This window comes from Aythya fuligula, chromosome 3, assembly GCF_009819795.1.
Source record: "Aythya fuligula isolate bAytFul2 chromosome 3, bAytFul2.pri, whole genome shotgun sequence".
NCBI classification, from domain to species: domain Eukaryota; kingdom Metazoa; phylum Chordata; class Aves; order Anseriformes; family Anatidae; genus Aythya; species Aythya fuligula.
The window spans coordinates 105,920,924-106,209,281 of NC_045561.1; the positions used below are offsets into that span (position 1 = coordinate 105,920,924).

At 36.6% G+C, this 288,358-nt stretch overlaps 2 protein-coding genes across 2 annotated transcripts; one reads left to right on the forward strand and one right to left on the reverse strand.

Moving 5' to 3' along the window:
* Window positions 1-36,347: 36,347 nt before the first annotated feature.
* Window positions 36,348-222,269, reverse strand: NBAS (NBAS subunit of NRZ tethering complex). The gene is made up of 52 exons (XM_032184498.1): window positions 222,117-222,269; window positions 214,424-214,478; window positions 213,754-213,790; window positions 211,965-212,042; window positions 210,853-210,900; window positions 209,671-209,714; window positions 208,883-209,016; window positions 207,998-208,131; window positions 207,784-207,882; window positions 199,500-199,638; window positions 198,389-198,454; window positions 192,540-192,668; window positions 191,086-191,149; window positions 189,405-189,598; window positions 188,066-188,323; window positions 187,172-187,297; window positions 185,696-185,847; window positions 184,767-184,901; window positions 184,424-184,502; window positions 183,393-183,497; window positions 182,982-183,118; window positions 170,134-170,217; window positions 169,467-169,620; window positions 167,233-167,418; window positions 166,115-166,288; window positions 165,025-165,158; window positions 164,266-164,328; window positions 163,626-163,748; window positions 162,050-162,152; window positions 159,672-159,895; window positions 157,678-157,790; window positions 157,229-157,342; window positions 150,069-150,182; window positions 148,312-148,469; window positions 145,947-146,045; window positions 138,345-138,512; window positions 137,686-137,799; window positions 137,312-137,435; window positions 132,377-132,453; window positions 131,653-131,790; window positions 111,467-111,696; window positions 108,383-108,493; window positions 104,807-105,057; window positions 103,426-103,760; window positions 97,527-97,745; window positions 97,073-97,275; window positions 87,700-87,789; window positions 85,099-85,294; window positions 63,732-63,871; window positions 54,511-54,655; window positions 47,897-48,025; window positions 36,348-37,126 (listed from the first exon to the last, which is right to left on the reverse strand). Exons 1-52 carry the CDS (start codon window positions 222,267-222,269, stop codon window positions 36,851-36,853), a joined length of 7,155 nt encoding a protein of 2,384 aa, XP_032040389.1. The 3' UTR covers window positions 36,348-36,850.
* A 2,491-nt stretch (window positions 222,270-224,760) lies between these two features.
* On the forward strand, window positions 224,761-244,341 carry DDX1 (DEAD-box helicase 1). Its single transcript, XM_032184552.1, has 26 exons — window positions 224,761-224,831; window positions 226,078-226,129; window positions 227,117-227,180; window positions 227,878-227,907; window positions 228,154-228,250; window positions 229,069-229,116; window positions 229,251-229,334; window positions 230,238-230,321; window positions 230,756-230,832; window positions 232,124-232,196; window positions 232,305-232,381; window positions 233,167-233,281; window positions 233,748-233,886; window positions 234,673-234,733; window positions 236,188-236,286; window positions 236,972-237,061; window positions 237,616-237,804; window positions 240,230-240,281; window positions 240,430-240,576; window positions 241,251-241,342; window positions 241,947-242,019; window positions 242,411-242,483; window positions 242,600-242,642; window positions 242,868-242,963; window positions 243,593-243,713; window positions 244,011-244,341. The coding sequence occupies exons 1-26, from the start codon at window positions 224,816-224,818 to the stop codon at window positions 244,139-244,141; spliced, it is 2,223 nt and encodes a 740-aa protein (XP_032040443.1). The 5' UTR covers window positions 224,761-224,815; the 3' UTR covers window positions 244,142-244,341.
* Window positions 244,342-288,358: the final 44,017 nt, after the last annotated feature.

The following is a 288,358-nucleotide window of genomic DNA, read 5'->3' on the forward strand; positions in this document are numbered from 1 at the left end:
ATATGCTCTGACAAATCCAAAACCTGCAGATGTTTGTACCACCACAGACAGCATGGAGGGAAAGGATAAAGCCTTACTCTTCTAAGCCACTGCATTTGCAGCAGCACAAATGAAATTTACTGTATTCTGTAAAGACTACAAGACACTACCACAGAATTAATACTGTAAAACTAATAATAATACCTAAATAAGCAAAAGAACAGCTCACCTGTCCATGAATGAGATATTGAAACAGTTTTCACACTTACAAAGATGGGATTGACATTTGAAGGCAAAAGTGCCACTGGATGCAAGAGCTGTGCACCACACTTGGAGCTGCAGGAACAGCCCCTGGGCCCTCTCAGGAGCCACACGGAGTTGTCCTGCTGCCACCTGCAGATGAGTAGGCAGCATGACAAAGCCTGCGAGAGATGGCAAGAGATCAGCTGAAACGTGTGGGAACTGCGTGCATGGGACTGGAGCTTACTGGGAGCCAAATACCCAGTGTGTTCTTAGCAGAGGAAAGCACAGGGGGTTAAAGAACAGACTTGTAAAGAACCAGCTGAATCTGGAGATTCGTGTTCAGCTCTATAAGCTGTTACCTCCAGGTCACCAGCTCAAACCCAGCTGCCTGCAGGTCATTGGTCCATGGAGGCTCTTGGTTCACATGAGAGGGGAGGCCCCACAGTCCCAAATGGTGAAACCCTTGTACTGATACTACAGTGAAAGACACTTGGTCATCCTCATGTAACCCCGTTGGCTGTAAGGATGGCACAACAAAGTACGTCCGCAAGGATAAATTAATGAGATTGTTTTCCACAGCTGACATTAGAGGTCTTATATACTCATTTTTCCTTTTTTTTTTTTTTTTTTTTTTTTTTTTTTTTTTAAAAAAAAAAAAAAAAAGTCCATTCTGGGCAGCGGTAGCATGGAAGCTGAGCTCAGGTAGCTTATACTGTGACAGCAGAATTTTGGGATTGAAGTTCACAAGGAAATAGAAGATATGCTAACATATTGTTGTGTGCACTGTTGCGGAAGATGAGAATTGCAAGACCTTAATCTCCGTGTGAAATTTCTTGTGAGCTGTGGAAGGGCCCTTTTATTAACTTCCACGATGAAATATTTAATAATATTTGTATTTTCTTGCAAACACTTTTGATCCATATGCCAGGCTAGGTCAAATCTTATAGGTGGATAAAGTGTATGCAAGTGTAACTAAATAAATGTATGGTAATCCAGAAGGATGCAGTAAAGCATAGAAGAAAACTGTCTCCAAATTCTTTTTTTAACATTAGACTTTAACATTAGATGATTTTTTTAAAGTCTGTTTTGCTTAATAATGTATATACAGTGACAATATATATATATCTACTTAAGAAGTCATCTGTATTTTCTGACAACAAATAATAACACAGCTAAAATTATAAATAGAAATGCTTGGAAAAATTGTGGGAATGGAAAAAATGTATAGTTTATAATTATATTTATATAGTAAAATATATTCATAATTTAAATAAAGACCTTTTATTGAATTTATAGTGAAGAAATACATAGACAGATACTCATAAAATACTCTTAGATTAAAAATTTAGAAAAGATGGCCAAGGAACCAATACCACTAAAAGGCAGCCTCAAAACTCAGAGGTCCAGAAATTCATTTTTTTGCTCTTTCCACTTAGCAGATATTCATCATGTAAAATGTTACCTGACTAAATAGCTGATTTCACCAGGCAGAGGTGAAGCTACTTCTCTATCATCTTCATCAAAATGATATAAAATTTTAAAGGTCATTTCCTAACTCAGGAACCACTTAACATATTTTACTATAAATAACTATGGAAATCTTCACAATCTGTAAGCAGACTGTTTCTATGTGATACAGTCATTATTATTTCTGATATAAATACACTGAAAAATTACACCCTTAAATTAAAGGAAAGTCTAGGGTCTGAATATTCCCGCTTTCTACAGAAGAGATTTGTCAGGAAATAATTCAATTAAAAATCCAAAATTATAAAAAGATAGAAATACAATAACTCTCTTCCGAACAAATTATGAGCACCTGTTGTTCATTTTTATAAATTTATGTACTAGTTTTCACATTACACAAAAACATAAATTTGTCAGAATCACAATTTCAAAGTTATATATTTAAAGTGCACCAATGCTACATTCTTTGTATTTGTATTTAAAACTTTTCTGACTGTATTTGAAAGCACCTCTTATTTATTATAGAATGTGCTACAAAAAGTTAAGCTATCTATTTATGAAATCAAGTATATATATATAAATATATATGTTTTATGGTTCTATGTGACAAGACCGAAGTACTAAACCTTGTGATTATTTTTCTCTTTTTAATCTTCTTTCTGGCATTTCTACCCAGCTCACTTTCTCCTTCTCCTCACATTCTCCCATCTTCAGCTTTTATAACTGCAACTTTCAAGTCAGTGTATGCTGTGGCTGGTTAGCCATCCATGCTTCACTTTTCATCTTCTCATTTGATTATAAATCTGGGAACTCATTCCAAAACAACAGACAGCTTGATCACTTTCCTTAGTGATATGGCTCCATCTCTTCCTCTCTGCTTTGTGTTTCATTGGAGGAGAAGGACAGGACCTAGCTAGAAGACTTAATTTAGTGGAGGAGAGGGCAAAGAAGGGATTGGTAGATATAAGTGGGCTGAAGCTAAAAAATACCCTTTGACAAATGCAGTCAAACTGTGTATTAGAATAAACTATAGTTCAGTTTTGAGGTAAATTTACAGTCCAATAACATTTTAAAACCCTAACCCCAGGCTACAGTTCCTCACAGTCTAGATTAGGTAATTCCTGTATAACACTGGTTGTTTATAAAATCAGTCTTAAAAACAAGAAATGGATAATGCAGAGTATTTTTCATTATTTGATATATATGTTTCTGTATGTAACATGCAAATTCTCTGAAATTAGATTCAGAAAAATATGATCATTTTCAACTCCTTGAGCAACAGAAAATTAAAAGGCTACAAGCACTGTATATGACATGGGCAAGAATTACTTCTTTACAGTTTAGTATTGATCTTCCAGGCAAATATTAATCCTCCTGGGAAAAACTAGCCTGGTGAATTATTTCTCAGCAAGCAGCAAAAAGCTCACAGAGAAAAGAAATATTAGATCCTCTTAAATAGTAATGAATGACATTGTTTATGGGATGATTGCCCGCTTCACTGACATTAGAGTCTTTGAGAGGAGAGAACATAAGCATCCTGAGCTAACAAATCAGGCTGTACATGAAGAAGATGTAAAAGATTTATGTCCTCAGTGATGGGAAGAGAACAGACATTTCATATATACTAACTTGTGAATTACACCCAGTCCTTGACACTATTGTGGTAATTGGTTCAACCCCTATCAACATATCTGTGACCAGCAGGAAATCTACATATGCTAATAGAAATAAAACAGATGCTTGCCAGAAAAAGCAGATTATGTTCTAGAAGCAACATTAAGTTAGACCATAACAGACTTTAAATTCCTTTCTGATTTCACTATAGTCTGTACAGAGGAATACTATTAAACTGAATTTAGTTCTGCAAAGTTTTGTGGGAGTAGGAATTGCATTGTCCTTTAGCCAAATTCTTTGACTATCAAATGTTTTTAGTAGCAGACATTTTGTTTTATTTCATTTTTTTCATCAACAACAACAAAGGATTTGAATCTGGATGCCCTAGTTTCATGTGGGAAATACTTCTTTGACTTTGTAAAGAAAAAAATAATACTAAAGGGAGTCTTGTTCCACTCTGGGAGGGTAGGTGTGGAAGGTATTTTTTTAGGAAAACATTACTTTCCTTTTCTGCTGTCTGAATTCACTCCTTGATATTTTCAGCAGAGGCATATTTTTCTGTTCTTTTACTCAAATTGCTTTGCCTTGATACTCTATAGCAAAGGTGCCTTTGAAAGGTGCAAAACTAATGAGGATATACAATTTAGCAGCAGCTTCCATTTAAAGTTTTGCATTTTCTTTTTTTTTTTTTTTCAGAATTTCTCTGACAGACTTCAAGTTCATTTAACATCTCTGGCAGCTTCTGAAGAAAAAGCAGGGAGTTGATCAAATCATCTTGTTAGAATATGAAAATAGGGTTCTGATCTGCACTCAGAAAAAAAAAAAAAAAAGACTATGCAAATCATCCATGTATTGGTATTACCAATGGCTTTCTGATCTCTTTTGAACTAATATTTGAGATTTGGCTATGGCAATTCTGTCTATGGACAAAGAAAGGATAAAATGTAACTGTTCTATAGCATTTCTGAGTTGTCTTTGGCTATTTTTTTTTTTTTTCATTGAATATCATTTTCTGTTCAAAGCAATAGCAAAGATGAGTATGTGTGTATACATATCCTATCCACAAAGGAAATAACTTGCTCTTGAAGACCAAAACTTCCCACATCACACAGAAGTGAAGACAGTAAAATGATATTTATTCTAATAAAATTACATGCAATGACCACAGCTACTAAATAATTACTGTAAGTGGATGATAACCAAGAGAATAAGCAAGCATTCCAATTATCCTAGCATGTCATAGGAGAAATAACTATCTCAGAAGTAATATAGAGTATGCTAGATGAAAAATTATGTTGCCTGACTGCCATTATGATCAAGAATTTGCAAGGCGTACATCATTTCCCAACAGCCAGAGGTTATTATGAGCATGTTAAATTACAGAAACTGTACAGGATTCATACCTTCTCCCTCCGCCTTAAAGAAAACTCATACCATGACTTCCAGGGCAAGTGATAAGGCTGCTCTTCTTACACTTACGGGTGCTAGAAAGGAAGCTGAGATTGCCAGATTGAATAGAGCAGGAGAAAGTTCATTTTGTGCATTTTAGGACTTGCACATCTGAAGTATCTGAAATATATTCTCTTATAAACATACATTTAAAAAATGCACCTGGGTTTGGCATTACCAATACTTCAAAGAACACTGAAAGCAGGACCAGAACCAACCTTGTTGCAATGCCTGAATGAAACAAGCATTTGACATGGAGCCCAGAAAAGGAGTTATCCAGAGCTGAGAGATGTGTTGCGGAAAGTTGTGCCCATGGCTTGGGAAAGATGAGGAAGGATTGCAGCTTGCTGGGACTATACAGTGTTTCTCTAGTAGTATGGGGCTTGCCTGCAGTGCAGAACTGCTTTGTGCTCACAATTTTCGAAGTTCATATTTTTCATACACGATAAAAATGTGTATTCACAGCTGTGAATGCATTTCTCAACATAAAATCATAGAGTGGCTTGAGTTGGAAGGGACCTTAAAGATCATTTAACTCCAACCCCACTGCCACAGGCATGGTTGCCACCCACTAGATCAGGTTGTCCGAGGCCCCATCCAGCCACCCTTGAACACCTTCAGGGATGGTGCATCCCTGGAGGTTCACTGATCGCAGGCAGTTTCAGGTCAACTAATGCAATTCATAATTCAGTTTTGTGTGGGAAAATGAGGATTACTCTGAGATCACCAAGCCACAAAACCAAGAACAAGGAACTTTAATTTTCAGACAGCTTTGGCAGCCATATATTATTAGTTCTGCCCAATGATCACAAAAAAAAAAAAAAAATCACATGCTTGGGAAGGTACATGAACTGATGGTCAAAGATTGACCTAAGTCATGGCTTCTCTGCTCCTGTTCCAGTGAAATCTTGATGTACTGACAGAGGGAAAACAGATCTGAGCACATGGGGAAGTTCAACAACATTGCTCTAAAGTGTGTTTTTACAACAGTTGCGTACTCCTCCACTGGTAATCATCCATCCCATTTTGTTTGTTTTATGTCTGTCCATCTAAGATTAAAGTCAGAAATAAACATACCAAATTATCTCTGAAACAGCTAAGCTTACAATATGACTTCCATTGACCATGTTTCTTTAAACATATCCTCATGCTATTAGTGAGTTTAGTTTTGTTCTTTGACATCATTCTTGCTACAATAAAAACAGAAGGAAAAAAAGTATTGAAATGGAGAGACATGAAATAAGAAGATAGTCATTATTGTGTATCATATTGATGTCTCGAGAATTAAATCTCTAATAATATGTGTATAAATACACATATTATTAGCGAGGTGGGAGTTGGTCTGTTCTCCCACGTGCCTGGTGACAGGACGAGGGGGAATGGGCTTAAGTTGCGCCAGGGGAGTTTTAGTTTAGATGTTAGGAAGAACTTCTTCACTGAAAGGGTTGTGAGGCACTGGAACAGGCTGCCCAGGGAAGTGGTGAAGTCACCATCCCTGGAAGTCTTCAAAAGACGTTTAGATGTAGAGCTTAGGGAAATGGTTTAGTGGGGACTGTTAGCGTTAGGTCAGAGGTTGGACTCGATGATCTTGAGGTCTCTTCCAACCTACAAAATTCTGTGATTCTGTGATTCTGTGATTCTGTAAACTATAATATAATATATATGCAACATTACCTGGTACAACACAGGTTTCAATCTGTGAAAGTCCCACTGTCAGAGAAAGCTGCCATTATTTACAGTATAAATTGTTTACATATGAAACACTGCATGAAATATTTAAGATTCCTGAGTAGTTAACATTTTGGGAAGACAACTCATTATATTTTGTAGTTTTGCTGGCAAGTTTACTTTACATTAGTAATTTATGACAATATTAGGGGGTTAAAGTTTCTAACTTTTCTTCTCCAATTGATTCAGATATGAAGATGTAACTCTGCCTTATTTTACAGAAAAAGTGGAACCCATTCAATTCTAAAAAAAAAGTACAAAACTTCCCTGGGAGTTTGCAGCATTTCCAATGGAGTACATTCTGAGAATAAAAAAGCACAACAGTATGAAGATTGTGTGCTCAACAGACCAAAATTCAGTTTAGGCAAACAGGAAAATGGAAACTGCAGTTATAACACTCTCTTCGAATACTGGCTCCAATTAAAAAGAAAAGTAAATTATTGTCTTAACTTTTATAACCCTACATCATTGGTATTGATTTGATATTCTAACCTTTCTAATATCTGTAGTGTAAGCAAGTTTATAGGAAGGCAACATTGGAGAAAGCAATTAAAAAAAAAAAAAATAATAATAATAAAATATCTAGTAAGATTCAAAATATTTGTCAAATCAAAAAGACTCACCTCTGACTGCAAATTCACTAACAGCTGTTTTTCAGAAATGTGCAGATTAAGGATTATTAACAGAAATCATTGAATATTTACTTTTTTGTAAACAGATTAAAAATAACTGCAAAGTGGAATTAATTGGCAATAGTATTTCATAAATCTTTTTTCAAGTCTACCCTAAAAACAAGTTTGAAGATGAAACAAATAAATAAAAATATTTAGATCTTATAGTACTTCTCATCTGTGTTTGTTAAAAACATTTGAAAAGATTCTTTTTCACAGCTTCAGTTTACCAAGCAACTTTCTAGAATCAAGACCTTGAATTTAATTCTCTTGAGTCTAAATAATGCCTGCACACTTATGTTATCACACCTTTGATATATAGTATATTGTTTATTATTGATCCACAAAATTGAGTACAGTCATTTTACCAGAGAGCCAATATTATCGTTATTACTTATATAGAACACAACAGAGCTAGACAAGCAAAGGGGAGGAGGAGACCAACTACTTTTCTTTTCAAACTCTCATCTCCTGTGATGCTGCATTTTAAACACTGGTTCCTTTGTCATTTTTCAAATACTGCCAAAAATAACTTTTTAGCATGGAAAGACATTTGCTACAATCCCAATAAAATCATAACAGTGGTGCTGTCTGGCTTTACTGAAGTGCTTCCCATACAGAAAAAGGACATTCTATTTTATTTTCAGGAGCATAAGCATATATGTTAAGCATATATGCAGTGGATAACTTCCTTTCAGCTACAGAATAAGCTTTCAATAGCAAAATCCTCATGTCATTCTTTCTTTTTTTTTTTCCTTTAATGTTTCTTTTTTTTTTTTTTTTTAAGCATAACATTAGTTTTAAAGGTACTTTGAAGAAATTTCTCACTTCAAAAATGAATGAATTGCACACATGTAGCGGGTTTACGTGGCAAGGTTTTGGTAGCAGGGGGCTACAGGCATGGCTCCTGTGAGAAAAATCTAGAAGCTGCCCCATGTTAGGTAAGGGCCTTTCTGCTGACCAGAGATGAGCCAATAAGCAATGTTTTTTTGCGCCTCTGTGAGAGCATATTTAAGAAAGGGGAAAAAAAAAAAAAAATACTACACCTCTTGGCAGCTGGGAGAATGAAAGGAGTGAGAAACGGCCTTGCAGACACCAAGGTCAGTGAAGAAGGATGGGGAGAGGTGCTCCAGGCACCAGAGCAGAAGTCTCCTGTGGCCTGTGGTGAGGACCATTGTGAAGCAGGATGTCCTCCTGCAGCCCATGGAGTACCATGGTGGAGCAGGGTTCCATGCTGCAGCCCGTGGAGGAGACCACGGTGGAGCAGGTGGACCTGCACTGAGGGAGGCTGTGGCCTGTAGAGGAGCCCCGCTGGAGCAGATTCCAGGCTGGAGTTGCAGCCCGTGGGGGACCCAGGTTGGACCAGTTTTCTCCTGAGGGATGGACCCTGTGGTACAGAACCATATCTGGAGCAGTTCTGGAAGAGCTGCTGCCTGTGGGAAGCCCACACAGTTCACCAAGGCCTGCATCCCGTGGGAGGGACCCCACAGCACAGGAGATCAGAGTGATCAAGAAGGAGCGGTGGAGACGAAGTGCTGTAGACTGACCATAACTCCCCTTCCCCTGTTCCCCTGCACTGCTCAGGGGGGAGAAGGTGGAAGAGGGTGGATGCGTGGAAGGTGGTTTTGGTTTCTTTCCTTTCTTTCTTTCTTCTCTAACTTGTTGGTAATAGGAAATAAATCTTATTATCTCCGTGTGCTGAGTCTGGTCTGCCCATCACCATAATTGTTGAGCGATCTCCCCATCCTTATCTCTCCTTATCTCAACCCTTATCATATTTTCTCCCCATTTCTCTTTGAGGACGGGGAGTGAGAGAGCAGTTGTGGTGGAGCTCGGCCTCCCACCTGAGTAAAAGCACCACAACACACAAGTAGCTGAGATCCATTATACATCTAGTAACCATTAGAGGTTAAAGTACAGCCCAAGAACAGGCAGAGCAAGGGACTGTGCCCTTGCTCTGCCTGAACTCCAACTCCATCTGCTTCAGGTTAGCAAGGCACAGCACTATGACCAGGTTAAATTGCCCCATTAAGAGTCTGATACATTAACAAAGGAACTGTACCATTCAGAAATGATCAAAGTCCTTGCACACCCAATATGCAAGAGAGTCTGGCCAGCCTGGAGTATGAGTTGTCCAGTTCAACATCTATCTGAACCTGGATGAGAGCAGGTGTGCCTGTAGGTATGGTATCATCCCTGGAGCCTATACAGTAGATGAAAGGCATCAGGAGGAGGGCAAATATACCTATGTCTCATCACAGAATTACAGAAAGTGAGAATGGCCCTCTGGAGGCCACCTGGTACAACCCCCTGCTCAAGTTGGGACACACAGAGCAGGCTGCCCAGCACCACGTCCTGGTGGCTTTTGAAGGTCTCCAAGGAGGGAGACTCTGCAACCTCTCTGGGAAAGATCTGTCACCTGTACAATGAGGAAGTGATTCCTGATGTTTAGACAGAACTCCTTGTGTTCTAGTTTGTGCCCATTGCCTCTTGTCCTGGCACTGGAAAGAGCCTGGCTCCATCTTCACTGTACTCTCCCTTCAGGTATTTATAAACTGAATGCCATGAAAAAGAAAGAGAAATAGAGATAAAGGAAAAGAAAAAGACTTAAAAAAAAAAAAAAAAAAAAAAAAAAAAAAAAAAAACTTTCTAGTTAAATTCTCTTTCTTTTGAAACAATCTTTATCTGTCTTGCTTGTGTGCTCTTCCCTCCAAATCTCTTGCCTTGCAAGGTCAAGCAAATTTGAGTAGACTAGCCGGGTTTTGAAAGCTCTTCCCAACATGTTTATAATTATTACAGTTCTTTCACCTTTACATCCCATATCTTTAACAGAAATGCACACAAATGTGATAAAACAGACATTGAAATCAAACTGGTCATATCTTCTCACTCCCATTGAGGTGCCAGTATACTGCTTATGACCCCCATGCCTTTGCCCTGACAGAAGTCCTGGGGGCAGGGGAGAGGCAGCACTCCTTCCACCAGGTTTCTGAGCAGGTGAATCATTCAATCTCATCTTTCTTCTCATTTCTCATCTTCTTAATCTCTGGATCAATGGGATAACTTTTGTAACTTTCAAGATGCATGTTACACAATATGTCTGGACCTCAAATATATGAAAGGAAAGGAGCCAGGGCTTTCGTTATTCCTCCTCATTCAGTTTCTCAGGGATGACTTATGATGCTTAGAACTCTGCTCCCCTGTGACAATCAAACTTTTTCCTCCAGGACAGTCTTACTAGGTGACCCAGGGTCACAGCTGTAAAGAACAAAATAGAAATCAGCCTCAAGGGACAAAAAGCCTTTCCTAAATAGCCCAGCAATATGCAGGGGTTCTCCATGTTCAGACATAAGAGCATTAGTCTAACACTACAGAATTGCTACAGTGCCAAAGAAAAAGGCTATTTCTACTAAATATCAACAAACACATTTATTGAAATTATGGTGTTATTGAAATTATGGTGGTAATAGTCTTTTTCTGCGTCACATTCCAAAATGAATTTTATATTTTGAACCTCCCTCAGTTGTAAAACTGTAATAATACATCCTGATTTTAGTGAGCAATGAAATCTCTAAATGGAAACAAGTATGTAAATAAATTATATGAGTTCAGGTAATATAATCTGAAAGTGTCATGATTTTTATTTCAGCTGATAAAATCATAGAAAGCAGACAAAATAATTTTAAATAGATTTGGAACTGTCCATAAGATAGAAGAGAGATGGTGCTTGAAGGATGATCAATTTTTTGACTGTACACATGGGTAACAGTACAGGGTATGGAATCATAGAATGGTTTGGGTTGGGAGGGACCTTAAAGATCATCTAGTTCCAAACCACCTGCCATGGGCAGGGACACCTCCCACTAGACCAGGTTGCTCAAAGCCCCATCCAATCTGGCCTTAAACACTTGCAGTGGTGGAGCATCCACAGATTCTCTGGGAACAACCTGTCCCAGTGCTTCACCACCCTCAGAGTAAAGAATTTCTTCCTTATATCTAATCTAAATCTACATTTTTTTTTTTTTTAGTTTTAAAATGTTACCTCTTGTCCTATTGCTACACTTCCTGAGATAGAGTCCTTCCTCATCATTTTTGTAGGCCCCATTTAGGTACTGGGAGGCCTCTAGAAGGTCTCCCTGGAGCCATCTCTTCTCCAGGGTGAACCCCAACTCCCTCAGCCTGTCTTCACAGGAGAGGTACTCCAGCCCCTTAATCATCTTTGTGGCCCTCCTCTGGACTTTTCTAATACTTCCATGATCTTCTTGTGCTGGAGGCCTCAGAGCTGAGCACAGTGCTCCAGGTGGGGTCTCTTGAAAGCAGAGCAGAGGGGGAGAATCACCTCCCTTGCCCTGCTGGCCATGTGTTTTTTTTTTTTTTTTTTTGTTGCAGCCCAGGATGCTGTTGGCTTTCTGGGCTCCAAGTACACGTTTCCAGCTCACATTGAGCTTCTTGTCAACCAAAACCCCCACGTCCTTCTCATCAGGGCTGCTTTCAGTCCATTCTCCACACAGCCTGTGAAGAACTTTACACTTGCCATGTTGAACTTCATGAGGTTTGCATAGACCCACCTCTCAAGCCTGTCCAGGTCCCTCTGGATGACATCCCTTCCCTCCAGCATGTCGACTGCACCACACAGCTTGGTGTTGTTGTCAAACTTGCTGAGAACACATTAAATGTCGCTGTCCATGTCACCAACAAAGATGTTAAACAGTGCCAGTCCCAAAATGAACCCTGAGGAACACCACTTGTTACTCTTCACCCAGACATTAAGCCATTGACCAACTCTTTGTGTGCAACCATCTAGCACCCAATATTTTCTCCAGTTATTAATCAGTTCTACATTCTCCAAAATTTTATTGTAGGTATGAAAAGCTAAGTGACACTTCATTGACTCAGCAATGCTAGATGCAGAGACAAAAATTGCCTCCTTATCTTCTTTGCTACTTCCCTTATCCAGTTCCCAAGGATTAATTTAGCCTTTCCACCAGCACATTGAATTATAAGCTCCCATCACTATGCTAGTCAACTGCTGTCACTTCATCATTACTGATTTCTGAGATCATCTTTTAGTTTGACCTTATTCATTCAGCTCTAAATTGGGACACCTAAACATTTCTCTTTACATAGAGATTAATATATACAAGCTAGAATCAGGATTCAGTTAAAGACTAAGATAGCTGTGTTCAGATGCTAGCACATAGATATGCACAACAGCACTAGGAAGGTAGTTGATTCAGCAAGTATTATATTTACTGAGATAATATATTTACCGACTTCCAAAAGCCTGTTAAAATTTGGGTCAATGTTTTCAAATACTTTTGTGTAGAAAGAGAAATGCAATAGTGGATTTACCTCCCCAAATCCTTCCAAATAACTGATGATGTAAATGACTTCGATCCTGCCCCCACTTCTTTCAAAGATATTATTCAAACGTATTTGTGGTAAAACATTTTTCACAATCTAGAAAGACGAAGGCATTGACCCACCACTCCTCCAGTGAGAGCAGTTACCACTCTTGTATGAATAGTTACCACTATTGTATGAAGCTGGGGAGAAGCTCTGTTTTGTGAATCAAGCCTTTCATTTCAATTGTTGCTCTTAAAAGTGTCTGAGGAGAAAACATTTCATCTAGTGAAAAATTGAACATTTCATGTGACAAAACATGTTGTTAGAAACTTTAAAAATGAAGACTTCTACATCTATTTCAGAGCTGCTATATCCATATCAAATATATATTCTAACTATGTATAAGAAAACACTGCTGCCTTGCTTGACTTTATTGCATGTTTTCAACTCCTGAGCCCTGGAAAGTGGAATTTCCAGCCAAACGATTCTTTGTTCAATTTATTTATGGAAGACTAAATTGGTCTACCACTTATGTTGTGTCTTTTTATTCTGCTATTTTAAGCCACTTGTGGCTGTCCCAGATAGTTGCTGGCTGACAGGATTAGTCCCCTTGAGGGAAGATGAACAATTCCAATTTTACAACCACTTTTGGCTGAAGCAGCAGACCAGGGCATTGCTTTCTTCAGAAATGAGACTTTTAGTTTTAAAGCATTTGCATAGCTACTGGCTTGGCTGCAGGATATTCTTTTCTTCTCTTTCCCTGATCTGTGGGAAAGAACAGATCACCAAGAGGATCCCTTGGATATTACGTTTGCAGATCCCTGAAGTCATGTAATCAGTTCCAGCACAAGAGTTTCTTCCTACTACAGATGGCAACTCCACTTTACAAAGGTCCATTGCACAATTTCAGTTGCACTACACTCAAGACAAATGTGCAGTACAACAGTAAACCAGATTTAAGCTGCATACTTTTCCACTGTGTTCTTTTTATAGGGAACAGACTTTCTCTTCTTGCTCTTCCAGGAGAATCTTTAGTTAGATACCTTGTCCACCTTCTAGAAATATAAGGGATGATTTTTCAGGCACATACAGCAGAAATTTGAGGTCCAGAAGTCACTGAACAATATTACATGTAAAATGGCCACATTCCCTCCCTGAGTGTCGTGTCAAAAGGGTGCATCCTTGCTCCTTCTGTCATCTTTTATCACCCAAGCACTCTGGGCACCATCACCAGTAAATACACATAAAGAGTAAATGGTACATGTGCATCACACATCACTGACTGCATTTTGTTTTCTCCTGCAAAAGGATCCTTGGGACTTACTTACCTTCTCTGTCTATCCTGCCTACCTTGAATAATTCCTTATGGTGCACACAGCAGCAGATGATGTCTTTGTACATAAAGGCAGGAAAATGGACCTGCAGGCTCCACTGGGACGTCCTACCACAGCCACAGTCAGATAATTAATAAAAAGTCCCTGTAAGCCTGTTTTATGGTAGAACTAAAGGGGAGCTTCTGGGCAGCACAGCCTCATTTACATGTAGGTTATGCTTTATTTTAAAAGAAGTATCCAGAATCACTGAAACTTTTCTGAAGTGGTAAATTTAAACTCCTACTGACAGCAAAAGTAATTGCTGTATGCAGATTAAACCCAACTGTTTGGAAAGTTCAACTCCATTTCCCAGCTCCATTTTCCACAGTGTAAGCATTCCTGTAGAACTACATTTCGTTGCACAGATGGTCTATGCAAAAAACACAACAACAACTACTCATTGTTATACATTTCTGGTGCCAAAACATACAGAAGGTTTATATGTCACTATGGAAAGGTAAGACTGAAGTAAGGCTATTTCTCAGGTAATAAAATCATCTTTTCTTTCATCTTCTCTTTCATAAGGGTAGTTGTTGCCCTGAATGTCTCTATGCATTCGATGGACAATAAAAAGCTTTTTTTTTCCCATAAGCATCAGCACTTCTAACTACTTCATTAAATTAAACACTTTTCTCACAACCCTTCTTTACTTCCCTAACAACCTGTCCAAAGTCATGTAAATCAAGGCCACAGCAATCTGATAAGAAAAATAGCTGCTAATTCAGAAGAACTCAGGTAGGTTATTCCCTGCATGGGACACAGCTCTGGGTGTGAGGACATGAGGGCTCTGGCATCAGATTTTAAAAGCTCTGGTTTTAAAAGCCATCCTGTCAAGACAGCACATACTTGAATAAAACTAACACTCATCCAAGTCTGAAATCAAGGTAAGTGTCTCCTGCTTAATACAGCCCTCCTATCTACTGGGATAAATGAGTTGTGACAGTAAGTCTGAATAGTTCTCATGGATGTTCATGAACTTATGTTATAAACAAGACTGGGGAAAGGTTTAAGAGAACACACACTGTGTTTCCATAGCTAACTTATACAAACCTCTTGTTTCTACCAGGAAAACCTCTCTGAGTGTGGACACTCACTACATAGCCATCCTATCCATTAACATTCTCACCTTGGCTTGGCATTTTCTTCTGTGCTAACCATCAAAGAGGTGCAAAGTTGAACTAGCTGTTGTGCTGAGGTGCCCAGCTGAATGGGGAGAAAACCTGGAGAGCGTCATGTCAGGGAGACAGATAGACATCTGAGGCCACTGCCTCCTTACCCCCAGATGTGAACACACCACTCGCAGCCATTCAACACAATCTGCTATGCTACTCAGCATTTTCTTCCTACTCCACCAAACCAATTAACTAGTAACTGCTTTTGTTCATCTCGCATCACACATATGGTTCTACAACTATTCCAAAATACCCAGTGAGTCCCCAGGGTTTTCTTTTTCGCTATTTTTTTTTTAATTATTTTGATTGTAAGTCTCTGTCACAGCCTGCCTGTGATGAGACCCAGCAGCACATCAGACATGCAATCTCTCCATGTTGTGTGAAGCGTGCACACCGTATGCAGAGCATCATTCCCCCCGTGGCAGAGTATTTCCTTCCAATGATCTGTACACACAGCAAGTGGCACTTATTTCAGCATAATTTAAAAAAAAAAAAAAAAAAAAAAAAAAAAAAAAAAAAAGTAACCACAGGTAACTTGGTAGCATACATGAGTTCAGAGTGCAGGCAGAGGTGTTTGTATCCAATAGTCACAAAGATACCCAAAGATGCCTGTGACCTTTTTAGGTGATTTCATCTCTGACATTGTCAGGACCAAAGTCCTGCTTGCCACATTTTTATGTTTCTGATCACGTTGAAAAAAAATATAGAAACGTTTATACAAGGCAAAACCATGACTCACTTAATTTGTCATTTTAAGACTATAATTTCTCTAATTTCCAGCAGAAGGCCTGGATTCTGCAACCACTGCCAATAGGATCCTTTTTCAATCAAAATTCACCTGTAAGAAGAAGCTGAACTGTAATTTCTTGGCCACACAAATTCTAATTGCTCCTTCTTGGAAGATGCAATTTATTCACCAATAAATTCACCTGGCTGAAGTTGCAGGGGGAACCAAGAGAGAAGGTGGTATTTATAGAGTGTTGACCCATAACAATTTGTTCTGCCTCCTGTGACTCTTTCCAATCTTTTGACAAGCAAAATAAATAAATAAACAAACAAACAAACAAAAAAAAATAAAAATCAAAGGCATGGTCCCCTGCAATCTTTGCTTATCTACTGTTAATTGATTTTTTAGTATGGAAAAGGGGATATTGAATAGGCGTACTGTTTTCTCTTGCAAGTGCTGAACTTTTGAATCCCATATTTTCCACATTACATGAAGTTACTCAGATAATAAACCATCATAATTGACATAGGAATATATATATATACAAATCATGACTGTCCAAAATTAGTAAGGGCTTCAGTCTGGCTTCAAAATGCTATGTTTAAATTAACTATAAGATTTTCAATGCACTTCAACTATATTCTTCTATACAGGGGCAGAAATAGAGGCAATATGCTGAAACTTACAGAGCTCCACATAAGTAGAGCGAGATTAGAATTAAAGGAAGGAACCTGTGTCCAGGTCCTATATTCCCTCTACTTCATAATTCCTTAAGGGAGAAAAAAAAAAAAAAAAAAAGTTGGCAATATTAAGCTATTGCTGGGGGGAAGCAAAACTCACACTACATCTTTCTGAAAGCAAAACTAATTTCAGTGAATAAACATTGATTCAAAAAGCAGACAGACAGATCTATCTCATCAGAATAACACACAACTCCACTCCAACTTTCCAATCAAAATGGAGGTCAGAGGAATAGTAAGGAAATCCCCCAAAATACAGCAGGGTGTATCTGTGCCAGGTTTCCTCTCCTCCAGTCTGTGATCACTCTGCCTTGGGTAACGGCCACACATCACTAGCTGCAGAGTTCTTTGTTTGATTTGTGGATGGATACAAGGCTGGTTTTGTTGGTGGTAGTGGTGGTTTTTGCTGTTGTTTTGTTTGTTTGTTTGTTTGCTTAGAGGAGAGCAGTAACATTTTTTTTCTCTTTGCTTAATGAAATTTCTGAATTGAATACTGAAGAGATACCTGCCCTCATGCACTTTTATGGCATCTTAAAAAAATTGAATGATGATAAAGCTGTTAACATTACCTATGCTTCAGCCACTTCCAGTCTTTCATTTCAGTGCTTGCACAAATACAGAAATGTACCTTATTATAAATAGTAACATATTGAATGTTCACAAATGCCAAGCTTATCTCCAGAGAAGGCAAATGAATTAAAGGGTGTTGGTTTTGTCTTTTTGTTGGTGCTGTTGTTTTATTTTATTTATGTTTTTAATAATATTTAATATTTTAAGTTTTGTTTTATTTTATTTTATTTTATTTTATTTTATTTTATTTTATTTTATTTTATTTTATTTTATTTTATTTTGTGTGTGTGTGCGTGTTGTCTTTTTTTCTAATTTTTTCCTAAGGAAAGCCCAAGGCATGATGACTATTCAATGAAATGCGTGGACAATATTAAAGAACAATTTTTAATGGTCTTATCTGACCTAATAAAAATCAATTCACTAGTCATCAAAAATCTCAGTAAAAAGTGAAGAGAAAAATTCTTAATTCAAAATCATGGCCTCATTCCAACAGGTGGAGAAAAGCAAACTGGAAAACATGTACTAAATGTTACTTTCATATTAAAGTGATCAAAATTGATCCTTCAGTCTCACACACTTTCTTTTAAAGTACACCGACTCTCGTTTCTTAATGTACAACACAAATAAATTCAGTATATTTACGGTTTATAAGAGAAAAAAAAAATCTACAAATTTATAAGGTTGCTCTGTCCCAGATAGTTTTGTGAAGCTAAACAGGAGACCAATTTTAAACAAAAGAAAACAAAACAAAAGTTTTTATAAAACTGTTTGATAATATTTCATGTTTGATAATATAATGATAATATTTCATTTGGGGAATTCTTACAGTTTAATGTTGTTGTAAATACAATCAACATAATTCATTTTGGAAAGTAATTTTTAAGTAAAGCTTATATTCTTTTTAAAGGATTATAATGATTAAAATCATCCAAACAACCCTTTTCAATTAAAAGTTTTCATTTTCAATTAATTCATATTTTGTGATAGGTTGAAAGTATGGTTCAGTTAGCTTTATCTGGATTCTGCTTAGATTTCAAAAATCTCCTACTAAGACATTTTAAAATTCCCGGTTTCCCATGGAGTTTGTCTCTATGGCTTTCTCTTATAACTTGATTCTTCATATTCTGACACCAGATTTTATGGTATTTTTTTGTTGTTTGGTTGTGTTGTATTTTTTCCTTTTTGTTTGACTGACAAAAATGTTCCATGTAGCTAAAATCTACTTCTGATATTATTGGGGATACAAATCGTGTGTGCATTTATGTTTCTTTAGTCACATAATTTTATATATTTCATTTTTTGAGATTACAAAACTAGTTACAAATAAAATGTAAAATAGGTTACTTATATTTTAATAGTGTCAGCTTTTATTTTGTATTTTGTCTGTGAAAAATAATGAAACACATACATATAAACAAGCTGATGCCGTGGTCATCAGTGTCCTTACATGTCCTTAAACGGTTTTGTTGGCAACAATATAATGGGCATTAATCCACTGGATTTTTACTTCTAGAAATGAAGAGACCTAAGTAGAAGATTTATTTTCTCCTTGAATTCTTACTGATTATTTCTCTTCATTAGACATTCAGATTCCTCTGTGATGAGAGGCATAAAACTAAGACAGATGAGCAGACAAAGATAACTATAATTCAATAAAATCTCTGCTCAAAACCCCATCTCAAAGTAATAAGGACTTTACTTTCAGGGAAATAATGGAAGTATTTTAATGAAAGTAGTTAAGAGGTTTAACAGACCACCCTCTATTTATCTACTGTTAGTTATTTAAACTTCTTATTTACAGAAATACAGTTATTTATCAAGTTTTCTGAAAGCCAGAGGAAGAACCAGAGAAATGTGAATGTGTTTAGATCATAAGAAATAATTGGATTATGTATGAGCTATCAACTAAAGCCTGTAATTGCAAAAATAACAGCAAAGCACAACTAATGAAATGAGATTACTAAATAGTCATAGTTGACTTCTGTTTTCTTCCCAGGCAAAGGGACTGGACTTGCAACCAGACAAGCACTTTCAAAGCAATTAAATGCTTGTGATATCAGCTGCAAGGTCACCTCCCCAAACCAGCAGCACTTTTACCAGCATCCAGCAAACCGCTAATAAGAATCAGGAATGAAACAGCTGGGGGCTGCAGAATCATGTTGCCATGGAAACCACTGCAGGTGTGTGGTTCAAGGAATAATAAACCCTAGATTTTCAGGGTTTATAAAAAAAAAAAAAAAAAAAAAAAAAAAAAAAAAAAAAGGAAGAAAGGAAAAGAAGACACAAACTGAAATAAATATCACTAACCAAGGGCATTGCAAGCATTTTTGAAAGGAGGACAGAATAGCATTGTTAAATGTGATCTGTCAGGAAGAACATTACAGGAGACAAAGGGATTTAGCTAAAAGGTACCTTGGTGTACAAAGTATGCCAGGAAAAGGAAGAAGAGAACAGAACTAAACAAAAGAAGAATACAAACACCAGAGGTCAATGAAAGAGAAGTAAAATCTATTACAGGTCACTGAGTTTAGAAGAAACAACAGAAGGAAAAGAACAGTTCAAAAACTGATATGGGAATCAGGACCTCTTGGATTTCATAATCTAGTTCTAGTTCTCTTGTGCCAAAAATCACTTGAACATCAAGTCTCTCCCTCGTATAACACATAGAGTATCCTTTCCCAGAATTAGCGCTCATTCATCTCCACATCTCAACATGTGTTGAGATCCATTCATCTCAACATGTGTTGATGGATCCAATTTTCAAAGATATTTAAAGTCCTGAAACTCATTGAATTTGCTCAGCTTCTAAGCAGGATGAGCACTTAGTTCACATTCATATCAGTGGACCCATGGCACCTCATATTCATCTTGCCTGTCTGAGGACTACTGGCACCCTAAATTTTCTTTACAATCTAGTGAAGGGGACTTGTAATTCTAAGACTGAGCCAACCAAGATTTGAATTGGTTTCTGTCTCTCAAGTGGCTCTATAGGATGCAATATCAATGCCATTTTTAGTAAGACTGTATTTATACATGTAGTTTCCTATTTGTAGATTTTATGAATAAAAAGAAAAATGCTGTCCAGAGATGTAGAGCAATACCACTCCAGGCTCACAATACTCATGCAAAGGAAGAGGAGAATTCTCAGAAGATTGTGACGTTTGCAAAGGAGGTTTAACGTCATGCATGGTGATGGCCTCTCTACTAGATACTCACATACTGCTTTGTGATAAATTGACCTCCACAGAGCAGGGAGAGATTAGGGTTGTTTGCAAGAGTAAAAAAGAATATGGACAGAGAGATCTGGCTGATATGGATAATTCAGATTCCCTAAAAGCATTTAGCAAGATTATCAGTTCTTAAAAAAAAAAAAAAAAAATACAAAAAAATACAAAAACAATTTTTCTCTTGATTAGCTTCTCAACATAGGGGCTCATCTTTACAGTTTAGGAACTTATGATAGGATGTTTATTTTTCCCTGAATGACGTAAACGAGATCATAATAATTATAATTCTGATAATTATAATCAAATAATCTGATTCAGAGTACTAACATTATGAATGTTAAATGCTGCATAAGATCATCATTATATTGAGCAGTTGCTGATATAATGGCATGTAACAATGAGTTATGAGAAATGTAAAGCAATTTGTCCACTCATAATAATGGAATTTAAGTTAGATATTACTAAACAGGAAAAACGATTCCATTAGGAAGCAACAGAACTGGCAATATGAAAAGAAGAGGAAAAGAAAAATAAAAAAAGAGAGAGAGAGAAAGAAAAAGGAGAAAAAATGAGAAAAAAAGAAAAAAGATAAAAAAAAGAAAAGAAAAAAAGAAAAAAGACAATCAGACATAACCCAAGGGCAGAGCTGTGGATTACTTGTGTGACACAGGGGAAAAAAAAAAAAAAAAAAAAAAAAAGATCAGTAAGAAAGTGAAAAGGAAAGTGGGGAGGAAAAAAAGCAAGAGAATTAATTTTGTGAGACCAAAATAAAATAAAATAAAATAAAATAAAATAAAATAAAATAAAATAAAATAAAATAAAGAAAGAAAACAGGGAACAAAACAGAGATAACATTCATTACCAAAGGACAGAAAATCACAGAAGATGAAAAGAACTGAAATGTTTAGTGTCTTTTTGCTCCAATTTTCCTAAGATTAAACATGACTAGACACTCAACACAATTAACATTTCTAAGTGACAATAGTAAAACAGGCCAAAACAATGGAAGACTTCATTAAAGACAGAGAGTCAGATATAATCAAGACAGCTAAGCCTCATGAAAATTTATATTAGGTATTTAAGAAACAAGCTAAAGCAACCTCCAAATTCAAGAGCCCAAGAAAGATAAGAGATTTTCCAGAGAAAAAGTTATCACAGTAGCTTTAAAAGAAAAAAAAAAAAAAATCAAAAAAAAAAATCCAGGAATCACCAGGGAAGTGAAGATTAAACTCTGGTATCTGAAAGAAAGTTGAAAAAATATTAAATTATTTTGTAAGATATTTGATATTAACATGGCAAGAAATATAAAAATGGATTGTCCAAAACAGATGTCATTGCACTAATCAAATTTACTTCCCTGTCAGGGCTATTGGACTTTGTATTGTGAAGCACTTTAACATATATGCCTTGCCTTTAAGAATGCTTCTGACACTTAACATTTACATAGAAAAACTAGGGAAATATCATTTAGGTGAAGTTAATAATAGGTGCTTGCACAACCAATTGAAAATAATAAGAAAAGAACATATTCGGAGAATAGTTATCAGTTAGCCTGGAAAGGCAGGAGATTAAATGGAAGATCTGTCATAGGTCTTGAATAACATTCTGACTTTCCAGTAGCGATACGGTTGATAGTCCAGAAACAATTTGTGGATGCTACAATGCTGCAAATGCCATGAAGATTTTCTTAAGGCCTCTTATTGAAGTGCCCTGAAATGTTAAAAAAAAAAAAAAAAAAAGTACATTTGAGGAAAAAAGTGCAAATACAAAAATTAGAATAACTGTTTACATAATACTACTGCAGAAATGTAGCTGGGGTTACAATAAACCAAAAACAAGATGAGTTGAGAACATGAGATGGTTGTCAAAAGAGCAAAAGTAATTCTGGAATGAAGGTAGAGGAACACTAAATGAAGGCCATGATAAGTAACCATTCCATTCTGCAAAGTACTGACAAGGCCTTAACTATGATACAAATTCAAATGAAAATTGACAAAATCCAAAAAGGGTATTCCAAAAAAAAAAAAAAAAAAAAAAAAAAAAAGATAAAAGAACTAAGAAAAAAAAAATATTTTCTTAAGATGGAGATCTTTTTAAATCATTTTCAAAATGTAAAAGATTATAAGGAAACAATATTGTGATATTCTCCAAGATGCTAAGAGTTAATTTGAATATTTTTCTACTACATTTTTAGGTAAATTACATAAAACAAAACTTTTCAATAAAATGACAGTGAACTAGTAGGACTGATTTCCTGTGGAGCGTGTCAAGGTAGGACACTTCTAAGAACAGATTAAAAACTGACAGATACCCCTGTCTGGGTATAAATAATGCTGCTTCAACTCTAGATATAGACAAAATGATTATATTGGCCTTTATTTTGTGCTTTACATATTCTTAAAATATGTACAGGATTCCATGGATGCTCAGTCATTGAAATCGTCTACAAAATAAATAGGAATTATGTGATCAATAGCATGACATTGCAGCATCTGCACATGCAAAAAGATGTTCTTTGCAACACTTTCTCTTATTCCATGCCAGCTACTCATGTTTTCCAGTGCTGGTGTCACTGGAAAAAGGCTAACGTAAAGAAGATACGACTGTCAGTCTAACACAAATATAGCTTTTGGTATTAACTTGCTGATGGCTGCATCTTAGAACCTGATACAGTTTATAATTTGGCCACCACTATTATTGTCAAATCACTACTTGAAACAGAATGGCAAGGTAAATATCCTATAATGCAGAGACTGTTTTCTGTCTGTTGTCACTGGTTTGACTTTCTTGCTATTGAAGATGTTTGACCTGGCTTCTGCTTCAGGTAACTATTGAGATAAACATGGATTAATTTCTGCAGGGAATCTATTTATTCAATATATTTGCAATTGCTTGCTTGCAAGAGGCTGATAGATATTTTTAAAATAATGATCTTTAAGAGTAAGAATTGGCTATTTGCTAAATGCATCAGACTTTGAGTTCTTCCCACATTAACTCTGAAAATAGCACAGGAGAAGGGTGGCAACAGATACTGTGCATCACTTCTTTTGGAGATAAAAAGGGCATTGTTTAATTCCAAAGTTTTCATTTTAGATAGCAATTTTTGTTACCTCAACTAAGCATTCTGTGTTGTTATGTTGAATAAGCATACCAAAATATCCATGAAAACTTGGATTCGATGTCACAGAAAATAATGCCTCAAAGTCCAGGAGCAGCTATGAAGAAAAGGCTGAATTAGCAGAGACAGATGAATCTTAGAGTTCAGGATGCTTAAGCATAAACTGATACTTGACAAAACTTGTACTGATTAAAATTTGTAAAAGATATTAAAACAAGTAGCAACAGATTTTTTCTCACATTTTGTAAAAGCAACGAAAACAAACAGAGGAAACTTTGCACTGGAAATGTGGCTACAGTGCTTCTAGCAAGACAATGATGAAGAATATGCAGGGAATGTAGGATACCTAATAAGATTACAAAAATGCAAATGTATGCATTTGGACCAGGACAAAAATGCAGTGAACGCTCTGCCTTCATATCAAGGGGGCTTTACATTCTACATTGTAGAAATGTGACAGAGCTAGAACATGGGCTTTTATATTCAGTGTCAAGGTTTTTTAATCATTTCTCCCATGTAAATTAATTCCTTCTTAGGGATATGCTTTTAGCTGTTTAAAAGAAACAAACAAACAAACAAAAACAGATATCTGGCTAAAAATAAAATACATGTAAATACAAATAAAATGTAAGTAAAATTAAAAATATAAAAAACATAAAAAATAAAAATAAAAATCAAGCATGTTAGTTTATGTCAGTTTTGGCTTCCATAGAGTACAGGACTTTACGACATTTCTTTTTTTGGAAAGAATTAACAATGAAGAGATGGAAGACCCATAAAATTGTTTTTCTATCAGTTGTAGTTAAAGTGAGATTAATGCATTTCTTTGCTGAGTAACAACCTGGACATAAGCAACATTATCTCTAGCCCACTACTGCCATTTCTAGTAACAGCCCTCATGGTTTGCACTGACTTTTCAAGGCTTCAGGACTGAGACTTTTTCATTTCCTTTGTTTGAACTTATCTTGACCTGCATGGAACTTTGTTTAAATGTTCTTAGCCATATAAGCATTTTTGTAACAAACAGCATACCAATATCTAATTTTGTTGTTTTGTTTTGCTTTGCTTATCTCTGTACTGTATAACCATAGTTTTAAATAGATCATAGAAACAAGCAGTTGTTCTGTATGAAGTGGTACATTTATGACTAAGACAAGGAAGTAGTGTGGAGGAATACAGGCCTAGTGTGACAGAAGGGGCCTTGAAAAGTAGGTACATGTGTTGTGGTGAAGAAAATTGTCATGGGATAGTCAAAAGATGTGGCACAAGCTGATGGTGGATATGCTTTCTGCCTAATTTTTAGAATACCAACCAGGTAAGAGACTGCCTAATCATGATACTGCAGAGTTAAGCAGGAACCAACTTTAACCAATAAACCACAACAGTGGCCCCACAAAAAATCCTATACTGAAGCATGGACATCAAAGAATCCAGAGGAAGGTCCAAGGTCAAAAAATTGTCAGAGGAGGACTCCTTTTGGAGCCCACTCCTTCCTTTGGGAGAACCCTCCAGCCCCACACTAGCTGCAGCTGTAGGCTTTGTCTCTCTCTGAGCCTGAACCCAAACTTTAACCCCTACATAGGGATTCTCTGTCCAAAGAATCTGTTGGCCCAGCTGAAAATTCTCAGTGGAGAAATCTCCCAGCCATCAGCATGTTCCTTCGAAAGCTCCCTGAAGCCTCACTGTCACCAAGCTCCAGGCTTTGTCTCTCTCCTAACCATACTCTTGACCACCAGCATACCCAAGGGCTGGGCTGAGCCTCAGTTGTCGATCCTCAGGTGGTCCAAATGGAGGAGGCCATGCTGAGGTCCCACTCTCTGCACAGGACCATTCAGACCTGTGAAAGAGAAACTCAAAGAACTCATCAGATCTTGGTGGGAAAGAACAAGTCAGGACATTTTGTTAACTTCTACCTGCTCACAGGAACAGTGAACACTATGCCCACCTGTGGTGGCATCACACCACCCAACACACCACCCTTTTAAGAGAATGAGCCTTACCTCGTCTTTTTTTAACATTGGCAACCTACGTAAACAAGGCTGAGGCCCCATCACTTCAAATGGGTCAAGAAAAATCACTGTAAGGAGTTAGTTCCAGGACAGAAAGAAATCATTGACAAATCAAAACACAGACCTAATGAACCCATGTAACATCATCTAATTATTGGCAGATTATTTCACAGCATTCTCTCAGGCTGATTCATAAAGTATTCACAAGCACCCATTAGAATACAAGCCGTGAATTCATGGCAGTGGGGTTTGAAGCTCTTTTCGGTAATTTTATTCTAAACATCTGTACGTGGCATTTTTTGCTGCTGTTCGCAGGGATATCTACTTCTGTATCCCAGATTCTGATGTTTTTCTATCACTGTTTTGTCTTCATCTTAAAAAACAAACAAACAAACAAAAAAAAAAAACCTTTAGATTAATTAAAAAATAAAACAAAACACAACAACAACAAATCTGGCAGCCTAAAAAAGTAACAGGATTTGATAAGCAGTCTGGAATGGAATGAGGAGAATAAAACTCATGTGTAAAAATAGTCACTGAAATATTCCAAATTGGCAAAATCAATAAAAGTCTGAACATCTGATACATGGAATTATCTCAAACAGGAAATCCAAGCTACATTCATCCATTTAATTTTTCATTACAAATGTCTGGAATAGCTCTAACAAGGGCACTTTATTTAATTTTTTCAGTCACACAATATTTGAAGCCCTCAGCCAGTTTACATAGAAGCTATGGTTAGAAGACATAGCAGAACTAGGGTAGGCAGCCAAAAAACAAAGTAACCACACAACTACTCTGAAATTAAAGGCAATTTTTACACAAAAATAACTTGATTATCTCTAAGCATCATACAGCATCTTCTCTATGCTTTATGCACTAAATTCTTTAAAAGAGGTAGAAAGACCAGCCAAAGGGGCTATTGTTCTCTTCTAGCACATCTCTGACGGGAGCAGCTAAAACCTGGCTGAAGGCATATTTCCTAGTGGCTGCTCTAAAAGAGAGCTGCAGGCTGGCCCAGCATCAAAGTCCCTGAACATCTCTGGACAGCCACCTTCTTTTTACTTATAAACTCCTCAAATCGGAAGATGCATGCATAAATATAGTCTTAGAAAAAAAAAAAAAAAAAAAAAAAAAAAAAAGATATTGCATCTTCCAGAGTCCTTGGAGAAAAAGAATATGATTCATATCTTGGTTAGTTCTGCTATTTTTGTTAAAGCTACATATCCCCTTCACTGGAGTGTAGGATTAAGTCCTTTCTCAGATGATATTTCAAAAAGTGACTAGCAATAATGCATCAATAAATTTACAGTTACAGTTTTGAGACATTGACTCTAGTTTACTACCAAAAATTAAGCAATCTGAAATGTCAGAAATTGTGACCGTCCATCTCTGTGGACAGAGGAGTGGTAGCAAGTGTTAACATTCCTCAACCCAGTAAGGAAAAATTACACTGAAAGAGAACAAGCAACCATAATGTCCTCCTTCATTTGCCCCACAGTTTGTTTTTTAAAGCTCACCACACAATCCACTAACTGCAAAGAACACACAAGTGAAATTTCATCCCATAAGGTCAAAATCTCAAAGTTACAAATGTATTGAGCAATACAAACTGATTTGCAGCTTTTAAGAACTAGAAAAGCTGCCAGCTCCGAGAACTGAAAGCTAAAACTCTTGGCATCAAACACCCCCAAAATGTTATTTCCCACAACAATGCTAGTCTCTGGTAGAAGGAAGAGCTCTCAGTTTAAACCAATCTCAACAGTAAAGTAGAGCTTTGAGATGCTGGCTGCCCACCACCACCTCCCATGCAAGGTCAGGCAACTCTTCTCAGTAATCTTCAGTGGCAGCTCTGTAAGCACCAGAGGATGTGTTGTTCAGACTTATCCTAAGGATGCCAGAAATTATACTACTCTTTTCACTGCAGTTATGGTGCTGTTTTATCAAGGCATATTTCTCTGGTTAAGCCTTTGTAGATCTGAAATTTTGTAGAGCTAGAGAAATAGCAGAGAGGTGTTTAGGATTAAAAAATCCAGTTTACTGATTTTTGTTCTTCTGCAGATTTAACCCTTAATTATTGAATTGTGATTAAAACCAGAAGCTGAAACTAGTAGCTACAATAACTAACATAGTAATGAAAGGAAGCCTTCTCAAATATGATGTTGGTACCAATTCGTATTCTCTATGATCTATAGGACAATAGATCAGAGTGTTATTGGGAACGAGGAAGAATTTACTCCATGCTGTCAAAGGCCTCTCCCAACTGCATAGAACAGCATTTAAACCCTTGCTAAAAATCGTATACCATAAAATGGCATGAAAAAGTGACAAGAAGGATGCAGAATATTGTCAGTGCAATCACAGCAATAGAAGAGGATTTAACAGTGGGAGTTGATTCTGTCTGCTGTTTCATTCCACTGTTAATAATCCTCCGGACCTTGAGCCTTTTCCAAAAGATGTTGGATACACTGAGATCAGCGAACATCTGAATGAACTTTGGAAAGTGATTCTTGTACTTCAGATCTGAAATTTAACAGGTTGAGCTGCAGCTCTGGGTATATAAGATCCTTTCAGTCTTCAGAGGCATTATTCTACAATAAAACCAAAACTGTGCCAAAACATTGGCACAAGCAAGACCTGTAATCTCTTTCCTTATATCTGTGACATTTTTACTTAAGAGTACAGAAAAAAAAAAACAACCAACTTTCTAAGTGAATAATGCTCATCACATTTAAAGCAGGATCTTGCAGTATGAAGAAGTTATCACAAACACCAGTTATTTTTAGAGGCCTCGTGTGGGCAACTAAATTGTATTTTATTAGCCTTTCATGGAATTAGATGTAAACATGTTGTCTTTAAAAGTTCCTGAAGTTAGAAAAGTGCTAAATGCAAAAGTTATTTTTCTTTAGCCTTCTTTTATCCAATGCTACCAATTTTATGTATAAATATGATTACAGAATGTTAAGAAGAAGAAAAAAATGGAACTACTCTTTCTGGCTTCAGACAGGACTGATGGACCTCTGCAAACTACTCTCATGATTCAGAGATAAGTCTCTCCCTGTTTTTGTTTGTTTGTTTGTTTTTGTTTGTGTTGTGTTTTGTTGTTGTTGTTGTTGTTTCTTCCCTACTCTTTTGGCCAGATCAGGAGAGCAGAGTGAAACACCAAAATACCAAAGGTAAAAATCAGTGCCAAATAAAACATTGATTGACATTTACCAAAATCTTAAGAAATACCATGTTTTCCACATCCCCTCCAGGAAGATATTGAGAAAGCCAAAGCTAAATATCTATTCATAGATACCTGCTTAAGGCTAACAGTGATAAAGCCTCCATTTCCTTTGGATGAAAGAGTCAGATTGCTCAGATTCAGGACATAAGGAGAACACTGACATTTAATCAGATGTAGTCTGCCCTTCCTAGCCTGTAGTATTTTCCCCTGCTAATTGGCACATAATACCAATCTTTTGTCTGAGCAAAGAGTCATTAGCTAAAAGTGGTGAAAGAACGAAATCCAATTTGACAAACAAAATTAAAAGGACATCTTCAACTTGGTATGGTACACATTGGTAAGGCCAGCCAAACGTTGGGCAGAATTTATGCAAATATGATGCATATGTTACTGTGTTGTGCTCATTACTTTCTCTGAACACATTATCTTTAACACAGTGTTAAAATTATGTTGCAGGGTCACACAGGTACAGTGCTTCCCAGTTTGCGTCTTTACTGGGGCCTCCAAAGACTACTGCTGTAATAAGTACTGCCCTCTACATGTCAAAGTATCTGAAGGAATCAACAGCTTATTTGTAGAGCTGTAATTAAACAGTTGGTGACTTACAGGTCCTTTAATTCTTTTACATGAATTGCTCTTCTCCATAAACAGGATACTACTCTAATTCCTCTCCAGACCAAACTTTTCAAACTCCTGAATTACATGTGTTAAATATAGCATTTTAGAAAATCCCACAGCTAGAGTGTCATCTGCTTGGTGTGGTCATTCTTCCATCATTATGAACAATAGAGATCTAAACAAAAAATTTAAATATTTACTTGGGAGTTTCCTCCCTCTGGAGATCTACCAAGTCATTGAAGGGATGCAGGTTATGCCTGGATATGAATCTAACAACAACACAATACTTAAATATTCAGCCATCTCGAATCTTCAGCCATCTCAAACTGGACCTTACTTCATGCATGAAGTCATCTCTCATGATCACTCAGTGTTTTTTGGCACTTATGTCCAACAGTTTAAGAAATTGCCAAAGACAGACAAAATGCATCTTAAAAAGGGATGGTTTTGCTAAGGAACAGCTGCAGCGATTATAGCTCCAAAGTCCAAATTGGCCTAGGTTAGGTTTTCCTTCACTTTTCTCTAGAATGTCTTTATTAGGAATAACATTTAAAACAGCACTGTGACAAACATCCATTAAGCACTTAAATGAATGGAACCAGTCTCATCATCACTTGCAGAATTGTGCCTTAAACTGCAGTCCCAGTCCCTTTTGACAATTACACGGGATACTGCCTATATATCAAAGCATTCTGTTGAAAGCTGCATTCAGATATTGTTGTGCCTTGTTTCCTCTGCTGCCAGAACCAGCGCAGATGGTACTACCAGATTAATTAAAATCACCCCCCGGTTTCATGCGCAGTTTGCGTTCTGTATTGTTCTCCCATTTAGACTAAACTCCTTCTGCTTATTTGTTTTCAAGCATTACTTTTTATTTTTAAACAGCATACATCTGCTTTGCTCATTAGAATAAATATTTTACATGCACATTATGCAGATAAAGACTCTTGCAGAAAGAGACTGCCAAGCAGTTTTCTGTATCTGGGTTGCAAATGGTGTTGGGCTATAAATCAGAGCTTGTGTGAAGCTGGTTGCACTGCTACTGCGCCTCGTAAGCGAGGGTGGGCCAGGAGAACATCCAGTGCCATGGTATCAGCACAGCCTGGCAGAAGATGCTGATTTCAGAGGGAGAGGAATACAAGGGAAGCGGACAATGCAGTTTTGATGTAATCACATTTTTTATGCTAAGGTTTATACATACTTACTTTCACTGCTAATAACTCAGGTATTGCCACTAATCATTTCCTTCTTTTTCCTCATAAACAGTGCACCAGGACTAATATTTTTTTATTATTATTATCTCTGTTTTGAGGAAAGAACCTGGCTTATACCAACTACGGCCAAGGAACATTTTGGCATTTTGTCTCTTCAGAAGAATGAATCGGCTCAATACTCAGCTTTGCTGGAACTAGGCATTATGACCAATGACTGAAACAGGTATTTCTGCTTCTAAGGCTATTTCAGTAACAACTACATATAAATTGATTGTACATTAAAAATAATAATCATAAAAATCACTGTCATGTATCTGCTATTGATAAGTGATAAAGGAAGAGGTGTTTGGTGATGAAGTAGATGTGCACCAGGAAAGCTGTTACGGTCTCTGCCACCCACTGTCAGGTAGCTTCAGGAAGTACATACAGACTCATTTTAGGTAGAAATGCTGACCAAGTTGTTGGATATGTCGGATATGTGACTGAGTTGGACATACCTCAGAGTTTATCTTCTATTTGCACAGCTTAGTGTATCCTAAGAAGGTTCAGTCAATAAGGAAAAATAGCACAGTCATTAGCATGAGGACCAAGCCATCCTCTTTGTTAGCTGATTGCAAAGCTAGTGAAGAAAGAAGACAGATAAAATTTATCACTATAAGAAGAAATCAAAGTAAATAGGATTTTCATGTTTCTGAAGGTCACAGTAGTCAGAGAGATTTAGAGAAGGATTTTTTCCTATGAGTTCTTTGCTGTTTTAATTACCTACTGAAGATACTAGTTGTAGATAAGAAAAACAACTCTACTGAGCTCTAAGAAAAGATGAGGCCCAGCAGCTATGTTGCTATAGGCTTCCGGCTCTGCCAGCTCATTGAATGGAAACACTGCACTGCATCTTCACCAAGGGCAACAGAACCACCAAGGACAGGCACATGAAAGTTTAGGGAAGTGAGCTCTTGTGGAGAATGGAGCCATTTAACCAAGCCAAAAGAGCCTGCCTCTGGCCATTGATAGGACCTTCATCTCCATTCCTGCTTTTATACACATGCCTCATCTTCAGCAAAATGAGGCAGCTGCTTTCAAATACAGACAGTTGTTGAAGAGAATCAGGTTTACTATTTTGTGTCTACAGAAGGGGGCTAATAGTAAAGGTGTCAAAGTGTGCTGATGGAGACATGCTTTTGAGTAATAATGACAACTGGACGAAAACCTGTTGAAAGTCTTTATGAAACCTGCTGGTTGGGTGATAAACTGGTAAACAGTCCCCAGTTTGTAACTGCAGGATAATGTACACAAGAAAAAAAATAAATAAAATACAGTGAAATAAAATAAAATAAATAAGCTGTAAAAACATATAATCTCAGACAACTGTAGAATGAGAGCTCAGGGTCATAACGAACAATCCTATGCGAACTCTACCTCAGGTGTTCAGTAATAGTCAAATAATCAGACTGAAAAACATTTTTATGCCAATGTATGAAACTTTGGAGTGTCTGTAACATTTAATATATATACATACCGAATATAAAAATGATACAGAAATGAAGAGGTGGACCAAAGGGCATATAGAAATGAGTTAAGTACACTAGGACTCACTACACTGGAAAAGACATAACTGAGTATGTCGGAAGTCTATAAAAACAGGGTGAAGAGCCATTTGGTTTTTCACTTTTTTTTTTTTTTCTTTTTTAATTTTTTGAGGCATCGTTTGAAACAAATGAAAGCGTATAAAAGGAGGTGGCTCTTCCACTAGAGAGGTTTATAACAAGTTGAGTGTAGAGATCAAGAGACAGTTTTGGGGAAAAAAAAAAAAAAAAAAAAAGCCATACCACCATGGAAATGAGACAAGCCTCAGGGCTTTACTAAAACTCTCTCTTAAAAATGCGAGAACATAGGAACCTGAAAATCTTTAAGCAGCAAGTGTGACACACATGGTGGGCAATGATGCAATAATAAATCTGTTTTTAAAGACAAAACTTCTAGTTTTGTGTTCATTCCCTTCTTTCAGAATCTATCATCAGTAAGTATGATAAACCAGTAAGCTGGTAGATGTTACTTGCTGTGTTTTGCAGTGAAACGTAACCCTAGCAAAATCCTTGCCTTGACTCCCATTTCCACTTCCTTCAACTGTCATGGACCCACGGATGTTGCCCTGCTCCTGATGTGTTCTCCAGCTAGAGTCTTCTTGCTCAGGTCCTACCCACTGACAGGTGAAAGCAGGCAAAACCTTAATTTCCTATGAGCTTCATCCTGTGCTTCTGCAAAAGCAACACATTCCCACATTCTTTGGGAGACCTCGCAGGGCAGAAACCTGCCTTCATTCCCATAAACAAATGGCCCAAGGTGTCACCTAGAGCCCTGTTTTGTTGTAATAGTTAACTGCATGCCCCTTTGTGAAACTTGACCTTGCACAGTGTACTTACCCAGATTGCTGTGTTTCAAAGGGAAAGTAGAGATAAATAAAGCAAGCTTGAAAAATGACCATGTTTTTCAATTGCAGTTTTACCCTTTGTGATGAAGGTATCCATATTCTATGGCCATCCTCTCAACATCTTTTCACAGTGCAAAACGCCAAAAACAATAAATCACAGAAGGGATCACTATACAAGGAAACTAAATGAATCAAATGTGGCCACCCTGGCCACTGAATTGCACTGTTGTTTATGAATACAGAAGTGACCCCTCTGTAGCTGGTTGCAGTGACATACTGGCTCCACTTATGGCTTCCAGTGGAGAAAGAAATTGTGAACTGTGATCTTTCTTCTTGAATCTCTTGAATCTAGTTCTGCTTATCCACAAGGAAGATTATGGATTTGCCTGCTTTCGAGCACCTACCAGGCAGAAAAAAGCTCCTTGAAGATGCAAGCACTATCAGTGCTTTTCAGGCAAAAAAGGATTAATTGCCCTAGAAAGCATTGCTCCTAGAGATACAACCGAACTCTTTATTCATGTACTTCTGTCAGTATATGCATCTCCAAGTTTTTATTTGCACAAAAACAAATAAACAAAAATTACAAAATAAAACTGACTCTCAAATGCCAGTTCAACTCTTTTGTGTTGTGTTGGTTTTACTTTGTGTTAAATACTACTAATAATGCCAAGGTGATTTTCTTAACTAAAAGAGAAAAAAAATCTCCCAAATACAACAGCACTTGCTAGTGTATCTTGGTCACTCCCAGAGCGTCAAATGTAAAACATTTGCTCTATCACTATCATCCAGAAGATACAAAAAGCTAGCACTGGGATACACATATCCTTGTTATGTGCCTCTTCTTTCATCTATTTTTTAATTTCTATTTTACTTTGGAAGATATACTAATATGGGCTAATCAGTTTTGGATGTATATACTAAAATTGTTCATTACTGATGCAAGTTTTGAATACAGAATAAATCAGGGGTAGCTCTGGTTAGAAGGAAAACATTTATCATGGTTTTTTAACACCAGCAAAACAGAACAGAGACAGAAGATCAATAACACTCATTAGAGCTTTATCTACAGCTCAGCTCTGAAGTGACACTAAACACTAACTTTTCATGATCCTGAAAGAGAATAGTCAGAAAATCCAGCTACAAACTTACCAACTAACCTGAAAACAAAACAGACCAAAAAAGAAAACATCATTAAATATAGAAATATCTTCTGTGGAATAATTCAAGGTTTTCTTGCTGGAGGTATGTCTTGCAGTTTATCTGCATCTGCTGATTTCCAGTTACATTTCATTTTTTAAGTTTTTCCTTTCTTTTCTCTGCAATTCCAATATACTTTGCTGGGCTATTTTGAGGCTCTTGGGACTGTTAGTATAAGAGAACAAAATTAAAGCAACATACCTGAATTATATACATTTGAATTTAATATATATATGGTACATGGATGAGATAACCTTCCTTAAAACACTGAAGGACAGCTGTGAACTGCAAGTACAAAAAAAGTTAACAATCTCAAGAATTAAAGCACTATTAAATATCTCATTAGGAATGCTAAAGTAAGGTGTCAAGGCAAACATCTGAGCGATTTTCACAGGCTGTTCAAGCTGATGCAATAATACAGATCCCAAGTCAAAGATGATGCTAATAAGTGTTGGTTGTGGTTCCACAAATATATAATCATCCATTACTAAATCCTGAAGCCTAGGAGAGAACTCAGTAATATAAATTTGTTACAAAACAGTTACTTAAAGCTCTTAACCCACTCCTCTCCTTTCTTTATGATTCAAGCTGACATTTAATGTCAACCTATGATGTAGAGCTTAGGGATGTGGTTTAGTGGGGACTGCTAGCGTTAGGTCAGAGGTTGGACTCGATGATCTTGAGGTCTCTTCCAACCTAGAAATTCTGTGATTTAGGAAAAACAGATTTAGAAACTTCTCAGTATAGTCAGCTCATTACTGCATTGCACAATGAAGGGCCTGGCTACTCTAAAAATCTGAAAGTTCAGAATCCATACCTGAACTGGCTCCTTCTATTACCATTAGGATTTGCTTAAACTCCTGTAGAGTGTTCTGGAACCCAAGAGAGATTATTTATTAGCAGGGTGGCAACCTGACCCTGAGCTCCCTTTGCAGATTACTACAGTCCTATTTGCCAGGATTTAAATCTTTACATAGCACTGAGTATAGAGACACCCAGGTCATTAGCTGAATATCAGCCCTGGCCAGCACTGGAGGAGATTAACTCAGTCCTGCCTGAGACCCAGGCAGCACCAGGCAGCTGGGCATTGGCCATAATGCTCAAATTTCAGTTCTGAGATCCCTCTGCTGGCTTGAACTCTCAGCACTTGTCGTCTTGTCCTGTGAAAGCTTGGACCTGAGCTAGGCTTGGAAACAGTAAAATATACTGGCACTTTACACCTACACTGAATTTGGACTACTACAAGTATTAACTGAATTCATCACTAGTGTCTGTAGTCCAGGTGTAGTACATCCACTTAAGTCAGCTATGAACTGAAATCACTGCACTAAAAGGTGATTTATTTTTTTGTTTGTTTGTTTTGTTTTGTTTTTTTTTTGTTTGTTTTTTTTTCCAGTTCTTCTTTTGAATTTTGTTTTGCTTTTAGAGGAGAAGACTGTGGAGGACCCCATAGTGGCATTTGAATACCTACAAGAAGGCTATCCAGCCAGTGGAGCCACGCTTTTCACAACATGCATGGTGGGAGAAGGAGAGACAACTGGCAGGTACTGAAACAAGACAGTTTTAAACAAGAAGGTATTATGTAAAAAGCTTTTCAACATGGGGACACAGCCTGCCTGGGACAGAGTTGCACAGTTTCCACCCTTAGAGGTTTTTAGACTTGATTGAATAAAGCCCTGAGCGATCTGCTCTGACATTAAACTAACACTCTTTCAATGAGGAGGTCGAAACCCTGGATATCACTTCCAACGTGTTATACTATGATCCTACAGTGCTTAAAGTTTCTGTGCATTATTACATCAAAATTAGATCTGAGCACAAAATTAAAGATTTACAGATTCATTTTAACAAGAAATTTCTATTAACACATGGAACTTCAAAACCTTCTTATAGTACAGACAATGTAATAAACAGACAATGCCCTTGATAAAAAAAACGCAGAAAACAAATCAGAAATCCTTTGACTCACTAAGATAGAAAGGCATTTGGAAATTGTCATGTCTTGGAAATATTTGAAAAGTGCATTCATAATAGGTATAAATAAACATTGAAAATTTGAGATGGGGCTTCCTAATTGTAGAGAAAAATACTTCTAAAACTAAGACAGTCCACAAGCATAAAAAATTTCTGCTTGTTCATATGAATAAACATCACTAAGAAGAGAAAGGAATTTCAGAAAAAGTGGGTAAAGAAAATATTTAGCTATCTAAAAGAAGGAGAAAAAGAGAGACGATAAATGCAAAATATTTTACTTATTGCAAACAAAAGCTGTGGCAACAACATTGCACAATACTAAATTTTAAGGTTTTGAAATTCTCAGAAATTAATTTTCATTCTGATTTTTTGCTCCATATATCTTTGTATTTTTACATTAGTTTTACATTATGACAAAAAGTAAATTACTTACAGAAATTAAGACAAATTGTATATAACCTGTCAGATTATTAACATTTCATTTACATGTCAGTGTAATCATTTAACATTCTTCTCCTTTATGAAAACTTTAATCGTATGCAATGTTTTGCTAGTATGTAACAAAATTACACTGTCTACACCAATATATTTTTTTAAACATTACAAGTATATAGGAATCCACCGTTAGTGTGCTGTTTGAACTTTCTGCAAAATGTAGGCAATGATAGCTAACTTTGTTACTTTACTGGAACAACAAATTCTCCCTTTTGTAGATATCTCCAGAAGAAAGGCAGAGAAATCTATAAATCCAACGTTTTTAGATCCAATGCTGAATAGCCTGGAGAGCAGTAGCAAAAGTCCTGAGTGCAGGATGAGTTCCTCGGTGAGACATCAAGAGAGACCCTGCCTCTGCACTGAACCCTGCTTCTTTAAGTTGTTTTGCTACTTCCTCTACATCCCAGCCTCCTTCTTCCTGGTTAGCCAGCAAGTGGTCAATAAGGTGAGGGTAGAAGGCAGTAGATATGCACTTTACCACTAACTTGGCATTGAGGAGCAAGGAAAGTAGTTCAGCATCACAACTGGAATCATCAACCTACGAAGAATGAAAAATCCATAGTAATTAAAAATGAATTACCCAATACATCCATCAACCAGAACATGCCATGACTGCTCTATCTGCACAGTGTGACCTTGAAAGCAAGATGATAGAGTACTTTGAATGGATTAATAACAGTAATACATACTTGCTATATTTCAGAATATGTAAAGATGCATCTTTAGCAGTCTCTATTGCTTTAGTATATATACTTGACCTGCATGAAGTTAAGGGATAAGAATATTTAGTAACGGAGCTAGAATTATATGAAAAGGTTTATTGAGTTTTCATAGGCTCTTAGTCCCCAGTGCTGAATGGACCACGCCACCTACCTCCATATTAAAAAGGACACCCTGAGGAAGGTCAGAGCAGAATACGTTACATTTTGGTCATTTTCATTAATATACTATATTACATTCCATACTGACGACATTCTCAGACTCAAACATATTTTCCAGAGTTTCAGCACTCACAACAAGGTCTAGATTTTCAGAATACAATGTATTTTTAAAAAGATTTGGTGCACACAGTTGCTATTTCTGTGAGACACCCTAGATGTCTCAGAAAAAAAAAGAGGCTATTTGATACATGAGAGCACATATTCTCTTGAAAATCTGGTCTATTGTTTTACAAATAACACTGCAGAAAACATTAAATTCTACTTCACTTTATTTTGGAAGTCCTATATAAGTCTTTTCTAGGTTTCTTGAAATGTAGTGTTTTAATCAGCTTAGGTGTCATATCACTTCAAGAAGTGCAATAGAACAATACATGTAACACAAAAAGGACTAAAGAAGTGGTGGACAATAGTCAACGTGACTGCATCCTATCAACTTACAAATAAAATAATTAAATCCCTATATTTACAAAGCAACTCTTCAGTTTTAAAGAAGTCTGTCTGTCTAGCCATTGTTTCATTTTCTATAACAATGATGTATTGTCTTACATGTCTCATACTAACATACCAGCATGTAATAAAAATCCTGTGATTTGGTACTACTTGAAGACCAATTCAGCAACAACTGTTGACTTACCACAGGACACAACACTAACATTTGATGATTGAATTCAAGCAATTTTCGATCTAATTAGCATCACAAAGCACTTAATCCTGATACTTTTCAGACATGTAAAGTTTCCTTGCCTTCAGACATGTAAAGTTTCCTTGCCTCTGTTTCAGTGCAAGCTAAAACAGCACAGAGCTTTGCTTCCTCTTGTTCATGTGTAACAGACAGCATGCAAACCTTGCCCCCTCCTTTACCACGAGCACATTGTAACAGGCACTTCTTGCTTATAACCCAGTTCTCGCTTCTGTGAAGTTTTCACTACCGCTGCTCAGTGAGATGTAACTATCAATTTACAGTACATTTTGCAGTATTTATTTATTAGGAAGATTAAACATCACTATGATCTACCAGTCCAGAAAACCAAACTTCCTGGTAAATATCTTTCTTACTCAGACGCATACACTGTGAGAGATCACGCACACCAGTTAACATGGACTGTCTAATGTGGGAAACTACTCTCTCCAGTTTCCCTGTACACGTAGTCAAAGAAACAGGATCCTTAAGGCATAAGTCAGAACAGGTATGTAACTTTCCCTTGAATGATTGGCAATCCCAAGTTTTGGCACTTATTTAGAGGAATCAATATTACATTTGCATATGGAGGAACAGTGTTCATAAGAAACTATCAGGTAGCTCCTTGTACGAAAGCGGATCTGAACCTGAGAATGAGAAATCTGCCCCTAACTTCAGAAGAACTTCTTTTGAAGTAATGACAAATGCTTTTAGAAGAAAGGCCTTTATTGTATCTAAATAATTTTAGACTAATGAATATATGTTTCTCTTCTGCAAAAGAGAAAGCATGATGACTGAAAGCATATATGTGATAAGAAACAAAATGATTTGTTGCTCAGTTTTGGAAAAGACTCACTCTACACAACATTAAATATAATTAAAAAAGGAAAAAGACAACATATGAAATATCATAGCATGAAAAGATACTATACTTAATCAAGCACAAAGCCTCAAATAAAGGATGCCAGATGAGGCTATTCTCCCAACAAGCATTTATCACCTTTAATTTACCATTAATACATGATTATTCCTTTTAGTTTATAATTTTTACTTCCTTTCAAACTTCAGAAGTTTTCCAGAAAAACAGAATGGCTTTATCACGGCTGAAATCTTAAACAATTTTCTCCAAGTCTTCAGCATTTTCATGGTTAGTTACATAAACTCCTTATGGTTTACAAAGCTAAACTGCAATGGTGCACAGGAGTTCTAGACCCAGTAGTCAGAATGGTTCTAACAATTGTAGAATGTAGAATTGTGCATACTTCAGGTTGCCCACTCTGTCTTTCATTATTTAAAAGTTCCTCAAAATTATTCCATGTTAATTACTGAGATGCTTTCCTTGTGAAGACAATAAAAATCCTGGCATTGGCATCGTGTAGCATACCACACAGTGCTATAAGCCATTATCAAAACAGCCCTCATCTCTTCTGAAATGGGAGGCTGGAGAGGTATTCTGCCCCACTGCTGAGCTCCATATGCTCTATTCTTGATCAGCGCATAGAATGCAACTTTACCCAGCGCTTTAGTATTTATTTTTATGGACATAAACCACAAACAATAATTACAGTAATGAGATTAACGGCAGATGGGAGGTCTGATTTGAATTAGTGGTTTTTTTTTAGGCTATTATTCAGTTAATGAAAAGTCCTATAGATTAGTACAATTTCGTATGCCAAAAACCTACAAATTGGAGAGAGACAAGTCTGAAACTAATATCTTTTTCAGCATAAAGCCATTAATCGTCTGAGCTACATATGAATATAAAGATGTCCACGTGCAATACAGAAGCAGAGCAATGCATCTGTATTCACACATGAACAAGATCATTGTGCCTTTATACACAACAAAAGAGCACACAAAACACTTTTGGTTGTGTCTGGAAGCCCACACTTAAGATTGAATAGTCCAGTAGGTTTAAACTGATTAACATTTACAATTGTCTGACTCTTCAAGGCTGTCTGAAAATCTGGTCTGAAAGGGGAAGCCTTTGCAATGTATTTGTCTCCAGGTGACTGGAAACACAAGAAGGCAACAGCCCAGAAAGCCAGCCATGTCCTGAGCTGCATAAAAAGCAGCATGGCCAGCACAGCGAGGGAGGTGATTCTCCCTCTCTACTCTGCTCTCAAGAGACTCCATCTGGAGTGTTTGGCTCTGAGGTCATGGATCTACTAGAACAAGTCTAGAGGAGGGCAAAGAGGACAGTCAGAGGGCTGGAGCACCTCTCCTATCAAGACAGGCTGAGGGAGTTGTGGTTGTTCAGCCTGCAGAAGAGAAGGCTCCAGGGAGACCTTCCAATACATAAAGGGAGCCTACAAAAAAGCAGGAGAGGCATTCTGTCAGGGAATGTGGTGATAGGACAAGGATAATGACTATAAACTAAAGCAGTGGAGATTCAGATTAGATATTAGGAAGAAATTCTTCACTTGGAGGTGGTGAGGCACTGGCACACGTTGCCCAGAGAAGCTGTGGATGCCCCACCCCTGGAGGTGTTCAAGGCTAGGCTGGATGGGGCTTTGGGCAACCTGATCTGGTGGGAGGTGTCCCTGCCCATGGCAGGGATCGGGAATTAGATGATCTTTAAGGTCCCTTTCAACCTACACCATACTTCGATTTTATGATTGTGTTAAATCAGATCCTTTGAACACATTTCTTGGGGCCAAGGCCTCTGACTGTTCTGCACTGCTTTGGTAAATCTAAGTGGTGCCTGACAGGAGTGGGAGGAATGCAGAGAAGCCAAGGTTTAATGAGAAATTTGTATAAAAATATGCAGCAAAAACTTGACTATATGTTTTTATCACTTTTACAACTCTGGATCGTGCCAGTATTTAAATAAAAAAATGTGCTCATGGAAATTACTTACCCAAACCTATGCGAAGACTGTCAATGAATCAATGTGTATTTTAAAATCTCAATTAATACAGCTTATATATTGAGCAGCCATATTTTGATAAAACTATAAAAAGATTTAAAAAAATAAATGCACTCTATAACTATATTTAAGATTATTTTAAATTAGAACAAACATTAATGCAAGCACTGCTTTAAAATATAGACACAACATACATTTTAAAGCAAAAATATATTATAGAATCACAGAATCATTAAGGTTGGAAAAGATATTCAAGACCATCTGGTCCAACCATCCCCCTACCACCAATATCACCCACTAAACCATGTCCCTAAGCACCACGTCCAACCTTTCCTTAAACACCCCCAAGGACAGTGACTCCACCACCTCCCTGGGCAACCCATTCCAATGCCCGACTAACCTTCCTGAGAAGAAATGTCTTCTGATTTCCAACCTAAACCTCCCCTGCCACAACTTGAGGCCATTTCCTCTATAGAGTTTATAATATGGTATTTGCTCAAGAACTCAAAAATCTAGGACTCCTCCACCTAAAAAAGCAGAACCTTAGAGAGTATAAGCAGATATCAGCATCATTAAAGTATATGGGGACTGATTAAACATTCCCTCATAAAACAAGAATTATGAAGCATCAAGTGAACCTAACAGAATCAGATTCAGAGTAAATAAAAGAAAATAGCTTTTTATTACACTGTTGAATTCTTTGGCAAATGATACTGCACAATGTAAAAGCTCATCCATGTTTAAAGGGGAAACTGGACAAAACTGAGAGAGAAAACTACTAGCAGTTACTTAGTACATGAATACATACAGCCAAAAATAACTGGAAGCTGCGAGAGCAACCCAGAACAAGAAGATATATATGTCCCCTGTTCTTATTCTTCATTAGACTTGTAATTATTTCCCCTGTTGGAGCCAAGACACTATTCTCTATGGACTTCAGATTTTCAAAATTTTACATTTTTACATATAAATTCATAACGATATTAGAGGTTATTTTTGTTTGCTAACCATTTTGACTATACTTGAAATGTTCTATGGATTGGCACACGCTGGCTGCAAGAATGTACACCTAGCATACATACCAAATATTTGCCTATGGTAAACATGGAGTCTTAAGTTTTTTACTGTCTCTTCTTTTTCAAACTAACCCTTTTGACATGACTTGTAAACAAGAGAGTAAACTCAGTTAAGACAATTAGTAAAAAGCAACTGTGCCACCCTAGCACCCTAGTATTAAAAAGATGTTTTTTTTGTTTGTTTGTTTGTTTGTTTGTTTTTTCTGAACAGCAAGCAAAGGAGGGTCTTATTAATGAATCGCTTCTGATCTGCCTGCATACGCATGTCCTTACCATCCCAAGATCCTAAGTGAGTCTTAAAACACTGGTTCCAGCAGGTTATAGCCAATTCCCCATAAACACTATTCCAGTGATGTGGAATGCAGCTGACTGCAGTTTAAGCAAGTCTTGCAGGTGCAGGTATCTTCTGTGAAATGAATTCACAGCCACTTTCCATCTTGTGTGAACATGTGAATAAACCATAAACAACAACGATGACAAACTCACAGTATATGTGATGGAGAAAAATCACTGCATCTATCCAGATTTCCACGCTGAGGGTGCTGAATTTTTCATTAGTGTAAAACCTTTTACTTTTGGAAGGCTTAAATTGTAGATGTTTCTCTTTTTCATATCCATTTCTCCTTCAGTAGGATTTGACAGTGCTGACTTAGTGTGATGCCCACACATACACTGTGCATATGTACAGGGAAAAGAACTAATGGGGATACTTATGCTAAGGAGAGGAAATCCTGACTTTTTTCCTTGACATGGGTACCTATTTAGGTATTGGCTGATATCTACATTAAAGACATAGGCATTCAAGTGCTACTTCTGATGACTAGCTCACTTTAGACTGACGATCAATGCAGTTCCCAGCTACAGAGGTGCATATATATCTAAGAAGCCAGAGACCACATAGAAAGAGGATTGCAACAGATGCACTGATCATTTCTGCCACTGCAGTGCTACAGCAATCTGCTTCAAACAGGGTTTGTACATTTTATCAAATGTCTCTTTAATGCAAAATTTATAAAAGAGTCTGCATCTGCTCATGAAAAATCACATCCCAGCAGGGCTGCCCTCAACAAGCACAGAAGTGAGGACCACGTGCGCTCCTTTCACCACAAGTCTTAATTTCTTTCTGCATATCCTCAGCAGGAGCGGGAGGAGCTTCATCCCAGACTCTTAGGGAGGACACATTCAAGCTGTTTCTGAAACACCCTTGGCAAATGATCTGAAAAAGAAGCAGTTGTACAACCTGTATTTACCCCCTACGCTGACTGCAGTATTTCTGAATCACAATGTCAGTTTGTGTCTTACGCTGAACTTGGTGTTGTCAGTGTATAATTAGGAAGGTTTAAGCGTGCCTGCCTGGGGCTTTGCCATCAGCACAAATGATGTTACCAACTGCAAATGGGCTCAGGCTCGAGGCCCTCAGCTCCACCAAGACAGCAGCTCCCCTGGGCAAGCAGAGGCAGGGAGTCTGCATGTTTTAAACAACCTTTTGTGCTAAACAGGTAGGTGAAAATCAGCTCTACCAAAGGTGACAGCTCTTTTGACGTACTAGGAATAGCAACTTGAGGCATCTAAAGAAGCTCTACTAGTAAATCACTGAGGATTCTGAAAATTTGAGTGAAAAAAATAATGTGACTCCACTCCCAGGACCAACACTACATCTCATGTAAGTATCCAGTATTTCTACTGGTAGCTATTACAGTCTACATGGATATTGTATCTATATTTGATAGTACATAGTATATTTGAAAGAAATCTCTCTGCATTGATGACTTTAGATAAGCAAGAACAGGACAGAAGGTTTGCCTGCTTCAGTAAAGGACAAGTCAGAGTCCGGACAATTCCCTGTCAGCATTTTTTATGTCTAGAGAGTCTGGTACTAGCAACAGGAAATGTGTCATCCATAACTTATGCATTACCAAACCCATGCACTATGAAATATGGATACTAATGGAAAAATAAGAGCTGTTGATAACATAACAGCTAAAAAGAACTGAACCGGCCATTTGCTTGAGTATTAGCTCTACATTACTAGTGGAGGTAAAAATGCTTTTCATTTTGTTCCTGGATGGAGTCTGCATGGCTGCAGGACAAATAAGTAAGGGGGTAAGAAAATTACAAGATCTAAAAACAACTAGACAAGTGAAGGACAGAGACATTACTGTTAGGTTTTAAATGCATAATTTTACAAGGTTTCTTTTAAAAGGTAAGCCACACAAAGTGAGCAGCCATACATGGAACAAGACTGTGAAGAAATAACTGGAAATTAATTTCAAACATTAATTTTTTAAAAGGCAGTCTTAGCACTTCAATATTGAAAATACAGGATATAAACTGAAATAAAATATTATTTTAGATTAACTAAAAACATTTTCTAGTCCTACTTTCTGTTAAAGTAGTATTTATTGATCACGTCAACTTCCATTTTACCTACCAACAGGTAGCAGAACACTTAGTTTCTCTGTCAGAAGTAAAAACATCAGTCTTGATCTATGAAAGATAGTCAAGTGAACCGCCAACCCTTCTCAAAAATAAAAAAATAATCTGATTCTTAAGGGAAAAGTCTAAATCCCACTGGCAATAATAAGCTTATTTAAGTAAACTTTTTACATTTTTTTAATTCTTCACACACCACAGAGAAAAACCAGATATTTCTATTATCCAAAAGAGGTAAATGGCAGTTTATAAGAAGATGCACAATAAAAAGAGATGTCTGCAATTTCAAAAAAGCTTACACAAAATCCTGGTTGTTTTATTACAGGCAAAAGCTATACAATTCTTAGTATCAGCACTTCAGCATCATCCTTTTAACTGTAAACATCCATAAAGCTGTCAGCAACATACAACAAATGGCTAACTAATACATTGTATCAGCAAGCAAGTGCTGTATTTTTCTCACAGCCATATCTGTGAGTTGTTTTAAAGCTATGTCGCGGAATCAATAGCTATGATTTCCCTTTGCCAGATGTTATTTGTCCTTTTCCTGTTTAATGTAACCAGAAATGGGCTTCCCATGAAAAATTCATTAAAAATTCTACAAGAAGCATTAACAATTCTATTACTGTTGCTAAAAAGCAAAAAGTATGCATACAAAATTATACTGAATAAACATTGACATAGCTAAGCAGTATACACACTTTTAGTTGGTAAACTACCAACTAGTGTAATCATAAGAGATGCATATAAATCAAGGAATAAGAGGTAATTTCTAAACCATCCAAGAAACCACCATGCTCTAAAATTCAGCAGGGCACTCTTCTGTGCTAGTTGCTTTTCTAACACTGGTGGTGAATCTCACATTCAAGGTACTGGCTAAACACTATGCCTTATGGTATGAAATCAAGTTACATTTTCATTAACTTATGATGAAATACTAGACCGAAGCTAAATGCGCTGAAAATTCTAGGTTATGGAGCACTGGTGTAGAAGTATATGCTCAAATTAATACTGATTTTGGAAGAAAAAATAGGAATAGTTTTTCAAAGTGCCTCTCACATAAGAAGGCCAAAAAGAACATTATTTTAGGAATGCATAGGTGTAGTGAGTGTTTTATATTAGTAAGAAGTTAATATGGTTCCTGGCTCTAAAACTTCAATATAATATAATCAACCCAAACTGTAGAAAATTAAAAGCCACAGCACACTGGAAAGAAAAGGCCGGTTAAGATAGCAATACAATCAGCAGCCATTCAGAAAGTGCTACTGCACAGCACTGGGCTTTAAAAGTAGTTAAATAAAATGTACTCGGACATAAATTCCTGCTGGGAAGTTTGAGAGCTAATCACTAACTCAGCAGCTTTCAACTGTTAACAAAAAAGTCAATTTTAAAAGGTTAACAGAACATATAGATGAGAAAGTGCATGCATATATCTGATCTCCAGCTCCTTTTCTATAAGATCATCTTGTTTAAAAACAGTTTAAAAAAATTGTTTTGCAGACCAAAATGTACAACTGTAGGTGTGAAAATTAAACTATTAATATGCTAATGATAATCCACTGCTTTGGTGGTTAGAAAGGTATCTTTTGTGGAAAAATCAGACATGTTGTGTTTCATTTGTATAAAGAACTGGGAATAGGACCAGCTTCACAAAAACCTGTGGTTCTTTCCTTAGAACGACAGCCTCAACTAGGAAATACTTCCAATTCATACTGGATTAACATCATACTGGATGTTAATTACAATATTCACATTTTGATACAAGCAGATGTGTAATACATGTAACACGCCCTGCTGCCTTCTCTGCAAACACTTTAAATGTCCATTTATGTTCCACAAAGCTAGTGCTCCATCCGTTTCAATAACGGAACTTTTGAAGGTAAATTAGCAACATCTGAGATGAAGACAATACTTTCAGATTCATTACTTCTCTGACAGGTTCTGGAGACCCCCTGAAGAGAAGCAGATAAAACCAAGAGAGGATGAGAGACTTACAGTAGAATCCTGGGAAAAGCAGGATTGCTTTTCTTTTCATATCTTTCCTAGGAAACAGGGGATGGTGTCAAACTACAGGATTGGACAGCACTGTTTGTTGTAACCAGAGAATCTAAAAACTTGTTGCAACACATATAACTGGAACACAGAGCCTGCTGGAGAACGTTCCTTCAGAAATGGAGGAAAGTTTGCATACTTTTAATCTCAGAAAAAAGGTACATTTTCAATCTGCATTCCAACACATTGCATTTTTAAAGCTTTTGCGTTTTGAGGATGCTTATTTTAAAAACATGTACAAGTTTTCATTCCTGTTTCTGTAAAGGCAGTTTTATTTTGAAGTAGCATACTGGAAATTTTACCTCAATTATTATTTTATATTGCAATATACAACTAAGAGCTCCCTAAGAGACAGTACAGAATTCAAAAATATTGGAGATGTGTTTTTTCTAAATAAATAAACATTATATGGGGACCTTCAACGCAGTTATCCAGCAAGAAAGGAAAGCCATTCCTTCTCTTTTGCAGTAAGTAGATAGCTGTACTGCACAACCATGGCTAACAAAATCCAAGAAAGTCTTTCAGGTTGTACATGCACAGAAGTTCATTTAGAAGTTAGAAGTTTTAAACCCACCTCAGTTCTCAGGAGACCAAAAACAAAAACAAAAAACAAAACATGCAAACAATTGATTTTTCTTTCTAAAAGACTAGCTTTCATTTCACCGGGGTGGGGGAAGGAGGGGAACAATTGTATAACTTTCTACAACAATTGAAAATACATAGTAATGTATAGCAGTTCTTGTCCAAAGAAGAGGTATTATTTAGCTTTTTTTCTTCCAGAAACTCTGTTGCAGTATTAAGTAAAAACATGCTTAGAATCGACTAAAATCCCCAAATATGTATTTCATCCCTTCTACAAAACAAAAAATGTTAGCAGCTTACAATGTGTACATGAACAATGCCAAGATTGTCAGAGACATGCTAACTCATTTGTACTTTTATCACTTACAAAAAAATAATAAAGTGCAATAATAGATACACTGAGATAGCAATCTATTTCATATAACATGGTTGTTTCTTTTCCATCACATTGACTTACAATAACACACTAGGTAATTTAAAGAAAATGCTGTCAGTTTTAATCACCTCAAGTATATAGAAAAGATCTTACAAGCCCTGTGTTACTGCTCAGCGTACACAATAGCTGTAGAAAATCCTAATAATAAGGGTCTCGATAGTCTCTGCTTACTAATATGAAGATAAAAGAGCTAATTTATTACCTTAAACTCTGAAAGCTAATTAATTCAACTGCTCATACCTTAGCAACAGTTGTTATCTGCTCCAGTGCCACAGCATGAAGATCTTGATCTTTGCTTTCCACCAGCAGTTTCAGGGATGGCAGCAAAAGGGACTGGTTAAGCAGCAACAAACATAATTCTTTTATACACTGAAAATAAAAGTAAACTCATTCAGCAAGATCTCTGGAGATATTAACATCATCACTCAAGCTAAAATTTATGAAAATTCTGTGTCAAATGAAGAATGAAAACCTAACTTCTAAAACAAATGAAGTCCCTGATGGAAATAAGTCTTTGGAAACTTGAACAGATAAATTTATAACAAAAAAAAAAAAAAGTGGAATACAGGGTTTTAAGTTGAGTCTTTGTTACATTAAGATGAGGCACTGAATCACCATTAGAACCCAGAGTTTCACTGAAAGAGAAACAAAGCAATCACAGCCCTCTCTGGGACTCATATATTTGTGCTTAGTGAAATACTGCAAAGCACAGAAAGAAGTTTAACAAACACCTGTGATACTTCTGTAACTCAATTATACAATCATAAATGTGGAACAAAACAAAGAGGAAATAACAGTACATACCGAAGTGCAACACCATAAAGTTCTGTTTCAAAAACAATTTCAAACTTTATACAAACTTTTACACGTGATGAAAGCATAGTAATTTACCTTTCCCTCTTTCATATAACTTCTCATTTTTATAATTGAACACAAATTTAGCATCATAAAGCTGATGCAGCAAAAAAGTACATATTTAAATGCAAACAAACAAACAAAAAAAACCTATGTGTTTCCAAATCTTTAATTTGAATTTTAGTTTAAAAACAAAACAAAAACTCAAACAAACAAATAAAAACCCTACAAGTAACTTGTCTTTTTGTTTTTCCTTAACATGGCAATTATTTATTTATACATCAAAAAGCATTTAGACTAACAAACTGATGACTTCCCCCCGCCTTTTTTTTTTCCCCAGTGATTTTGTTCTAACAGCCACTTTCCTCTGAGATCCAGCAGACATGTCCTGTGTTCGGGACAACTTACGCTGAGTGCTTACACTGAGTATTACATAGCACTGTCACCTTGCAAATGGCATCCAAATCTTCCAGGGGCTCTTTGTTTCACTGCAACACTTAAAAAACATCAATTGCCAAAGGATTTCATCAGCTAAATATTACTTTGAGGGAATGCAAACCATTTTTAGAAATCTTTTGAAGTTTAATGGTAAGTATAACAATTTGAAGACTGAAATACAATCACACTTTTAGCAGCACGGTTTTAATTTCCAGGCTTTTAGAGTCACAGCTGCTATTCAAAGACAAAGATGTTAAAGGTTTTGACAGTCATGTACTTCACAATCACCTGGCCTCACTTGGTACACGAAACTTCTTAGCTGCACTTTGCTCAGCCTCTTCTAAATGTATACCTTCAAGAAACAGCAGTGAGCAGGATAAATTATACTGCACTGAGCTCTGCATCACTCATGCAATGCTTGTTCTCTTACCCAGATTTGTTCCTTTAAACCTATATTCTGCTGCTACTGATGATTAATGTTTTCAGTAAGGGATCAAGGAATAAGAATATAGGATCAAGGAAAAAGAAGATTAAAAAAATACACTAAAACTTTGTCTGATCAGTCATATGCTCATTAAACTTTTGATAATTTCGTATTATACTGTGTTTCTTTTGAGCAGTATGCTTGACATACCAGCAAACCTACTGAATGCAAAGTTAGAGATTCACTCACTCTACAAGTCTGTTCTTGAAAAGGTGTATCCATGGCAATAAATGCAGCTTATGTTCAGAAAAATAATTTCTGAGTCATAAGATACACAACCTGAACAAAACAGCAATTTTACCATACTTGGTAACGTTTTCTGCCTGAAAGCCTCTCAAAACTAAATGGAGAAACAGTGTCATTAGAAATAACCCGTAACTATAAAAAGGCTCTAAAAGAACCCCAAATCATATTTTTTGGTTGTGTGAGGAAGAAAAGGGAATCAGGTACAGTACAAGTTTAAAGCAACACATCAGGGAGACCAATGGTGCAGATGTTGAATCTATTTGCTATCTCATTGCACTTCTTTAAAATAAAGAAAATTACATCACTCAGCAAGCAAATGCAATAATACAGATATTAACTTTCTTATTTTCAAAGCAATAACATTTCACTCAGATGACATGCCACTGTTTTGTTTGCTTCTTAGATGCTTCAAGATTATGTCCTAGTACTGGTTATACATTCTAATGGGATATTTTCTAAAGCAATCTGCTTTGTTTGTAACAGAGGCATAAAGGCCTCAACAGAAGAAAATGTTTAGCTATTCAATCAACTTAGATTTACCTTACGCTAGCAAATTTTTAAGCCAAAGGTAGTTAGATTTCAGGTAGTTACCAGTCATATGACTTTAGTAACTCTGTGCCTCATTTTGAGTCTAGGAGACAGCAGATATCCAGTCTTACCTACAAAAAATGTTCAAATATAGATAATTCATCATTTCTCTCTAAGGAAAAGTATATTCCAACAATTGTTATGTTTCATTTTACACATTTCTTTGTAAATCAAAAGAGCATTTTATTAGCTTCTGCTCCCTCTAAAAATACCCATACAACAAAATAAAATCAACCTCTCAATCTCTGATAAGGTAATATACTGCACTCTTTCAGTCTTCCCCTTTCAGGTTCATCTGTACACCAACTTTTGTAAGGCTCTCTCTTTTGCCCCTCTTTTCGCAGCATCATCTCAAAATGCAGCTATGCTAACAGGGCATTATATTCTCACTAGTTCACTAGCTGTTTATGGAGACTTGCGCTTCTTATCCACTAATCTGCACTTGATCTCTCTAACCTTCTGGTGAGACTGCACTGCCTCCATTTCCCTGGTACTCTTATGACATGACATCATGATTAATGACATACTGCTATGCAAAAGCCAGTAATGAAAATTCAAGAAAAGGAAATATCTTTCTTGCTTTAATTCTTATTAAAAGATCTCAACCAAATGAACAATAACAGTTGACAATTACAACAGGTGAAACTTCAGCATTGAAAATTTAGTCTAGAATTAATAATATATATTATTTTTTCTGGGACTCAAGAATTTATCTCAAAGGATCTACAGAAATAATAAATCAAGTTAAAAAATACCACTCTTGAGAACAAGAATGGTTACAGAAGACTGGAAAAGAGAAAGGCAGCCTGCCCTTTAGACATGGAATAAAGATGTGCAAGAGGCAAAGGAATTGTAGACTTCTCAGACATCAAGCCCGTGAAAACCATCAAAACATACAATGAAAAATCAAACATAAAAAACTCATAGGAAAATCTTCCTATGGGTCCTAGCAACAGGTCTAATAGTTAGGAATAAAGCAATTGCTATGGTATACTTTTATCTTGGCAAGACTTCAAAGATGTCACACTGAAACACTGTCAGAGAAACTAGGGAAATAAGGTCTATGACGGTGTGGTCCAATTTGCAAACCCTTGCAGCGGCCTTCATCCCTTTTTCCAACTGAAGTGACACGACTATGTGCCAAGCAGAGAAAACTGTCCGAATAGTAAAACCATCTCTTAGTATGTCTTGTACAAATGACTGCACTGCTGATTTGGGCAGGAATTGGAAATCCAACCTATGCAACAAGCCAACATTCTGAGCACTTTCAAAGAGCAACACAAACAACTTTTCTCTCTGCAATAGCACTGGAAAGCACTCTAGTATCATTCTGTCTGCTGTGAGAGGCTGCACTTTGAGGTCACATGATGTTACCTGTGAGGGACAAGGGAAGTCCTAAATCAAAATCCAGATTACCGTGATGTAGCTGAAACTTTTGTAAAGAAACATTTGCTTCCTAACTAGTTATGCAGCTATTGATGGTTCACTGTAACACCAGTGAGGCATAACAAATGAATTGCATTGGAGTCTGCTTTGGGTCCGCTATTACTCAGTGTTTTCATGGATGGCTCAAATGGCTGGATAATGAGTACAAACAGTATTGTGTAAAGAGACTCAAAGGCTAGCATTTAAATTCAAAATTACCTAAACAAAATGGTCAGAGACAACTGCGAATGAAGAAAAACATACAAAGTAAATTCATATATAAAAAGCATGAATAACTAGCTGCAAAAATAGAAGGGAAAAAAAAAGAAAATCGACTGCTGTATTATTCTACAAGATAAGCATCTTATGGCCACCAAAACCCCAGAAATTACAAGAGACTAGATGCATTCTTCTACTTAAGTGTTTGTGTTAACTGACACCTGACCTACAGGTTGATAGAAAAACACAAGATATTCAGAGGAGTTGCACTTTAACACTTACTAGGGGGAAGAAGAATTTGCCCCTTTCTAAAGAGATTTATCAGGCAGTGCAGGAGATGTCAGATAGTCCAAACAGATGTGCACTCTAAGCAAGTAAAACAGTGCTTATTTGAACAAAGACGAATGAAAAAGTCCATCCACTGAATAATGCAAATAAAACCAACCAAACAAAAAATCCACATATATAGATGCAAAGATTAAAGCTATGCAATTCCCCAGAAAACATTAAAAAAGATCTTGGCTGTAAATAAACTAGAAAGACCAGCAGGAGGAAGGATAAAGAACAAGAGTGCTTTCTGATGAAATCTACATCTAAGGAAAGTTTTTCTAGACCATCATGACTTGAAGTTAAATGTTATTTTCCATCACAACTTTTGCATTTCGGAATGGCAAATGTTATCCATGGTGATAAAATGTTTTTAGAATTCCATCATTCTAGCTCTCTCCTCTTAATTGTATGACTTCAGATTTATTGAAATATGAAGTCATCTAAATAGGTTATTTGTCAGCAATCAGGTTTTCATCTTATATAGCCATGCAAGCTCAACGTACTGTACACTTAAGTGTACAGCGCTTAAGCACTGTAGCTGTGTGTATAAATAAGTTACTTAAATTCACCCATGTCATTACCCTTCTTCCCAAGAAGAGACTTAAAACAGTACAGCCTGTATTTGTAGGTAACAGTACAATCAAACATTATGGTGCAACTTCTGTTGCTGTACAACATTCTAGCCAAAAAAGGTATGTTAAATTGGTAAAGCTAGTCTGGTCCTCAAACATTACATAACTTTTACTAGTAATGAATCTTTATACTGCATCTGTATATATTCACACCCATAGGTAGGGTTCTTCCAATACTCTATCTTTAAAAAACAAGGCACCTCTAACTAAAGCTGTCAAACAACATCAAAACAGTGAATAAATAATGGTCTTGTTATGGAATTCAAGAAAAAGTTCACTTAATTAAGAAATGTGAGAAAACTACAACCCACTCTTGAGCAGAACTCTTGGTAAACTGACTGCTATAAGATGATGACCTTCAGGGGGATTTGTCTTCCTCATTCACTAAAGTGAGTTAGCCTACTTTGGCAACTTTTGACTACTCTTATGGACGTGTAAGATCATGCTACGATGCATCACTCAATCCTGTAAAGAAAAGCTACATACATGTACACTTAACACCAGTCTCAAAGTTATAGACACCTGTCTTCAACCAAAAGTTTTGGTGAAGCCAGTGAATTAATAATGCAACCTTTCAGATTACTGACACCTTCTGGAGTCATGTTTTACACAGATTTTGAACTGAAATCAGTCTAACTATTGAAAAAAAAAAGCACAGCCCACCCCTTCCCATTTATTTTAAATAGAATCTGTCTCTTCTGTTCTGCTTCTGGTCTTAACATTAGCTGTTTTCTCTAGCAAAGATTGTGATTGCACGAAGAAGATTATAAGCGATTAATGAGCCTAGTAAAATATGCACAGGACTACTCTAAAGTTGTGTGAAGTTTATTAAGCATTTCTCAAGCCTGTCTTGATTAGTATACAATATTTATGTACAAAACACTTCAATAATTGTAGAGATGCTTGTATGGAAGTATACTTACATAGTAGAGCAAGACAGAATATCACACGGTTATTACAAAGTAATTGTTTGTATATAAATTTTTATCGCCAACACATTTTCAAGGATTCCTCGCTAAACCGTTATACATTTATAAGAGAGAAAATTACTCACTATTTAATGAACAGCTTTAGCCATACTGATTTCAATAGCAATGCATTATTAAAGCCTTTCTACAAATACTTCAAAGAATTTACACTGGAACAGACCTCTAAAGGTCATATAATCTAACTAGCTCCTAATTCAAAGCCAGCCTGACAAGATCAAATTGCCCATGATGTGATCCAGCCAAGTTCTGAATATTTCCAAGGATGAAGAATCCATGTCTTCTCCAGGCAATCGCATGTTCCAGTGTTTCACCACTTCAGTGGAGAAAAACTATTCCTTGTAGATAAACAGTTTTTAGGTTGCAAGTTATCTCTCCTGCCTTTCATTTAATCACTAAAAAGAAACTGTCTCTGCCTCCTCTACATGTTTTCTCTTCCACATATTTAAAAACAGCAATATGATCTCCCTCTACCATCTCTTCTTAAGATGGAATCAACCCAATTCTCTCAGCCACTCTCTATGTATTGCGTATCAGCATCCTGATCATCCTGCTGGCTCTCCACTGGACTTGATACAGCATGGCAACATTGTCTTGCACTGGGACTGCAAAACAGGACTCATATCCACGACAATCAACGTTAAAACTTACCTCAGCAGGGAGCATGTGCTTAGTGTCATACAAAGAACGGCAGATTTTCAAAATTTCATTTCCCGTGCTCTCCTTTTCCTCAGCTGGGCATCTCTGTAGCATAGCAGTCCCCAGTTTCACCCAGGGATTATCATCTGTGCACAACCTGCCCACAAAAAAAAAAAAAAAAAAAAGATGTTTATATGTACACATACACATATATACATATACATACATGTATATATACATACACACAATTTTCTGAAGTTTGTGCACATGTATGAGAATTAAAGTATGATCTCATGAAACAGAGAAGAAAACATTTTGAAACAAGTTACTATTCTGATGCCATCCGTCTTTCAATGCAACAAAGTTATTAGAAGTATTTTGAATTCTGACATACTGTTATCTGAGGAATCACACACCAGACAAAGACTGGTCAAATTGGAACAGCACAGGAACAGCATCTCCTGTCCTTGTACCAGCTAATTTCCCAAACAAAATGGTATTGAGGGAGTGGTGACATGAAACCAGAATTCCTAATTTTCTTAGCTTTGATCAAATTCTAACAGAATCTGTCTCTCAAGTACCTGTTTAGTTTCTTTGTTTAGAAAAAACTTAGAAGACTCATATTTTAATTTTCCAGTCCAACAAGCACAAACAAAAATAAACATTTAAAAATATATCTATCTTCTTCTATAAAACCCATTTTATAGCTCATACAAACAATGCTGTAGAGAGAAATTATATGCAACTGTACTTCTCCATTAGTAGATATGTAGATACTTTTTTATTATGGTCATTATTGTTATTGTATTTAAAGTGTCCTTTCTATTTCATATAGAAATTGGAATCCTATAATCACCTGGGTTGGAAAAGGCCTTCAAGACCACCAAGTTCAGTCACCATGAACTACTGAGTTCCATCACTAAACCACGTCCCTTTGTGTCATGTCTACACGTCACAAATACATCCAGGGATGAGGACTCCACCACATCTCCTGGAAATCCCATTCCAATGCTTGGTCACCCTCTCCATGAATAAATCCTTCCTAAATACAATCTAAACCTCTCCTGGCACAACTTGAGATCACTTCCTTACGTCCTATCACTCATCATGCGAGAAAAGAGAATAACACCATCCTTGCTGCAACCTCCTTTCAGGTAGTCGTAGAGAGCAATGAGCTCTCCCCTTGGCCTCCTCTTCTCCAGACTAAACAGCCCCAGTTCCCTTAGCTTCGTTTCTCATCAATGCACGTGCTTTATCAAAATAATATCCTTGTCGCCAGGGACCCAAAAATGAATACAACTTCATCTGCTATCACCATTACATGGTCAGCCTTAAACAGAAGGCAGACAGTAGGCATATGTAAGTTATATCATGCATGCTAGCAAAGGCAACATTTAGTATAAAATTTAATTGCTGGAACATTTCTTGGCCTACAGCAGCTATTTGCTAGATCATGGAGATGCCTGACTACTGTTGGTAGGGATAGGTGTACTTTCTGGATGTACTGATAGAAACAGGAAGCAGACTGGAGCTTTTAAATAAGAGCATGAACTGTAACACTGGAACACATCCACACTGCCATTTTGCTAATTTGAGTTAAGTTAATGCATTTCAATACACTTCTACAATGGGCTAAAATCACACTTAACAGCATAGATCAAGACCACATAAAGCCACAGTAACACAATGTCCTGGTTTCAGTTAGGACAGAGTTAATTTTCTTCCTAGTAGCTGGTAGAATGCTATATTTTGGCTTAGGATGAGAAGAGTGCTGATAACACCCCAATGGTTTAATTGTTGCAGAGCAGTGCTTACACTAAGCCAAGGACATCTCAGCTTCTTGCTCTGTCCTGTCAACGGGCAGGCTGGGGGTGCAGTAAGAGCTGGGAGGGGACAGACCCAGGACAGCTGACCCAAACTAGCCAAAGGGGTATTCCATACCATCTGACATCATACTAAACAATATATAGGGGTGGCTAGCCGGGGGGAGAGGGCCGGACTGCTCGGGGGTAGGCTGGGCATCGGTCAGCGGGTGGTGAGCAATTGCATTGTGCATCACTTGTTTGTACACATTATTAGTAGTTGTACTATTATCATCATTATTGTTATTGTTATTATCGTTATTATTATTATTATCATTATTATTATTATTATTTTCCTGTCTTAATAAACTGTCTTTATATCAGCTCATGGGCTTCACTTTCCCTTTTCTCTCCCCTATCCCAGAGAGGGAGAGGGGAGAGTGAGCGAACGGCTGTGTGGTGTTTAGCTGCCGGCCCGGTTAAACCACGACACGCAGCCATTATGTTTATTTGTGCATACACAAAAGAAGGCACAAAAGGTGGTTAAAAAAAAAAAACTCCATGAATTTCTGGTCATTAATCAACATCCCAAAAAAGCAGGATATATTTTTATTTTATTTTGTTTGAAGAGGGGAAAAAAAGTCACTGGAAGAGCAAATCTGGCAGGTTGGTCTTACAGTTCACCGTAAATTAAGATACTTGTCCAGCACAAGTGGAAAGGAGCTGTAAAGTGCTTTTAAAGTGCTGTTTTTCAATGGTATTATTAGCACCAATTGTTCAAAGTAACATAATAACTACAGCAGCAAATGGAGTCTGTTAAAAAAAAAATCAGTTGGGCTGACACATAACAAAGAATAGGTCTGACAATTTGGTAGAGGACAACTGCTAATACCTACTATTTCATACATATATAAGATCTCTCCTGTTCAGCATCCACTTTTGTAAGTACATACTGTAAACAAATAAAACCAGCTCCACTGGAAGCTGACATTATATTCTAACACAAACACCAGGCAGAGATGCTAAGAGCAGGTAAGTTTGAATGCAAACTAAATAGAAGTTGTGATTTTCATTCTTTTTGACAACTTAATTGAGCCTTTCCATCAGTCACAGTCACTGAACAAACTGCTGCCAGGAGCCTGGCTGGGAGCAGCACAGCTCCTCCTCCTCTCCAACCTGATGGGTTAGACCCAAAGAAGCCAACTTATCTGACAGGCAAAACATGATGCACTCGATCTACGAACCCCCTGTAAGGTCAGGAGAAGAAAAAAAACAATATGCAACTCCATCTTTGCCACTGGCTAAATTAATAGCTCCTGCTATGTGATCCATCTTTTGCTTAGAGGCATGGAGAATCATCATGAATTTCCATTTTTATAGCTGCTGCCTCCAGAGTACATTAAGAAAACCTAGAAGAATTTTCCATTAGAAGAAGAAAACAAAAATCACACTTCAAAGCACATTTAGAAGTAGTTACGAAGAAACAGAACAATTAGAAAAGTTAGATATAACGAGAAAGATGCAAGACCATTCAATAAATAAAGCTGCACATGGCATGCCTTAAGTTAAGCATTGGATATATACTTTACATATATAAATCTTTTCTGACATATAATTGTGATTTCTGAAAATTATAATTTTCCTTATAATTATTTGACCTTCTGTGGTCTGCTATCAAATAAAGCATCATTTGCCATCTCTACGTAAAAACAAGATTCAGTCACCAAAAAATTTGACAACTGGAGGCAGAATTCAGTTTTCTTCTTTCATGAATTTAACCATTTTTATTTATTTTTAAATAAATAGAAGTCATTTACTTTTTCCATGCGGAGAACTTTTTCACAAACTTGCAATGAAGGCATTATTTTCCTGCACCAAACCAAAAGCATCTTTGGAGGGACATTTTGCATTAAGAAAAAATAAAACATGAACTAAGCCATTGAGCCCCTAAAATCATGTCTTTTTGAGTTCCCAAACACCTCATCAATATTTAAAATGAATATAAAAAATGCCTTTTGAACGTAGGCAGCAAGTTCCAAAGGACTGCAGAGCTTTAGGTACTGTCAATCTTTTTCTTCCTTTTTTTTTTTTTAATGTCTTCATGAAGCACTTAAAATGACATCTGAATATGAGACTATGAGACACCTAGATGGAAAAGCATCCATGAATAACATGGGTTTAAACACCAGTTTTTAAAAAATGTATATATTTGAGTATTGACTGAAACAACCAAGTCACCTTCAGTGGTTCCTCGCAGTCAACGTGGCCATTCTTTTGTCAGAGTGTTTTGAAATACAAAAACACCCTCAGACTGATCTTTGTCAGAGAACTTTTTTTTTTTAATTAGAAATAAAAATTAAAAAAAAAAAAAAAAGTAGTAAAGAAAAAGACCCCGAGCTTCAGTTCTTTTACTTTCCCTTCCTTTTGAGCCTTTACAAAAGATAAGTTTTATTTTCTAGTTTGGTATTCAGTTTTAAGGATTAGGTATTTACTGCTAGGCTTAAAACCGAGATTTTAAGTATTCAGATGACTAAGAGTAAAATTCCCCAGTTCCTGCACATATTATTACATTTGAAATAAACAATCAGTTAGCATCAAAGGCCTTTTTTTTGCAGCAGAGCAAGAACAAATAAGTAAAGATTGAACAAAACCCTAATACGTACAGCTAAACAATTGGCTTAATTGCTTATAGTTCTCTTCTTTACTCAACAATTTCTTCACATGATTTGGTTTAAAAAATGGGATTGCTGAATAACTCACTATCTAAAGAGTTCCTGCTTTATTCCAACTGATCTACCAAGGTAGGTTTTTCAGCAACACAGTTTGAGGAACATTTAAAAAAAGAAAATCTTGTAAGGATACCTGAACACTACTGACATGAAATATGTAACAGAGACAAAAGAGAGAATTTATGAGTAATGCAAGAAGAGAAGACACTAGAACAGAGCAGAGATTGCTAGCAGCCTTGCCAAAAATGCAGAGATAAGCATATGATAATGACTGTCAATGACAATAGGGAGAGAAGGAAAGAAAGCTCAGATAAAGAAGGCAGGAAGTAAAAATTTTGTTGTTGCTGGTTTTGATTGCTGCAGAGCATCATACTTACAAAACACCCTCTGTTTCTTGGCTGGCATGAATTACTCCAGGGTTTACAAAGCAAAATAATTCAAATTAAGAAATAAAATTCAAAATAATGAAAATGAAATGTAAGCTATTCCCAGCTGATTGTAACAAGAAGGAGTTGCAAAGATCTAACTATCTACTTGGTAAGAGTTCAGAAAATGAATGTTCTCTCATATTGAAGGATACTAAAGAGAGCTGTAGCTGACTTTTTAAAGCCAATCATGCTTGAGGTAGGAGGACTGAGGGTGGAATGAGGACAACGTTTCATTTCTGGAGCGTTATTAACTATTCATGTTTTGAGTTCATGCAAATTCATTCTGATGACAGCACGCTTACTATGAATGCCAAAAATCTGTTTGAGAATGTCTCTGCACACCAAACATATTCCTTTAGACAAAAAGATACAAATTTTGTGCTTTTATTTTTAAACAATAGTTTATTTTTTAGCCTAGATTTTAATTTAGATTAAGTCCTTGTAATGTACTTACTGTTTGTCCATTAGACTTATTTAAAAACAAAAATAAACAAAAACACTTTCCCTCCAAAAAAAAACAAAACTCCAAATATAGATGACTGAGCCTATAGAACTAAGTGGAGGGAATGAATTTGCAACAATCATAACTATGACCATGCTGACCACTATTAAAATGCCAGGCACATTCCTTGAAAGCACTAGAAATGCATAAGAAAGGAGGGCTTTGAAGACTGCAGATACAGAATTTATAAAGCACTTAGCTTTGCAAGTACTGTTAATAACAGAAACAAAACAGATATTAACAGAAAAGCAATGAGAATATAAACACAAAAACCTCAGGAGAGAGCAAACTGTCCCACCTTTGATAAATTTTTCTACTGGGACAACTTCTAGTAGGAGAGGGAAAACTGAACAAAACCACAGCCACAAAGAAACACGAAGAAACTAGAGATGCATCATTCCTAATGAGAAAAGAATGATGAGGGTTAGGAGGGGAGGGGTGGGAAGGAAAACAACATCTCTGTTTCTTCTTTCAAGACACAACCTCAATTCTCTTCTCCTTGAGAAAAACACAGCTAAAGCAGGGAAGAGAACAGACTGTAAGGTCTTTCCTACTCCTCTAGCTAGCAGAAAGAGCTGAAGAATAAAGTAACAGTGGGAAATGCAACCTGTGACGCCCACCTTTAAAAACAACAACAAAAAACAAAACAACCAAACAAAAATTTGTTTTCGTTACTATTAACATAATCAAAGTTATTTTAATTTTTGGTTGTCTAGAGTTTTAGGCAAACTCAAAAGAAAACTGGAAATCTGAACTACTCTTTATTTCCCTGTAAACAGTGAAAGTGAATTAAGTGCTGAGCTCAGGAAAACTTCCTGAGCCTGCACTGTAAATCATGTTATGGAATCATGAGTCAGAGATTCTCCATGAAATCAGTAAAGGTAGCTACTACTACTGAAAGAGAAGGGGGCAATTCCTCCTGAAGGATTTCCGATGCCTCATAGCAAAGACAAAGCAGTGAAGAAAGACACCAAAGTTCAACTGATAACAGAAATTGTTTAAAACAAAAGTAAAAATGAAAATCTAATCAGAGGATAAATTTTCAGTTTGTTCCTTAAGACTTTATGCTAAGACACAGGCCAGTCAGTCTCTCCTCGATCTCCGGTAAAGAGATGAAGCGAATCTTCCTAGAAGTATTTCCAAGAATATGAAGGCAAGCAGGTGACTGAGATTAGTCAACATGGATTTAAAATGTGGAAATCATGCCTGATAACCTTCTACAATGAAATGACTGGATGATAGTTGATGTTACATACCTTCATTCAACAATACTTTCAATGCTCATAATACCCTGACTGACAAACTGATGAAGGGTGGGCTAGATAAGTGGACAGAGAAGTAGACTCAAAACTGGTTTTGATAATCCAGGATCAAAGGATTGTTATCAGTGGCACAAAGTCCTGTTGGAAACCAGTGAACAGTGGTGCATCCCTGTGGTTGGTATTGGGGCCAATACTCTAACTTCTTCATTGAAGACCAGGATGATGATAAGACAGTGAACCCTCTGAAAGTTTGCAGATGATACTAAACTAGAAAATAGTGGGCGATACACAGGTTGGTTGTACTGCCATTCTGATGGGCCTTAAGAGGAGTAACGAGTTTTCTGTGGCTTATCTCTGCCCAGCAAAGGGAAATCCAAAGTCTAGTACCTGGGGAGGAATAACCAGAAGTACAGGCTGGGCCAACCAGCTGGAACAGTTGAGCAGAAAAAGACTTGAGGGCCCTGGTGGGCAAGGTGACAATAAGCCAGAAATATACCCTCATATCAAAGAAGGCCACCAGCATCCTGAACTGCATAAGCATTGCCATTAGGTCAAGGAAAGTGTTCCTTCCTCTCCACTTGGCATTAAGTGAGACAAATCTGGAGTGCTGCACTTAGTTGTGGGCTTCCCAGTACAAAACTGACATGAGCATAGTCAAGGCAGATAATAGAAGTTCTCTTGCCCCTTATCTTAGCTACATTGATTTCTTTATGTTAGAATTGTGATTATGCATATGTCTAGTAGCTACACTGCTTTAGATCCTAAATGACTTACACTATGGGTGTTCAAAGTATTTTGTACAAATTTTCAGGCTACCCATATCTCGAAACTAAGATGCATCCTACCTCTGAAATTTAATCCACTGTTAGTTGTGAATACAAATAACATTTAATCATTATTTTGTTTTCTCTTTTTCACTTGACAAAGAGTCTGAAGAAATAACACCAAGTGGGAGATAAAATTAAATAATTTTTATGTTTTTTTTTTTTTCTATCACAGAACAGTAAACAAGAACTGTCTATTTATAAATGTTCTGCTTTCACAAAATCTTCAGACTGTCTGTTCAGCCCAAGGAGAAAAATTTTTGCTGATTGTTTTGCAGCAATATTTCACTCTCCTCTGTGCTCCGTAAGTTATGTTTTTTTGTTTTGTTTTATTTTTGTTTGTTTGTTTGTTTTTTGTAAACCTAAACACTACCTTGAACAAAGTCTGACAGTTCCCCACACACCGGAAGGCATCAAATTTTTCAGATACAATTAAAACTAAAAAGGAAAATTGGAATATATCTTTGTGACAGATCATGCAGCAATCTTTGTAATTCACAATGCACTGAAGAAAATATTTAGTTCATAAAAATGTCATATAGGATTTAGATTAATTTTCATTCAGAAATAGCAAACAAAATGCAGGCTTGAAGGTGAATAATCTTTACAGATTAAATTCTAATGGACTGGTTCTCTACAAGTACAAAAAAAAAAGAATTATTGTTCATAAAAAGGTAGACCCGAACTTCTCTGGCTAATCAATGTACATAAACACTTTGGGGAGTGTAGTCCTCAAATTCAAACAGGTTGCAATCAATGCCATCAAAGCAATCCAAAGAAAGTATAATTTAATATCTCTAACCTAACTATGCTACATTGCACTGGCTAGCCAGAAAGTGTACTAATATTACTGCTCTCCTTGAAGGATGTGTGACTTTTGCCTTAATGTAAGATTGTATGAATCCTTTTATCTTAGAAATCAAGAGTCTGTTACAGAATGGAACAACTGAAATTGTTACCTTTAAGCATGTTCAGGAAGTCACAGCCAAAAACAAAAGAAACAATAAATAAAATTGTAGTCAAGATGTCCCAAATCAAAATTTTCAGTAAACAGTTTCAATAAATACCCATTCTGATGGGTGCCATGCTGAAATTTTAAACAATTATTTTCATTTTAAATTGTTGGGCTAGAATCTTGTGGATATGTCCTGCCATAGTATAAATTCTTTGCTTTCAGATATTTCATCTAGAAACAGAAATGAGAGGCATTGGATCGAGAAAATAAAAGCACCATTGCTTGGTACCATTAACTGCACAGACCTTCTGCAGCTTGTCTGCCGCATATGAACATTAGCTTTCAAAGACATTTCTGTAAAGCATAACTTGAAGTAGAATTATTTAAAAAAAAAAAAAAAAAAAAAAAAAAAAAAAACAAGTCAGAACTTCCTATTGGATTTTCTACATACTGGCAAAAGTGAGAGTAAAATATGTAACTCTAAATTCAAGTACTTGGAAAAACCTCCTGTGCAATAATTCAGACAATAAAATTGTTCTGTCTTCTGCGTGAGGCATACTATATACTTTCTAAAAGAAACTGATTCAATTCTACTTTTAATAAGCCATTTATTTTCCCCAAATGATCTTTCTGAAAAGTCATACTCCTCTTAACCATGTTTGAACTCACTGACTGAAAGTTATGTGATATGATCAATCAATAAAACTTTTTTTGCTTGAAGAAATGCTCACCTGTTGCTCATTTCCATAGGTGGCCATGCTTGAAGGAGTAAAACCAAGTGCTGAAACTCAGACAGGCTGTGACTAGATTCCAGAAGTCCCAAGAACAGATTGTACCTTTTTTCTTCATTTTCAATATCTGTTATCTCTACCTGAAAGAAAAACAAACATTTTAAAATTATGAATTTAAAGCAACAAGCTATCTGTAAAGGACATCACTGTTGTAAAACAACGCAGAAACACAGCCAATGTAATTTTCCCTGAAAGCCATTTTCTTACCGCTCATTTTCAATTACATGCAAATAAAACAGGAAAGCACACAAACAATGGGAAATGACTTAGGTGTATGTTCCCAAAATGATATACCTCCACAAAAGTACATTAATTGATTAGTGGAGTCTTACATCTATATTCTTCATACATCCAAAAAATCTTTACATTTTCTTTTCTCCATATATATATATATATATATATATATATACACACACACACATATATATATACACACACATATATATATACACACATATATATATACTTTTAAACAATGGGCATGTATAGTACCAATCTTAGAACAGCTTGGGTTGGAAGGGACCTTAAGGTAAAAGGTTGCCCATGGACTCATCCAAACTGGCCTCAACCACTCTAGGGATGGAGCATCCACAGTTTCTCTGGGCAACCTGTTCCAGTGCCTCACCACTCTCTGAGTCAAGAATTTCCTGCTAACATCTAAATCTCTCCTCTTTTAGTTTAAAATCATTCCTCCTTGTCCTGCCATTATATCCCTGAAGGTGTTCAAGACCAGGTTAGATGAGGCCCTGAGCAACCAGATCTAGTGGGTGACGTCCCTGCCCACGGCAGGGGGGTTGGAACTGGGTGATCTTTGAGGTCCATTCCAACCTAAGACATTCTATGATATGATCCTATTATCTGACTGAGCAAAAAGTTGCTCTCCAACTTTATGTATGTATTAGTTCTGTAATACATATTACTCTCACTTACCTCTGAGAATTCAATAGTTTTACCTGAATTTTTATCATCTAATCTTTTCTCCCAGAGGAAAAAGTACTGGAAGTTAATTTTAATTCATTTACTCAATGAAGAACATTTGCTGACAAGCATTACAGTGTTTCTCTGTATAGGTATTTGAGCTTATGAAAAAGAAAAACCCTATCAGCAGATAACTCTGTCTCAGGAAAAGTGTCCATCTAAGTTCAAAACACACAGCTGCTGTTAAGAACTTGAATACACTTCAGCTGATGACAGGTTCTATTACAGATAATTACTGCCTGCAGTTTGCATGGTAAAAAAGTGTGAAGTCTGACTATTCAAGGAAGGTTGCTATAAATGAAAACCAGCTTGCTGCTAAATGAGAAGCAGCTTCTGTTTAAAAGTTTGGGTATCACACTAGGAGGGCTTTCACAAACGAAATAGCTATTCCTTGTCTGCCTGACACACAAAAGTTCTTGTAGTTTAAAAATAATTTGTTACAATAACAAGGTAGCTTCATTTCTGTTATTAACACATTCCAACACTAAATTTTTCCTCCAAACTTTGAAAACTTCTGGGATATCAAACACTTCAGTTACATCTTATAATTCAGCTGAAGATACACAGCATTAAAAGTTAACATTTTTGTTTAAGCCCAAGTAGTTCTAAGACTTCAAACACAGACTAAGTTTTCCTTAGTTCTACAGCTACTTTAAAAGATTAAAGATTGTATTCCCATCTTCTCAGAGTGACTCTGATACATCAAGGACAAGTTTTTCAAAAGAGGGTGGAAAACAGATTACTGATGCATTTATTGAGTTGCCTACGTAATTTGTGACTTTAAAATATTTAGTGTTGAAAAGTTTACTTCTTTCTCCAGGGTATATCTGAAAATACCGCATACTAGATCATTTTAGATAGAGAAACAACCTTTCTGAGGTCTCTCCATTTAAAATACTTCCCTGTACTGCAATGTCACACAGCAGATATCAATTACCCACTTGTAATATCCCTAAATTCCACCTATACTTGCTGAGATGAAATATGATTATCTTCACTATTTAAATCATACGGATGAAAAGAGAAGGGAGAAGAACAGGAAAAGGTAAAAGGTTAGGATGTCTTATGTCCCTTTAGGGATCAAAAATATTTAGCAATCTAGCAACTCTAGCATTTAGATGACTTCATCTGTCCCCAGACTCCTTTCTCAGACAACTAGTTCTAAGTTTTTAGACCAAACAGCTAGCATTACGGATGGCCCATTAAGTACATTCTAGGATATTTGCACGAACAGCATGTTAATTCAAAACAGACTGAATGTTTAACTCTTTCTAATGATAGACATAAGAAGGGCGAGAAACGGCACATGAGTGTTTAATACCATTAGTATTAAAAGATGAGAAGAGCTGCCACAGAAATTGAGTTCTTGGCAGTAAAGAGTAGATGATAATAGATCAGATATCATATTCAACATGAACTGAATTTCAGTAATATGACATAATAATGTATCTTTAAAGACTGGTTTACATTTTTATGATGCTAATTAATCTAACATTATAAGGTACTGTTTTGGACAGCTGGATCCTTGCAACATAATTGCTTTTAACAAAACACATTAATGTGATCAAGGAGAATTAACTTTATATTCTTAAACATGCTGTGTATTTCTGAAACATTTCTTTCTACAATGGCCTCTTTACAATCGCCTGCATTTCACACTACAAGTAGTAAAAATAAAGTGAATGTTCCACAGTGTTATTTATAGTCTTTAAGAAAGAACTATTCAAAATTCACTTTTCATATGGTATTTTTAATGCACATTGCTTCAATTTATTGTGAACTAGGTGAGATTAAAAGGTAGCAACAGAGGCAGCAGCAAGCATGTGTACTTTTAAGGCTGAATGTGGGGATCTAAAATGTAGCACTGAGGAAATGGAAGATTAATGAAGGAGTAAAAATGGAAAATACGTAAGTGTTGAAGGGAAGATGACAAGTATATTTACCTTCCCCCACCCCCAAAAAGACTAGCTTTATCCTACCTTAAACTTCCCACTCTTTCATCTTTTTATACCTCATCTTTTTTCCCTGATTTACATCATCTTATTATAGAGAATATAGATGCACCACTCTGTATTCTACAGACACCTGTGTTTCAAGGAAGTTTTAAGCATTACTTCATTTCTTTGACAACACGGTTATTAAAACTTCTTTTTGGAAAAGAAAAGCTGAGATTCAAAGGTCTAAAATCTACATTTTAGCAGCAAGAATGCACGAGCATTTCTGACAATGGTCACAGTCAACTGTATCAGGAATATTTTCTAAAGCATTCCTGAGTTGAAAACATCATCAAATACATGCTGATTCCGCAAGGGTTGTGTACACACTTCACATCACATGTTGATAAGTAGTCCCACTGGTTTCAACAAGATTGCACAATGTCTAAAATTGTACCTTCTGGGAAGCAGCTGTATTTAACTGGTGTGTACGTCTTTACAATCAAGGGGATTGAAATCTATATATGGTTTGCCCACTAGCATGCCTAGAAAAATCCTAAGCAGATGAACACCGAGTAACAGAAACACAGATAACAATAAAACATTTAAAAACTTATTTTCAATACATTGTTATTCTTCTAAAAGAGAAGAGTCCATTTTAAGTTAAAGACCTGTAAGGTATACTATCTACTATGTAGTAAATCAAGGTAGTTGCTCTAAATAGTTTCCACACAGCTTTCCACTTTGACATGATAACTTATCCTATCTCTAATTCTTTCCTTACAGTTCTCTAAAAATAAAAGTTAAACTCAAACCACCAAAAAAAAACCCACAAACTGATAGCTCCTTACTACAATAAAGCATGATCTTGAAGCAAGGGATTGAACTGACTTAATAATTAATTTTGTTATATTAATATATAATATTAATATGCTTAAAAATAAACATAGCTGTATAAAAATATACACGTGTATACATTTATACTAGGAGCATTGGTTTTCCTCTGTATTCTCTTCTCTTTCCAAGGCTAAGAGAGAGCATGGAGAGGAAGCAGTCATATGCAACAGAAACAGGGCATGGTCTGTGTTAAAAGGTAGACATTTTATTTTATAAGAACCAAAAGCTAGCTGAGATGAAGTCACCAAGGTTACAGTTAAGCCTGTCACCTTGTTGTAGTACCACAGCAAAAGAGCAGAGACATTAAAAATTCCATTTTAACTGAACACACTCTTTGTAGTGACTCTGAATGATCGATTCAGCTGACTCTAAAGGATGCAATGCAAGAAGGCGCTGCATTTCTAGTAGCATGGTCACCTTTAAAACCGTGGTAGGTAATACGATACTATAAATTCCTCATGCGCACCCTCCCCCCCCTTTTTTAATTCTTAATTAAAAACAGAAACATCCCTCTAAAACATTCAAGGCTATGCACAGATAACCTGCCACAAACTGCTCAGACCCCTGGTAGCAGAAGGGTCTGAAAAGAAGAATCTGTCACTAACCAGGTTAATGAGGCCTACAGCAAACTAGCAAGGAGTACACTTGAACTTCAGATGATCTGAAAGGCCTATGAAAAAGCAAAAAGGGAAAAGGAAAGCAGGACTTTCAGTTTTAAGAACAGATATGCCAAATTCTGTCTCAACTTCCCCTAGTTTTGTGCCTTCTCTTTGGCAGTAGAAGGCAGATGACTCTATGCCTCACATTAAAATAAAAGGCTGCACAAGTATACACCACAATGGGAAAGACAATTAGGGGAATTAATTTTAGAAATGATACTTGTGATAGATTATAAAAAGAAATACAAATTAAATAAAATCTGACCTTATGTTAAATTGTTAAAACACACAATTTAATGGTCAACAAGAGACTACATACGCTTAAAATCAAGAAAACACAAGCATTTGCATAATGCTAATGTTCTTTAAAAGAATATTAAAAAAGAAAAATACGTGCTACACAAATGACACAGCTTATGCAGCCATTGTTGAAAACTGCACTACATCCCACAAGCTGTCTGAATCAAATACTTTCAATCTTATGTTCTCCTTCTGAGCTCTTCGCTTTTACCTCTTTTTCTCGGTTTCTCCTGTAATTAATTGGCAGAAGTTATGATGGCCCATAAAGGAATTGTGACTCATCCCAGATTATCTCTGCTTAATAAAAAAAGCAAAAATCACTCCATTTTTATCAAAAATATTTACTTACTGAAACATATTTATATTATTATATAAATATGTTTATATAAATATAATATTATATATTATATTAGGGGCACAATGTTTAGCTACAGCCTTTAGCAGCCATAGCATGCCAGAAGACAAAAGTCAGGCCTTTTGATCTGAGGTACATCTTTGATGGTGACATGGGCAGTGGGACTGAGTGCACCCTCTGCAAGTTTACTGATGACACCAAGCTGAGTGGTGCAGTCGACAAGCTGGAGGGAAGGGCTGCCATCCACAGAGATAGGTTCGAAAGGTGTGCAAACCTCATGCAGTTCAACAAGGCCAAGTGCAAGGTCTCACAGATGGGTTGGGGCAATCACAAAGAGAAATACAGGCTGGGTGACAAGTGGATAGTGAGCAACCTTGCGGAGAAGGACTTGGGGGTTAAACTTTTAACAGTAGATATAAAAAAAAGAAAAAAAACTTGAATAAATATCCAGAGAAAATGATTTGTTTAACCTTTTAATGTTTTTATAGGACGTCTCTTTCATGGATGATAAATCCTTAGTAAAACCTTTGTTTTACTAAACAAGTTTCTGTCGTAAATGCAGGGAGTAACTGGAAAAAGCTTGTTAGAAAAGCAGATCTCCAAAATTCTTTCTTCCGGATCCTAAACCTAATTTGATGTCATCTTAAATTCAGTGTCTTTCTGTGTGTCAGGGTAGATTTACACACACAAACCTCATTCTACATTATACCTGCAGATGTTGGTGGATGGAAAACTGAACTTAAGTCAGCAATGGGTGCTTGCAGCCCAGAAAGTCAGCCCTATCCTGGGCTGCATCAAAAGCAGCATGGCCAGCAGGGCAAGGGAGGTGACTCTCCCCCTCTGCTCTGCTCTCGTGAGACTCCACCAGGAGCACTGAGTTCAGCTCTGGGGCCCCCAGCACATGGAGGACATGGATCTATTAGAACGAGTCCAGAGGAGGGCCACGAGGATGGTCAGAGGACTGGAGCACCCCTCCTATGAAGACAGGCTGAGGGAGTGTCGTGGTTTAACCCGGCTGGCAGCTAAACACCACGCAGCTGTTCGCTCACCCTCCCCCCTCTCTCTCTGGGATGGGGGAGAGAAATGGAAAGTGAAGCCTGTGAGATGAGATAAAGACAGTTTAATAAGACAGGAAAATAATAATAATGATTATTATTAATATAATAATAATAATAATAATAATGTGTACAAACAAGTGATGCATGATGCAATTGCTCACCACCCGCTAACCGATGCCAGCCTAACCCCGAGCAGTCCGGCCCCCCTCCCCCCGGCTAGCCACCCCTATATATTGTTTAGCATGACGTCAGATGGTATGGAATACCCCTTTGGCTAGTTTGGGTCAGCTGTCCTGGGTCTGTCCCCTCCCAGCTCTTACTGCACCCCCAGCCTGCCCGTTGACAGGACAGAGCAAGAAGCTGAGATGTCCTTGGCTTAGTATAAGCACTGCTCTGCAACAAATAAAACATCGGGGTGTTATCAGCACTCTTCTCATCCTAAGCCAAAATATAGCATTCTACCAGCTACTAGGAAGAAAATTAACTCTGTTCTAACTGAAACCAGGACAAGGAGTTTGGTTTATTCAGCCTGAAGAAGAGAAGGCTCTGGGGAGACCTTATAGCAGCTTTCCAGTGCCTAAAGAAGGGGGCCTACAAGAAAGATGAGGAGGGACTCTGTCTCAGGAAGTATAGCAGTATGACAACAGGTAACATTTTAAAACTTTTTTTAGTAGATTTAGATTAGATATAAGGAAAAAATAGAAAGAAATTCTTTACTATGAGGGTGGTGTGGCACTGGCACAGGTTGCCCAAATGATGCTCCATCCCTGGAGGTATTCAAGGCCAGGTTGGACAGGTTGCTTTGAGCAACCTGGCCTAGTAGAAGGTGTCCTTGCCCGTGGCAGGGGTGGACCTAGATGATCAGGTGCCTTCCAACCCAAACTGTTCTATGATTCTAATATTTTTGGTGTCTCTGAGCACAGCCACACAATATACCTTTTTGAATTACATGACTTCAGTTGTCAAAAGCACTATTTTTTTCCTCATGTAGCTACAGTCTGCTTGTTAATAGCAGATTCATGAGATTTAACAGAGTGTATCTTCTTCAATCATCCATTTTCCTACGGGGAAAGTCTTACACTGAACTTGATATAACCTGCAAACATGAAGAAGACCAAAACACTTTATGATTTATTTATTTATTTTCTGGAGTCCAGTTATTTATCAAGCAATCGGCCACAATATCTTAGTTCTCGCATCACTTTATTACAAGGGCATTATATCAAAGAAGTTTCCTACAAGCTTTTAAAAACATTTTGTTTTATATAACAAATATGAAGTATAGGGGTATGAGTGCTTTTACTGCTGAAGTATAAAAAAATAAAAGGAGTCTGGCAGTTGGTTGAGGTACTTGTAATCTCTTCAACAGTACATTATCTGGGCACAAACATACCCTTTATCTTACTTCAGGCATTCTGAACAATCCTGGAATGCACATTCTTCATATCCAGTATGGAAAAAAAAAAACAAAAAACAACAACCACCTTAATGCATTTACAATCCCTCCTCTAATAAAACATCAAAGTATTCTGCCTGACAATAAAATTTTTCAAAGATTTATATATAGTTCTCTTCCCTTATAGATTAAATGTATTAGCTGTCCAAAATGTTGAAACTTTTACCCACTTTGAGCGCACTAAGTTTTGACTTATCATCTTACTCTATGGATTTGTTACTGCTTTCTAGAGACCCAAGTGCAACACACATGAAAGAGTCCAAATATGAAGAGTTCCCTCAAACTTGTGTTCTACCAGCTTTTGAAAATTGGTATTTTGTAAAAACAAACAAACAAAGATGTTTAAGAATAATAAGGTTAAGTAAACTTGAAGAATAATAAGGTTAAATAAAACTGTGGGACATCATATATGACTGGTAAAGGTAATTTTTGTGTTTGTAACTGAGTAACTCAATAACTGAACCATGTGTTCGGTTCAGTACATTATCTCACTCTTGAAGTTAGTTTAAATCAGTATTTACAGAAACAGTGATATATCACTATATCTAAATTGTGTCCCAGAGGCATAACTATCCCCTATATAATGTTTTCCTACATTAGGAGGACATCTGATAGAATTGTAATATAGTTTAAGTGATAAAGCATTTCATTTGAGAATCTGACACCAACCAATTTGGCTGATGACCTAGAGAGTGTTTTAAGCAAGCAGAAGTAATAATAGAAAGATACAGAAAAAGAATCAGTGAATCCAGTCTCCTCCTTCCCCTGAGATAAAAACAAAATGTTGTCTGCTTACATGTGAGAGTGGTGAGCAGAAAAACTGAAGCAAACACACCCCTACCTGCCTCTGCCCAACCAAATCTGTTCAGCATATTATATATTTTACTCTCTAAGCATGGCAGAGCCATAGTTTTCATCAACAGATTTTGTTCAGTACTAATGTTCTAAGGAAATAATTGATAAGGGTGTTTCTAACCAAAGAATATGGGTCGTAAAAATCAGGAAAAAAAAATATTTTCCTTCATTGTAATTGTTTGCTACTGCTTGAAAAAAGTTACACTCATGCTTAAAACCAATTCCTGGTATTAAAGGCAGAGATATTTGTGGTTTCCAAGAGCTGCAACCAACAGCCTATTGCTTTACATGATTATAAAATTCATTTTGTTACATATGCCAGACTGTAAATGTAAGCATCTCAAAATATGTTCACGTTCATCACCGCAGTGTAAGTTTGAATTAATAAGGCATCAAAAATAGAAACAATAAACAGGCATTTGAGTAGCCCCTTACTGCTACAATACATTCTCAATTTGTTTGGACTCCCTTGTAAATGCATTAAGTTTTTATTTATTCACCCCACCACAGGCTCCAGTGGTAGAGACTTTATCTACATTACATTTTAAAATAATAGGCAGATCTGACATGAAGGATTTTACTTGGATTCAAGATAAGGAATTCTGATGCTAAGGCTTCTTAATATGATTTATAAGCAATAACTGAAAGGATTAATAATGACTTGAATTCTGTAATTGGCATCTGTATACAGTTGACAGCACAAAAATAGAAGTCTTACTTTAAAGACAATATAATCTAAACAGGTAAATCATCAGGGCTGCAAAGTTAAAAGCTTGTTACAAAGGACATAATATTACAAATTAAGATATTTAAGAGATATAACATATAATTCATATATATTCATATAAGACTATGAACACAAATGTTAAAAGTCCTCAGCTATATATATAAAAAAAAAAAAAGGGCAGACATGTTCTCTTCCTGAAACTGTACAGCTACTGACCCTGCAAAGATAAGATGAGGGGCTTTTAAACACTATTTTTCATTTCACTCTCTTCAGACTGTTTCAAGATGCTAGACATCCCATCAACCTTGATGCTAGACACGTTACATACTTGTAAATAATGGCAAAAACAAAAGCACATATTGAAACATCTTATTAAAAACCTTCATGTACCAGAGCAGCATTAAATGCTTTCAAGGGCAAAACCACAAGTGATATTGTCGCCAGTACACTATCAGCATTCCATTACTTCTAAACCTGGGTGGTTCTAAAAAGAATTCTTTTAGGTTGTGATTGAGAGTGAAATCTTCAGAGACACAGCAGAGTCAGGCTAGAATAAGTACTAAGAGGTGAAAAAGAATAATCCACAATTATTCAGCTTCCTGTATATGGCCAAGTGTGCACGTGCACACACCAACAGAAGTCAAGAGCAAGCAGGAGAGCAGAGCTGTGCATGAATAGTTTGAGGTACCTGATTAAAGGCAGGTTATGAACAGATCTCACCCACACTTACACAAAGAGTTTAAAAAAAAAAAGAGTTAATTAGTTATCTGTTTTGCAAGACATGCACTACAATTCAGAGACTCCTAGGAGGAGAAGTTATGCACAACACACTAATTATGCACAATTTCATCCAATAATTTTGCAGTAAAACATTAGCTTCTGTTTGAACTAGAATGGTTCCTGATAGACTTGCTCTTCTACTTAAGTAAACAAGTTAAAAATTGTTGACTTGTTTACAACTTTAAGTTAACATATAAACACAAGATTCGTATCTTCCTGGTAAATTATTCCCACCTACTGCTCAAAATGTAGCTCTTCCTAATTTCACTTTAAGATTCTACTTCCTAGGTCTTTGTGGTAATTAGAGCTTGTGGAATTTAGAGGTTGTTGACACATAGAACTGCTTCCACTTCCTACTCCTAATTAAATTCCTTTGACTGTGACTTGTTTAAGGCCAGGTTGAATGCGGCTGTGAGCAACTCGGTCTAGTGGGAGGTGTCCCGGCCTCTGGTCGGGTTGGAATTTAATTGGAATTAATTCTGGTTGGAATTACATGGTCTTTAAGGTCCCTTCCAACCCAAAACATTCTGTGATTCTGACTTCCCAGAGATGAGGACAATGATTGGGTAAGTTTCATACATACTCCTTTTCTTATTTTTTCCTTCCACACCCATTTTTTGACCACTGTTAGACACAGAATATTGGGCTAGATTGGACTTTGATATGAACCAGCACTAACATCTTTACGTACTCACATATCAATTAAAATCTTTGTTATGAAAACACACAGGGCCAAAAATATTTCATCTGCAGTTTCCAAGTGAAATTGAGGGAAGACAGGGACTCAGGTAAGCCTACCATTTTCATTACATGAACTGTGTACTCTCACAAGATAGCTGAATAGAAGTAAAATCCTGAGATGTTACAAAGAAAGCAAAGGTACAACCTTTCCATACATCATTAATTTTGTAACTGTGTAAAAAACTCTTATTCTGTGAATAAAACAATGGGTAGTTCTTCTTAAAGGAAGAGTCTTAATACTTCCATTAGTAACATAATCACCTCTGCTACCCTTTCTCTCTATTCACTGTGCACATGAAATAAGAACGTCTCGGGTTTCCTCTTTTTATTCTTTTATTTTTGTTAATTTTCATACTTGTCTGTTCTAAACTGTTTGAGACATTTCATCCGTTCTGTTCTATTGACTTCTTTCATATATAACAAAACTCAGTGCTATTGAACTCTAAATAATAAGTTAGCATTGAAATGGCCATGATTTCTAACACTGTGGTCCCTCACCTATTAGTAACTATTGGCAACGGAATGAAACAAACCCCAGATCTTTTAATTCTCTTTACCTGAACTGAAAAGCAAAATGGAGTTGAAATTAGATACCTTTTAATCTACACCTGCTTTGTATTTCCACATCCTTCACTTCTTATACAATAAGGACCAAAGTACTTAACTTTTCTTCTCTAACAGTAGAATTGGAGACAAATCAGCAGAAATGCAATGCTCAGAGACCTCAAGAATAGAAAAGATTCACAGTAAGAAGACGTTTGAACCCAACTATTTTCATAACGCAGAATTCCATCTTAAACTGAGCAGAAATCTGACTTTGGGAGAGAAAGGATCAGTCAATCTTGATCACATTTGCTAAGCCAATATTTGCTTTTGTAGTAAAACTCACAGGTGATAAACAACTATGTATTAAAATATGTATAAACAATTCCAAATTATTTGCAGATAATGAGGTTAAAGTTTTCTTGTTGATATATTTTATAGTTCTCATCTTAAACCTCATATATTCATGAAGTTCTTTCCCCAGTATTTATCAAAACTTTAGGCAATAATTTGATATAGTACCTTTTGCTCCATGTCCTAGCACAATACTGCCACATACAGAGTTAAAGGCAGTTAAGAAACACAGTTTAAAGAAAAACTATACAGCACCACGCTTTGTATAATATAAATATTCACACGGTTTTAGAATTAAATTCAAAAGACTTCCTAGAAGAAGGAATACTGCCAAATGACTAATGTGATGCACTGACATACACCACGTCAGCTTCCTCACTGAGCTTCCAGACTTTGTACTATAGTTACTTCCTGTTTTTTTGGAAGGGCAAAGACAACTTTTACTTTCGAAAATACCCACCTAAAGCTGTGGTTTAGATTATAAAATGATGGTTTATCCATACCACTGCAGAAGAAAAAAAATATATACAAAAAATATTCATATGTATGTCATTTGAGAAGTCCATCTATCCTTTTACATAGATGAGCTTTAGCTTCTCAGAAATGAGAAGAGGAACATTCATTGTAGAGGAACATGCCAATTTTAAATGCGATTTTTCTATCTGCCAAGTTTGTATGTAGATAATCCTACATCAAACCCATTTTGGGTTTTGATAAATGGAAACATTATAAGGTAATGAGTCACAGCTGAGAGATTGGTAGTTTTTAAAAATCTGTTCTACTAGGCTCACAGATGCCCCCAGGTAATGACAGGATTTAGTTCTATTTTATGAAAAAAACACTGTAAAAAACAAACAAACAAACAAACAAACAAACAAACAAAAAACCACCATGATCTCATTTAGAGCCTGTACAATGTTGTGGATAAAATTCTGTTATTTGAAGGAAACGTTTTTGAAGATATGCCTATGGAGTTACCCCATTTAACAGAGAACAACATATTTACTAAGGAAAATCTGTAAATCTGTGTTATAATGTAGTATGGTCCATGTTCTCCACTTAAAAAAAAAAAAAAAAAAAAAAATACCACCACCTCACACTCCCCCATTCAAAGTACTTTTCATTACCGTTACTAATGAGAATATAACTTGAGCCAGCAATGCAAAGCAAAGGCGTAATTCACTATCTCCCCTTCATTTGAGTTTAAGACAGCACATAGACAAGAGCTCTTGGTGCAGCATTACTCACGTCCTGAACTCACAAAAAGAATAATGACAGCATAGGACCTTGGAAAAACAGCCACTATCTGAAAGACTGAAAAGAAGTGTCTGCCATCAAAATGTTAATCTTCCTAGAGCAATTAATATGAAATTAAAACCAAAGTCAAGAGTTTTGTGTGACAAACTCAGTGTTCACAAACCATGTCTCCTACCCCAGAGGTGGGAAAACTCTGAGGTCAGACATTTTGTACTTTCTCCCAAAGCTAGACTCCACAGACTGCACATATTAAAATAGGATTGCGAGTGGTGAGCACCTCTGAAAGCCTGCTGCACACAGATACTGAAGGGATGTGCACGATGTCACAGGCCAAATCCTTCTCAAACTAAAGTCACTGAACAGGATAAGCAAGTTATGGGATTCAAGTTTAAAAATAAGCCAACCAAAAAGCCTAAAGGTAAGGGCTTAAACAAAGGCTTAGCCACATGTTGAGCTCCCTGTCTCATAGAAATACCCAAGAACCTTTTTCTTCCAAACTGATTTATATATTGCTTAATTCCTTATCTGCTTGACATGCAGCTCACTAACTTCTAAGAAATGCATATAGAGTCAGTAAACACAAGTGCGTTGCCTAATGCATAAAAATGCATAACTTGCACAGAAAATAAAATCCATTCATTTGTATTCTACAGGAGACTCTGTTGTAATCTGCACAGAGAAAACCTCTGAAGACCATACACAGATATTGAGATAGATAAGGGTGAATAAAGAAAAAAATGCATTTAAAAGATGTATATAGCTAGCTGGCTAGAATTTAAAGAGAAGATTAACATACATATAATTTAAAATATACATTAATTGTCAGTTAATATGAAAAAAATGGATCTGTGTAAATTATGGCTAAAAATAACAGCTATGCAACACAAGGATCTTAAAAACTTGTAAGCCATTTTACTTGCATGCACCAGCTATTAATCATTATTTCAAACCTCGCAGTCTACGTATGGTAAAGATACGTTTAAAACTGAAAAGGTGATAGAAGATTTAGCCTGAAAATAACAAGATTTCAATCCTTAAATGCTACTTTTAAATTTAAGCTGTTAAATTAGCATCAGTATTTTTCCCCATTATGGAAGTGGCTCTTCAGTTTACCTTTTCTGATTATCATGAGCATTAAGAGAGCAGTGTAAGCACAAGTTCCCAGTATTCAACTGTATGTGTAACTGCTGTCTTGATGATCAAAGTCTGCAATTCTTACTAATAGAGGAAAAATGATATTAAAAAAAAAAAACATTTTAATTTAAATGAAAACTTGTCAAAATGAATCCTTCCAAAATGTTGTTTTGCATATAGAGTAACATAAATTAAAAGAGGTATTTTTATAAAGAACAACCCACATTAAACTGAAACACCTGCCTTTAGAAACAACAGGTTGTTGATACTGACTCCAACTCAATGTCATATTTCACTATCTATTAAAATAAATAAATAAATAAACATAAAAATAAAATAAATGACAGACAATTATTTTTTTTAATGTAAGATTTCTCTATTTATCCATATTTATGACCTGGACCAGGAGCATTGAAAGTGCCAAGTGGATAGATACCACAAAATTATTGTTGCTGTACAAATTTAAATAAATGAGTAAGTCTATTACAGCCATAAAATGAATCAGAAACAAGTAAGCAACACAATGCAACACTCATACAGAATGGCATTACATAAGCACAGCAATTGGTGCTTTTCTTTTTAATTTGATGTAGTCAAAGTCATAGCAGTTAACAGGTAGTCACAGATGAGTCTCTATGTAATAATAATGACAACATAGTTAGATTCATAATTCTAAGTAACGGAAAAGAACATCTAAATGCCATATTCACATGGAATTTTAGGGTGATACCTACCCAAAACTAGGATTTATTTAAAAAAAGCCCTCATAAACATCAGACATTTACATTTTGAAAAGCTACAAGGACTAGCGTTTATATACACTGTAAAAGAGGTTGAATATGAAGCACTTGCTTTTCTTATGGAAAAAAAAATCTCTTTCAATGAATATGAACTACTAGAAATGCCTAAGAAGTAACAACTATTCAATGAATACTTGAGAAGGGATCCTTGGATGATACAGAGTTTACAGAACTCTAAAATAGCATCAGCGTTTGATGGAAAAAAACAGTTTAGAATGATATGGTAAAGAGTAGAATTTCTGCTGATTTTCTGACTGCTTTTTTGCTTACACAAATTAATGGATGCTTTTAGGGAACTGTCTCGTCAAGTCAAAAGAGCTTCACTGACTGAAATTCAGAGACCTGTGGTTAACGTACAGCTAATGTCAAAAGAGCAATCGAGGTGTTTGGATACACATACTGTTAATTTCCACAAGGACATCATATTCCTTCTCCAATTATCTCATTTCAAAGGTATTCTGGGTATCTCAGTAGGCTCAGATGGAGGTGAGAATAGAAAACAGACAGAAAAAAAATGGGGTGAGATAACAGGACTGGAATTGTTTACTTGGATTGAGTAAGCAACAGGAAAAAAAAAGTGGCAAGGTACACAGAGGAGACTGATTTTCTGAATTTTACTGTCCTATAAAACATGGAACAACAACATATACAAAATCACAAAGAGGTAAAAATCCTTCTACAGTGCCAGTATGACTTGCCTTCAGTGCTGTATGACCAATGCCACAAATTTAGAAAGTCATAACCTAAGGTTGTGTTATCATTTACCCATACATTTCTTTGCAACTTAATAACTCTGAATATCTCACTAGTGAGATATTAATTTTTCTAAAGCTGTGATAAAAGCACAATATGCAACTGTTTAAACCATTCCCCATCTATACATTCATTACAAAAGACCTATTACAGAAAGTGAATTATTCCACATGAATTCACTCCAGATCACATTTATCTTCCTCTAAAACAACCGCAGTAGCCATGGATTATCGTTCTACCTAAGGCTTGCATTGGAAACCATCATGTTCACTCAAGCTATACTGCTTCTCTCTTCACTTTGTCTTATCCATTTTACTTGTGCAGTTAATGGAAAATTTTTCATTTGCATCCTAAAGTATTTAATCAATCATACACACTACAGCAGTTTATGTTTCCAGAAAAAAAATACAATTTACATGTTTTCATATGGATAAATTGCATCTTCAAGAAATGGAAATTAGTGTTTTAAAATATTAATTAAAACTTACATTTAATTTCTTAAACCTAATTTTTATGCATTACCAGTAGAGAAACAATGTCTCTAGAATTATAAACATCATCTTAATAAATTTACTCAAAGTTGATAGGAGCATAAATCCTTCTTCTAAGTAAGCATGTTCCACAACAAAAAATGGCTGAGGATTAAACAGATACTGTTCCTTCACCTGTATTTTGCCAGATCAAGCTAAATGCAGGTCATTGCAATCAGAAAGCTGATAAATGCCTCCAGCAAAATGCCTTGGGAACTCTTGCCTCTTTGCTTTCCATATACTTGTGCTCCAATCTAGCTGACACAAGTACAGGCACTAGATAAAAGTTGGAAGTCATGTGACACAATTATTTGCATTAAAACCTTTCTTTATGAAGTCATGGAAAAAATACGTAAACAGATACATATTTGTCATACACTGGGGAAGAGAGACAAAAAAGCCAATGGAGACTTAGCTAAGAAAGTCATTACGTTAACGTAGGTATTACAAAGATGGCTGAGACACATACAGTGTGCATGCAACATACATGAAGGCCTATATGCAGGAACAGCAAATGTGTGTGGGGAGAGGGGCTGCACATACCAAACACACATTAATTTACTATTTTTCAAAGTTAAATTTTAAAAGTAACAGATAAAATAAGTAAGGTCCTAAAGTTACAATCTCAAATTTGTATTAGACATCCCTTAGAATTTTAAAAAAATCTTTTTAAAAGCAGATCTCTATACCCTCCAGATCACAAAAAATGTAACAATATGAGGGGAAAGGCTAAATGAGATTACCTTCTCTAAATGACAAAGCTATTTGCATTTAAGTAGTATGCAAATAGTAATTACATTTTCAATTTGCATAATAATTAAACAATCCTTTAAAGACCTGTCTTATATAAGCTTCACAATTGCTAACTTCTTGTCTTAAACTAACCCTTAGTTTACCTACAGAACCTTTACAGAACCACTGCAACTTCCTGGGAAAAAACCCTCTCTTGTACTGTAACTGGTCACTGTATTGAATGACTGTACACACGTAACCTGCTTGGTGTTATTTTGCATGTTAGACACTGATGCAAGTCATTACAGACGAGATTTTTACACGTGATATGAAAACAAATGTATTTCTCATCTTAGATAGATAAAAATCAAACTTTGATATGAACATTCTAAACCACATTTTTCTCACCTCCCACCCAAGACTTTTTTTAATGTACAAAAGAGTCGGTATTTTGACCCATATTTTTCATGCACCAGTTAACTAGAAAATTACAGAACCTGAAGAACTCAGATAAAATTCATCAAGGGTATTAAAACAACACATGCCTCCTCCTCCCAGTAGGATGGGATGCTACTGGAATGTGAATTAAAGACTCTCAAGCCTTTGAAAAACGAGGACCTCTGAATTTTTAATTTTGTTAACTAATCATTAGAGAACTGGAAATTGCTGTATTTCTGACCGTTTGATAGGTAGCTGCTTCCATAAAGTACATTTTTAATTTTGTAAGAGCTGGCCTGTTTCCCAGCAGCACATTGATTTGTTGGACCACTACTTACAGCACCTACAGCATAATTAAATATTAAGTCTCCCTTTGATGTATGCAAAGCCTGACTAAGAGGATTAGTAGACGCTCTGAGGGTGGCTTTCACACATTTTCTGGTAATTGAACACCGCAATATCATTAAATTTATCTTTACTCAATAGGAATTCACATACAACCTTCACAACATTTAGTGTCCCTTTCTGTATGAAGAAATGGTAGAGGAAAAGAGGGATCTTCTAGAAGCATGCCAAAAATGCCAAGCAAGTACAGATAGAATAGTCTGGAAGCAAGATCATGAACACATTTTTGAAACATTTACAATTTAAACTTCATTAATAAATCTTTTAAACACAATCCTCCAGTTAAAAACAGCATTCAGTTGTCCCTCGGCCATATTTTTTTTCCATAATGTGATCAAGGGTTTTACTACTTTGTGGGATGAGAAAGGATGACCAATTTAACAAAGGTGTGGTTGAGTTAGAAAACCAGATACCTACAGAAACAGACAGATATCTCAACATGTCTGAGCACACTTCTGAAAGATGTAATTCCTTACGTCTACTTTTGACCCTGGTTTACCATGGGTCAAATTGCATTTACCTAGCAATTTGATAGAACTTTCAGACTGTGCTTTAACTTCCCCTTCACAATGGTGCTTTTACATCCTCACACTTGAAGCACTCACCTGTGTATGAGAAACTTAATTAATGCTCTCCCAAAAGCTGGGATTCAAATCTCTCTTCACTTTTCAGCAGTCACTCAACTACTGAATTATGCAGTGTTATTGTTTTTGTAATGTATCAAGGATTATGAAATGCATCTAGCAAAAATACAGAGAAAACAGTCTGCAATGTGCTGTCTTATTATTGTCTCCCATTTGTTAATTCACAAAATGAACAAATTCAATCAAATAAGGTCATCGTTTCCCCTTTCTAGCACTATCTTCTAGACTAGTGTTTGACATCAGCTGACTAGAAGATAAAAAAAATAGTTTAGTTAATCACTTTCCTTCTTGGATATTAGTGAAGAGCTCTGAACTTCAATTACTGGTACCTAACAGAGAAACTAATATGACTGTTCTGTCTAAACCACTCATTAGTTATCTAGCACAAGATATTCACTCAAAACAAAGGGTTCCCATCCATCACATTTAGCTTGAACTGACAAGAAAATTAGAATTGTTTTTAAGTGTGTTCCAACAGGACTCTTATGATTGCACTCCGTAGCAGGAACTGGGGTGAAAAAACAATTATTTTATACAAGTATGTATAAGCGTAACTTTCACTATAAGAACTATTTTTGAACTTAGCTAAATACTTTATACAGAAAATTTTATGTTACAGCATTGTATGGCACATTTTTATTTAATTAGCTCTGAAAAGTTTGAGCTTACCTAGCACAATAGTTACAGTTTTTACTACGTGGCTTCTTGCAATACTTGCTTACTTATCAGGAAAAGAAGTTGAAGTGATCAACTGTTCTTTGTTGTGATCTAACAGGGTGCTGCTTATTATCAGTGCACTGCTTCCTTCACCAAAACCAGGTGTGTTTTTCTGCTCAAAAGTAGGAGTACTCTGAAAATCCATCACTTCAAAAACCAGAAATTACTGACATATAATATGGAGAGACCTAATCAGGCTGGAAAATTGGGTCCACAAGAGTTGTACTATTTTGCAAAGATACATGTGAAGTCTTGCACTTGGGACAACACTATCCCATGCAGCACAAGCCTGGAAGCAGCTCTACTGAGAGGGCCTTGGGGGTCCTGGAGGGCAGTGAGCTCCATGTCAACCAGCAGCATGTGCAATGAATTTGAGTAATTCCTAAAACATCACGAAACATAAACAAATAGATGTAATCTTTGTGTTATAAATTTATACAAATTTTGACTTATCAGATTATGGGAAAAAAAAAGTCGTTGTACATCTTTCATGATTCTCAAACAAGTGTAATGAGTCTCACAAGGTTGCCATCAAATACAGGTGTTTTTTTCTTCTACAGATATGGCTGAAGGCTATTATCTGCCTTTTTTTTAAAAAAAAAAAAAAAAAAAGAAAAAACATATTCTAGTTGAACATTTTGAAAGGTTTTTGACTAGGAAAGGGGGTTGCAGGCAATAGAAATGTTGACACAGGACACTGCATATTAACAACAAAAGAAACTGAAGATGAAGAAACCAATCACAGACATCCTAAGAGTGACTGCGGAGTTAAGTGCTGATATTATTGTGAATCCAAGAGAAAAAGCAATTTCTAAATGAGGCAAGGGATAAGCATTTTCTTTGAGATTATTATGGTGATTATTCCCTTGGATAGTCTTAGTAAAGCACGTAAAAAGTGCTTTTGTTTGAAATGAACACAAAATGCATTTGTACAAAGATTTTTTGGAAGTATTAAAAATATTTTAGCTCCACAAGGTTTTAACATTGGAGACAGAAGGGGAAAGGTGTTGATAGAATCATAGAAAAATCATTCAGAAAATTGATGTAAATTAACTGATTTTTAATAATTCTATGTGCAGCAATTGATACAAGCTTCAAAGACAAGATTATTTCTCCCTGATAAGCATTTTGTATATTTTCATTGTACCTAGAAGACTAAATGTAGAAACTCTGTAGTAATACATGCTTTCATATTAATAATTTCACCAAAAGGAGTTGTGAAATGTAGCAGCTAAAAAAAATTCACGCATACAAGTGTTGTTTTTTTTTTGGTTATTCATTAATATTTCCATGTTCTACTTCATAAACTCAAGCAGTTTCATGCATGAAAACCTTCACTATAAGATCCTTACTAGTCTTAGATTAAGTTTTACATATGCTTTAGAAAATCAGAGCTTGGTATTTTCTAGCCCTTTAATTCAGGATGAAAATGAATCTGACTTAGACTAGAAAGTTTGGACTAGAAGCACTCTGCCACTCTGAGTGAGGAACAAATAACAGATTAGAACAACTTTTTGCAAGAATGATTTACCTTATTTTTCCCCACTTCACACTGAAAAAGACTTAAAATTCTCACTTGGACAGGTTAAGGTATGAGCCTTTTTAAGAAACTACTGCCTTAGATGCTACCTCCTAAAAGAAACAGTAGCAGCCTCTAACTATGACCAAACGCATTCCCTAAAGATCGACTCTTTCCAGCTGAGCATGTCCCTAATATTCTGACTACACATTCATAGAATAGTATCTTAAGAGCCCAGAAAAAAAGTAACAAGAGCCAGTAATTCTCACTCTAATTCTGACTATAACGTCACAACAAATAGATAAAAAGGAAAATAAAAGTGACAAAATCGTCTGATAAGAAAGAATATGCAAATGTTGCGCTTAGGAACATTGTTTTAGTGGTAGACTTCGCAGCGCTAGGTTAATGGTTAGACTTGATCTTAGAGGTCTTTTCCAACCTAAAAGATTCTATGATTCTACGATAATATTAAAAATTGAAAAATTTAATGCATAACAGAGAGAAAAATCATTAGTGTTTGATCAAGCTTGGTATTATGTACTCCTGATCCCAAACAAAAGCTGAGGAGTCTATTAACTACTCTGTTTTTCAAAGAATCGCTATTTATTAGTGATTCAAAAGGAAGGTAGGATTAGTTCTCATACTGACATCCCAACCACGTACTACAAACTCACATTTCATCAGATAATCCCCGCATAAGAACGGTCTCATGCTACTATTTACAGCAGTCAGTTTTAATACCTTTGTTTCAAGCCAGCATGCTCTGAGAACAGCTTGTGTCCTGAAGTACACAAGCAGCTTGCTGTCCTCATCACTGAGATGGAAAGCTTGCTCCAGTATTTGCAATACTCTGATGCGAGGTTTCACAGGTAAAGAGTCATCACCACAGAAAGGTCTCAACCACTCCAGGAGGTCATCTGAAGAAACTACTTTCTCCCTGTAATTAAACAATACTGTGTTAAACAGACTTTGATAATCCTAATCAAAATATTACCTACCTGTCTTTTCAGAGTTGTTAACAACCACATTCAATACACAAACAATTTCATTAGAAGACTCATATACCATTCTTGTGTTACACACAATTTTCAACTTGTGCAAAAGCAGGATCCCTCAAAAATCACTATATGAAATACAGAGAATAGCATGAGCAGTATGATCATGCCCTACAGATGCCTGCATAGAAGCAGGACACTATCTCTCAAAGAGCTCACCTTCGTGAGACAGAAGAGAAACGAGCCCTCGTAAACCAGGTGCCTAAAATTAAGTGGTATAGGAATCTTTAAAAAAACAAAAATCAAGTAACCACATAAAGACCATAGAACTCCATCTATCCAAACAGTAATGTATTGTCTCCTACACTACCTTGACTGCCAATTTTATAACAACAATGCCAAATTTCAACATTTAAAAATAAAAGCTGTTTTATTGTGACTGGTCCTGATCAATGCCTATACCTGCACACCATCTGACCTTACATAAAACCAGCCTGACTGCTTGCTTTTCAGGTGTGACTTTTTTTTTTTTTAATCCAATGCTCAAATTCTCCTGTATTCTTTATTTTCTTACATATCCCTTTTTTACTTTCCATATACACAAATTAGTATCTCCTGTGGCTTTAGCTATTTGTTTATTTTCCTACATCATCATCTTTAGCAAAGTGGATTACTTTATGTCCTAACATGATAATGATTACAAAATGCCTGTAACTCCTAGAAGGTAAGAAAAAATGTTAAAAGAAAAAATAATATTTTTGTTATTTCTTGACTTAGAGAAATAAAAAAGCTATTAATAAAATTTTTAATTTTAAAAAGTGTATTATGCTGAACACATCCTAACCACGTGAGAGCATTTAAAGCATACAGATTACCATGAACTCAACCAACCAGCTATTTGCAGACAGAATAACGTGTTGGGTACTTTACTGGCTCTAAACTACCATGTAACATCAGTAAATGCTATTCTGATATTTTTTTAGTAGTATTTCAAAGTAAAGCTTATTTATTTATTTATTTAAAATCAAGAAAGTGGTTCCAGGTGGAGTGTGATTTATAACTAATGTTCTCTTATTTGTCTTAACAAGACAGATGGGAAAGTAATATCAGACAGAAAATACCAATTTAACCTGTCTTGCAGCTCTGAAATAATAAACATTGACAGCTTAGATTTTCAGATTGCAAGGATTTCAATTTTATTTAGTTTTTACATTGTCTGAATTATGTTGTTCAGTGCAGAACTTTAGCTAAATTAGACATGCCTCAGCTAAACAGGTGGCATTCAAACTGTAAATTAAAAGTTTGGGAATTAAGAGGAACTGTTTGAATATTTCTACAGTTTTGCAGACCTCACACCTGATACTTACACATGCTTTCCTTAGGAGAAGATTTATATTTTCTAAGTTGAATAGCTTAAGTTTAAGATAAGTAAGATTAACTTAAAAAAGAACGTAAATAGCTTCTTGTAATCACATCGATTTTCACTCCAGGTTATTGTTTTAACAGTTACATGTTGAAGTATACACCTAAGGACTCCAGAAAGTACCTCTTGGAATAAAATATTACCGACTCTCCCATGCTACCTTATAATGCTGTAAATGAGATTTATTGTAGATTTTGACGTCAGTCTACTTCAGTACCCAATGCTTACATAATACCAGTAGAAGAGCCTCTGTACTAATAATTTAATTGTTTTTGTTGGCTACTAGAGAGCATGAAGATTTATTTATTTATTAATTATTATTATTAAATACAAGTTTTTAATTTGTACAGCTGGAAAGAAAGTTGATTTTTTTTTTTTGTCTTCCTTGCCTTTTACAGAAAGGCAATGGGAAGTACATCAGTAAGACAGACCTTTGTATGAACTGAAATAAGGGCATCCATAAAAGAGAATTTAAAAATAGAGATGAGCATTTATGAAATTATTTCTGCACTATACGCCACAAATATTGGTAAGTTTGGCATCTAAATTCAGATGTTTAAAGTGAGTCAATATTATTTGCAAGCTACATAATAAACTGAAACAAAAAAAACCCTAAGTACTCTACTTCTAGTAGAGTCAGAGCAGAAATATCATTTCCTCAAATTATCATAATACATAGTTACATAATTTTTATGTTCAGAGAGTTGCTTTCTTCCAAATGATCAAGTAAAAGCTTCTGTCAGGCTTTGAACCTTGTAAGTGATAGCCTGTTCCAAATAAAATCCTAAGAAATAAAGTGTAAACACATTATATACACCCATGAAAAAAAAAAAAAAAGATCCATATTCAGTATTGTAGCTTCAAGGCTTTCATGAGAAGTATCTTTCAAAGCCTAACCAGGGAATCCATATAGTAAGTTCTTACCCTTTTTCAACACTTGCATGCACTGCAGAAACGATGCCTTCTAGGATTCCAAGTGGATCTTTCACTGATGTAGAAGAACTGTCATTTGCTCTGTTAAAGTAAGACAAAATTCACCATGAAAAGTCCCTAACACTGTATCTAAATCTGTACAACTGCAGGATACATATGAATTGTTCAGCATTTATGGAAGTTTTCTACTTTCCTTGCTTAATTTTGTGTCAAAGCAATACAGGGAGTAACAAGAAAAAAGTTGGAAAGATAAATACTAAAAGACATCAGTGAAATTGGAAAGAAAATAGAGATAAAATTTAACATTTATAACACAGAGTAGCATAGCAAAACACACATTTATTGCCTTAAACATCTCATCAGCAATAAGTAAACAAATACACATAAGCATCACCATCTTTTCTTTCCAAATATCCTCATACTGTATCATATTGGTTTAAACCAACTTGACTGTAACCTGATGTCAAAAGAATCCTTTCTGCCGATTCATGCTTACCAGAAGCAACAAAAGGAAAAAAGAGAAAAAAGGTTGTTCAAGAACAGTGTGTGGGAAAGGGGAAGATAGGGTGTTGTTCCACTGCCGGCTTATTGCGCATAGGTAGGAAGAGTGTGAATCACGCTGCCCATCAGATGTTCCAGTTAAACCATAATGTTCTTCCATGGTGAAAATAAATATTGGAAAAGTCATCCTGATAGGAGAAAAAACTTCACTACTAATGCAGTGGAAGTGATTTTTTTCTGCTAACATTTTCAGGGAAACAAATTTGAGATGCAACTCAGTGCTGAGAGAGGAAGAGATTTCACACTGGCATGCCAATAAATTACAGTGTCTCTTCATGCTTCAATTCAGTAGCAATGATGACTGTACTGAACTAGAAAAACAACAGTTTTGCCTATTTTAAGAGTTTGTCAATGCTGCATTGAAGCAAAGGAAGGCAAAAGCAAATAGTTCCAAAGTCAGTTTACTTAGGATGACTCAAAAACCCAGAGATAAGGTGTATTTTCTCTACCGTTCATCAGCATATCAAAGCTATTCTGTTACTAAAAATGTCAGCCTCTTACTATATCTCTTAAAAAAAAAAAAAAAAAGTCTAGAGTCTGCTGACTGTTGTTTGAAGCAAAAATATACTCTGTAGCTGACTCTAATTTGCAAAAAAAATTACAGTTTACTGCACTATTTCACAGATTTTGTGTCAAGAGTTATGAATTTTTATAATTTTGTCATGTATTATTTCAGAAAGGTAAATATTTTGCCTAAAAATGATTATACTGTATGGCATACAAACCTGAATTCTTAAAATCTTTAGTGTCTTCCTGTATTCAATATATTTTTTTAAAAACTTAACATGACTAGCACTTCAGTGAACAGCAATAGATTAAAAAACATGTGACTTCATTCAGAACAGATACAAGATAATTTGTTGTACAATGAAATCTAAACATTGTTTTACCTTACCATTCCTTTTGTGTTATTATACCACACTCACAAGTATGAAGTAAGACTGAAAAGATCATAACACCAGTCTTTTCCTCAAAAAATACTGTTACTTTGATGGGATCATCACAGAAGTGCTATTGTTAATACCAATACTGTCATATGGTAGTTGAGAAAATTTTAGAAGTGTTAAGTTTAAATTCATATATTTAAAACATCTTGAGAATATTTGGAAATAATCAAGTTATAGTTTATGGTAAAGAAATATCCAGGGTTCCAGATTCCCAAAGGGGGAAAATGCCTGTCCAGTCAAATACTTTGTTCTCAGAAAAGTCTATTTTTCCACAGAGGAGACACACAAGATCAGAATGCTCTGTAAAATGAAACAAACAAAATCCTCTACATTTAGATTACACCAGCACTACACAAATGTGCAAATCATAGAAAGAACAGCAGTATTAAAGTAACCATTCATTGAAAGTAGCATTAAAAGGTGGTTTCAAATTTGTTTTAAAATAAAAAAGCCAAGAAAATCTACAATATATTTCCCAAGTGACCAGAAATAAGACTGTTCATTAATGTCCTCTCCATAGGCTCACTTTACATTTTTCTGTATTATTTTTTGTGTTTTTTTTTTGTTTGTTTGTTTGTTTTAGTAAGTTTGTAATAAGAGGACATCAACAAAGCATATGAATATTGCATATCTAAAGAAAACTAAGGGAATATTTATAAAACTTACATACTAAGAAGAGAATGATAGTTACCTGAAATGGAAAAGAAATAAGGCTGCAGTAGGGACGGGCCATGGAGATCTTAGTAATTCTACTTACTCCAAATTACATTTAATGTCCCTATGTAAATTACATATGAAAGGAGAATGACTAGCAAACCTTAGCTTCTGGGTTTCTTTGCAGACTGATTCTGAACAGTCCTAGCACTTGCTTTACAAAAGCCCTTAATCTCTAATTAGACATGAGAGTCTGTAGCTCCTATGGCAACCAGGTTCTAAGCACTTCAAAAAACATGGGTAAAGAGAAACATATACACAAAAGCTGATGGACATTTCTGAAAACAGCAAATCACTGTTTCAGACAACACAGCTGTGAAGCCAGTTCTTGGGTATGGTAGATACATTCGTTTGCTCAAAGTTTAGAGTTCGTCATCCACAGACAGGCACTGTTCCACTGAGAGGGAGGCAAGGAGAAGAAAATAAAAAGAGGCAAATCTCAAGCAATAAATTAGAGCTATCTATACTAAAAACATACGTAAAAGAAATTAAATCTAGCACTTTTAAAAAGCTTAATATTGCCTGTACTTCCCAAAAACTTCCCGAGAACTGTTACAGAAACTAAAAAGAGATTACAGCCCATGAGACAAATATTGTGTCAAGTTTGTTTTGCTCTTACTGATTTAAAATTAACAGCTACTAACAGAATCAAATATAATTAATGAAGGATTATTTTTTTATACAGATTATACGCTACTTGATGCATGTTTTAAGCAACATACAATTCAGCATTCACCTCAAAACTCATAGGTATAAGCCTGGTGTAATTACACTGATAACGGCTTATTTTGATTTCAGTTGAGTTTCAGAAAAAGTGATGCATATTTAATCAAGTTCTTCAAATGCAACAAAGTACAAAGAATGCTTGAAAGGATAATAAATTAAATCCATCTAAGCCTTTTAACCTAATTATACTATTCATCATAAATACTTGATAATTCTTTCCTTTATCCAGCCTTATTTTTCTCTATTTTGTGTTTCTTTTAAATATCAGGAAAATAAGCAAGTAATACATTGTTGGTGTTATCATTCCAAACTGGGGAAAAGAAGCCATAATGTCAGTCATTTCTGTAAGAATTATTATCAAATTATAAGATACCAGGTTGCAAGATTTCCCTGAAGAACCCCTGCTCAAACGAGATGAGATGGTGAAAAATATGCTTTCCTCCTAAGTTAGGTGCTCAGTCTATTAAATACAAATTCAGAATTCCCACCAAACCTGTCCTGCTCATTGCCTGGTGAATACTTCCAAAATTTCACGAAACACAAAATCCATCTGAGCACAAAGGAGGCCATAATGTCTCCAACAGCTAAACTGCCTTCCCTGACTACATAGACTCCTAAGTAGAAGATCCTCACTCACGATACAAACTTCTCTTCGTCATCCATGAACATTCCTTAAATCATGGATCATGGATAGTTTCCAATACATGACACGAGTGATCTTGGTCATGGAATAAACTGAATCTTAGGTAAGTCTAATTAGACTATCAGCATTACCAAAACCTTCAGAATCCCATGATTTCTTCTGAAGAAGTAACTAATTTCTGTTGTTAGTAGCTTTTTTTTTTACTTTAAATTTTGTGCACAAGAATTACAGAGTCAAGGAAGATAAAAGCAGTTAACAGAACTGGACAATACTGCTTCTGAAATTATACCCTTAGACAAATAACTACATGTATGTTATATTTAACAAGAGTTACTGTTTCTGAGAATGTATGGCAGATGTTAAGCCTGTAATATTGTACACTATTAAAAAATGAAGGGAAGAGAGAGAAGAGAGAGAAGAGAGAGAAGAGAGAGAAGAGAGAGAAGAGAGAGAAGAGAGAGAAGAGAGAGAAGAGAGAGAAGAGAGAGAAGAGAGAGAAGAGAGAGAAGAGAGAGAAGAGAGAGAAGAGAGAGAAGAGAGAGAAGAGAGAGAAGAGAGAGAAGAGAGAGAAGAGAGAGAAGAGAGAGAAGAGAGAGAAGAGAGAGAAGAGAGAGAAGAGAGAGAAGAGAGAGAAGAGTTCAGTTGGACCTTCAAAGGGACCTTCAAAGGGACCTTCAAAGATCATCTAGTCCAACTGCCTGACCTCTTTGGGGCTTACCAAAAATTTAACTGTGTTATTGAGGGCATTGTCCAAATGCCACTTGAATATCAAGAGGCATGGGACATCAGCCACCCCTCCAGAAAGCCTGTTCCAGTGTTTGACCACCCTCATGGCAAAAAAAAAAAAAAATTTCTGATGTCCAGCCTGAACCTCCACTGGCACAGCTTTGTGCCATGCCTTCATGTCCTGTCGTTGTTTACCAGGGAGAGGAGAACAGCACCTTCCTCCTCCTCTGCCTCAGGAAGCTGCAGAGAGCAATGAGGTGAGGCTGCACCAACGCTAAACACAGGAGGAGAATCAGCTCTTTTGACCAGCTGGCCATGATGTGTTTGATACACCCCAAAATGCAGTTTCTTCTAGCTGCCCAGGGCATGTTACTGGCTCATGTTAAGCCTCCTGCTGACCAGCACCCCCAGATCCCCTTCTGGTGAGCTGACTCATCTCCAGTCTGTACCCATGTCTGGCATTAGTCCATCCCAGCTGCAGAACCCAGCAGGAAGACAAAAATAAAATAAAATTAAAAAAAAAAAAAAAGTAATTTTTCACAAAGGCAACATTTTCTTGAAGAATCTTCTACAGTAGTCAGTCAATACTTTAATAACAGAAGATATTTTACTGTGTTTGAAGGGGGGTTGTAGTTATGAAACTGGAAGGAAGGATGCATATTTTCAGTCACAGATGTGGTGTGTCTCTGCTTAAGTTTCAGGTAAATCACAGGCACTACCACATTTTTTTACATCTACACAGGCCTACTTCATTTATGGTCCCTGTACCTTAATTACATTCCCTGTCACCATAGCTACAGAAAATCCAGGCAAACTCCAGTTCAGTGTTATAACCCTACAAGCACTACTCTGAATGTTAATTGTCAAAGGAATTTCTTTTCTGCAAAACCACTACATAAAATAACTGCACTGTATAACATATCAAAGCTCAGGAAAAAAAAAAACGTGAAGAGTTTTCCCTTGAAATGTTACAATTACTGAAGAATAATTCAGCTTTCCAGGTTCACAGGCAAGACTTTTTCTTTAAACATATCTTTTTGTCCATGAACCCTGAAGTTAAAGTGTTGCACAAAAATGCTGTGGTTAATGTGTTTTGATTTGTGTTATGGTCTAGCTAGAAAGCTAATATCTGAACATAGGATAGAGATGCATACAATTTCATTCACAGCAATGGCATCAAAGCCAGCAGGCTTAAGAGATGACAAGTCACAACCTTTCTTTTAAATGCTCACTATATTTAAAGAGACTCTACCTTATAATATTATCATCTTGCTGAATTTTGTAAGAGGGATAATATTATTTCAAATATTTTTTTATTCTACATTGGCTTTTACTTTATGCTTTTTACCACTGTAGTAGGCAAACTTTCCAGACTTCATTATGTGACTACTACCTACCACATGACTTTCATCTCATCCTGTTGCACAGAGACAAGTAAATTAACTGGGCCATCTTGTTTCATAATATTTTTATTTTTTTTAACATCAGTTTGTATTTATAAAGAAGAATACTTGTCAAAAGAATGCACATCACAAACCAGATGAAAAGTTGTGAATTTCTGAGTTCTTCTGAAGCCTCCAAGTAATTCCTCTGCCTTTCCATTTTTTTCCACTGGAGGGATGGATGCACTTTCCATTCTTTAATGGTTTAATGGCTTTCCATTCTTTAAGTACTGATTAAGAGTTATTGGTTGTGGTCTATATGCAAAAACTATATTAAATAAACTTTCAGACATTCCAGCTTTGCAACGCGTATAAAAAGCAAATATGTTAGTATAGAGAAGAGTAAAAGAATTTCAGGACGTCCATCCTAGTCTGCATATTCATATGAATCACTACTGTTGAATTAAATAGACTTTATATCCAGATGCATCACACAGACCAGATGTATCATTCCAGCCAGGAACATCAGGACCTTGATCATCTAAAGCCAAATTATTTCTCACAAAATGGACATGTCAATACAAGAAAGACAATGTTACTGATGTTGCTATGCAGAAAACTCTGCCATTGCTGGGGATGCTATGAACACTCAAACTGAGTGACAGGAGACATTCATTTTCTGTCAAAGAGGGCTGCAAATGCTTTGACAGGCTCCCTTCTTTTTATCTGGGACTATCCAATCTGATTATACACACAAATTCTAAGGAAAAAAATAGGTAGAGCTATACATTATTTTCCATGCTATATTTGTTTCTGTATTTCTGGCATGCATATTCAAATCATCCTACCCACGTGTAATTTTTCCACATGCAAAAGAATCAAGTAAATTGCAAAAGCTTTATCCATCTAAGCTGGTTTTAAAAGTGATAGAGTTTAACAGCCATTTAACAATTGAATACTCTTTAGTATGTGTTGCATACATCTCTTTGGAATAGAAATACTTCAGAAGAGAGTTCTAAATAGTTAAACGAGAAATATCTGTTCATTTGTTATGATATAAAATAACCTTCTCCCCTATCCCCCGCCACTACTCTTCCTCAAAAAAATAAAGTAAGTTTTCTACTGATCACATAGGTCATCAACACATGGTCTTTCACTTGGAATATTCAGTAGATCAAAGACACAGCCAGGCAGAGGTAGCACTCTGCAACATCAAATCCAAGACAACATCTACAAATAAAAATCCCTGATGAATTGCTGTCACTGGACTACAGAAGAACAAAAAAACAAACCAAAAAAAAAAAAAAAGTGAGTGTTTTTGTGCTGCTCTGAAGGAAAAAGAACATAACCAACAAAAAGATTTTTAAGAGCTGATTGGTATTCTGTCAACTATGATGAAAAAACAAAAACTACCACCACACACACACAAAAAAAAAAAAAAAAAAAAAAAAAAAAAAACACTTGTGCTCTATTTTTTTCCTGAATAATGATATAGATGTAAAACCCTAGAACTTCATTCTCTGTTTGCTTCTTTCAGAATTTCACATCTCAGATGTAGTCTAACAGCAATGGAGACTGAATATACTCTTTGGTTAAGTTGTGTCAGAAAACATCCAGAAAGACACACTGATTCAATCATGTTAAGTCATAGGGCTGAACTCTGCTAACTTCTTGACAGGAAAGAGGACAGGTTGTTCCTAAGTAGCTACAAAAATTCACAGACTTTCAAATATCCTAAACCTTGTTAAAGAATAAGGGCATCTTCACAGGCTTATTCAATCCTAACGAACCTTTATCAATGTACACTCACCTTATAGATTGCCATTTGAGCCCACAAACCACATTCCCTATTACTTCACTGTCCTAATAAATAACCTATCCTTTGGATAGTGCCTTACACTGTGGCAGGGAAAAAGTTGAACCTCAAAAGACATACTAACTTATGTCTCACGTTTTGTGCCAAAAGAATTTTGTAGTCACCATGGCTATGAAAACTGCCAAATCTCTTACCAAACCTCAGGAGGTATTAAAAATGGCAAGCTCGGTTAGGACTGAGTATTAAACACAATGAATAAAAAAGCACCTTATTTAACTGAACAGCTTTTCAATAAACATGCTTTTCTTTCCCTCACCTGTGTCCATATTCTCCCTATGCTCACACACATGTATTTTTAACAGTTCTATATTCCCAGAGACATTACATTCTCCCAAATGCCAGTTAAATTAAAATGATTTTAGCCTCAGACTCGTGAATGAAAGCAACATCCCTTCTGGGCTAGAAGATATTACATAAATTAAATAGAGGCTGCTGCTAACCCAACAGGCAGTATGCTCTTCAATACAGAAATCTTCCTTCCTTAAGACATGACAAGTACTGAAGAAACACCGTGATTACAGTAGTTCTATAGATTCTTTATCACAAGTGTTAGAATTTAGAAGCCATACTACAAAGAATCATGCAACTAAAAGATCATTGTAGTGAAGTTTATATAAACTCTGAACTCTCTGATAATGAGATTAAGATGGCCACCATCAATTTATTTCATCTTCCTTTGTATCACTCAGGTCTCACCAACATCTCGACACAATTATTCAAGGATTCGTAACTATAAACTGTATGGAAATTAGTTATTTTGCATTTTCTCCATACTTTTAAAATAAAAGATGACTCAGCTTGCTGTAGTTGTATGAACAGATTGGTTTGGTTTACGTAATACAATGGAAAACACAAATGCTGAGGTTTTGGAGCTGTGAATTCTAGAAAAAGATAGAAATAAAGCCTTACTTCTGGCAGGGAACGCCTCTGTGATGACACTATCAGCAGCAATAAACAGTAAGTGTCAACACTGAAAAAGTTGATCAAATGAATGTCCTTCCTCACATTAGAAATCTGTTTCTGTCCAGGAAGTCGGCTAATTGTGTGTTTTGCTTGCTTTTTAATCATTGCTGCTTTTAAATGCTGCAGGAAGCATAGAACAATTAGACTTGCTGTTTAATTTGGGGGTTGGATGTGATACAGAGGGAGGTGGAAGAAGAAGAGAAAAAACGTAAAGAAGTGTTCTTTAAGAGAACAAAGAACAAAGATTTATGGCCTATATATTCATGATTTTAAAGAAACACACATCTCAAAAGCTTGAAAACTAGAAAAAAAAAAAAAGAAAAAAAACTAGAATGTTCCCCGAAATACCCTGGCAAGTTATTCAAAAGATGGAAATTGTACTTCTTCCTGTAGAATTAACTGTTGTGGCAACAGCTGTTGCTAGACCTCTGCTGCCCAAATACCTGCAGAAGCATGTACACACTATCTCCAACAAACATGTTTTTAATTCTGTTGTTCTTAAAATGAAAATTATGTCCAATTATGTATTTGCCAAAAAATCAAAAATGTACACACACACACATAATGGAACAATATTGTAATGACACAATTTATAATTTAAAAGCACTTTTCATTGAACAGGATGAGCAATGTTGCTTGTTTTGTTCCGATTGCCCAGGCTTCCCAAACTCAGAGAAATATAGCTGTCTTATCTGAATAGAAAAATATATGTCAGCAAGAGCATAAGAACTCAGTTCTTCTCATTGCCCGATCTTCTGTAAAATCCAGACATTCAAAAAAAAAAAAAAAAAAAGGAGGAGAAATTCAATGGTTATAGTAGACTTACCTTAGAGTGCATATAATTTTTTTAATAGCACATTGAACAATGTCCTTGGGAGAAAGACCTAGATCTCCAACAGCAACTTGTATCAACTGTTGTATCATGTCCAGGGGCTGACCATCTATACACATAGTTACTGCTTGGTCATGGATTTTTTCTCTCTCTGATCTTGACAAATCATATAAATAGCCATACTTCTGTAGTACATCCTGTGAACAGATAATTTTTGAACATGAAACAATGTACTCTTTATTTACAGGTACATTTCATTCAGGGTCTTCATTTCTACCAAGATAATACATATACTACAAAACAAAAAAGACTGATGGAAGAGAATTTCAAAAGACTGGGTCAACAAAAACAAAGCTATAAAACACTAACAAAATATGACAGCAGCTTGATGTGCATCACTGCTAGTTATGGCTACATTCAAAACAATCATGTGATCAGTAACCATTACCTGTTTGCTGTTTTTCAAGTAAGTAATAAAACTATGAGTGAGTGTTTCCAGATGAGCAAGAGATTGCTGCAAGTGATTCAGAGTTTTTTCATAAGCAACAGATGGATTTTCAGCATCTTCCATGTCATTCTCAGAAGGTTTTTTTCTTGATTTCTCAGAAAGATGTTTGACTGCCTTAATAGCCTTCTTAGTCACTTCTATCCTGGTTTCAACTGTCAGCTGAAAAAGATTGCTCAATATTTAATCATTATTATTATCTATATGCTACTATTTGTATTACAGCAGTGCCTAGAGTTCAGGTAGCTCCACTTTCCTACATTATTGTACAAAACTAAATGAGTTATTTTAGGAGAAACAACTGTATTTCTTATTAGTAATTTATTCAAAAAAAAAAAAGATCAGTATTCCATGTACTTTCTTCTGTTGTCCTTTCTTTTATTGACATTAAATCTGACTCACAATAGAACATACCGAACTTTCCTTAACAAATAATATCCGTGATTTTTGCAGACTGCCACTTTTTTGTAGGTGGTGTTTTTGTTCTTTGAATTTTGTATTAAGAAAAACCCAAACACAGAAAATTAACTTAAGGTTAGTTTTGTTAGGTTTAGCTTGTGGTTTGAAATGTATCTCCAAGACTATGATCATAAGTGAAGATCAATTGGAGGTCTACCAACTTAGGCCATGTATACTTTGATCTGCTTGCACATTTACCGCAGATACTTCACACTATCTGCCAGTACATACAACCTACACCACACTACTACTGCAATGAAGATTTTGCAGCTATCAAGTTTTTTTCAATCTCTAAAAGGATCATCTTACAGTTTCACAAATTTTAAAAAGTGCAGGCCACAACAGATTGGATGTGAGGGAGACACAAACTCCTTTCAAATCGACTTATTTAAAGCACAAGTTATATAGAACAGCAAGTTACTATTTTGAAAGACCTTTACAACTACATGTTTAAACCAAAACAAGAACGTCTTTTTTTTTGTTTCTTTCTTTTTTCCATTAAGCTTCCCATAGAGATGAATTTCTGGATACAGAGTTATACATACACTGAATGAAGTCTCCCACTACGCACAAAGGAGTCATTCCTGCATGTCAGAATGGAACTGAGCACTTCAGAACAGAACCCAGGCAATGATTATAGATTTCTAAGCTTCCAGAAACCAAGAGTACTTCAAGAACAGATACAGATAGAACTACTCTTCATATAGACAAGACAAGCAGCAGACTGCTGTGTTCTTAACCCAGCAGCCTCACCTGGAAGTCCAAAACAAACTCTGAAATATAATTTTTAAAATTCATGTATATTTTGCCAATTTTTAATTTCAAGTACCATTTTAAAGATGCTTTCAATATACGTTCTTTCCTCTGCTCATACCCACAACATTAGATACTTTAACATCAGCTGTTTTAATTACTGGTATACTGGACAAAGACATGCAAACAACTTTAATTTTCAAGTAAAATTACACAAATAGAAAACAAAGATTGAATTTGTATGGTATTGAATAAGGAAGAGGCTGATTTACCATAAAAAGAAGAAAATTAAGCTGCTATAAACATTCTTTTTAAGGAAGGCGATTTGATATTTACATCATGAATTAGACTTATCTGCTTGTAAAGCCATAGAAAGCTTCACAAAGAATAGCGAGTGGAATGTTTTACAGCTTTTATATATCCATGCATATTACTTTTTGCTAAATATACATGGTGAAAAATGTAGGGGTTGCTCTCATGTTTTAGTGCTGTTGCTGTAAACCACAGCAATTATCTACTGCTATTTAGTACTAAAAGCAAAATGGGAGGACATTTTGGGAACAACTAAGGAAATCTTGCCAGTATTAACAGAGTAAATACAAAGGATATCATAAAATCATATGGTTTGGGTTGGAAGACACCTTAAGGAACATCTAGTTTCAACCCCCCTGCCATGGGCAGGGATACCTTCTACTAGACCAGGTTGCTCAAAACCCCATCAAACCTGACATTAAACATTTGCAATGATGAGGCATCTGTAAGTTCTGTGGCAACCTGTTCCAGGGTTTCACCACCCACATAACGAAGAATTTCTTCTGAAGATGTTACCTAAAACATCCCTCTTTCAGATTAAAGCCATTACCCCTTGTCCTATGTCTACACATCCTTGTAAAAAGTCCTTCTCTGTCTTTCTAATTAAGCTCCTTTATATATTGAAAAGTTGGAAAAAGTTTTAACTGGAACCTTCTCTCATCCAGGCTGAACAATTCCAATTCTCAACGCCATTCTTCACAGCAGAGGTGCTCCAGCCTTCCGACTGTTTTTGTGGCCCTTCTCTGGACCTTTTCCAATAGGTCCATGTCTTTATGTGCTGGGGACCCCAGAACTGGATGCGCTCATACAAGTGGGATCTCATGAGATCAGGACAGAGAAGGAGAATTACCTCCTTCAACCTGCTGGCCACGCTTCTATTTATGCAGCCCAGGATACAGTTCAAAAATGAATCATTTCCATTCCCATTAAAAGAAATTAGATATGATTTTGTTACTTTGAACAAGGTCTCAACATCAGGTTTTACTATAAGCAGGGAAAAGGTGATGCTGTTCATATCACATTAAAATTTAATGACCACAGATGGATTTATGTATCCATTTTGTAAACCTCATAAAAGATTAAAACATTTACCTTTTTCATTTTTCCTCTTCCACTGTATATACTACTAATGTTCAAAATGCAATTAAGAGAGATGCAAAAGGCAAACAATTCAAGTACTCCATCTAACTGTTATATCCTAGAGAACAGTGTGAATATACTGCATGTTTGTAAGTCATGAGGCTATCAGTGTATACAGAATAAAGCATTAAAAAAAGAATACAGGTTCTTCCCAAGACCGTTTTAATTTTGCTTTCATATTTCCATGAACTGCAGCACTACTATTTCATTTCTCTGATTATTTTATTCTCAAATGTGAATGGCTATCCCTCTATACTTCTAGTCAGTTCAGTAATGAGATTTGGTGTCATACCTGTGACAAAAAACAGCTTAGGGGCTAGTTCAATTTTTGTTTGAATGTGAAGTTGAGTTTTCCTTTTAAAAAGTTTTTATAGTTTAAAAACATTTTTAATTTTATAGGCCACATGTGATAAATAGTACTAAAAAGCTGTTTTCATTTTCAAGTAAAGGAATATCACACACTATTTCAGCTCAACAGGTTTCACTCTTTAGGGTGAAAATTCACCGCAGAAGCCATTTTCCTTAAGAATATCTAAGTTTTTCTCAATAAAGTATCGTACAAGTAACATTTACTCATGTATGAAGACCCTGCCACTCTTACTGCCAGTGATTAATGACAGAAACAGCTTCCCTTTTAATTCCACAGAAACCTGGGATTCCAGCAACATAATCACAGAATGGCTGAGGTAGGAAGAGACCTCTGGAGGTCATCTGGTCCAACCCATTCCCAAACAGGGACACCCAGGACCAGTTCCTAAAAATCCTACTTCCACTATCTCGCTTTAACCTTCTCCTCAAGGTCCGCTTAAAAGCCAAAAAAAAAAAAAAGAAAAAAAATTGCTGTCTCAGTGAGATTAGAAATTACTTCATGGTAATCATTATGCCTTTTTTTTTTTTTTTTTTTTTTTTTTTTTTTTTCCAGTCCTTTACCTATATTAAGTATCAATACCTCCATGAAATATGGAAATGTACAGAAGCGTTAGGGGAATAAGAAACCAATTTAGTATGTCCTTGGCCACAGAACTGGGCTGGGAATAAAGTGCTGATGTAGAGAGTTAAAATAGCAATTGCATGACCATCACTGCTTCAAAACATGATGAAATTTTAAGTAACAACTGCAAACCAAAAGACAGCTTTTATGTATGAAGCACTTTTCAGATGAAAGTTAGAGAAAAGAGATCTCTCAGAAATATTTTTTCAATAACTACTACAAAAATCATACACTTGCACTTGAAAATCATTAACTGAATTTTAAGGGAAGGCTAGTTGTAAGCTGGTCAAATAGCTGTTTCATTCCCAAACCCAGTGCATGGTAGGTACTAAATCAGCTGATTTGACCAACTTCTTCAAACACTTATTGAGTTTGTTTTATGACTTTGAGTTTCATCCAAAAAGCTGGCAGATTTCTGCTAAAAAGGTTAACTTAGATAGCAACTGCAATAACCTTGAAGAAGCCATCAACAGCTCCTTCCCTTTACTCCTACTCATCTTATGGGACTAGAGAAACTGTATTAGAATCCTAAACAGAAATAAACAAAACATTTCAAAGCACATGCACAGGGGAGGCTATCCAACCTTTCCCTGCATCATTCATCCACACTAAATGAGAAATTTTCCTGAAAGGTACATTAACAGAAAGAATTTGTAGTCATGAGGAGCAATCACACATGAAGACACTATTACCGTCTCATTATAGCACAGTCATCCCCTGGCTACCTCAGTTCAGGGTCATGTCTGGCAACTGAAACCTTGGCATGACTGTCAGTTTTTTTCCTGATAGGCATGCAAACCTGAATATTTAGAATCACAGAATATCCCTGTTTGGAAGGGACCCACAAGTTTCATTGAGTCCAACTCCTATGTCTACACAGGATGACCCCAAAATCAAACAACATTTTCAGCAAATGCTTATTGAATGCCAGCAGGCTCAGTGCTACGACCACTGCCCTGGGGAACCTGTTGCAGTGCCCAACCACTCTCTTCACAGAATTGTGGGGGTTGGAAGGGACCTCCAGAGATCATTGGGTCCAAGCCCCCAGCAAAACCAGGTTTGCTAGAGCAGGTTGCACAGGTAAGGGGTTCTTCTCTGGGTGAAGAACCTTTTCCTAACACCCAGCCTGACCCTCCCCAGTCCCAGCTCCATGCCGTTCCCTCGGGTCCTGTTGCTGTCCCCAGAGAGCAGAGCTCAGCGCCTGCCCCTCCACTTGCCTCGTGAGGGAGCTGCAGGCCGCCATGAGGCCTCTCCTCAGCCTGCTCTGCTCTGAGCTGAACAAACCAAGGGACTTAGCTGCTCTTCATACACCTTCCCCTCTAGACCTTTCACCCCCTTTGTTGCCCTCCTTTGGACACACTCTGAGTTTTATGTCCTTGTTTACTTGATACAAAGGATCGAAAACCTAATCACAACGATGGTTCCACTGAAGAGGTGTAAGAGACAGCTGACAGTACTTTATTTCTAACGTAACTTTATGTTAGAAATACCTTTACAAACAGATTTCACTGGGCAAAAAGAAACTGTAGATCTGGTAGTATATGTTACAGACACAGAAGTACATCCTTTCAGTAACAGGCTTTCAGCAAGATGGAAATTACAACAGAGTTTATAATTTACATTATTACAGTGCCTAGAAACCATACGCAGCGGCCTGGAACACCTCCCTGTGGAGTATCCTATTCAGAATGCAAAAGCCTGGTAGTAAACAGAAGCCTGCAGCACAGTGAATTTTAGGATCAGCACAAGTGAAATAAACAAACACATAAGAGAAGTATCTTATTCTCTGCTGAACCACAATACTGGGACTTTGGGGTGCCATGAAAATCTTTCTGATCCTCAGAGCTAACTCCTTTATATTTATCTATATATTATACACATATAATAGATATATGATATATATCTCTATATTATATATAACATAATATATATAGATATATGATACGATATATATGACATACGATATATATGATATACGATATAGATATGTGATATATAAGATATATGTATATTTTATACAGTGATAGATATAAAAAGAAGAGAGAGGTTTATAGGAAGGTAGCTTTATGAATTTATCTTTAAAAATTGTAAAATGAAAACTGCAAATATTTGCTGAGAATTTCTCCCTGACAGTATATCAACCGTGCTTCACCTGAAGTTTGAGTTTTTTCAAATGCATCTGCTTACCTTTGTGACAGCTTTTGAAGAAAAGGTAATTTCATCAATAAAAGTGATGATATCATCTGGATCAAGTCTATCAAAGTACTTTGAACACACATCATATGCATGTAGCCACTCATCCATAGTTTCTGGTATTTTTTTAATGAGATGGTTATCACCGTTCCAAAAAAGTTTTTGTAACCAGACAGCATAAAGAGAGCTTGGTGACAGCATACTGCCATCTTTTTTAGGAATTTTGGGAGCCAGTTTGGAAATAGATAAGATATTTTGACTCGTAAGTACTGGCTCCAGAGTTCCCAGAGGGTTTTCGTTTTCATCTATTAAGTTTTTGTAATTAAGACCTATTGACAGAAGGAGAAAAAGACAAATTAAATGTAAGTTATTCATTATTTTCAATGTTATTTAGTTATTTAAATAAATCTACTCAAACTCCACATTTCTGTACAATTCAGTCAGAACTAGAAAAACTCTTGCTCCACTTCCATTTTCAATCACGTATATTGACGGACTGGGGAGGAAGACAGGTTTGCATGCAGATAACACCAGGATTTTATGCTGACCTCATATATGAGATCTCTCAGTCCCTGGAACATATTTTGACTTCATATATTGATATATATATATATACACACACAAAAAAAACCATAGATTTTCAAATATGCAAGGATATTTTTAGTACGTAGAATCATGAGACCATTTTTTTAAATATAAATCCTATAAAAGCTCATCTTAATAGAATCTTATCAATACTTGACTTTATAAGCAAATTGAAAATGGTATTCAAAGTTTCAAAATACTTTCCAGCAGTTCTCTTTCATGTGTATTGTCTAATAATGCAAGAGGAATAAATAACGTATTTCTGTAAAGACAAAAAGTAACATCAAAGAAAAAAATACAAAATAAAATTACCCTCTTTACAAAAATGCTTAAAGTTCTTGATATATTACGTAACTTAGACTTTTGAAACATAAACTAATATTCTCAAATGACTTAAGACAGTTAATGTTGAACCTGCAGGCTTAAAAATTATGCTTCAGGATAACTATTTTTTCTTAAAAAATCATTATACATCATTGCTAATAATTCTGACTTGCATCACCAACAGAAATCTGTTTTTAATCTATCATAGTAGGGAAAAAAAAAATTAACTTAAATTTCCGGTAATACAAAGAGAAGGAACTTCTCTCTTCCTATAATGCACGACTAACCCACCAAATTGCTTGCAGGCATCTGATATGCTCATTGAAAAAAAATAATAAGAAGTGCCTGGCAAGTATAAATTAGATAAACATAACCATGTCAACACTCATATAACAGAATAATAAATACAGCTAGGAGAAAAAACAAACAAACAAACAAAAAAACAAACACACATTAACTCTCTTACCTGGTGCAACTGCTTTGAATTTTTTCAGGAGTCGAATGTGAGTTTCAGGTTTCACAGCATGCTTCACAAATTCTGAGCAACCACAATTTTCAAGGAGTGTGAAATAATAAAGCAACCGCTGATGATCTCTACCTTCAATACTTGGGTAAACATATTTAACCATGTGTTCATGTAAAGTTTCAGGACTTGTTTTCAAAGTCTCAAAAAGACCAAGACTTTGTGCTCTTTCTTCTACTTCCAGAGTAGACAATCTGCGTTTTGAAAGAATTTTGCTTTAAAGGCGTGGACATGCCATTAATGCCTTTTCAGTTCAACACTTACGAAGACAAAACAATATTTTTCTTTGTTTGAGTAGTAAGGTTCAACTTTGTAAGAGATTCTGAAAGAGCAAATACTTGTTCATAGATAGCTTCTGTTTATGGAGAATTGAAACTAAGGAGTTCTTTCATTTCCTGATCGTATTATTTGTTTATTTGGATGTGAAGACTAAGGGTGACACACTTAAGACTTTTATGTGTGATTCAAAGCGGCATTTCAATTCTCTAATTATATGTAAAATCTCTAATTATACGTAAAAGTAGACATGTCCAGTGCACGTGTATAGGAATTTTAAGCTTCTGCTTAAAAAACAAAAGCCAACAATAACAAAAAAAAAATTATGCACACAGCACTTGTGGTTGAGAGATGTTAGAAAAATCTTAAAATCTTACAGCCCAACCTGTTCTCTCGTTCTATTACATTTTCTGTAGTAAATGAGGACCTGTGCATTCTTTTAGAGAACATCACTGAAAATTGACTCTTGTCCACCAGTTTATCTATTTGACACTATCATTCATACTTCACGTTTAATTTGACAGTTTTATTATGCTACCTTTCAAATTGTCATCCATAATAACTTATGAAAATACCAAAAATCTCAGGTTGACCTCAGCCAGTCTCACTGCTGGAAGTTTTTTTCTTGACCCTTTTGAAACGAATACATTAGTTCATTCACAGCATGAACTCAGACACTTCCAACAGACTACATAAAAGACAGTTGAATGCAATCACTCCTTTTTTCTCCCTCAACAGAGGTAAAAATGGATGTATATCAATGAAGTCTCATCTTGAGTTTATACATTTCTCAACAGAAATTTTTACCTAAAATCTAAGGAAAGAAGTCACCTAAGGATGAGCATTAAACTGACTCTTCCCAGCATCCAGCCACAGGCCACCTTAGGTAGGTATGTTTCAATTTGAGATTTGATGTCTTCTAACCACATTTGATTTTTTTTTCTACCTTTACAATTGATTAAATTAGAATTTTGACATCATTTTTCCCTCAGTATATATGCCACAAGTAAGGTAGTGTTTCTTTTTGATATCCAAGTCAAGTAAGTAAGTTTCATTCTTAAAGATGAATTTCATACAGCAAATACTACAGACAACCTTCTCTCAGTTTAAAATTAATCTCTGATTTCTAAGGGATAAGTTATTTTTGAGTTATTTTTATGGCTAGAACTGAGCCCACAGGCTAGAAACCCAACCTTGTAAGCTTTAATTTAGGTCTCTAGATTCTAGCTGTTTGCTAAGTGTAATGGTTCTACCATATTAAGGGAAAAATGTCTGCTACTAATGGAAATAAAATGTCATTCACTCTTAATACTCTTAATGTAAGACAAAACTGACACTTGGAACTGATTTATATCAAGAAAGAGATTTGAAAGCTCTGAATACACTTTCTTTCCATACCATCCAGCCTACAGGTTGAACTTTGAGATGTTAAATTTTAAATCGATAGAGTTTTGCTGTGTGTTTTTTGTTTCTCTTTTGTTTTGTTGAGGGAGTGGGATGGATGCAGGGGAGAGCAAGAAAGGTTCATTATGTTGTTCACCAAGATCATGGAATAGAATCTATGGAAGATAAACATAAAATTTCTTGTTGCTAAAATTATAAAAAGCATTTTATACACTTTGGCATTCAAATTTGACCAGATCCTCCACAAGAAACAATTAAGTGTTCAATTAATTAAGAAACAGTGATTATGTGCAATTTTCATCAAGTTCAAATTCACAGCACAACAGAAAAACATGTTTATTTGTTACCAACTAATCAAAGAAATAGTTAATACAAACCATGTAAGTGCTTCTTTTGAACTTCTCTGTACATGAAGTGGCTTATAGAAATAATCTCTTTAACCAAATATGCAGCAAGTCTTAGAATAAACTTCTTTTCATTTCAGAATGAATGCATAATGAGGCATGCATTATTAATGCCATAATCCCAAGAGTAAAATATACTGTAATTGCCATATGCTGTCAATCAACTTTAAAATGAGATTATGATACAACAAAAACATACTCAGCAGCATATTATGCTATTATATATCAATTTTCAAGACTTTTTTGAATTTCATTAGGGAAAAGGTCGTTACTTCATACTTTGGTGATTTCAGAATTCTATGATTACTGACTCACAGAGGACAGAACAAAAAGTGACGGAAAACTGGTGCAAAACACCTTCGGTAGAATTTTAGTCCCAGAGAAGTGATCTGGTTCTTTCATATTGACCCCAGTGTTGCCAGGATTACACTCCAACTGTCTATTTTGTTTAAAGAACTAATTCATTTAGTAGCACCAAAATTTCAAAGATACAACTTCTCTGTTTTCTGAAGAAAACAAAGGAATCACAGAATGTTATTTCACCTTCTCAGACTATGTACCAAAATCTATCCGGCTTTGTTTTTTATACCCCATGTTCTATAAAACATTTTAATGCTTTTTAATTAATAGTTAATGGTAAGAGAGGTAGAAGTACTGCTGCAAGCTACAGCTGCTTTCACAATTTAAAATTTGAAACCAACTAATTTCATCATGTCTGTTAGAACAGTAGATAAGAGCTGCTATATTACACATGGGGCTCTACATCACTGTCACCTGAATGCACTATTCAGGTAAGTAGCTTAGGCTTTCATTAAAAGGGTTTATTTCTCTTTCAATTTGCTAAAAGTTATTGTCTGACTGACAAGATGTCCAAGTCTGAAAAGAAAAAAAAGGCTCTTGAACCAACTCGGGAATGCAAAAGAAAAGAATCCCCCTTGCCATCAATGCCAAGTCTGATCTGCCACAATCCTGTAGTCTAGAAAAGTTCCAAAGAAGTCTTGTAGAAAGTGCTTCCATAAAACACACACACACAAATGAATAACACAACTAAGAAGCTCTAATATAGTTATTTCCTTTCTTCTATTTAGAAGAGAGGTCAATAAATACCAAAGTTTATTTTAAAATAAACAAACATTATCACAATTCACAACCTATTCCAAAGGACTATAAAGGTAAGGATACTTTGCTATCAAGGACTTGATAGCTGTGGAAACCTAAAAACTGAACCAAAGTCCCAGGATATTTACAAGAACAGTAAGATGCACATGGACTTTTATGTCTGCTTGTAACACATTTTCATGGCTGGTTACAAAAACACCACATGCAAGAAATATGAAAACACAAACCTAAATCTGCCCCCAGTATAATGCCATTCTATCTCAGATTAGGACATATTTCCGTGTAATAGAATCTGATGTCAATTTGCAAAACTTACCCACTGTCAGTGAATAAAAATTCCAGATGGGTCATATAAACTTCCCAAAGGGGGACGTTGTATCGCTGAGCCAAAGAAACAGCAATCTTGTATACATTTTCTTCAAGTGTTCTTGTAGAAAAGAGCCATGAAACAGAACAAGGAAAAATTACACTAAGCCCCTAGAGACAGGACAGTAAGTATTACCATTAGAAGAGCAATGATTTCTTGTTAATCTTATTCTCTCCAACCAAGGACCTAGATTTAATTCACTAGTTTTAAACCACTGTTAAATAAAAATACACAAAGTGTGCCTTGTTGCATTTTCCATGTTCTGTGGTCCATTTAGGGAAAATTTTGAAATCAAATCAAAATACAGAGAAATTTCAAAGACAAATACCTGCTCCACATACACCTTGGTTCTTAGTGACAGTTGGGTTTCTGCTTAACCTTTTTGCTACAGAAAAAAAACATAATTTTCCTTTAAGTTACAAAATGATAACCAATGTGAACCAATGCATCACAGCACTTACTTGATGCAGCACTTATTTAGTGGCAACATCTAAAGTCTTTGGTATGCAGATTGGTATGTAGATACTCAAAGCTTTTCCTAGAAGTTCACAACCAGAAACATTGCTAGTCTTTGCAGGCTGAAAAAAAGTGTGAAGGTGTCCAGCTACACTCTCTAAGTGTCCTACAAATAGTAAAAACTGTTTGTGTTACTACCCTTTAACAGAACAATCTGTTAAGTGATGAAAGCCTGATGTTAACCTCATATTATTTTCTATTAATCCACTGAAGTTAGTACAGCTCAAAGATTAGTGCAGAAGAAAGCAAAGAAAGGAGCAGTTCTTGTGCATGGTTCTTAGCCATCTCTCGTCTGTGTGCCAGCACGCATTGCTGAAGTACCTGAAAATATACCTGTACAGTGCTGCTCAGCTGGAATTTTGATGATCACCTCCATGCTCCCAGAAACAGGCATTTGGAAAATCAGGGCTGTTTTTTTCCCCCCCAGTGTTGTTCTGTTAAACCTCTGTTGTATTATACAAATGCATATGTGCACTTACAATCGTTGGACATATCAGTCAGCTACAAAGCATTACAACCAGAACTGCATTCAATTATAATGACAAGAAATGAGATTGATGTTTCCAGTCATTCATCCTCAGAAGACGTAAAATGAAAAAAAAAAAAAAAAAAAAAAAAAAAAAAAAAAAAAAAAAGGAGAAGTAAAATGAAGATTCAAGCTAACAGCCTTTAAGTCTCATGCTTGGAAAAGGAAAACAAAATGGAAGACTACAGCTGTTTGAATTCTGCAAAGCACTGGGGAGAAAAAGATACGTCTTAACTAAAAGACCAGAGCATCAAAAGCATACACAGTATTTCAGAGACTAATGACACTATTAAGAGCTACAGTACATTGAAGACGTTTTATACAGGATATTCTGGTTTAGTCTTCTGGAAAGGGACCTATTTCATATGCATCAAAATCGTTCTGAGAACCCACTAATCATGAACTAAATTATGGAAACTCCAATTGCACCATAATTGCACACGTTTTCTAATCCAGATCACTCAGGCACAAAATAAAAAAATCTAACAAAAGTATTTTGGTTCAGTTACATACAACAAGGAAAAAACAGATACTCATTCATTAAAATCAGCTTCCAATAAAAACATTTAAGCAGAAGCAGTGATAGGCTGAAAACATCACAGTAATCGAGTTGGGGGGGGAGGAGAACTTGCCACAAGTGAAAAATAATTTGGAAAGTTTATACACTATGGTTGGCCTAAAGCTGTGTGGAACTTCAGCTGATAACTCAGGAATTCCAATTCAGTCTTGCTCTAGTTTCCTTTATTACTTCCCTGATATATTCTTGCTTTATTTTTCCCAAATTGAAAACTGCTTAAGAACTAGCCTTGATTAAGTCTGTGAGGCACCTCAATCTTTAAATGTTTGATAAATAATGTGTAATAAGCTCTAATGAGAATTCACCAAAATATGGAAGATAATATTGACATAAATTGTTAAGTAGTTTTAGCAAACAAATTCTTCATTCTAGTACAAAGCTTTTTTTGTAAATAAGATACCATCTCTTCCAGGTTTTGTTCCTGCAAACAGCACTTCATAAAAGATTCAAAACACGAGCCATTTAATGATAAACCAAAAGCAAGCAAGAAAAAAAATATGCTACATAATTATATTAAATTTGCACATTGTTTTCATCAGAAAATGCAGATTAGGAGTCAACTAACAAGATTAGAACAAGGAAGCTGTGAGCTGAACAAGTAATTAATTGCATCTTTGCAACTGCCTAATACAGCACTACCACTCAACTACATGCTATGAAGTCTCATTTTTACTAACCCTTCGACAGTCTAATGGCAATTCAACTGGGAGTGCTTTCAAAACATATAGAGTTCAATATATTTGTTCACATTGTAGAGCAGTTGCATGCAAATGTTAATAAAATGTATTTTTAAAATGAAGAGACATTACTATCCTACAGCTTACCTTTTTCCTATTCTGGGAGACTTAAAGGTGAGAGAAAAGCATTCTACATATCACAACAATATGCACAGTGGAGGCTTCAGTAATTCCAAGTGATTACAAAAAGTATATATTGTAATATAGGGTAGTTTTAACTTAATTATTAACAAATAAAATAGTTTTATTTATGGTTTAAAACCAGTAACAAGAAGCTGGGGTTCCGAGATTTGTTAATTTGTTTTGCTACAGTTCATTATAAACTGACTCTTGTGCATACCCTAATAGATTTCAATGGCAGGCATACAGAAGATGAAAGGAAGAGAACAGACCTCCACCTGTGCCCTGATTTTCCTTTATGTTTATTAACTGCTAATATTGAAGTTAAGAGTTCTATCTTCCATTAAAAGTTATCGACCCAGATGTTTGAGTAATGTTTTAAGTGGAATAGTTGAATTGCAAAGACCCCAGTTGTAGCAGTTACAGTGTAAATATCTGAAGGAACTTGCAACTTATCTTCTAAAGGTCAGCGCTACTTTCAATTTGCTTTCCTGCTTTAAAGCTTAAAGTAATTCCATTTAAAAATAAATAATGAACACTTAATAGATCTTACTTACTCTGCCAGTCCTAGTATTGTTTCTCTCTTGTACTGTCCATCTGCTGTAAACCTCTGCACATCTACTCCTTTGCCAAGTCCTTGCAGAATCTGAGCTTGAGTGAAATCCAGCAGTCGTTCATTGTAGTAATGCAACTGATTTATCAAAGTTGCAATTTCTTCAGGCCACTCTTTATAGCCATACTGAGTAACATGCTGTGTGACCATCTTAATCAGCTCTTTTGGATCAGCCTGTAAAAATAATTGGAAAACACATTTGAAAATATCCTACGTGTTCCTTCAAAAAAATTACCATTTTATAATTGATTCCAGTGTTCAAAATTGAAATATTTTTCCATTTTTGAGAAATCTTAAGTACATAAGTATTGCAAGATGTAAGGAGTACTCACTATGACTTTAAAACCTGTCCTGGAATGTTTTAGAGTTATGCTATATGCTACAAGAACTCACACTAACTTACCTAAATATACTAAGATTAAAAGTATGTCACTGTGACTGAATTTGTTTTTAAAAACCTCATTTTTATTACTATTAAGCTAGGCAACTGATTTATAAAATTTATAAAGTTTTTCTTTATAAAATTTATAAAGAAAACTCTGCAAATCTCTCAGTCACAAAACTAGAAATAAGTTTATTCATAAATACAGACTACCTCAAAAGAAAAAAATGGAAGCAATACCATTGAGTCTTTTTTTGTTGTTGTTTGGTTTGGTTTAAATTGCTGATTTTCTGATATACTTTTATTTTGCAGAATTGACAAAAGGCAGCATTTTCAATATCAAGCACTGGTACTTTCAAAGACCAAGAAGTGTTGCAAGATCTGCAAATTACACACAAGACACATTGCCTACACACATTCATTTTGTACATTAAATGCTGAAATCTTCAAGTAATTAAATATTGATCATCTACTGGTTAGGATAACCTTTGTTTACAGAATAACTTTCATCACAAGGAAAACTTACTTTTCTGCATCAAGTGCATATTTAATCCATCACTAACTTCTGTAGTCAAAAGCCCATGTAGCGAATTAGAACATGAACCAAATACAGTAAACATGTTTGAAATGGAAAAGGAATATGTGCATTACAAAGAGTTTCCAATTACCGCTGGGTAATCGGCTAATCTGGGCAGTGGCTACATCTAAGCCCCTTCACTAGAACAAAGCTGTGTCTGATACATCACTCAACATGAACAAAGCCTTCTCTCTTCCACAAAGCTGCAATGCCCACAAGGCAGCACCATGACTTCTGTGTCAAACCCACTGAGGATGGAGTGCTCCCTACAGTGTCCCAGCACCTAATACTGAACTGCATTGCTTTACAGTGAACAGCCACTTAGAAATACCTTGGGATGCCGACTGTAGTTACAGAATTTTCTAAAATAACTGATTTAACTATTGTGATCATAAATATTTTGAAAATAATGGACAATGTACTTTGTTTTTATTATTAAAGAATGGTTCTGTTAAATTAAAAGCTAAAACTTACGAACATGAACTACAGTGTACAGCAAATTAAAAATGTATAAAACATCTGAACCTTGAGACACGCTTGAACTTCTCTGTGGCTTGATGGTCATTCTAAATTGATTTATTTTTTCCCCCCTTTTCAAGTCTTAACTGACACGCTGCTCACAAAGTCATATTAAATGCTACAGGGCATCCTTTTTCCTCTCCACATGATATTTTTTCTGAAGCCCTCTAAACACTGCAAACATAGATTTTATAAACAACATCAGTAGTTCTTTCAAGATTGTTTAAGAGATTGGTAACAGAATAATAAAACCTCAGAAAAGAGATAGGCTGGCAGAGCACTGCCTCTACAATGCAATTACACTGGCTGGAAACCAATACACTGCTGCTTATTATATACCCTGGTATCTAGTTTTAGGTGATACACTAGAAAACAAAGCACTGGAAACAGGAAAAATCAGAGCAAGATGAGGAAAACTGTTTAACATAATTGCCTCAATCCGCTGTGCAATCCACTAGGAAAGGCAGGTGCCTCTGACAACCTCTGTGGCTAAGTTTGGTCTCTTCAGCTAGGTTCCCCCTCTCTCCATGAAGAAAAGCAGAGTCTAATGTCAGCATTCTTCCTTTGCACAGCACACGGGATTATTCATGAAGTACACAAAGACAATCTTGAAAATATTTTCAAACATCTGTCAGAGCAATTCCTTGAAAAATTGCTTCTGAAGATGAGAAGACAACACTTTTTATTAAGTTTCCTGCACAGCACCAAGTTTTTCACAGTGAGGTTGAATGTAACTTGAATATTTACAACAGTAACTTATAAATAATATTCAGGCAGATTGAAAACACTTTACTTTTGTTCCACCTTTATCTTCAACACACTGGCCCAACACAGGCTATAAATTTGAAACTCCTCTTTTAAAAAAAAATTCTGCCACTTGACTTCCAAACACATTATTCTGACCAAGTTGCAGCCTCTCATCTGACATCTGTCATTGATGCCAACCTTCATTCTTCATGTGTCACATCTCCCTAAAGGCATCTTTGTGCTATCCTCCACATTGCCTGTTCATGCTTCAAAGGAGCACCTTAAGGCTATCTAATCAGCTTATCATTCTCCTGCTAGTACTTTTGCCAAATAATACCTACAAATAAGCCTGCAGTTCTGCCAAGACTGCTATATATCAAACTAGTAAATACATTTTTCACTGTTTTTCTTATCTGAACCTCTTCTACCTTGTTTCAATATCAAGCTGTAACTGAAGTAAAATAAAAAACCTGGATCAAGGACAATTACAAGGACTGAACTTCTGAACTTCTTAATGACATAATTAAAGATCAATATGATTGTTCCCTGTACAAATACCCATGTATGTGTAATAGAAAAAAGTTCATCACACTCCTCTAGCTAAGCAACTGAAGTATGAAATCTAATAGCTGGTAAGTTAGGATATACACATTAACGCAAAAGAAAACAATTGTTTTTGTTGTTTATTTATTGGGATCCTTTGTCAAGGATTGTGTTGAACTCTCTCCACCACTAGAGATCTTTCAATCAACTGTTGCCCCTTCCATCCCCTACAAGACTTAGACCCTGAACTATCCAAGTATGTGAAATCAAAAATTAGAGAAATCCCACAGCCTGCTCCATGCAATAGCCTATAGGGGATATCAGTGAATCCTTCTACTTGTTTTTTTTAATCCATGAAAACTTTTTTTCCTGAGTTGCAGTTGTTTGCAAAACTCACTCACAGCGTAAATGAATCATACAGATTTTCTTCTCTCCGATTTGTCATCTTTGTCACAGTTTTAAAATGCTTTCTTAAAAAATAATGTTGCTTGTGCAGCAATTATTAGGCATTTGAGACAAGCTCACTGAGAAAACACAGCTGAAGCATTCAGTATCGAACTGTTCAGAACTTGCATTTCATAGCCTTAAATAATCATTAACATTTCCACATTTTAATAAGATAACTTTATGAAAATAAAAGCACAAATACTTCTGCATCCATTAGATACCTAGTTCAAATAGACAGAATGTTGTATTATTCTTATGTGGCAAGGCTTTGGTAGCAGCAAGCTGCAGGGGTGGCCTCTGTGAGCAGAACCCAACAATGCCACAGGTCATAGAATCATAGGATCATAGAAGGGCTTGGGTGGCAAAGGAACCTTAAAGATCATCTAACTCCAACCCCCCTACCACGGACAGGGATGCCACCCATTAGATCTGGTTGCCCACAGCCTCATCCAACCTAGTCTTCAACACCTCCAGGGACTGGGCATCCACAGCTTCTTTGGGCAACCTGTTCCAGTGCCTCACCACTCTGAATCAAGAACTTCCTGCTAACATCTCATCTAAATCTCCCCTTTTTAGTTTAAAACCATTTCCCCTTGTCCTATCACTACACTCCCTGACAAAGAGTCCCTCCCCAGCTTTCCGGTAACATAAACTCCTTCAATGTGACCATCCAGCCAATTCCTTAGCCATCAAGTGGTCCATCCATCAAATCCATGTCTCTACAATTTAGAGACAAGTATATCATGGGGGACAGGGTGAAATGCCCTGCACAAGTCCAGGCAGAGGATGGCAGTTGCTATTCTCCTCTCCACCAACACTGTAACCCCATCGCTGAAGGCCACTGGATTTGTCAGGCATGATCTGCCCTTAGTGAAGCCATGTTGGCTGTCACCAGTCACCTCCTTTTTCTTTCACATCCCTTGAAAATGCTGCATTCAGCCATACACATTAAGAAAAAAAAGGGGAATATGAGTCAGTCTTTCTCCTGTTCCTCTCCTGAAGTGGCAACAATTTTACAGCTACAGTAAAAATAATGATAATGATAATAAAAAGACAGCTTTCATGTAAGTGCGTCATTGATGACATTAGAGCATGATAAGCTATGTAGCCTGTTTACTTATTTTAAGACCAATAATCTTTCAAACTGTTCTAAAAAGGAGTATTTTTTGCCTTTTTTTTTTTTTTTTTAGTGTAAATGATCTTCAGATTGCAATACAGAAACGACTAGGAACATTGATGAGAAAAGCTGCCAAGATCATCTAGGCTAATCTGCTCATAATCACCATGAATGCATAACTGATTTTGCAGATCTTTCTGGAGTAATGTAATGATTAAAAGGTAATGATCAAAAGCTGCAAACATAGTGAGCCATTGGAATCTGAATGGAAAGACAGAGAATGTTTTAGTTGTGGCGGATTCTTGTAGTACCAGATTTGTTTCAAAACATTTTAAGTGATCTGAAGAAAAAGATCATGCTACAGAGGAAGCCACATACACCACCCAAAACCCTAACAGTTAGTAAACCCAGGAGATGATGGTACATGAGCAAAACAAGATACCAGAGTGCAGGGCATGAAATTCCTGCTACAGACACTGGTACACACTGATCATCATCCCTGCCTCTAGTTGCTGACAATGTGCAGTGCTTCTATGCAAACCACACCTCTGGAAAGCACTGATACATTTCAGGGAGGAGAGGAGAGTTCTTCCTTAATCCTTGCTTGCAGCAAAAGCCACAATCCCTGTAGCAAGAGATTCAATGTGCTACAAATCTGATCCAAACAAATATAAAAGAAAAAAGGAGACACAAGCAAAAGCTTTTTTTTTTTTTTTTTTTTTTTTTCCCCAAGTACTGAAGCTGGGAAAGAAAAAAAAGGTTTATAGGAAAGAAAGTTTACCCATGCCTGTTTACTCAAGAAGTAAAATCCATCCCTTTAAAGGATGCCTTTTCATTAATTAAATCAGTAACACTTGCCCTCCACCAAGCCTGCCATGCTGTGAATCAAGAATACATTCTCACGATGACACAGCATCAGATCAATTTGGGGTAGTCCATCTTTCAGATCATGGCTGTCTCACATTTGATCTGCTCAAAGCAAAAGCTAAAGTTCATGACTGGGAGCCCGAACATCTCAGAAATAAAAGCTGTACTAGCAGGATTCAGATGCAAGGATGCATCCTGTTTCTTTGTCCTCTAGCTACATACACTGTTGGGTAACACAACAGAACACTCATGCATCAGGATCAAGAAGCAGCAAATCTCATTGTCCACCAGCGAAACTACATCAAGTCAACATACAAGGATGCCTATTTGTATACCTATTGTAAGCTACAAAATGCTTCATGTCTTTGCTATACATACTAACATAAAATGAAGTAGAGATGAAATAAAACGTTAATCCTCAATTATCAAAGACACAGGTATGTCTTCTTATACATACAGACAATATTAAATTTGTATTTCAGGTTTTTAGAATCTTAAATGATCCATCAGATGCTTTTGTAGCATACTTGAATGTCTCAGCTGTATTTACTTACAATGATTTTGAAACATGTTGATGCTCTTAAAAAATTGCTTGTTGGCACAGTACTGTGCATGGATGATACAACCCTGCCATTTCATACTGTACTCAAAAATGTGGATCTGGATATTATAGATCTGGGAGTAGAGCTGTGGACTCAAATTCCCTAACTTCCCTCCTTGCATTTGCCACAGATTTTATCCAAATTTCTCTTTTTTCTGCCATATATTGAAATAGAACATTTTAAAATTTTACTGAAGATCAATGTCTGTATAAAACAGACACAGATCACAGTTTAAAAGCCACTGTTTTTTGAAGCTCTCACTTTAAAATGGCCAAGTTTAAACTACTCCCAAACATCCTGCGTACAACTCATATTACATCATACAAAAAGTAGATTACATACTTGAAGTACACAGGTGACTGAGAACTCTGCAGTCTTGATGTGCCTAGGGGTTTAAGACTAGCACTAACTTGAAAGAGTTATTTGAATTTCCAGGGAAATTATTAAATATATATATATATATATATATGTGCACATTTACAGTGAAATTGGTGTAAACTAATTCATGAATAAAGAAACTAGCTAAAGCTGGTAAATTGTGAGAGGAACACAAAAGCACAGGCAAGCAGTTTGCAAAAAAGCAATTTCCCTTTCACAGGAAATGGAAGAAATTAATTCTTATTTCCAAAGTCCTGCTTCTTTCCATTATCAGGCAATGTGGACATCCAATAACAATTCAAACGGCAACACTCCTCATCATTTTGTGACTAAAAATAAGTCGCGAAAACAAAATCTAGAAAAGATTTGGAAATGATAGTATTTCAAAACTAGTCTAAAAAAGAGCAAATTATTTAATTGGCTGTTTTAGTTTTTGTTTATTTTAATAGAAGGAATGTTTTGTGTTTTCAATAAGCAATGCTGAAGTGCAATGTTTGAAAGCTGAAACACTTGTAATAGGAAGTCAGGCAGCATACTCACTCCACTGCTGCTTCAAGATCACTATGTTGGAAAACTACCCGGCTCTTATAAGGAGAAAAGGTTGCCCAAGATGCTGGTACAAGTAAAGATGACAGGGAAGTGGAAAAGTGGAATCCCAAGAACCTTTTCTGCAGGCAAATCCCCCAGAAGAGACTGAATAAAAAGCACTGAGTTAAGCTGTTAGCTTTGAATTATGCATCAGATCTTGCTTGCACACAACCTTGGGAATATATTACCTGTTGATTTTATTTCTGTTTCAGAAATTACACTAAAGCTGGTATTAGAGTTGGGCTAAGGAATGCACAACACCTATGAAGAGGAATCATGTTCTATGATTTTTTTTTTTCAACTCTATTTGCAGAGGTAGCAAAACTGCAGGCTAGAATTATCAGAATACCAAAAAAAAAAAAAAAAAAAAAAAAGAGGAATAAAATGCTGTTACAATTTTATTTCATGCATACATCATATTTTAAGGTCAAACAGCTATCCATGACAAAATGAAGTCATGAAGACAAAAGAATAGCCACTGTATTTGTAGATAATTTAATGTAAATACCTGCATGCTATTGTAATTATTGCCTTGAGCTTTTACTGAATGTATTTTATGATAAATTCCTAGCAGATAAAACTTGGCTACAGAAGTAACATACGATCCTTTAAGAGCCAGCAGCAGACAAAATAATGACAAAAAGTTATTTTAAAGTGCAAGCAAAACCTCTAAATTAAATCAACATAGTTACTAATACAGAAGCCAGTACTGCTGCAGGAAAAAAAAATGCAAGTTACTGCTGTTGCTAATAACATATAAAAATAATTTTAAAAGTTGTTAAGGCAGTTGCTTCCACAGTTAAGTTAAATGACTTGTATCTGAAGAGTTGAACAAATTGCTCTAGTGCTGTTTTAAATGCTTTTTTGCTTTGTTTTCAGTCAGCTCTTCCAGCAAGAGTGAAGAATAATCTGTCCCAAGAGAAAATGTTTTGATAGCTTCTCTTCTCGTGTTCTCTTGCAGACTCTCTCATATTGGGTAGGATACTGACAAGTCAGACTTAAGTAGAAAAACTCATCTTGTCATTTCAACTTAAAGCTGCTTTAGGGGAACTAACATATGATAAATGCAAAGTTAAAATGTCAAATAAAAGAACATCTCTGAAAATAGAAAATTACTACATAGTTTTGCGTCAACTACTGAATTCATAGTACACAGTTCTTTTCCCATTTGCAGTCAGCATTAATATGTCTCAGTTGAGACATAATGAGACAAATGACTAAATAATGTCTCAATTTTTGTAATTATCCTAACCCTCTGACCATCTCCATTTTCTCTAAAAAAAAAAAATTATTTATTTTAATAATAAATGATGTTATGGATGTTCCTTTAGAATATGTCTTTACTCTTGATCTACATGGCCACAGCTTTAGTCACACACACAGACTTTGATATAAGCATACATTCCTAGGGTAAAATCTATGTATAACGTGATATCGTTTTAGTTTCCTGTGTACAATATCATATGCTTTTAACTGTAGTTACCTGAGTAGGTACATGCAAATATTTCTATATTTTACTAATTTCAAGCTTGAAAACTATTCCATGAGCTACATAACAGAATAAAACACCTGTTTTTTTCAGTGAGTGTCTCAGTGACCACCTTCCCTTACTGTGATATTTTTCTGAAAAGCTTCTTAGGCTAAATTTATCCAGACCAAAACATTTGCCCTCAACTCTCCAAATTGGGGAGGTGGGGTGGAAAGAAAAAGAAACAGAAGAGGCAACTCAATTCCTGAGTAAGAGAAGACTGCCTGTAGCTCTAAACTTACTTATATTGACAATCCAGATGAATAACACTTTGCTAAAGTATTTTATATTCTAAAAAAAATGTCACATAAAATTTCAATCAGGCTGCTTGCAAAAATTAATTTTGTTGACAGCTTTACATTCATCTGTAAATTATGAAGCGGTATCATGTTCAAAGTAGAAAATGCTGAACCCTTTAGTTAACTGAAATAGCTGTCTAGCTGTTTTTGTTGGTGGTAATTTTTTGTTTGTTTGTTCAGTGCTAATTTTTCAAGGAAACTTGAAAAACCATACCATCATCTGAAGAGTAAAGTAAAAGAGAAGATAAAGTGAACTGACTACAGAAAGACTGCTTCAAAAAGCTGGCAATCACCTTTGTACTCTCTCAGAAAGAAACAAAACCCCTTGCAAGAGAAAAAGCAGAAGTTATCCCAACTCCCTGGCATGAAAATCCGTAAGTAACTCTCCAGAGGAACACAGGCAAACTAGAACTCAAACTTCCATGAAATTCAAGGTTTGAAGATCTTCTGTTCTGAAAGAGTATTTCTGAACAGCTGGCTTAAGAACATTTGCTCTGCTTTCAGAAGTGGGATTTAACAGCATAGCTTATACAGTCCTTGCAAAATAAAAATGAGTAACATTGCTATAATCTCTTTTTTCTTTTTTAAGTATAATTTACCTTGAAGAAATAAAATGATGCTTTGTAGTGTTTTGTGCTTGGCAGACAAAGAAATATGACGATATGCAAAACACTGGCTTATCTATATCAAACACACTTCAACCAAAGGAACATAGTTGTCATGCTATGACTGCAATGTCACTAATTGCTGGCTTACTATTTCAGGGATGATACCAGAAGACGTTAAAAAGCCTCCATGGGGACTGCTAGTGCAGGAGAGCTTACTTGAGTCTTAAGCCTTTGAATGTAGTAGCATATAGTGAGCTAGGGGAAAGATGGGGAAAGAAGAAGCGTGTTTGTTGATAAATCACTAAGGAATAAACAAACAAGTGAGAAAAGAAAATTAACAATATGTGACAGGTCAAAGAGGTAATTAAAAGGGCTAAAAAAAAATAAAAACCTGCAAAGCATCTTACAAGGAATGGCTAAGATGATAGCAATGAGTTCTGAAAAGCAGCTCAAAATCAGAACAGCTAGAGAATTGGCAGAATCACTTGGTGATAAGGTGTGAAAGGAGCAGGGATGGATAACCCTAGCAGGGGAAGTCAATGAGCTAGCATGCCACTATGACCAGATGGCATTCACCTTGAGTTCAAGAAACACAAACATGAAATTACATTAAATGACAGGCTTAGATGCATCAACACATGTTATAACCACCATGCCAGAGTACAAGACCGATCTAAAAAACGGATTTCAAGAGGATCATCACAGGGATGACAGACCAGAGAGTCTGATTTCCATCCCTGGTAGACAGACTCCATCATAAAGAATGAGGCCACTGAACACATGCATAAACTGTTTGGTGGGAAAGAGTCCGCATGGCCTCTGTAAAGAAAAATCTGCCTCATTAACTTGCTGGAGTCCTATTAGCACTCAACGAGCACAGTGGTAAAGGACATTCTGTAGACAACAAGCATAAAGACCTTCCAAAATTCCTTGGTAAGTTTTCCAACCAAAGTCCAGTCAAGAAATAGTTGTCATGGGATTGGAACAAAGGCCTTTTTAAGAACTGAAACCTGGTGAAAAGAAAGGTGAAAGCTTAGTGATCACAGAATCACACAGAATTTCTAGGTTGGAAGAGACCTCAAGATCATCGAGTCCAACCTCTGACCTAACGCTAGCAGTCCCCACTAAACCATTTCCCTAAGCTCTACATCTAAACGTCTTTTGAAGACTTCCAGGGATGGAGACTCCACCACTTCCCTGGGCAGCCTGTTCCAATGCCTCACAACCCTTTCAGTAAAGAAGTTCTTCCTAACATCCAACCTAAAACTCCCCTGACGCAACTTAAGCTCATTCCCCCTCGTCCTGTCAGCAGGCATGTGGGAGAACAAACCAACCCCCACCTCGCTACAGCCTCCCTTGAGGTACCTATAGAGAGCGATAAGGTCACCCCTGAGCCTCCTCTTCTCCAGGCTGAACAAGCCCAGCTCCCTCAGCCGCTCCTCGTAGGACTTGTTCTCCAGACCCCTCACCAGCTTCGTCGCCCTTCTCTGCACCCGCTCAAGCACCTCCATGTCCTTCTTGTAGCGAGGGGCCCAAAACTGAACACAGTACTCGAGGTGCGGCCTCACCAGAGCTGAGTACAGGGGGACGATCACCTCCCTAGCCCTGCTGCTCACACTGTTCCTAATACAAGCCAGGATGCTCTTGGCCTTCTTGGCCACCTGAGCACACTGCTGGCTCATATTCAGCTGACTATCCACCATCACTCCCAGGTCCTTCTCTGCCTGGCAGCTCTCCAACCATTCCTCTCCCAGCCTGTAGCTCTTCTTGGGGTTATTGCGCCCCAGGTGCAGGACCCAGCACTTGGCCTTGTTGAACTTCATGCAGTTGACCTCAGCCCATCGGTCCAGCCTATCCAGATCCTCCTGCAGAGCTTTCCTACCCTCAAGCAGATCGACACACGCACCTAACTTGGTGTCATCTGCAAACTTACTGAGGGTGCACTCAATGCCCTTGTCCAGATCATCGATGAAGATATTAAAGAGGACCGGCCCCAGCACCGAGCCCTGGGGAACGCCACTAGTGACTGGCCTCCAACTGGACTTGGCTCCATTCACCACGACTCTTTGGGCCCAGCTATCCAGCCAGCTTCTAACCCAACGAAGCGCGCGCCAGTCCAAGCCAAGAGCAGCCAGTTTCTTGAGGAGAATGCTGTGGGAGACGGTGTCAAAAGCCTTGCTGAAGTCAAGGTAGACCACATCCACAGCCTTTCCCTCGTCCACCCAGCGCGTCACTTTGTCATAGAAGGAGATCAAGTTCGTCAAGCAGGACCTGCCTTTCATAAACCCATGCTGACTGGGCCTGATCGCCTGCTTCCCCTGCAAGTGCTGCGTGATGACTCTCAAGAGGATCTGCTCCATGAACTTCCCTGGCACTGAGGTCAAACTGACAGGCCTGTAGTTTCCCGGGTCTGCCCTCCGGCCCTTCTTGTAGATGGGCGTCACATTTGCTAGCCGCCAGTCAACTGGGACCTCCCCCAATCACCAGGACTGCTGATAAATGATGGATAGTGGCTTGGCCAGCTCCTCTGCCAGTTCTCTCAGTACCCTTGGGTGGATCCCATCCGGCCCCATCGACTTGTGCACATCCAAGTGCCGTAGCAGGTCACCAACCAGTTCTTCATGGATAGTGAGGGCCACATCCTGCTCCCCATCCCCTTCCACCAGCTCAGGGTACTGAGTATCCAGAGAACAACCGGTATTGCCGCTAAAGACTGAGGCAAAGAAGGCATTGAGCACCTCCGCCTTTTCCTCATCTCTTGTAACTAAGTTTCCCCCCGCATCCAGTAAAGGATGGAGATTCTCCTTAGTCCTCCTTTTTGTGTTGATGTATTTATAGAAACGTTTTTTGTTATCTTTAACGGCAGTAGCCAGATTGAGCTCCAGATGAGCTTTGGCCTTCCTAATTTTGTCCCTGCACAGCCTCGCTACATCCTTAAAGTCCTCCCTAGTGGCCTGCCCACTTTTCCAAAGATTATAAACCCTCTTTTTCCTCCTAAGATCAAGCCACAATTCTCTGTTGAGCCAGGCTGGTCTTCTTCCCCGCCAGCTCGTCTTTGGGCACGTGGGGACAGACCGTTCCTGCGCCATTAAGATTTCCCTCTTGAAGAGCGCCCAGCTTTCCTGGACCCCTCTGCCCTTCAGAACCGCCTCCCAAGGGACTCCACCAACCAGTGTCCTGAGCAGCTCAAAGTCAGCCCTCCGAAAGTCCAATACAGCGGTTTTACTGGTCCCCTTCCTGGCCTCGCCAAGAATAGAGAACTCCACCATTTCGTGGTCACTCTGCCCAAGACAGCTCCCGACAATCACATCTTCCACCAGTCCTTCTCTGTTTGTGAAGAGAAGGTCTAGCGGGGCACCACCCCTGGTAGGCTCACTAACCAGCTGCGTCAGGAAGCTATCTTCCACGCTCTCCAGAAACCTCCTAGACTGCTTTCTCAGGACTGTGTTGTGCTTCCAGGATATGTCAGGGAAGTTGAAGTCCCCCACGAGTACAAGAGCTGACGATTTCGCAACTTCTGTCAGTTGCCTGTAGAGTTCCTCATCCGTCTCCTCATCCTGGTTCGGCGGTCTATAGCAGACCCCGACCAGGACACTAGCCTTGTTGTCCCTGCCAATCCTAACCCAAAGGGACTCGACCTTGTCATTCCCAGCCTCGAGTTCTACAACCTCGAAAGACTCTCTAATATAGAGAGCCACACCACCACCCCTTCTGTGCTGCCTGTCCCTTCTAAAGAACTTATAGCCAGGCACTGCAGTACTCCAGTCATGAGACTGGTCCCACCACGTCTCCATGATGGCAACCAAGTCATAGCCTGCCTGCAGCACGATGGCTTCCAGCTCCTCTTGTTTGTTACCCATGCTGCGTGCATTGGTGTAGATGCACTTCAGCTGGGCCATTGCCTTATCCTCCGGCCTTGCCATTGTTCCCCCTGGCACAGCCCCAACAATCCTAGCTTCAGCCCCATCCCCCTTCCTACCTAGTTTAAAGCCCTCTCAATGAGCCCTGCCAGCTCCTGGCCCAGGATCCTTTTTCCCCTAAAAGATAGGGACCCGTCTGCGGCCATCAGGCCAGGTGCTGAGTAAAGTGCCCCATGATCAAAAAACACAAGATTTCTGCGTTGGTACCAGCCCCGGAGCCACATGTTTAACAGTTGGGCTTTCCGTGTCCTCTCTGAACCCCTCCCTGCCACCGTAGGGATGGATGAAAACACCACCTGCACTCCCGCTCCATCCACTAACCGACCCAGTCCCCTAAAGTCTCTTTTGATAGCCTTGAGGCTTCTCTCTTCGATGTTGTCACTGCCCGCCTGGACTATCAAAAGAGGATAAAGAGGATAATCACTTTTCAGGATAGGGAAGTGCTAGCAGCAAATCCTCCAAGGGCAAGTTCTGACAGCACTTTTATCCAGAATCTCTTATCAACAATCTGGAGAAAGGATGAAAAATAAACATTTAAGCTTTCTAATGATGCTATGTTCTTTGAATTATTCAAATGCCATACAATATGTCAATACAGTGCTTTGGCTACTTTAGTATTAAAACCAAAACAGAAAACCAGCAACACAACACTCACACAAGATCAGTTCTTAGATTACCAGTTAAAGTCTCACTCATGATGCCTTCCCTCAATGCTCTCCCTTCTCCTTGGCTCTCTTCCTAGTCAGACTCTACACATGTGCAGGAAGGTCAATGGGAGAAAGAATAGAGCAGCATAGATTCAAGGAGTTACACTCTTGTCTCTCCCAATTTTTGTCTTCAGAAGCATCAGGTATACACTGGACTTAGAAACAGGAGCGTATGCCAAATGAGATAGATGCACAGATACTTAGTTATTTTTTCTTCCAACGTATTAATGGGTAATAGTATCTTACAGTGTACATGCAAGCAGCATAGGATATAAGAAGATGATAAGTGGCCAAAAACAGCAGCAAGAGAAGGAAGTGCATACAAACTTGAAATTGATGCAGAACATAAAACAGAAAATTCAAGCAGCGAAGTAAACAGGACATGATATATTGCCAAAGCAAGTTTTCTAGTTTCCAGCATCACTAACTGAACAGCAAGAAGGGCAAAGAGGAGGCAAGGTCTTGAATCAGGACTCAAAACAGCAATAGAAGAAGGCATGTTTTAAGCCAATAATAAAGGGCACCACCATCTACTTCATGCTAGCTTGTGGGAAAAAAAAGCCCCGTTAAGAAGGAATGAAACAATGCATGCAGTGTTAATAGGCTCCAGTAAAATTTCATGTACAGTAATCCAGTTTGAGACTAAAAAAGAATATGTTATGTCTACTGAGTTAAGTTCATAATTTAGGAATGTGATAGGATATTATTATTATCATTAAACACAAACATGAAATTATTCATTATCATTTGATTTCCAGTGAAAGGTTACCTCATCTGTACAGACTTACCTTCTAGCTGCACTACAGTGCCACATAATTTGGTTTTAAGCCATTAGAACCAATAGAACACAAGTGGCACATTTTGTAGCTCATAAGATCTGCCTTTCTCCCTCCTCTATATAGCTTTCTTACTTGATATTTATTAGAGTTCAAAGTAAGTCTGTATTTTCAATATCCTAGACTAAGAATAATACCTAAAATAAGGACCGTGAATGGGAATTCTGCTTCTCTAACTTAATGCAAGTGTATCTACAATTAGGGTTGCTCTAATACAAATAAGTGACTAAATCATCTTGGGGACTAGGTCAAGCCTGCAGAATGAACTCCCATAAGATCTGTACAAACCTCTGTGTATTCAGTGCCAAGTTCAAAGCACACTCACTCCTTTTGACCTTGCTTTCATTAATGAAAAAAAAATGTGCATGTAAACATATATGTGTATGTAAAAAAATGTGTATGTAAACATGCTGTTTTTTCCCTAGGGGAAAGGAGATGAGAGAGAATAAGCCACACATGATATATTTGTCACAGCCACTCAATGCATTTAAAGACTACAGATGTCACGGTGATGAGGGCAGTGTGGTGAGCCTGAGCACAGATCTACAAAGAAAGATGTGAGCAGACAGAAACAATAGTCTGACAATGACAGGAGAAAAAAAGAAAAATAAAAGAAAAAGCAGAGGAACTAAAGTACACAAAGGTTATTATACAAACAAGAAGGGAAAACAGAAAAACAAAACTAGAGAAAAGTTGTTTTGTAGACAGGGAATTTATTTGAGGTGAAAGCAGACTTAATTCTGCCTCTTCGGGAAAGTTGGATAGAGGCTTACCTAAGCAGTAAGCAACAGAAAAGGGAATCAAGTAATCAGGTTATGTGTATAGAGGACATTTGTCATTGTATAAAAGCACACTTTTCACAAACTCAAAAATCGGTTAAATCAAGCTACTGTGGAACACAGTAGTCCCAACTAGAAGTCCCAACTTCTTCATCAACTCTAGGCTACATCAAAAGCATCACTACAATCACTGAGGTTACCACTTCAACACATTGAATTTCACTCCTGTCCTTCTGTGCATTTCAACTGGCATTTTATTGAATGAAAATAACAGGTAAGTTAGTAAAAAAAAAAAAAATCTAAGAATTGCTAAAAGAATATATAAGAATATGCTAAAATAATTTTTCTTCATCTCGCATTAATTGCGGAATTCCTCTGCAGTTTAGCAGTATTTGTCAGAAATGTTGCTTGATGCTGCAAGAAAAAGCATAACCTCCCAGCTAAGGTCAGGAAAACACTCTTCTCCCAAACCATAGAAATACTTCTATATTAAATTATTATCACGGAGACAGGAACATAATAAAACAATTAACCTTAGGGTAATTAAACTTCTCACTCCTTTTTAGAGAAAATAAATGCCTGTATATATGTATACTGGTCACTTATCACATCACCAGTAAAGGACAAATGAGGAGACAAGCTGTTAACAGAAATAAAATCATCCAGGAAATATCTTGCTCAGTTGTACAGCTTCCCCTCTCATCATGAGCAAGAATTTTTGAGTGGCAAATCCAAGTGGCAGTTGGAAGGAATGCTCAATAAAACTTTGTATTCTTAGATGATATATCTTAGTCTATACTAGACTAAACTTTTGACATATAATGCAAGAACGATGCAAAACCAAGCAGCATTTTCCAAACAAACAGATTTTGGTTATCAAGACTCAGAAGCATTGCTGGTTAACAGGCATCTGGCTACACAGAGGAGTGGATTCTGTCAGGAAAGACACTGGGGTGAGCTAGATCCAACCTAACCTAGTTAGGTAAGTTTGAAATTAATCTCAAAGGGAATGGAGAACGAACCCCAGAGAGAAGTCAAGGAACAATGGCTGGAGGAGAGCTGGCCTACTATAGGACAAACAGGAGAAAAGGTGACAGTGGATATGGTGTAATGACAAAGCTGCTTGAACACATTGAGCTTTTCTATGGAAGAGGTGATAGAGAAAAATGTATGGGTCATGATTAGAGAGATTATAGAAAGAGCAGCATTGTAGTAAATTAAGTGCTACAGACAACTTGACAGAGAAAAAATTAACAAAATCCATCAAAGAATTGCAATATCAAGGTTCATGGTTCCCATGGAAAATATTGTTCTGGAAAATAAAACCTGCTGGAAGGACAACAAGGAAGAATACAACAATCCAGGAGATTTCTGGAATGTCAGGTACAGGTGAAGGAAAAATTTGGAGAATTGGATATTCAGTATCAGACTTCACTGCTGGGACCAAAACACAGTAGTTTCAGATTTTAAGGGAAGGCAAACAACAAGGTAAAGATGCTGGACTTTATGAGGTTGGACTTTGCCTTTAATGTAGCCTCCCATGCAATTGTCACCTGTCAGTTTTCTAAAAAGCCAAACTGGCCAAGGTGAGCTGATTGAAGTTAGAATCACAGAGTAACTTGGAGACAACTTTCACAAAGCACATGCAAAAAGCAGGTGCAAGAGCAGCGTTACTCAGCCATCGTGACACGTTGCCAACTGCTAAGCTCAAAAAAGCAAAAAAGAACATACAAAAAACGAAGATGAGGATGAATTTCATACAAACAGATTTTCATTAGGATAGAAGAAGAATATAGAAATCTTGCCTAGACACGAAGAGTTGGAATTAGGAAGACTATGCTGAAGTCAGAGCTGGAAATGGATATAAATATTAAGAAGGGTTTCTACAGTTAAACCAGCAGCAGAATGTTTTTCACACCCAATCTATTTTTCAGTATTTTATTTTCTGTCTGGCATGATTTTCACAGATCCTTAACAGGTTTTTTTATTTAGTTCTAGAACTCTATTAATGTCTCCCTCAGGGTAAGAAATTAATAAAGCTCAGATGCCCTAAACTCTGACTATTATGTCTAAATTGTAATAACAACTAAACTTCAAAATCTAATTGTCTTGGGTACAAAAACACAGTAGTACTTTACCCCAAATTCCTTTGTTTCTCCTTATTACAGAGTAATAACTTCATCAGAAATAGATATTCTCCATCTGATTTTCTTTTGGACATCAACAATACAAAAGAACATAGTGAGAATTTCTGGCAACCTATGATTCTGTTTTGATGCACACGTATTAACAGTACTTCAGGTCTCAGGAAAAAGTCAAGCCCTTGTCCAGCAGAACTACAGATTCCTTCAAAATGTGTTTTCTTGATTAATAATTCTTGCAACAACTTAGCAATTTTCATCCTGAGAACATTTCTCCTATTATTATGGAGATAGCCATGTATGGTTTTGAAAGACAAAATGTTACTTTAAAGCAGACATAGGAAGTGTAGGTATCTCCATGCTTCTATATAACCTTCTAAAAATTTACATAAGGTTGTTAGGATAGTAGATTAAGTAGACTAGAGGAATCTTTCAGATGCTGTTATACAGAAGTATGCGCTCTATGATCTTGAAGATCTGCCTTCTCAGCATGTGGCTCAAGTGCCAAATTCAGATCTTTACTGTATATGTAAATACTTAGAATAGGGGAGAAAAAAAGAGACTGATTATACTTCTTCACCCACCAAGCCTACTCAGTTACCTTGTAAGAAGAGCCCATAGCTGAGAATTACATAGTTAAAGGACTTAAGGACACATTTCTGTTTTGAGAAACAGAAAATAAAGGTAATTCAAGATACCAGCTGCATGTGCTAGGAGACAATCTACTATGGAATGACATAAATAATTAAGTTTATCATCTTCATGAAAGTTTGTACCACAAAGTTTAGAAACAATCCTTGTCCTCCTCCTATGTCCTTAGTTTTAAAGGAAAAACAAATACAAAAGGCAAGAGCATATCTATTCCCATAGCATTCGGTAACATTGAGGAAAACAACTTGTAAGCTGAACCATTCTTTGTTACCAGCTCATTTAAACAAATGTCTGTTCTGTGGAAATTGTCTTTTGTTTTTTGTTTTGTTTTTTTTTCTTCCTTTGTGCATGTGTGGCTGGAAAAAAAGTATCAGTTACTATTTCTTTTCAACTTCAGCAACTGTCCCACACTGGATACTTTAGCACTGGTAACAATAAATGTCTTCTCCTATGTTCTTTTCTTACTGAGTACTCAAGGACAATTTTTATTTATTTATTTATTTAATCGTTTTAGCAAACAACTTAGAATCTACTGTTTATCCACACTTAGAATCCAATCACATACAATATTTCAGTAAGATGGAATAATAGATTTAGCTGAAGATCATACTGGTAAGTGATAAACTACATGGTATTATTGATATGGTTTTGTTTATTAAATGGCAACTGGAGTAGAAATAGCTTAAGTTTTAACATCTGTCCTTGTTCTTTCAAAATGAGGACATTTTCTTTCAAAAGGCTTCATAGCTTCTTTCATAAAATAAAACTGTCCATCTTTGCTTGTAAGACAGAAGCTAAGATAACAAAAGTATATACTTTTTTTTTTTTTTTTTTTTTTCCTCAAAGGTGCCTAACAGCAGGCTCAAAAGAAAGCTATTTAACCATGAACAAATTCCTCTAACCAACATATTTTGCTAGTGCCACAAATTTCAGCTCTGGGCTAAGTTTTTCCTTTAGTTTCTAAACAGGGTATCAGGATGCAGGAGAATCAAAGGTTGCCAAACTGCAGAACTGGGCTAGTATCAAACAGTCTTTTTCTGAACATAGAGGAAAACGGAGCTGATCTGAATATAGAAAATACCTCCTCTTTTCCAGCTATGATGGTGCTTAGTGATCTCTCTCCAGAAAATTTGGAGTGGTCTTTTAACTGTAAAGCAGAGACAAGCTGGAAACTAAACAGTCCAGAGAGTTTCAGGAGAGGAAGAAAGAACTTTCTGAATTCTGTGAATAAACTCTTGGAGTAGCAAAAAAGAGTTTACAGTAGCCTGACTTTTGCACCAATTCTAATTCCTACTAAGAAACCTGGGTTTTTACCAAACATGTTACCTCTCACATTTAGTTCAGGTTTATCATTAAACTCCCTTAATCACAGGTGATGAGTAAGAAACAGAGCTGTGCCATTTGAAAAACAACGAAGAGAGACAGTTATCACAGGAAATGAACAATTTCATCAATGAACAAGGATGAACTTTATAAACATCATATACATCATATATGAACTAAAATACGTAACAATAAACATTGAACAGCCCTGTTCTTGCTTAAATGGACACTTGACTCATCCTAGGAAGTCCTTTATCAGTACTGCAAGATGACAGAATAGGCTATACACGTTATTGCTCAGTTTATAAGCTACTTTGAAGATGGCTAGTGCTACTACCTATAAATGACACTTGATATTGTGCTTCAAGAACACACAATATACTCTTCCAGAAAATTTCAAGTACTTGCCTGTTTACAGCACTGTGCAAGAATAATTATGCATAACTTAGCAGGCTGTTCACAGTGTAAGGCAGATCAGCTCCTTAACAGGCTTAACTCATGTACTGGCTATTTAGAATAGCTTTAATGCTGCACATTAATGAATATGGTTTTAAAAAGAAAAAGTACTAACCCTGTAGAGAGGGTGGCACTTGTCCTTGAAACATGGTGCCAAACGAGCATAGATCTGCAGGCTGTAGTAATAACTTGCCAGCTGGAGAGATAACGCAGAATGCAATTGCTTTTCAAAGCATTTGTTGGCATCTACCACCTAGGAGAAAGAGAGCATTAATTTAGATGAAAGAATTAGCAAGCATACAATGTTAAGTGCACAAACTTTCTAAAAGCTTCTTGCTGTGATTTACAAATAATTCTATGTTTTTTTTGGCACAGAAATAAGTCACTAAATTCCTCTCCCCCCCACACACAAAGATAATTCTGTATTGTGATAATTCTGTATTCTGTATTTCTCCCTTTGCACACTTAACCAAAATGATCTCCAAACTAAGTCTTTCCTTCTTCTACACAATAAAGGTATTACCTGCATTTCTGAGCTATGCTGGAATTGTCAGTCAGGCAGTCTAACTTCTATCAAATGTGTTATTTCACCAGTACCACACTCATAAATCAGTCCAACAGCATTTGTTTAGAGCTACCTTTAAATGCGTCAGCCCAAACTTTTTTATTTATATTTAATTGATCTCAAAGACAAATTTTAAAGCCCTACAGAAAATACATTTCCTTATGAAATTCTGAAATCCAGAATAATATTTACTGGTAAAAGCATATTACATATATATATGTGTGTGTGTGTATATATATATATATATGTATATATAAAATCACTATCAACATACCTGTGGCAGTGCAAGCAGATAGGCAAGAGACAAGGCCATATCATTTGGTAAAGCATCGCTTGCCAGTTGTAGCAGAACTGCAACATACACAGAAAAGAAATAAAGGTTTGATTACTGACCCATCCAGCCTTGACAGTTAGCAAATTAAATGTTTTCAGTTTAACTTTATTTTATTAGACACTAGCTTGAAGCACCCTATACATACTTAATTAAACACTAATCAGCGCAATCCAGAAACAGATAATATGTAATTAAACTGCAGAACAGCTTTACCTTGACTTCCAGGCAAAGTGTTCCATGCATTAACCAAACAAGAATGTGACTGTGCAGTAACAGATGCTAAACAAAGCCACTGAAATATCATCTGAAATGATTCAAAACAAGTAGACATGTTGCTTGTAAAGTCAAGGCAGTGGTATAATGATGTGAACATTACAAAATACCAACCAGAGGAGTGTCACAAAATGTCTTTTCTTCAAGCCTGAGCTCTAATTCACTTATCACTGAAAGCAAGATTCTATACTGAAAACTTTTATCTTAAAAAAAAAATAAAGTGCAACAAGTAGCATACATTTTTAAGTAAGATTATTGAAACTAAGCAAGAAGTATAAGCAAGAGAATTCCCAGGCACTTTAGAGAGAGAAACAAGCTGATCTGGATCATGCATACTGTAAAATGTCACTAAGAAATCATCTAAATAAATCACTGACAGGTACACCTAAAATACATTATCCAACTGACAAGTTACACATAGTGACTTGGTACAGTTAGTTAATCTAAAGTTTGGATAACTATGTCAACGGGAAGGTATCACTAACTAGAATGAGTTCATTTAGTAAATAACACACGGATAATGAAAAAAGAAGCTTCCTTAATTGAATGTTCATGATTATTTTAATAAATTCTAAAGCTAAGCTTAGAAAGAAAGTAGCTGAGGAAAATGAACAGTTATGAAGAAAGTTAAGAAACCTGGAAGGATGGGCAAATTCAGGTCTTTTTACTGAATTCTATAAATTCAGATTAATCAATTAAAATAAATATAAATAATATAAATTAAATAGTGTAATTCTTATATCTGCTTTTCACTTCTGGCTTTAGGAAAAGAGAAGAAAAATAACAGCAACCTTTTATACAGTGATTCAAATCAGATTAGCTAGCATTCTTCTAGGATATTTACATTTCAATTGAAACTCAATAAAAAGTTAGGGGGGAAAAAAAAGAAAAGCACACATACACAAAACCATCTCCAAACAATAACTCCCCTGCTCCTGCCACATACTGCAATCAAAAATTTCAGCACAAGAACGCAGTAGAAATGAACACAAAGAATAATGATTCTAAAAAATATATACTTCCAGTACAACTGACAAAAAAATATCTGCTTTTCCTAAGTTTATACTAAGGGCTTTTTTAGTTTAAAAATAGAAATCATTATATTTTACTTTACACAAATAGGAGAACCAACATGGCACAGACACAATGTGATTGCCTGAGATTTGTTGGTTAATAACAGGATCTCATTTATATATTTTTCTGTACTAAATTGTCACCATGGTTATTACAGAAGCTTCAACAAACACTTAAAAAATAATGGTTCTGATGATACACTCAACATTTAGTTTTAGGGGTACAGAATGCAAATTATTAATTCCAGAAGCAACTTCAAAAATCTTAGGAAATGTGGATCAGAAATTGCTTAAGGAATTTTAAATATACAAGGAAAAAAAAATGTTGTTTTCATTTTTTCATGGACTTTTTTTCCAAAGCAGCAGAACCCTCTTTCCACAGCTTAGCTCTTTGCACATTTTAAGAAAGTCTCAAATGCTTTTATTTCCACATTGCATAAACTACTCTTAAGTGCATGCTGGCAAGAAGCATTTTTATTTTACACACACAGACCTCCCAGTGAATTCTTTGTTCCAAAGAATAAGTTACAAAAGGCTTGAATGATCACTTACAATTTTCAGATTATCATTAATTTGCCACCAGACTGACTTAGTTGATTTATGTGCTGGCCCTCAGCCACACACAACAAGCAAATTTCTATGTGACAAGGCATCGCAGAGGTCGTCAGGATGGCAGCATTAAAGTTACTGCAAATACAAACCTGTCCATCAGGAACTATGCTTCAAATAGCTTCTACCAATAGTTTCTTGCTGCTGACAGCTTGTTTCTGCTGCATTCAAAATAACCTGGATGCTGTCCAAGCAAAAATAATAGAACTCTAGAAATATCTAATATTAAAATCTTTATGAGTTAGTTTGCAAAACTGGTATTCTGTACTATGAGCAAAAGCTATGCTACTTTAAATGTTCTTACAACCACCACTAGTCAAACAGAAAAAGATGGGAGGAAGAAAAGAACCAGTGCTCTGCCCTCTTTTCCGTTTCTCTGGAAAATTCCTGACCACAAAACCACAAGAACAACACAATAAACTCCACATTTTCTTTGAACTTAAAATCGCCAACAAGACAACTGCCCAGCTAACAAACATTTATCTTCACCTTTCAGATAGCAATCATGACCAACAACATAGCACCAATACAAGGCCACAAAATGACTTCATGAACGCTGTTGTATTTGAATGAAGCTCAACCCAAAGGTATCCCAGCTGCAAAAATACTACTTGAGAGTAGGAACTGCTTCCATTGACATCCCTTCTGAGAAAGGGATTATATATATACTTATATATATATATATATATATATATATAAATACATAAACACACGCGCGCTTTCTTTGTGCTTGTGTGCCAGTATGGGTTCATGTATCCTTATATATCCTCCTACTTACACATACGTACATGTAAGTACACAGACTAAAGTCATACAGTTTTATGTCTCCAAGCAAAACCCTACAGGAATTCAATGACGTACTAATCCACTGAGTTTAAAATCACAGACTACAGATATTAGCAGGATGCCACTCTGTTCCAATGCACATCTTAACAAAACTTATGGGGACAAAGACCTATGCCAAATTAAACAAACATTACAGGGCTGCAAAATAGGGTGGACAAGAAGTTACAAGCAATGAAACAGTGTTCTACAAGCTGTATTTCCTTAGGAAAAAAAATATATATAAATATACATGTATTCTGTTTTTATGGTTTTGTTTTGGTTTTGTGTTTTTTGTTTTGTTGTGTTTGTTTTTTTTTTGTTTGTTTTTTTTTTTTTTTTAATATTTCCCGTGCACATTTTGACTTTATGCCAGAAGCCTACTTGGATAGAAAACTGGAGAAGAAAATTATTTCTTCATGAAAGCTAACTTACTGATACCCAGATGTTTTGTTGAAAGATGCAAGTTATCATTGTTCATTTAGCATGTGATAATATCTCACTAAACTTAAAAGTATATGGAAGATCAAAGTCCAAGGCTTGTGACCATACCAAATCCTACATCCACAAAGCAGCAGCAAACTTAATCTTGAGTTTTATCTCACACACTTCCTCTGGGGAAGATGTTCAGCTTTTCTCAAACGTGTATAACAATGAACTGCTACAATAATAGAATATTTGGCAAAATACACAATGTACCTTTTCTTTAAAAGTTCTCTTATTGATATGTGCTGACAGACAACCCTTCCTCTAAATAAAATGTATTTCAGAGAACAAGTTCATTTCATCTTTCCTATGCCTTTTCTGAAACTTTTTTTTCCTCCACTCCCCTTGACACAAATTCCTGTATAGATCTTTGGAGACAGAACTGATGTTTAATAGTCCAGTTTCCGGTAGGAAGGTAGAAGTTCAAAAACTAAACTTGGAATCTAAAATTTCTTTTCTTCTTCAAGTCCCCAAACCTGAAATTTTGATCTCAAAGGCACCCACTGAATTGTAACCAAGCAGTTCCAGTTAGAGCAGGAAGCATCACCAAGGATTTCCCAATTAACATCATTTGCTGTAAGAAAGTAATGAACGTGTTTACTCTTTGCCTCTCCCTCCCCTTTAAGACACAGGCATCACAAGCTCTCAGAATGTAAGATAAGAGATAACCTGTACAGACTTAACATTATTTTTGCATTGACAAAGTTTGAAAAGTACAAAATATAAATAAATGCTTCCTCATTTAAACTTGCTGATGCTGACCTTCTCTAATACTTATTTTATTAAAACGGTACCAGTTATCTGTAGAAACATCACACATCTAAAAATAGAGAATTGTATACCTGTAAAACAGATATGCTGTTTTACACTAAACAGTTGAAATAAAATGATATGGATTATACAGCAAGCTTCACTTGAAACTTTGCAAGTGATTTAATACACTCATTTTTCATAGCAGAACTTCCCATAGAGTAAAATATAACACAGACCTCTTCAAAAGACAGTAACAGCATGTAAATATTTAAATACTTCATTTCTTACACCAGCAGGAGACAGCAACAAGAAAAAAAATGTAGTTTTTTTTGTTTTGCTTCTAAAAAGTGAAACTGTTTCAGTTAACAAATTACCAAGTATAATCTATAAAATCTAGAAATTTCGAAAGAAAAAGTTCTGCTGATTCTAGAAACTGAAGGTGAGCTGTTATGTATCAAAATACTCTAATGATCCTGTAATACTAACTCCTGTATAAATGGCACAGGATCTCAACAAATAACAAATGGATATTAACACTGAGTCGCAAATTTCCTTTTAGTTATGGTATTTTATAGTATACAGGAAGCCTTCAATATTTTTTCTCTTTATAATGTGTACGTCAGCCCTCAAATAACAATTTCTACTTATTTAAAGCCGACTTTCTGATTTCAGATTTGTATTCCCTACTGAGCAACTCCTTTTAGAAATACTTTTCTTGAAAACTGCAACTACTTCTATCAAGACTACTTACCAAAATAAGAGTAAAGCATTACGTACTCTTCTCCACTTTTAAACCTAACTGTAGCTTCTCCTAGAGTTACTATACTAAATACAGAAGTGAATACACATATACCCATACCTTCTGTAGTTGGGAGTAGGTTTTTTCCTTCACTCTTGGTCTCTGTCAGTTTCTCTGTTCTCAACAATACTTCTGCAAAGCTTTCCAAAGAATTGTTCTGGTATGTGCCATAGTTGCTTTCAGACTAGAAGGAAAATAAGATAACTGATGCATGAGCACTACAGTCTACAGTTACGTTACATCAGATACAGTTATAAACCTCTGTTCCTGCATTTGCTTTAATTTCTGTTTAATTATTTTTTTCCTACTATTGCACAAAATTTCAAATCCTTGCAAGGCAAACACACAATATAAAATCCATATTGTTACTTAACTAGAAGATCTCAACAGAGAGGAAAAAAAAAACAATTCAGAATCCTGTCATAGAAACTTACTTCTGCAACATATGGATCAGCAATTAAAGATTCATAAAATGGATGACAGCCTTGCTTTTCCACAGTGACATTTTCTCCAGGCCCACTTTTTAACACATCTCCAAATTCTTGGCCCTGGGAAAAACAAGTACAGGTGTGTCGTAACAACAAAAAAAAAAAAGTTCATTACAAAGTTTTTAACTGCAGTTCAGAAGGGAAGCACCTGTAAATGGAAAGATCCCTGAATTCAACTGGGATCAAGGTAAGAGTCATCCTAAATAAAGCGATGTTATATCAAGTTCAGTATTAAGACAGAGAGAGAGAATCACACTCAAAAGCAGTATTGGAGCTTTGAATATAAATAGACAGTATGCAAAGAGTTGACTTCACTGTGCTTTATTCCCCAAAGTTCTGAAGTTCTGTAAAGTTTAAGCTATGCCTTTACACTATGCGAGAAAAATAAAAAAAAAAATAAAAAACAGATTAGGAAACAGAAGCAGGAAACACCTTTAGATGGATTCTTTCACTGTGATTTGCTTGAAAACTGTCCCTTGTCATCTCTAGTTAACTTATCAATTTGAGCTCTTCAGTTGTCAGGTGTATCTACAAAGGAGCCCTGTTTTTACTCTAACATTGCAGTGAATGTGTAAGCATCTCGAGACTTATCAGCAATCCCTTACATGTAATGGTCGAAGATAAGTTAGTGATCTTTTCCACCACTGTCCATCACTGACAGCATGCAGCATGGCTTTTGTAGTCATAGTTGTGTTAGACAACACCTTCATGGTTTTTGTTGTCGTCCAGTACAACAAATCAGCAGACTGGCTAGAGGAGACCGTAGTTTCATCCTGTGAGCATATCCAACACACAATGGTAAGCATTAGACTCATGCTTTAATTAGATTAAGACCTAAAAGCCAAAACACATTAGTTTACACACACTATGTTAATAATTTATTTTAACATTCATTAATTTAGGCAACAGATGTTGTAAAAAAAAAAAAAAAAAGTTAAATTTAAAAGTGATTTAAGTCTCAATCTGCAGTGAGTAGTATGATCAATAGAACATTGTGCCCCTCGTACAATCTCACGTGTCCACAGATATCAGCTGTGTATAATTCCAAAGTTTATAATGGTAATGTGTTACATAACTGTTGAGTACTGCTATTAAAATAACAAACCTATCTATAATACATGAGGAGACTGAGCATGCTAAAATGAATCATCACTAATTCAAGAATGCTGATAGAAGATATAATCTCGCATTAATAGAGGTAGCATTTATTGAGATGAGTTCTCAGTATAATATGCTTTCATCACACAACCTTCACAAACTTCACTTACAACAGCAAACAGAGCTCCCCATGCTGAAGTCAAAGTAGCATTCTCACAAGACAAACAAAGGTGGATAATGTAGACACATTCTACCCCTTGTCCCTTCACATCACAACAACAAAAAATCCTCACAGTTCCGTGGGGAAAAAAAGAGATGTAAACGCTCATCTCCAGACCAAGTGAGAAAGAAGATTTGAAATTCTGCAGTTAGCACTTTCAAGGTACAAATCTAGCAAACCTAACAAACTGTAAAAAAGAATCCAAGATCCTAACCTAGTCTATTCCCAAGCTTGAGCTGCTTCTGCAACATATGCATGTTGTCCTGCAAAATGTGTTCACTCAGCCTCAGCAGACTCACATTAAAATCAGTTAGAGGACGTTCTGCAAATGGAGGTTTCTGCATCAGCTCTTCCTCTTGTAAAGCATTTAATTAATACTCAAAATATCCATTTTGGTCGATCTGTGCTAACTATTCCAGCCATGAAAGGTTCATGTCCATGGTATGCTTTACAAAACTTGCACATTAGAATAGAACCATATCCTTAGCATGCTAATGTAAATACTGCCTTCAGCAACATAAAATATACATATTCCCATCCATACAGTAAATTTCAACAGCTTTATCTCCGATGCTTCTTCATAACAGTTCAATTATTCATTTCCCCATACACCAAAGTTTACAGAAGTAGGAGAATTCTACCTGCATAACTAATAAGTGAAGGGGAAGTATTAATTCACAGCTTACTAACTTGTGACAAAATTTCAGACATCAAAGCAAAAGGATACTGAGTTATGCTCAAGTGAGGGATGCCCCACAGGAACTTAATTGACAAAACATCTGTTAGCTTCAAGGTAAAATTTCACTGCAGACAACCTTATTTTTAGTACCCGTAATTGTATTATTCACTGCCTTAACCTGATCATTAAAGTAGCAGGCCCATTTTACGTCTTTCTTTCCTTTAAGACTTCAGCATTTTATTTATTTTTTCCAATCTTCTCTAAAATTTATATTCTGAATTTCACAGGAACACCACTAATGAACTAGTCAACGAGATTCCAAATTTCAGCTCTTCACTAAATGAACAAAGAACATGCTAAGCGTAATACACCAAAATTTTTACTCCTCTGAAGAATAAACAGCAATACAACAGCCTAGGTCTGGTGGGTTTTTTTGAGCAGTGGGGAGGGGGAAACAATAATTCTTGTTAATCAGCATTGTGTTTTTTTGTTTTGTTGGTTGGTTTGATTGTTTTTAATGAATCTCTTTTGTTACTTGCACTAAAGTTTTCATAACATATTCTAAATGGTATATAGAGAACACAAGTTTCACTAGTTGCTTCAGGACTCTGATTCTGAGGATTAATTGAATTAACAAACAACAAAAATCAGAGTTTTTCCCCTCCAAATTTTCAACTGCATTTGAGAAAAACATTTTTAAAAATAAAACTCCTTCAGTAGACTGTGTGCTAGTATAGTTCAACCATTATCAGAAAAACTCTGGTAGTGATTTATTGATTTGCCTAAACGGAACTTTAACCATCATTACAGTATTTTCTGCACAAGTAAGAATTTTGTCATCTGAAGAGCCGCTGTGTACCTAGAACAGCAACACTTACCATAACTCCATGCTATCCTGAATAAACCTCTGATAAACTAATTGATTTCTTAAAGATTATTGAAGATCCCATTTAATAGGATAACTTTAATCGTGTCCTTTAATTATGACTTCAGTAAGGTAGTATAGCTTGGGGATTTTGAGGGAAATTATTTTCATATAGCAGCTAAAAACTTGTACGAATCTAACTTTATATAAAAAAGACTCAGCCAACAAATTGTAAATTATCAAGATAACCTAAAATAACAGCTAAATACTAAAATATAATTCTAAACAGTCTAACCCAATGACAAAAAGCAAAGCGAACTGTGTTTTTTGTTGTTGTTGTTGTTTTTTTTTTTTTTTTTTTTAAATAAGCCATAGAATAGGATAAATTAAAACACCTGTAACATAGTTTTTGCTTGTTTTGTTTTGTTTTTAATGACAGTTAGCCAAGGCACAAGGGTCAAAACATGCAGAAACCATACTTCTAATACACCTTATGAGTTAATAGTCTTGTGAAGTATCAGAGTCATAGAACTATTCAAGTTAAGAAGATCTAGTCCAACCTTTACCCTAGGACTGAAGTCCACTATTAAACCATGCTACCAAGTTCTACATCTGAACATTTCTTGAAGACCTCCAGGGATGGGGACTCTTCCCTGGGCAGCCTGTTCCATTGCCGCACAACCCTTTCATTAAAAAATGTCTCCTAATAGCAAACTTAAACCTCCCTGGTGCAACTTGAGGCTACTTCCCTTCATATTACCACTTGGAGCTTCAGAAAAGTGCCTAATCCCCACCTCACTAAAAGGAAATAAATGCTAACACTAACATCTGTTATTTTTAAAGAAAACCTGCATAGGTTGACTACATAGAAGGTTACCTAAAACTTTCGTAATTTCACAAAGCGAGGTGGAACAGACTCTAATTAGACAAAACATCAAGTCTTAACTTTCCTTTTCTTTTTTTGCTTTTTGGTACTCCCACCAGAAAGCAGGTATTTAAATATTTTTACATATGCATCCATGTATACTGTACATTCCTGTTTTGTGTCTTGAAAGGTGTGGTTTTTCTGTGTTTTTTTTGTTTGTTTGTTTGTTTTCCATTTTTGTACAACACCTCTATCATGAACCTGTCTACATCAAAATTCCCGTCCAGTTCAGATAAATTAAAACAGATGAGAAACTACAGAAAGGATTCAGCTCAAGATTATAACCTTCAGGTGTCACTGAATGTCTAAAGTCTCAGTAAGTCTATTACTGTCATTGCAAACTAGAAAGTAATTCAGCCTTAAGCAGAGACAATGGATTACATTCAACTACTTAAACACGGGCTTTGATGACTGTGTGCAATACATGGCAGTAATTAAGATATCTGTCTAACACTCATAGATCTGACAAGAGGACCTAGACTTTTTCGGTCAGTAGCTAAAGGACAGGAAAGATGCCTTAGGACATCTCAAATTGTTGGTATCTGTAATTAAGTAAGTGAATCAAGCACCTAATGGCTGGTTAGTTGCATTATTCTCTGTACCTCATTGATTAAATTGCCAGCAGCAGTTTACACAGTACAAGTATGGAGTTCCACCTTGAGATCTTCTCTTCCTCAGCACAAGAGTTCGGTGACATTAAATGAACTTAGTGAATAAAATACCATCAAGAGTTACAGCTACCTCTTTCTATGAGCATTCTAATTTTGTTGTTACACAATTAAAACCAGTATATTTACTAAGCCACAAAACACAGCTCCAGTTAATCTCATACATATAAATGTGTGTATGTATAAAGATTTATGTATCATAGCTATTTGAAACTGCAGCTATTTTTGCCCTGAAGTTCCACAGATTCCAGGTGGAACATTTCCCTGAATACACTACAGAAGTAAAACATTCCCTAACCATTGCTAATCAGCAATGATAAGGATGCATGACACACAAATTTCACATATGCGAGTAATTAAAAAAGATTCCAGATCCAGAGCATGGGTCCAAAAAGAAAACAAGATGCTAATTCTCAGTTAGTAGGAACTTTTTTTTTCTTTTAAGCAACATTTAAGAAAAAAGTCCTATAATTTCTAGAGAAGAGTATCTTCAAATCATTTCTACTCTCTTATCAGAAGTTCCTTTCCAAGGAAATATGAAACCATTAATTTATCTTGGGCTACTGTGACAGTATACAGTAATTAAATTTTCACATTCAGATATGTAAAAGATAATTATTTTATTTATAATGGACATAACACATGTTTTAAGTATTAAGAAGATCAAGCACAAAGTCAGAGCTCATTTAGAAGGCAAGATTTACAGTGGTTATTGTCCTTACTGCTTATATACAACACAGCATCTCACAACTAAGAATTATATTTTAATAATGTTAGCAGTAATATTTTGAAATGCTTTTAATGAGTCAAAACCTTATTTTTTCTCACTGAGATAGTTTGAACAGCAGATGAATTGTTGAGGCACTTGCAGCACACTACAGAGAGAACAAATGGTAAGCATGAAGGAAATTTAATAAGCAAAATATTCTACTACGTTGGAGTCATTGTAGCTTCAAAAGGATAACTTCTCCAATGGTTCCACTGAGTTCCATCACAAGTGACAAGCCAGGTGCTTTGGTCATGAAGTACATGTGTAAACACATTAGTTCCTACAGAATAATTATGTGCATCTTTATTGTAGCAGTCAGGAATTTTCTACAAAGACTTACTTAAATCAATATGACAGGTATGTTAGGTGACACATTTGCACATAATTTGTGAAGATAAGTAGCCAGCTGCTTATCGAGATTCCTGCAAGTTTCATGGGGAAAAAAAATGTTTGGAAAAAAAAACAAAGACCCTTAATACAACAAAGATAGATGAGTTTAGACATTAATAGAGAGTTCTTCCTGTACATCCAAAAAAAAAAAAAAAAAAAAGAAGAAGAATTGAAAAGTATAACCAGCAGCTGGTGGGCTGGTATCACAGGAATACCAGCAGTGGGCTGGTATCACAGGAAAATGGCAGTGACAACTAACAATCAATACGAGAAGAGGTAGAAAAAAGATCTCTAAAGATATTATAAGAAAGGTTGAAGGTTGATTCATTAACAGATAGGTATTTTCAAAGTAACAGAGAAAGAGATGCCCAAAAACATATACCTTAATTAACCTTAGTTAAAAGGAAAATTATGTTTTGAGCACTAAATTGAAAAGTTATCAGTAATTTAAGAAGAAGAACATTTGTCAAGTCCTTGAGAAAAGAATGTTTTAAGTCAAAACACAAGTAAAGAAAGGAGTAAAAAGAAAGGGCAAAAAGATATTATAGTTTGAAATTCTGTGCAAGACAATGAAGATAAGAAGCAGGAAGAACTACTTGACGTGCAACTACAGTGATTGCAGTTATGGGATTCATTTACGTCAGAGAGAGTTTTTGAACATAGTGCACTTCTAATATTTCATGTCTGTAAAAAAGGTAAGTTTACACAATTTCGAAATATTATTGGATGTTTCCTCTTGTGTCATTGCAAAATACTGTAAAAAATGAAAGAAGCTATTATTCCCATATAAATCAACTGGGAGAAGACATTAAGTTAAAATTAACAAATACACAGAACCCATTTCATAGTGTAACATTTTGACTAGAAAACAAAAGCTGTGTTACAAAAACAATGAAAACTCTCAATGCTGCACCATACACGTTTGCCCAGTCTACTGTGTGCAGACTTCCAACTGTAGACAACTAACCACAACAAAGGGGAAAAAAAAGAAAAGAATGTATACTGGATGAAATAAGAGTGAACAATTTTCTAAATGCAAATTCCTCACTCTAGTTAAAATTGCTTCAGATATCTAAATCGAACTGATAATTAAGCTAATTAGTGAGTTTACTCAAGACTGATAAACCCTTAAGTGTATTTCTGAATTCATTTATATGCACATGCAATTGTTCTGTCACAACAAAACATTTGATAGTACTAGAGCATATTAAAGATGATGTGACAAATTTGTCGTGTGTTACAATTTGTTAAAATATGCATCCATGCCCTAATCAAAAGGCTCCACAATGTTATTAACGTTTATTTGACAATCTTGCTCTCAGATGAATTTATTTACCAATTCCCAGAAAATAAAATGTGTTCATGCTAATAAACAGACCTCTTCTTCATGGCAATGATTCTAGATATCTAGATACATAAGGTAAAAGTTTACCTCACTTACGCTGAATGCTGTTTTCAGTGCTGTTTCACTCTCCTGCCCATCTTGTTACTTTTATATATGTATATGTATGTACATTTGTATGAAATATGCATGTATGTATACACAAACATATGCATACACAAAATACATACATATACAGAATTTCTGTTCCCATTCCAATAACATGGCAGGGGCTAATTTATTGTTTAGCTACATGGTGTTAAATATACCAAATGCAAAGACTAACATGTTCCATCTATAGCTATTATTGGTAAAAACTCCTTTAATGGAATAATGACAAGAAATCGGCTGCAATTTAAATATTCTGCTCAAAACACCAAGCTATACAACACGAACCACCTCTCTTTCTTCCTACTGTATTCTTCCTACTTTCAGGTTAACATTTCTCCCCTACCACCCTGAGATTTGTTTATCATCTACAGGAAGAGTTGAACAGAAAAGATGGAAGGGAAAAATAAAGGGTCTGAACTACATTAAAAATCTACTTTTTCAAAAGAAATTTTTAAATTAAACTTGTAATTTCCCACTCTCTGTAGAGGCTGAAAGAGCCTTTCATTTCTTTCAGAAATAGTAAATAGCATCATCTTTGAAGAGAAAAATGTAGTTCCAATCGTACATGTACAAAATTAGATTTGTTAAAACTATAAACATGAAAAGTAAACAGAACAGTAGACCTTTCCCTTCCCCATGCCTCTATTCCCCACAAAGCTTTAAGAGTTGATGTACCTTCTAATCTTGCACATTATAATTATTTCACATGCAATATCTGAAAGTCAAAAAATGGTGAAAACACCATATACCTCATGATGCGCAGTAAAAAAGAAAAAAAGTTTAACTCAAGATGTTTTTGAATTAAATGCATAGCCCAGGTTTATTTGCAAATGTTTTGCTTCCCCCTCCCACCCACCCCCCATGGTGCTGCTAAGATTGCCTACAAAGAATCAACAAAAAACCAGAACAGACTATGCAAAAATATACAAGCAAAGGTAAACCTAAAGTAATCTAAGACTGAAAAATTAGTAGCCTTTAATTAGAAGCCTTTAATGCTGCGTATTTTTGTAGTAAACAGGTAGATGATGCTCACACTCAGATTCAGCTCTTCAACGTAATACAAAACACAATTGTTATTACTTTAAAAACTTTAAAGCTCACCTCTGTATCCTTACTGATCAGCGAAGAGGGTATGGAGCTATTTACATTCTCATCTCCTTCTGAAGGAAGCAACTGGTGATTCACAGCTTGATAAAGAATCTACAGAGACAGAATAAATATAATCCCTTACCAGACAAATACTTATTAAGAACTATAATTCCAATGTCATAGGAAAGTCAAGAAATTCTGATGCAAAAATTTCCACAACAGAAAAAAAGAAGTGAGGGGATAGAGGAGGCAGGGAGAAGAAGAAAACAATTGTTTAACATCCTCTCACTCTTATAGTCCTTAGGCTAAATGACCTTCCCTTCTCTTTGTTTTCTATGAAATATTTTTTCCATACAACGTAAGGATTGTATTTTTTTGATTGTTATAGTTGTTATATTTGTTTATTTTACACTACCTATAAGTTTCTGTACCACGTCAGCTAAGAACTTCCATGAAAAATACTCATTATTGGAACTGTGCCTCTAAGGTGATGGGTAAGCAGAGAGACAAATGTCACATGAACAGAATTTCCGCAGGCTATAGACTAATGAAGTTCCACAAAACAGTTACAGTCTTTCAGCATCAACTGTTCACCATGAACTTCTGATAAAGATTTTTTGCATGTATCTACCTACATACATGGAATGGTTTGGATTGGAAGGGGCCTGAAAGATCATCTTATTTCAACCCCCCTGCCATGGGCAGGGATACCTCCCACTGAATCAGGTTGCTCACTAAGACACACACATTGGACAGAACAGAAGGCCATTTATGATGAGTGCTGAAAAAAATATGCTTAGCTTTTGGAGAAAGTAATTGCAGAAGAAACCAATTATGCATTCTTTCATGGAAATCATGACTTGGGTTTGGCTTCCTTGGGCAAGTATCAAATAAATTATCACTGAATGTTTGTAACAAATCATATTGTACTAACAAAGAACCCTCAGCAACCAATTCAGTATCAAGCTTTGTGAATAAAGAAGGTAAAATGTTTTCCCTTGGAAAAGTAGGATGCAAGAGGGTAATAACCAGTGGATGAGCAGCTATAATGCATTACAACTAAGAGGAAAAGAAGCCTTTAGAAGGAACAAGACAGCAATACAGGGGCAATGAATTGAGTGAAGTTTAACACATTTTTACTTATACAGCATCAGAAGTTTACGTAACTTCGAATTCTAATTCTGTGTATAGGTACATAAGAGAGGGAAACAAGCTTATTTGTATATTGTACAGGTATTAACTCTGGAAAGAGTCCACCTGTGTTTAAACTAGTAATTATACCTACCTGCTTCAAACTGGAGTGCTTTCATGATGAAAAAAATAAATAGTAAAACACAAGTAAATATAAAGTAAACAGTTCATAGGAGTTAGACTTCATTTCAAACTGTTTGTAGCATTTAATTCTGACATTATCATGTTACTGAGGCTGCAAAAACTGCCTTTATGTTTCCCATATTTCTCATGTGCTCTGCTACACCAGAAATTTTGTGAAGAAAAAGGATATGCACTTGGAGTTGCCTTTATTACACTGCGTAAGTACTGTATCTATTACTACCCTCTCCTCCATGTCTTGAGACACAGAACATGAGCCCTCTAAGATTTTTATATTGTACAAAGAAAGCTATATAAGAGTTCACAGTGATTTAAGAAAAATTCGGACTTAGACATAGCATGTAGACCAACCCACAACTAAACTGAACAGAAATTTAACTTTCTGATAACCTAAATTACTGCACTGCAGCTTCAAAATAAGACCTTTAAATAGGTTTGTATGTCACCTTGCCATAACTTGCATTTAAATGTCACAGTAATCATTCTCATGGACATAATATGATCTGATGAACATTTAAGAGCTGATTCTGCTAAGAGTCAGTCATTGCAAGGTTAATAAAGATGGCTCAGATAAAAACGGTGTTATATTTGACAGAATCATCAAACGGCTGAAATCAGTGAGAAAAGAATTTCACCACATATTTGGTAATGATCATAAAAAATAAGAATAGATGTTTAATGAACTTTTAATTGGACATTTAATTAAGTTAGATTACACAGAATAAGCAGGTGACAGAACCTGGAGAACTTCAGAAAAAGATTTAAATCCATTTGCAAATAGAACGTTTAACAAGGCAATAAATTAAGACATTAAAAGTACTGAAGATAGATATAATTGCACTTCTACTTGAGCAGCCATCATATGAAAATGGTTTAAAAAGACCTGGTGCTGAAATAGAATAGCAAAAGTAGAATAATGAGTAGTCAAATTATAAACTTGCTGGGGCTGGCAGGCAGACAAATTTAAGGAAACAAAAATTAAAAATTCCCCTTTAAAGCATTGGTAAGCACTGAACTGCATGAAAGATGTTTCAGAAATACCTACCTGGGTTTGCAATGAGCTGCTAACTCCTAGCAATGCCTCTATGGCATTTGGGGGACAGTGCGTCAGAGCAAAAGCCATGAGTTCCTGACGCATATGCAAGTCATGGAAGCCTTCTGACTGCCCAAGCTGACTACATACTTCCCAGCTTTTAGAATAACCTACAAGAGAACACAAAACTTACTTCTCAGTTAAGCAAGCCTCACGAGTGTCAGGAGGAACCCACATAATTCTCACTGGATGAGACAAGAGAATAGTATGTGGTATTCCTGCCAACACAGCCCCTGAGAAAGGGGCCATAAAAGCTCCAGAAAAGAGATATAACTCAACTTTAGACTGAAATATCTAGAAGATTCATGGCCACCATATTGTAGATATCACTATAACAGGAATCTGTAAGCCTACATGCTAAATTTTTACATATTACCATAAGAAAATCAGAATGTACTTCAGTGCATAATATTAAATATATTACAGGAGTGGCTTTAATATACATACGATTACTTGATACATTAAGAGAACCTCAATTATTCTGTTTCCACACACACTCTCAATCCTAAGGCAGAAAAAAGATTCCAGAGAAGCAAAACCCATGCTACTTAGCATCTTGACATAAAAATATCATTTAATTTTATTCATAACCTCACATATAAGACTTACGTAAATAGCACAAATATTTTAAGAGCTTTGATAGAAGTCTATCTAAAAGACCTGCACATTAGCCTACTTTGAATACTTTAACTAAGATTCATTGGAGGGCAAGTTTTGGCAACTCCAGACAACCTCCAGGAAATTGCATGCCCCTGTGGCAGCAACGAGCCATTTGGACACCTGCCCTACCAACTTTCAGTTTTACTGTCTGGATCTACTACAGTGACCACAGGTAACAGGCAATCGGGGTTCTGTGATATTTAGTAAGAAACCTAAGTCAGAACCTACTACTACAGCCAATAATACCTATAAAGCCTATTTTGGATGGAACACTAAGAGCCATACCCAGCTGCCTAACAAACTTTTATTTCTTGTCATTACTTCAAGAGATCAACAAGTGGGATAGTAACTGTACAATAAGATTTTATAGTATGTGAATGAACTTTTGCAAGCTGAAACACAACTTGAGGATATTGAAATACATTTCCATACAGAAGTTTACAGAGAAGCATGACTGTGTATAAACGACACTGAATGCATATGTACCAATATACATGTTTAATTTCAATGGTGTTTCACATGACCATTAACAAAAATATAATACCAGAACATAGCAAGTAAGGGATTTAAACAACACGACAAATTATAACTTTTCCCTTATAATTTATATTTAAAAAAACTTATCCACTTTATATGTAAAACTTATAATTTATAACTCTGTTTTCTTACAAGAAAAAAAGCCTTTAAAAGACAATTATAAATGGAATCCCTGATGGGATATATTTTTGAGCTTCTGGCACAAAAAATGAGGGCTTATCTGAAACGCATTATGTGATACCGGTTGAGAGATCTCAGTGAATCAAATTTTAAAAGACAGTGCTGCTCCAGAAGACACTGTGGCTAATTTTGTAGGTCCATGACATACATGGGAATTACCAAATTTCATACCACATGCCTTCTACAGCTGACATACTGCTGACTTGCACAATGAAGTCGATTTTTGAATGAAATGGACCAGTTTGAAGTAACATACTTCAGAGTGAGCTGAGCATCAGAACTCAGATTTCCAACCACCATCACCCCATGTAGCCCCCATTTATTTACTTCACCTGCAGTCATGAGCTCTTGGCAATGCATACTAGCTGCTTTGTAGTCCTGGAAACTGAGAGCTTGTTCCACTAAAAGGATTAAAACTTGACCTTTTCTCTCCATCTGGTCATCTCCTGTATGAAAAATTGAATATTTTTATTAGTTGGAAGAAATAATCAACATAAGCTTCCTACTTTATTTCTTAAGGAAATTATATGCCACAACATGAAAACATCATCTTCTGGAAATAAAATTATCATTTTATTCTTCCTAAAAATGAGGCAACAGATAAATATTAAAAAAAAAAAAAAGTGGCATTATAGCTGGCTAAAGAAATTACATAACATGTTAAGTCTAGGTTAAAAAAGAGTTTAGAAGAAAAGCATATGCAGTTTTATTTATGTGACAGCCAACAGATTAAACACATTAAAACTGATATTAAAGACGAGGGATGTATAGAACCAAATACTGACTTTTTTGTGTGTGAATTGCAATAGAAAAAGAATCTTGATATTTATAATTATACTGTTACAATAAGCAAAGCCCCTAATTTAAGCTGCCACTTCATGTGGACAAAGATTCCTAAGATGTGAAAGACATTAGCATTTAAAATCCCTTCCCTGCTCAATTTAGAAAGTAGAACTGAAACTACTTTCTCACATCATATATGGATCACCAGATCCCCTGGACAACGTCTACTCCCCAAAGGATAAGTTAAAAGTAACACATCAGATACTAGTGATGTCTTCTGACTGAAGTTTCAGTAACAACCTCTGTGGACAAATGTCTTGACCTTAATTTTAAGAAATCAGCATTCGCAAATGAAAATCTAATCAGACAACTCATCTCCTTTTCACAGTCAGTTACAATCAATACAAATAACATTTATTCCTGTCACCCTTTATCAGCTATCTATATATATTGTTTTTTAAAAGCTTTTTCCAATTTAGAATGAACACGAGAAATTAGGAATTATTTACTTCACTGAAACCAGCTGGTCCAGGCTCATGCTAAAACAGCATCCACATATCCATGTACTATAAGAACAGGTGACTGAACGTACACAGGAATAATTCCATACTACTGATTTTAATTTAGGAAGGAGGGATGGCAAGAAACTAATAAAAGTGAGTGGGTTTTTCAATGCAAACTTCTTGCTCATGTTTCTCTCCTATTATTAGAAGTGATTTTATGGAGTCACTGCTGACAGTCATTTGAAAAGGGCACTGGTTTATGAAACTGTATTACTACAACTTATGAAATGCAAATATTTCAGAAGGTTAAACAGAGCCAGTTTCAAAAAACACTTAAAGAGTACACGTTCTTGAATTACATAGTTGTTATTTTTATTTTGGAGGATCGTCAACACAGGTAAACCAAATTTGTTTTTAAAGCCTTCTTGAAATGTAAGATGTAGCAGTTGTGCTAGAATGACATTCAAGGAAGTGAAGTTACTCTAATTATTTAGCTCAATTAAGATTCCCCTAATCCCAGCACATCACGACTAACTCAGCATAACTGGGAGAGCACTTTGGCTTCCCATCATTCCCATCTCTTGGCCTCTCGCCCTATATACTGCCAACACATGGTGTTGCAAATTAATCACATCCAAGGCTCTTGTGCTGCAAATTTTGCCCTCTGGAACCCAGGAACTTCTTATCCAGGCAAAAGCAATTACAGATGACAAAGAGGTGTTTCTGTCTACAAAAGCTAGATGTGAACTGTCATTTTGTAAGCAAAAGATTTGTAGTTGCCACTCACCTTCTGAGGCCCACCACTTCACCCTGACAGCATTACTACTTATGGAGAGATTTGTCTAAGTAGCAGACAAAAGTAAAAGGCAATAGAAATAATGAAACTATGGTTAGTCAGATTTCTGCTAAACAAAATAAGCACTGCTATTTATTACTACTTAAAAATCAGTGGGATTGGAGGAAAGAGTGAAGGAACACTTGGAGCAAGGAACTGCTTTCTTCTTAACTGTGCTTGAGCAGTCACATACTGCCAAGTCCCCCCACCACCACCATTTTAGCTAATTAATTTTGATGCAGCAGATACATCTCTGCGTGTTTTTACAAAAGCACAAGCATAAAACATAAGGATTGTTTTCCTGCCAGTCCATGGCTATACTTTTTCATCTCATCTCCATTTTTCTCTCATTTAAAGTTCCATTATCTTGATGCACACTGTTATGCTGGAGATTAACTGTCAGCTCCGCCACGACTACTGAATACCCCGCAACGCACAGCTCGAACCCTCTTTCATGTGGCTTTCACTGCCTCAACAGTGCAGTCACTTAAAATACAACCCACTGCAGATCAGCAGCATGTTCTCAGTCATCTATTCAGACTTGAAAAAATTCACTGGTGCAGCTTCATGACTCCTCATTTCAAGAGATTTTTAATAATAAAGCCTTATAAAAGTGAAAGGTTTTGAATCTAAATTGTTGCCCTTGCCATTCTGATAGACATCCAAGATGTAAAAAAGGTCCCTTCCATAAGGGAGACCATTAAAGTGATAACATTATTTTAATACAGAGTAATTCTGCATTAAGCCTTAACGTTAATGCCTGACATCCAGACTCAAATAAACCAAGTTCAGTAACTGGAAAGGACATGTTAGTTTTTATTTCCCCTTTATTATTTGCAGAACTGTGTGTGTCTGTGTTCTGCTGCTGAAGACTAATGCTTCCTTATGTCATAAGAAATACACGCTTTTTTTAAGGGTTACTTTGCTCAGTAAGATTTAGATCTCTTCTACATACACTTTTTCCACATCCTTTTGTTACAGCATTTAGCTTTCAGATAGAAGTTGATAAAAGCAGAGATGGCATTACAAATGAGAGGAAAAATATGGAAGCTCCTAAATGACTGAAAATCATTGGGTGGGGAGCAGGGAATACAGTATGTTCAAATATTAAAAAAAAAAAAAAAAAAAAAAAATTTGAATCTAATTTGGGTATAATTAAAAAAAGCCAATTGAGACATTTTGTGTAAGATGCACATTGTATTTGTGAGTGGATAAAACAAAGAACATTAACCACATTAGAAAACTTAAAAGTCAAATGGAATCAAAATTGTATGGATATACTCCAGAAACTCCATTTACGAGACCACAGACCATCTGTATGGTTACTTCTACCTACATCAGACAAGAAAGTCAGTGTTAAGAAAAATGGATTTCAAAAATACAGTTTTAGCTAACTTAGGGATCTGAGCAAAGCTTAAAATTACTAGATATTACAGATATTAAAACTACATTACCACAAGAAAATTGTGAGAGAAGAGCAAGATGAATAGAAAATATTTCCAGGGATCTTGAATCAAAAATTGTCACAATAAATAGCAATGCTCCCTATATCTTGATACGCAGCAACAGTAGAGAAGATGCTAATTTCTGATGCATAAGCTATGTTTTTTTACCCCTTTTTTCACTCCTCTATTTTGTACGCGAGTAATTACATAATGTGAATTCTCTCGTGCTCGCTCTTAAGTGTGTGGATTAGGAAAGGAGCATGAGACTTAGGACACCTCCAGTTCCCTAACCAGGTGCAGGTTTGCTTGTTGTCATGCTGAGCACATTCTCATTCTCTCATTTTGCCCATCTGCAAAATTAAGATAACACTTGTGTGCCTAATTTAAAGGAGGTAGTGATGTGAGGCTTAAATAGAGTTTATTCTCATTGATCAAATACCTTAAAGCAATTAAGAAAACTGTTAATATATCACTACCTAAGCAATATTTTAGAATTTATTTTTGTACTTCTCAAAGCATTACTTGCTTTGAATGCTGTTCTCTAAAATAAACCGTATACAGCTCCTGAAGCTCCTTCAGATGACTACATGCACTCTATCCTTGTCTGCAAAGCAGATGCATTATTTTTAAGTTGAAATTAAAATATTGAGTTGAATATTGAGCTTTGAGTTGAAATTAGAAACTCATTTTTTAGGCTATGTGATATATGTAGTGCAATATACCATACACCATATACTCTCTATGTACACACATCTAATATTTATATAGCTATGAATGGCTTTATCAAGCAGGTCTTTCAAAATACATAATCAGATAGGATGGGGACAAAGGGGAAAAAATCTGACAAAGCAAGAGAAAGCACTCTACAGTGGTAGGTTGGGAATGGAAGGGATGACAGATTTCAGAAAGTGTAACTGATACAGGTACATTCCACAAGATAAAATTACAACTTTCACAGCAAATTTGGCTCATAAATCTGGGCATTTTTTTTTGTCCCTAATTGGTTTTCACTATTTTTACAATTATTCTTCTAGCAGTAATTTATGTAATTCTTCAGTAAGCAGATCCATAAAGTTCAATCTCTAGATTCTTTCTCCAGTATCCAGACATATCCCTACATCTCTCCATTAAACCATTTCCTTTCATCAGAACCTGTTAAAAATCATGTTGCCCTTTCCCAGGGATTTTAAACCTGATGTCTTAAAACTGCCTGGATGGCTTAGGATTTTGTTGGTTCACAAATCTTAAAATCTGTGTGCGTGCAAACTGCTTTTTTGGCAACAAACTGATTTATAGAATAATATTAATGGGTGTTATAATTCTTACAGCTGAAGTCATAAAGGAAGTCTTCAACTGCAACTCAGTAAAACTGAAATTATGAATTGAAAGATACAGAAATGCCCTTTTTAAATGTCTTGCTTTATTTAATTTTTTATACTGCCTATTAAATTTTAAGAGTATCTTCATTTGCAGATTATGAGTAAGGCTATGTCAGCATTCTACTTAGTATCAGTTTTTAAGGGGATTATTAGCCTAGCCACTAAAATCATATGCAGCCTTCAACCCTATGTCAGATTATATGTTTCAGCGCTCACTGAAGATATGTGCAGCAGCAATAGAGGACTGTAGAGTGAAGCTCTACCTCTTTCTCTAATATGATGGAAAAATATTGCACTTGTATGCTAGACTTTTTATATCACGATGACAGTCACGTATCCTTTGTATGCTTATTGAAAGCTTTTTGACGGTCTTCTGGATACTAGTCAATGGAATGAAATACAAAGCATAATATCTCTGCAATAACAGTGGTATACAGTTTATGGCTTTCACATCTCAGGAAAACTGAAAAAGATTAAAGAAATATTGAATTTTTTAAAATGAAAGAAACCAAATGTTTTCCACAGCCCATAGAACAAATAAGTTCAGATAACAATCACAACTTTGCCAGTCTCATGCTGAATCCTTGTCTTGCTTATGAATTAATATCCTGTATAGAAAAGAGTATTTCTAGATAAGTAGTACGACTAGTTACTCCTCAGAAACAGTGAAATGTTTTCTAATCACAGAAGCATAAAACTACTTATTTAAAGCAGAACAAAACCAACAATACACCCACAAAAAATACACCCACACCTACCATCACAGAAGGTCACTACTAGAAATATTTTATTGCTACTTTTGCTTTCAAAGGAATGTTACTCTATAAAAAAAATAAAAGCATGGAAAGTGACAGAGCTAATTGTTTATTTAGCTTAAGACTCAAGAAAATCAAAGCAGCTTTTTCCTTACCAAGATGAACTCCTGAAAAATACACTTACCTTAAGAATTCCATACTTACTACAAGAACAACCATCAGCATTAACAGTTAAAGTCAGATAACCCAATACTCTTAGAATAAATATGTAATTTGTAACATTAGTAGTTTTTAAACCATTTACCTGAGTAAAAATTAAACACCTCACACATTCAGCTTCTATTTTTTTTTCCAGTCCAGAGATAATCATTTTGTCATCTGTCTTTAAATCTTTTATAAAACTTTATAATCATTTAAAAACTTACTGAGACACCAATGAATAGGAAAGCCGGCACACAGACATTGCAATCTCAACAAGCACTACATGTACTCCCTAAAGTTTTCTACTTAATTTATGTTGCCCCTCTTCCTTCAGTCTCTGGAGATGGGAGCTACAAGTTTATTCCATATTCAAAGATACATACCAGGGCACAGGAGGCGCTAATTCACGACTATAACACTAACACTACTGGACAAAATAACTTGTGCTTTTAAGCTTCATAGAATCACACTGGATTTTGCTTTCTTCCTCTCATACAGGAGAGAATCATTTAGATTCAAAAGGAAGGTAAAACAGAAAACAGCTGCATTAGTCTAAAGAACCCAACATATTTAGAGAAAAAGACTCTAACCTGACATGGGTAGAAGCAGACAAGAGAAGGGAAGAATTATACAGTAATCTTGTCTTATGTATCCTATTTTCTTTCTAAAAGTCTTCCAAGTAACAAGCAAAGACAAGTTCTGTCTTTCTAATTTTTCCACAAAACAAGAGATTTACATGTAAAATGAATAATTACATAGACTGGATCCAACTACTTAATATGGTACTATGCCCTCACCTGTACCATCCTTCAAGTAGTAGGGCTCCACTGCAGGAGCTTACCATAGAGGAACAATTATTCTTCCACTGATTTCTTTCTTTAGGACCCAGTTATCAGAGGAGATCAAAGTCCTAACTTCTGCATCTCTAATAATATCACACCCAACCCTCCCTATATAGTATGCTATGCAATGATTGTCACTGCTAAGATTCCCAAAATACAGGAAATAAAAAATCTTAAATTTAACAAATGGAACAAGTCGTTAAAAAAAAAAAAATATAGTATACTAAAGATTTAATCCTTCAAGATGTTCAGCTTCTCAAATGAATATTAAGCTAACACATCAGCTTTAGTGCACAAAGAATATACATATAGCATAAACAAATGTATAAATTTCAGTTGTTAGACAGAGATTATTTTTTTCCTCCAACTTAAGTGGTACTATTATTAAATCAAACTACTTTATTTGACAGACTCAAGAAGATTTACTGGAATTTTAGTACTGCCAATTGTCTATAAAACAAAATATTCTCACCTGCAACTACTCTAGTCTGAAATGAGCTTTTACTCAAAAGACACATTAGACAAGGCTTTTCTTGGGTATTAACAAAAGGTCAGAAAAGCTGTCTTTCAGACCAGCTTGAAGGTAAAATATTTCATTACTGTAAAATATTCTATTCTGACCCAGTGACTGCTTTTCCAGATTACTTTTTAGTGGTATCCTTGAAAACACATTCTAATGATCAGCTCAAAAGTCCTAGAGCATAACACAAATCTGTTTCATTGGAGCTCAGTGCCTTCTAACAGCTTACCTGCAACCCTCAGCAAATTCGCAAGTCCCAGGAGCTTAGCAGACTGCTTATAGTTTGTTGACAACTGAGAAAGACAGTCCTTGATGAGACTGAGTCTATCTGAACACAAACGCACTGTTGGAAGAAGAACCAGTGTTAAAGACTATATAAATGAATCTCACTGCCATATTTCTTGCTCAACAGTGTAGGTGAAGAAAGAGAGCTTGAAAATATATCTATAAACATAAAGTTAAGTAACCCTACAACATATCCATCCACAGTCACAGACATCTTACCGCATATCACCTGAATTTATGTATTTATTTTAGTAATTTTAAGGTATGTGTCTGTAAGCTGTTTGAAAGGACCCCTTATTTTACTCATATAACACTCACAAAATAGCAAATTATTTGCCATGCACATTTATGCATGCTATTCAAGCAATCGCAAAGAATAAAAATACGCAGTACCTTGCAATGGTAAAATTTTCACGCCAAATTCTTCAAGGTAGCCAAGAGCACGAATGAGATCTAGCTCCTCCTGAATATCACTTGGACAGTCTACAATAAGTTGCAGACAGGATCTAAGTAGGAAGCAAGCAAATTTTTGTAAAAGCAGTTGAATAAATTCAAAGTCTAAATTTCTGGAAAGAGATAACCTCTGCATTCTTGAGTAAAAAAGAATAACTTGTTGTGCTTATGAAATGTCAGAATACTTGCTGGTCCTGCGCATTATAAATATTTGGCACTATGTTATGGCCAATTAAACATTTTAAACAAATTCTACTCTTCGATAGCCATACTCTTTTTCACATATTTGTAATAAGATCAATGCCTAAATCCTCTTGAATTTAGTTGTAACAGATTCGATGAATGAAAGACATTTGAGACATGTATTTACATACATAATTACTTAGGGAAATATTTCATAATCATTACTGGGTTTCAGCTTTGTCATATCCTAGAAGATAAACGTAAAACGTTGATTGGAAGCCAAACTTAAGGTCCTTGTCACAAATTCAGCTTCCTCAGCTAGATTCAGAAAATGAAAACAAAGTTGATAAAAAAAATACATAACATTATTCTGAAGATGAATTTTCGTATGCAATTATTATTGCTTTGTAACTTTACATAAAACTTTAAATAAAATATGCATGTATTTTATAAATATTATATGGACATGATCATATTTTATTTAAAACTTTCACTGGAATACTATGTTCATATGTAGTTTTTAGTAATACATGTTTAAGAAAAAATGGTTTGCAACAGAAATGTATAAATAGAGCTAACATTATATAATTGATTCTGTGAAAGCGAATGCCTTCCAACTTTGACCTAAGGCAATAATGCCTTTACTAATATGTATGTATGTGCTCACATGTGTCCATTTGAGATGGAAGAGAGCACAGCTGTGAATGAACAAGAAAAAAAGCATTTTCCGTCACTTTCTGATTAAGTTATATAGAACATAACCCTCTTAACTGAAGGTAAACTGCAAAAACATTCTTTTAAATCTTAATGGAAAATACATGATTTGTCAATCTATAAAGCAATTTTCTACTGAGGAAAACTTCCTAATGTGAAAAAGGATAACTAGTTACAAACTATTTGACTGCCTTACTTGGTTAAAGGCTGGTTTGCTGAATATCTCCCCAAAACGTGCTAACACACATACATGCATATCATCGAAGGTCAAGAAGATGAATTTATATCTTGAGGGGAAGAAAAATACTTGAATCTCTCTTGCAATTACTAGTTAAATGTACTCATGTCAAAGGGAAAATATTATTTAAAAGACATGTCTACCTTCGTAAATAAAATATAAATATTTTTGTTTGGTTACGTGCTTGTATGTTTTACATAAGTGCCTCAAGGAAAAAGAGAAACTCATTTGGATTAACGTGAAAAAACAAGATCAATGAAAAAATAAATTACTAGAATAAAAGAGAAAGGCTATCAATATTAAGACATACCTTTATTTAAAATATTTAGGTTAAGCCAAGGCATCAGCCTTTGACACAGGCAATATTTGACCACTTTACCTATTTACATTTATGTTGCTAAATACTTCCATATCAATTAACACAAGAATGAACACCCATACTGCAACCTCTACATGTAACACTGTAAGTACTGCAGTCTCCTTCATAGAAAGCTCTGTGTCTCAATTCCTTTTTGAAGAACTGTTTGGCTTATTTCTTGATTACAGAATCATAGAATCGTTCAGGTTGGAAAAGACCAGCAACCAAAGGATAGCAACAGTGCACACACACAAAGCATGGTGTGTGTGTGTGTGGGGGAAAATCTTACAGAAACCAGAGATATTGTTTCCATTATCACATAATTTTAAAGACAGAGAAATAGATCCATGTAAGATTCACAACACATTTCAGAGAAAAGAAATGTCAAGTTTCAACTGAAAGAGAAGTACGTATTTACATATATGATAATTGTAAATATACCTGGCCAAATCCATACAGCTATCAGTCAGACTGGTTGAAGAATTGAAATATTCTCTGCCAGCAGCCAGAACTAGTTCAATACTTCTCATATAGCTGACTTTGTACTGTGGTTTCCCTTTTGATGAAACTGGTTGATCCACTGACCAAGTACTGCAATGCATCATTTGCCCAGCCAGATTGATATTGTCTATACTGCTTGAGCATAAAAGACTTTCTGTGAATATCTAAAAGGAAGAATGGTAATTTAATAATCTGTAGCAACAGCTTCAAGTAAGCATATTTTCATTGTATGGAACCAACCCTTTTGAATAAAAGCATCTTTGAAGTCCAAAGAATACATTCAGTCCAAGCAGAAAATAAATTGTGGGAACATTCTCCTTGGTAGTAGTTATGTGTTTATTAAGTAAAACTAAAAATAACTATTATTTATTTAGTTCTACTTCCTGCAGGAAAAAATAAAAGAAAAAGAAAAAAAGCTTATTAACTGCCTATTTACAGTATGAGTTCGAAAAATAGGAGATCAAAAATTTACACCTATTTTCTGAGGTGTTAATGGGATACAGGTATTAGGACACTGAAAACATAAAAGAACAAATCCTATACTCCAAAAGAAACTCAAAATATTTAGAACTAAGTATATAACTTGTCTTTAATTTTGAATCAAGACTATCTTCAAATAACATACATATTAATACACTGTTATATCTAACACAAAACATTTAATTTCAGGTCAAAGTTTTGCCCACTGTAAGAAGTTTAATCTCAGTTCCTTAACAATTTTTCAGTATAGCTCAGTATAGGTCTAATGAATAGCAACATATGTACTTAGTCATTTCAGAAACTACTGCAGCTGCAACATTATGGCCTTTGCCAATTTCATAACAAATTGAAGTATTTCTTCACTATGATGAACCTCTCCAAACCATCTCATGTTCTACATTTGAGCACCAAAGGAACATAGTTCAGTGCTTCATAAATATTATACTATTTGGATCAGCTTCCATTTAATCCTCAAGGAACAGTGAAAAATGAAAAGTAATTATTAAAATTTCAAATCTTGGAAAATAAAATTGCCAGAGATAGAAAAGGCTTATTTATTCTTGTGTTTCCCAAACACTTTTTGGGAAAACTGGTGATTCCCAAACACTTTTTAGAAGTTATTTCCCTAGCAATTCAACATGCAGATGAATGATCTAAATACAAGTCATCAAGAGTTGATCCTCCTTCTTCCTTAACATTCACATACATACAACAATTTACTTCAGGACTTTTAGATATTAAATCTTTCTTTAAGAGGACAGGACTCATTCTGCGTACAATTAAAATATAATCATCTGGTCCAGAGGTTAAAAAAAAATATTAAAAAATTACATTAAGATCATGGCAAAGGAAAAGCTAATATTTTCACTTTCAGTGTGCTGTAATAATTTTTTTAATGCACTTTAAAATTCTATGTACACTAAGCCTTAGCTTATCACAAAACCATGAACGTCAAATACATCGTAGATCTTTGTGCAACTTCAAAGTTCAAGCTGCAGAGAAAGTCAAATTTTATGTATAGGTTAAACCCCGTTTGCTTTTTTCCTTCATTATTTCTTTCTAATTTGCTTCAAAAACTCTTCCCAAGGGCTAATCAGATTGACAGCCATAAGCAATTAAATCTGAAAACTGTAATAAAAAAACTTGTATTAAACTTAAAAGATGTCAAGTTTTAAATAGATTTTAGTGGGTATGGCACTGTTTCTATAATAAACCAGTACAGTGAAGTGAAAATGGAAATAAACAGTACATTCCATGGAAAATTCTACATCAGTCTAATAGCCCTTCTTCTTTGCAAATAACAATGACATAGTTTTGGGCTGTATGTACATGGCAGGTTTATGGGTTTGTGTTTGTGTTTTTTGTTTGTTTGTTTGTTTGTTTTTTCCCTTAAAGAAATTAGATTTCCCTTCTCATATTATTTTACTTCAATTGCATAAAGTAAAAAGCCCAAAATTATGCGTCTTGGGTGATACTAACAAACTACGTGTTTAAGAAATTATTACTTGAAAATAACATTTAGCTAAGGACTGCTTACTTTTCATTAAAGTGTTTGTAAACATATCTGTAAATGACATTATGAAGGTTCAAGAAGTTGACACAATTTAGAAAACAGAAATAATTCTAGTAAAAGATATTTTACAGGATATTTATTAGAGGGGCTTTTGATTAAACGTATTAACACAGGAAGTTTGCACTGACTAAAAATTCCATTAAAAAAATCAGTAGACAACCAAGTAATAACACATGAAAATGTATTTACATTTGTAAGCAACAATGTGAAATGAGAATTTGTAGCTTACTTGGGGCATAAATCAATGAGAAAATATAAAACTCACCTCATAGCAAGTATCTGATTGTAAGCATGTGTATACTTTCTGCTGCATGTCTAACATATCCTGGAGCAACTCTTTCCATTGTGTCTCATTGACTGATGGTTGCCTACAAATATTTTCAAAATTAAATATTCTATTTCTCAGTAAGTGTAAAGAAAAGCAGTAGATAATACTACAATTTCATCATAAAAATATGCTTTCTCAAAAGCCATTTCCATCTTTAATTGGACTTTTAACTAAAAATGATTTATAAAGACTGAAGACTTTTAATATTAACTACAAATTTAAACCACGTATGTGGGTTAAAATTGTTTGACAAAATCCAATAACCAAACTGTTTTTGCTGTTTGTTTTCTGTGGAATAAGATAGGTATCTGTAGAAATCCTTATCAAAATCCCCCAGTTAGTTTTGGTAACTTCCAACAGATATCAGAAAGCTGGAAGTGCTATCTTCCTGCTAACTCAGCAGAAACAGGGTAAAAACAAGTTTGAAACAGCAACTGAGGATCACTGAAGTGTTGTTTACTGTAGGCCAACTCAAAGGACTAATCGACTTTGTGCGATTGTAGAACAGCAGTGCAGTTGTTTTTGCTAAAATTCAAATTGTGTTCAGTTTCTTGACCCTCTGGAATCATGCGTCTTTATTAAACACAATATTTCGTATAAAATTTCCTATGTACCATCAAAACATTTACTAACAAAAACACTATGAAAGTTTTTGGACATCACCTTAAGATTGAAAAATCACTGTTTTAAGCTATACAAATTATTTCAGCTAGTAGCAATTTTCTCAAGTGATATTAGCTTTCACTTTTACAAAGCAAAGTGTCTCTACAAGGAAGTAGAAATATCAACATTTTTCCTACAAAGGCACTGACTTGATCTTTCTAAAAAAAGATTCCTAAAAAAGCTTTCAGCATGCTCAAGTTAAGTATTACCCTATCACCACCAATAAAACATTGTGCATGTTCAAGCAGGAAAAAAAAAAAAAAAACACAATGATGGCTGCTTTAACCAGGATTCATTCTTTTTATCTGTTTATGCCAAGAGCTGTGTAATAATTTATGCACACTTAGAAGACCAGTTAAATAGGGTAGTTCTAATATAGAAAAATGTAAAAATTATACTGAAAATAAGAGGCATAATCAATACATAAAAGCAATAAATAACCCTGTTACAACAGCTCCTGAGAAAGCAAAACAAAAAAAAAATTACAAATCCTACACTTCCCATAAAATTAAATAGATCTTTAAGAACATCATTTACAACATGTTAACTTCACTGTACATCATTTTGCTGTGTTTTGCAGCAGCCAGCAAGCCTTTTAGGCTTGTTAACTTGAACACAAACACACTGAAACAAGTCTGAAGCAAGACATTTTCGTATGTGGAGAGTGCAGCAAAAACACTAATTATGTTAATCATCAGTTTAACAAATGTGTTTTATGTACTCTGTGTTCAATTTAAACAGCACAGTTCCCTATCATAAAAAAAACAGTTAGGTACACTCTCTGAAATTAAGTACTGTTCCCCTTACTGTCATATCCCCCTTTATCTCCAGTTCCCCTTTGAATACTAACTTGCGACCTGTGTGCCTTGTCAGCCTAATCATCAGTTTCCGTGCCTCCTCGGCATTGTCTTTTGTGTCTTTCACAAAGGAAACAGGTTTCTGAAGTCCATGCTTCTCCAACAGCTCTGACACACTGCAAATAAATGGTAAATATTTTTAATTTCTATACAGTTGTACAACTACCTCTGCTGCTGCTTTCCTAAATCTGTTATCAAACAATGCATTGCAAATGCAAACAAACAGTGTAAAGTCTGTAACAATATGGATTAGCCACAGTAAAACTATTTACTTTAAAAAACTGCAGGGCTAATGCACAACACAATAATGTGATAAACTATCTTCACAGTTTTCAGTTTTTCACCAAAGTATTACAATACGTCACAATATATTTTAGAAATAACCTTCCTACTCCTCTGGAAAAAGACTTTTATTCCCAGCAAAGTGTTTGTGTATTTTTCTAATATTCAAAAAGCAAAAACCACTCAATAGTTTTAAGTTCTGAATATAAAAACCTTACAGATAATCATGTTGACATCTCTAAAACCAACATAAAAATCATAAAAAAGCAGCAAGAATATTTGTCATAATAAGGTTTTTGGCTATAGCCAGCAACATATTTAAGAATACATTATGTTGGCTAAATCAAATACCTCAGAATTTGTTCCAGTTCATCTACTGCATCGTGAAGAGAGTTAGTTATATCTGTTTCAGGCCTGCAAAAATACATAAGAAAAAAAATAATATCTTTGTATCTATATAATAAGAATATATCAAGATAAGCCGTACAAAGTTGGAAACATTCCTTGATAAGAATCAAATACATGTCTTTGCTTGTAAAGATTAAAACTGCTGGCTTCTTGCTGGAAGGATAACTAAAATTGAAAGGGTCCCTTAGTCTCCAAAAAATATAATGTCCCTAGACTTTTCACAGGATCTCTACCTGTCAAAGAAACTGGGAGAATACTTTGTATCTCCTCATACCTTCATTTCCTCAACAATTACCTGTCTTTCATACAGGTCTTCCATATGACAACCTTTCTCACGTGCTGATAAGTAGCAATGACTCACTAAGTGCAAGACATCACTAACTGTTACAAGACCAGCAAGATTACTAAGATAACATTATCATTTGGTCTCATTTCACCAAAATATAAAAGCCTAAAGAACTAATACAGAAAGAGCTTTGGTCTGCACTGCTTTAAATCATGTATTGTTACATAATTTAATAGTAGACATAAAGAGCACACACACATATGTATATACATACAGCCAGTATAATTCAGATAGGAACAGAATATTCCAGTAAAATTACATACCCTCTAAGGATGTAGCAATTATTATTGAAGTATTACTACACAACAATATTTAACATCTAAAATATTTACAAATAACTAGCTGAAAATGCTTACCCATATCCTCTTTGTGGAAGGCATTCCAAAATATCATAACAGAGAGCAAGCTGGTCATCTCGTTCACAACTATAAATACATTCCAATGCTGTAATCATAAGCTGGTCTTGCTCAGGTATAATTTTTTGCTGACACTAACAAGAAAAGAAAGCATTCCACTGTATGTATTTTTTTGTTTCTAATTAAGCAGTTGAGTTTCTTCTGAATATAGAGAATATCTAAATAAATAAATCTCCTGGTTGTTATCTGTAAATCCTGGACAACAACCTAGTGAAGTTCCTTTTGAAGTTACAAGATCTAAAACAACCCAGCTAGTTTCCTACAGTGCAGATAGCTGAAATAGCTCTGGTCCTTCATTATTTCATTATACGCTACTTGAATTTAAGAGGTAGAGAGGGTACAGGTCAAAAGAAAGGAACTGCTGCAAACATTTGTCAGATTTGTTTAACATGTACAACAGCAGCAATACATATAAAAAGGGATATGTTTTTCCTTCAATGGTTGATTTCTGTCCATACACCTGGAATGTTCAAAGGTATGCAAAAACATATGGTATATGCACTAAAATAATTATTTAAATTGTACAAGCAGCATGAAATGGTCACACAATATAACTTCCACCCTTGCTCACTGAACTGCTGTCTCCGTGGCTCCCACTGTATTCTTTGCATTTGTTGGGGAAAGAGAAGAAGGGTTGCAGGGGGAAATCATCTGAAATCTAGTGATAGTAAAATTCATTAGGAAAAAATCTTAGGGAGAACATAAAACTGTCTCATGCCCAATTTTTAAGAAATGCTTATGCCAAAAATTTATTTTAAACACATCACTAGGAAATTACTGCAAGAGCCTTTACAATAATTTTTAGCTCTAATAGGTCAGAATAGTAATTACATTAGCTTGGCAGTCTCTTCAATGACACTTCTGATTAATGCTTTCTAAAACACAACAAATGTTAAGTCCAAAAAGAAGGGAAAGAGCATAGAGATGATCTATCTGCTGTAGAAAATGTACTAATCCTGCTTTTGAGTTGACTTCTTCAGTACAAGAATTTCCCAAGAAACCAGTAAAGTCATCAAGATTCTATACTTACAGCAGGTTTTGAACTCTGAAAAATCTTCAGAGGCAGAGTCAGGTCTTCCTTTGCTAATGTTACTAAATATTCTTTGAAGAGTGAATTTGCCAGACCAGGGGACTGATTTTCACAGCGGTGGAGAAAAGGGATCATCCACTGATAAACATTCTTCACGTATTTTTCATCAGAGGACTGTAAAGCACCATGAGTTACAGAGATGGGAAAAAAGAACAAAGTCAGTTTTGTTTCCCAAAACAAATGAACAACAAAAACACAGAACATTTTGGTCAACAAAACTGAAATAGTATCTCCACCTATCACAAAATAGAGCTGAAGCCTAACCTTTGCCACTGCTGCGCAGAGCACTATGTCATGAAATACTGAAACAATTCATCATCTTACTGATACCAATGGTGTGGGAAGACCAAGCTGTACATGAGTAAAGCCCATTAGCTGACAAATGCCAAGCTCTCCTCCTTTTCCTACAGTTTCAGGATGAACGGAAGATTGGCTTCCATCCCCATCAGACTAGTATTACTTCCAATATTTAAGAATAGCTGCATGAGCTCCTCTAGAGCACACACATTCTTTTAACTATTTCAGACCCCTGTTCTATCTGTAGGTATTTTCCAGTCTTTCCACAAAAGATGAGATTTCACCTGTCCTGAAATGCCATGCACAGGTTGAATATAAAGATGAAAAACACATATGCTGCAGAGACAAATATTAAGATTTTTTCACCAACATTTACAGACATCAAAAAACATCCAAGGAAAACATCCAATGTGTATCTGCAGCATCACTGACAGCTACACTGAAGATCCTACAGAAACGGACAATGAAAAAGCAATTCACAGCTTTAACAAGCTTTGACTTTTATTAGATTTATTAATGTTTGATCCTGTGTCTAGGATGGAAGAACAGGTCTTTAACAAAACTAAACGATTAAACTTTTTTTTATTTTTAAACAAAACAAACAAAGGCCCCCACTAAATGTTAGATTCCCATTGAATTCAAGGTGGAGGCTCATTAGAAAAACGTCAGCGCCTAGCACTATCTTTAAGCACATGGGATTCTAGGGTAACCTGAACTACTGAAAATCAAGGCATACTTAGCGATCTGTTCAAAATACTTACGTTTTTCATCAACAGTCTAAGCTTTTCAATGTCCTTCATCTCTACTAGTTCCTTTAAAGTTAATGTTCGATCACCATCAGTCTCATAAACTACTGTCTCAAGAGTGATCAGGTTGTCACAAAGCACCTGCAGACCAGGGATATTCCTCTCCATGCCAAGACGAACAAGGGACAGAGCACAGTCCACCTGAAAAATAATTAAAAAAAAAAAAAAAAAAAACCTCTGCTGTGCAACTGTTTGCCAAAAAACAACTTCAAAAGTCCAGTCTGTGTCCTGTTTGTGTAACTCTCTTCTTTCCTTGTTCCCCTTGCTCGAGAGGGGATTCTAAATTCCTAGAAGTTTTTGTTGCCTATTTCAATATGGATTGCTATTCTCAGCTTTATAAAGACCAAATAAAATGCTTACCCTTGGTGGATGATGCCATTACAGGCCTTTTGGCCATGGTGTGCCCTACAGATGCACATAAACTAGAAAAATACCTTTTTTGATTCTTTCTGTAGGTCATACAGAAATAAGGCATCTCATCTTTCTCCATACGTTATAAACGATTGCTTGAAACTAAATTTATCAGTTAACTGACTGAAGTTATGTGTATATCTGTGTGTAATGTGACTTTTCTAGCTGTCCATGAATTACTGATTTTAATTGGTGCATTTCATTCCACAGAATATAATCAGTGACTGAAGACACCTTTACGTGAAAGATTCTGCTTTGATTTCTAAGAATGCAATATTGACTGTATGTATTCAGTGAGGCAGACAAAAGCTTGGAACAGTAGAGCACAATCTCATTTATGTTATTAATTTAATTGATCCTTGGAAGTTGCTTTTATTTCCATAGCTGCTGATAGGCTGTTAATCACAAGGAATTAAGATTTAAGATGCCTGAAAAACTGCAAACTTGAAAAACAAAAGAACTGGACCAGAACTAACCTATATTGATACTTCCATCCAACCTTTTTTTTTTTTTTCATGCAGCTATATGGGCTTGAGAAGCAATAAACCAACAGAGCACATGAGCTCTATTTGCACTGCTTATCTTTACCACACAGGACTTCACACATTTTTAAAACATAAAGAAAATAATAATGCAGAAATAAGCTGCCTGATAGTTTCACAACCATACAATAAACCTGCCAAGAAGTAATTGTGACAGTGCGACACAGAATCATAGAATGGTTTGGGTTAGAAGGGACCTTAAACATCCCCTAGTTCCAACCACCCCAGCATAGCAGGGTCACTTCCCACCAGACCAGGTTGCTCAAAGCCTCATCCAACCTGGCCATGAACACTTCCAGGGATGGGGCATCCACAGCTTCTCTAAGCAACCTGTTCCACTGCCTCAACACCCTCACAATGAAGAATTTCTTCCTAACATCTAACCTAAATCTACACTCTTTTCAATTTAAAATGATTATCCCTTGTCCTATTACTATACCCCTGACAGAGTCCCTCCCCAGCTTTCCTGTAGCCCCCTTTAAGTACTGGAATGCCACTGTAAGGTCTCCCTGCAGCCTTCTCTTCTCCAGACTGAACAACCCCAATTCCCTCAGCCTGTCTTCATAGGAGAGATGCTCCAGACCCTTGATCTTCCTTGTGGCCCTCCTCTGGACTCGTTCTAGTATAGCCATGTCCTTCTTGTGCTGAGGGCCCCAGAGCCAAACAGTCTAGGTAGTCTCACAAGAGCAGAGTAGATAGAAGGGGAAAATCCCGTCCCTCGACCTGCTAGCCATGCTGCTTTTGGTGCAGCTGAGAATGCAGTTGTCTTTCTAGGCTGGAACCACACATTGCTGGCTCATGTTGAGCTTCTTGTCAACCAATATCCCCAAGTTCTTCTCAGGGCTGCTCTCAGTAATTAGCATTTGACAGTGACATTTCTGAATGCCATATATCGGTATACGACCTAATGCTATGTGACACCATAAACCATGTTTCCTGATACACATTCACAACGTTCCCTCCCTTTACTTAATTACAAATACAAGACACAATGGTAAGCAGACTTCTTCGACTAAAAGTGTTGTCTGCTATGGTAAGTCAAGTGAAAGAGAATCTACAGGCTTCCTGTTCATTCCTATGGATTAATTATTTACCTGACTGAACTTCAGAGCAAGCACAAGTATGCTAAAGTACTTGGGAAAAAGCATCCCATTAATACCCATTAAGATAGGCTTCTACTGAAGAATACTGATCAGCCTGAAACAGCCATCATTGTTTTCTCGCTGCTATTCTCACCTGCATGGAATATTTTTCAATTTCCTGTGCTCTGCTCAAATACCAATCAGTCACAAGCTCTACTGAAAGTTCAGTAGTCCTGTACTTCAGTAATTCCGGCTGTGTTTCATAGAGAAATTCGCCTTCATCTTGTAAAGTTGGTTCAACAATCATCCTTAAAAAAAAAAAAAAAAAAAAAAAAAAAAGTATGTTTAACTGTAAGCATATATTTACTTATATTTTTTCACATTAGTCTTCTTCATAAAACTTTAGGTCATTCTGAAGAAGAACAGTACAAATCAACCTATCATTGCACCAATAAGTTGAGGGGACTCAAAATGCCAATCCCAGTATTTACTTTTATCAGCAAAGTAACTAACTGGAGATACCAAACGTAAGATGGATCACAAAAGATCGATTCCTCTCTACTAAAGACGCAAGTATGCTTAATTCATGCTTTCCATCTGTTATTCCCACAAAAAGGCAGTTACATGATCCATTAATGTAGCTACTATAATGTTATGGTTTACAACTTCCAGTAAGATACTCTTCACAAAATCACAGTGAACGTAACAGCATAACATGAAAGACTGCTTGGTCTTCCAGTCTCATTAAGAAAGCTCAAAACACAAACTAGTGTGCACAAAAGTGAGAAATTAGACTTGCTATTTACTGCGTTTTAATTTACCTGCATTCTGCTTTTTCACACCAGTCTTCTTCACGATGTTTCTGTTCATTCCAAGGAACAATTTTCAATGTTCCCTGCTTGTAACTGGTATAACAGAAAATGGAATGCAAATTTATTAAAAAAGTGAAAAAAAGTGATGAATTAATGGAATACAAAGCACACGCAAGTATTTCACTGAATTCATGATAAGGATGTCATTTGATTACAGTGCCAGTTCCTTAAATTTATCACTTCTTAATGTAGCTATACAAGTACGATTTCACCTGTAGGATATTATCTGTACAAACACATATACTACCTATACCATTTAAGTAAACTAAAAAATTCAGTATCATCTTTTTACTTTGTCTTTGATAGAAGTCACTACAAAAGAATCTTTACCACTTCATGGTTAGTATCCTGACTTCATACGCTACCACAAAAGACTGAATGTGTGAAAACCTACAATCTTCACAGTTTAAAAAAAAAGTAATTTTTCAAATTTTAACACAAATCATTTTATTCAACCAAAGCAAGATATGCCCTGCTGTACTGATCTTCTCAATTAAGTTTAACATGGTTTTCTGACTACTAACACCCGCAGTGAAACATTTTCTACATGTTGAGGTTGAAGAAAAAAGTCCATTTGAGACAGAGATTAAGAACAACACAAGTTATTACTAGAACGATTAGTTACAGCTTGCTATTGTAGGCTAGTTGTTTAAGCAGCATGAAACCTGAGAAAACCATACTGAGACACGCGGAACATAAACTAAGTTGAAATAGAAGAGCCTCATTTTCTCCCGACCCTGATAATAAAAAGCAATAGTAATACTGCATGGACAATCCCTATTTACAAGTTAACTGATACTCCATTGAAGAGCAGTAGCGTTGTAACATAGTAGCTTAAAAAGAAACACTTTTCCAATACACAAATCAATTTCACAACATAAGAATCAAAACAAAAAACTGTAAATCAGTAACTCCACCTCAGTTAGTAAGTCATTAAATGCATATAAGGCTATTTAACAAAGCATCTAACAGCCCGTCCTTGTATACACGAGCATTTTTCCAAGGTCACCCATCCTTCCTTTCTCTACTTTATGCACAATAATATTCCGTGTTTTATCCATTGTGATTCCAACCTTCCACATGATATGTGCAGTAGGAACAGAGAAATAAATTGACCAGCAGGCTGCTAAAGTGAAAAGAGAGGAAGTAAAGATGGAAAACAACTAATTCTTATGTCTCAGGTATAGTAACACCTCCATTTCAACTCTAGTTCAGCCACGTGAAGTTGAACAAAGGCCTCCACAATTACATTTTAATCAGAAAGAAGCATTACATCAGGAGATGCACAGATTTCAGGTGTTTTGTGTTTTTTTTTTTTAATGTCTTCAATAACAAATATTGCATTATTTAAATATTAATACATAAAACTGGGTATATAAACTAAATGAATAAGGGACACATGAGAACATTATTAGCTTAGTGGTATGGTTTAGTGGAGGACTTGTTAGTGTTAAGTCAGAAGTTGGACTAGGTAGGTGATCTTGGAGGTCCAACCTAGGTGATTCTATGATTCTGTTATTATGGAAAGCTCAGTTCATAAAGAACAAGCTGAAACATCAAAGCAAATAAAACCCAGTGTAATAACATTCCCTTCTAAAATAGAAAATCAAGAGCAGCTCTTTATATTGTAATCAAAAATGCTCTCCTGTATGTCCTATTAAACAAAAAAGGAAATGGGACAACATTTTACTATCCAAGACTACTACTTTTCATAGGCTCTCTAGTAATATTTTTCTGTCCACTTCCCAGTAGGTTTGAGAAGATATTTCACATTGGATTGTGTTGTCTGTCCTAATATTAACACAGCTTACTAAGGTGGGGGGGAAGACAGCAGAAAAGACAAAAGTTGCATTTTAGAAGCCATTGAGAAGCTGTTCTGCAGCTTTCCCTGCAAAATTGTCATCTAAGGTATCCTACCAGCTATCCTTCAGCCATAGACAACTCTAACCCCAAGCATTACAACTACCCTTGCAAAACAACAAGAGGAGATTTTTGGACAGCAGCTCTGATTTCATGTTATAGACAACATTTTCTCTCAAATTTTGCTACAAGTAATAATACTGTAACTGCTGTTCTGCCTCCAAGAATTGACTTTTTGGGGGCTAAATATGCTGCTGCTATCCCTCAATATGAGATGTGAAGAAAAAAAAATAGCAACTTGCTGAGGAAGATCTCAGTCCATTACTACTACCAAGCTTTTCCCTTTGACAATTCCTCTGTTTCCCTTCCCCTTACCTCCAAAATCCATCAAGTGAGGAAGCAATGTACAATTCGGCCTCCCTACTGAAAAGGATGCAACACAGAAAAAGTGGTAAAGTGCAGAGACAAACAATTTGAATGACCACAGGTAAGAAGTGTGTGATCATTCCTTTTGTGAAAGCCTGAGCACATTAAGAAATGCTGGAGGAAAGAAAGCAACCAATGTGCGCTTTTTTTTTGTTTTTTTTTTTTTTTTAAACAAAGTTGCTTTCTTTTTCCATGTCACTTAAATAGAAAATGGCATTTCACTGTTTTTACTTCCTACAACATGGTAAGTATCGACAAGACTAGCAGGGCCTCGTTCAAAATGAAAAGCAGCAGATACTAGCTTATACCATGTACACATAAGCTCTTTACTACCTACTGCCCAACAGAGGATAAAAAAAATGAGTATTTGGTTTCACAATTAGAAAGTCTTCAGAATAAAGAATAAATAAAAAAAGCACCATAAAGTTTATTACACATCTAGAAAATACCAAGTTCAGGAATATTTGAGCCATATATTAAAGTTTCTTGAGAAACTTCAGGTAAATGTGGCAATGTGCTTGTCCATACCACTTTTTTTCCTCCCCTTTCACATTGCCTATTGGCCATTTGTCTTCTAGCCAAATCTACCAAGACCAATCTCATGTTTCGCCAAAGGGTTTTTGCAGGACTGAAACCTACAGTTGCCCACACACATCAATTCAAGAAGTTCTATAAGCTTACTTCAAAAGTTTTTCATAAAAGCTTATTAGGAGACTTCACCACAAAATACTGAAGAGTAGACTTTTTGATTCATATGAAAAAATCATCATGCAGTGCAGTCTTGACTGGAAACTTTCATTCCATCTTTTTCCCCTTCTCACAGCAGAAAAAGTTAAATACTTTGAGGCAGGTGTATGGAAAAGTGACCAAAAATTCTTTTGAAACTATTTTCTGCTCTGGCTTGATTTGCCATTTCAAAAGTATTCAGGTTCACCATAGGAATACACTGAGAAGGTAATTTCAGATTTTTAACGTTCTCACCAAGAAGCAAACAGCAATCAGCACCTATGTTCTCTAAATGCTTAAAGGAAACAACGTTAAAAAAGAATAGGTTAACTGTGAAGTATCTTATCCTAGTAGAATTAAGCAATTTTAAAAAGTCAGTCTTAACATACATGTTTCTTCTCAAGCTAAATTCACAAAGCACACACACACATGGAGCTAATTGTTTATTTCACTCACCTCCTCAACAATTCTAAAAAAATTCTCAAATCCCTCCTGTCCCCTATTTGATTGCATTCTGCCTTCCTTGCTTTCTCCCCTCATTCTGAAGAGTTTAGAAAATCTCTTTGCATATTAATTCTAACACAAGGACTGAAATAAAGCAATTTTGCCACTAGCAAAGGATAGATCAAGGTATCTAAGCATTTTACAAAGTCAAAACAAATATTAAAGAGATGTATTTAACTCAACATTTATCACAAGGCTTTTTCTTTTTCTTAAATAATTGTTATGTTTTAGCATAGATTCCCCTCTTCCCCCCAACCCCTGTTTACCCCATAGCTCTGTATCAGTAACTACAACAACATATGCAGAAAAGGGTAACAAAACTCTGGGAAAGTAACAGCGATCAGCTGAGAAACAGTAAGTTTAGAAAGATTTCAGGCATTAAAATACCACAGCATTCTGCAAACCCAAAAGCACTGAATACAAATGAGACTGAGAAGAGGAAGAGATAGGAAACTAAGTATATGCTAAGAGACAGGGTTTCCATTTTTCTACCATTATTTTGTTTACAATACACATGCAGCAAACTCAGCACCACTGGAACACATCAGAACTACCGCATAGAATACATAAGTCTGCCTGGTGTGGAAGGAAATTCAGCATGCACAAGTAGCTTGCTGTATGGGGAACATACAGTCTATGCTACTGCCTCCAGCATTCATTAGGCTCTACGTTTATGCTATGCAACTTCACCACTTTGCTCTAGAAACTGAAATTCTAGGTCAAAGACTGTACTTAAAAACAAAATGGGCACCCGAAATTCCAGGTGCTGGAACAGATCTCTATAGTCACTAAGGCAGGCATCCTTTTCCAATTAAAAGAAACTTGTCAGGTGCAACATACCTAACTCCACACAAAGATTACCTAGGAGTTTTTTTTTGTATATCCTTTTTTCTTCTACTTCTCTCAGCAACTGTTTCTCCCATCCTTGCCCCCCCCCCCCCATCTATTTTTTTTTTTTTAACATTAGAGTAAATATGATTGGTGCTCAGTAAATTGACAAATTAGGGAGGTATTCAACTCTATTTCTGCAAAAAGAGCTCATTTTTCCTTTGTTGCTTTTTCCACTCTATTGTTTGCATTGGGTTGCCAACTCTTCACATTCTTTGCTCTGATAAAAGAGACCCATGCTATTGTAGTTTCTGTACCTTACCAACTGCATTCATTCAAACCTGCAGATTATTTTTCTCTCTAAGGACAATTCTTTCTATTGCCAATGGTAACTTTGTGTTTGGTTAGTTGGTGTGTTGTGTTTTTTTTTTTTTCCTTCTTTCTTTCAAGCATTTCATTCAGAGGAACTGTCTGAGATTCTTTCAGCTGAGGATTTTATTTATTCTAGTTTTCCTTTGTAAAACCATGCAAATTGAATCCAGCCTGGAAAACAAAAGTCAGTTCACCTCAACACACTTATGAAATAGTATCTTTTTGCTGAAAGACACGTACATTTTTAAAAGAGTGGTTTTTTTCTTCTTCAAACTATTTGGGTAGCAGATGAATGTTTGCCTTTTTTAAATTTATCTCTCATTGCCTGAGAAAAAAAATGAGAAAATACTAATTTTCTATTTGAAAGCTTGCATGTTACATACTGGAATAGAACATAATGTATTTAAATGAGACAACAGGTACTGACTGATATGTTAAGAGAAAAGCTATATAGGAAAGATACTGAACAGCAAAATAAGGTAGTATTTCCATCAAATGTTTTGTTATCCACTCAAAAATTGTTTGAAAAATGTACTTCGTAATGATTTTATTAAATTTTATTTTTAAATATTCTCCACTATGTTTTGTGATAAGCAATATAAAATACTGAACCTTCAAATATTCTTTTAGCCCTGATAGCACTTGTATGCCTACCAGAATTACCAGCTTTCGTATTTTACTGTATGTACTCTACAAAGGAGTTTAGACTTCATATTAAAATTATTTCTATAATCCCACTATGCACCGATATGAATGCATTAAAATAAGGCTAAATAATACAGGATTTGCAAGGGAAATTTTATAAAGTATTCTTTTTCATTTTAACCCAGAAACTCATTTGGCCAAGGTCTGTATTCTTAGAGAGCAACCATGGAATCACAGAATATCCCATGTTGGAATGGAACCAGAAGGATCATCAAGTCCAACTCCTGGCTCCACACAGGACCGTCCCAAAATCAGACCATGTGTCCAAGAATGTTGTCTGAACACTACTTGAACTCCAGCAGACTCAGTGCCATGATCGTTGCCCTGGGGAGCCTGTCCCATTGCCCAACCACTCTCTGTGAAGAGCTTTCTAACACCCAGCCTGACCCTCCCCTGTCCCAGCTCCATGCCATTCCCTCGGGTCCTGTCACTGTCCCCAGAGAGCAGAGCTCAGCACCTTCCCCTCCGCTCCCCTCGTGAGGGAGCTGCAGGCCACCATGAGGCCTCCCCTCGGCCTGCTCTGGTTGGGGATGAACAAACCAAGGGATCTCTGCTTCTCCTCTTATATCTTTCCCTACAGACCCTTTGCCACTTTCATATCTCTCCTTTGGACACATTCTAATAGTTTTGTGTCTTATATTGTGATGCCCTAAACTGCACACAATACTGGAGGTGAGGCCGCACCAGCCCAGAGAGGAGTGGGACAATCCCTTCCCTCAACCAGATAGCAGTGCTGCACCTGATGAACCCCAGGGTATGGTTGACCTTTTTAGCAGCTATGGCTCACTGTTGACTCTGATTCATCTTGCCATTGACCCAAGTCCTCAATCTTTTTGTGGGGCTGCTCTCCAGTCTCTCATTCCCCAGTCTGTCCATAAATCCAAGTACAGAATCCAGTATTTGCTCTTGTTAAATTTCATATATTCCCTGTTTTCAATGGGAAAATCAACTCCAGTTTCTGTTGCTCTGCAATTCTTACAGCTCTGAAAATTTTATGATGTTAGAATTACTCTAGAACTGCAGATGAAATACAGTAAGAAATGCATCCCAGATACACTGTCTGAAACAGCTATGATATGTATGCATTTGTATTTTTCATACTGCATGAAGACATGGGGTAGTTTAGTAATGAATTAGCAAATGCAACTACAGAATTGACTACGTATATTTTTAGGTTTCCCATTACTCAACATATTACATGACACAAAAGCAGTAGGCAGAGAGAGAGGCATTTCATTTTCAGAGTATCCATATGATGTGAAAAATTAAGCAGCAGTGAAGCACAGCTAGTGCCTAAAACAGAGTGCCAAAAGCATCAAACAGTTTGGGAAAACTGATCCACATTAAATAGTGGAAAAGGTATACCAGCAGCTTTTGGCTGCCACAGTTAGCTACACTTCAGAATTCCTACGGTGCGCATTTCAGTGACAGGTCTTTTGAAGCAACTCCGCCACCAGAGAAAAATGTGCTATCTGATTTCGCATAAACAAATCACATTACTTTTTAATGATTTGGTTATCCTCATATATAATCTGGAAAGAGAGGAAACTTCGTCCTAAAGCAACCTGGACTGAATAATCTAAATATCAGAAATGTCAATCAACATTATTCAGTGACACTTCAGAAGCTTGCTTGTTGTTGGTAGTGGTGGTGTTTTTCCTTGATATATACAACTGAAATTGTGAGGCAACAGCTTTCACAAAATCAAAATGGGCTAACTTTAAAGACACAGCTGAACTCCCAGTCTGCCGCATCATAGTGAAAATACTTCTTTACAAATATACATTTATAAAGCATAATGAATGTTTGTGGAAGAAATTTGATCATAAACTCCATTAAAAAAAAGGATATAAACAAGACAATAACAGCAATATAATTTCAGAGAATAACACTGAAGCCAAGTCAAGGTACAGTTCAGGAGTACGAATGCAAAACAGTATGCATCATGGCAAATTAAGGTAGGATAAGTTAGGCACAAACACACCAGAAACAAACAGAAAATCTTGTTAAGTCTACAAACAACACCCACAGTTGTACACATCCTATACAGTAAGGCATTAGAAAATTGCTGCTGGGCAACCCTGTGACCCACACCCAGCTGAACACACCCAGCCCCCCAGATCCCCAAGCATCTTGATGTCTCTCTTCTGAGCTTGCTCCAGTTCACTGATATCTTTCCTGTACTGGGTGCCCAGTATCCTAGATGCAGCTGAACGAGTGCTGTAGTCTGACTGCTCCATCTCCTGGCTGTGCTTCTGTTCATGCAGACCAGGACACTTTTGGCCTTCTCTGCTGCCAGGATGTGCTGCTGACTCATAACCTGCTTGTGTCCACCAGAACCTCAAGGTACTTTTCAGCAGAGCTGCTGCCCAGACAGTCAGTCTCCAACCCTTATTGTTGCAATGGTTTCTTCACATGCAAAAGCAGGGCTTTCCTTTTGCCTTTTTTGAATAACCTTGTCTCTCTGAATGGCAACTCTACCTAAGCATAGCAGTTCTTGTGAGAACTCCCATCTCCCTTGTCAACAGCTCATGTTCTCCATAGTCCCTTCATTGTTTCAAGTTCTCATTCTCATCTTTAAAAAAATCTGCAAGACTAATACCTACAGTAACTCACCAGCTTACTTTCTGCAGCATCCTTTTAGCCTAAGTGAACTGTCCCTGAAGATCCACAGATCCCCACACAGGCCTGCTTTAAGAAGAGCTTCTCTTCTTCCGAACCACTGTTTTAATTTTTACATAGACCACAATAACTTTCTTCACTCCTACCAGAAGTCAGTCCAAAGAGGAGACTGTATGCTGTCATGTAAATTTAATCTTCCCCTCAAAACTTGATTTTCCTAATTCTCAGTAGGAGGTGAGATTTGTGATTTTTTTTTTCAAAGCAGATCCTTGAAATTAATATTAACTACATTGATCCTCTATTTCTGAACCACTTTGTGTTTTCCCCTCTTTCCCTTAGTGTAAAGGACTGCATATAAATAAGAAGAACAGAAGTTTTATCTCATGGTAGTGCTATAAAAAGGAATACAAACAAAAAAGAAAACTGACCACAGGATGAATTCTTTAAAGATGAACACTTCTGAGCTACTTTAAAAACAAAAGCAGTTCAGCAGAAGAGAAGAAAAACTAATAGAAGAGAACTAGTAGTCTATGTTCAACAGTTCTGTAGATGTTCAGTCATCAAACCGATTACGTACTAAGAAAAGTAGACGTGAAGACAGAATCACTTTGTTGAAACTGCAGTGCCACAGGCAATAACTAAAGACCTCATTCAGGAGAAGATAACATCCTGCAACGGCAAAGTTAACTGCTTACAAACCTCTCAGTTTAATTACATAGTATTTTTCTGTTCACAGATGTGAGTCTACTGCATGGAATTTTTCAGCATTTAAAAGCTTCACTTTATGTTTTTAAAAGATATTTCCATTCCTATCCCAGAGTATCAGCCAAATGGAGTTCATTCACAACTCTCCATTAAAAATTCACTGTAAGCCATGACTGAAAAACAGTATTTGTAGAAGTTCAAAGTTAAAAAGTGACTTCTATATGTTTCTCCTATCTTAAAGTGAAGGTTTTTACTACTGGTGAAGTGTGCAATATATGAGAGTTATGGCTATTGAGGGAACCATACATTTGAATTTCCCAACTTCTGTGAGTCTTAAGTGTGAACAGTAATGTTGCAGTATAACAGTTAAATGTAATAAGGATAAGAAAATTAAAAGAAAATGAAAAGATTCAGGTTATGTATTTACAACAGCAGTAAAGCATTATATTCCTATGAGATCGACTTTAAAAACCTGAGGGCAACAGCCTTAACCATAAACTAAGAATGCTAGCTACAGTTATTAAAATAGAGATTAGAAAGAGTTATCAACTACTCTGAATGCCTAAACTTTTATAACCTTTACCCTAGTTGCTTTAACAGATACTCTGCACCTGACGGATCTTTGAGAAGAAGCATGAATCCCAATAACCCAGACCTATTACAGATTCAGAAGTCATCATTATACAAGAAGCTAAGAAATAATATGAAAAGTGAAAGAAGTAGAAAAGCATTGCATTACAGAAAAACATTACAGAAATAGAAAAAAATCACAACCCTGCAAAAACACATTACTAGGTAACTTCAGTCCATCACAACGTCAGTTTGAAGTTGACAGGCATGTAGAGCCATGGGTGTATCTTAGTATTTCAGGTTCCTTCTCAGCTTCAGAGAGCTGTTGCGGTTATGTAACTCCCAGTCCTTTTAAACATTCTCATGAATGCATAAATCAGTCACTATAAACCTGAACAGTTCTGAGAGTGATCACCAAAAGGTGCTAAGCTAAAAAACATGCAGCAAAAATTATGAAAAAAAAAAAAAAAGGATATCTATCACCTGAGATGTTTTACAAGCAGACAAAGAAAAAAAATGCATGTTTCCTAACAACCTGGCCCAGAAGACAAAAAAAAAAAAAATCTACACCTTATCTTTGTTACGCCAACTTCTTTTTGACTGATTAAGCCTTAAAGTTTTTTGGGACACCAGACTCTACTGCCATCCTAACACAGATAACGTGCCAGTAACAAGACAAAAACCTTCTTTATGCTCTATAGGATGCGCTAGCAAAACAGGCATTTCTTTCCCTGAGTACTTAGAGTATACTACCTACAGCTTAACTCAAGGCACCATGCAAAAATGAAATAACAGTCATAACACAATCTTTACAAAAATATTTCTCATAGGTAATGCATTTTCCAGATGCAGCACTTCTACGTGCATTCACATTGGTGCTGTTGTACAGCAAACAGTTAAGTACCAATGCCTTTCTGTTGTCAACAGCTAAAGGTGCCTACTTGCACTATCTCACTTGTCCCATGCTCGAATAAAGCAGCACCTACTAGCATTCTCAAGGTTCTTCCTCATCCGCATGACCCTAGAGATGAAGGAACACAGAGCAAAGTGGTGAATTTCCAAAAGGAGGAGACACCTCAGAAGACTAGCTCATAACCATCTTTTATCATGCTCCATAAACACAGGAGATAGGGACAACTCCCAGGAGTACTTTATTCCCCCTGCTTCCCTTTTGCAATATTTTCCTTCTGTTCAAATGCTTATTACAGTCAGCACTTGAAAGTTTTTAATATTATGTGGGAATTAAATATTTTCATAAATTGAATCACAACCTTGTTCAATCAGTTTATTTAAGACAAATTTTATCTGCAAGCTCTGTTCTACAGGGAAGTAAAGCTACATAGCACATTCTTCTAAACTGGAATTCACAGCAAAAACTGCATATCTACAGACTGCCAGCAATTTTGTTTATACTAGTTTCCCATTTTAAAAAAACGGGAGAAATAAAAGACCTAGTAAACTCATTTACAATCACCAAGAACTTTAGTTATATTTGATTCACATGGATTCATTTTGATTCATGTGAATTCTCAGAAGTTGAAGCTATCTGGAAGAAAAAAATAAACATTCCATTTAAGAAAAAAATTAATATGAAATCAAGTCTAGACTTAAGTAAACTTCGGTGTATTTCATTAGTAGGTTATTCTCACAATTATAGATACTTTCATTAGTAAATATTTCGTACTATTACATTTATCTAATAGAGCTTTTGTGAGTGTGTCTAGCAATACTGTTAGCAATCAGGTTTGCAACAGGGTTAACAATTTTAGAAACAAGGTTAGATCAGATATATAAAAATGTAGTAAGTATTTCCTGTGTACCTGCTATTTGCTCTCATTTACATTTTGCACTTGTACAGTGTCATCTACTCTGCAACTTGCTGAAAAGCACAAACCTGAACATATCTGCTGATCCTAGCACTGCCAGGTTCTCTCCAATCTGCCAGAGGTATAAAGATTCAAACTACATACTTCCATTCTTTAGCACTAGACAAAACTGAAGTTTTTAACTCATAACTTCACATCTTTGTTACTAGAGCAATAGTGAAATATTTTAATATTTAAACCTTAAAATTTTACCTGCTAGCACATAAGTCAGTTTCTTAAGCAAACCAACCAAGCAACTGCAGCAAGAAAATACACAAAAAAAAAATCTTTCAGAAAGAAGGAAAGCCTGTTTGCAAACATCAACAAAAAAAAAAATCATAACCACATTTCAGAAAAGCCTTCCTCCCTCCCTCTCAGACAATAAATCTTATTAAAACAGAAGAGAAAATTTAGAATCTATCATCCCAATTTTATAAACATTGCAGTAATTTCTTCTTGTAATTTTGTCACCTTACAGAAAGTGTTTTCACACCATAAATAAATGTGTTCCCAATATTTTCAAAATGATAAAAAGGACACTAAAAAAAGTACTTGATATCAAGAAATAAACACTAATTTCTACTCAGAAAAGGTAGAAGTTATAAGTACTATAAACCAAGAAAAATGTCAGGGGAATAAATATATGAATAAAAACTCTTCTGCGTGGAGAATTACTCAAATGGTACAGTTAGAACTTCAAAGTCAAAATTCTAACTATAATGTCGGAAGACTACAAATAAAAAATAAGTATCTATTAGCTACTCCAAGAAAAAGTATCTTTCCCAAAAAAAGATATGTTACTATTGCAAAATATTAAATAATGAAATCTTTATAAGCATAATGAATTCTTTATAAGAATAATGAATTCTTTATAAGCACTGAACAATATATTTCCAAACTGATTTTGTAACTGAAGTATTTGAAAGAAACACCCTAGAAGCAAAAATTTCTTCTAATTAAAACACAGAACATTATTACGATGTTCAAGAAAGACAATCTTATGAAAATTTGTATGAATAATTAACATAAAATTGACAGTAAACTAACATTTATAAGCTCAAGTGAATGAATAGAAAAGTCTGGATGTAAGACTTTCTCCCTAATTCTACCTTTGTAAGGAGAGCAACGATCAGTGACAAGAGGATTAATGCTTTTGAAGTTACTGCTTCCTTAAAGGTTAATTGCATTTAGAAACAGATCCAGAAGAATGTAATATTTATGTTCCTTCCAGGGAGCTAAACACTTTTTAGCCTCTTAATGCTGGCTGTTACTACAAACCACTTACAGACTTAGATTTTCACAGGTGTAAATACGGGTAGTTCCAGATCAGAAAAGGACACGCTTCCTCTTTTGGGTAATAGTGAAAAGTAAATCTAGTTTCCCTACTTTCTCATAAATAAACAAACGAGATAAAAAAAGCTTCCATAAATGGCACAAAGTAAAACAAATAACAAAGACAAAGCTGCTCTCTTGATTCCAGGAAATAACTAACAGCAGATCACCACAAATGGAAACCAATTTATACAGAGAGCTGATTTGGGATTTTTTTTTTTTATTATTTTTATTTTAAGTTAATGATTTTTTTTTAAGTTAAGAACACTGACGTATTCTTACCAAGCTTCAGGCAACAAGAAGGCATATTCATGTGGTGAAGTCGTCTCTGGGAAATTGGAGAGAATTGCTTGTCTGTGTGGAAGCAAAGCTGATCCATGGAAAGTGAACAAGATTTCCAAGGCTCTGACATTGCTTTCCTAAAGAGAAAAACAATATATTGTGGTGGTTTAGGACTGATATAGACTGAAACTGAGCGAGTAATGTAAGTTTTGATCACACAACATTTAATTTTAAGATTTTCTTCAGCAATAAGGAGAATTAGATCGAGGTCACGGATTGTAAATAAATAAATGCAAATAAATACACCCTCCAGTTCTTCAATTTCCATCGAGATTCTACCAAGTTCAACAGAAAAAAACATGCACGTAAGTCAAAGAGGCAAAAATGTATGTTATAGTAAAATATTAATACCCGAGCATAAGTTCTTGCTGAAAGCACAATATTCTGGTTTCTGAACTTCTTGAAGAATTCACCATCGTAGTGCTGTTTAGCTGCATGAGGTCCTCCAAGGATTTCCTTTAAAAAATATGATACTTTTTTTTTTTATACAAGATTTACAGAAGCATTAAAAAACGTGTTTCTTTATCATACAATGATGAAGCATGAATTATACCTGGAAAACAGGTATTCTTTTTTGTTTGTTTGCTTTTTTTTTTTCCTGTGTGTGTGTGTTTTTTTTATTTTATTTTATTTCAGTATGGAAAACATTTGTTTCCGACACGCTATGGCAATTCTGTGTTATTTGAATTAGGGTGTAGACAACATTAGTTACAAAGGGATTTGGTAAAAATCACAACTTAAATGGTATCAACTGCAAAGTTAAGTTAAAAAACAAAACAAAACAAAAACACAGTCTTCCATTCCAAAAAGTTTCACTTCTGTAACTCGTGAAAGAAAAATAAGATTTGCTAGAAAATCTGAATTCCTAAATAGACTAAGGTAGCTTCAAAGCAATAATAATCCTGCACCAATTCTAGATTCCATGTTGTTGTATAAGTTATTTCCCACACACAAAACTGTTCAATTATTCAAGACACATCAGATTTCCCCTCTGACATTTTAGTTTAATGCCATATTCATGTGTAAATGCCAAGTGCACTTAATACCAGCTAACATGCACTTTAAACTGTACATGACTATTCCTGAAAAAAACAGTCTGTATTTTGCTGGCAGACAGCCACAGTATGTTCAAAACAGGCTTCTGCCCCACTATGCTTCTCAAAGCTAAAAGCTAGCCATTTGCAACCTTGAAGCACAAGAAATGAGGTAGCCTGAACAGAAAACAGCTTACATTTCTCAAGAGAGAGACCTGCATTTCAACAAGACTATGAATGTTAATACTACAACATACAAAAAAATATGATCATGAGACAAAAATGTTACAGGAGTATCTGTATAATGAGAATTCAAAAGAACTTAAGTCAGTTACCAAGTTCCTTTACCTCATAGGTTTCAAGGCGATCAAGATAAATTAACAGCTTCAGCCTGCTACGGCAGAGTTCTTTTTGTTCCAGTGTTAGCCTGTTTACCAAAGCAAGAATTTTCATGTTTACAACTGATACTGTATATCATATACACATGAAGAAAACAGCTACACATTTGAATGATTTTGTGCACTGGAGAATATTGAGAAGTGCAGTAAATTGAGAAGTTTGATAAAATATAACACTAAATAAAAATCTACACAACTTTTCTATCAGGAATAATGTACATAAGAATGTTCTTGCAACTCTGTAGTTACAGGCCTATAAGTCTGAATAGAACATGGCTTAACACTGCATTTACTTTGAGAAGTTTACTGATAACAGCAGTTCTTGATGCTTCCTGGCCTCTTTCTCCTTTTTAGCATCTGTTTCTTCGTCTGCTGACAAGAAGTCTTCATAGGGAATTTCAATGTCCACCTCCCCTGGTAAGATAAATCTGGAGGACAAAAACAACCAAATCAATGTTGATACAAACAAACAAACAAAAAAAAGATATGAAGAACGGTTACTGAAAAAGCAGATTGACACAGTTTTCTACTTATGTCTTGACTAAAAATTTAAACTTTCATAGAAAATTATAATACTGAATTTTGCTGTTGTAAGAAGATACTCAGCAAAATCAAACAAAAGGCATTGAAAAGCACCTCTTCGACCCCCAACCTCCAAAAAAAAAGAAAATACCCACAACTATGATGGTAAAAGCTTCTGAAGTCTACAGGTAACACTGACATTGGCAATGTTTCTACAACTTACAATTGTAATAGATGACTGGATGAAGAGAGAACATCCTATTCTTCCATCAGGAACTGAATGCCAAAGAGAATTGTCTCTGCATACGTTTACCTACTGACCCAATCCTCCCACTGCATTTTGCTTTCCAGAATATTATCACAACAATCAAGACGTACAATAAAACATCTTCATTAGGAGTAGCTGCAACTACCAGAAGAGGCAGCAGAAACAGAGTCTCACAGAAAAATCACGACATCAGAAGTTCTTTGTAATGGAAAAGGTAGCAGGCACCAGACATAAGGGAAAATTCATTATCAAAGTACTTTGTCAAAGGTAAAATGGCAACAAACACCTTGTAGACATCTATAGAATAGTTTGATTCAGAGCATTATGTCTTTTTTAATGCCCTGCCAAAGCATCTTAATACTTCCACTATTAGTTGATTTAGGAGGGTAAAAAAAAAAAAAAAAAAAAAAAAAAAAAACACTCTTCCCAAACCTGCCACCATCTTCTCCTTTTCCTATGGCCACAAGAGCCTCCAAGTCTGTGCCTTTCAAGCCATACTGTAGCAACTTCTTTGCAGCATCCACATTCTCCGGAACTCTTTCTAGGCACTCGTGAAGAACCCATGCACGCTTCTTAATTTTGCTCTGTCCAAGACAAAAGCACAGGTCTAATGTTATATGTTTCAATCCAAAGCAATGAAAACGGAAACGTTAAGTAGAAGAAACACATTAGAACACTAAGAAAACATCGAGTTTATCTCGTAACTGGCAATGTGAACCAAAAAAAGAAGTGAGATAGGGAAAATACCCCACACAATTCTGTTCAGTTCTGTTTTATCAGTATGTGGACTTCGTTTTGTTCAGTTAATGTAATGGTGTTAATTCTCTTTGCAGGGCTCTCCACATGACTTTGTTTACTAGCTAAAGAGAAGCCTCCAGCACAAGAAATTGTATCCTGAAGAAAATCAGTGGTCACTGAATATAGCCCTCCAATAGAAAAAGAAGCAAAGAATGAAAAAAACATAATTCCATCAGAGTTTACACGGCAGAAGAGGGCACAAATGCCAAATGACCATAGCAGACCAGTCACAACAAGAGGAACAGAAATTGTTATTTCTGCTCCCTAATTAGTATCACTCCTGATTATACTGTATCAAATTTGATGTTTTGGGGCCAAAGATACAGCTGTTATAGATTTTGTGTATTCCCCAACAGGGCTTGAGTTATTCTCAGTATCTGTCTCTTCTGTTACAGAAGACCACAGACACAGAGAGGTTACAAAGGATTATTGCCAATCTTCAATTGAGATTACATAGCATATGGAGAATGGTCACTTAGAAAATCTTATTTTGACATTTAAATAATATATGACTTGAAATAAATAAAACTACATGATATTTTTCTTGATCTCATAGAAGATTTTACATCAATGCACCATTAGGTTGTGCATCTTTGATTATGCTTGTCTGCTAAGTTAGGTAACTCTCTTTAAAACAAATAAAACCCATGATGGATTCTACTGAAACAGTCCAGTCACGGGTTGAATTTAATATAAATTTTTGTTATTCATCCTTTGAAATAGCTATGGATACCAACTTAACCTTCCCACATGATTTTCTAAAATACCTGGAAGTTATTTAAATGTATTTCATTTCTAATTATTATTCATTTGCCGTGAAACAATCTACCGCTACATGTAAGAAAGAGATTACATTAGAGAGAGCTATTAACTGAAATTAGAAGATATTCCAAAGGAATGATTTCCATTAACTTTTAAGGTCTCTGAATCAAGCCTTCAGTTAAATTAACAAGATCACTCTCTCTCACATGACACACAAATGGAATTTGCAGGACAGCTCTCCGAACTGCCACCAATTTCTGTTGCATAAATTAGAACACAATTCAATTTCTGTGAGGATAACAAAGGCATTCTGAAAAGAAAGCCTAAAAGTCACAGAAACAAACCCACCAAATAGTCTTGAATTGAAGCAACGTTAACAGCTGATTTCCTCCACTGTCTTTGATAGACAAGATCAGAATCAAGGCCATATGCTTGAGCCAAAGACAGAGCTTCCCCGTATTCTTCATTATCAATCTGAAAAGTAAACACATGAAAATTAAAGTCCACATTAAGCGATCAATTATTAATTCTCTGTGTTGAAACAGGTAGAGGGATAATTACTATGGGTATGCTTAAGCAGGTAGGGAAGTGAATGGCTTGTAAGATAAGAATGAATAAGACCCAGATCTGACAGAAGCCTTTAGAAAAAGAGACTTTTCCTCAATAAAAAGGAAGAAGTTTAGGCAACCAGTATGACATTAGCACCCCCTCGAAACTCTTAATAGCTATTAGGCTCAACTGCTTTGCCATCAGAACAACCAAAATGTCCTAAACAAAGGACTGCCTAGAGAAGTCTTCAAGATGAAGAAGCATCTCTTCTCTGATAAAAATGTGTCACAGGACTACCTTTTATGTACATTATATGTGAAAAAATATGCAAGTAAATTACATTAATATAAGAGTGTAAGTTAACCTATTCTCTGGGCAGTAACAAACCGAACTAATTTCTTTCAACATACCTGCTCAGCCTCCCCATTATTTGTAAACACTCACATGAGCACAATTCCAACACTAATGAAGCACAGTTACCTGCAAACATCTTATTTGAATTATTATGGTTTATAAACAATGGTTACCTACATCAGATAACATAGCCCACTTTCAGATATGAAACCCCCTAGAAATATGTGCTTAAATTCTACTCCTAATATAACAACAATTTTTATAAGTTTTTTTTTTTTTTTTTTTTAATATGTCTAAATAAAGCTCATTATCAGATACAACCTTCCCTTCAGTACTCACTTTTCTCTGGTAAAGCTCCTCTGGAGTTGTGGACCTCAAGCTAACAAGGCGGAAATTTTTTGTAATAGTACGCGGACGTTTTCGTGGTGGAGCAAATCGTTCCATTTCTGTCACGAAGTACAGGCCTTGCTTCAGGTAGCTGAAGTATCTGTCCTTAGCAGAATTTTCATCATCGGAGTCAGAGTCATCTTCTCCCTCATCTTCATCACCAGGTCTGCTCTCCAAGCGTAATCTTTTTGGAACAAGTTTTATCTCACACTGCAGAGAAAACAATTCTTAGGAGTAGAATACAAAGCTTCCACCTAGTATATCTCATCTAGCTTGGTGAGAATACAGTAAACCTCAACTTCCAGAACTTCAAATTGCTGCATCAACATTATTCCTCCTTTAAACCCTTTACTTCTCAGCTCGATTAATATTCTCCTTGATTTGAGACTTCATCCTTTACCTGCTAAGGAAGGGCAAAGGTTTGTTAAAAGTAACCCACTATTGCAATAGATACACTATCCTACACCACCCCAGACAGTACAGAACTATGGAGACATATTTAAATCTCAGCACACTGTTACATAGCTTACGTCAGTGTATGAGATAAGCGTAAGTTACATTTGTATTGAAAAGATATATATATCTCCAACTATTCTTCCCTGTGTTCTTCTTCCTACAACATGCAAGTCACTGGCTATATCTGATTTCTAAAATAATAAACTTTTCAAAAAACATGCATGCAAGCTTTGGTACACATTGAGATATTCTGACAATTTTTTTTGTCATTGTTCATTTAAGACCTATTTCAGTGCAAGTCTTAGGAAATAATCGGTTTCTTTGAAACAAAGGAAAGTTCTGGTTAACTTTACTACCAAAGGTACCTCTTACTCCTGTCTGGAATCCTACCAAGGATTAAGAAAAAAACAGATCCCTTGCATAACTTGGTCTTAATTTCAATTTGTTCCATATTTCTTTTAAATATACTCAAGAGACACCTGCTTCAAAATGGGAGAGGGTGCAGCATTCTTGCAGTATTCTTCAAATGCACTAACAAATGAAGCAGTGAAAACTGACTGTTGACACAAACTGTTTCCTGCAGAATTTCCTTTCCTTTCATTCAGAGTTGGGCTTCTACAAGTTTTTTCATCTGCTGTCTACATAACTTAATTGCCAAGGAACTTAAAGACAGTTGAATTGCAGGATGTTCAGAATTGCCTGCCTAGAGATAAGGAGGCAAAATCACTTTTCCTATTAATGATAATAAACATACATATGCATGCAACATCCTTTGGATTACATACACAAAAGCAAATTATTTCTGTTGCTTTCCAGAATGATGTGTATTCCTCACCTCCAGACTTAGAAATCCTCCATCATGAGCTGAAGTAACCTGAGGAGAACTCTCAAACCATTCACATGACTTCCCCAGCAAGTTTCTTAATGTCTTGACTGATGACACAGTTAACGCACCAGAGCAGCGAGCCAGAATCACAGAATTATCTGCCCACCAATTTACATCTATCAGTGGGTAATACGATTCTTTATCTAAAATAAAGAATTAAGAAAGCATCACATAAGGGAAGATAATTTTAAACACCAGATAAGAACTGAAGTGGCTTCAATTAAAAGATTTCATCTGATGGCCTAATTTAACAAACATTTTATTATTTTATATGCATCCTTACTTCACTAGATTTGCATTTTGGGCCAACTGCAGTTTCATGAAATCACTTCTGCATTAAATGAAGTTGTTATGGGGGGAGAAAAATAAATCAATTTTGCACTTAACCTAAGTATTTTTCTTTAATATTATTTAGAAAAAAGTTCACAGTAAACCAATTTACTTGCACAAAACATGACAGAATTTAGATATTTGATAAAGAACTCTTTTATACTTTACTTCCCAGTCCATCCTTGATCAAGTCTCCCTGGCAATGAATGTTATATTGATGAAACTCAGAAAAGGTTACACTGCTTTTGAGGACAAGTGACAACTGTGAACAAGGCTCCTGAAACAGCCTACAAGATGTGGTTATTAAGAAAATTTAAGCACCAACAAGAAAAAAAATCACCACAGATGAGGATGGAAGCCGTGCCACTTCTAAGATGATTTTTATTATAATAACTGGGTATTGGGACCAAAATGTTCATCTCAAAGAGTTAGCTCAATTTAATACATTACCATTACCCACCTCTCTAATAAAAGACAACCATTACCCAAAAAGGACAGAGAAACAGATCAGCTTATTACTTTTCTACTACTTCAGTGCTTAGTTAGCAGGCTACCCATAAAGATCAGAAGAATTAACTGAAAATAAAAGGATCACCAAGAAGAACAGCACCAAAAAAACAGAGCTTTTAGTAGTATAGACATATAGAAGCACCAGCAAATGGATCACAAACAGCTATTGATGTCTGCACTCTTGGAAGAGCCATGTAATATCTAGGGCTATCAATCTATCTATCGATGGCTGCATGCAATGGCTTGAATTTTAGGAAAATAATAGAATACTGACATAAGGTGAAACAAGCCACAGGACAGAAAGACATTTTATTCCAGAGTTTTGAAATAATATCTCTATATTACATTAGCATTCAAGATTTATTAGACATACACAGATAAATGACATAAAGGTAAGTTTATGTTTTAGACTGTGGAATCTACAAACGTATTATTATTATTATAATTTCGTCATATTATGATGTAGTAGCTTCTGATACAACCTAAGACAACTGTTTGACTGTTCAGCATTCTAGTCATAATCACCATTAATAATAAATTAAGTCCTGTACTAGCTGAAATACCCTCTTATTTATGATTATGGCTACAAGAATATTCCTAGGAGAGGATTTTTAAAAACTATACTGTGACACTCATTTAGCTATGTCATGCTATAAATTCAGATCATACATACAATCTTGTCAACCACCCTAATTATGATTTAATTAAGCTATTTCATATCCTTGTACATTTGTATAAATACTTTTAACCACGCCATAACTTAAAACAACAATTCAACTGCACCACATACCTTTTATTTTCTTTCTTTTTTCACTAGAGAGACTCCAGTCTGGGTTGATTTCATCATAACCTGGCTACATAAACGTGAGAGGAAACAAGAAGGATTAATATGCAAGCAAATCTTTAACACAATCCATTTATTTACTTCACTGCTGACCCACTCATTTTTCACTGTAAACACTCCCACAGAAGTTCAAACCTTTACTGATCATAAAACATACACCTGCGGAAGTTAAACTTTTCTCCAAACAGTTAAATTAAAGAAAGGGAGAGAGGAGAAAAGTAAAAAGGAAAAAAAATACACTACAAGTTTCCTTAATACAAACTATACAGTCTAACCAGATCCAACTGCTTAACTACAGTTAAGCTATAGTTACCCACCCTGTTCCCCAGGGGTCAGTGTTGGGGCCCATCCTCTTTAATATCTTTATAGATTATTTGGATGAGGGAATTGAGTGCATTCTCAGTAAGTTTGCAGATGGCACCAAGCTGGAGGAAAGTGTCGATCTGCTGGAGGGTAGGAAAGCCCGCAGAGGGACCTGGACAAGATGAGTTAATGGACAGAGGCCAATGGGATAAGGTTCAACATGACTAAGTGCTAGGTCCTGTACTTTGGCCACAACAACCCCAAACAGTACTACAGGCTCAAGGCAGACTGGCTCAAAAGCTGTGCAGAGGAAAAGGATTTGGGGGTGCTGATTGATGCTCGCCTGAACATGAGCCAGCAGTGTGCCCAGGTGGCCAAGAAAGCCAATGGGATCCTGGCTTGTATCAGGAATAGTGTAGACACCAGGGAGGTGATCCTCCCCCTGTTCTCTGCTCTGGTGAGGTTGCATCTTGAGTTCTGTGTTCATCTTTGGGCCATTCACTACAGGAAGGACATCAAGGTGCTCGAGAGTGTCCAGAGAAGGGCTATGAAGCTGGTGAAAGGCCTGGAACACAAGTCCTGTGAGGAACATCTCAGGGAACTGAGGTTGTTTAGCCTGGAAAAGAGGAGGCTTGGGGGAGACTTTATTGCTCTTGAAAGGAGCACCTGAAAGGAAGGCGTGGGGAGTTGGGAGTCAGCTTCTTCTCACAAGAAACTAGTGATAGGACTAGAGGGCATGGCCTCAAGTTGCGCCACAGGAGGTTTAGGTTAGAAATGAGGAGACATTTCTTCTCAGAGAGTAGTCAGGTATTGGAACAGGTTGCCTTGAGAAATGGTGGTGTCATCATCCCTGGGGGTGTGTAAGGAAAGGTTGGACGTGGTGCTCTAGGGATATGGTTTAGTGGGTGATATCAGTGATAGTGGTACAGTTGTACCAGATGATCTTGGAGATCAGAATACAAGGCTTCTGCGTTTACTGGAATGACAGTATGCAGTTAAAGCACAGTCATCTGAACTTCACTCATCTCCTACGGAAACGTATCTCCAGAGGATTAAAACGTATACAGCAAGTTTCTAAACACCTATGCCCCTCTTACCTGGTCAGCTTGGTCCCATTCTCCTTGTTGTCTGAGAGATGGAATAGACCAGATTGTCAGTTTTCCAGAGAAATGAATAGCTGCCAGAAGAGCTCCATCAGGGGAAAGATTCATCTTGAAAATTCCATCCTGCCAAACATTGTCAGCAAAAACAAAAGTCTCATCTTTTCAGAAAAAAAAAAAGTCAACCACAACTGTGGTATGGAAAAGTGAAAACAACCTATATAAGTTAAGAATACTACAACTACTAACAAAACTCTGAGAACATGAACTTCTTTATCACATTCTATAAAATAAATAAAAGCTGAGAATGCAGGAAAAAATCTTCAGGCTGTTCTTAAACCATCTGTTTACAGAAATCATTTAGCAGCCTCAGTTATCTATTGTCCTGCCTACATAGTCACCTTCCAAGAAAGATGGCTACCCAAATGCAGCTTAGCACACAGCTCTCCCCCCCCCCCAGTAGCAGACTTTTGGTTGGATAACAACAGAGGAAGCAGCAATAGGCCAAACATCAGATTAAGGCCATACTGAAGAAATAATTCAACGGTTGTTAGTAAACCTTAGCAAAGCTACAAAACATTACATTGCTTCTCCTGGATGAAGTTTTCCTTACAGGCAAAATGTAGTGGCCTCGCTCCTACAAACAAAATATTTCCTTAATATTAAGGATTCATGAACTCCCTTACAATTACAACTGCATCTCTACATCATTCCCATGAGACAAAATATACACTCGTGTTTTAAAGCCCAACTTAGTGCCCTGGCAATGCATAACAGTTTCTGAAAACAGGATTTATATTCCTTTGTGCATGCCACCATCAGGTTCTCAGAGTCTAGTCTTCACTGAAAAAGAGAAGCACACAGATTCTGAAAGCTTGATATTGATCATAGAATCTCATTTTGTTAACATAGCTCACTTTCTAAAAGCTTTCTAATAAACATTCATCCTATAGTAACACTAAACACTCAGTATCTAGGATTTAGAACTATCCAAGTCTGACAGTAATCAATTTTTAAGAAACACCCTCCCCTCTCGGAAAATATCTCAATGTAAGTGAAATATAGATGAGTTACTATACTTCGATATGATTATGAAGTTCTAATACAAAATCTACAGCAAATTAAGAACAGATACCATTTGAAGATGACTCCTTTTTGCAGTTTTATTTTGGTTAGTTATTTTGGCTTTTTATTATAATTGTTTTAAGTTCTAGCTATGCCATAGAAACAATTACAGAATCAGAATCACAGAATTTCTAGGTTGGAAGAGACCTCAAGATCATCAAGTCCAACCTCTGACCTAACACTAAACACAGTCCCCACTAAACCATATCCCTAAGCTCTACATCTAAACGTCTTTTGAAGACTTCCAGGGATGGAGACTCCACCACTTCCCTGGGCAGCCTGTTCCAATGCCTCACAACCCTTTCAGTAAAGAAGTTCTTCCTAACATCTAACCTAAAACTCCTCTGGCTCAACTTAAGCCCATTCCCCCTCCTCCTGTCACCAGGCACGTGGGAGAACAGACCAACCCCCACCTCACTACAGCCTCCCTTGAGGTACCTATAGAGAGCGATAAGGTCGCCCCTGAGCCTCCTCTTCTCCAGGCTGAACAAGCCCAGCTCCCTCAGCCGCTCCTTGTAGGACTTGTTCTCCAGGCCCCTCACCAGCTTTGTCGCCCTTCTCTGCACCCGCTCAAGCACCTCCATGTCCTTCTTGTAGCGAGGGGCCCAAAACTGAACACAGTACTCGAGGTGTGGCCTCACCAGAGCTGAGTACAGGGGGACGATCACCTCCCTAGCCCTGCTGCTCACACTGTTCCTGATACAAGCCAGGATGCCGCTGGCCTTCTTGGCCACCTGAGCACACTGCTGGCTCATATTCAGCTGACTATCCACCATCACTCCCAGGTCCTTTTCTGCCTGGCAGCTCTCCAACCATTCCTCTCCCAGCCTGTAGCTCTTCTTGGGGTTATTGCGCCCCAGGTGCAGGACCCGGCACTTGGCCTTGTTGAACTTCATGCAGTTGACCTCAGCCCATCGGTGCAGCCTATCCAGATCCTCCTGCAGAGCTTTCCTACCCTCAAGCAGATCGACACACACACCTAACTTGGTGTCATCTGCAAACTTACTGAGGGTGCACTCGATACCCTCGTCCAGATCATTGATGAAGATATTAAAGAGGACTGGCCCCAGCACCGAGCCCTGGGGGACGCCACTAGTCACTGGCCTCCAACTGGACTTGGCTCCATTCACCACGACTCTTTGGGCCCGGCTATCCAGCCAGTTTCTAACCCAACGAAGCGTGCGCCAGTCCAAGCCAAGAACAGCCAGTTTCTTGAGGAGAATGCTGTGGGAGACGGTGTCAAAAGCCTTGCTGAAGTCAAGGTAGACCACATCCACAGCCTTTCCCTCATCCACCCAGCGCGTCACTTTGTCATAGAAGGAGATCAGGTTCGTCAAGCAGGATCTGCCTTTCATAAAGCCATGCTGACTGGGCCTGATCGCCTGCTTCCCCTGCAAGTGCTGCGTGATGGCTCTCAGGAGGATCTGCTCCATGAGCTTCCCTGGCACTGAGGTCAAACTGACAGGCCTGTAATTTCCCGGGTCTGCCCTCCAGCCCTTCTTGTAGATGGGCGTCACGTTTGCTAGCCGCCAGTCGACTGGGACCTCCCCCGATAGCCAGGACTGCTGATAAATGATGGATAGTGGCTTGGCCAGCTCCTCTGCCAGTTCTCTCAGTACCCTTGGGTGGATCCCATCTGGCCCCATCGAGCTGTGCACATCTAAGTGCCGTAGCAGGTCACCAACCATTTCCTCATGGATAGTGAGGGCCACATCCTGCTCCCCATCCCCTTCCACCAGCTCAGGGTACTGAGTATCCAGAGAACAACCGGTATTGCCGCTAAAGACTGAGGCAAAGAAGGCATTGAGCACCTCCGCCTTTTCCTCATCTCTTGTAACTAAGTTTCCCCCCGCATCCAGTAAAGGATGGAGATTCTCCTTAGTCCTCCTTTTTGTGTTGATGTATTTATAGAAACATTTTTTGTTATCTTTAACGGCAGCATTATTATGATCAAGCAATCTGCTCATTGTTCTCACACTTGCCTGGTTTGCAACTTATTGAGAGCACTGCTTAAATTCAAGCTTTCAATGTGCTTTTACACAAAATGGAAGGTATATTAAGATATCTTAAAACAAATTATGACTTTTTTTCTAATATTCATAACTCTTAAGTGTTCTCCAATTATGTTCTTAAGTACCTAGAGTGTAAATTTGTATTTGTAATTTGTGCAATTTGTATTCTAGTTTCTCAAGGATAGTGCATGCCTACTAAAGGTAATTCTCTTTTTAGAAATCAAGTTGCATGCACAGAGTGCTAAGAACAAGAGACTGTGAAAGGACTTAGAAACATAGACCTAAAATATTTAACCCATTCAGATGAATGGTCAGTGGTACGTAACACAGATTTTAAACACAGATTAAATAACTACTTAGCATTGGTAACAACCTGTTTGCTGTTTAAATAGCAACCATATGGCTGCTACTATGTTCAAATTTCCAACCCAAGCATTGTTATCTATAGAGATTAATCAGTACTTTGGCAAAGCAGTCAATGCTGCCTCAGAAAACAGCTTGTCAATTTCAGGGAACTGCAGAACAAGACAGTGAGAGCTTCAGTAGGTTGGCACTTCCCATTTTAAAACTGCCATTTAAGCTACCAATTCTAACAATCTAATCCAAATACAGGTAGTTCTTCTAACCAAGTCCCCTAGCTGCTGTGCCTGTCACATTGTAAAACTGCTGTCAATTTCCTACTAAAGAGGTAAAATATAGCTCACAGATTTAAACTATTAACTCAGAAATTGGATTAAAACATTCAGTAACAACAATTTCTGCTTTCCTTTGCAAATTTGGTACTGGCAAGTGCATTGATAGTGAAGTTTAGCACAGTTATATTCAGTACTACCCTTCCAGTAAAGCTTCCACTTTACTTCAGCCTTCTCTTTTATATTTTCAGTGAAGGAAATAAAATCTCTTCCCATTCTACCCTTGAGAGAGATTCAGAAAGATCTGTTTTCCCCTCCAACCAAGCATCCAATTTCTTCTTTTAACCAGTCACCTAAACATCCCAAAAATCTATTAAGGTTATTTCCCAAGTCCATATAACTTCATACAAGCCATTTTTCTCTCCACAGGACCAGTGAAGAGTGGGAGGTAAATTCTTTACTGCTCCTTTCTTGTAAACCACAAAGGGAAAACTTAAAAAAAAAAAAAAAAAAAAAAAAAAAAAAAAAAAAAAAAGGAGGGAAAGGGGAGGGAATCAAACAAAGGCTTTACACAAATACTAAATAAGAGACAGGAGAACATGGTGCAGGTACCACACGGGTAGCCCCAAAGGCATGCAGAAGAAAGCTGAAACTACTACGCACAAAACCTTAGAAACATAGAAGACATATGCCACCACTTCAATCCGATGAGACTTACCGTTCACTCTGTCAAGGGAGAAAAGAATACAAGACACATACCCAGGGTTTGTTTAAGAACGAATTGCTTCTGATCAGCAGTTTTGCTAGTTTCACATACATCCTGCTAGTATAAGTTTGACTCATCATAAACTTTCGCAGCTATTTAGGAAAACATTTCCATAGTATCTCGTATCTCATAACAGACCCCAAGAATTAAGTCTCCATTTTCCCTATCTAAGCCATGAATGATTGATTTGAACTTAGTGTATGAAAATTTAGGGCTGTAAGGGAAGTGGGTTTTTGTTTTTCAGGTAGGAGTAACGTAGTGCATAAGGTTGGTTTGGGATATTCCTTCCCTCCCCCTCAAGGCATATATTTGAGGAATACCAGCACAACAACCAAGTCTCTTTTAGAGCGTACACACGCTATGTTCATTATATTCTCTAACTGTCCTGGTTTCAGTTAGAACAGAGTTAATTTTCTTCCTAGTAGCTGGTAGAATGCTATATTTTGGCTTAGGATGAGAAGAGTGCTGATAACACCCCGATGGTTTAATTGTTGCAGAGAAGTGCTTATACCAAGCCAAGGATGTCTCAGCTTCTTGCTCTGTCCTGCCAGTGGGCAGGCTGGGGGTGCAGTAAGAGCTGGGAGGGGACAGACCCAGCACAGCTGACCCAAACTAGCCAAAGGGGTATTCCATACCATCTGACATCATGCTAAACTATATAGGGGTGGCTAGCCAGGGGAGGGGGGCCGGACTGCTTGGGGTTAGGCTGGGCATCGGTCAGCGGGTGGTGAGCAATTGCATTGTGCATCACTTGTTCGTACACATTATTAGTAGTAGTACTATTATCATCATTGTAGTATTATTATTTTATTATTAATAATATTATTATTATTATTATTTTGTCTTATTAAACTGTCTTTATCTCAACTCACAGGCTTCACTTTCCATCTCTCCCCCCCGTCCCAGAGAGGGAGGGGGGAGGGTGAGTGAACGGCTGTGTGATGTTTAGCTGCCAGCCGGGTCAAACCACAACACTAACGAATAACTAGGTGGGTTTTTGCATCTCCCTTTTTGAATGAAGGTTTACATTCTATTTGAGATTGAACTGTACTTCACTAAAGCTGTTCCTGTCATTATGCTGGAAACACCGACATCCAAGCTTCAGGAGATGAACTAATAGGATTTTCAAAAGAGCCACAGAAGCCACTCCATTTAAAATTAAAAGCTTACTATTTTTGATAAGCTTTATAGAAATGTAAATTCTTTAGCTGCTTAAATTAAAAACTCCTTTCAAATCAGTCTCCCAGGCAATCATTAACGGACAATTATGTTAGTAGAATACATTTCTGAGGTAGACCTACACCTTAATACCTGTTCTGTTCCCCGTCTGCTGTAAAATCTTAAATTCATAATCCTTAATAATCCTCTTCTCTGTGCCTGTAAGAACAGAAATATACCATGAAATGAAAGAATCCCATACATCATTTTATGCACCAAAAGCTAAGTCAAATTTAAAATAGCAAAACAACTTTTCAAAATTCTTAAGCTTCCCTAAGGCTACCTATCTTAAAATAATGCAAGGATAACTTTGTCCATTTTGTTGGGTATGTATGTATCATATGACGGAAAAGCATTACTCATTGCAGTGAAATGAAGACCATGAAGACCCTGTTTTTTTATAAAGTAATCGCTATGTAAGAATAAATATTGGAATTTTTCCTAACACTGTAAGCTGATTTCAGTGTATCCTTTTATTTATGGACTTAAAAAGATCATTTAGTCCAACTGTCTGACTTAACCAGAAGTTAGCATATTCTTGAGGGCATTATTCAAATGCTGCTTGAACATTGACAGGCACAGGGCATCAACAACCTCCCCAGGAAGCCTGTTTGACCACCCTCATAGTAAAGGTATTTTTCCTCATGTTCAGTCTGAACCTTCCCTGGTGCAGTTCCTTGCTACTCCTTCACAAACTACCAGGTGGTAGCTGTTAACAAATCAAACATTTATTTCTACTAGAAACCAATGAAGTCAAAAGTCAGAAAACTGAAATATTACAGTTCTACTGCTTTTTCTTATTAAGTCATAAAACAGACAAAAATATTTTTTTCCAGTAAAAAAAGGTGACATAATCCCAGTACAAGATGTATTTCACATGTTTACACTACACAAACTGGGGAGAAGGAGGAGCATTTGGTTTGCAGTTTTCCTTACGTTTGTTTGTCCCACCCTCACCATTAAAAATAAATAAATAAATCCACAAGCCATAATTAAAAACTTAGAAGTTCAAATCACACTACAGAAAAAAGCAAACAGATGCTTGAAGGGAAGAGAAACTTAAAAATTCACCCCATAACTTAGTTATAAAGTAGCAGAACATTGCATTAAGTTTTTACAGTTCAAGAAGATGCACACAGAACTTCCCATTAGATGATTCTGCTAATTATAATCATCATCCAACAAAATGAGAAAATATACTTACTGTTCTAATGTCATCTTCGTAACTAGTGACTTGTTTATAATGGGGAGATCCTGATAGAACTCTCCAAGCAGATATCCCACAACCGGTTGCTTTAGATACTCCGTCTTCATCTGTTTCACAGCCTCCTACAAGCAAAAGTCTGTAAAATATACAAAGGCACATTATTGGTTTCATATATTGACACACAAATGTGTTGTTTTTGCTTTTCAATTTTAAGTCAGAACCACAGCAGTTTGCCTGTAGTAATGAAAAAAACTTTCAGGACATTACAATAACTAACAGTGCCAGTAAACTTTAAACATCAGGCTGTTCATTCACAGCCAAAAAGATTTAAATATTTTTTGATTAACACTTATTTGTGGCATTTATCCCTATAATCTTTGGCTTTCCAAATAAGGCACAACTCCCAACATTTTAAATAAAATGCATCTGGCTACATACCTGAGATTCTCCCCAACTCTCAAAGAGCAATAAAAATTACAACTTAAGCTTATGAACAGTTCTGGTTATTCTGTTGAAGCATGAATAAATGGAAACCTAGTAAGTGGTACAAAAGATATTTCTCCTTTAACTGAAGATCAAAGCAGGAACAGATTTTTCAATTTTGTTTTCTAAAGCCACCCTATCAGCTATAATATGCACACAGTAATTCCATTACACACACTAGATTGTATTTACAAAAAAAAAAGAGGCACACTCAATGCTATCATTGATTACCACTAAAATGTATCAAAACATTTTCCCTTGGAGCCCTTTGACCTTATTAACAGACAGTTTTAGCATTAACTTATGGTCACTTTGATGAAAACTCTGAGAACAGAAGTCTATATTTGTTTGGAAGCATCATTTTAGTGAACAACCCATCAAAAAGTAAAATATCTGCAAAAAAAGGCATAGATCGAAGTCAGAAGTTGAACCCAGAGAACATTTATCTATCTTCAAAGTTCATATTAATATTGAAACATTCTACCACCTAGCGGTGGAAGCTCATATAGCAGTCATCTGCCATTTGACTGTATTCCAAAAAAAAAAAAATATATATATATTTTTTTTTTTTTCATTGATGCATCTCACTAACAAAAACATCTGCTATACCTACATACAAACAGTAATTTATTTAACATTACTGTACGAAAACATCTTAACCAGTTTTAGCTACCCAGACAACTGAGTAATATCTAGAATAGAAGTGAAGAAGCCCTCTGTATTTTTTATGACTGGACACAAAATTTAAATAAATCTCTTCATAACACACTCCTCAGAATGGGTATTGATTTAATGGATACATACAATATGACCTGAGTATTTCTAGTGGACTAAAACTAATTACTGGGGAAAAGTGACCTTACAAAAGAGAAAGAAATCACAGATTAAATGTCATACACTTAATAATCCATTCGTTTTTCTTCTGCACATATTTTGTTTCCCTTCTCCCCTGTGTTTCCCTACTGCAACTTTCCCATGCTTCCCACCACTTTATCACTGAAGCTTGACACGCTGCCACTGATCAAGGAGTATAAGAACTGTCCCCAACTTGTACAAAAGCCATCTTTTAATCACGTAGTTCTTCTGAAGAACAGCAGTTAAAAAGTAAGGAAGAAAGACGTTTCCAAACATCTTACAGCACATAAATACAAAATCTATATAAATAAATAAATCTTTTGACTAAGACGCTGAGACATGGCACACCACATCGAACTCCTCCTAACAGCTTTAAGTTTTAGGAGGAGAGACTCGATCTACCCTATTGTGCATGATGCCATAGCCATTCTAGATGACCATGAATAAACACGTCTGGATACTCACATCTGAGCACACAGTCTAGCATCAGTGAACACAAAATTACATCTGACATCTCTGAAAGATATTGGCAAAAATCAGTGTTACACAGATAATTATGCATGAAGTGATAAAAAAAAATCACTGGAAGCAATTTTCATCTCTCTCTCTTTCACAACTTGACTATTATTAATTTATTTAAAAAAAAAAAAAAAGCAATCAGTAAACACAAACTTCATGAGATCACCACAGCACAGTTGTCAACACCTCATAACCAAAAGACAGCAGGCATAGTCCTCTAGGAGATTAATTTTTCTGTAGTCTTGTCCATCCATAGGCATTTACATTCTTCTGTAAGTTCGAACTTCCATTGTAACACGTTAAAAATTTCAACTGCAGTAGTAACTAAAATTCAATTACAATCGACAGCACTGTGCTAGAGTTGACTCGGTGACGAACAGTAGCACAAAGACCAAGAGAAGAGTTGTCAATAGCGGTGACAACAGTAACGCCAAAACTGCCTGAACTAGCTCTCAAAAACTCCATCAAGATAAATCTTTTCAAAGAAATTTTGGAAAAAACTGTCATATACAGTGCAACATATTTATAATTCAGAAGTATCTTTTAGGATAAATGAAACTCAATGACAACTGGAATTAAGATGTCATATCAGTTTAGACATACACAAAACACGAAGCCTCAAGACAAAAAGCCTTCTCCCAGGACTGCAGAGAAATTCATCATGGCAGCACGTACTTAAAATTTTAAAAAGCTTTTCAGAGAGCAAAATGCAACAGCGGGGGCAGAAACTATTATGATGAATAACACAACTGGTATCAAAAGAAAATGAAAGGTACTCCTGAGAGCCTCAGCAAAGATCCAGACTTGTTTACCAATTATTTTTTCAGCACTAGACAGGAGATGACTCCAAAATAACACAAGTTGACAGGTAGCCTGGGAATAGCAACAAGAGGAATTTTTTGTTTTGTTTTGTTTTTTAAAGTTAGTCTCAGTCTGAAGAAAATACTGTGCCAACAATTCCCCCAACATCCACCCTCCCCAAAATGAGAAGATATTTTTCCTAGACAAATATTTGTGTTCTTAAATAACACAATACCAGCTGTAGGTTTATGTGACTCCATATGGGCCACAAAGTAATGTTAATTTAATAAATGATGCTTACTAGTAACTCTCTGGAAGGGGAAGTTTTATCTACCATGCTGATATTGACATAAGGATCAATGCAAAATCCTTTAGTACTTAATACTGTTAAGATCTGTGTTAATTTTTATTCTTGCAGATGCTTTCTGCATACAGCATAGCAAGCGTGCAGCAGTTTCTGGGCTCCATTTCTAGACACCCCCCCCAATCTTCTACGTACTTATGGGATCACCAGACAACTCCTGGGAAATCTTTAAAGAACTTCATAAGTGGCTCTTTCCAGTGATGTCAGGCACCATAAGGGGCCTCACTTTTAGCAAACTCTAGCAGCTTTCAACGAGTTCTAACATCTGCTCCTGATCAAAGGGTGCTTTGAACTTTTGTTCCAGCTGTCTCCTGACTAGGGAGGGTCAGGAACCTTTTCAGTAAGTGCTAGAAAAAGGCCTGTATATGCACCACAACTAGCAAACAGCCAACAGATGCTGCAGTGACTTGTGAAGCAGTTTGTGTAAAAGAGGGGCCAGAAACTCCTTGTACATGTTTTCAGCAACTGTGGTGATGAAGCCCAGGGCACAGTCCCAGCATCCACCTTGCCTCAGACCATGCTCCCTCAGGGGGATGCAGACAGGCCTGTAGGTCTCAGACAGAGGCCTCTTCCAGAGGTTGGGGCATGGACAGCAGGTGATCCTTGCCTCAGAAGGTGTGTGCTTGGTGATGGTCTGTCTCAGCAGGCAAAAGGTGCTGCAGAAAGAAGGCAGCAGGCTGCTACAGCATCAGAGATGACCAGAAAAGATGACTGGCTGGATCCTCTGAGACTCTGCTTTGAGGATACAGGAGTATCCCCAACTCCCAGACGTACTTAAGTGGGGGGAGGCATACCCTGTGTTTATCAGACTGGGAAACGGAGACTTCCCCTAACGGAAGAGGCTAGAAAGCTAGCAACTTCTGGCACCAACAGAGGATCCTGCTTCACCTGAAGATCTGCAGCTGCAGATTAGGTTCAGCAACCTTGCAGCAGATGAGGGACTGGGAGTACCTCACAGCTCCAAGCCCAGCTGGAGGCCAGTCACTACTGGTGTACCCCAGAGGTTCATACTGGGGCCAATACCATTTAACAGCCTCATTAATGAGATGAACCGTGAGGCAAAGTTTGCAGATGATACAAAACTGAGTAAGGGATTGATGAAATGGAAGATTGTGCTGTCATTCAGAAGGACCACAACAGGCTGGAGAGATGGACCAGTAAGAACCTCACAAAGTTCAACAACAGAAAGCACAGAAAGGAAGTAATAACCACATACACACCAGTATGAACTGGATGTCATCCTTACAGTCTTCTCAGCACAGGTGAATCATCTGGATTGCTGCATCCAGCTCTGGGCCCTCCAGTATAGGAAACTGAAACATAATAGTGGAGCAAATCCAGCAAAGGGCCATGAAGATGAAGGTCTTGGAGCACCGCCATACTATGAAAGACAGAATGCTAGGACTGCTCAGCCTGATGAAGAGAAGTCTGAGGGTAGATCCTATGAATATGTATAGATATCTTGAGGAGAAGTAGTGTGGGAAGCATGGCTCCAAGCAAACTGCTCTGGTTGACCCTGCTGGAAGGGCAATGGGCTAGATGGTTTCTAGAGGTTCCTTTCAGTCTCAAAAAGCTGGCTGCCCCTGCAGTATCTCAATTATATTCTGTTTTCAAGGGTTCTATAAAGTTGGGCTAAAGATAATTAGTATACTACTGGTCTCAAGGACTGCAAGCTCAATTAAGGTATCCAAAAACAAACCTTGAGACTTCTACACAGTTTTTCACACATCAATTCTGGTACGATAACAAGATTTCAAGTGAATCTAAAACCTTCATCTCCCAAAGCCACCACACATTTTAGGCTCTAACATCAGACTCCTTCTGAAGCAACTGCAGATAACCCTGAAATAAGGCATTCAGCTCCAGATTAAAGTACACAAAATAAGTGAGGTGTTGAAACTTCCATTAGAGCCTACAGAGAGCTCACACTGAAGCAAACATTTAAGTTTTATCAACTGAAGTTGATAAATTCCATCACAGATGAAAGTTGGAATGCATGGAAACACAAGCACTTGAGCTTCTAAATTAAGATTTTTTTCCAACAGCAGTAAAACTCAAGATTATACTTTTTCCCCAAAGCTACCAATTCATGTTTTCCTACAGATTCAGATACATTCCCTACTGAAAGATTTTCTTTGCAATTATCATATGCTTACATCTTTTTTTTAAAACAAGTTAGATACATTAAGTTCTTGATTGCTATTTTATTGCAGTTTAGTAGGTAACTGGCAAATACATAGCAATAGTGTGGTAAGTCAAGGCCTACAAGCTATATAGTGCAGTTTTACAGATCTGAAACTAAATGAAATGCAAAAAAAAAAAAGCCACAGTTGAACTTAAATAATCAAGTTCACGCTACTGAAAATGGAAACTTCGAAGGATTCATATGTATCTAAAATTTTCTTCAACACACAATTTAAGACAACCGCCTCCCTCCAACTCCTGTTTTTCAGACAAAACAACAGCTTAATTTCAACAAGTGATTCTGCTCATCAATTTCTAATGTCATGTTTCTAATGTAATTTCTAATGTAATGTTTCTAATGTCAGTTCTTTAAAGTATCAATTTTCAACTTTATTAAGCAAGTCAACTAATTACATCTACCGGGAGATACTACAATCACAGTGATACTACAATCACTATGTGATTTTTATTTTTATGGGTCATAATATTTCCTGCTAAAAACAAGTAATTGCTGAATGTGCACATACATTACAGAAACTTATTGCTTTAGCAGCAGATATGACCACATATTTTCACATCAGGAAGGGGCATTTCCCATGATAGAAAATTTAGAATATTGGCAAAAGAATACGTTGACCATAAGCTTCCACAAATTAATTTTAATTACTAATATTCTGAATAAACTGTTACAAGCACAAAAGAACAGGAGACAATGATGCTCTTACTTCATACTAGTAAGATTTTAAAATGTAAACCTGCAATCATAAAGGAATAGTGGGAAAACAAAAAGTATTAGTTGGAGGGAAAATGAAAGAACTAACACAAAACTTCCAGTCTTTTTTTTCCTCCCTACTATATACATGTACTTTTCTGGCAAGAAGTTGTCATTAGCACACACAAAGCAACGTCCAGACTACCTCAGCTGATTTTCTATTTCAGCTATTTACTTGTTGAAGGGCTCATCTATTTTAACAGTTTAACTGTTCTGATATCATTTGCCCAGACACACACAAAATCAAATGCAAGCACATCCACATATAAAAACAATCAGAATAATTATTTGACCCTAGTTTGAATATTAACAACTATTCTTTGCAACTGCACTGTTAGAATCAATATACTTCCTAATATTAGGAACAGAAAAGACAGATTTGGAAGCAAGTTTCAAGAACCCTGGTGTGATCAAAGGAAAGAATTAATTGTTTCTGCTGCCTGGTCAGAGTGTTATCAAAGCTCTGTCATCCAGACTTCCTATTTCAAAACTCTAGATTTAGTATACTGAGTTACTAAATTACTAATTGTAATAGTAATAGGGGAATTACTGATTAAATATTAAGCAGTTAGAAAGAGGAAACCATTACTTTCAGAGTTTAATTTTCAGTATAAGTTAGGAGAACATTAGTTCTCATCAACAACCAGTTTTCCCTTAAGACAGCTATCTCAATATTGAAGGATGAGAACAAGTTTCTAACAGAGTTTCTTCTAGTATTCTAGATCCAAACCGAATTTTAGTTTAAATCAATGTAGTGAAGTGTGCTGACAAATTTAATCCTAGTAGCTGTAATAGTAGCTATAATATCTAGAAAGGGAGTTCTCACAATTTAAAAGAAATCAAAGAGTAAGTTGCCAAGTTTATCTTGCCATATAATCAGTAGATACAAAAATGGGAGATACATTTTCAACAGAAGGAATTGGCTAACCAGGACCTATTCCAACCACATCTGCTGCAAGACCAGGTAGCCAATCAGTCCACCTTTCAAATCTGGTATCTGTGCCCAACATGTTACTACTTAAGGAAAAAGCAACACAAGACAACTCCAAATACGAAACCCTGGCAGTTCCAGTCAGAACAGTAGGGAAAAGTGAACCAGACAAGTCCACAAATCAAATCCAGAGAGAAGAAAAAAAGCAGCAAACTATAACCAGCCCTTAAACACAACAAATTCAAAAACGTCTTTTGAAGCTATTTCTGACGTTCTAAAAAAGCTGCTAATGCAACATACTCAGACAGTAAACGATGCAAAAAGCAAACAAGCAAACAATTTTCTGTATTTATCAAATACAGCACTTAAAGGTAAGAGTTGCATTTGATAAATAAAAATCATGTGTTATTGAAGAATCAAAAATATACAGATAAACTGACCCAGGCTGCCAAGACAAATACCTCTGACGTGTTCCCATGTGTTTTCTCTATACCTACAGTTTCATTGAAGAAGCACAGAACAAGCCTTTCTGAAAGAGTCCTTAAGGTACTCTCCAGCACACTTGCTAAGAATACATCTTCCAAAAAAAAAAAAAAATTACTGAAATTAAGGTATACTACATGACTAAATGCCCATGACCATCACATCTCCCTCTCATCTGTATCAGTATTAACTGCAAATAAACAGAAAATAAATGTTTATTTCAAATAAATTAAGATAAAGTCCTGTGTTTGTTACAAAGGAAAGTTAGTCATCTCAAGTTAATGCACTTGATAGGACAAGAAAAAAAAAAACGCTTCTCTTAAAGAACTTAAAGAAACTTAAAGAACTCTTAAAGAAAAATTAGTCAAATAGCCAACAAGTACCATAGCTTGAGGCAAAAAAAATAATAATAATCCAACTTAAGAAAAACAGCAACTCTAATAAGTTATGCAAAAAGAAAAGCTTTCTTTAATTTCATTTCTAGAGGCAATAAAATCTATTTAGACCTTAATCCTAGTGAAGACTCTTTAATACTAAAGACATGATACCCTATTCACAGGATATACATGTCTATAAGGAACTCTTCTGGAATTCACAGGTGTGCTAGCTGTTATTTGTTCTAGTGTTTGAGTGTACCAATTGTCTCATTCAAGAAGCCGAATTTCCCTCAGTATCTTTACTCATTATTAGTAAAGCGACACCACCAACTAGGCCTTCTTTCACAGATACAGCCATATGTGACTTGTTTTTGCTAATTTATTAAATACCAAGATTAAAATAAGTACACCCTCCCCTCCTTTTTAAACATGTTCAACACACTTCATGGTTTATTTTACCACTTCTGTTCATCATTTCAATATTATTGGCAGGTAGTAAACAAAACACTTACCTGTGACCAGGATGGTAAATGACAGTAGTTATTCCATGTGCATAATGGCTACTAAAGCTGAAACTGTGACTTTCTTGGAAGCTTTGATTTGTTCCAACACTAAGTATGGGTATAAAAAAATAAATAAATTAGATTTATTTTCTTTAAAGAGTGGAAAAGATTTCCTTTAAAGTTCATGTTAGTTTCTCAAAGTAAGACAAAAATTTGTGCTTACCTTACAAGATAACTTCTCAGCTCTCCACGATAATTAACAACAAGTAATTCAGCTGACCACTGGGCACTTGCTTTGTATTCTAGAAAGATTAATCCAGCAACAGCATAACTCAGATCTCCCGGGAAACTTGCTGTCTTTACTCAAGAATGCAGACATTGAGAGAGAAAGGCAGGGAAAAAAGAAAAAAAAAGAATACCTTGATTACTTTTAAGAAATTCCATTTATTATTTTTATGAAAATGCTTTAAAAAACTGAAGTTTCATAGTTTATAATAGTAACAAAATATACTCCTTTGATCTTGATCTTAAAGAAAACCTATTAATTAAAAGTCCACAAAGACAATATGCTAAGGAAATAGACTTGAAACCCCTCACAAATTAGCTGAATACAACCTTTGTATACAGAAAACAGAACATGCAATTGCAGTTTGCCTGGCACAACATGTTCTCATACCTACCAATGAAAAAAATCTCATATTGTTCAGTTAGCAATATTTCCTTGATTTATACCAAAATCTGCCCATGAACTGCAGATTTCTAATCTACTACTACAAACAATAACCATTTGCACACACACCAAGTAGAAGATTCTATACTTCTACATTCTGATGTACCTGCTCATCTACCACAATTCTGACCAAGACAAGATGAAGACACTGACTAGATATAACAGCACAAAGGATATGCTTTGCATATGGTACAAATGACTTGAACTTAGTTAACTTTAATATAACCATCGTATGATAAACCCTTGATACCCATGCATGGTATACATATTGTAAGCCTTAATACCAAAGTTTGCCATGATTAAAAAAAATACGTAATTACCCTTTATCCTTACAAAAAAAAGAGTATTTGTACAAATTGAATCAAAAACAGCACTTACCGGTGAAATGACCAAAAGCTCACTACCCATTAGGTCAAAAACTCTCACAGTTCCAGTGCTCTCAGCATAAGCAAGTAACGTACAGTCATGGCTCCACGCCACTCGTCTCCACTGCGGGTTAAAATCTTTTGGCACTACAGAAAAGGAAAACATTCTTTAGAAAAAAAGTGTCTTTCACCCGTCAGTGGCCACAGTGAGTTACAACAAATGTTGGACCATCTGATGACCTCCAACACATACAGTGTTTAAAAAACAGCACATAAGAATTTAAGTGAGCTTTAAACTGATTTGTACAGAGTAACTTTCATGGTTTGGAACCTCTACTTCTACAGATAGTCACTGCCCAACAGACTATCATTCATCTACTTACTTTTGAAAATAGTATTTGCCACGTCAAGAGGTAGAGATAAGGATAAAAAGAGAACTATAATCCCTTAAACAAAATCTAAAAAAAGACATCTGCATCAACAATTGCATAATTCCTGTCATCATTATAAACTTACCTTCTAAAAAGAAAACAAAAATGAACATGAAAAAGAAAGGCTCCAACACCCACTATGCCTTCAAAATCCATTCATTTCACTATCAGTTCATTTCAGATTCCGTATGTTAATCAATGTGAAAAGAATCAGTGGGGGGAAAAATGGAGCTAATCACATAGCAAAAATATTAAGACTACTCACAATACTTTGAAGAAGTTAATAAACCAGTACCAGCACTTAGCAACACATGAATAAATAACAACAACCACATCAACTGCATAAACTTTATAAAGGTTGCCATATTACCTTGGCATTTTCCAACTATGGATCCAAAGTCATCTTTTGCAGACCTGCAGAGTAAGATACATGGATTTAGACTACACACACACATTCACTTATTCAATTTTCCAGAATAAACTAAGAGCTATAAAAATACTTTAAGCGCACAATCCAAAAGCCTGAATGTATTTGACTACTTGTTCAAAAAGACAGATATCAGCCTTCACCCTTAGGCATCTCGTCTCGGTAACAATAGTATTTTAGAAACCCTCCATATAACCCATGAAAAATAATATCCCCTATTTAGCAGTAATGTTGTTCAAAATTCATGCTGAAGTGCTGAAATGCTGTGTAAGTTTTTTTTTCCTTAAACTAGTCAGTATTCTCTAAGTTACAATTTAGAAACAATGTAAGAATATAGTTACATTAATACAGTTGAAACACAAGATTTATTCTATAGTTTATAAGCTGACATTTATGGTGTTCGCATCACTTGTGATTGAACAATTTTCATACACTTGCTTCTTTTACATATAAATGGAAGGTCTGACCTTCTAGCAAATGGATTTTTGTGAAGCAAGTAAACATACTCAATCAAGATCTGTTCTACTGCTAAATGTGTTCTTGAACTGGCAAAGGAAAGCTTGTTGTTAGAGAACAGAAGGAAAAATGAAAATGCGAGTCTTTATGGCAATTCATATCACTTGTAAAATAAGGTGAAGTACTATACATGCCAGCTATTCTACAGAGAAGTGTAATACTAGCTCCTTGTCTCACTTCTTCTCACTTTAAGGGGGGATGGAAAGGCAAAGGTTAGAAAGACCGTGAATTGGAGTTTAGTAGTTTGAAGGACCTTGCTTTTCTTTCACATCTTAAAAAAAATGGAAAAAAAACACACACATAAACACATCCAACATGGAGGGAAATACAGGTAAGTATTTATATACATTTATCCATAGCATTTATAATTGTTGTTTGGGTATGAATTGTTTTTAAAATTGTGAGTGGGAAAGACCTAAGAAGAAATAGAAGGTTTTTGCTTTCTAAGTGATAACACATTTTAAGATTATCCCATAGATTAATTTCAGAATATATCTAGCATTTTCAAATAATAAAAAAGCATTTAAAACTATGGTTAACAAGTCACTAAAAACACTCTCTCATAACTCTACAACTGTGGTTATGAACCAACACATAATCATAAGTTACCTGATTTCTATACATTGGTCTTGCACAACTGCCAACAGTTTACCATTGCTGAAAAAGGAAAACAAAGGCATTCAGTTCTTCATCCAGTCCTTTCAGAATATGGATCAGAGCTCCATGCACTTTTCTGCATGGTTAAATATAAATGTCCCAATTTGTTATGAAAGATAAAATATCAATTTTTATACAAAAAAGTGTTAATAGAAGTTTTAATAGAAGTCCCCTCATGTCACCAAAACATATCTGTCACATTCTTTAACAGCAGCACTAAGAAAACAGAAGCAGTGTCTAAAAATCGTACTGCTGGGGAAGTCAAAATCAGATGTTGTTTATGGATAGGTTTATACCAGCAAGACTATGTATCACTTTATCTGGAATACAGAGCCATCATACTTCAGTAAGTCAGGTCATCTCCTTAGCAGCAGGCCTCCCATCTTTGTACTTAACATACAACATTGCAGCTGGCATGTCACACATCAAAAGGATCACCACTACCCTCACAGAATCACCATCTCTTTCTTTACAGAACTCTTGATAAGCCACTGATCATATTTAGTGATATGAAAGTAGTATGGAATATTTTAGTTTATTGTTTCTGTACATGTTTATGCTTACTTTTGAAAGCCAGTGGTTTCAATGATGCTGCTAAAATTACTTTGGAACAGCTGTCTCTAGCCTTGGAATTCTTATTTCTTCCCTCAAAAAACAAGAGCAGACAGCATGAGGGTATACATCACTTTCCACAAATTTTAAAATAAACAATTTATACTACATATCCTGTAAGTTACAGGTCTTTAGCTGATCAAACTCAAGTTCTGAATACAATCCCAGCAGAAGGATTAAACTGCAAGCTACTTTTGCTAAAATGCTAAAAGTACATACAGACATGCATGAAAGATGCCTTAAAAGGGAAATGCTGTGGAAGCCCCTGAAGACTGACCTTTCTTTCCCAAAGCTACCTCTGAATGCCTCCTGTAGTTCTCTTGACCAAGAAGAGTAACATTACTTTAGCACATTATTAATTCAACATTGCTATCAGTGTGGGCAGGGCAGAGAGTATTAATACATTCGCTATTACCAAATACTGAAAGCATATAAATACATAAGCTGGTTACCTTGCAAGTACTAGCTGCCAGTTTATCTGCTTATTAACTAGACGAACCAGTCCATTTGGCAGAGAAAACTTTGCAGGGCTGAAAAAAAAAATATATATATATATTAGCCCAAATCAGAACATACACCTATCAGTACCTGAGATATACACGCCAGGTGACTTAGCTTTAAGACAGCCAATCACCTGGGAAGTTTTAGCAACTAAATGTGAATCAGTAATGCACCCTGCTAATAGCAAAGGTTAAAAGCATCCTCATTTGAATTAACAGAATCATAGCCACATTTTAAGGGAACTGATTATTTACTCATCATTCTTCAGACTCTGGTCAGCAGTCAGTTTGGGGTACCCTACTGCAAGGACACCAATATACCAGTGTGCTACCAAGATGGTCCAAGGACTGGAGCACTTGCCCTACAAGGACAGGGTGAGGGAAGTGTAGCCTGGAGAAGTGAAGGCTTCAGACAAAGCTAACCAAAGCCCTCTGGAACCTACAAGGTTCCAAGGAGAGCCACTGAGGTGCATGGCAGGAGCACAAGAAATGATGATGAGTTTAAAACAGAGGAGATTCCAAGCTAACATAAGGAAAAGGATTCTTCACCATAAATACAGATGTGCTCTGGAAGAAGTTGTCCAGAAGCTCTGGGATCTCCATCCTTAAACATTTTCAATACCTAGCTGGACCGTAAGGAACCTGGTCTGAGTTTGATATTCATCTGTGTTGTTTTTTTTTCTCCTTTCTTCCTGAACATATTTTATAAATATATGAAAATGGCAGCTAGAATCAATTTTAAATGCTAGAAAACAGACCGTCAGTATGACTACCAGTATATAGAAAATTAAGTAAGTTCATTCTGTTTGCAACTGAATCCTTAAAACCAGGCTTGTATGATGGCATGGAGCCCATAAACACACACAAAAGAGGCACAAAATAAAGTAGAACACCAGAAATTCGAATTCATTGGAACAGGCTGCCCAGGGAAGTGGTGGAGTCACCATCCCTGGAAGTCTTCAAAAGACGTTTAGATGTAGAGCTTAGGGAAATGGTTTAGTGGGGACTGTTAGCGTTAGGGCAGAGGTTGGACTTGATGATCTTGAGGTCTCTTCCAACCTAGAAATTCTGTGATTCTGTGAAATAGGGAAAACAGCAACGACTGCTGGCCTAAACTAGAGTACTGTTTCACAGTGAGCAACACCATAGTCCATTTTCATACCCTAAAAATAACAGAATACCTCTAAAAAGGGAGAACTGATATCTTCAAACACGCAAAGGGCATCAACAGAGTGGTATAATCATAGAGATGAAATTCTCCAGGAACACAGTATTTATCCAGTATGTTTCAGGGATCATTTTTCTGAATCACAATTACTTACACAGCATTTTATACAACAGCTTGAATTGTTAAAAAAAATAATAATAGTACAAATTATAACCTCAACAGAAGCAAACCCTGCCATGCCATCATACCTGTCGTTGAGGCTTAAAAGAAAACAGCTTCACTTGCAGTATCTCAACTGGGAGTGGAGAGGAAAAACAAATGTTTTGAGAAATAGGATGTTCCAACTGCTCGTTTACTTAGTCTTCTTATAAAACCAAAAAGTTAAACTAGCATACACTACTTATTTTTTCTAGATAGGCTTCAGCTGCAACTCAAGTGGTTTCAGCCTCAGTTGATGAAAAGACAGTGTTCTAAGCAGTGTTCAGTTTTACTGTCATTAACAATAACTTTATATCAAAAAAAGGTATCAAAATATTACCAAATAAAAAGATTAAACATTATTTTCAAACCTACCTGTACCAGATATATCGAAGCAGAAACAATGCAGGACCTACAAAAATTAATAAGCAGGCAAAAATTAAATCTCTAGCTATTTTAAAACACTCTTCAGCTATACATAGAATTCAGCTTTACATAGAATTTTAGAAGTTCTCACAAAACAAAATGTTGCACAGGGAAAAAGCCTCTACACTTGGTCAATGAATCCTTATATTAAAGTAAATGCAAATGTCAAATCTAAAAAAAAAAATCAGAGATGAGTATTGATTTTTTCTAAGAGAAATGCCTAAGGAAAGCACAAATCAGCTAATGCATAAACCAAGAGCTGAATTGGCAATGATCATAATACCATAAAGCTTCCTCAGAGAATTGTCGAAATAGCAAATAGCCCAATTGTAAGAACTGATACACAGAAAAACACATTTTGCAAAATACAACAGGACTTCCAAACTTTTTAGATGTTTTATTATTTTGTCCCAATGACCTAAAAGAGGCAAGAGAGCCCACAAAAATGAAATACAAATAACACAGTAATAGGGATAATCAGAAAGCATCTTTCCAAAAAACACATCTTCTGCTCTATTTCCATTACACTAGCCACCCTAAAGAGCAGAAACTGTAAATTTTACAAACAATCAACACATGATTCTTATGAGTCCTGAGCATAAAAACAAGTCATATTTACCTGTAATTGCTCTAGTGATGATAAACGATGCACCATGTTTTCTGTTGCCTCTTGGCTGCAATTACAACAATAACGGTCAAACACTATGATACACATTTTAACTTAAGTATAGCATCCATACTGTATCCAATCAGCATTCACTGATTGAATGTAAGCTGCTTGCTAGCCAGAAGTTCCTTACATATTTTCAATTACTTGCTACTTTATTTAGTGAGTTATTTAGCCACATAAGCTAAAGCAGGCTATAGTACCAAGTAAATTCAGCAAGTGCCAACCTGTAATAAACAAAATTTACTACAAATTATCTATCGATTCAACTTTGCTTTCCTCTATGGGTAGTAAAAAAAAAAAAAAAAAAAAAAAAAAAAAAAAAAAAAGAGAGAGAGAAGACAACATTGCCTCCTGTAAGGTATTACAAATCATTCTTTCTATGCCAAATGAATACCAGATTGAACTGTAATCCCCAGAAAAAGGTCAAAGCAATTGGTGTTCAACATACTATCCCAATATATAACCTACCAGGGGAGGTGCCCCGCTAGACCTTCTCTTCACAAACAGAGAAGGACTGGTGGAGGACGTGATCGTCGGGAGCTGTCTCGGGCAGAGTGACCACACAATGGTGGAGTTCACTATTCTTGGCGAGGCCAGGAAGGGGACCAGTAAAACCGCTGTATTGGACTTTCGGAGGGCTGACTTTGAGCTGCTCAGGACACTAGTTGGTGGAGTCCCTTGGGAGGCGGTTCTGAAGGGCAGAGGGGTCCAGGAAGGCTGGGCGCTCTTCAAGAGGGAAGTCTTAATGGCGCAGGAACGGTCTGTCCCCACGTGCCCAAACACGAGCTGGCGGGGAAGAAGACCGGCCTGGCTCAACAGAGAATCGTGGCTTGATCTTAGGAGGAAAAAGAGGGTTTATAAGCTTTGGAAAAGTGGGCAGGCCACTAAGGAGGACTTTAAAGAAGTAGCGAGGCTGTGCAGGGACAAAATTAGGAAGGCCAAAGCTCATCTGGAGCTCAATCTGGCTACTGCCGTTAAAGATAACAAAAAACGTTTCTATAAATACATCAACACAAAAAGGAGGACTAAGGAGAATCTCCATCCTTTACTGGATGCGGGGGGAAACTTAGTTACAAGAGATGAGGAAAAGGCGGAGGTGCTCAATGCCTTCTTTGCCTCAGTCTTTAGCGGCAATACCGGATGTTCTCTGGATACTCAGTACCCTGAGCTGGTGGAAGGGGATGGGAAGCAGGATGTGGCCCTCATTATCCATGAAGAACTGGTTGGTGACCTGCTACGGCACTTAGATGTGCACAAGTCGATGGGGCCGGATGGGATCCACCCAAGGGTACTGAGGGAACTGGCAGAGGAGCTGGCCAAGCCACTGTCCATCATTTATCAGCAGTCCTGGCTATCGGGGGAGGTCCCAGTCGACTGGCGGCTAGCAAACGTGACGCCCATCTACAAGAAGGGCCGGAGGGCACACCCGGGAAACTACAGGCCTGTCAGTTTAACCTCAGTGCCAGGAAAGCTCATGGAGCAGATCCTCCTGAGAGCCATCATGCAGCACTTGCAGGGGAAGCAGGCGCTCAGGCCCAGTCAGTATGGCTTTATGAAAGGCAGGTCATGCCTGACAAACCTGATCTCCTTCTATGACAGAGTGACGCGCTGGGTGGATGAGGGAAAGGCTGTGGATGTGGTCTACCTTGACTTCAGCAAGGCTTTTGACACCGTCTCCCACAGCATTCTCCTCAAGAAACTGGCTGCTCTTGGCTTGGACTGGCGCACGCTTCGTTGGGTTAGAAACTGGCTGGATAGCCGGGCCCAAAGAGTCGTGGTGAATGGAGCCAAGTCCAGTTGGAGGCCAGTCACTAGTGGCGTCCCCCAGGGCTCGGTGCTGGGGCCGGTCCTCTTTAATATCTTCATCGATGATCTGGACGAGGGCATCGAGTGCACCCTCAGTAAGTTCGCAGATGACACCAAGTTAGGTGCGTGTGTCGATCTGCTTGAGGGTAGGAAAGCTCTGCAGGAGGATCTGGATAGGCTGCACCGATGGGCTGAGGTCAACTGCATGAAGTTCAACAAGGCCAAGTGCCGGGTCCTGCACCTGGGGCGCAATAACCCCAAGAAGAGCTACAGGCTGGGAGAGGAATGGTTGGAGAGCTGCCAGGCAGAGAAGGACCTGGGAGTGATGGTGGATAGTCGGCTGGATATGAGCCAGCAGTGTGCTCAGGTGGCCAAGAAGGCCAACGGCATCCTGGCTTGTATCAGGAACAGTGTGACCAGCAGGGCTAGGGAGGTGATCGTCCCCCTGTACTCAGCTCTGGTGAGGCCGCACCTCGAGTACTGTGTTCAGTTTTGGGCCCCTCGCTACAAGAAGGACATCGAGGTGCTTGAGCGGGTGCAGAGAAGGGCGACAAAGCTGGTGAGGGGCCTGGAGAACAAGTCCTACGAGGAGCGGCTGAGGGAGCTGGGCTTGTTCAGCCTGCAGAAGAGGAGGCTCAGGGGCGACCTTATCGCTCTCTATGGGTACCTCAAGGGAGGCTGTAGTGAGGTGGGGGTTGGCCTGTTCTCCCACGTGCCTGGTGACAGGACGAGGGGGAATGAGCTTAAGTTGAGCCAGGGGAGTTTTAGGTTAGATGTTAGGAAGAACTTCTTCACTGAAAGGGTTGTGAGGCACTGGAACAGGCTGCCCAGGGAAGTGGTGGAGTCACCGTCCCTGGAAGTCTTCAAAAGACGTTTAGATGTAGAGCTTAGGGAAATGGTTTAGTGGGGACTGTTAGCGTTAGGTCAGAGGTTGGACTCGATGACCTTGAGGTCTCTTCCAACCTAGAAAATTCTGTGATTCTGTGATAAAGACTGCTTATGAAAGTTCCAGAAAAACATATTTTTTAAAAAAAGAGACCACTGAAGGAAAACTTACGCCAATTTGTACTGGTTATCACAGCCATCCAATTGACTGCATCTACTCTACAGCCTTGTACAGCCTTTCCAGCACTCTTGCTCTACTTTCATATGGGGGAGGACCAAACTACTGCATAAATAAAAGCTCTCTTCAAACACAGAAAAATGAAACACACAACATAGTATGTATATTCCTAGCTATAAAACAGGCAGAGTTTTTAGAAGCCTGCAAGAAGTTAGGAAAAAAAGATTACACAAAGAAGATAATAAACAAGGAAGACATCACGCACAAAATAAACTTTCCTACTCAAAATATTATAGCATCACAAACTGAACACTAAAGTAGATAATGAATGAATTACCTCTTCCCTTCAATATATAATGCATAGAGCATATCATTAGCTAAGATACTCAGACCTCTTATTCCAAGTTACTTGGCAGCAAGCACTGAAGGACACACTAACATGAAAATTCGGGAGTGTTTGCATGTTTAAAAATATAAAAATAAATTTATAATTATAAAAATATATTTGGGCTCTAGAATTTAAAATACTAAAGTAAATACCAGCAGTTTTCTATGCAAAGTTTGCAATCCAGAAACAGTGTTTGAAATAATCAGGCCACTTTCTCACAGCATATGAGAAGTCAACACACATGTACTAATAGATACTGTCCAAAATTCAGGTTGATCAAACAGTAAATAACAATACATTAAAGTAAAAGAAGTGTGACAAATTATTTGTCACAACTATCATAGTACCTTGGGGTATTGCAATTGTTCCTAAGGAATTTAAAAACCAGGGCCTGATAAGGTTTTTTGATTAAGAAAAGCTTTTTTGAAAAACATTTCCAAATATTGCTTATACATATTGTATAATTAACTGTATAAAGTTCAACAAGGCCAAGTGCCAGGTCCTGCACCTGGGGAGCAATAACCCCAAGCAGAACTACAGAATGGGAGAGGAGTGGTTGGAAAACTGCCTGGCACAGAAGGACCTTGGAGTATTGGTTGATAGTCAGCTGAATATGAGCCAGCAGTGTGCTCAGGTGGCCAAGAAGGCCAACAGCATCCTGGCTTGTATAAGAAACAGTGTGGCCAGCAGGGCTAGGGAAGTGATTGTCCCCCTGTACTCGGCTCTGGTGAGGCCGCACCTCGAGTACTGTGTTCAGTTTTGGGCCCCTCGCTACAAGAAGGACATCGAGGTGCTCAAGCGGGTCCAGAGAAGGGCAACAAAGCTGGTGAGGGGCCTGGAGAACAAGTCCTATGAGGAGCGGCTGAGGGAGCTGGGCTTGTTCAGCCTGGAGTTTTCTCCAGGGGCGACCTTATCGCTCTCTACAGGTACCTCAAAGGAGGCTGTAGCGAGGTGGGGGTTGGTCTGTTCTCCCACGTGCCTGGTGACAGGACGAGGAGGAATGGGCTTAAGTTGAGCCAGGGGAGTTTTAGGTTGGATGTTAGGAAGAACTTCGTTACTGAAAGGGTTGTGAGGCATTGGAACGGGCTGCCCAGGGAAGTGGTGGAGTCACCGTCCCTGGAGGTTTAGATGTAGAGCTTAGTGAGGTTTAGAGTGACTTAACTTAGTGAGTTAGAACTTAGAGGTTTAGTGGAGGACTTGTTAGTGTTAGGTCAGAGGTTGGACTCGATGATCTAGAGGTCTTTTCCAACCTAGAAATTCTGTGATTCTGTGATATTGCTATATATACATGTATATTACTATACTCTCCAATTTTTTTTTCCTCCCGAGTATTCTTAGTGCTCACTCCTGAGACTAAACTGCATTATTATTCCACACACCTTAACCCTTCACAAACCTGATTTACTCTTACTCTCTGAAGACTGGAATTTTACATTTTGCAGTAAGTCCAATCACCCCAGATACAATAACGGCTACCAGATCTGTAAATGCATTCCCCTGTCAAATGTATTTATTTTTTAATTCATTCCTGCCTGGGAGAACAAGTTTGCCTTTCCTAGAGAATTCCTGAAATAAAATCCAAGTAGCTTCCTTATTGACAAGGTATCTACTTCGGTTCAGATTTTGTTGTAAGCATGCTGAGTTTAAGGAAAAAAAATAAAGAATTTTAAAGAATGCCAAAACATACTTTTTTTTTCCCTCATTGTCACCAAAACACAGAATCAAGTGATATAGCCAAGAAGACAGACAGAACATGTTTACTGTAAAAAAGTCATCTACCTGTACTTCCATGGTTCAAATGATTCTTTGAGTCCTCTGCTGCAAGCTCCCCCACAGAACCACTGTCTCATTCAGTTTTCAGTGATGAATTACTCAATAATTCCTTTCATTCTTGTTAGGTATGTCTGGATTCCCAGGAAACATGTTATACACAATCATATCATCGCACTGATTACAGGTTGCTCAATTTCCATATCAGTCTCTTTGTGGGCATTGTCAGTTTCTTGCACTCATTCTTTACAAATGAGTGTTAATTTCCCCCAGAAAACTTCTCAGGAAATGCAATGCAGATAAATGAGAATAACAACAAGAACTAAAATTAAAACTAATTTGGGGTTCCAACTTACAAAAAAAAAAATCCATGCAATATCTATTGCTGTATTAAACAGAACTTTACACTTTCATCACAGGATCAATCTTCCAGTGGGTGTAATTACAGTTAGAAGAGCTCAGAATTTCTGCAATCAAAAATGAATCACCCCAAAGGAGGTAACAGAAAAATAAAGCAAAATCAATAGAGAAAAGTTTGGTTTAAGGCCTTGCTTTGGATCCCAGATGACTGCATAGAAATAAATCTAATTTGATTTCCCAATGCAGCTTTCAACTTCCTTTCCCTTTCTACTTTCCTTCACTCATTCCTAACCAAACAGTTCTACAAGAAATACAGCAGGGATCTTTTTGTGACTTTTTTCTGAGCGACATGAATAAGCCTTGATTAAAGAAACAAACGTTATGAAGTCCAAGTCACAATCACCTAAAGAATGACATGTTACTCCATAAGACTGTAACATCACAAAAAAAAGTTTGTTCCCTCATATAAGTATGTATGTGGAAGATTGTAACTTGCTATGAGGAAATACAGTCAATACCTGCAATGTTTTTATATCTCCTCTGTTCAGAGGTTCCCATTAAACATAAGACCTTGTTAAAATACTTTGATAATATATTTTTTGTGGTAAATGCATTAACATCTGCACTGGACTTGAAAGTCTAATACAAGAAAATGAAAAAAACACATTGCTTGCAACTTCTATGTCCAAATCAGACAACAGTTGAGTTAGATACAGTCTAGCTCAGCAAGTTTATATTGGATTTACATGGCAAGGTTTTGGCGATGGGGGAGGCTGCAGGGGTGACCTCGGTGAGCAGAGCCCAGCAGCTGCCCCACGTCAGATCAGAGCCAGCTGCAACCAGCTACAAAAGGGACCTGCTGTTGGCCAGAGTCGAGCCAGTGAGCAATGCTGGTTGGGCCTCTCGGAAAGCAGACTGAAGAAAGGGGAAAAAAAAAAAATAATAATAATAATAAAATGCTGTGCAACTGAAGCTGAGAGAATGACAGATGACAAAGTGTGAGAGAAGCAGCCCTGCAAACCCCAAGGTCAGTGCAGAAGGAGGGCAAGAGGTGCTCCAGGCACACAGCAGCAGTTCCCCTGCAGCATGTGGAAAGGCCCCTGGTGGAGCAGGCTGTCTCCCTGCAGCCCATGGGTCCCACATGGAGCAGATCTCCACGCTGCAGACCGTGGAGGAGCCCCTGTGGAGCAGGTGGATGTGGCCTGGAGGAGGCTGCGGCCCATGCAGAGCCCACACAGGCTCCTGGCAGGAACTGCTGCCTGTGGAAAGGAGCCACGCCAGAACAGTTTGATCCTGAAGGACTGCACCCTATGGAAAGGAGGCATGCTGGAGCAGTTCATGAAGGACTGCATCCCATGGGAGGAATGCCACATTGCACTGGGGAAGGGTGTGAGAAGGAAGGAGCAGCAGAGCTGCAGACAAAGCATTACAAACTGACTGCAGTCCCCATTCCCCTGCCCTGCATGGGACAGAGGAAAGAACTAGAAGAGCTAAGACTGAAGCTCACACTGGGGAGAAGGAGGGTGGAAGTACAATGCTTTTAGTTCTCTCCATCCTACTCCGTTATCAACTGTGAATGAATTAATCTAGTTTTACCCAAGGCAAATCTGTTTTGCCCACTGAGACAACTAGTCAGAGAGATCCCTGCCCCTATGTCAACTCATTAATTTGACATTATAGTGTCTCCCCCATATCTTGCAGAGGAGAAGGAGCAGTGTGATGGGCACGTGGCATCCAGCTCAGGTCAACCCACGACAGAAAAAACAACGAAGATGAATGGACATCTCAGCTTTTCCAATGATCCATGGAGAAAAAATAGGAAACACATCACTAAAACTTATAATGGTTTTCCATTTTTCAATCTTTGACATTTATTTGCGTGCCTTGTAGACACAAAGCAATGCAAACCTCCCTCTTCACTTATCACTGAAAACCCAGACATAACCCTTCTGTCCTGCAAATCCGGACAGGGAACCGATTTGCCTCGTGCCAGGCGACCTTAACAACAGTCCCACTTCCACCCACACTGCTTCCACAGCTGTCAGCACAGCTGCTTCTGGGGATGGCAGGAGGAGAGCAGGAACGAAGCGCCACGGAAAGCCGGGCAGGGCAGCGTGACGGGGCACGGGGCAGGAGCTGGGGGTTCGCCCCGTTACTGCGCCCGCCCGGCCGCCTTCCTCCTCCCCCTCCTCCTCCTCCTCACACCCGCTGACGTGGCCGGTTTCTCTCCCCCAGCCGCACGGCGGCCACCTCACCTGCACCTCCGTTTCGGGAGGCCACTCGGCGTTGAGCAGCAGGTCGTACAGCACGTTCTCCTCCTCCCCGCCGCCCTCCTCCGCCCCGCTCCCGGCCGCCATCCCCGCCGCCCTCCGCGCCCCTTCTCCGCCAGCAGCGGCGGCGGCAGCCATGTTCACCCGGGCCCCGCCCAGCACCCGAGCGACGACGGTGGCTGGTGGAGCCCAAACCGCTGGAGCCCGGCGGCTCCGCGGAGCGGGCGGAGTTTAGCTCCTTCACAGAATCGTTAGGGTTGGAAAAGACCTCCAAGTTCACCTGGTCCAACCATCCCCCTTACCACCAATGTCACCCACTAAACCATGTCCCTAAGCACCGCGTCCAACCTTTCCTTGAACACCCTCGGGGATGGTGACTCCACCACCTCCTTGGCAACCTGTTCTAATGCCTGACCACACTTTCTGAGAAGAAATGTCTCCTCATTTCCAACCTGAACCTCACCTTATGCAACTTGAGGCCATTCCCTCTAGTCCTATCGCTAGTTACCTGTGAGAAGAGGCTGACCCCCAGCTCCCCACACCTTCCTTTCAGGTAGCTGTAGAGAGCAATAAGGTCGCCCCTGAGCCTCCTCTTCTCCAAGACCAAACAACCCCAGTGCCCTCAGCCACTCCTCACAGGACTTGTGTTCCAGGCCCTTCACCAGCTTCATAGCCCTTCTCTGGACACCCTCGAGCACCTCGATGTCCTTCCTGTAGTGACGGGCCCAAAACTGAACACAGTACTCAAGATGCAGCCTCCCCAGAGCAGGCTTGCTGCAGCCTTTGCTGCGAAGGGGGCTCTGGAGAGGTCCTTCTCTCTGAGGGAGAGAGAGGGAACCCCAGGAAAAATACCAGGGGCTGCACCCTGGTGTTGCTTGTCCAAAATCTGATAGCGAGATTTAACATAGTAGTATTTATTTAAGGTCCCTTCCAACCCCACCCATTCTATGATTCTACAAAGAAGTAAAGAATGTAGTCAAGGGCAAAATGGGTTAATTATACCCTTGCGGAACATTAAAAAATAAACAAAAAAAACCAAGCAAATAAAAAAAAATAGCAAAACTATATATTTCTTACAAATTTCCTCTGGCTTTAATGATAAACGCAGAAATCTGTTCCACAGAGCTTATCTTAAATACTTTAGCCCCAGAAACTTCTTTTGCACTCACAGAGTTCCACTATCTCAGGCAAATAAAGATGAACATGTTTATAAATTACTGTGAAAGAACTAAGGCTTCAGTCTCTTTCCTGCAATTTCATAAAGCTTTCTTAAAGCTTAAATAAAATCACAAGCTGCCATTTTTGCTCCCATACTCTAGTTTTAACTGGTGTTTAGTAACATCTTTGTAGATTTTTTCCTATCTTTGTCTTTATAAATGATTCGATTTGTCATGTATCCAAAACCAGGCAAAATTATGATCAACATACAGGGAATAGCGAAAGAAAGGAAGCATATCAAACTAAGATATTCCCAAAGGAATTATTGTTAAAAGGAAAAGCTGTCATGATATGTATGAGCTGTATGATATGTATGATATATATATATCATACAGATGATATAAAATGCCTGTTGTGTTTTTCTCTGCAACACATTTTCTGCATTGTAAATTAGCAATAAACAGGGCTCAGTGAACATTAAAAAAAAAAAGGTTCTGAAATAAAACTCCACATGAAAAAAAGTAATCAGATTGCAACACATGTAGTCAAGAGAACTACATAGTCAGAGAGGCCCTCATTTATTACTCCTTTAAATATATTTTTCAGAGGACTGCTTTAGAAGACTGCTCACAATTGAAAATGGTAGGTAATATTTTATTATTTGCCTTCCACTTAGCATGTACAAACTAGATAAATACCCTATTGTTTTGTAGTAGACAAATGCACTATTGTTTTGTGTTGTAATGGTACAAGCTGCAGTTTTTAATTTGGAATCTAATTTTATTTTAACAGTAACAATCCAAAGATTCTTGCCTTTAACTTCTCTAGAAGTTATCTTGGCAAAAGACTGTGAAGAATGCATGGAAGCTTCCATAAAAACCATAGAAGAATGTATAAATCTGTAAAATAAACTGATGTGTTATCTGTGTGAAGGTACACACGTGTTATCTAGCTGCAAAGATACTTCTATACACAGAAAACTCAGAATGCTTTGTACCAAGTATCTTTATTACCAAAATCTATGCAAACGTGAATTACAATAAAACTCACAGAAGATTACAATGCCATATGTAAACGTAAAGCAGATTCTTACTGTAAAGGGACACTTTACAGTTTAAACCGTAAGTTACCACAGTTGTAAACTAAACAAACAGCTCTCCTGACTTTAATATCTGTGTAAAGCTCTAAATACCAGGCCTGGTATCACAAAGATAGCTGAGGTTTTCCACGAAGGGGAGAGAAAAAAGACAGGAGAAAAAAAAAAAAAAAAAGTCTTTCAGGAAGGCGAGAAAGCCGTGAGCAGGTCACCCGAGTATGCCCTTAAAAACTTAAAATCCGCAAAACAACAAAAAGTAATTTTTTCTTCCTTCTCCGAGTAGCAGCCCGGACTTATATACGCGATGCACACACGAGCGGGCGGGGGTCGGAACGTGCGGCGCGGCGTTCCCTGCTGTCCCCCGGCACCCTAAAGCGGCTGCCCTGGGCTGCGCCTGCGCTCTGCGGGAGGGGAGGCTGGCAGTGCTAAGATGGCGGCGTTCTCGGGTACGTGGTGCGGGGCAGGGCCGGGGGCGGCCAAGCGCTGGGAGACCCCTCTGGGGTCTGGGTCTGATGGGGCCTTGTGGGGGTGGAGATGAGGAGGTGGTTCCCGGTGGGCAATAGGGGCTCACTGTCGTATATGCATCGCTACGCAGTAGGCCTAGGGAGGCCCAGGTGCTATTCTGGCTGCCCAGGTTTTGGCAGGCCAGCAGGTGTGCTCGCCTCAATGGGTTTGCTGGGTTTTAGGGCATATGTGGCATGCGTGTACCTGGTAAATGGGGCTGCTTGGAGGTTAAGGCTAATACCTTATTGTGAGTCGTTTCTACAACAGGAAGCTTATGGCAACTGTTTTGTGCATTGCAGTGATTCCTAACGTTTTGGGAGCAGCCCCATCCTGTGTTAGGTAGTTGTGGAACACAATAAGATCTCTCCTGAGCTTTCTCTTTCCCACGCTAAACAAACTCAGTGCCTTATCATGATTAAAATGTCTGCCTAAACCATAACATAAGATTTTTTTCCTAAAGTAGCACACATCACTGTTGGTACTGTTGTTTCCCTCTTCCTATATACACACCCAGACAATCACCATACATCATCACCAAGGGAAATACTGAAGCTTCTTTAGACCTGAAGATAAGTTTGGGTGGTGGACAGGTTTATTTTTATTAAATAGTGGAGGAAAACTTATATTGTGTCATCGCTAGTTGTTTTATTTGTTAGTATGCACTGAAAGAACTTAATCAGCATAAATGGGAAGTATGCTAAAAGTGCAAAGACTGTTTAAGGAATTTATCTCTGATTTGCAATTAGTAATAACTTGTTGCTAAGAAAAAACTTTTTGATTATGTGGTTTGTGTGAGGCTTTAGGAGTAAAAAAATAATAACTGAAAACTGAAGCTTTCTGAAAACAATGAAAATAAAACATTCCCCCACTTTTTAGTAGTATTCCTATTACTATAGCAAATGTAAGAATGATTTTTGGCTGTATGCATATGTATGTGTTAACCAAGTTTTTGGTGTGTATATATATATACACTGTCATGCGCTGGCTTTCTGTGTGCATGGAAAATTAGCATGTGACAGTGTGAAGACTAACATGTAAACGTTTGCTTAAAGAACGTAATACATATATCTATTTTTGCTTGTAATTGAAAATTTCCAAGTGGAAACATTTCATTCTGGGCTATGTTAATGTAACTAACACTGCTTGTTATTTGTGTTTTGTATTATTATTATTATTTTTGTCTTGCAGAAATGGGTGTTATGCCTGAGATAGCTCAAGCAGTGGAGGAGATGGATTGGCTGTAAGTAGGCTTACCTTTGGGCCTGGCAAAATCAAATTTGCCTTTCAGTGATGTATCACGTGCTTCTGAAAATACCCACTTTTTTGTAATGTAACAGCAGGGATATATATTTCCTTTTATCATTGCTGCATCTCTTATATTTCCTCATAGTGTGAGCAGCTGAAGATCAAACTGTAACTGCTGTGGTAACGCATAAGCTTGGACGAGCAAAGTATGACAGCTTATGCTTCAGTGTCATTTGTTTGAGAAAAGCCCCTGTGCTTCAGGTTTATTTACTATGTGTTGTGGGATTGCTATATGAAATACTGTCATTTAAATGACAGTAAGTGTTCTCCAAACTGTAGGCTGAATTTGTGTTTTTCAGGGTTGATGACTGAGTGTGTTATTTTACCAGAGTTATTCTTCCTGGTGTTAGTTGCTTATTGGGTTGAAATTCAGTATTTTAAAGCTAGTTTTGAATTGTAATTTTGAATGAATGTTACCTGTATGGATAGTCTTAATTTTATGTAAATCTTTTCCTGTATACGTGGCATTAATTTGCTGAGATGGTTTCAAGATACTAGTTACATTTATTTCATTAATTTATTTTCCAGTATTGAGTAGGAATTTTGTAAATGAGGACTATGTAAGTGGCTTTAAAAGCGAACCATACTGGAAGGGAAGAAATCTGTGAATCAATAATTAATCTTTTCCTTCTGTCATTAGCATAGTGAGGTAAGATATGGACCTCTTCTTGGGGTGCAATTGAATTCGCTGCATCCACTTGTCACTTCCTGTCAAAGTACATCAGCTATTCCAAACCCTCTGTGTAAATTTGTACCTCTTCAATTCCTCAGCAGCAAACCAGGAGGAATAACTTTCACCTGCTATTTCGCATCTTACATTACTGATACATTAAAGTGATATCTGTAAGTTCTTGTGTAAGCAAAAATCTTTTTTTTTTTCTTCCGATAATCTCTATTTATATTAACGTGTTCTTTCCTATAGTCTTCCTACAGATATTCAAGCAGAATCTATCCCATTGATCCTGGGAGGTGGTGATGTGCTTATGGTATGTATGCAGGACAGCCCTGTTCCAAGGAAGTGTGTGTCTCTTGCCTGAGTGTGCACTGTTTCCAGAACCCTTCTTTCCAGAAGGGTCTGTAATTACACTTGTTTTTCTGTCCTCCTTAAGTGGAAAAATACATCCTTGAACTAAAAACTGTAGAGTTTCTGGTGTGTTTCCAGCTGTTCTTGCAGATGGAATTCATTCTTCATAGGCTTTCAGTTTCTGACAACTTGACAGTTTGACAGGCACTGCTACATGAGTGAAAGCTAACTGATCCCCCCTACTCTACTCTTCACCTGACACAGAACTGCATGAAACGTGACAAATACCATCTTAACAAGTGCTTCAGTCTCAATAACCTTAAAAATACCCGATTGGCGTACTTGGGTGTCATGCTTTCTGCAGATTCTATAATCAGAGTAATGCCTCCTATAATCTTCTGTAGCACCTTGAGAACTCAGACATACATAGATAGCTCCCCTGGTGAATTCTGGGAGCTGTTATGTTCCAAGTGCATTGAAAAGGTTTTGTGTTTGTATTTGTCTGATTTCTGTGAAGCAGTGGTATTACTCTTTAAGATCTTCTATATTACGCAGAGGTAAAAGTAACCTTAATTTATAGTTTGTTAAAATAGAGCTGTAGAACAATCCTTAGAGTGGAAGCTGTAACTCTGATTAAACTTAAATTTTTCTTCCTGTAGGCTGCAGAAACGGGCAGTGGAAAAACTGGTGTAAGTAATCAATTTTAATTCTAATAGGAAGTAGTAAAATGTACAAGTATTTTATGTGGTAAGATACATGGTGTTTGTGTATGCATACAGAGAGCACATGTATACATTTGACTATGTTTTTAAACATACACTTAGATATGCTTTAAAGTCTTTCAAAGCTATGGGTATTTCAACTGAAAACCAGACTGTCTGTATATATGGAAATACCTGTATAGATGGTGGAAGAAAAATAACATTATATTTCAGGCTTTTAGCATTCCAGTTATCCAGATTGTTTATGAAACACTGAAGGACCAGATGGAAGGGAAAAAAGGGAAAGCAACTATTAAAACTGGTGGAGCAGGTGAGCTTTCATCTTTCCCTCTTCCAAAGTTTAGACTGCTGTTAATTCATGTCAATTCCATAACACCACAAAGTAAAGGTAGCCTGACTTGCCGTTGAACAGATACTTTTTTAAAAATTTGGGGTAATATGAGTAGAATACAGTTACTTCAGAAAATATAAAATTACAAATATAAACTTAATGATGTTAATAATGGGAAGAACTGGGATGCATTGGGCTATGCAGATTTGAATTCGGAAATGTTGAACTGAGTTGGCGATATGCAGGGCCAGAACCTGCTGATATAGTATGGATTGTAATCATGGTGTTATTCGCACAGTATGCAAGTGCCTAATATAGACGTCCTTTTAAATAGACTTGCAACTTGAAAGCTAGTAAATGTGTTCAGTCTGTAGTAGTTACAGATTGAGACTTGTCACCAACAATAACTGTAAAAACAAAATTTTGAAAATGTTACTAAAAGTACTAACCTTTCAGTTTTTACTGATAATGACTGCTGCAGTGTTGACAGTGCAGTTCATTTACACTCTGGCTTACCTTATAAGTGTCTTTATTGTTTTCAGTTGTATTTTTAAGCAATTTAATCTGTGCTGCATTTAATGGAATAATTCAAAATTGCATAAAGTAGCTTTGCATTAGGCATCTCTAACTAAGTTTTTAGGCCTTTGCTGACCTAGAGGGTTTGAATTGATTTGGAATAAGGCTGCCTTCCCAAAATACTAAGCTAGGTGGCAGAGACAATGTGAAATTTGAATTTGAGTTCTCCAGGCTTACCTTGTTGCTTTAAAGAATTTTCTTTTTCTGTCTTTCAAACTTAGTGCTCAATAAATGGCAGATGAACCCATATGATAGAGGATCAGCTTTTGGTGAGTTATCTTAATTGTTATTGTATTTGAAATGTTCACATTGTGAAACAAAAAGAATAAAATATGTACAAAGCTTTCTTTAAAAAACTATTAAAAAAATCATTTTCTGTATAAAACTGTCTTGTCATTTTCAGCAATTGGATCAGATGGTCTGTGTTGCCAAAGCAGGGAAGTAAAAGAATGGCATGGATGCAGAGCAACTAGAGGCGTGACTAAAGGTAGCTATAAAACAACATATTTCAGAGGCTCCTAAAAATCTCAGCTGAAACACGCACTTAGCACCTATTGTTAATGTAGACAGTCGCATTTCAAATTTACTGTCTATCTAAGCAAATGTGGCATTACTCAATTTACTGCTAGCTGAAGACTTTCGAAAGGCAAATAAAGTATTTTAGTTTGTTTTTCTCTCCTTATCTTGTAAACTGCCTTTTCCTGATTGGGGATTGTGTCAGAGGTGAGGCATTCATAACTGGTGTTTATTAGAACATATTTTATTAAATGTCATGAATAGGAAATAGCTATTCACACAGTACTTCCAATCATTTCCCCCATAGGTACATGTGTGCACAGATTTCATGGTTATCTGGTTGAAGTTGGGAGGCCAATCCCAACTGTTTAGTTGGAAGCAGAGAGTCATGCTGACACTCCAGTAATTTTAGGTGGGTGTTCAAAATGACCCTTGAGCAGTCTGATTTCATCAGGTGTGCACACAAGCATGTAGTCTGTACATGGCAACCAACTGAATGCAGGTCAAGTTATACAGCAAGTTGTCAGTGCTAGTGCATGCTGGTGGTCTTGCAGTGATTTAGCAGACCCCTGGGGTTTTGAGTTTAATCAAATGCTGTGGATTCTGGAGAACCACAGGTATCACTAGCTTACCAGTTTTTAGTAGTTATTTGAAGACTTTCACACACTACCTCTGAGCACATACTTTTTCGTCTCTTAGGCGTGCTGTTTTCCAGTACATGTTTCTCCATCAAGGTACATAGGTACTTACAGATCACTTTCACCCTAACGCAGTAGGGTAGAAATGTTAGACATTTGGTGATTCTGGACTGCCAAACTGAACCACCTCAATGAAATTGAAATTAAGGTGTTTTTTTACCTTTTTTCCCTTAAAGGAAAATACTACTATGAAGTGTCTTGTCATGACCAAGGCTTGTGCAGAGTTGGTTGGTCAACTATGCAGGCATCGCTAGATTTGGGTGAGTTTCATCTTAAGAAGGTGGATCTACTGGAATCCTGTAGACATTATGGAATGGCTGGAATCCTGTTCTCTTCTTGCAGAGAAGGGACTCCTTGGGAAGATTAGCAATATCAGTGAATTCAAAACTAGTACAGATCTTCTGCTTGTAAGAAGAAATCTGTATAGATGGTGATTATGTTTTTGTGATGTTTTTCCTTTTGTTTCAGTCTTTTTATGAGGATGACTAGAGTACCAGTATACTGGTCAAAGATTATTTTATAATACATCAAAACTAGGAGTCTTCAGTTAACACTGAGTATTATTATTTACATTGTAAAAGTTTCAGTTGGCAATATAAATGATAATGGACAAAGAGGAGCTGGAGGGAGGTGGGGGGAGGGAATGTAACCTGTCATCCAAACAATAAAAGGCCGTACTGTGCCTTGTTTTCAGGCACTGATAAATTTGGCTTTGGATTTGGTGGCACTGGTAAGAAATCTCACAACAAGCAATTTGACAGCTATGGTGAGGTAAGTTTGAATTACTTATTAATAAAGAACATTGCAATTCATTTCTCAATTTCTTCATGTTGTTTTTTTAATATTTTTTATCTTGGTTACATGCTGTAGCAATCAATGCTTTCCTAGCAGTGCCAAATTTTTAAGGTAAAGTTGCTAAGTAAAAATACCATGAAACCTCAAAGCATTTTTGGACAAAAGCACATTAACTAGATCAAACAAAAGCATGTTAGTATGTTGGATTTATGATAGTGGCTAGACCACAAAGATGTTGATTTATTTAGACGATAAAACTCTTATGTGTGTTATAGGTTAGTGGTTAACTGATCTCTTGGATTTATTTCTTGACTTATTTTAGTGTTAGCTTGAATAACATCCCATCTGTATGCGTTGGTGGATGTCAAAGTAAGGGCATGGAAACCTGTATACTGGCAATTGAAGTCACAAAAAAACTCAAAACACATACTTTAATGCCAGTAAGGTATTGAAGTATGCCAATAAGGTATTGAAGTCAGGCTCAATTTCTGCCAGTTAGTTGGATATACCATTAGAAATATCTTGATACACTCTTCTGAAAACATCTACCAGGAATATCTGTGGTGTTTTTTGTGTAGTGTGCATTCTATGTGCATGAATGTTTAAGCATAGCTTATATAAATATGAAGAGCACAGTAGAAATGTCTTTTTGTGGTATTAGTAAAAGCTGAAAATTTTACAGTATTAACAATTTGCTATTTTATTTCTTTTATAAGTGACTTCTGATCTGTTGAACTTGAAAAGGCACTTCATAGTATATAAGTTTTTATTAAATACCTTTACAATGAAAAGACTTAAAATGATTTAAATGAAGTATTTAAATTTGTAGCATACATTTAATACCTCCTACGAGAGTTAGTCTTTTCAGTAGCCAGAAGATAGGTTTCTATTCGTCTTTGATGCTCTAAACTTGGATTTACATTGGCTACTAAATGCGTGATTAATGCACATCTTCATAATACAGAATTCTTCCAGGTAAATGACTAGAATTTATCATTGTAAAGGCATTTGAGCAACTTTAAAGCAGCAATAACAGTTTTAATATCTAAGATAAATTGGGCAGCTTGAAGATGTGTAATCAAAAATGTGAATGTTGTTTATGTTAGTAATACTGGGGTAAAAATAGAACTTGCTTCTCCTGAAAATAAGTGTTTAGTAGGGAGAAATATGAAAATTGTAAAAGTTGGCAGAATGCAAACACCGTTTTTTTTTAATACAATAAACGACCCCAAAATTTGTGAGTTTAACAAAGTTTTTTTCATTGTAGGAATTCACTATGCATGATACAATTGGATGTTATCTAGATTTAGATAAAGGACAAATAAAATTTTCCAAAAATGGTAAGTTTTCTTCACTTTATTCTTTGGAATTTAACTTGAATGCTCACATGGCTGGGGAGGGAGGATGCACATACATGCGGAGTCTGACTGAATGATCCCTACTTTCAGGGAAAGACCTTGGCCTTGCGTTTGAAATCCCACCACACATAAGGAACCAGGCACTCTTTGCAGCTTGTGTGCTGAAGGTAACTTAGGAATATCACAAATGCGCGAGTTCCAGAAAACTGGTCTAGTTCTGATAGAGCAACTACTGTACAATTACTGTAGTTATGCTTTTACTATTTTTCTTTCTGTGCACTAGTAATCCACTACTGTAATGGTCATCAGTGCGTTAACTTTGAGGACTCCTCAAGCTGAATACTGAATATCTTAATTCAAACTGAAATACCAAAACTTTAATGTAAGGGTAGAATAGCTTGGAGCAAGAATTACCTTTATTAAACTTCAGTATAGTGTGATTCCACAGAGATAAGAAAGCAACTTTATAAGTGGTCTGCCTGAACCCTTAAGTTTCCTGTTTCATTTACTCTTAACATTCTGTAAATCTAATAGCGTGTCTTTGTTTTCTTCAGTCTCTCTGGGGTGATGAGTAAAGGGCTTAGCACATCTTTTTGGTGATCAGAGAAATGTACACATCTAAAAATTATATTGGCTTGTTTTTTAATTATGCTTAGTTGTCAAATATGAATAAAACAGATCATAAAAGTTTCAGCATATCTGTAACTGTAAGAATACTTTGATGTAGAATAAAATAATATTCTTGTAGAAGAACTAGAATGAAGCACAAACTGTCAGGCAGGCTTTAGACTCCTTGGGGAAGGAGAATGTGAAGGGAGGGGAAAAAACGCATTCCTTATCTCCACACACGCCTCTTTGTCTAGCTGGTTTCTCATGGGGGAAGCTACTTGTAAATTGAAAAACAATTTCACATGGTCTCTTGAATCTGTATGACTATTTTGTTGAAATCTAGAATGCTGAATTAAAATTCAATTTTGGCGAAGAAGACTTCAAGTTTCCCCCAAAAGATGGCTATATTGGACTCTGCAAGGCTCCCGATGGTAGTGTTGTAAAATCACAACATGCAGGTAAGGTTTGACCTTTAAATTTCTCCATTGTATTTTAAGGTTGTCCGAATACACATTTTGATCACTTCAATTTCTTAATTTCTGCTGTACTTAGGGTCTTAGAATACTAACACCTCAGTGGTAGCAAAACTAGAGCTTTTTCAGTAGTCTTCAGGGTTGTCTTCAATGTAAATTGCAAATAGTCCTATGCTTGGAATTTTAGAAATGTATCAGATGAGTAAACTTCTCTTAAGTTACTGCAGGGTATCTACTTGGAAAACAAGTGTCTGGTTTTTAAGCTGTATGATAAAAATTATGTTGCATAGCCAGTATACTATTGTAATGGCAAGACTTGTATTTTTTGAATATTAATCTAAAGCAGAATATTCCCTTCTATGGAATATTTAGAATCACAAGTTTGTTTACAATAATAAATTCCAAGATAGGTATGTAGTCTGTCTCTAACTGCTCTTTTTTTTAATCTTAGGAAATGCACAAGTGGTTCAAACACAGAACCTTCCAAATGCTCCAAAAGCATTGATTGTTGAACCATCGAGAGAACTAGCAGAACAAACTTTGAACAATGTGAAGCAGTTCAAAAAATATGTTGATAATCCCAAATTAAGGTAATAGCGCATCTGATACTTAGGTTGTGTTCATGACATTGCCCATGGACATGACTTGGAGGGTGGGGTTCTACTTTGTTGCTACATGGACCTTAATCTGCAGTGCTACTGGTAATAGTCTCAGCAATACCAGCTACCAGTCAATCTTCGAATTCTTACACTATAGTCTGACTCCAACAGGTGGCTATATACAAGGTCTGCTCTGCTTACATTGTGGTGTTCACAGAACAAATGTTGCACTTACAAGCACTGGATTGCAATCCAAATAACAAAGTTTGTCTACAGGATGCTTTAGTCTAAAGTTTTTCCTGTTTAAATTGTGCTTATAAAAGAAAGACATGTCTACGTATTAAAGTACAGTCAGTTCACAAGAGTGCTTTTAATGGAATAGCATGTAATAGGGAGAGACAAATTAAGATGTAAGATTAATTTAGCTTGGCTATTTGCATTGCTAGCTTTCAAAAATACAAGGAACTTGGAAAGTGAAATTTTCCTTAAGATTATAAGGAACAGATCATTTTTCTAAAGGTATTAAATATTTAACATTAACTAATTTCACAACAATAATAAAATAATGAATTAAAATACAACTGAAAACTTTCTCAAAGTACTATATGCTATATAAGAGGAAGAATTTTTATTTTTTAGTGTTTTGCTCCTAATTACGGTTCAGAAATGTTAATCACTATTAATAGTGGAATCAGTCTTCAGCCTGTTACTTTCTCTCCTGAATATAACAAAAAAATTACCAAATGTCAAAATACATTGATGTAATGTTTGTTTTAGGGAACTGCTGATTATTGGTGGGGTTGCTGCAAGAGATCAACTCTCTGTGCTGGAACAAGGAGTAAGTTGTATTTATTTTTGTTCATACGACTTAATAGTTTAGGTTCTAAATAACTCATGCTGTCCCTAGAGAACAGTAATAATACTTCCTGTGACTTCTGTAAACCTGCTAAAAAGAGACCATGCAGCTGATAGCAAGCTCATACTGTGCTGTATTAGCTTTTTTCATTTCATTTCCATGGCAACTCTCACTGCAAATGCTTATGGTATTTGATCAAATTCTGTTAGGTATTGAGTACTGCTGAAAATTTTAAAATAGAAGTGTAACTTAATATTTGTTGTTAATTATCAGGATAGAGACAGGTTTCTTACTAACTTCTTCATGTATATGCAAATAAAACTGCTCTGCAATTGTCCACATCAAGCTACACCAAAAACCAATCCTACGCAGAAGGACCCAGCTTAGTTTCTGCAGCACGGAATGTACAGTCAATTCAGTTGTCCCTTAGGGACAACTGTGCCTTTATTCAAGGCACAAAAGTGAGACTCAATCACTGTTAAGGAGTTTTTTCAGTGTCTCTAGCTGCCAAAATCAGACATTTCTCCTAAGCAGGCTTGAACTGGAAGATTGCTAGACTTTGATATGAATCACAGTGTTATGGCTTAGTGGACTTGTTAGTGTTAGGTCATGGGTTGGACTAGGTGATCTTGAAGGTCTCTTCCAACCTAAATGATTATACGATAAATTTGTGATGGTGAACCCTTCCATCTTGCAAGATCTTAAGTATCTTTTCGCTCTCTATAGGTACCTTAAGGGAGGCTGTAGCGAGGTGGGGGTTGGTCTGTTCTCCCACGTGCCTGGTGACAGGACGAGGGGGAATGGGCTAAAGTTGCGCCAGGGGAGTTTTAGGTTAGATGTTAGGAAGAACTTCTTTACTGAAAGGGTTGTGAGGCATTGGAACAGGCTGCCCAGGGAAGTGGTGGAGTCACCATCCCTGGAAGTCTTCAAAAGATGTTTAGATGTAGAGCTTAGGGATATGGTTTAGTGGGGACTGCTAGCGTTAGGTCAGAGGTTGGACTCGATGATCTTGAGGTCTCTTCCAACCTAGAAATTCTGTGATTCTGTGAAGTATATTTCTATGGTTGGTAGACTTTAACTCTCTTACTGTGGAAATATGAAATATACTTGAATTTATTTTATTCCTATTTAAAATCGGATCTGTTGCCTGGAGAGCTTATGGAGTCTCTGCCCTTGAAGATGTCAAAATTTTACTGGGCAGGGTCCTGAGAATCCTAAAGCAAATGGGAAGTTGTCCTTTGGTTGTGACGTATGTCATATGGGGACCAGATGACTACAAGATGTCCCTCCAATACAAATTATTCTAGCAATCTGTGGTTGTAATTCATAGAAAATAGGATATCATACAGCTGATTGCTTCACATACTGAAGTTTAAGCAAAGCTGGTGCCTCCAAGTTAGCTATGGGATCAATTAATGCTCTTCTGTATTTCATAGGTGGATATTGTTGTTGGAACTCCTGGAAGACTGGATGACCTGGTCTCAACAGGAAAGCTTAATTTATCTCAAGTTAGATTCCTCGTTCTGGATGAAGCTGTATGTAGAGAACTAAATGATACTCAAGTGCTGTTCTTAAATGCAGTATAACATTTCTTAGTTGTAATGAAACAACATTGCTCTGTAGCATTTGGTGCTTAAGTTAGCTAATTCTAGAGTAGTTCAGGTTAATCTCCTTGTTGTTTAAGTGTAATAAACTACACAAATTCCTCTTGTTGCCTCTCTGTAAAGATGTTTCTATTTTACCTAATAGAGAAGTATGTTTTAGTCTGTATTTATAAGATTAGTGAAATAAGTCCCTGTCTCTGTCCAGCATAATATTCAGGAAACTTGAAAGGACTAAGACTAGGTAAGTGTTTTGATTACCCAGCAGGTCATGAAGCCAGTGTATGTCCTACTCAATATGCTGTGGAATGAGTGCCTCTCTTTCTTACTTTGATCTGTTGTAGTATAGCTAAGTGTTCACGTAACGTGCCAAGGAGTATTAGCTAGGAGAAGCAGCTGAAGCAGATGTTTAATTTCTTCTGAAGCATAGCAGCTGTGCTTGAAAATACTCATTTTTTTTCCTCCTTAGTAGTAGTAATATCCTGAGTATGCACTGAGCTGTTCAGTTAATTAAATGAGTAGAACTGTTGAGACTACAAGTGTGTTGGTTATTTGGCTGAGGTATGTAGGCTGACAAATAAGAACTGCACCTTTTTTCTCTCGTTTTATTCCTGTGTAGGATGGCCTTCTTCTCCAAGGTTATTCAGATTTCATAAACAGGATCCATAGTCAAATTCCTCAGATCACTTCAGATGGAAAGCGACTTCAGGTATAGAGTTTGTTCTTGTTTTGTTTTTTTTGTGTTTTTTTTGTGGTGTGCCCTGCTGTCAGTTGTTGACTGTTGCATGATATGGAACATTTCTTCTCTGAAGTAGTTTATTCTTCGTTACACTTCTTGTCCACAAGTAGCACTTGTTCATTGGGTTCAGTAATTGCTTGCAAACGTATATTTTTAGGATCCTAGATTTGAAGTCCAGTGTCTATCAGTATTTGGGTTACATGATACAAACGTATCTGAAAAATGAGTGATTACTTACACTCTTTCTAATGCTCTAATAATCATTTCTCAGTAATTCTGCTTTCTTCCTCTTAAATGATTGTGTTTCTCTAAGAGAATAATTCAGTAACTTTGTCTTGACTCATCAGCAGAGTAGATGCTGTGATGAGGATAGCCAGTTTGGGAGACACTGTTGTGCTGCAGGGTGCTATTCAGCTACCACATGACGTTCTTGCAGTTCTACTTTTTTCATTTTGTTTTTGTTTTTTTTTGTTCTAGGAGAATCTGATCCTTGGTGGTATTCATGTGGCTTTTTTTCTTCTCAGGTGATCGTGTGTTCTGCAACACTGCATTCTTTTGATGTGAAAAAGCTGTCTGAAAAGATCATGCATTTTCCCACCTGGGTTGATCTGAAAGGAGAAGATTCTGTCCCCGAAACTGTACACCATGTAGTTGTGCCTGTTAATCCAAAAGCTGATAAACTCTGGGAAAGACTTGGCAAGAATCATATCAGAGTAAGTGGTCTATAAGTGGAACTTAGATTACTTGTTTGTGAATGTTTACTTATTTAATATGCAGGGTTGAGGCCCAGTGTTGTAGGATCTTTGCCAGCTATTGAAAGTTCAGTGTTTCTGAAATGTTTGTTCCATGTTAGTTAGCGGCCTGATGTTTGTAATGTCACAACAGTTTTTTAATGGTATAGTCTTATGAACATGATTGGGGAAAATACTGATGGAGTAGTACTACCTTTTCGAGGTAGAGAGCAATGGCACCATACTGCTTATTCAGTCATTTCACAGCTAATGGTCACAGCTAACAGCTTCACTGGTTCTTCCTTCTCATCATTCACAATAGACAGGTAAACTTCCCAACATACTTTTGATAGGAGGAAAAAAATAAGCACTTTACAGAAAGATGCATGTGAAATGAACAATTTTTAGAGGAATGGATTTAATCTCAAACTACATTTGAATCTTGGGTTTAAATTTTGCATTCACATGACACCTGTTCAGGTGGGAAGCTTGTTGTTGAAGCCTTTAGTTTTCAAGCTCTGGATAACCTGGAGCTGTATTTTATTTTTTAGGAACCCATATGTGCTTAGGATCCGTAGGTTTTCTTAACATCTTGCTGTCTCTGGAACTTCCCTTTTTTAGGTCTGTTAGAGCGTTTTAGTTAAGTCTTAACATAAGTTCACTTCACTGGTATTTTAGGTTTGTATCTGATTCTAATATAGGAACAAAACATACAAACAACCATTTTCTTATGATTTAGCAATGATTATTCTATTGCTTTCAGATCTACATGAATAATTTTACTTTTCATTATATGAACCAGCTTTGTGTTTAGATTCAAAATGTTTCTTTAGTTAAAGGTAGATTAACTTGTCTGGTGGTAGAACAGAATGCTTAGATTAGCACAAAATTACATAAGGTTGAAAAGTAATTTTTAACTTAAATGGAGTTAAGTATTTTCCTCCATGAAGTGTGGTCTAATGACTTGGTTTTGCTTAGTATGTTGGACCATATCCAAGTGAGGTTTTCTTGTCCCATAAAGCCAGAGTGATTTTTTTTCATTGTCTAATGTTCTAAAAGGCAGTTGATCATAAAAGAAAAATTCTTAGTCTTGTCTGCCATGAGAGGTGCATACACATTTTGTGTCTTGCCCCCCTCTTCTGAGGTTGTTATTTTAAGGTGAGACAGATCTCTATCAGAGAGGGTTGTAGAGTCTCCTTCTCTGGAGATGGTCACATCTGGGCAGATTTTGACTCTGTGAAACATGTTGTAGGTGACCATTCTTGAGCACGCTGGTTGGACTAAATGATCTCTGGAGGTCCCTTCCAACCTCAACCATTCTGTGGTTCTGTTTTGTGAGGTTTTGGTTCTTCAAGGTACTCTTCATTTGTGGATTTGAATCTATGTGGCTTGGTCAATTAATTGGAGTTTGAAGTGAAAACAAATATTTAAATAAAATAATTTTAGGTAATATGTCTTCTAAGTACTGGAAGGATTTCAAGTAACTGTAATTTTCACATGACTTAAGAAGAATTTTGCATGTAACATCACAATTTGTCTAATGATCTTACCTGAACTCATTCTAAAGAGTTAGTGACTTTTCCATTCCATGCATGAATTTATTCATAAATCAAAGAAATTCATAGGCATGTACAAAAATCCAAGACAGCACAACTACTTGTTTCTGTATTTTTTTTTAATTAAAATTTATTTAGGTAACACATGCCTACGCTTCAAGTTCATCTTCTATCTCTTAGTTGTTTAAAAAAGGGTGAATATCTTTGCCATGCTTATTGTTTTGTTTCTGCTGTCTTACCAAAAAACAGTTAGTTGAAAGGATATTTTATTTATTTTAAGTTCAAGGCTCTTTAATGTTTGTTCTCAGGTTATAGTATTGTGAACGGTACATTTAATGCCTGAATATTTTTTTAAACTCACAAGGGAGGGTTAGTGTGAACTTCAGAATCTGAGTTATCTCTATGTAATGGAGCCAGTCCTGCTGTCTCAAGCATTTTAGACGATTAAGAACAACATTAATTTCATTATTTTATTTAAAAAGAAATCTAGGATATTAAATCTCATTTTAAAATTATTTCTTAGCTAGAAGCAGTCACAATAAGTGAAGTTTCAGGATTTTGAGTGTAAACAATCGATTCCATTCAAAAGGATAAATGAATTGCAGCTGGTCTTGTGTCTGGAATTTGGTTCTTAAGGCCTGCTGATGAACAGAAAGAGGGTTTTTAGTGACTAATGGGTTGATTGAGGAAAGTCTTTGCAGAGCTGAGAGGATGATGCAGGTTTTTATTAGAAACATTGAGTAAATTCTAAGTAGTTGGTGGTAGGTTTTCTTCCTCCATTCTTGTGATTGAATGTGGTTTAGGTACTGCTACAATGAAGTGGCTGAAGGTTGTTTGTGTTTTTTTCCTAGACTGATGAAGTACATGCAAAAGACAATACACGTCCTGGTGCTAACACTCCAGGTAAAAAAAAAAAATGAGGGTGTAGTTTACCAGCTCTGCTAGTAAATGTTTACCTGTCTACTCAAAGGCTAGAGATCTTTAAGTGCATACTGTTTAAAGGCTTTTTGTATTTTTAAATAATTGAATAAAAATATTTTCTTTAACTTAGAAATGTGGTCTGAAGCTATCAAAATTCTGAAGGGAGAGTACACTGTTCGGGCAATCAAAGAGCACAAGATGGACCAAGCCATTATTTTCTGCAGGACAAAAATAGATTGTGATAATATGGAGCAGTACTTCATCCAACAGGGCGGAGGTAGTATTTTCACCAGAACTCTATTCTGTTCCCTTCTCTGCTTATTTTAAAGACAACTTTATGATGAGGTCATTGATATTCAGATATCACAGAAATAAGACTGTGCCCAAGTTTTTTAACATAGGGCATAAAAGTCACGGCTCACTCCAGTGTGGGAGGAAGCCACGAATACCAGTTCTAGGCAGCTTTGAAGTGGGTAGTAACAACCCATTGTGTGCCGAAATTTGAACCAGTAAGAGAGATGTATGGGGCCTCTACTGAAATGTAAGCAAGAATGAGAGGTAGTTGCTCTAAACACAGGAGGGAATGTGAGGATGCACAGAAATACAAATACGAGGAGAGAGAAGGAGAAATATGAGAGCACACAGGAGGGTTGAAATAAGACACAAGGAGAAAGGTAAAGAGATGTATCTGGGGAAAGAAAGGGACGTTTAGACTAGAAAGGGGTGAGGAAATGTCTGCACAAAACCCTTCTGGTGAGGGGGGAGGAAAGCTGTTTAATTATCTTGTTTTTACCAATGCCTGTATCAGTAACTAGAAGTTTGTTTTATGATAATAAATCAAGGGAAATTCCCCCAAGCTGAGACTTTTCCCCACCTGTGCTTCTTTCACTGCTGTATCGTGTTGTGCCATACCTTATATGTGATGTTATTAATGCATGGTAACTCTTTCAGGCCCTGATAGGAAGGGACATCAGTTCTCATGTGTCTGTCTGCATGGTGACAGAAAACCTCAAGAAAGAAAACAGAACCTGGAGAGATTTAAGGTGATGCAGCAGATTCTAGCAGGCTTTTCCCTCATTTCCTAATAACTGAAGTCAGACCTTGTATGTTAATACGTGCCCTCAATTTAAATTAAAATGGGTTTGGATGTTTTATAACTCTAAAACTCTAGAACTTCTAAAATTATAAGATGCAGTTTCTTTTAAGTGGAAATCTATATTCAGTTAACATGACCTCTGAGTTTTCATTGATATTTTCATTAATAGGGTAGAGATAGGTTTACTTACAAGTAAACCTAAATTTAAGCTCTGTAACAGATCATTATTTTCTAAAATTACTGGATCTTGAATATTAAAAAACAAATCAAATGATAGTTTAAATACTAAACTGTTGGGTTTGTGTTTTTTTTTTTAAGACATTTATTGATTTATATTTGCCTTATCTTGCTGGGAAAAAATAAGGATGTAAACTGACCAAGCCATTCATGTTCAGAAAGCACTGTTGTACTACAGAAGAGCTTTATTTGGAGTATTTTGTAAATGTACAGATGTGCCTTCAAGGTACAGTAAACGGGAACAACTGCTGTTTTAGTGCTTGGATTTTGGTTCGGTTTACTTAGTTCACCACTTGTAATAACTATGTTTTCAGAGGGGAGATGTCCGTTTCTTGATCTGCACGGACGTTGCAGCTAGAGGAATTGATATTCATGGTGTTCCCTATGGTAAGATATAACTCTTAAACCAAGCTATTGAATTTCTATATGGCTTTAATATATTTTCAGTCCTTTCAACGAATTAAAACAGGTAATGGGGAAGAAATTTTATGGTGGAAGCCTTAAATGTAGGTGGCACAGGTGGGTAATGACACCTGTAACTGCTCTAACAGAATGTTAAGTTCACATTTGATAGTGTGTATACGGGCTAAGAAGAAGGAGTGCAGTGATCAAAAGCATATTTACTTTAGTTGTGTGATCTGTAACATTAGCTCACGTATTTAAAGTGTGTGTGTATATGTATATATGTGTATGTAAAGTGCATATATAAATATAAAATGCATATGTATAAAATGTGTAAGTATATGCACACACGTTACGTGGATTGTGTCTTCTACAGTTATCAACGTCACGCTCCCTGATGAAAAACAGAACTATGTTCACCGAATTGGGAGAGTAGGCCGAGCTGAAAGGTATGTATGTGTTCAGAGTAGACACCATACATTTTTGGACTTCTTTTTTTTGCTTTTAATAAGTTGGCAATAGCTGTTGAAACACATTTTTCTCTTTCTTCCCCCCATTATTTCAGGATGGGTCTGGCAATCTCCCTTGTGGCAAAAGAAAAAGAAAAGGTAATTACACTCCAAAGCAAAATCGAACAGATGCTATTTACTGAAGTTCCATTCACAGCTGATGCCTGACTTTAACAGCCTGCATTGGAAAATTGCTGCTTCTTTCCTCCTTAACTGAAAGGAACTCTGGAAAGATATCTAGATTATTTTCCATGCTAGAACTATAAAAATGAATATACTAAACTATTTCTCAAAGTTTAAAAGTTTGTTTTCCCTTATTTCTAGGTTTGGTATCATGTATGCAGTAGTCGTGGAAAAGGATGTTACAATACTAGACTGAAGGAAGAAGGTGGTTGTACTATATGGTACAATGAGATGCAGGTAAAACTTCTGCTTGACCAGAATGTTCTTCCAGTACCTTAAGGGGGTTTCCAAGAAAGCTGGGGAGGAACTCTTTATCAGGGATTGTATTGATGGGACAAGGAGGAATGGTTTTAAACTAAAAAAAGTGCTTTAGTATGAGGATAGAGAGACACTGGAACAGGTTGCTCAGAGAAGCTTTGAATGCCCTATCCCTGACAGTGTTTAAGGCTAAGTTGGATGGGGCTTTGAGCAACCTGGTATAAAGAGAGGTGCCCCTGTCCATGGCAGTGTGGTTGGGATTAAATGATCTCTAAGAACCCTCCTAATCCAAGCCTTTCTGTGATTGACTCTGTGATTTCCTCTAAAAGACTGGATTATAGTCTGTTTTAACCATTTAGTTGAAGTACAGATCTATCTTCGAGGTGTTTATAACTTTACTTCCATTTGAAGAGGAAACTAGAGAGCTATGCAAATTATACTTTCTGTAAGTAGTGTATTGAATTTGGAAAAATTAGTCTTTGGTCTCCAAGCCTACGTTGTTTCCTATATATAGTTTTTGTTGATGCTGTTTGAATGGCATTCAAAAGAAGACTGTTATAACTGGAGTCTTAGAGCATAAGTGTAATTTAATTTATTTTTTCTTTTAGTTGTTGGGGGAGATTGAAGAACACTTAAACTGCACTATTGCCCAAATTGAACCAGATATAAAAGTGCCAGTAGATGACTTTGATGGGAAGGTTACATATGGGCAGAAAAGAGCCCTTGGTGGTAAGGAAAAAAAAAACTTTTGAGTTATGCTGCTATACAGTATCTAGTTTTTTTTGTTGTTGTTTTCTGCTTCGTAATGACAAATTCATGGATTAAAAAAAAAAGTTAATTCTTTACTGTCTCATGCATTTGTTCCAATACAGCCTCTGGGTCGCAAGCAGCCCAAGTGTGTTTATACCTGTTTTTATAGTTAACTTAAACTTTTTTTAAACTTTCTGAATGACTGTTGGTGAATGTTACTAGTTCTGCTGACAAATGGCTTTGAACATATCACTTAGACTGGGTCTTTTTTGGCAGGTGGACTCTATAAAGGCCATGTGGATATTCTGGCACCTACAGTACAAGAGTTGGCTGCCCTTGAAAAGGAGGCTCAGACATCTTTCTTGCATCTTGGCTATCTTCCTAACCAGCTGTTCAGAACATTCTGATTGTGTCACACTTGAGACAAGGCTTGAGTTAATAAATATTCTACCCTAGAAATACAAAAATCTTGTACTGTCTCTTGAGTAGCAGTAGTAAGAAAAGGATTAAAATTCAATATACTTCTTGCATGATGAACAGCTTGTTCAGCATTGTTAACTCTGTATTAGGTGTTGGCTTGATAAAAATAAAAGAAATCAAAGAATGGTTTCTGTTGATTTTCTTTTGTCTTTCCTTAAGAGTTAATTTGCAGAATAATTTGCAGAATCATTCTTTCCATAGGTTTTTGATTCATTGATAATACAAGTATAGTTAAGCAAATCTGGAAGACAGTTTAATTCTTTGCAAAGTATATGTAAAAAACTTCATTAATTCTGTACTGTCATTTTTAATGCTGTGCTATTTAAAAGTGCATTCAGTTGTAGATAGATGCTTATATTTAAGATATTGAAGTAAAAAAAATAGAAATAAAAAACAACTTCAGGAAGTATGTATTTAGAACTGAGTTATTCCAAAGCCAAAATGTTGGCTGAGTGTTTTGATTCTCTAAGATCAGATTTCTCTAAGGTGATGTCTTAAACTTGTGCAGCTGATCTTGTACAAAGAACTCTACATTATTTTGAGTTTATACAGAAGTATTGCACTAGCATCAAAGCAGTTTATAAGTCTGCATGAAAATCTGTCATGAAGTAGGATAGGTTAAAGTACTCAGTGCCTCTCACACTGTTTTCGTGTGGCTTTCGTTTGTTCAGATGAAGTTGTTGTCTAATTTTATTTTTTTTTTTAACTTCTCTCTTTCTCTAGTGACTTTCCCCAGATATTAGTTAAGAAAACTTCAGTGACTTTACCTGCAAATTCTGTCACTTAAACATCAAAGGTCATTGGGAATGTCTGATAACCAGGAAGAGAAGTAACATTTTGCATTCTTCGTGAAGAGTTCTAGTCGCAAAAGAAAAAACCTGCAATCTGCTTGCAGGAAGCTGTAAAAAAAAAATAATAAAAAAAATCCAGTTGAATAAAGAAATGTTCCCATCCCCCTGGTGTTATTTGGAGAAGGTAGACTGAGTCCTAGCTAGCCTAATAAAATACACGGATTTCTCATTAAGTTGAGTAAATTTCAATATGAAATGCCATGACTGGTGTCACCTGATCATAAATTGGTAATGGTGAAATCCTTCCTTCAGCACCTTTTAATTTTTTTTTTTAAAGGGCGTGGTGGCAGGGAACTTAGCATTTGGATTTGGAACTAACTTTTGTTGTATCAGTCCTTTCTCATCAGGCCAGTGTAATTAAATCTATTGATCATATGTGAAGCACAATTTATTGCAGTGCTAAAAATAATTTCAAATACAGGAGAAAATGTGCGATGCATGCTTGCAAATTGAAATGTTGTGAAAATGAGTTTTGCCTAATTTACCTGGTTCATTTTAAAGTGCATTTTAATTCAGAGAACTTTGGAATTTGGGAAGAGGGTGGGGCTGGGGGAGGAAGGTACATGAAGTCAAAATCTTACCAGCACTGAACTTTTTATTAGGGAGTAATATTTAGAACAAATGTGCAAATTGTTCCAAGTGCTGATATGCTTCAAGCTGGCTATTGAGTACCTAGACTTAAGCATATGATGTCAAAATACTTAAGACTGCTTTATTCAGTTTTCTTTTCACTCAAAATTGAAAGTGGTTTTAGGTGTGTGCCAGTGTCTGTTTAAAGCTTGTATTTCATTGGTGTAGAAGCTGAAATAACTGAAGTACCCTAATGAATACTTTTTTTTGCCCTTCTCCAGGAGGGTTTTGCTGATGTTCTTTCAAGGGCTGTAGCATGAGAAGGAAGAAGAGAGGGAAAGAGGAACTTCAAATTGAGTTATCAAGAACGTAACTTGTGCTCAACAGGAAATCCAATCTGCCCTAAGAAAAGTAGATGAGATGTCTAAATTCTGAGGGATATAGCTTATTCTTTATATTATTTTCAGTTACTGCTATCTTAAAACACTACAGGGGAAATAAAAATTTTCTGGAAAGCATAACTTCATCAGTGTGTTTTTTTTTTTTAAATGAAACTTTTAGAAAACCAAATTGAATTCTACGAAAATAACTTCAGACAACAGTCCCTGCCATGAAATCCCAGCATGTTTATTGTCTTTTAGTTTTATTTCAGAACACGTATGCCTTACCACCTAGTAACACTAAGCAGTAAGCCATTTGTAGCTAGAGTAGCTGAAATGTAGGTACTTGCCTGTTGAAGCTGAGTGCCTTATTGTGTGTCTTTGTACTGGCACATCTGTGTATGTATATAAATGTAGGCTGCTTTAGATTTGTGGAAGTTCAGAGGGGGAGGGGTATTTCAATGTTTTTTGCTAACTTTTGTTAACTAACCATTGACTACCTCTTGGTGGTGCTGGTGTTTCATGTATGGCTAGAGAAGCCGCGAGTATGGCAGTCTACTGCTTCCAATTGGGTCAATTATATTCCCCCTTTTCTGTTTTTTGTAGAAACAAACAAACTCCTAAACAAAAAAGAAGTTAAAGCTATTAGAGCTGCTTGTATGGAGTACAAACTGGCAATGAAGGCCTCTTGCTTCACTGACTGACTTCTTGTTTCAGCTTGAATAAACATGCATTTTAAGCTGCTAGTATGGTTAATCCACTAACTTCTGTTTTAAATAGCTCATTCCTTGTCTGGATACAACACTAATTCTTGCTACTGTACGTGCTAGAACTATGTTTATTTTTCTTCTCAGTGTTGATTTCTAGAGCTGTCTAACTGAAAACAGCACGGAAAGATAGGCTTTCATAAGTGCCCCATGGAAGTATTTGCCACAGTTTACTGGCTTTGGAGCTCTAAAATAATTCCATGTAGGTATGCTTGCTGTGCTCCGGCATTTCTGACCAAAAGGGGGAAATACGCAAAATTCAATATTAGTCTAAGAAAAATAAGAAGCTACTGTTTTTAAGGTCTATCTTTTTGTTTGTGGGGTTTTGTTTTTCCCTTAGGTATATTTTAATAACATCTGAAAATTGGGGTAGTGTGAGCTTTTTCTTTGTCTCTTTTAGTTTATCATTTACTTATTGGAGCACCCTTGTTTAATAGCTTTGTATTTTTGACTGATTTGCCTCAGTACAATGTCTTGAGAGAATTCACATTCTTATAGGATGATTAACTATTTGAGTATTTATAACTACTGGTAGTAATCTTTCTTTGTTTTCCTTTACACTCCCATAAAGGTTCCTTTTATGGAAGGGAAAAGGATACAGATGGTGTTTGCCACTCAGCGTCCAAATTGTTGAGCTGGGGCCCCCTTTTAGTATACTCCAAAGGCAGGAGTTCACTGGTCTCTTACGCTTTAAGTATGGTTCTATTTTGCTACTGTGAAAGCAGGCAAAATTGCTTCTGGCAATAGAAACTTATACTCCAGTGTTCTCATGTTTATGGAATCACACATACAAATAAATGTGCCTAGTCTATTTGAAGAGGTAATTGGCCTGTGGTCACTTCCATATGTGAGTATCTGTATAATGCAATGAGCTGGGATCCTACTTAAGCCAGTTAGCAAAATAACTACATCTCAAGTAGATGAGATAAATATAAGAAAGGGGGAAAATGTGGTGGTGAGTTCAAAGGGTGAACTCTTCACCAAGGTGTATATACCCTTCTGTTTGTTGATAGGGAAAAGCATAAAAGCTAGGGATATTTAAATAAGTTTTTGTAACTACTCTTAACACCAACACTTGTTACTGGACAAAATGAAGATATTCAAGGGGTGTGGAGAAGAAGATCTATGGCTTTTTTAAGAACTTCTCCTAACAATCAAACTTCCCTGAGAAGATGCTTGGAAGCAAAGCTGCTACCAACCCATTCAGTGAATGATGGGTGAGCTCTTAATCAGCTTTTATTAAAATAATTCTTAACTTTACAACTTTTCACGCTCTTTATCCATATTTCCTGATTTCTTGCAAATGTGATGAGATCCACAGATGGAGAAAATGAAGTAAAAGGGTGCAGTAATCTGCTACATATCAGTGGAGGTTGGCAAGAATTTGCATAACTTCTTTGCAGCAGTGATATATTAAAGACTAATGCACTGAATGTCATGAAACAACTACGCAGTTTTTCATAATGATTGTTGGTACTGGAAAACTCAGCATATTCTTCATGAATGTACCTTTTGTCTGCTGAGCACAGTTGCTTACTAGACTGGTAAGGTATGTACCAGAATATTTCTCTTGTCCTGAAAACTTGGTTGGTCTAAGATTTGGCAGAAAAATTGAAAGGGCAAACGGCTATCAGATTAACTAGAATCAACTGAATTCTAACCATGCTGAGTTGAAGACATTGTAGATAACTCAGGATACATTGCTACAAATTTCCCTCCTATAGGTGCTGTGTTGTACCTGTTTGTGCTGTACAGGTGATTCAAGTAGCCTGAAACATCTAAACAGCATCAATTATATGTAGTATATCAATTATATGTAAAATATATAGTATTAATTTTTAATACTAATATTGAGCTTTAACCTTTTTGGAAAAGCATTCAGATGGCTCTTTATTCTTTTATAAGTTTAAGCAGTGTTGGGTTGTAACAGTTGAAAGGAAGCAAGGTTTACAGAAAGAATGTGGAAGCAGAGATCTCTGATAGTACTTGTAATGTCCGAAAACAATGAAAAGGTAACTAATTTTAGATCAAGTTCAGTAAAGATTTTGTAAGTTTTCTATCAGTACCACAAATTGTTATTAAGAGTTTTACAGCTCTTCTATGCTAGTATCTTCGTTTAGTCCAAGGTTCTAAAACACATTATTTCTCAGTGTATGGAAAATACACTCAATTTTCAGTGATCTCTAACTAAGCTTTAACTCTTCTGTTATGTGTGTACAAACAACTTTTCCTAGTGACTTAAAAATAGTCTTTATAGCTAAAAGTGGGAAAAGGTTGCTGTTAATCTCCCCCCATTAAACCTATCTTTTTCAATGTAATGCCTGTGCTACTAGAAGCTTCTTCCCCATGTTTTACTTGACTTAAATGAGTTAGGTAAATCCCATGTTCAGGATGCGGTCTCTTTAGTAAAGCAGGAAATCCCTGGGAAACTGTCTAAATAAACACTACACAGGCTACTGTAACAATCAGAAATATGAGTTTGTGTATGATGAAATGTCTTCATCAAGCCTGTATAATACCCCCTTAAAAGTCTTTTTTTTTTTTTTTTTCTTTTTTTTTTTTTTTTTTTTTCTTTTCTGGAAAGAGATCCAATAAAGTAACCTTTACTTGTCAGCCATGTGCATATTCAGCTGCCTATCCCGTTACTCTGCTGCTGAGTTAACTTTCACCTCTCTGTCTCTGGCATGGCTTCATGTCTCCCTTCAGTTTGCAGCTATTGAAAGTCCAGCAGGCTGAGGGAGAAAATGTACTGGGATAGAATGGGAAAGACATTAAAGTTTCCTAAAATCAATATATATGTATACACATTTACATATTATACACACACACATATATGTATATAACTATATATATATAAATCTTGACTGAGGTTTAAATTGCCAGTTTGAAAATCATCTTCTAAACAAGAGTGTCTCTATAAGTGACATGACTTAAGTTCTTGATGCTCACTGAAGCAATGGTTTCAAGGTTATGAGACCCTCAGGAATGTTTCAGCTACTGCCTTTGGGGGAGTAGGGTGTGACGAGGAGAGGCAGAGAAGCTCTGCTGTTGTGTTTTCTGATTGGTGTCTTAAAATCTTAAACATGTGATATTCTCAACTATGCAAATTGGTGTGCACCAAATAAAAATTCTTTATTTTACTGCTATCGTCTAGAGCAAATTAAAATGTTGTGGCTTGATGTGCCATGATAAAATCCTCTCACGGAAGCATCTGCATCTCAGTGAGGTGTCAGGCTGCAGCTCATTCAGAAATCCCAACTTCAGCTATGTTCTGATTCAGGTTAGGTTTGTAGTGAACAAAATTGTAGTAAGTGTCACAGGGAATAATTCTACCTCCTTCCCCCTCAATGGAGCCACTCAGACTCCAAATATTTGTAAATATTTAATAAGATACTTAACAAGTTGCCAGCTCAGGTAGAAGCTTTGGTGTGTCCTCTGCTGGGATAGAGATGTGCAATGCTCTGATGTGCAGAGTTGCCTTCACCAGCCACACCTTCTCAGAGAATATTTACCAAACTCAAGTCTCTTGTTCATTTATTTGAAGAAGAAATCCCAAAGTCCATGAGGCTATTTCCTGCATAAACCAATTAACCTTCATACTGAAACTAGGTCTTGCAGAGGTGGTTATGTTTCCTAAGAGAGCAGCTGTGGTACTCCCAGCAATTGATGCAGAAAGAGAGAGTTTTTTTTTAAGAATGAGTTAATTTCCAAATCACAGAATCACAGAAATTTCTAGGTTGGAAGAGACCTCAAGGTCATCGAGTCCAACCTCTGACCTAACGCTAACAGTCCCCACTAAACCATTTCCCTAAGCTCTACATCTAAACGTCTTTTGAGACTTCCAGGGATGGTGACTCCACCACTTCCCTGGGCAGCCTGTTCCAGTGCCTCACAACCCTTTCAGTGAAGAAGTTCTTCCTAACATCTAACCTAAAACTCTCCTGGCTCAACTTAAGCCCATTCCCCCTCGTCCTGTCACCAGGCACGTGGGAGAACAAACCAACCCCCACCTTGCTACAGCCTCCCTTGAGGTACCTATAAAGAGCGATAAGGTCACCCCTGAGCCTCCTCTTCTCCAGGCTGAACAAGCCCAGCTCCCTCAGCCGCTCCTCGTAGGACTTGTTCTCCAGGCCCCTCACGAGCTTCGTCACCCTTCTCTGCACCCGCTCAAGCACCTCGATGTCCTTCTTGTAGTGAGGGGCCCAAAACTGAACACAGTACTCGAGGAGCGGCCTCACCAGAGCTGAGTACAGGGGGACGATCACCTCCCTAACCCTGCTGGTCACACTGTTCCTGATACAAGCCAGGATGCCGTTGGCCTTCTTGGCCACCTGAGCACACTGCTGGCTCATATTCAGCCGACTATCAACCATCACTCCCAGGTCCTTCTCTGCCTGGCAGCTCTCTAACCATTCCTCTCCCAGTCTGTAGCTCTGCTTGGGGTTATTGCGCCCCAGGTGCAGGACCCGGCACTTGGCCTTGTTGAACTTCATGCAGTTGACCTCAGCCCATCGGTGCAGCCTATCCAGATCCTCCTGCAGAGCTTTTCTACCCTCAAGCAGATCGACACACACACCTAACTTGGTGTCATCTGCAAACTTACTGAGGGTGCACTCGATGCCCTCGTCCAGATCATCGATGAAGATATTAAAGAGGACCGGCCCCAGCACCGAGCCCTGGGGGACGCCACTAGTGACTGGCCTCCAACTGGACTTGGCTCCATTCACCACGACTCTTTGGGCCCGGCTATCCAGCCAGTTTCTAACCCAACGAAGCGTGCGCCAGTCCAAGCCAAGAGCAGCCAGTTTCTTGAGGAGAATGCTGTGGGAGACGGTGTCAAAAGCCTTGCTGAAGTCAAGGTAGACCACATCCACAGCCTTTCCCTCATCCACCCAGCGCGTCACTCTGTCATAGAAGGAGATCAGGTTCGTCAGGCATGACCTGCCTTTCATAAAGCCATGCTGACTGGGCCTGATCGCCTGCTTCCCCTGCAAGTGCTAAAGGTGCTGCTGATACGAGAAACAATTTCCAGTGTTACAAGTGCTCCTTGCTTATCTCTGCTTTATAGAGGAATGTTTCTTGTGGTATCAGCAGGCATCATTCATTTTATGTTTGCCAAACAGACTTTAAAAGGTATTTTTAATGCAAAATTTTTATAGCAAATTGTATTATCTGTGAGTCATTTTAGGGAACTAATATCACAAATTGGCTTTAGTGTGTGAGGAAGGAGGAACTGTAGATTAACCCAGCGGAGGTACAGTAGGGTAGTGCTCCTCTGAGGCAGCATGGAAACATGAGATCTAATAAGGGGCTGAAATCGGGAGCAGCAGCAGGCTGCTGAAAGTCATTCTGGACTTGATGTGGGCAGAGAAATCGGAACCACATGGCACAGCCTGTGACTTCATTGCAAAATTCTTGTGTCGCCATTGTGTGCAAGTGCTTTCCCAAAGCAAAGTGTTGCTTTCTCATACCTGTCAGGAATGGCTAATGCTCCTCACAGCCTCTCCAAGGAGGGAATTATAACGTGCTCATAGGCTCAAAAGCATTCTTTGAAATGAATGAGCAGGCAGGCTAAGATACACAAGTAACGAGCTTAAGGAAGCCATGATTTTAAGATGATCCCAGATTTCTCTCAGCAATCACTATACGCCTCAGGAATAGACTGGAAATGCCAGTGGAAATTATTCTTGTTTTAGACAGGAGAGAGGCGTATTTCTGTCTGTGCCAAACAAACTGTCCTTTAGATACAATGTTGGTTGTTTTTTTGTTCTTTCTGTTTGGTTTGATTGCTTTGTTTTATTTTGAGAAACCAAGTAGTGGATCAAGATGTCAAGTGTAATCACTTTTTAAATGGAGTCCTTACTTAAAGAATTAGGTGGTTTTACAGTTTACCTGTGTAGAAGAGCAAACTTTCTTAGCCTAGATTTGCTGGAAATGAGTATAAATAGATTTCATGCCCTGAGAGGTAATTCCTCAATGGTGGCAAGGATGTATAATTATTGCTAAATCTACCAACATGATTGAAGTCCTGCAGTCAATTATGGGTGATAGCACTACACATGCATGCTATCGAGAATTTATGGGAATACCAAAATTGCAGGGCGAGGTGACTGATTTTCTGTATGCTCTCAGCAAACGGAGGTTGCACTGTGTTTGAAAGGCACACTGTATTCCTCCTTGTGCTGAGGAGTGATCTGCCAACAGTGAAGGACTAACCTGAGGATTACTTTGCTTACTGTTTTAGAGCACAGGTCAGATTCGCACAGCCAGTACTTTGTGTACGGATCTAGGAAAAAAAAAAGTTGCAAGGTTGATCTGTTCCTTTACTTATTTTTCTTCTCCAAAAGATCTTGCATTCTGAAGTGCCTGTGTCTTTTTTAGAGGCCTTAAAACTTGCTTTTTAATCAATGACAATGGTGCTGGTAAAAATTTGTTTTCTGTTCCTTTCCTCTTGGACCACAGCTTAGAGTATGCAGGTGTCATGAAAGAAATATGTGTGTAAGAACCAAGAAAAATAACATTTTCAAACCCAAAATTTTGATTCATAAGATGTTCCAGCCCTGGGCTGAAGTTTATTGCAATTCAAGTGCTGAAGCAGAAATCAAAACAAGAAGCTGCAGGCAACTGCATTCAGGACCTGATGGCTTTGACTTCTGCTCTTGATGGTGTTACCAGTGTAGGAAATATTATCTCTCTCACTTACCAACAATTTTCCACACTTTTCCTTTGGTCTGTGGTTCAAAAGCAACAGCTGAGGTCAGGGCAAGCAGAGGTGCTTTATTTCATATCTACACTGATAGCTTAGAAACAAGGGATCAGCCTGCATTGGACCAAACCGGATTGATCATGCTTCATGCCAAATAAAAATTCTCCCTGACAGCTGGGGTGGAACTGAAGGAATGCTGATTTTTATTAACTAAGTGCCCACTGATATGTCCTTAAAGAAGGGTGGGAGGATGTAGCGTTTGTATTGCCGGTGAGACTCCCAGATAGATTACATGCTTGACTGCTACCATATGTTATCTGGGAATGACATTATGGCATTTCTGGGAGAGGGACCCTCATGAAGAATTATAGCCAGCACTCTTCTTTAGGCACCACTTTCTGCTGTTGTACTGGATTAAACTTTTAATTATAGCCATATATATTTGCAACTGTTTTCAAAATGGCAAATTTCAAATAAATTTCAAATGCTGCCTTTGGAAGTAAAAAATTTAATTGGCCGCAACATTAAGTTGATGTCATTTTACTTGAGCTAAATTATTCAGTAGCTAAGGAGAGAGCAATAAAGCAGCACAACTGTTGGAACCCAGTTGCATTTCTACCTAAGCACTGAAGAGAAACACAAAAACCCCTTTAGAAGCTTTTCAAAGAATGAGACACTGCCTCGATCATCACTTTTTAAAAAATCCATGTGCATTACTGTACTTTGTACATGGGTGGCATTAGGACCATGGGAGGTAGCCTCAAAGGGCTGTGTAATACTGTTGGATTGTATTGTTTGTGTCTCTACAAATACAGGGGACTTTTTAGAGATACTTATGGCAATCAATTTTATATATCCTTAGCAGTGCTGTTTTTAATGGAAGATTTAACTCACAGAAGTCTAGAAAATAATATGCTGTTGACCAAATGTCTTCATTCTTGAACTTAATTTGCTCTCTGTTTTGCTAAACAGTTATCTTAAATGCTTAGCTCTGTAGCATGCACTGCAACTTTCTGAACCAGCACAGAAAAGACCAGACTCTCAACTGTAAAAATTAAATGCTAACACACACACACACACACACACACACATATATATATATATATATATCCTGCAAGTAATACTTTCCCATGATCTCCATCTTGAAATCTAATTTGTAAAGGTGATACTAGGACCACACATACCTCATGTTCCTATGTGAAGCTCATATGAAGTTGAGACTGGATGAGGGATTTTTCCTATCTATAAATTTGGACTGTCCATGAAATGTGAGTTCAAAGAATACCAAAAAATTCAATTTGTACATATTAATCCTCTTGTACGTCAAGGGAGCTATTACTGTCATATGCTTTTATGCTTCTAACAGTGTAGGATAATGATACTGTATATATTAAAACTTAAATATTTTATAGATGCAGTCAAAAATGCATTTAAATAAAGTTAAGTGTATGGCTAAAATGTAAACTCAACAGAATTTAAAGCTCAGGTTGGAAATTTTGGTCTGTTATATTCTTCAGATTTTCAAGCCATCTTCTGAGCACTAATGATTAGTCTGCTTTGCCTAATCTCATCTTCCTGGCCTAGGAAGAACAAAATGTAAGTTCCATTTATGAAACATTTTTTTGTTTGTCTGTTTTTGTTTAAGAGCAAAATGGAAATCTAGATATAAAACTTGTATTTTAAGGTTTGTAGAAAGCTACCTACCAGATACAACTATATTTATGTGATGAGGCAGAATTACATGTTATTACATATTATTGTATGGTTATTTTATTATATACATTGGGGGGGAGGAGGAGCAGGAGGGATCATATGCATATCAGAGAAGCTAATATTCAAATTCATATGTATAATACATGCTTTTATTTTCTTGATTTTCTTTGCTTCCAACTGCACTTCTGCAAGGTTGCGGTGTTTTTACCGTGCTAGGCACCTAAACATTACAACCACTCTCACTCTCTCTCCTTAGATGAGGAGGGGAAGAAGTAAAGTTAAGAACAACTCATGGGTTGAGATAATTTAATTAAAGGGAAAAAAAAATAATTATTATTAAGAAAAGATTATTATTAACCAAACAATTTAACTAAAGGGTAAAAAAAGGGAAAGGGGAAGGGGGGGGGGGGGGGGAGAGGAAAGAAAAAACAAATAAACAAACAAAACAAATAAAGGCTATGTGGAAGTGCAGAGGAATGAAATTACTCTCTACTTCCCACAAATGAGCGATGCTTGACCATGTCCTTGAAGCAGGGCCTCAACACACGTAGCCAGTGTTCGGGAGGAGGACCGACATTTTCACAACGAGAACCTACCCCTTCCCTCTTCTTCCTGTTTCCACCTTTAATTGCTGCGTGTGACATCATACGGTATGGAATATCCCTTTGGTTTGTTTAGGTCAGCTGCCCTGGAGATGTTTCTTTTCTCACTTTTTTGCCCACTCCCTAGGAGGGTTAGAGGGAGTCCCGATGCTGTGCCAGCACTGCTCAGCAGCAGACGCAACACTGGTGTGATACCACTGCTGTTCCAGCTACAAGTCAAGAGCACAGCATTGTATGGGAAAGTTAACATCCCAGCCAGACCCAGTACGAAGGACTGTATTTGCCCTTTAGAGTAGAGGATCATAATGGAAATTTGAGCTCAGCTTGAGCTCTGCTGATAATTCACTGATACTTCTCCTTCCTTTTTTTTTTTTAAAGAAATTCCAGATACTGTTTGAAGTTGTATCCTAGAACTGGAGGTTTTCCTAGGAGGTACTAATACACATGTGGCCATATATAAAATTGAAGTGCTTGTTTATAGTTAGGTTATGAAGTGGCTTGTACCACTTTGCAGTTTTCTTATTAGTTACTAACGCTGATGGATTCATATACATCTTTGAGTATGGTTATATACTTAGTATATATATTTTAGATTAGTGATACAAATTACTAGTGGGATTCAGAAAAAAAAAAAACACCCCACATTCTGGATGATTCATGTCTATTTGCAATTAAGTCTGGAGACTTGTAGGATAGTTTTATTGATGTTTATTATGCTGTATTTATATCACCATCATTTCTTATCTAATGAATACATAAATAAATCAGAGAGCACCAAATTAATGCCATTAAGAGGTCTAAATACATGAATGTTCTATTGTTCCCTTTTTAAATAAACTTATAATTTCATCATAAAATATGCCAGTTCAGCTTGACGCAAACCCATGCTGATTGGCATTAATTATATTAAACTTCCTTAATTTATTAATCAAGTCCTGTATCAGCTAGCTATTTTGCTTAAGATCAATGTCAGTGTGACAGGCCTATAATTACCCAGGTCATCATATTTAAAATATTGGCACAACATTAGCTGTCCTTCAGCTCTCTACAGTGTCCCTTGTGTTGCAGGGAAAATATTGAAAATCAACATTAATGTATCAGAGAGTCCTGTTGCAAGTTGTCTTTGAAACCTTTGAATGTAAGTTATTTGGACACACCAGGTTTTAAATTGTCTACTTCTAGTAGCTACCTTTTTAGTATCTTCTTGAGTCACTATTGAAAAGTATCTGTCTTGGTTTCTGTCAAAGTTCATTTTTCATTAATCTGGGTGATTCTTACTTTAACACCATTGTTATGGCATATAGTAACCATGGCAGTGATGACATACAACATTCTGTAGCAATTAACGTACAGTTCAAATCATGGGCTATTATCATCCAACATCAAATCCTCTTGAGGTACACATCAGACTTCCCCATTCTTCTGCATTACCCACTGAGTGTACCCAGGTCCTTGAGCAAAAGCAGTCCCACAGAGGAGTTTGCCCTTTCCCAAGGCTTTAATAGCCTAGACTGTCTTCCCCAGCAGGTTCTTTACGTGTACTACAGGTACTTTATCCCCTTCTACAGTACATGAGAGTTTTGATTGGGAAAAATTGGCAGATTCCCTAGTGAGGACTAACTAGGTGGCCTTTGGTAAATGTTTTCCCAGTGTTTGAATGTCCCACTAGCCATTGCCTTCAGTGTAGTCTTTAACAATCCATTGTATCACTCAATTTTCCTGGAGGCTGGTGCATGATAGGGGATGTGATACACCCACTCAATACTACGCTCTCTGGCCCAAGTGTCTATAAGGTTGTTTCAGAAACAAGGCCCATTGTCTGACTCAATTCTTTCTGGGGTGCCATGCCACCACAGGACTTGCTTTTCAAGGCCCAGGATAGCGTTCCGGGCAGTGGCATGGGGCACAGGATATGTTTCCAACTATCCAGTGGTTGCTTCCACCATTGTAAGTACATGGCACTTGCTATTGTGGGTTTGAGGGAGTGTGATGTAATCAATCTGCCAGGCCTCTCCATATGTATATTTCAGCCATCATCCTCTGTACCAATGAGGCTTTAAACACTTGGTTTGCTTGATTGCAACACATGTTTCACAATCAAGAATGATTCCTGTATTATTGTCCATGGCCAGGTGCACCCCTTGATCATGAGCCCACTTATATGTTGCATCCCTGCCTTGATGGCCTGACATGTCATGGGCCCATAGAACTACAAATAATTCACCCTTATGGTGCCAGTCCAGATCCACCTGAGCCACTTTAATCTTAGCAACCTGATCCCAGCTAATACCAGGACATCTACTGAACATGCTTAGAGACTTGGTCATAAATGCATTTTGAAAATATTTATGAAAAACTCCCATCTTTTCAGCTCTGCTGTGCCTGTTTGAGCAACAGAATTTGGGTCAGATGACCTCCAGAGTTCCCTTCCATCCCCAGCCATTCTGTGATCATGTGTGCAGTTAGGCCAGATTTCAGCCTCTATTTGAACATTATAATATTAGACAAATTGTGCATTCATTTGCAAGGAAGTTTTTCAGACATGTACATGTTTTGCGCTCTGAAAACAGCAAAAAGAGAACAGCAAAGACTAAACCTTTCCTTTAGCTGTCAACCTTTAGTTGACATTTATTTATATCAGGCTAAAACAACCTCTAAATATTTACAATATTTTCCCCGTAAAAAATACTTCATAAGCCGGTCTGTTGATTGGTCTTTTCACACCACACAGGTTTGGCAGGTTGTTTTTCGTGCTATAATATAATATTCTTATATTCTTATATTCCAATAACGTTTTCCTGATTCCTGGTCTCATTTCCTCTCAGGAGCAAGAAAAATCCCATTCCTGTGTTTTACACCCATCTGCCTCGGAAAAGATTGTAACATCCCTGACTTAGCACTAAGCTGCAGTGTCAGAGGACAAGAGTAGAAGAGGATGAAGTTTTGAGGTAAGCATATTTATGGTACTATAATCTTGCCTGGAAGCCACAAACAAGAATTAAGTCTCTGTATGGGTTCAGCTTCAGATAACCAGTAAAGTACAGGGGATTCCTAATAGAGCTAAAAATGCAACACAAAGTGACACAATAGTTGTTGGTTTTTTGTCTGTGTAACGAGGACAAACATGTTTGTCAGTCTGTGGTATAGCAGTTTATAAGCCTTGTAACCTAGTTTTAACACAGACATAACCGGTGAGTGAACTCTTGGACCCGCTGATGTCAGTTGAACCTGATGTTGTTTTTGCTGAGCAAGAAAAATATCAGAAAAGCCAGTCTTGCAGTTAAATTCTCGGGGATAAAAGAAAGACCTCTTTAAAACTGAGTAATGAGCAATAAACATGATAGAGAGGATGCTTGATGGACTTGCAGCCTGGGTGCTGTGAACAGCTCCATTGTCAGTTGTACCAGTTCCTCTTAACATCACTTCTGGTGTTCCAGGGCGGCAGGTCTCCTCACCGGTGGGGTCCAGCAATGCATAAACACCATCAAGCTGCTGCTCAATAGTGGTAAAATCAGGAAACGCTTCCTGCGCTGCTGCAGAGGCTGATGGCCTGGAAAAGGAATGCCTTTGAAATCGGCTGCAGCATGAGCTGCTCCACTTGATTGTTTCCATCACGGCATCAATCCACGTTTCAACACAGTGTGAGCTAGCTCTGGGTGAAGGTGGATGTCAGCTTAAAAAACAATGAAAATAAAACCTTATGCCATCTTTCATACAGAACAAACACTGATTTATTTTTTAAAATTTATTTTCCAAAGTGAAAGCACAGGTTAGGTGCACCTAGCTTCAGACAAGATATTACTTGCACCTTTTATCACTCTCTGGCAGTGACTTTCTCTGTTGGCTACATCTACCCAGCTGGATTAACAGCTCTTTTTTTTTTTTTTTTTTTGCAGTCTTTTCCCCAGTCTCCTTTTGTTGAGACTGTGGAGTTGCATTCAGTTAAAGATGAACCTAAGAAGCCAGTGCATCCTATTGCTCAGTTTCCAGTACAAAACACTGTAAAATGTTGCGTTGAAATAAAGTCACCAGAGGTTCAGATTTCACCAAAAATACATTATATTTGGTATCTAGCATCTGTAACTTCATAATGAAATTAATCCCTGTTATTCCATAATCCCCCTTCCACAGCGGGCTAGATCCAAATCTTGCTATGGCCAGGAGATGACAAAGGAGACATTTCTTATTCTGTCAATAAAACCTCCAAAGACCACAATACTTAATTTGTTCACTTAAGTCAATGTGGAAAGCTCAATTCCAATACAAGAAACAAACAAACAAAAAACCAAGCACTGCTTATGCAGTGCTTTTCATAAAGTAAAAGTGCATTATAAACCACAGAGAAATTAATGTTACCAGGGAAAGACTTTATAAGAGATAATCCACTTCCTTTACAAAACTATAAAAATCACATTTAAGATTTTAAACTTTCCATGTCTATGCAACTTTCAATCTCACACTAATTTTTAAAGGATGTATAAATTAAACGTAGAAATAACAGATTGCAACATTTTTCTTTCCTTGTCTTCTAACACAGGAATAAAATGACTTCAGCTGAAAATAAACTTACATTCTGCCATTCTGTGTCCTACTAATGTATAAATCCTGTTGTCCTAGGTGGTGTACAACAGACTCAGCCCCATGTATGGAGAGTTTTGATTTGATCACAGTAATGTAGATAATTACAGGTAATTTATCTGTAGATAACAGACGATGTAAGACAAATAAAAATGAGAGGAACAGTAGCAAAGTGTTAGCAGTGACAATGCTGGAGGGGCATTCTAGCTGTTGCTGTTGATATTAGGTAGTATAATTCATCACCATAGAAAATAGAGTATAATTCAAGATATCATAAAGAGGATATAGAGATGTATAGGATATCTGTATAACACACATAATAAACACACATTCAGGGATGTGATTGTTAATAACAAAAACATTCTGATAGATACCAATATTTCTGCTTTATTTTGAACTACAAGGGTTTGCTAGTTTGATCATACAAGCCAGTGACGGTACTCACTGTGCCGTTGTGGAAAACAGTCTGCTCATTTGGAGAAGCTCATGAAAAAAACAGAACTGAGCTGATAGGGCTGTTGTATGTTTCTGGCAAAGGCTTAAAAAATAAAGGTAATGAAAGGTAAAGGAAACACAGGAAACAATTCAGCAGGAAAGGCATCTGACCACCAATAAAATTCTTTATACAGTAAGGGTTGCTGCTTTTTATCCATGAAGCCCTAAATCTAGTCTTTCTCTCAAATAGTCTCTCTCTTGTGTGTTATCACCACATTTGCAAATGCCAGTGATGCTTGAATTGTAACCTTAATATGAAAGAGAGTAAATTTACAAATCTTTGTACTAAATAGTCTGTTATTGGTTAAATGTCAGGGCACATCTGTTTTTCGGTATATCTGGGAGGTGGAGGGTGAGAAAGTATGGAATGGATAGAGTCTGATATACAGTGGACTATTGGTATTCCTTAATAACCAATAAATATTTTAAAATTAAAAGTTTGTGACAGCTTGTATAGAAGTTGGCATCAGATCCTTATATTTTATCATTGAAAAAAAAAAATACAATGTTAATAACCATTACCATTTTTTCCACCTTGTTGCAGTTAGAGCTAATAAGCCCACACTGTTCCTCTGTCTTTTTTTTTTTTTTTTTTTTTCTGCATACTTCCTCAAAGCAACTGATACTTATTTATTTCTTTCCAAGTTTTTAAGTCCAATGAGAAACTAGTAATTTTCACATGCTTCTGTAAGTTTATGAACTGTAAAACTATGGTTAGCACATCACTGGTTTCAAACCAGCCTTTTGCTTTCCAAGGATTTCATGAAGTACTAAATTTAACTCTTTCAATAATAACATATCCTTGTTCTGTAAACCACATAGACTCTGCATATGCACAGGGATTCACCACTGGAACTCCGGTTATTTTGTTCCAAAAACATACACTGCTAGTATCTCAAAATTTCCCACTGATAACAGTAATAGCCATATAATTCTATGACTCCATCTTTGTTCTTCAGCTTTGTTTTGTAATACTATCAAACCATTTGACTTGATCAGATTCCTTTCTCACCTTCCAATCAGGTGATAGTAAGCAGAGAGTCATTAATCTTCTGGTATATTTAAAAAATGCAGCCATTTGGCATGAATTCCATATCTCAGTTAACCAGTTTGTAATAGCCAAATTTTCATGCCTTATTGTTGGATGCTTAATGTGCTCTTTGGTTACTGATGTACTTCACACTGCCAGAATTCACGTGTTGTGATCAGCATTTTTGAATGGCTTAAATTATAACCCTGAATTCTGTTTTCTACAATGGACTGAGAAAAAAAAAATATTAAGGAAATAGGAAACAAATTCTCTCTTACAGCATGAATGGTGTTTCCTGAGCTGGGAAATAATGATGCCAATTAACTCTTTTTTTCTTCTTTTTCTTCCTACTTTAAAGTATCCAAATGCACAAACAGGAGTCATGCCAGGTTAACCAATTGGCTGTTAATGAAACCTCTGTGTGAAGACCCTCCCTAATCTACTCAACCCTCCAGAGATCAAACAGAAAGTTAACAGAGCAGAGCAGGTTATATGTGATGGATGTGTGCGTATAAATCACTTCCTCAAAGCTAAATTGTTCCAATTCACTCACTGGCAACAAACTGCAAAGGTTCTCACAGACATGTAACACTCCCTCCTCCTCCTCCTCCTCAGTAAGGATTATTGGCTGAGTGTTAGAAAACTCCTGGGAATCCAGGTAATATAGGAGCAGGGCAGAAAACAGCAAGCAAGTAAAAGAAATAATCATTATTTTTGTCTTCCTATAAGCATTTTGTTGGCACCGAGGGAATTTCTGTTGCGTCAACTTGTGGTATTGTGCAGATAGATTTGTTTAGATTTCTTGAAGAAGGTAATATTAAAAGAGGCATAATGGCAAAAGTTATGATTATTTAAGGAATGGCCTGTAAAATCATGGAATAAAATTAATCTGTGAATCACAAAATCTAAAAGGACACTTCTGTAAACTACTGCCAATAATTCAGTTTTTCTGGTTTGTCTTTCCTAATATTCCAACTATTTTTGGCTTTCTTCATGCTAAAGGAAAAGACTCCTGACAGAAAACAATCTAATTATCACTTTTACTTGTGAATGCACTGATATTATATGTATTTGTTCCTTAGGTGGTCTCCATTAGGAGTTTATGTGAGTGCACATTATAGAGTAAAGCAAGGTTGCGTTGGTCAGGAATATAAGTATGCGGAGAGCTTATTTCGTAAAAGTATTAAAAAAAAAAAAAAAAAAAAAAAAGCAGTAGCAGAGTGAAAGGCTCATACACATATCCTTCTTTGGTATTTTATGTTTATTATTCCCACTGAAGACAGTTAACGTAAATATGCACACTTCAAGATCATCCAAATGCGGTAAATTCCATCTTTGTCTAGAGACGGAATACATGTAGAAAAGATTGATGGAGATTAAATTCCTTGACTATTAAAATAAATGTCATTAACAACGGAAAAAAATCCTAAACGCGTAATTATTAGGATAAAAGAAATACTCTCAGAGCATTAAGATTCAGGTCATTCTAGTCTACCATACTGGCTGAAATTTATCTCATTTCACTTTAGTTATGAGTACAACTTGGTCAGTTTTAATTCCCTTCTTAAAAGTACTCTGATGAGTGCCTATGACATCATTTATCACTTTAGATATCTTATGTCTTTGGGTTAAAATGAATCACACCTCTTTTCTTCCTTGTATGTAGGGCATGTGATTAACTGAAATATTGACATCTACATATTGGTGTCTACATGTGTCTACAAAAGGCATATACATACATATAGATATATATGTTCAAATAATCTTGCTGAAAGCAATATATTCATCAGTCCCACCCTTTCCCTGAAGCTACCCATGTGCAAATTTCTAAGTACATTCAAAGTATAAGGTTTCAATTTCAGAGCAGCCTGTACAAACTGACAAGCTCTGAGACTTCACTCAAATATCATTTGTAACAGCTGAGCTTAGCAACAAAAGAGCCCCAGTCCTGATTTTATAACGGACATACTGACAAATCCTCTGTGTTTTAATAAGTGTATGAATAAGTGTATAAGTGGATGAATACGATAAATTACAATTGAAAGCCAACCACTGTCATTTCCTTCTCTACATTGTGGAAAACATAAGTGTGCCTTTGTGCATAAGACAAGAATTTGTTTGGCTCAATTTATTGTGTGGGTAAATTCAAATCTTTAATCAAATCCCTGCTTAGTCCTTATGCCAACTTTTGCTCCTAACTTTGAAGATTTCATTCCAGAGGTTCAGACAAGTCAGTCAAGAGTGCACTTCATCAGCTGGGTCATCTATATCTAGAGGAAAGGGTGGTGGTGCTGGGAAGTCAAACAACAGTGTAAAATAATTGTTCTTTCTCTTTTTATATATGAAAAAGGAATTTTGTTGAAATAGCTAAGTCTTCAAAAGGCCATTTTGCAAAACAGAAATACACTTAAAAGCATATAATCTTTAGCTGGAGGCCAGACTGAGTATGTTTCTGATTATGCTAGTGACCCTCACCCTAAAATCCCTTTGTAGAAAAGCCTTTATTCTAGACAACATACTGACTAGCAAATGATCTAACAGATTTCACAGCACATAAATTAAGACCTAATAAATTATTTCAAATTCAGACTCCTTAATTACAGAATCAGTCAAGTATTCCATTTACAATTGTAATTATCTAAATAATTTATAAATACAACTAAAATATGACATCACAGAAAATTATCTGATAGCTATTTACTGTGGAAAAAAAATCTGGTTAAATTTTTAGCACTGGCTAAAGCTGGTGAGGACTAGTTAAAACATATTATTCATGGTTGGTCTAGATACCAGAATAGGAATATTTCATTATGTTGGTTTAGCCGAGTGTAAATGCTCAGAAATTAACCTCTGTTACTGATTAATATTTACACTCATTTAGAAATGCCCAAACATCCTACTGGTTTTCCTGGGCAATGGCATACTTACCTTATCAGGAAAGCATTTGGAAATATATAATAAGTATTATGCATATAGAATATATAATTCCAATATATTTATTGGAATCTATAAATATAAAAAGAATAGTTGTACAACTACAAAATGTACTTTGTTTATAGGTATGGTTATGACTGGGTGTATATGGCTCCCATATATACGAAGGTGAAGGATGTAGATATATTTTCTGTCCTCTCTGATCTAAATCTAGTAGTGGGAATGCATGTTACTTGAGAAAAAAAAAAAAAAAAAAATGTATTTTTTGCACAACATACTCTTTTTAAAAATGACTTTCTTTTGCCTGTTTTTAACCTGTGACCAGATCAAACAGAATGAAAAACTAAGGAAAATATCAGTTGCTGCTATCGATTAATTAATTTCAGGTGTTGAGATATCTGCAATGGGAAAATTAAGATAAGCTATAGACAGATGACAAAGGAATTTATATAGCCCATAGGTATAAATTGCTTCTGTCCCAGTGTTCTGTGTTTTCTCAAACACTGTTAGCAAAGAATATGAACACCACTGCCCCTGAAATCCATGCTTTAGTGCTTTCTTAGGATTTCATTGCATGCATTGCTGTGGGACTTCATTTATTTCTGCAATGCCACTAGGACAAAATGCATGAAGATGTTGATATGTGGTACTGAGCTTGTATGAGAGATCCCTGCTGCTCACCCATGACCCAGGTCAGCAGAAGGCTATTTATCAGAGGTGGAACTTGAATGCATCTCTCTTCTCAATGACCATGCCAAAAAAAGGGAAGGTGGAAACAAGAATATAGCTGCTGCTGTTTTTTGGCAGACAAGTGTAGGAGTCTTCAGAGCCAGATGCTACACTAATTTGAAAAAAGATGCTGGGACCTCAAGAACTGTGGAGTTACTTGATTTGGAAACAGATATGGTGAGGTCTCATTTCAGAGGGTTTAGAAGCATTTAAAATTTCTTTGATTTCTGTTCAAACAGTCTGCTCAAGCTCCATCAAGGAATTAATCCCATCTAGATCACTGAAATCATCATCTCATGGCACTGAATTATTCCTTAGGAGAAAGTTTTTCAATTATGTTAATTTGTATTGGCTGAGAGGAAAAGAGTCCTTTCCAGAAGATGTAGCTTAAGTTTCAGATAACATATGAGCACTGTGAGTTAATTACAGTTAATTACTGTTACAGAGTTTTCAGGGTTTAGAACTGGGGCTGGTGAGAAAGGTTCTACTTTCCTTTGTTATTGTTGTATGTAGGGCTAAAGAGGTCTTGTGGATTAGGGCAGTCCAAGGTTTTATGTGACAAATAAAAGACTTCTATCTTTTGTTTGTGTTTGATGTAACTGACAGGATAGCAATGATGAACACTGCTGCAAGAAAGCACAACTAAATCTAAATGGTAAATAAAAAAATAAAACTTTTGATGAACATTCCAGAAAGTCACTTTTTTTTTTTTTTTTTTTTTTTTTTTTTTTTTTTTTTTCCCTCTCTCTCTCTAGACTGGCCACTTCTCTTTCCCAGATTCTTGGGATTTTCAGAAATCATGGACTGCTGATTCTGATAGGGGATTGTCAGCTGGCTGAAGCAGTGAAAATGTCTCTTTTAAATAGGTGGTAGTCCAGCAGAGTAATCTTCCACATCTCAAATACAGCATCTTTGTTTATGCATAATCTGCATCTTTTTGTAGGCATAGTTTGCTCCATATAAAACATGAAATAACAAAATTTTCTTTGTAACATAGATGAAATATACTTTACACATTACTCTTTGGCATGGTCCCTAACTATGTTAAGCCATGTGCTATGTACCAATCATCTGAAAGATTCCATTGGAATATTAGAAATCCCTTACTGTTCAGACTAATGGCTCACAGAGCCTCATACAATGCCTCTGACAGTAGCAATGGGACACTGCACATTGGCAGTGTCCACCCACCTTCTGTTCATCAGACATCCCAGATTACCTCCATCAAACTGTTTTGTAACAGTAGGTGGTAGATTTCTCTTACTGGTGAATTTAGTGTTGCTTACTTCAAGGGCAGAAAAAGTTCTTTGGAGCATTTATAGGAAAAGGACTTAGATACACAAATTTTGCAATACAACACATTTTCAACAACAACAACAACAAAAAAGGCAAAAAAAGCAACAAACCACCTTTCACTGGATTAACATCAATACTTTCCTGAAGACTGCATTCCCTTCAGAGTTCACTTGATTCATTACATTTAAATAGTGCTTTTCCTCATGTAGCTGAATATATTTTTTATTCCACAAAACAGCAAATCATAATCACATCGTCTCTTTCTAGAGTGAAAATTTATCTTCAGTAATAACAGAGCAGGTCTGAGGTTTGTCCTTTTGTGAAGTAATTTGTAGTTTTCACTTATTGCTGTAATATACATTCCTTTCCTTTTTTTACCCTTAGACTACATTGGAAACAGTTTATATGTTTGTATGGAATGCCAAGAAAACAACCACAAGTCATTGATTAGCAATCGGATTGCACAGTCTTCTGAAGCTGATTATATTTCTTTGCCAATTATACTCTACTTGTTTTAATTCTACTTGATAGGAAAAAAAAATCATAATCAAGCTGCTATACATGTTACTTTTTCATTTTAATTTCTGACATTTTATAAGGAATGCACACAGGTCTTAATTTGCACAATGAACTTGCTGTACATTCATTTCCAATATCAAATTTCATGTCTTGGTGGAAATGGTATTTGTAATAATGCTTTGTGTCATAAAACCACAGCATATTATTTATTATACAGTCTTAATCTTATTACATTCTGTTGTTGAACTAATTTCTAGCAGACTCAAACAGGAAGAGAAGCATTCATGGTAAAAGTCAAGGGGAATCAGGGTTATTTGGCAGGGAGAATTCCTTCCTTGTTCAAGGCTTCAGTGGAGGGTGGACACCCTCCTTAATCGCACCTGGGGAAAGGAAGTAAGAACCTTTTTTTTGATTGAATCCAACAAAACTTTCTTGAATAGGCTAATATCAGTAGGGACAAGGGCTGTTCAGCACCTCTAGAAATTGATTCTTCAGACATCCAGTTATGAATTCAGGATAGAGGCACAAAAATATTGGTTTCCACATCTGGTAGTCTAGGCCTTTGGGAGCAGTTTGTGCTGCATGGATTCTTCCATCACTGGAGAGCTGAAACAGGTAAAGTTGCAACACAAAACTTCTTGTTTGAGAGTCAGCAATATCTCTGGAAGATTGATTACTGCTGTTTTAATTGATGGCCATTTGCAGAAAGGTAACAAAAATGCAATGGATTTTGTTTAAGTTGTCAGAAAAATTATTTTGAGTTCTATATACTGTTATTATCTCTTTCATACCAATTAAAATCTTGAGGCTTATTTTTGCTGCAGTACTGGCTCATTTCTTCCTAGAAGAATAATTTGGTTTTCAGCGAGATACCCAGAAAGATTATAAAATAAGAGAAAATCAAAATCAATCTTAAGACGCAATTCTGCCTGAATTGCTAAGCAGTGTAGTACACCAAGAAAAAGGAATGATGAACCTAAAAGCCAAAATCCTCACCTAAAATCCTCTGATGTTTCTATGTTACAGAATCTGTAGCTGAATTTCACATCTCTATTTCATTCTAGTAGCGGGTACTGTGAACCAGACACTGTCTCTGAATCAAAAAGATCTGTAAGAAAGATGAGGGGAAGCTATTTATGACATATTTAATCAAGCACACAAACAGATTGAGGTGTTGAATATGGACCTGTTTGTTTTGAAAAAGTAATGGCTAAGTCTGCTTTGCCATTTTATATAACAATGTAATTGAGCAGAAAAGTTTGCCCATTTAAAAACAGCATCTCCACTGGAAAAAATCTATGTCATTAGACTGACTGTGCATCTAACTGTCCTGTGACTGATGAAGCATGTTTCCTTGTTTTAAAATGGCATTCACAAGTATGATTATGATATTAAAGATCTAGTCGTACGTTCTTCACACATCTGAAAGATCTAGGAAAATATCAAGAGCTTTATATTTGCAAGGAATGCAGGTACCCGGACTTTGTTATTGTTGTTCTTTCTTTCTTTTTTTTTTTTTTTCATACATAAAATGTGTGTTAATAGGGTTGCTCTACAATCAGTTGACTTTATGATTTATATGTATTCTTTTCCACTGAAAGCATCTGTATCAGAATAACAAAAATGTTCAGATAAATACACTGGCTGCATTAATTTCACTGTTGTTAATAGAGTTAAGCGAAGAAGAAAATTAAGTATAAATTTTCTTTGTAATCAGATTTTGTAATTATAAAACTGTAGAAAACAAAAGCAAACTTAATTTAAGCTACTAGAAATACCTACCGTAAAATTTGATCTTCTTTTTGTGTTATTTTGCTTGAGTTCACAATAAAGTAACATTTCTGCTTCACTAGCACCTGCTGTGTATCACTGCAAATAATTGCCTGTAGCAGCACAGGTACCTCGAGGAAAGGAGAATATACCGTTCAGAACATACAAACAACTATATTTGAATTTATAAATATCATAATTCCCTCTGAACATAAAAAATGTGAATTGTTAAAAAAAAAATCTGTTTAAGTATTTATTCTAAAACAAAACAAACAAACAAACAAACAAAAACTCTTTTCCCCCAGAAAATTGCACACAGTAATGGCTGACATCACTGGTAATTTGTCAAGCATGGTATTGAAAGATATGAGAATTTATATTTTTCTGTATAGAAACTAGAAAGAAAAAATAAAAGGCTCTGGTACCCAATTAGAAATTGCTTGTGAAAACAAACTGAAAAGAAAATAAATGAATGCCTACTGCAGTGTAAGGTTAACCTTAAAATCATTTAGACTGTTGTATGTGATGTTTGCCTCCAGCCTCTCTGTTGTTGAGACACCAGGAATAGATGGTTTCATCTCTTCATCTCTTCATTTAAACATCTAAGTAACTCAGTGCATCAGAAATGCTGTGCATAAAATCTACAATTAAGGAAAAGAAAAGAAAAGAAAAGAAAAGAAAAGAAAAGAAAAGAAAAGAAAAGAAAAGAAAAGAAAAGAAAAGAAAAGAAAAGAAAAGAAAAGAAAAGAAAAGAAAAGAAAAGAAAAGAAAAAAGAAAAGAAAAGAAAAAAGAAAAGAGAAAAGAAAAGAAAAGAAAAGAAAAGAAAAGAAAAGAAAAGAAAAGAAAAGAAAAGAAAAGAAAAGAAAAGAAAAGAAAGGAAAAGAAAGGAAAAGAAAAGAAAAGAAAAGAAAAGAAAAGAAAAGAAAAGAAAAGAAAAGAAAAGAAAAGAAAAGAAAAGAAAAGAAAAGAAAAGAAAAGAAAAGAAAAGAAAAGAAAAGAAAAGAAAAGAGAAGGGAAGGGAAGGGAAGGGAAGGGAAGGGAAGGGAAGGGAAGGGAAGGGAAGGGAAGGGAAGGGAAGGGAAGGGAAGGGAAGGGAAGGGAAGGGAAGGGAAGGGAAGGGAAGGGAAGGGAAGGGAAGGGAAGGGAAGGGAAGGGAAGGGAAGGGAAGGGAAGGGAAGGGAAGGGAAGGGAAGGGAAGGGAAGGGAAGGGAAGGGAAGGGAAGGGAAGGGAAGGGAAGGGAAGGGAAGGGAAGGGAAGGGAAGGGAAGGGAAGGGAAGGGAAGGGAAGGGAAGGGAAGGGAAGGGAAGGGAAGGGAAGGGAAGGGAAGGGAAGGGAAGGGAAGGGAAGGGAAGGGAAGGGAAGGGAAGGGAAGGGAAGGGAGAGCTCAAGCCACTCAGATTCTCCTGTTCATAAAGGCACTAAGTTTATTGCTATTGCCTAGTTTGCTTTCAGCAATCCAATTTAGACATCATAATTTAAAATACAGTGAATGGGAGGAAATAGGTTTCAATGCTCACCAAACCCAACTGACCAGTGTCCTGTGAAACAGATTTTCTGCTGGCAGTGGAATTATTGACAATGTGAGACATCCAGACATCCAAGAAATGTGGAAAAGAGAGATGCCTGTGAAGTCTGGTGTTTTATCTTGGTTTTAGATGCCTACTTATAGCCTTGACTTAGGTGATTTTCTTCTTAGAAAGAATGGCTTTTTGTTTTGTTTTGTTTTGTTTTGTTTAATACTTATTATGCATGGACAGAAGAAGTAGAGCTGCTGAGCATCTGAGATGACTGACTTTTATATGGCATGGGCCTAAGGAGAGGATGTAAGAGGCAGCTTAGCTCTGCAAGTGAGTGATTAGGTTACTCTGTCGATGGACAGTTTTGAGGTTCTATTAATTCCCTCAGTATTTCCGTTTTTATCCTATGCTTGCCTAATGTAAACAGTTAAGGAACTTGCAAGTTCTTATGTGATTAAGTGGCCAAATGTGGATTTTGTGGTTCACTCCCCTAAACTGTGGTTCCCATGGTTCACACTTTGTGCCTGCAAGAGATCTCTTTTAGTGTACACCTGACTTACTGTACACAATAACAAAGCAACAAAGCCTTCACAGCACTCCTGTATGGACTATCTAGTTTGTAGGGGTACAACCATGGTCTTAATGGTACATGGCAGAGGTACAACCATGGTGAGGCATGGTTTTAATTATCTACCACCAAGCAACCATAGAGCTAAATGCACTAGAATATGTTTCTATTTCCTTTTCCTTTTCCTTTTCCTTTTCCTTTTCCTTTTCCTTTTCCTTTTCCTTTTCCTTTTCCTTTTCCTTTTCCTTTTTCCTTTTCCTTTTCCTTTTCCTTTTCCTTTTCCTTTTCCTTTTCCTTTTCCTTTTCCTTTTCCTTTTCCTTTTCCTTTTCCTTTTCTTTTTCTTCTTTTTTCTTCTTTTTTCTTCTTTTTTCTTTTTCTTCTTCTTCTTCTTCTTTTTCTTTCTTTTTCTTTTTCTTTTTCTTTTTCTTTTTCTTTTTCTTTTTCTTTTTCTTTTTCTTTTTCTTTTTCTTTTTCTTTTTCTTTTTCTTTTTCTTTTTCTTTTTCTTTTTCTTTTTCTTTTTCTTTTTCTTTCTTTTTTTTTCCTTTCTTTTTTTTTCCTTTCTTTTTTTTTTTTTTCTTTTTTTCTCTTTTATTTTTTTCCCTTTCTTCTTTTTCCTTTCTTCTTCTTTCTTTTTCCTTTTTTTTCCGCCACTGCCTGTCCCAGCAGGACTTTCCTGGGCTGTTAGCACTTTGTTAGCACTTGCATTTGAGCAAGCATTTCATGGCTTTCTAACCTTTAGGTGAATCCTATGATTTTTTATTTTCTGACTGGCTCAGGTGTAAATGTCCATGTTTGCCCAGTGGGTTCCCACTCTTTTGTGCCTAGCTGAAGTGACAGCTTCAAATGACTGCTGAGCAAATGACTGCTATCACCCCATGCACATTTGGAGGGAGAAGTCATAAAGAGAAGGGGCTGTGGGCCTTTTCCTCTCTGTCAACACCCTCAGATGCTATATGAATGCTCAGGATCATCTGAAAACAGTAAAAGCTGTGCTGCCCTCCCAGCCGGTTATCATCCAGATCCACATCATTATACTTGCAACTATTATATCATATGTCAAATATGCAGAATACTGTTCTTTTGAGAAGCTTTGATATCAACTGCGTCTTTGTAACTTGGTCATCAGCCTTCACAGCTCTGGGGTATCTGTATCCAGTTCCAGCTTTCTGTCTGTATCAAAAGTCTGTTTGTGGCACCTAGAGGTGGCAAATTTTGCCAAAAAAAAAAAAGAGGGGGGGGGGGGCAGTGGTGAAGGAAAATCAAACAAAAAAGAGGTCTCCGTGTCACCTTCTCCAAACACATCCAAAGTATTTTTCTAAATGTATTTTCTGTTCTGCAGTGTTGAAGTCAGTTAAAAACCTAAATAAATCTCTTATCCAATACCACCCGGGCTCTGCATTGCTCCTTGTGTACTCATATGTATGCATTTTGGGAGTAAAGGAAATAGTTAAATGGTTCTGGAATGGCATTAGTTAAAACAGCTGTTTGCTTTCTCTATCTGTCTCTTTTTGAGTGCAGTTCAATATTGATGCTGTCAGTTAATACAGCAAGTCACATAAGCAACTGGATAAGAGTTCTTCACAAATAATGGCACTATTTCAAAGAGTGACCCTTGTAATCTGCATAGGTTGTTTTCTGCTTTGATATATTTTTATTGCAAAACCAGATAATTTTCCCTCAGCATTTGTTAAACAATAGGCTACTCATAATGTAAAATTACCAAAAGGCAAATATTTATATATTGCCACTCTTTAAAATCACATAATTAACATTTACATCTGCAGCTTTATACTGACCTTTTTTTTTTTTTTTTTTTTTTTTTTCCTAAATGAAACCATCGTAATTATGTAATTTGAAGCACTTTCTTTAAATTGCTGCTTGTTACCTATCTTCCATAATAACATGATTTTAAATTATAGTGATTCAGTGCTTTTAAATCTGATACTCTCTGCTCTGCTACCACAAGGTCTCCATGCTAGGTGTCAGCGGCATTCCACATAGGCACAGGAATCTTTATTGATGAACCCGAGGCAGACAAGGTTCATAGTTAATGTTTGACTGTGTATTTACAGAGGGCGGTTTGGTGGGGAGTATTGGCAAAAGTAATACATCTCCCAAGTGGCTTGTGTTTGGTTATGCACTTATTTAGATGGATTTCAGTCAAGATAATCACCAAATATCATTTAATTTCCACAAACACAAGACTTATTTTTTTTATTTTCTTTCCTGAATAATGTTTCATTTGAACCTGATGCAGCACAAATTGGATCACATGTTGTGCTTGTGACAGACAGCAGGAAAAGAGTATTTCTCACAGACTGGTAACTGAAAAAGCATATTAATATGATTTCTGCAGGAAAGAGTGTGGACAGCCCAGCAAGAATGACCACAATGCTGCCATCATAAGTATCTATCAGCATAACCCAATTTCAAAGGACAGTGACTTCAGCTGGCTTTAGATCAGTTCCACCTCCATGCTACAAATCCACAAAAACATTGCAAGAAGTTTTAAAATGTCTTGCTGGATATCCCATTTCCACATTGTGCAGAAGGGCAATTATTTGGCAAAGCAATTGCCAGTTTAGTATTACTTTTGTATAACAGCTCTCCATAGCTTCAGTGTCCTCTACTGTCTGTCTTACAGTGTTTTTGTAAAAGGGCGATTCAAAGATGCTCAAGAGAACTGCTACTACTGCTACTGGCAGTAGGTCACTTCTGAGGACACTTGAAGATCTGTATTTTTTTCCTACTAGATATTATTGCTTCTGAAATTAGTCTTTATTTATGCTGGATTAAAACAAAAAACAAACAACAACAACAACAACAACAAAAACATGCCATACAGCACAGGACTGGAAATCATTGTGAAAAGGTGCTTGAATCCCACCTACACTTCATTTGTCATCGTGAGTGCCAGCAGTTAAGTTGGATGATGGAGAAGTGTGTCACTGCAGACACTGGCACAAGCAATTCATAGATAAATGCTGTAGGTTTCATCTGGTAGTTGTGAGCACTGAGCTGGGGGTGAGGGGGTAGGACATCACTGTGTGTGTTCATGGGGTTGGAAGGGCCATCATGTTTCACAGATTCCAAACAACAAATCCTGACAAGTGAAAAATGTTTGATTTTTAAAAGTCACACAGCTAGCCTTTTTTAAACACTTTCAGTATTTATTTAACCTAGTAAATAGGTTTATTAGCAAGGTTCCATTCTTTGTAGTTTAGGTAATGGATTTACCATATGTTTATGCTTTAAGGACTTGTGTAAGACTGCTAACACCTATTTCTCCACCTCCTGTCTCAGGGGTTAAGACCTTGGTATGCTGCCAGTTTACTGCTGTGGTCCTTTCCCCTTGTATAATTACAGTCATTCCCAGAGTGAAGGAAATTCCCTGAGCTTTTGCTCTAACTAGCCACAATGTTTCACTACAAAAAGGCACTTCTTTAAAAGGAGAAAAGTAATAAAACTTTCACATTATTAACTTTTTCCCTTTTAAAAGAGGCTGAAAAAATGCCATTGTACCACATTAAAGGCCTTTACATAAGACTCACCATTGGCTAATGAGCCTTGTTGTACAATCTACCACATGCAACTGCCTTCAAGTGCTGCTTTTAACTTAACCTTGATGTAGTGCCAGGAATGTGCAAAGGATATACTTTGATGGTGGGGGCAGTCTACTTCTCTCTCTCTCTCTCTTTTTTCTCATTTTTTTTTTCCTTTTTCCTTAAAAATACTTAAAAATATATGTAAGATTTAAATTTTACTGTTGTTTAACAAAGCTATAAGATTATATTCCATAAAGGAGGAATGAAGAATTATCTGTCCTATAGAAATAAGCAAATAGATCAGTTATTTATCATAGAAATTATAATAAATTGTTGATACTTTGTACTTATGCAGTGACTTTCTTCCTGCAGATACAAAGAATTTCATAAGCATCCTCACAACTCCCCTGTGAAGCAAGTATCAGAATCTCTGCTTTATCATTAACAAAGCTAGTTCAGTAACTTTCCAGAAGATGACACAAAATATCAGTATCAGAAGGAGGATCTGAAGAATTTTTACTTGCAGTTCCCTCTTTGATTATAAGTCATTTCCTCCCATCTCTAGAGTGAATTATTTTGGTAGCAGTGCTACTGGAATTTGTTCAAATTTCATGCTATAGCCAGATGTGTTCTCCATAGAAACACATATTTAATTAATATAATAATATGTATATGATAAGTAATATTCTGAAGATGATTTTAGGGGCATTTATCTGGCATTAATATTTTCCTGAATAAAATTAATATGATATTGAAAATGAGTCACATATTTTCCATGAAGGCTATTTATTGAAATATTATTTTTCTTGAGATTTATGGAGCTGACTGACTTATTTTTTGTCTGTTGTTTCCTTGGTTGTATACACAAAGCATACCAGAGCTTATATCTAATTGTTTTCATTTTCCAGCATTTGAGAAGTTTGTGAATTAAAAGAGTGTCAGATATTTTTGAAACTAGACATGTAAGGTTATTCACAAAACACATATGCAGGGGTGAAATGACTGACAGAGGATGAGAAAAATGCATATCAAGGGGCCAACAGTAAGTTTGCCCACATGCATCCCAAAAGTACAGACAAAAAATATTCTCTTGAAATATTTCTCTTGGAAAGTCTTCATGAGAAAATTCAGTCTGTTGGAGGTGTAAATTGAAGTTCTTTTTATTTTCTGCCAAGTTTTCTGCACCCATTGTGCCATAACAGTCAATTTACTTTCTATAGGACTGAACACAAAAATCTGAACTGATAGCTTGAGTAGGTGAAATCTTAAGAGAAGCAAAATTGGGGCCATGTCATAGCTTCTGAAAATATCACTCAAAGTGTACAAAAACAACCAAAATATCTGGGAAACTGAGGATGTTCAGAACGTTTAATCGGGATCTTCTCTGAGAATACCTAATGAATTTTCAAGTTAATGGGACATGATGACTGATGGGATTACTAAAACTGCAAATTGTCTCCTTTAAGTAATGACCGAATTAACTCTAAAATAAATAAGTAAGTAACAAAAGTAGTTAAAATGGAAGCTTCTATTTCTTGCTCTTAAAAGTTAGGAAAGAAAGTATTTTCCACATGCCAGCTTCTGGCATGGTGGGTGGAGAACTGATGCTCAATTTTGCAAATTACCAGGTGGCATGAGTGAAATAACAGAGTTGAATCAAATTAAAATGAGAAACAAAGGATTACAAAAGGACATTTGTAGCTTTCTCTCTCTCTCTCTCTCTTTTTTTTTCTCTTCTTATATTTGTATATTAACAACTCACTGTCATTGCCTTGAGATTTTGTCAGTCCAGTTCTATATCTCCAGAATAGCCTTCTAAAGGAGTAAATTTCATTTTCCAAATGTAATTTTATTTTTTTCTTTAAAATCTTGTAAGTAGTTATGAGCAATTTTGATCAGGTCACCATACAGGTGACTGACTAAATTGGTTGAGATATGCAAAGATTTTTTTTTGTCAATAAGTGTATTGAAATAAATCTAAATTCTTAATTTAAAAAGAATTATTATTTAAAGTTTTCTAAATATTTATGAAATGTTTTAATTAAAAAAAAAATAATAATGAAAGCCTTATGGTCAGAGTTTTATTCCCTGTTAGTCAAACCTTTTGTTTCCTTTGCAAAGGCAAAACAGAAAAAAAAATCACAGTTAAGAAAAAGGATCAGTTTTTGAAAAAAAAAAAAAAAAAGTTGTGTTGTGTGTTTTTTTTTGTTTTTTTTTTTTTTTTTTTAAATATTTTTTTTTTTACTTTTTGAAAGAAAAATACACAGCATCTTAAAATATATATATTTAAAAAATGCTATGTTATAATTTGTGATTTAAAATTGAAGTTCTCTGTTCAGTGGATAATTACACTAGATGTACACTGAAAGTTATGAAGATGAGTCATGAGAGAAGCATGTACTGGTTGAAGGGATGAAGATGAGTCATGAGAGAAGCATGTACAGGTTGAAGGGAGGGCTGCAGAAGTAAAGGTAAAAACTGAGAAACCTGAGAGTCAGACAGGATAAGACTTAAAAAATATAAAATGAACAGTTTCCCTGACCAATTTGTCTTCACCTAGGATAGAAATTCCTACAGTTATTATAAACACCTGGACAGTTTATGTAATTATGGAAAACAAATATGTAGAAAGCAAACAATTTGGTGTTATTAGTAGCAGAAACCCTTATAAAACAGAAATATATATAAATACATGTATAGTAGAGAACACAACACCGTCTTTTTCTGAAAAATTACCTGTATGTGGAAGAAATGTGATTTTGACTCTAACTTGGATAAGAATCCATATGAGCTCTGCCTATGTTGCATACAGTCTGCTTACACAGGCAGAATCATTTTATCTCTTCTGATTGACCTCAAAGTGACATAAAATCTCTGTAACCTTCTCCGTACCACTTGCTAATTAACTCACTCATAAATTAAATACACTGGTATGAGTTAGATTTTAAGTCAAAAACAATTTGTTTTGTTAATATTTTTATAGAGATCACGTCAGATATTTTCATGTAATCAGACTATCTTTCTGAGACATCACTTCATGTCGTTCCATTTATGATATATTAAAAATAGAGATGTTTTGTTACTGACTGAGGAATTCTGGGATTTCCCAGAATACTGTGATTTTCAGTGAACTTCAGTCAAAAAGTAGAATAGTTGATTTTGCTTTTCAAGTCACAACTTTGCAATTAGAAATTGGTAGTTTCATTTAGCAAGAAAAAAAGACAGAAATGTATGCTGTTCTTAGCCCTACATAAGGGAACAGAAACATGCATTGAAGTACTACTATACAGTTTATTTTAGCTATGGACATGCATGTAAAAGTGCTTGTATGTGCATGCTGACAAGGCTATACAGTAGTCAACAAATTGCTATTTTTGAGGGTGAAAAAAAAAAATTAGTTGCTTTCTAATAACTGGAGTGAGTAAAATGTGGACATATTATCATCCAGCCAATCAGGCTCATGAATTTATGGATTAAGCACACTTTAACAAAACAGATCTTCACAAATTTTGACTTACTTGTGTTTGTAGGAGTGACCATATCTCCACAGTTTGTTATAGCTCTCTGTTTGGTATTAAGCTCTTGAAGCTATGTTCTGAACTTGTTCAAGTTGTTTCAGTGATGAACAGTGATATAGTAAATAATTTGCCTGGAAAGTGTGTTACTGCTGCATGGATGATAACTCTGGAGACTAGTGAATGATTAATATTTTATTATTATTATTATTATTATTATTATTATTATTATTATTATTATTATTATTATTATTATTATTATTATTATTATTATTATTATTATTATCAGGAAGCTATTTCTGTGTAAGGAATCCCAAGCTGAAAAGATGGATAAAAGAGAAATGGAACTTAGATACCAATGTGGTTCACCAAAGCTGTTTTCTTTTATCTGGAAATTTCTTACTTAAAAATTTCTTCTTCCATGATTTTATTAAAACAAAGCATTAAAAATACCACAACTTTTTACTTGACATTTGTGTCTGGTGGGTTTTTACAACTGTAATGAATCATTTGATAAAGGTAACCCTGAACAGAATGACTCACCTTTGCACTGTACTGCAGAGTACCATCATAGTGCACTGAGTGGCAACTGTGATGGTGAATGTTAAAGTAAAAAAATGGAAAACAGCTGGTCTGTGATATGCAGCATAAGCTGATAGTGTAGGAAGAGACCGAGAAAATCTGAAGCTAGAAGGGACCTCTGGAGATCGTCTAGTCCAAGCTGCCTGCTCAGAGCAGGGTCAATAGAGCAGTTTGCTGAGGGCCATACCTGTTTGGTTTCTGAATATCTCCAAGAATCAAGGCATCGCAACCTCTCTGAACAGTCTGTACCTTTTTCTTATCATCCCCATGCTAAAAATGTTTTCTGTAATGTTTAAACATGAATCATGCAGTTTGTGCCCCTTGCTGCTTCTCCTGTCACTGGGCACCTCTGAGAAGACTTTGTCTGTGTCTTCTTATTCCCCCCATAACATATTCAGACACAGCAACAAGATATCACCATAGGCTTTCTCTTCTCCAGGCTCAGGAGTCCCAGAACTCTCAGCCTTTTCTCCTCCAACAGATGTTTCAGTCTCTTAATCATCTTTGTGGCCCTTTCTCGTACTTGCTCCAGTATGTCCATGTCTGTCTTGCACTGGGAAGCCCAGAACTGAACCAAGCACTCTGGATGTGTTTCACCTCCCTCAGCCTGCTGTCAATGTTTTTCCTCATGCAGTCCAAGATCCTTTTCGCTTTCTTTGTTGCAAGGACACACTGCAGTCTCATGATCATTGTGTTGTGCACCCCAAGGTCCTTTTCTTTAAATCTGCCTTCTGTCCGGTCAGCCTGCAGCTTGGTGCTTGTGCGTTTTCCTCCCTTGGTGCACTACATTGCATTTCCCTTTGCTGAATCTCATGATATTCTTTTTTGCATATTTTTCCAGCCCACTGAGATAAATAGGGTGTATCAGCCACTTGTCCCAGTTCTGTATCATTTTCAAACTCTATTTGATGCTCCAGGCCATTAATGAGTATGTTAAACAACACCGGCCCCAGTATCTACCTCTGTGACACACCACTGGTGACTGGCCACAAGCTGAATGTTGTGCCCTTGATCACATCCTTAAACAGTGTTGGAAGCACACTGCAGATACCAAATTTGAAAGAAAGAATCCTTGTACAATGGGCACATACAAAGAAAGGTAGAGATATGACTTTAAAATACCAGCCATCCTATTTGCAATGACAGTCTGATGCTGAAATATTTTGACAGCATCCTGAAAGTGTGTTCATGATCTACAGGCAATCCCAGACATCTCTGGAGTTAATGGGTGTGCTTAGCACGTTAGGTGGGAATAAACCATGGAACAATTAAATATGCACTGGACTGTAAAGGAAGTTGCGATTCAGATCAAACTAAGAAAGGACAGGTGGGCTGATTGGATAGCTGAGTTCACTGGCCTGAATACACACTGGTAGAGCCGTGCACAACTGTATGTGACAGAAAGATGTGATTGGAGTCACACATCACAAAAGAATGTGGAAAGCAAAAGGAGAAGAGGACAGTGCATCTGGAACTATAAGGAATCCAAGAGTGAGAGAGTTTGTTGTTGTTGTTCTTTATTATTATTATTTATTTTTTCTTTGGAAAAAGCACGTAGAAGGGAGTATGACTATCAAGAAAGCAAGTTTTTGAATAAGGAAATTGAATAGTGTTTGCTCCTGTTGTATTCAGGGAACAGGAATGGTCTATGTTTTTTACAAACAATTTTTACTCAACTTCTTTGTCAATTTTACTAGTTGCTTGCTCTGAAAAGGGCCATGGCTGGCCAGAAAGGAGGAATGGAATCATTTTTCCAGTAATATAGGGATACTCTACGTAATCTTACTGGATTTTGTCTGGGCAATTTTTAGTTTTTGGCATGAGTAAAGGTCACTCACTGATGGCAGAAAATCAACAGGTCTCAAAGGAAAATAGGTTCAGTCTGTGTGCTCAAAGTTGGACAAGAACACAAAGGCAGGCAGGATCTGCCTCTCATTGTGTGTTTTACAACTTTAAGAATAAACTGCTGATAGCTACTAAATATCCACAAAACCTTAGAGCCTTTGGGAATGACAGCCTGGATGAGAATGCACATTAAAAACTGTATCATTGCAATGTCTGTAGTATCAGGATTATCTCAATAATTCATGTCCTTATACTCTGTATCCTATTATAAATATACACATATAATCTACTTAATCCCATATTTACCTTTTGCTTTACCTTTTTTCTTTTGTCATCATTCTGTGGATTAATGCTCACACAGTTGTCTTGTGCGCACAAGCTCTGTAGATTTTTTATTATACACAAAGATAACTTATTTACACAGAGTTTTCTAATCCATTTTTACACTATGTCAGCAGACTGAATTCTCATCTCTTGGCTCATGCTAGCAGAATTGGAATTTAATTATCAGATAAAATGTAAAGGTGCAATGATTTTGTATCTCTCTACTTTTGGGGCCACCAAAGAGGAAGTGAAAGAATCCATGCACCTTTTCAGTTAACCAGACTGTCTGCTCAGAGGTGATTTTACAGGTAATGACATTAACAGCTCACATGGCACAGTTCTGTGTATGTTCAAGAGCTACGGAAAGCAGTCTGAGCTGCTACATAAAGCCAAATGCTCTCTTTAACCTACAGTTTCTCCCATCATAATCTGAGATCTTCATGTCCTTGCAGTTACAGATAGTGTGAATACAGCTAAAAGACTGTGACTAGGATTGATGCAAAAACGATCGATCTCTTACATGTTGTAGATGAATTAGCCAGGGAAATTATATCCCCTTGGATTTTGTTGTTGTCTGATCTCAGACTTCGCTACTGTTGTCAGCCAGGTTATCTCAGGATTTGTCTATTGCTTTGCAATTTACTGGAGAGCCATGTTCAGTATGAGGATGATCTCCTCCTGTTCCCCATAGCACTTCCTTGCACAGAGCAGTCTGCACTGTGTGTGATAGAGGTGTCATTTCTCTCTGGGTGTTTTAGCTTAAAATATCAGATAGAAGCAGATCTTTTGAGATTCAGGATCATAAGATCATGTTCTGAGATCTTGAACACTCCCTCCAGGCAGCTCACTGAAGGGCTTAGTGCAGAACATGTCTGAGAAATTTTGAAATTCAATTCAAAAGTGGATTTTCTGGGAAAGCTAGTTTGCAAGATCTACTCCTGCCTTACATCATGGGTCTTGTAGCTGAGTCTTCTCTCTTTCCTGCATTTTACAAAACCCAAACTCCATTTTATATGAAAGTGCAGTCCTATAAAGCAGGTGGTGGAAAACAGAATTAGTGCATGGGAATTTTGAAAGGGATTTTACTTCGGGGGGTCACACTTCTCTGTCAGCTCACTGAGGGATTTGAAATCATCCTGTAAGTATAATATTAATAGTAAGCATTGTTCATATAGATTTTGATGTTCCACTTCATGCTTTCTAGCTATTGTGCTACTTAAAGCATTATGGGTGAACAGTAGTTTGAAATACTTCAAATAACAGCTATTTCACACCATTTTCAACTGACAGTCAAAGAAAAATGTCTTGCAAAAGTATCCTGGCAACAGGGCTTATAGCATCAGTATAATTCTTGTGCATGTATTAGCATGCTGTGGAACATCACTGTGTTCAGAGAGGAGCTGCAAATACATTTTTTCATCCTGAAGTGGCAGTTTTATTGAACTAGAGCAGTAACAATTAACTAACCATTCAAACCAGGGTATTAGTATAGAAAAGACAATAAAAGTCTAATACTATCAGGCTGCATAGGCACTTTCTAAGATTTCCTAAGATTTTTTTCCTAAGATTTTAACATTCATTAATAGAGGAAGCCCTTCCTCTATTTCAGATTCAGCAATTCTCAGTCACATAGCTGTCAGTCTAAATCCTCTGCATCCAGATAGATATTCATGTAAAGCAGCAGATCTTTAAATGTTTGTTAGTGATTTGGAAGTACTTACAGGAAACATTCAGTGGCGAAACCTGCAGCTTTGTGAGAGGGTTGGTAATCTTCACAAAGCCCTTCCATTGGAAAAGAATAATAATTTGAACCCAAGCAACAGTGCTTATTTAGTCACAGGCAAAGTAAACAGTAGCCTACAGTGGCAGACTGCCTGAGATGGCAGATGAGGACATGTAGTGCACTGCTTGAATAAGCAGTCTCTGCCTCCTATCTGCACAGCCTTCTGCTCTTTCTGTGCTGTCACTGAGCAAAGGATCGTGTTTTTGCAGCAACAAGAGAGAAACAGTAGGAGTGGGAAGCTTAACTTGCCTGGAATCTTCACAGATTTTTGTCCTGGTCCTGCTCCTTCCCTTTTCTTCAGTCAAAATGTCAATTTTGAGTACACTGCCAGAAAGCCTTGAAACTGAGAAAAGAAAGTGCCCCAAACCACTCCAAATGTGGTATGAGTTCCAAAAAGCAGACTGCCAGGGATTTATTTTTATTTTTATTTTTATTTTTATTTTTATTTTTATTTTTATTTTTTAAGGAGGTGGGAGCATCACACATCACCCATAACCTACATAAGCCTCTTACTTCAGTCACATCAAGTATAAACTGTTTTTATATACCCAAGATAAAACCAATATAACCATTATATCATATTTTCTCGATAATTCATCATTCTGTGATGATGCATCTTTCGAGCTGAATTTGTAAGCACTTGGATCCAGTATTAGCAAATGTAGGCTCACACAAACTGCACATCCAGAAAACTTGAGCTATACAGCCTACTGGATTAAAACCTGAGACTTCTGGGGTAGGGTGTGTGAACTTGAATAACACCTTCCATGAAGTGCTTCACTGATTTAACTTATCAATCAAAAACTCACTTTCTACCTGCACAGAAAGAAGTATCTGCTGATAGTAGCTTTGTGCTTTTGTATCTGTAGCTACAAAAGATAAGATCATGAACTGTGCAAAATCTCAGAAACTTTAGCTAAACTTTTAGATTTTGACTGACTTTCTGTGTGACTTGGACATCTCTGGATTTCTCTTCTCCATCAGTAAAATAAGGAAGAATTCGAACATAAAAGTGTCAAGACATGTGTAGATATGTAGAAAGCATCCAAAGTGGATAGATCTTTTTAATCTTCACTTAGTGTAAGTAAAAGAATTTATTGATGAAAAAAGAATTTATGTAGGACTAATGGACAGATGTTGATGAAGGCAAGCAGAAGAAAACCCTGAGCTCCTGTCATTAATTAGCCCCAAGCATTTTATCTGTAATAACCTTATAAAGTTTCAGATTGAGTAAATATGTCCTAGCTCTTTAAAATTCCTCTAAGCGCAGTTGGTTAAAATGTTCTTCCCACCGTGCCCTATAATAACATGTAATTTTAAATAGCTGCAGCACAGTGTGCTGCAGGTGGTGACAACATTTCAGTGACCGATGAACTTCTTCATACTGAACTGGATTCTTAGGTGAGTCGGAGTTCCTGGTGACTCAAGGCTTTTGGAGTTTCATGCTCCACTGCATTTTGGCAGGATTATTGTATGTGAAGAATGTTTGAAAAAAAAAAAAAAAAAAAAAAAGAGAGATAGCGAAAAGGAAATTATGCTGTATTTATGCATCAATTCATCAGGTACACTGTAGCTGTGAATGAGAAATGGGAACAGTAACATAGGTCTGAGTACCTAATGATCTTTAAAATGTCTCCTAATATAGAACAGTAGCATTAATTTCATATATCATAGAAGTTTGCTTTAGCTATGCATTTGCCTCATTTTGTAACATAAAAAGGCTACAGATTGCCTTTTATATAAAAACAAAAATGATTAGAAACAGTTATGTCTAGCTCAATCTAATGTTAAAAGCAGAAACTAAAGATACTGTGGGGGAAAATAAAAAAAAAAAAAAGGAAACAGGATTTAGGTATACAAATACACATTTATATTTTTGAAAATATTTGTTTTCCTATTTTCTGTATGAGAAAAAAATTAGATAATAGTCTTAACAACACAAGGAAATCATAGAAATCATACAGTGCTCAGCAAGCTGAGCAACTCTACTGCCACCCCCATCTTCATGTTTTATTATTGTGATGCCTCAGCAAAAAGGGACAAAAGAAGCTGGCAACAACAACAAAAAAAGATGTATTCCCACTAACACCTGAAACACTTTTATGGCAGACAAAGACAGATGAAAGAGGAAAACAGATAAGGATGATTGCTAGGAAGAGACCTTTGCTGAAAACCTGCTTAAAATAGGGTGAAATGTGTGAAAACAACAGATCAGAGGGCAAGATGGAGAACAACAACTGTCAATAGCAGGTTGACTTGCTTTAAGAGTTTTCATATTCTAAATAGGACTACAGGAAATTTCCTGAGTGCAGGCATAGCAAAATACTGAAAAGCAATTACAGCTGTTTTAAATGGACAGAGCTCCTCCAGGGCCACACGAATTACATCCTCAACTCTGAATAGGAAGTGGTAAGAGAAGAAATAGGAAAAACCTTGGCAAGAGTTCTGAAATCTTGCCAAAGATGGCAGTGACCCCAGAGAAAGGAACAGATGGCTAATTCAATTCCCAACACTAAGAAATTAATAGAAGCAACATGCCCATAAAGTTGACTTGTGCTATGAGGAAGATTTTTGGGATAAGCAGCAAAATTTTTCAATAATTTTCATTCATGTTGTGTACATGTTCTTATGCTTCCTAGAAAGTAAGATGGGCTAGGTGATCTCCTGGCATCTTCTGAAATTCTGCATTTTTAATTTCTCTGATTTTAAATAAATTGGCAATATCATCTCTACTGTTAGAAAGGGAATGTAAAACTAAATTGAATTTTTCTTCATTCTGATAAGATGACTGTATAAAACAACTCCATTAGGGGGAAAAATCTGAAAAGCACATGATACAAAATATGAGTTATGATGCTGTAAATAGCAAAGACAAGATAATGATATATTTTAAGTCATTCAGGTGGACTTTGAAGCCTGCTGGGAGGGTGGAGACAGGGAGGACCAGCAGTCTGTTTGACATTTTTTCCACATTCTGCTATTAGCTGTTGCTTCCTTTGTGTTTCTGTTTTGAAAGACATCTAACAAGGTGCTTAATTCATACAGAAATTATTACTCCTTCAGATTCAGCTGAAAATATGGTTTAGTTTATATTCTATAGCATCACTAAAATGAATAATATTCGGGGTAAGGTATGAGAATTTTGTAAAAACCTCTTCTTGTCAAGGAATTGCTCTCAAGTATCAAAGAAGATTCCTTGCACTTAATGGAATGAAATATTCCTTTCACTGTGTCTGACAAGTCATTCTGCAAAAACTGCTTCTGAAGATTGTGTTTGATCACTGTATCTCATGGTTCCCCTACAACGAAATAAGAAATAGACATAAAATGAAAGACTGGTGAGTAAAGATACAGAATAAAACCAACAGTTATTGACCGGACAAGTGTAAATGTTACAACTCACTAAAGATTACATTTCCCAAAATTCTTTTATATATGCACTATCTTAGTTCAGCTATGGGCAATTGATTTTCAGTAATAATTTTTGGAAGGTTTTGTAGTAATGGTCTCATAAAAATGAGGAAGCAGGAAAACACATTGAACTTTATCTTCCTGCATTCATATATAGTGAGTTTATTTAGTGTTAATATACAGAAGACAATGAATACTCCTGAAGCAGAGAAATTAATACCTCACAACTGGGATTTTTCATTACATTTTTTTTTCTGATATTATGTCATAGTAATGTTGTTGAATCAAGTCATTCATGCTAAATATGCATTTAAACATATATGTTCTAGATTTTTTTTTTCCTTGCAAAGGGAAAAGTTCCTGCTAAACTTACCTTTTCTAGGCAATGACCTAACTCCACGAGTTGCCCAATGTCATTTCTAACCACTGGTGTTAGAATAACTATTTCATTCCAGGAGGAAACTGCCTACTGAGGTGGAAGCAATACATTTAGAACTTTTTAGACTGAGAAGAACAGAATCTGGCTCTTGCACTTCCCCTTGTCTGAATATTATAATCACTTTTTTTTTTTGTTTTGTTACAGAAAACCTCAGTAGCAACACCTCATCATGAGTTAAAGGGCTGTGATCAGTTACTTTGGATGGTACCTGGTATTTCTTCAGAAACAATCCTTGTCTCTGGTTTCAGATATATAGAGGGATCTCTCAGAGGTGGCCTAGAGCTTGAAATGGGCTGGAGTTTCAGAAAGTGGGATTTCTAAGTAGCTTCTGGCTACTGGCATGTAGGATTTCTCACTGTCCTTCTGAGGTGTGTGACCCTTCTCAGTCACACATAAAGAGGGAAAGGAATCTAATCCTGTGTCCTTATTTCAACAAATTGGATGGTGCAATGCCTAACTTGTATTGTTCTAAGTTTCTTTTATTTGAATTACCCTTTAGCTGTGGAAAGAAGTACATGATCTGTGAACAAAAATTCTGTAACACTCCAAGCTTTTTAATTCTGACAGCATTCTGTCTGTCCATCAGTCTTTTTTGTAACTGTACTTGTAAGTACAGAACAAACAGGGACTTTTTTTTTTTTTTTTTTTTTAACTTTGACTTCTTGTGCTTCCATCTCTGTAAGATTTTCCTTGCTTCATTGCACATACTTATGCATATAGTCTGACTGATAGGGAATAAAATTACCCACTGGAAATATAAATCCCAAATTCCGGAAAAAACATTAAAATACTAGTGAAATTATTGGTGCAAAATTGGTTAGCATCAACTCTTCCTTGAAAATTAGAGAAGGTTGAGTGCAGGTAATTCACCATTCAGATTCTTTGTCTGGCACTTGCAACCTTGAGATCATATGCCTGTCCCTGACTAAACAAAATTCAAATCCAATTTGTAACAACAAAATATGACTTTGAATGGATCAATCACAATTGGTTCTATTTGTTACTTTAATTGAACCACCTTGCAATTACTGAAGTATTTATTTTTAATTATCTGTTCTCATTTGTTCTGAATGAGTACATGGGCTTCATTCCTCCAAGAACAATTTAGAAATGTAATATGGAAACCTCAGTAGGTTCCATTGTGGACAAACAATAATAAATTTAAAAAATGAATAAAAGATTATGATAATCCCAAAGACATAGCTGTTAAAATATCAGGGAAAATTATATTTCCAAAATAAAGCATTACTTTTCACCCATTAATAAAAGTGTCACCATCACATCATGGATATGCTTAACAGTATTAATGCACCAAGGCTCTCCTCTGGCTTCATCTGTCCTGATTTTAGAGTCAAATGTATTGCTCTATTCCTAACCTGACACCTAAGGTCTCTTATTCCTCTGTGTATACAGGTCACTGACTGTTTCAGAAGTGAGTCAGTTATCCATTTCATTTAAGTTTCACTAATGTTTTTAGCGTTTGTTTAATGAAACAAAAGAGAGAAATACTTTGGTTAGGCACTCAGTAAATTCCAGAGTATTATGAGCTTAGCTAAATTTACAATATGGAAAACTTGTCTCAGATTTTACCATATCTCAGAATATGTTCTTGACTATCCACTTCCCAAGCAAGGAAAGAAGTGTGTTTAGAAGAAATGTGTTTTCTCAGCA

What these genes read in the sequence shown, in the direction of transcription:
- NBAS (XM_032184498.1), bottom strand. Translation starts at nt 222,269, where the DNA reads ATGGCTGCCGCCGCCGCTGCTGGCGGAGAAGGGGCGCGGAGGGCGGCG. An exon ending in ATCTGCTTGCACTGCCACAG is followed by an intron (nt 131,791 to 132,376) that starts GTATGTTGATAG and finishes TCTTTCTCCTAG; the next exon opens with GTGGTAGATGCCAACAAATG. An exon ending in AGTGCCACCCTCTCTACAGG is followed by an intron (nt 111,697 to 131,652) that starts GTTAGTACTTTT and finishes TTATTTTTACAG; the next exon opens with GCTGATCCAAAAGAGCTGAT.
- DDX1 (XM_032184552.1), top strand. An exon ending in TTGGCAAGAATCATATCAGA is followed by an intron (nt 237,805 to 240,229) that starts GTAAGTGGTCTA and finishes TTTTTTTCCTAG; the next exon opens with ACTGATGAAGTACATGCAAA. An exon ending in TATGGTACAATGAGATGCAG is followed by an intron (nt 242,964 to 243,592) that starts GTAAAACTTCTG and finishes TTTTTCTTTTAG; the next exon opens with TTGTTGGGGGAGATTGAAGA.